The following is a 224,701-nucleotide window of genomic DNA, read 5'->3' on the forward strand; positions in this document are numbered from 1 at the left end:
GATATATCCTACAAACATAGTGAATGCTAACACAAACAAGCCATTAAATAATGTACCCTTGGGGTAAATATACTTAGAAAAAATTATCATGCCTTACATACAAGCACAAATCTTATTCCGTAAATAAGTTTGACTTAAAAAAATTATTTAAGACAATAAATAGTATTAAGTATTTGTCAACATATATTTCCTTCAGGTCAGTATTGAGATTATTTACTTTTCCAAGGGTCGGTGGCTCGACACAATGAGGAAACAAACTTTCCAGCTGAGACAAAAGGAAGGCACATTTGTACTCATTTGTGTTCCGAGTACTCATAATCACCTTGCCAAATACACATACAGCCTATTTGGTTATTACTTTGTCTTTATGGTCTTGTACAAAGGTATAATTAATGGTATTTGACTTTATAAATTAACATAACCAAATATACAAAAAAGTTCATCTACTAGAAACATAACGTTTACATTTAGCAAATAGTTAGAACCATGTACTTTTACATATTTCCCTAAATTTCTAACTTGTACCGATATTCCTACGACGTCCCCCAGCATGATGACGTCATGATGCAGTGTTACAGCACAGTGACATCATTGTTCAAAAAACACTGCTGCTCTACTCTCAATAATTTTTGCCAAGAAAAATGTGACCTTTCATAAAAGTAGAAGTATTTCATCTGACTGACATTTTCTTTGCAGACTGGAATTTCAGTCCAAATATTTGGACAGTGTTCTATTCGCACAGAGAACACAAACCAATACAAGCTGACATGGATAATATACTAGTATTAGAAAATGTAAAACATAACATGTGGTTCAGTGTGGAGGAGCTGTAACAAAGTGTCTGTGATTCAATGTGGGGAAACAAAAGAGCAAGGCTTGGACGGAAATTACTCATGACTGTTAAAACCAAAGGGAGATAATTTAAATGATGAAGTAGTTGAGTATGTAAACTGACTTGGTACTTTAGGTTGCTTAACCTGCTGATAGCTTATGGCTAATGGCTAATGATTCATGGTATGTCATCACTGTCTTCCTTTTTGGAAAGATCACATTTAAGAATGAGTGAGTGAGTTTGGTTTTACGCCGCTTTTAGCAGTATTCCAGCAATATCACGGCGGGGGACACCAGAAATGGGCTTCACACATTGTACCCATGTGGGGAATCGAACCCGGATCTTTGGAGTGACGAGCGAACACTTTATTCACTAGGCTACCCCACCGTCTCGACATTTAAGAAACTTCTAGACCGAGACGTAGGAAGTGTGACTGAGAGTTGGATTTTCCAGTATTCCAGTTATAGCACAGTGTGTCAGCCTGACATGGGAGGATAGCCCTAAGTGACACAAGTCTCGGACGTTCACCACTTTGGTGAAACCATCGAGTGAGTTTAGTTTTACGCTGCACTCAGCAATATTCCAGCTATATGGCGGCGGTCTGCAAATAATCAAGTCTGGACCAGACAATCCAGTGATCAACAGCATGAGCATTGATCTGCGCAATTGGGAACCGATGACATGTGTCAACCAAGTCAGCAAGCCTGACCACCCGATCCCATTAGTCACCTCTTACGACAAGGAAACCATCGAGGAAGATTATGGTGCTGACAAACCTAGAATATAATTTTGGGCAAAAATGGATTTGAACCTTCTATATGAAACAGCACAACCTGCATCACTAGACCTACTATAATTCAAATAGGGATGATATGATCCAGATCTTGCAAACAAGGCAGCTACAGGATACAATTGTATGTATTTCATCATCTACATGATGACTAGACACCCTAACAAACCATATTTAGTTAACTTAAGGGAATTATTGTAACCAGTGGTATGAACACTTATACACACTGGTAGATAGTACTTTCATATCACACATGCCTGTTTTGCATTGGATGAAATGTCACAACCTCTTTCTACGATCAGGAAACATTATCTTCTTTCACTTTCACAAGTACTTTCCTTCCATAGGTGTATTGACTCCATGGGTATTTTGTATTCAATACAATAGAAACTCAGCATAGAGGCACATTCCTGTTTCAATACACATTTCCTGCTGACTTGGAACAGCATATCATCTGCTGAGCAGGTAGCTGACAATCCTTGTATGTTGGCCTATAGATGTATGGATAGTTCAGTGGTTTGTTAAACACCATACATCCTACAAAACCATTCCCTGACAGACAGAAGACATAAGGGAAGAAGTGTAAGGAAGTATAAGTTAGAATGTAAGACTATTTACACTGACTATATAAAGAGTATTGTACTTGGATGGAAAACAGATTCTGAGACCAGTTTAACACAGCATTTTACAACATGACCAGAAGTAGTACATTGTCTATTTTCAGGTTTCCATGGAAACTTGTTACGAGCTCTGTTGGGCAACAACTCTGATGAGGGATAACTCTACTCTACATAATTTACACTGATGTTAATTTTCATGTACAAGGATGATCTTCAAGAATATTCATGAGGCAGAGAGTAATTTCAATGTGACCATTACGTTACCATTATGGATGATCAGACAGGAAGTTCCTCAGGAAATTATTTGATCTTAAAAGAGAACAACCACAGCAGTGTTTCAGCAGAAGAGACTATCTACTGATCTAAATGTACCAGGATAGGCAGAATTTGTCAGTCAATAAAAAAGTTACATAACTGGATCCTCAAGCTAGGGGTTAAGTACACAGACAACACGTTCAATACTGTACGAGATCAACTGGACTATTCTATTTAGACAGTAAAGGAAGACTCTCTATTTCTGGCTTGAAGAAAGTTTCTCCTGGTTTAGTTATACACAAATGTATAGGACTGCAAAAGATGAAAATATCTAGTCAAAACACTTCACAAATATAAGCCCAGAGACATGGCAAATATAAATGGTATTGGTACATGTATCTAAAATTGAAGAAATATGACCTATGAGTACAAGTCTACAGATAAAGTATATTATGAGGCATTTCAATGAGGTTATAAAGAGTTAATGTACACATAACACATGCCATGGGAGCAGATGGGCTATATAAACATGGCCTTGACCTGCACAACTGACAACTATACACAATTTGGACATCGCAGCTCGTCTTTCAAAAATCCTGTACAAATGTTGCACCAAATAGAACTCCTCTCAATGGACGAATGTAGTATATCCCCATATGGGTAGCGCTTAGGTTCATGCCTAGGTTACAATCCCCACAAAATAGTTCTCCTTCCTCCCTGGGAAGGGCAGTGTGACTGGACAAGATGTCGGACTGGAGTTTGGAAGAGCACAATGACTTGCAGTTCTGCTGGCTGCTGGGCACTTGCCACAATGACTTTCACTGAGAAAACATTGTTTCTGCAATGGCTGGTTGCTTGCACAAATATTTCACAATGACCTCTTCATCAGATGGTTTCCGAGACAACTGGTTCATTGTTAATTATCACTTCAGTAAGAATGGTTTCAGCAATGGCTGGTTGAACAGTTGAACAACCTATGGTTTCAATGTATGTGGTTCAGACATATGGTGTTGACACACGGCAAATGGTACAGTGAAGAGAGCATGATGCTACACTTTTAACAAACTGGAAATAAGAAGTACCAGGCTGTCCGGATTCTAGAGATAGGAAGTTAATTTTCTTTTGACCAGTCACAAACAGAGTTGTAAAATCAGTTCTCTCTGTTGAAATACTTGTTCAGATGGCAGTGGAATTCAATGGCTGGGGTGAAATCACACCTCTGACCAAGAACTAATAATGTTTCTATCTTGTTGCCACAAGTCCAAATTTACTTTTCCTTGTTGCCATTTCTGAAGAAAGCATGGACTAGAATGATCCGCCATTATAGAATAAACAATATCATTTTTTCAGGAAAAGTTTGTCATTTTCAAAACATATGAGTTTTTGTGGTTGTAAACTCCAGAAAGGTCCATTTGCAATCCAAATGACATTGAAAGCAACAGTTACTCCCCAGTATGCGTATGCTTGTGTCTTTATGCAGCTTATGCCATATCAGAAAGCACAAAACTTCCTCTTCCTTATTTCAGAGTTATCTCCCTTCCCTAGGGGAGATAACTTCAGCAGTCTTCATTCTTCTGCAGGTGATTCAGCTCGCTGCAGAGCTGCTGGAACTCCAGCTGGATCCAGTCACACTGACGTGCTAGTCATTGGCGGTCGATGGTGTTGAAGAACCACTCTGTGAAGCGGCGTAGTTGTGCCGCTGCTGTCTGAGATTCTTCCTGGAGACGGACGTTGTCCGATCTCAGCTGCTGAACCTCGGTCTCAAGAGCAGACTTCTCTCGGCTCTCCTGGAACCAGACAAAGGACATTTCACCTCAAGGTAATTTAGTATCATGACTACAGTATAGTATCTAGACATTCCCCTTATGCTTTCATCACTGGGCAGACAGAGTTTTCTTGAAATCATATTTCTAATCACAGTAATTCAATAGTTAGCAAGTTCAAAAACTTGGTTCACTTTTACTATGAAGAATATTTCAGTTCATTATGGCTTCACGTCCTAAAAAAACCCCAAAGTGGCAAAGACATTAAGCTGACAAACCGAAGATCATACCATTTGAATCTTGGATTCAAACTAATGATCATCTAATTCTGGAGTCTTTCATATTCAAGTTGAAATACATGAAGACACAATTATGGATAACACTGTCTAGAAAGTAGCAATGTTTCAAAACATGGTAGTCCTTTCATAGCCATGAAACATTTTTACAAATAATAAAAAGTTGTTTTTGAATAATGTTTCATGTGTTCATCTGATCCTGACAGTATCCATAAAGTTGTAGCTCACCTTATCCAGGTCCTGCTGCAGCTGCACCACCTTCATCTCCAGCTCCTCCACCACCTGCTGCGGACTGAGACCAGCTGACCGCCAGCTGGACATGTTGCTGGAACACATCACATGTAGATATGACAACACCTCTACATACAGCACGTGTACAGTGTCATAGCATATATACTGAACAACATTAGAAACGCACCACACTAAAATGCGCCGACGATGCTCAGATATCATGAGTACATTTCAGTCTGACGGGGATATTTCGTATTATATGGGTGGTGCGTTTCTAATGTTGTTCAGTATATATGTACGTACTCCCTTTCTGATGTATCTGACTCACCATCTGATAACCTACATTTGCTTGATCAGTTACTTACATCATGAAAACAGATCCACCATTCTAACGAGTGTTAGAGAGAAAGAGGGATGTGAGATAAGAGAGGTGAGGTGAAGTGAAATTGGGTTTTACGTCGTGCTTGAGAATATTTCGCTCATATGACGACGTGCATGCGTGTGTTTGTGTATGTGCGGTTGCTTGTACTAGCCCAGACTGAAGCTGGTTTTATAGTGCTAGCCCACTGAGATACCACGCCGCAGTGAAGCGTGAATACCCCACTCTGTCACATTATACTGACTCCGAGCCGACCAGTCCTTGTTGTACCCATTAATGCCGAGCACCAGACAGGGACCAACAAGTACCATATTTTTACGTCTTTTGGTATGACGCGGTCGGGGATCGAACCTGCGACCTTCCGCTTTCCGGGCGGACGCTCTAACCACTACACCACGGAGGCGGTCTCGAGATAAGAGAGAGGGAAGCATGAGAGAAGAGAAGAGAGAGAAAGAGCATGAGATGGGAGAGAAGGGGAGAGAGAGGGAGCATGAGAAAAGAGAAGAGAAGAGAGAGAGAACGAGCAAGCATGTGTTTGCGTGTGTCCATCTGTAGGTGTCTGTTATGTCTATGTGTGTGGGGGGTGGTACTGGAGTGCCCCAGTAGTACTGACCTTGACGTGGCCCCTAGTACACTGTCCTGTGGGGTAGGGGGACGGGGCCGGGGCACATCCTCTGAGAGGTCCCTGGACACCCTAGACTGTGGCTCATTCTGTACATCCATCCCACTTCCATCTGGCAAGTCACCTGACACAAAACATTACATGAAAGAGACTTTCTTTTCAAGCTGAATGACCCAAGTAGTCAGGACATACTTGCTGTGTATCTCCACTCCTAGTGCCTCAAACAATGAGGAAAGTACAACAAATGAACAACTTTTTCCTGAAATACTTCCTCATCAAAATATCGATACTGATATATTAACATAAGTATTGCTGTTTTCTCTCAATAAACATAAGACACAGGTTACATTCTCTATACCAAGACCAAGGCTAAAATAATATTTTGTGTTCGTACACAATTTATAAACCAAGTAACAAAAAAGTTAAAAGATATCACAAAACAGAACAAAATGTATTCTTAAGTTTAAAAATATTATTTTATACCTATCCTGACTCATTACTCAAAGACATAGTTAGATTTAGTTGTTAGTATGTCATAATGTACGACTATTTCATGTAAACACCTTCATAAAATCACAATTAAGATAACATAAACAAAGCTCACATCATCAGCTGTGTTAGACAGAGACACACCTGTCAACCATCCCAGGTGCATCATGTAACACTTTGCTCTATTAAACCTGCCTGACTGCACCCTTATCCTCAGCTTCTACATATAATGATTGTATGGGATGCAGTCATGCATGAAACTCACTATAACACAACTAAACACAACCATCCTCGTTATAACATCTGTAGTTATCAACCCAAACAGTTGTGTTTATACAATACATTCACTTATGAAGGCATGGTAATTATAAAAAATGTTTGAAATAAAACTTTCCCCAAAATGCCTTATAATGAGGTAGATCTTAGTCAACAAGCAGGTTGTAATTTGTACTTTGGCTCTCCACTAACAATTATATCTTCGTGGCTAACAAACATGTTTGGAAAAGATGATCTATATGACATTTCACTTGCAAATTACACTTCAGTATACTCCCTTGTCTGTTTCACAGTCCCTGAACCACATTATTTTCCCTACTGCCTGGCCTCCAGGCAATGCTAAAGCCCTCAATGAAGCAAGTTTAGATTCCCTCAGGTTCTGAATTTCCCATCTGACTGGGGATTCTTTTCATTTAAATGGGTTTATTTGTTACTATAAAAATGATAGGGTTAGAATTGGTCTTCAGCATCCCATGCTTGTTGTAAAAGGGGCTAACGGGATCGGGTGGTCAGGATTGATGTTTTGGTTGACACATGTCATCACATCCCAACTGCGTAGATCGATACCTATGCACTTGATCACTGGATTGTCTGGTCCACAGTCGGTTATTTACAGACCGTCGCCATATAGCTGGAATATTGCTGAGTGCGGCATCAAATAACAAATCAACCAACCCAAACAGTGACCCATGCTTGTCGTAAAGGCGACTAATGGGATCAGATGGTCAGAATTGCTGACTTGGTCGACACATGTCATTGGTTCCCAATTGCGCAGATCGATGCTCATGCTGTTGATCACTGGATTGTCTGGTCCAGACTCGATTATTTACGGACCGCCGCCATATAGCTGGAATATTGCTGAGTGTGGCGTAAAACTAAACTCACTTACTCACTATGTCTGCTAGAGACAAGTTGAATATGGAATCGCCATAAGTTCCTGTATTCAATTTAATTTGTTAGACTAACATATTGTCTACACCATATATTTCTCTCCTTTAATATTTTTTCCAGTTTATTGTGTAACACAGTCAGTTTCATAGATGTCCCACAGTTGAGGTACAGGAATATCAGTTTGTGACATCAATATATTTAGGTTCAGTACTTTGAACACTTAAAGCTTTAATTGTTGCTCACATTCAATGGCCTTTGTAGCTACATCCACCAAATTAGACCAGTCTAGGCCAGCCGTTGACTCAGGGAGAGGAACCTTGTGGCCTCGAACTTCTCCAGCTGTGCGACTTCGTGGGCGGGACTTGGAGGTGAGAACAGCTCTGGGAGACAGTCTGGTGACAAAACAATCATTACAAATATAAATATTCATTAAAACAAGACATGTTCTGAAGAATGTGTAAGAATGAAGAATAGGAATATGGGAAGTAATAATATGTTAATATCTAAATGAACAATGAATTAGATTATTATCAAATCTCTTATCATCACATTTCATTACCTCATCTTATCTCCAACAGTAACATTATACCTGGTCTCAGATATGTTATGTCATCTTATGTTACATTTCGTTCATCATCTCACCCAGTCATATATCTTAAATCATCTGCTCTCATCCATCACATGACCCTATCTGAACCTAATTTCTGCTCACCTCTGTTCCTTAGAGAGTTCATCTTGCTGTGTGGCTGCCACATGTGCTGGCACTGCTGTGGTGAAGATGACATCACTGCCGATGTGGTTTACATCTCTAGCACTGATTGTACCCTTGGTGCTGTGTAGGCTCTCATCAGACATTGTCCGCTGTATCCTCTTGGTGCGTCGCTGACTTGGGCCCTTGACCTGAAAACACAGATAACATAATCAATGAAGTAAAAGTGACAAAGATCTTTTAGATTTTGTATGCTGGGGCTTTGGGGTAGCCTAGTGGTTAAAGCTTCTGCTCGTTATGCCAGACCTAGGTTCGATTTCCCACATGGGTACAAAGTGTGAAGCCCATTTCCGGTGTCCCCGACGTGATATTGCTCGAACATTGCTAAAAGCAGCGTAAAACCATACTCATTCACTCACTCAGTGTGTACTGCTCCAGTGCTACTTGAGAAACCTCAAACATAAGCTGTTTTCCTCTGTGTTTGGATCTTGTATTTGTTGTTTCTCATCTGCATGTAGCATACCTGGTTTGGAACTCAGTTTTAGCAATTCTTTGACTGTGGGAAGTTCCACTTACTGTGTAGGTAGCAAGATCCTTCTCGGAGATGTCTGGGTCAATGAGCCTCATCAGCTCCTCCTGAAAGTTACTGGGTGTGGTGCGGGCTGACCGCAGGTGGTTCATGACGCCGGGGCGGAGCCGTGTGGCCAGGGACTCCTCGGAAGACATGCCTGACAAATTCCTGAAATATCAGCAGAGTGTGTCAAAACATTTCAAGAAAAATAACAAAACTAGACAAATTCCTGATATATTTACAGCAAATATATTTGAAATATGACAGAACTAGGGCAATAAACATAAACCTGGCTTGGAGACTATTTGTATAAAAGCAGGTTTTAATTATAAGAAATGGACTAGGACGGGTCTTAGAAATGTATGATGGAATAAACTGAAGGGCCTTTACCCCAAAATGATTGTCTAAAAGCATCACAAATTAGAAAAGCTAACATATAGAGTTCAACTGATGAAAGTATTTGATAAACTGGCGGAATTATCCCTGATAAGTCAGCAAACAGATACAGAGACTTAAAATATTGTTCAACTTGTTGTTCATGGTGCAACAGGTGTTGTTACTCAGAAGGAAACGTCTATGATGCATACTCACAGATGTTTGCCAGGTTTACCACTGAATCAACTGAACCCAGCCATTGTACAGCCATGGCCTAGTGTTTCGTAGTCATATTTCTGAGGTATGACTTAGTTAAAACAGTGTTGGAGTTGCAAACATACTTGTTTGAGGAGCGTGGGCTGCTGTTGTTGCTGCTGAGGGGGGACACGTCTAACTGGTTCTTCTTGTGCTGGGAGAACTTGCTGGCTTTACTGTGGGCTTGGAGGGAGTCCTTCCGTTTTGGCACTATCGGCTCATCTGATACAGAAACATGGGAGATACAGTTGCTGTTGTAACACATGATGGTTTCTGACCACAGAAATAACCAGGTTGGTTTGTTGTGAGGTGAGGTGAGGTGAGGTGATCTCATGTTGGTCTCTTTGTATAAGTCTGGCCTTTATCTGGTTTAACGAGAGTCTACTTTCCATGCCTCAGTTGGATACACTCTCAGACACATTATACTTACACAAAGTGGTCCAGTAATAATGTTGAGTACCAGGCACGTAAATAAGTAACTTTGATATCTTTCGGTATGAACCATTGACATGCTGCTCTTAGAGCAAACACTCCATCCACTACACTAAGACAGTTTAGTAATAAGGGGACAGATGAATACTGTGAAAATACTGAGCATGCTGACTACGCATTGAAAATCAGGTTTCATCACTAATTGGAATGAGCATGTGAATTTTCAGCCTCATTGGTAACACTTTTCTGGGAAACTAACAAATGACACTGCAGAGCCGAAAGTAGACTAACAACTAGTCTCTGAAATGAACATATTTTACTGAAAAAAGTTCACAGTAAAAAATAATATAATATAATGAAAAGGAGCCCTGAGACTTTCTTCATTTTCAGAAGCTGAGGAAATCTAAACTTGCCACATTTTCTAGACTTGCGTGGGCTTTCTTGGATATATTTGCTTCAGGGTCTGTACGACAACCTAAGCCGAAAGCTGAATACAGGAAAAATATCGGCAGCTTAAAATTGAAATCTCTACATGATTTGTTTACTAAACTAACCCTTATTGAGATTGTTGAGCCTGTTGTCACTGTGACTCTTGTGACCTGGATGAATCTGTGAGGAACCACTGGAGTAGGACGACCCCTCACTGATCTGACTCAAGTTGGTTGCTGAGTTAGTTGGTAGCTGATCCTGCTGCTGTTCGTTGCCCTGACGAAGGAGGTACTTCGTATTCTGCGTCTGCTTCAGTAACTCCAGCGCAATGTTGCCAGTTAGGGGGAGGCCGGTGTAGGAGTAGTCCATCTGGTGGTAGTTGCGGCGCTGGGTGCCGTAGTTGGACGAGCCTGACGTCTGACTGTAGATACTCTCTGTGCTTGTAAGGTAGGAATTCTGGGATACTGCCTCCATCCCCGATGAAGGCTCTCCTCTCCTTCCAACCTACATGAATCAGATGGCCATTAATATCTGGAACACCCTGTTTATCAAATCATGATGTCAAATATTTGCATAATGTTTCTGTGTGCACCTGTATGAATTGTACATATTGTATATTGTACAGATTTCTTAAAATTACGAAAGAGTGAGTGAGTGAGTATGGTTTTATGCCACTGGGAGCAGTATTCCAGCAATATCATGGCAGGGGATACCAGAAATCTGCTTCACGCATTATACCCATATGGGGAATCAAACCTAGGTCTTCAGCGTGACAAGTGAACGCTTTAACCACAAGACTACCCCACCGCCCCAAAATTACGAAAGAAGCTGCCAAAAACTAACTCCTGCAAAATCTCCCAGTAACACTTTGTATGTGTTAAGAGCTGAAACAGGGGATTTCATCAATTAAGAAGAGATTCAGATTCATAAGAATATATTATATCTTGTTATGTTTTATGGACATTTGGAAGAAACACAACATCCTGAAGTACATTTAGTCTACAACAATGTGATCCTGAGAGCAGCATTGTCACTGACCTGTGTGGCTGCCTGACCCTGGACACTGCCGCGGTGATTCCACTGTTTATTGCCACTTCCTGCAAGAAAAGAGCATCATTGTAGTTCGGTTGATTAACCTGAAGGAGCTGCACCCAGGTAAAAATCAGAATGTTTATTAATTTGGTTGGTTGGTTTGTTGTTTAATGCCACTCTCAGCAATATTCCAGCTATATGGCAGCGGTCTGAAAATAATCGAGTCTGGACCAGACAATCCAGTGATCAACAGCATGAGCATCGATCTACTGATTTGGAGAATCATATAATCATCGTTAGTTTCTAAAATGATTGTGATTGTCTATTTGCTTTATTTAAGCAAGCAGAACACTGAACAGCTAATCCTGGCATAATTGCGTCCAGTGAGCAACTAGTCAGATGGATACTAGGCGCTATATAAATGAATTGTTATTATTATTGTTATTATAATACTTCTGTGTGCCCACACTTAACGTAATTAGGAAGCAGCACCTACAGATGATACACTGCTCCCTGTCATCACGTTGTGTGTTTTCCTGTAGTTATATCATTTCTGCACATAAATGTTAGACACATAAAACAGCTGTGCGTCACAAACATACTGGATATTAGATGGGATACATAGATAAACATGAAATCCCAGTGTTATCAATCCCTGTCCAGCCTGACGCGTCCATCTTTGTCAAATATACCAGTTAGGGTTGGGTATTGACAAATTTTACGGATTGCGATATATTGCGATATGTGTTGGTGTATTGCAATATATTGTGAAAGTGTAACACAGGGTTTTGAAATTACTGTTTCCTTTCTTTTGAAACAATGCCACTGGCCACTGATAGGGCTCAGATGTGATTGTGCAAGAGATCAATTCAACATGTTTCCAAATTGAAGACTTCGCTCTAAAGTTTGGAACTCGAGTGGCGTCTGTAGCGGTGTCCGCCATATTGGTTTGTCTATCCTTGCAACCATTGCCAGTACCAATTGCAATCTATTTCTTTTTATTTATATGGTTTAAAAGTCACGCAAATGCAATCATATGACCATTAAACATTCTCAAAACTATCAATGTATAATAATATAAAGGAAATACAAATCGTACTAGTAGTTTTGACTACATGACAAACATTACCGATCAGTATTGGGTGAACCGGTTTCCGAAAAGTATACCGCAATATATCGTATTGTGAAGTTCGAATTGCAATATAGCGGTTAACCGGTATTATCGCCCACCCCTAATGCCAGTGTCCAAGAATAATCATCTCCACACCCAGCTTAACCCTAACTAGTATAATCCAAACATAATCCAAACTGAAACTATACCTGATATAATACACCAATAATTTGCTCAATCTGAAACAAATATAGTATAAACTAACAAATAACTAGCATAATCCCAATTATATCTGTGATGATACCAAATATTCATTGTATAATCCACCCAATAGTTATCATAATCCTAGACTAACAACTAGTCTCTGAAATGAACATATTTTATAGAAAAAAAGTTCATAGTAAAAAAAAAAATATATAATGAAAAGGAGCCCAGAGACTTTCTTCATTTTCAGAAGCTGTGGAAATCTAGACTTGCCACATTTTCTAGACTAGTGTGGTCTTTCTTGGCTATATTTGCTTCAGGATCTGTATGACAAACTATCAAAATCCCAACTATATCTAAAATAATCCAAACAATATCTAGTATATTCCAAGACCTGTGAAGATCCAGGTTACAATCTTCAGTAACCCATGCTTGTCATAACAGGCGATTAACGGGATTGGGTGGTCAGGCTCGCTGGCTTGGTTGACACATGTCATCAGTTCCCAATTGCGTATATCGATGCTAATGCTGTTGATCACTGGATTGTCTGGTCCAGACTCGATTATTTACAGACCGACGCCATATAGCTGGAATATTGCTGAGTACTAATTCCAACTCACTCACTCACTCTAGTATATTCCAAGCTACAACTAGCTACACCATATCAAGTATAATCCATCGAAACCTATAACTGACAGATTCCAATTAATATCTAGCATAATCCACTTATGTTTAAACATGTTCACATATAATCCATTTTAGGCTCAAAGTTAATCCAATCTTACTTCACAATCCACACAAGCTAGAATAATCCACCTTAAACGGAGCACAATCCACCTTCCATTTAACAAAACCCACCCTTGCACAATCCAAATCAGACCTAGTATAATCCATACCTATCCTAGAATAATCCATCCCACATCACATAATCCAAATTAGTCCTACCATACTCAACCTATCCACCATAATCTACAATACATCCAGCATACGCCACCCTACATCAACCATAATCCACCCATCAAGCATTATCCACCCAAGACCTACCATATCCATCCATTAAGCATAATCCAACATTAAGCATAATCCACCCAAGACCTACCATAATCCATCCAACATCAAGCATAATCCATCCATCCACAAGACCTACCATAATCCATCAACATTAAGCATAATCCACCCAAGACCATAATCCATCCAACATCCATCCATCATAATCCATCCAACATTAAGCATAATCCACCCAAGACCTACCATAATCCATCCATCAAGCATAATACATCCATCAAGCATAATCCACCCAAGACCTACCATAATCCATCCAACATTAAGCATAATCCACCCAAGACCTACCATAATCCATCCAACATTAAGCATAATCCACCCAAGACCTACCATAATCCATCCAACATTAAGCATAATCCACCCAAGACCTACCATAATCCATCCAACATTAAGCATAATCCACCCAAGACCTACCATAATCCATCCAACATTAAGCATAATCCACCCAAGACCTACCATAATCCATCCAACATCAAGCATAATCCACCCAAGACCTACCATAATCCATCCAACATTAAGCATAATCCACCCAAGACCTACCATAATCCATCCATCAAGCATAATCCACCCTACATCTACCATAATCCATCCAACATCAAGCATAATCCTCCCAAGACATATCATAATCCACCCCACATCCATCCCACATCATGCATAATCCACCCAAGACCTACCATAATCCACTCCACTTCTAGCATTCTCTACCCCATACATAGCAGCAGTATAATCCACCTAAATCAGGCATAATCTTCCCATGACTTATCTTAATCTTACTCCTAGAACAATCCATCACAGACCAGTGCAGTCTACTCCAGCACTGAAAAATGTGATACTTTTTATATGACCTCACCTCAAGTTTATGGTGTCTATAAATCAATTAGAAAGAATTGACATGACCTGTCGCAAAGTCAGCCCGACCTAAGCCAGGGCGTCGGCTAGATAACTCATCTGGGGTAATGACACAGCCACCTCTATACTCAATCTATCAACTGTCAACACTTACGCTAGCTCTCATTGCTGTGGCAGAGCAAATAGCTGGTCTGGCCAGCACAGTCAATAATTACCTACAGAATCGTATCTGTTTGCCTCTCCATTCTAATCTCAGTTTAGCTTGTATGCAACAATGGGAAAGCCTATAGCATGAATGGAAGAGTTTGACATTCACAAATCACAGACTGAGCATTTGAATCACATAATGAGTATTTGATTAAGAACAAATTGCAAATAAATTGACATGGTACATAACCTGAAAGACCTAAAAGAATAGAAACCGGACTGTTTCACAAAACTTTCTCCATACCATGTCTGTCGCCAGTCTATGTTAACGTATGAGATTTTCATCATCTTAGCGTTAAGATCGCTTTGTTAAAAGGGATCCAGAATTTTCAACAATATGAAACTTTCACCAGTACGAATCAAGAACACAGGACTTTCTTATACACTAAGTAGATTCTGTTACACAAACCTGATCATAAAGCTTTTGATCAAATTACATAGAGCTTAGGATCAGAAATGGAAAGGCAGTGACTCGAGTTTAACACCGTTCTAAACAATATTTCAGTCATATCACTGAGTGTCAGTTTAATCAGGAACACATAATGTTGAACAAAGACGTGTTCCTTAGACGAATTTCTATTTGCTATGTTGAGAACAGTCGTTACAATAATTTATTTCAGATCCACTCCATGGCAGGCAAACAACTTAATTTATTAACAATTGGTATTTTTCAAAGTTATAATTTTCATAATTTCAGAGATATTTTAACACTGAATCTCAATATTGCATTCAGAGCAATCATGTAGAATTATAATAAATGTCTTGTCCTCTTTACTGGCACTGTTCTCAGTGAAACACAAGTCACCATGAGCAAACCATTGTACGAAATTATGACCAAATTAATATTTTTGTTTTATTTCAAATTTGGAATTTTGACTAACACTTGAAGTCAAATTTGAGCATATTTACATAAATCCTGATTTAAATAAAAAAAACACCAGCATGAGCATGACTACAAACCTATGATGTGTCTTCTAGGGATCTGTATTGGCAAATAGATTGTACTGCAATATATCGCGATTCGGGTACCCGTATTGCGACATATTGAGAACTTAGGCGTTTGATAGTAGGTGACACTATTTGTACATGTCGATCCTATTTTCTATATTATAAGTCCCTAAACATACATGTTATGGTTCTGATAACAGCAAGCTAAAATTTAAGTTGCATAGTCACTGATTCTATTTTCTTTGTTTAAATATAAATTTATAGCTTTATAGTATGTCATTTTGCCACTGAATAACAAAGTAAAACATTTGTTGTGAATGAAACTGTGTAGATTTTAATATACACCATAAAGATACTAACAAAAACTTCATACATGTTCCCTACCCAATCTACCGGTTCTCAGAATAAATATTAAGATATGTTTCATTTGAAAAGCATATTGCGGAATACTGGTATACCGATAATAACATACAGTCCTAGTGTCTTCCTACCTTTCTAGAAGTCCTCTAATCCTAGCCAGTCACGAAGCGACAACAACACAGTTAAAAATGCTCCAAAACATTGTTAAACATGACTGACACGAATACCGAGTGAATGTCACTACTGCCTTAAAACCCATGAACGTTACAGAAATAATATTGATTTATTGCATGTAAATTAATCATGAGTCTACTCACTCAGGTAAACAATCAACTCGTCCCACATGACTGACCAATGTACAGATAATCATCTAAATTATTGAAAGCCTTCGATGCTGACACGGTGCATTCCTTGCATGTTAAGGGAACGACCCAGCCCCGTGCTCCCACAGAAGAAAAGTGCCCGATTACATGTCTCTCGAAGGTCACACACCACTGAATCCGTCTTCAACAATGTCAGTTACGTGAGGTGAACAAACGAAATAACAATGGTTGCACTATTTATATTTCACAGTAATGAGAACTAACATTTTCGGTCCTAATTATAATTTTAAGTCCTTAAAAAAGCAAATTTCGGCTAGTTCTTATGATACCAAACGTTTGAGCAGTTTGGCAAAGATTATAGGACAAGTGCCAATTTCTACTGCTGCATTAGCAAGCTTAAGACTTTCAAATACCATCACTGGCACACAGCGTCCATGTTTGACTGTTCCCTAATATTTTCATTCGTTACAACAGTAATAAAATGACCTTTTTCTGCCAACTGACGTTTCAAAATAAGTTTATCTTTTTCTTGAAGCTGGTTCATAGTATAAATGTCATACATGTACAAGGGGTTCAACACAGAATATTTGCAAACAACACACTGATGTCAACCTATATATTCTACCCGTTCATATCACGACAAAATGCACAATTTCATGAAGCAAAAATTAAGCAAAAACATTTAAGAATCCATACAGGCCAGATAAAACATAAGACCTTAACATGCCTACCTGTGTGATGCCTACCTGTGTGATGCCTACTTTCACTACTCACAACAATTTGCACCTGACAGGTCTCCCCCCATTGTTGATGAGTGAGAAAAGAGTTGTCCTACCTGAATGCAAATCCCCACGAACCTGCTGTCCCCATTCAGCTCCCCGTCAACACAATACTAGATAAATAACCCATGCTGTAGCCAATGCAGGTATGTACAGGCACACATCAAAAAGTTTGCATGTGCCTTTGAAAGTGATCAAAATGAGCCGTCACTCAAAGCCTTGAGCTTTTCAAATCCCACGAGAATAACATTTCTGCCAAATAGTCTCCTGGCTCAGTGCCAGCCTTGAACAACCTGTGACCAGGTGAAGTTCTCCTGAGCTCAAGGTGAAATAGAAGTGCATGATGGCCGTGTAAACGCCTGTCACCGAGTACAGTTGGGGGGGGAGGGAGGGGGGGGGAGGGAGGGAGGGGGGGGATGAGGCAGAGTTGCCGATATCAATTGTCAGAATAGCCTTCCATTGGTATGATGGATCAGGCAATTGCTTAAATTTCTCAAGCAATTCACAAACATTACAATGACATTAATATCATTGAGTATTTGCTAACAAAATTTGTTCTTGATACAATTTATCAGTGAACTGCTGTGTAAGCTGTTTGCCTGTGATGCATCATTAACATTTTTTTGTGTGTAAAATCAAATTTGAACTCAGGCATCTTAGTGTAAGCAGGTGACTAGCTGTGTTGGGGGAGATGACAAATTCTCTTTAGGAGATTTCTTGACAATTATCCGGATAACTTTGGTCCATAAATGCAAAACAGTTTTTTAATGTTCACTGTAAGAAACTTTAAGCTGTAACAAGTTGTTAAGAAGATATCATATATTTTTGTTATAGTGACATTGTAATGGAAGGGTTCTAGATGATAGGTGGTGTGTTAATAAGAGCTTGGGGTGGATAATGAGTGAGTGAGTGAGTGAGTTTAGGTTAACGCCACACTCAGCAATATTCCAGCTATGATGGCAGTCTGTATATAATCGAGTCTGGACCAGATAATCCAGTGATCAACAGCATGAGCATCGATCTGCGCAATTGGGAGGGGGCATAATGGTTTGCATGCATCTGTTGTAGGTGTTGTTTGGGGGAGACATATTTTGAGGTGGGAAGGGGATGGGGGTTGTCTTGGGAGTTTGGGGTCACAGATGGGAAATTGAGGGTGGTCTTCTGGGGAGAAGGGGCTTTCTGGGGGAGGTTGGGTGAGGCAGAGTTTTGGGGTGGAGTAGAGCTCAACTGGGGAGGTGATGGGTGGGGTGGGGGTGGGGTAGGAAGCATCTGTGGGAAGTGGTGGTTTCAGTAGTGGTGGTCCGATTAATTGAAATAATCGAAGATTGGTCGCAGTGCCTAAACGACCAAGCAATCGATTGTGTTTTCTCATAATCGAACACAACCAATTTGGGAACACTTGTTTGCATCAACAATATTTTACACAAGGTAGGTGTTGTCTGTGTCATTAAATTTACATTTCATAAGCATTACAAGCTCGTTCTAAGTCATGATTGAATTTATCTTAAAGAATCCAGGAAATCTGTGTTCTTAACATACTAATCATCCTTTTGAATATGCGAAATTTGCCATTGAATTTTGTGCAATTTGCAAAAGACTCAAATTACTACATATTTTTTCTTTATTTTTTGTGTGTGCATTAACAAAGAAAACAGGAACATTTGATAAATGACGCTAACCAATTATTTTCGATGATTGATCGGTTGTAATGAACCAATCATCAATTATGAGATTTTAACCAATTCCCAACACTAGGTTTCAGGGTGGGGTAGGAGTCATCTGTGACTTGAGGGCATTGGATTGTGGAACATGAGAGGTTTCATCTGGAGAGATTGGGGTGTATTTGGGGGATGGGTACTTTTCATGTCGGGGTAAAAGGATGGGGGTCACATTGGGAAATAGATGTGTACTGGGGAGTGTATTAGGGTCATCTTGGAAAGGGGGTAGTGAGGATGTGACCAAAGAAGACAGTGGACAGGAAAGAAGAGAATAAAGGCCAGACTGGGTGAAGGACAAGGATACAGCATCACGCTACAGCTATGTGTCCTGTCACCTCCTGGCTCAACATCAACACTAGGCTTATCCCCCACATGCTACATCCAATAAAAACACTCTACATCCTCCACAACTAGACCGCAGCCTGTTAACATTTCCTGCCTGTTGGTACCCATCACGTCAATTACCAAAGGGATATTTTGCAAACTGGCATAAGAATAAATCTCTGATGATACTGGTATCGAAACAATGATGCTTTTCAAATAGAGATACAATTTAAAAGTTATAAATAGCCATGTGTTACAAAACCGGCAGATCTGCACTTTTGTAACATCACAAAGTAGAAATCTTCAGAAACAGATTACATCAAATACTCATAGTTCAGAAAATTCCAATTTCAGAAATTAACTTAACTCTGGTGGAATACTTTAGGAATAGGATAGTATGTGTGTCCTATGTAAACCAGTTCCCCTCCACTGTAAAACCTGCCCATGTGTCCCGACGTACTTACTCATGACTGCAGTGCTAGGATCGACAACAAACTCAGAATGCAAGACATACTATGAGTCTGAAAGTAGTTATACTGGGATGTGATTCTCAAAGCAGGCAGACTTCCAACAGGGCACAAATTGCACCCTCGCATCAAAAACCTCACTATAGCATAAATATACCTCACTATAACACAAGCATTCCTCGCTATAACATAAAATACCACTTTTACTGTCGGAGCATTAGTCATGCTTTGGTAATGAGCTCCCCACCATTTCTCACATGTGTTCTTCATACCAAACTTCACTGACAGTAATAGAGAGGTGTCGAGCAGTATGGTTAAATGATTCTGTTGCAATGTTACCAACATTAATGTGTTAATAAGAGTTAAAAAATATATAGTTGTGTATGGCTGGAATTATGATCCCAAGAAAACATGTGCTACTCAAAAGAAGAGAAGAATGTGTCAGATTATCAATGGTAACATGAAAGGATCACAATGTTCCTTGTCTGTTTTGAGTAGTGTATTATGCTAGAATGGATATTGCCACAAAAACATACAAAGAATGTGGGTGGGCGGATGTTTTGGATTAAGCACCTGAAAATTTCAAACATTTGGCAATGAATTTTCAGCTTAATGTTTTTTTCCTGTCATATATCATGAAAAGAAATTGTAACAATAATAAAGTATGTGACTTAATGGATAACAACTTCTTGTTTATTGCATAGAGCAATGTTTTAGTGTAGATTCTTACGCTGTTATCAAGCTACAAGTGACTACAACCAAGTGTTGAGAAGTATATATATGTCAGGGTAGAGATTGCAATCGGAGTCTCTACCCTGACATATACATTGTATGATGTTACAACCATAAGATTAACAATAACAACAGCATGTCATTAAATAGCAAGTGATACATAATTGGTGACATGTGGTTTAACGTCATACTTAAGAATATTTCGCTCATATGACAACGTGCATGCGTGTGTATGTTTGGGTGCTTGTACTAGCCCAGACTTAAGCTGGTTTTATAGTGCTAGCCCACTGAGATACCATGCCGCAGTTAAGCATGAAAACCCCACTTAGACACATTATACTGATTCCGAGCCGACCAGTCCTTGTTGGACCCATTAATGCTCAGTGCCAGGCAGGGACCAACAAGTACCATACCATAAAGTCTTTTGGTATGAAGCGGCTGGGTATTGAACCCATGGCCTTCCGCTCTAACCACTACACCATAGAGACGGTTGGTACATAATTGAGTGAGTGAGTGAGTTTAGTTTTACGCCGCACTCAGCAATATCCCAGCTATATGGCGGCGGTCTGTAAATAATCGAGTCTGTACCAGACAATCCAGTGATCAACAGCATGAGCATCGATCAGCACAATTGGGAACCGATGACATGTGTCAACCAAGTCAGCAAAACTGTCCACCTGATCCCGTGGTACATAATTGGATGAGGCCAGGTGGGGAGTAAGAATAACAAACAGCACGGGCCAAGAAGCCAATAAACAGGAAGGATTAGGTTTTAAAAACAGTAAAAACAAGCTGATGGGGTGCTAATTTATGAAGTATGGTGGCATGCAACACCCTTGGTCTCTGTTGATCAAAGGTTTGTTGATGGCTTCCAAAAGTTTTGTGATCCTTCATATTCACATGTTCTACTGCCACAAAGATTCCATGATGCATGAAATATTGACAGTTTTGTAACTCAATGCAATCTCAGGATATACTGACATTCATTAGGAACAATAGCTGGCTTGGTAGAGTTCATCTTGGCGACACCACTCACTTCTGTCCATACATTCATGATGAAAACATGCTTGGGTAATAATTTCTATATCATGTGTCATTATAAACATAATTCATGTTCTCTCACTAAAGTAACTCAAGAAACTGTGGATAAATACAATGATTGAGTGAATTTCCTAAACCATCTTTTAGTACTCATAGGACAACCTATCTAAAAGTAGTTCCTGCCAGGTCATCTAATTTCCATATTTATTGAACTGTTATCAAGTTTACTGAACAGGTTATCATATAGATAACATAAGCATCATCTTATGCTAATATTCTTTCAGGACTATCTTGTATCTCCGGAAGCAAATGTCCTGATAAACAGATCAGAATGTTTTGTCTGGGCCACTTCAATCAGGGCACAAACCCAGGCAGTATCGTTGGTTTGTTGGATGCTTAATGCCACGTGATATTCCGGCTATATGAGGTGGTGTTTAAACAAATCCTGGATCAGACAATCCTGTGATTGATATCATGACTAAGATCTAAGTAACTCGAATACAATCACTTGCATCAACCATTTGACTAAACTACAAGTAAAAGAAGTGTAGAAGTGAGCACAGTTCACATACCCCGCTTCCCACTTTGGGACATGGAAATGACTGATATTGATATATATAATGTGACAAGGATCAGCAGCTCACAAGACTTTCTCCTTGACTCTACTAGACTTTATACATTTGTTACATAATTTTGCCATTTACTGATTACATTAATAATTGAACCTAGCATGAATAGCTTCAGAGATATGCTCCGGACCATCAAACATATTTTGCACTAAGTGGTGTTTTTCATAGAAACAGCAAAAACTAAATTCTGATAAATTTTAGAATAGCTAAAGGCACATTTGTTGGCCATTATTAAGTTTTGGTGAACCTAGCATGTAAAATTTAAGAGATATACTCCTGACAAAGTTTAGGGATGGAAGGATGGAAGGAAGGACAGATGGACAGGAGGACAGAATGAACACTATATATCCCCATTACTTTGTAAGCAGGGGGATAAATATATCAAGTCTTGTTGTGGCCAGATTTGAACAGCTGTAGACAGCAAGTATAGCTTTCCAGAGTGGTTTTGTGCTAGAACTGTAGTTATCTGCCCCCGTGGCGGGCTTGATCATTCAGGAAGTTTCTGGATGGGACTATTTCTAGATGACTAGATGTAAGTGTTTTAGAGGTTACTTGTTTCTGATATACTTGCCAAGTTTGAAATATCAGTTTGAAGAAACAGAAATCCTGCATATTTCAAACATTAATCCAGGTTTAAGCACAGAGACAAGCATCTTCCAAGACATTCAATAGTGACAAGATCATGAACATTTGTGAACAGACTAAAAATAATTCTAGGGCCTGCTACTTGTTGCTACCATCACTGCATTCTCATGGTGTGACTTGTAGTATAAACTTGTAGTTTGCAACACAGTTGCAATGACAGAACAAATCATAACACTTTCATGGAGTTGTAAGACACAGGACTTGTCCTAATTCCTACTTCAAGTTGCAAGCTCTTAGCTCTGTGTTAACCTGAGAGACATCCCTGTGTCTGTGTTGAAATCATGCCAGACACACGACTGAAGAAACTTGATGTTGCCAGTAGAGAAACTGAACATTGTTTCACTTGAGAATCCCGTTACAAACACCCATCGTTTAAGGCTTTTTTTTCAGTGACTGTGATGCAGTCTTGCCATTAATGCTAGTGTCTCTTCTCCACGTGACATATCCATGTTGCGGAATCTTGCATGTGAATCTCACGAGATATGAGTTGGATGCGAGTTAAGAACTTCATAAAACTCAAAGTCGTTATGATTTTCATTGCTACTACAAGTCGTATGCAATAAGTTGATACTACCAGACTCACTGTGAGAACAAACCTTAACTTGTGCGGACTTTCTGACTGTAAACCTGATACTGTGTGTATAAACAAAATTTATAGATCATTGAGTGATCCCTTGTGGCCATATACTGACTTAACAATTCATTTCTGTGTGGACAGACCTGTGTGTTTCAGTTTCAAGATCACTTGTAACACATCACAACTAATTACTTACCCGAGAGAGAATAATCTGAGCTATCATGTGATCCACTTCTAGAATGTAACTCGTCCCCGGAGCTAACGTGACCATCAGGGTTGCCTCCCCTTGTGCGATATGGCTCATATACATCCTGCTGAGGTTGACTGTAGTGGGACAATCGACCATCATCTGAACCCCGACCAGACGACAGTGTCGAGTCGGTGTATGCGTGAGTCGGGTAACGATTGTTCAGTTCGTAATCTGACGAATGTTGTGACGCCACGATACTTCGTGGAGATGGGGTCTTCATGTCGCCGCCTCCTCTGTAAATCCAAAACATTTTATCATCCTTGGTGATACCAAATCGTATTGGATAATCAACTTCAAAACATTAAAACTGTGCAAAGATCATTCACGATTACAAAATGGTGTTAAAACCAACAATCATTTATAACAAAGCCCCTTTCCATAACAACACATTATGTGTCACTTATGATAATTGTAGAAAAAAATAATTAACTTTTAAATTTCAATAACAGTTAAACATTTGTTTATGATCTATTCATTCTATTCTATTGATGACGTGACAACATGCAGAGTCACACTGGGGGTCTAAGGAGAGTCACTATGGGGACACTTCAAAATAAGTAAAATCTCATCATGCAGGCTAGATGTTCAGTCATCTTTAAACATATGAACGAATCAAGCTACTTTCTTAAACCTTCAGTTTACAATTTACATTTTTCTTTTACTTAAAGTCACATCTATTATCTTTAAAAATCTAGCTTCACGTTAAAAGCACAGAGATAGAGAAAGCCTTAAGTAAGCATTTTCTTGAACGTGCTAGCATTCCTTCAGGTGAAGGTAGTTTTTTTATTTTGACAAACCCATGTACCTATAAACAAATATTGATCAACAACAAAACAAAAACAAAGAAACTGAAAATAAATCATTCAGTGTTAAAGTCAGATGAATCTCTTTTCTTGTTTTGTGAATTAGCACTATGTTAATGGCTGTTTTCTCACATACAGCTTTAAAAATCAACTCTCAGTATTGCACATAACAGTCATTGAAACAATGTTTTAAGTTTTCACCCTGCTTGTTGGTCTTGAACATCAGCAAAACAAGAAACAAAGTCTACCCTCAAAATCAAAATGCAACTGAATCAAATTTGAAGAACTCCTGCTCACCAAGTAAGAAAATAAAACAACTGTTTGAATAAACCATGCAGAAATTAGCAATCCATGAAACATCATTCAATCACCATGACAACACAGATAATAGCTGTGAATGGTGATGATGGCGGCGGCAAGGCAAATGAAAATGAAGGATGAAGAATGAAGTGACAAGCAGGACAGGGAGGCAGACGGGTGAAAGAAAAGACGTAACTAAATCTAGTAAAACATGGCAAACATCTACTAATGTAACAGCAGGGCAAGCAAGATATAAGCAATCATCCCCTTTTAGTAGAAATAGAATATTCCAAATATCCTATCTATCCAATGTATCAACACCAAAATGAAGAAAAGGACAGTTCCATTTTGAAGGTGGGGGTGTTATCCATTAGCACAAGCTGTGAGCGATGTGGCAATGAGATGAAATGAGGATGACGAGTACCTAGACTTTTTCTGTAACGGCAGTGTTAGGGAGCTTCTCTGGCTGTTGTACTTAGTCTCTTTCTGAGTGTGAACACGCTCAGAGAGAATAAGGGCATTCAGAGCCCCCATGGAGGAATAATGGAAGTGCGAGTTGAGGGTAAGGAAGCCTCTGTGAATAGTAACCGACAAAACTAACGTCAACCCGGCTCTCAAACTCATCCTGTAGCACTCTCAATCTTAATACCTGAAACTCTGATTATCTACAGTCTACTTCAAACTTGTGTTGATTTGCTTACATGTCATCTTTTTTGTTACGATCTATTTACAATATATCAGAGTTTATTGACTGAAACTTAATCCTCGACACAAGGAACAAAACATTTTGAATTTTCTCAGATTTTATCGATAAATAGCTGTACATAATGGAAATCTATGAATCTGAGAATTTATTGACATCAAGAGTTGTCTCACCTTGGTGATCCATCTTCAAGAGGGGGCACAACCACCACCTTAACAGGCTGTGATGTCCGGAGTAGATCTACGATCTGTTCATGATTGAGTGTGGCTGTGGCCACTTTGCATATTTCAACCAATCGGCTGCCTTTCCTGAGCCCACCGGACCAGGCAAACCCATGTTCCTCCACCTCCGTCACAATGCCCTCGGACTGGATGTGGAAGCCGAGCTGACCCAGGCCGTTCCGACGCAGGTTGATCTCCAGTGTCTGCAGATACAAGGCAGTGAGTGAGTGAGTGAAAGTGGTTTGTTTGAAGCCGTATGATGGCAGTTTGTAAATAATTGATTCTGGACCAGATAATTCTGTGATTAACATCAAGTCCAATGATCTACAATGTCGGGATAGGATAGCATGCATGAACCAAGTCACCAGATCACACTAGTCTCTGACGCATGTAATCGTAACCAAAATGCGTAGATCGATGCTCATGCTATTGATCACTGGATTGTGTGGTCTAGACTCAATTATTTACAGACCACTGCCATATAGCTGGAATCCTGCTGAGTGTGGTATTAAACAACAAACAAACAAACAAACAAACAAAAACACTAATCTCTCTTACAACTGTAACAGGTTTATTCTAACCCAGATATTAATAATGGACTTTGAGCAGTACTCAAGCTACAAGATATCTAGGGGCTTTCTGAATGGACATTATATATGGTACACTGTAGGAAATTGAATGTGAATGATGCTTATACCCCTGAGCCATATTCCACCTGAAATCCCCTGCTGGTGATCTAAATACCGCATCCTTACTTATCATTAGATGGGTAGTTCCTTAAAAGATATATGCTACTTGTCTATATACTACTTCTGCTATGAACAAAAGCATATTCAATGACACCTGATGAGGATATGAGTACGCATACTTGTGTAATTGAAGAAGTCACATGACCTACCTCTGACCCCTGTGTAATGGCCGACAGACGACTGATTATTTCATCCATCTCCTCCCGCTCGCCACTGATTGGTCGAAGAAGAACGAACTCTCCTTGGTTGAAGTACAGACGTAAACTGAAAACAAAATAAAGTGTGACATAAAATCTCAACAAAAACTAATCCAAACAACAGAAAATCTGATTTTTCCAAAATATAACCTTACAAAAGACTTTTGTTGACAATATATTACTCAGGCAATGAGCAGCAAAATGCCAAAACTTGCTGACCCTTGTGATCAGGTGATCTACCCTTGCGCTAACATTTCATTTCAAGTTAAATATCCCAAATAAAGTCTTCTTCCTGGAAGGTATTTCTACTGTTGCCAGTTCCATCACTCACCTGGAGCCCTGTAACGTCCAGCCAATGACGGTGCCGCAGGGGATGGTGAAGATGATGTATTTGCTTCCCTCCTCCATCAGCACCACAGTGTCAGCCGCCATTGCCAACAGGCACTCCACCTGTGACGCGTTGCTGTAGTCCTCGATCTGCACAACACCAACAAGGACACATTCATAACATATGTTTAATTTGGGATTACACTTTCTTAGTAAAGTACAGATTCTAGTACTGTTGTTGGGTTGAGTCCCATCCAGGATTCGAACCCACACACTCAGAGTCAGGCAACTAATCACCAATACACAAAGTCAGCCGTCTAGCCTGCTCAGCCACTGCGGCTGACTTTGTGTGCTGGTGATTAGATGCCTGACTCGGAGGGTGTGAGGGTGTGGGTTTGAATAACGGATGGGACTCGAACCAACAAAAGTACAAGAAATCTGTACTTTACTAAGAAAGTGCAATCCCAAATATAACACGTTACATTTGAAAGCTTTCTAAATGGCGTTGTGTAATGAAGAACACATTCAGACAGACTCACATACAGTTCATGCTTGTTCAAAGGAATTGGGCATTACCAGTTTGGCTATATCCAGATCTTAAAAAGTTAGGATGAGGAAAGTGGGGTTTAGCATTGTGTCCCAAGATTGGTGTGGTGGTGTGTGGTGTGGTGTAATGTGGTGTGGTGTGGTGTGATGTGATGTGATGTGGTGTGGTGTGGTGTGGTGTGATGTGGTGCGACATGGTATCTATAGGTGTGTGTATCTTTTCGTACTTGTCCACACTGATATCAATGATACTGTGTTGACCAACTGAGAAACCATACTGCAGTTGTCACATGAAGACCCTACTCAGACACAGTACACTGACTGTCAGTGTGACTTACCTGCACATTCCAGACAATGCCGCCCTTAGCAAACAGATCAGGAACCACTTTCTGCTTGCTTCTCTCCTTCTTCCGTCCACTGCCGAGCGCAAACTTACCTGGAGAAAAATTCAAATCTTAAAACTGAAACTGACTGACTGAGTTTGGTTTTACGCCGCTTTTAGCAATATTACAGCAACATCACGGCTGGGGACACCACAAATCTTAAAAAGAACCACTAAAGAGGTCTTAAACTGCCTTGCAACTCCAAATTAATTCCTAAAGTAGATGGAGAGTGTTTATTATCTGGCTTTGACTTTATTTGAAAACATATTAAAAGTTTTATCATAATGTTTTTGAATGAGCAACACTTACTTAGCTTGGATCCTGAGTCTAAAGAATTTGCTGAGCTGTAGTTTGCTGCAAGGTCCTTCAAGTACTCCTGGCGTGTACGTGACGCCATCACTCGGAACTTGTCAGACTTGTGTGCTGCATTCTCTGCATTTATCACTGAAACCAACAGAACAGGAAATTCTGATTAAAATAATTATTTCAATGTCTCTTGTGTAAAAATGCAAAGCATATATATATATTGCCTTTTTGCAGATTAAGCTCTGTATGCGAATATCATGTTCTCCACTTGAAGGAGTAACAGTTAAATGGTAAAAGGGATTCTTTCATTTCAAGGATTGTCTCCCTTTAGACTGATATTAAATGTTATTCATACCAAGGAGGGTTGTATTTATCCCTTTTGTTAATGTATTGAAGCACAAACCTTTTGCAAGCAGGAAGTCGACAAATTCAGCTGATTTTGTAAATGAAGCATTTTCAGGTATGGGTGGACCAAATGGTGGCACATCTTTGGATCTTGTGACAGAAACTCTGAAAGATGACAAGTAAATTAGTTTATTTCAATGCCATATGATAGATGTAAGTTCTGCTTCAAAAACATCCTCATCATATTATGACTGTGTCTTAATCCAATACCTTTACTATTGTAGTGACTGTGTATGGTTTTACACAGCTTTTAATAATATTTCAGCAGTATCATGGTGAGGGACACCATAAAATGTTCACACAATGTACCATGTGGAGAATTGAACCCATGTCTTTGGCATGACAAGTGAACACCTTAACCACTTGGCTACATTGTGAGTATGGATTTTATTCTGCTTTTAGCAATATTCCAGCAATATGATGGCAGGGGACACCAGAAATGGGCATCACACATTGTACCCATGTTGGGGAATCGAACCCAGGTATTCAGCATAATGAGCGAACACTTTAACCAGTAGGCCACCCCACCATCCCCATGTATCATCACCATGATACTATCATATTAGTAATGAAGTGGAAGTGGAATTGGGTTTAACGGCGTGCTTGAGAATATTTCGCTCATATGACGACGTGCATGCGTGTGTATGTGTATGTGCGGCTTCTTGTACTAGCCCAGACTGAAGCTGGTTTTATAGTGCTAGCCCACCGAGATACCATGCCGCAGTGAAGCATGAATACCCCACTCAGACACAGTATTCTGACTCAGAGCAGACCAGTCCTTGTTGTACCCATTAATGCCGAGCGCCAGGCAGGGACCAACAAGTACCATATTTTTAACGTCTTTTGGTATGACGCGGTCGGGGATCGAACCCGCGACCTTCCGCACTACGGGCGGACGCTCTAACCACTACACCACGGAGGCGGTCTATTAGTAATGAGAGAGAGAGAGCAGTATGGTGTATGTTTAAGTTACAGATTTTGAAATATAATTAGCTAGTTATAGTTATTAGTGCAATAATCATAACAGTAAGTGAATTAAAAAAAATTATGCGACAGTCTTCAGTATTCAAGCAAGGTTCCAGCCATATTATGACCAAGCTCTCATGTAAGTGTACTCTTGAAACAAGCAATTATGGAAAGTTAAAATTTACATCTTTAGTCTATTTTCTGTTCCAATATTTGGATTTCCCTAAAGAAATAAAATAGTGTGAGTGAGTGAGTTTAGTTTTACGCTGCTTTCAGCAATATTCCAACAATACCACGGCGGGGGGCACCAAAAATGGGCTTCACACACTGTACCCATGTGGGGAATCGATCCCAAGTCTACGGCGCGTGACAAGCGAATGTTTTAACCACTAGGCTACAACATCGCCCAAAATAAAATGAGAAGCAATTTCTGTGCTGAAATGTACCTGTACTGGACGTTCTCTGTATTGGGACTGAGCACCTGGACGATGATAAACACGTGCTGAAACTGTGACCTCACTGTCTTGGGCGTGAAGGGGAGGGACCCTGGCTCTTGGAACACGATTGTCACGATGTCATTCCCAATATGCCGCTCACGCAATAGCTGAAACAGAATTATCACAACAAGTCAGCCTTTTGACTCAGAGGTAGTTTATTAGAATGGTTCAAGGGATATTTTGGACTTGAAAGTAATTAGGTAATTATGTTGTCTATACTGTATCCTTTACCTGTTGCCTGTTGTTTGGGGTGAAGGGCAGCATAGTGGAGACGTGAAACATGATCTCACAGTTTTCGAAAGTTGTGTAGTACGAGTGTGTTCCGGTGGAGTCCGCTGCAACAAAAACATCAAATGAGTGAAGAAGAACGGTTTAAGCAATCTAAGGCACCACTGTTATGCATCAAGTTATGCAGCATGTTTCCATGAAACTACTCATGAAGAACCTTCAAGAACTTGATGTAAAATACTCACTCTTGCAATCAAGCCCTCCTCTGTACTTGTCGAAACCTTTTAACTTGACCTTCTTCCCAATGAGTTTGAGGAATTCTTCAAAAGCAGGGGAACTGTGCTCTGTGGACAGAAACAGATAACAGACTTTCAATATATTATCAAATGTATGACTGTTGTCTGTGTCATGTTTAACTAACATGGTATAAGGACTGTTTGAGGTTTTGCACTCAGCAATATTCCAGCTATGTCAAGTCAAGTGACGACACAAAACATGATCAAAGTGAACACTCACTCTCTCTACTCATTCACTTTGGTCTTCAGCAGAACAGTAACCCATGCTTGTCGTAAGAGGCGACTAACGTGATCAGGTGGTCAAACTGGCTGACTTGGTTGACACGTCATCGTATTCCACGTACATCAATGCTCATGCTAATGATCACTGGATTGTGTGGTCCAGATTCGATTTATTTACAGACCTCCGCCATATAGCTGGAATATTGCTGAGTGCGGCATTAAACAACAACCAAACTAACCATTCACTCAACTACTCGCTCTTAAGCTGATGTCTACTACTTCACTCACAGGCTCACTCCCTCACAAGCCAGCTCACCATTATTGTACATATCCTCCTCCGAAGCCTGCCCTGACTTGCAGTACTTGATCCCCACCTTGTATGTGTTGCTGATCTGTAACAGAGAACATCATGGTCAGACACAAGCCTCACACTATGTCACTCTATCAAGCTTAAAATTAACTCATGAAATTGCTAAGATTGTATTGATTATACACACTGCTGGTTACTGGTCTGAGTACTCATAGTGATAATCACTATCTGGGCTTTCAGACTTTTCTGATCGATAACTATTATCTTTTGTTATCGTCAAATATATACCATATTCAACAAACAATATTCTTGTCAATAATTTGGGCTTTCAGACTACTCTGATTGATAACTATTATCTTTTGTTATCGTCAAATATATACCATATTCAACAAACAATATTCTTGTCAATAATTTGGGCTTTCAGACTACTCTGATCGATAACTATTATCTTTGTTATGTTCAAATATATACCTTATTCAACAAACAATATTCTTGATGATCAATAATTTGGGCTTTCAGACTACTCTGATCGATAACTATTATCTTTTGTTATCTTCAAATATATACCATATTCAACAAACGATATTCTTGTCAATAATTTGAGCTTTCAGACTACTCTGATAATTCTCTTTACAAAAATACCAACTTACTTAAATCCTGTCCTGAATGTTTTTACTGACAGCAAATGTACAATCTGGTCTATGATCCAACAACAGATCTACTACTGATACTGATTTTAGACCAAATATTTTAAACGATTCTCTATCTTTTGCTTTCATCTTCATCTGTGAACTCCAGATTGTGATCAATGTAATCAAACAAACCATCCCCAATAATACCAAGGTTAACTCATCATTAGCACCCTACAATTTTGCTCTCAAAACAGATGCCATCCACAAACTGATTATTCAGATGAAATGTCTTCTATCTGTTCAATGTAAATTTATGCATGTGTGTGTAAGCTAGTGTCTCACCCCTTGTTCATCCACTTTCAGCAGTTGTTCAGCTGTTTTCATGCCCGGTACAGCCTGTTTGAGGCTAGATAGTTGCACTTCAGGCAAAGCAAACTCAAGGACTTCCTTGACAGGCACACCACGCGAACTGCTGAGTCGACTTGACGAGGGGATGGCATCCTCTATCACAGATCCTCGTATTGTAGTCAGCTGAAAGATTAAATTTAGTTCATAAATTTACAGACAAATGTAATTTTTAAACATATTCTGGATATTCAGGATATATTCTAACTTTCCAAAATATCAATGTTTTTCCATACATGTTAGTCTGGATGAAGTTCGAAGACATAAAAACTCTGAATGTGACAAGACCACACGGACACAATGAAATATATAATAAAGGGGCATTAAATGATGATGAAACTTTAATGAACTAATGCTTTTTCCAAAAAAATTATAGTGTCATAAAATGTCATATCAGAGTATCAGGTATATGAAGACAAAACAGAAAATGCAAGTACAATCTCATTGTGGATATTGGTATCTAGAGTTATCTCCCTTTGATTACACACATAGCTTCTTCCTACCTCACTTGTTCTGCAGATAATTCTGTACTGATAAAACCCATAGTCTGGTTTGCCAAGATGGTTTGTCCGCTCGTCTGCATCAACCTTCTCCCGGCGAATACTGATTGCAACTGGGCCAAGATTGTCATCATTGCCAAAGAAGTTTTGATGATCTGAAATAGGGTTAAATATTATGTGACATTGCTGGTATTATATATTTAGTCTGCTGAACTTTTCAACATTCTCTCCTGAAAATGGAAAAGTGTTACATTTTATGTAGTTGTATCCATGTAGGCAGGTTTATATTGTGTTGCTAATTAACAGTTTACAATTTTATATGCTCCAAAACTAGTTTTAAATAAAATGTGATAATCTTCTTGTTATAGTGTCCATTGATGACAGTATTTTATTCCCTATAAAAATATTCCATATACTTGTTAGTGATATAATTTTCTATTGTCACGCCATGGCTGAAATATTGAGGATGTGACGATAAATTTTAACTCACTCACTCACAATCTGGCTTTCAGTCAAAACAGTGGAATAACACCCAAAAATCCTTCACTCTTCAAATTTCTTAAACATTAGGATTATGAACAAAATCCCCAGACTTTCTTGAGTTTTTTAACCCTCTCTCAATAACACAAATGCAGAACACAAAAATGGAAAACAAATTACATGCGTTCAACCGAAATTTAAGTTCCTAGCCTACTATGCATGCTTAGAAACAAGATGGAAGATGGAGGTTTCTCCTTACCATCTTGCTGAACACATTCTGACGCAGACAAAGCAATCAGACTTTAATCAGGAGTCTCAAATATCATGCCCATAAATTCTTCAAAGCTATCCCTCACAATCTCCCCTCTATACTTGAACTGGATAATTACCTGTATTATATTAACATGCATTGCTATGTTCCTGCGTCTCAACATTGGTTGGCAACATGCTTTCATGTCCATGTGAATTGTTTATGAAAGTAGATAACCTTTCATATATTAACAAAATTTGAAAAAATAAAATAAAGAAAATTAAAATGCAAAATGTCACCTTAAAGAAACTGCTTAAAGATATTACTATAGTTAAATAAGTCATACCGACTACAAAATTATTTATGTATAATCCTCCCTGTAGTAGTCATGTCAGAGCAGAAGCCCAGGTTTTATATCAGATTCTAAACTAAGTTCCCCTGGAAACAAATTTAATGATGTTCAAAAAAGGAGTTTTGTAATGTTCCTATTTTTTTCCAGATATCTTTAGAGGTATCTTAACATTAAAGCCTCTTCTTTCATATTGGACTGGTCATTCATGGAATACACATCACCTCAATTATGTCATCACAATTGTGGTCACATCTAACATTAATGTAAAATATACCTTTAGCTCTGAAATGGAGACTATTTTCTGACATTTGCTCCAGACTTGGAGCTAAGTATCGGCTTCTTAGCAGGCCTGGAATAATGTTGGGCCGTAGAGCACAACATTACATTTGAACTTCTATCAGCAGTATTGGACGTGACATAGCTATTATGCGATTCATTCTGTATATAAATGCATTTACACCATGAACATATGTATATAAAGAACAACTTCAGGAGGACAGAGTCACAGCTTTGATAATGTATTCAGTATTGACAGTTTGTGTGAGAATACATTTACTCAATGTATATGTAAAAGTGTGAAGTGTAAGTCACCACACAGTGTTGAAGGAAATCGAAAGCCTTGTCACTCTATATGGACAATATTATCACCTTTTGTGAATCTCCCCAGTACTACAGCCTTGTCACTCTATATGGACTATACTATCACCTCAAGTGAATCTCCCCTGTACTACAGCCTTGTCAGTGTATATGGACTATATTATCACCTCAAGTGAATCTCCCCTGTACTACAGCCTTGTCAGTGTATATGGACTATATTATCACCTCATGTGAATCTCCCTGTACTACAGCCTTGTCAGTGTATATGGACTATATTATCACCTCAAGTGAATCTCCCCTGTACTACAGCCTTGTCAGTGTATATGGACTATATTATCACCTCATGTGAATCTCCCTGTACTACAGCCTTGTCAGTGTATATGGACTATATTATCACCTCATGTGAATCTCCCCAGTACTACAGCCTTGTCAGTGTATATGGACTATATTATCACCTCACTATATTATGTGAATCTACCCCAGTGTATATGGTACTACAGCCTTGTCAGTGTATATGGACTATATTATCACCTCTGTACTACAGTGAATCTCCCTGTACTACAGCCTTGTCAGTGTATATGGACTATATTATCACCTCTTGTGAATCTCCCCAGTACTACAGCCTTGTCAGTGTATATGGACTATATTATCACCTGAAGTGAATCTACCCCCTATCAGTTGTACTACAGCCTTGTACATGGCCTTGTACTACAGCCTTGTTGTCAGTATATATGGACTATATGGACTATATTATCACCTCATGTGAATCTCCCCTGTACTACAGCCTTGTCAGTGTATATGGACTATATTATCACCTCATGTGAATCTCCCCTGTACTACAGCCTTGTCAGTGTATATGGACTATATTATCACCTCAAGTGAATCTCCCCTGTACTACAGCCTTGTCAGTGTATATGGACTATATTATCACCTCATTGTGAATCTCCCTGTACTACAGCCTTGTCAGTGTATATGGACTATATTATCACCTCAGTGTGTGAATCTCCCCTGTACTACAGCCTTGTCAGTGTATATGGACTATATTATCTCCCAGTACTACACCTCAGTGTGAATCTCACCCCTGTACTACAGCCTTGTCAGTGTATATGGACTATATTATATTATCTCCCTCTACAGTGAATCTCACCTCAAGTGAATCTACTACAGCCTTGTCAGTGTATATGGACTATATTATCACCCTCTTGTGAAACGTCCTTGTACTACAGCCTTGTCAGTGTATATGGACTATATTATCACCTCAAGTGAATCTCCCCAGTACTACAGCCTTGTCAGTGTATATGGACTATATTATCACCTCTAGTGAATCTCCCCAGTACTACAGCCTTGTCAGTGTATATGGACTATATTATCACCTCTTGTGAATCTCCCCTGTACTACAGCCTTGTCAGTGTATATGGACTATATTATCACCTCATGTGAATCTCCCCAGTACTACAGCCTTGTCAGTGTATATGGACTATATTACCACCTCTTTTGAAACGTCCTTGTACTACAGCCTTGTCAGTGTATATGGACTATATTATCACCTCTAGTGAATCTCCCCTGTACTACAGCCTTGTCAGTATATATGGACTATATTATCACCCATGTTGATCCCCGATATTACAACATGTAAAATCATGTCAGTCTACATGACCTATACTACCACCCCATGTTAATCTCTATTATATTAAAACATGCTGAATTGTAATTGTATATGGGCTATATCACCCTATGGTAATATCCATTGTATTACAGCATGTACAGTTACATGAGCAGAGGTTGATCCCTGTTATCAAGATGATAGCGTCATCGCCCATGTTGAATCTCCAAGCTCTGCACACCCAATCTCCCCTCCAGGAAGCAATAATCATCTGACAGAACCAGCCTGGGTGTCACTCTCAGACATTCCCTACTTAATGCTTACATCATGCCATGAATGAAAACTACCGCCCCCACGCCGCCATGATGCCACTCCAAGCCTTGCCTCTATGTCAGTAATAGACAGACACCGGTTGTCTCCGATACAACAGAACTGAATATTTGGGGACACAAACTTAAACTGCCATTCTTGTTGCCACTCAATAATGTAATCTCAGCCTTTTCTGCGTTTGACAATAAACCAATTTAAGCCGTATCTAATATTAACTCCACCATGTATATATAGTCCTCCTGGAGAAGCTTGGATGCCAAGGAGATGGTCTCAGATAATTTTTAATTCCATGACTGTGTGGGAGGCATGTGTACTTTGAATATCAAGGGGTCCTGAACGGAGGCTGAATGCTGACATGATTATGAACTCCGGCTGTCAACTTTCAGCAAAGAAACAGAAACACATTGAGGAAAACATTTCCACATTTTCAAGGGATGATTGTGTAGGAAGGCTGAAGGATGGCTCCACTCATGATATTCTTAATGCTAGTTTCTTCATTCACAGCCTGAAGAGGCAAAGTGACTCAGAGACTAATGGAAATCAAATTTTGAATGTTTTGAATTAAAAACGGAGCAACTTTATATTTAGTCCAAATGATCTATATTTGGAGAGAGAAATAAGAGTGATAGTATGTGCTCCTCGAAGTAAGAACATCCAATCTTTTCATATGGCAATAGTTAATCTGTCAACGCATGAGAAAAAACCCAAACTACAGTCATAGGAACACAGAGTTCTCTGACTTCTTTTGAATTGGATATAATGGCCAAGGACTCTCAGGTTTAAAGAGCTATACAAAACATGATTCTGGATATCATGTTAGAAATGGATATTGATTATTAGGGTGCTGCGTGACTTTCGTGATTAACTATTGGCAATTCAGAAGCTTAAACAACCAAGTCTACAAATGTTACATCATGCAATAAAACAATATGGTTTGCAACTTTTTAAATAATATTTCTACTTTACTTGTAGGCTGCAGGTTTCCATGTGTATCAAGAACTGCCAACTGTCTGCTAGACTAATGCTTAGTCCATGAATATATATAATTTTGATAATAACAAACAAGCCCATTTAAATTGAAAAGGAGCCCTAGGGAGACCAGAGAACCTGAACCTGAGGAAATCTAGACTTGCTTTATTTAGGGCTTTAGCACTGCAGAGAGGGCTTGGCAGTAGGGAAAATAATGTGGTTCAGGGACTGTGAGACAGACTAACTGTCTGCCTACAGATCATCCTAATTAGTTGTAAGGACAATATTCCAGGAATTAACAGCCTTCTCCATACCAGTGAGACAATGAAGGTATTTGCATAAAACAGATCTCATTCGTCTCTCTTCATCAAAGGGGCTATTTCAAGAACACAGATAATATTCAAATCACAACTAAATAAGGAAAAGATCCCAACTTGTCTTTGAATGTTGAAGTTTCATGGACCCAGATTTTTTAAACCTACGTGATGAAGACCATAACAGGTAAAAGTTTGAAACTTTGCTTAATATGTTCAGATGAAACATGTCTTACAGAGTGAACATTATGGGGTTAGAAAGGAGACGGAAAGTAATTTATAAGGCAGCTAAATAAATTGGGTGGCCAGAGTCGATGACTTCACACCCTAATATCAAGGGATGATGCTCATAATGTCAATCACCAGATTGTCTGGTTCAGACTCCATCATATACCTGGAATACTACTGAGTGTGGCGTTAAATATCAAACCTTATGACCATAATCACTGCAGAGAGAATCATAAACTGACACAAGAATTACCTGTAGTAAAATAACAAAAACAGTTCCTTTCAAAATACTTCATCAGGTCTGCAATATGGATTCTGAATACAACTCTTGAACATCACAATATAGCTCACTGAGATACCATGCCGCAGTGAAGCATGATTACCCCACCAGACACATTATACTGACTCCGAGCCGACCTGTCCTTGTTTTACCCATTAATGCCGAGTGAAAGCAGAGACCAAGAAGTACCATATTTTAAAGTCTCTTGGTATGACGCAGCCGGGGATCGAACCCGCGGCCTTCCGCTACAACTATTGAACTTCACAGTATATACTGGCACAATTTGAACTAACACACTTGTCCCTAACCATGGCCAATATCCACAAAACGTTTACTGTAATAAGAGCATACTGACTGACTGAGTTTGGTTTTACGCCGCTTTTAGCAATATTCCAGCAACATCACAGCGGGGGACACCAGAAATGGGCTTCACACATTGTACCCATGTGGGGATTCGAACCCGGGTCTTCGGCGTGACGAGCCAACACTTTAACCATTAGGCTACCCCACCGCCCCCATAAGAGCAGAATCTTTTAAGGAAATGTAATGGCAGGATCTGTTTTACATCATCTGACTCAGTAGAACAACATCTCCCGCTTTGATGAATAATAATCAAAGAGCAGAATCATGTTCCCCAACCTTTCTCTCCACCATTGACAAGCTCAGACGCTTGAGAGTACATTAAGATCACATCAATCAAGAATCACATTCACCCATTTGTGATGGACAGTAATTTCAATGTCACTAATTGATTCTGCAAACCACAACATTAAAATCATCCAGTAGTTTCCAAAATGGTTAATAAAATATTGAACAGGCCGACCTTTATCTTTTCATTGAGACGAAACTTTCAAACTAATCGTATTAAAACAATTTAACATGGCCATAAGAGAATTGCTTGCAGGTTTTTTTGCCTTATATTATGGATTTGAGAGAATCTGTTTTATGGGATTCGTTTCAACGGAAAACTGATTCATAATTAGGGAATCAGTGTTCCTGAATCATTCAATTTGGTGTTTTTCTCCACATGGCTGAACTCTAGGAAATTAATTTCGCAAGTCACTGTGATTAACCTGACCACCCAGAGGGGATTTTCCCTTGTCTGTGCAAGGCTATAAACTTGATAAACACTGGTTGAAGGGGGAAGCCACTCTGACATTTTACTGCAACAAGCTGATCTTCAGACATGTCGGAGTGTGCCCTGCCAGAGATGTGCTGTGGTGTTCAGTACAGATTGCAATCACTTCCAAGAACCCTGTTATCTGTGGTAAGAGGAGGGCGTAATGATCAAAAGTGGTGAGACGTAAACCACATTGCAATTCAGAAATACTATCTGATATACCCTGCTGTGTGTCACATTTTATATCTCATGTTTAGTCCAGGCAGGTGGGGGCGGTGGGGTAGCCTAGTAGTTAAAGCGTTCACTTGTCACCCTGAGGACCCGGGTTCGATTTCGCACATGGGCACAATGTGTGAAGCCCATTTCTGGTGTCCCACGCCGTGATATTGCTGGAATATTGCTAAAAGTGGCATAAAACCATACCTACTCACTCACTTCAGACAGGTAAGATGGGAACGATGGATTAGAAAAAAATACCTGTTATGTTGGAATAATGATTGTTGGTCTGCTGTTTAATGTCACACTCAGCAATATTCCAGTTATATGAAGGAGGCATCAAACCGTCAATAATCCTGTGACTGATATCAGAAACAATGATCGACTCCGTCATGGTACAATGGCATGAGGTAAGGTGAGGTGAAATTGGGTTTAACGTCGTGCTTGAGAATATTTCGCTCATATGATGACGTGCATGCGTGTGTATGTGTATGTGTGGCTGCTTGTACTAGCCCAGACTTAAGCTGGTTTTATAGTGCTAGCCCACTGAGATACCATGCCGCAGTGAAGCATGAATACCCCACTCAGACACATTATACTGACTCCGACCAGTCCTTGTTGTACCCATTAATGCCGAGCGCCAGGCAGGGACCAACAAGTACCATATTTTAACGTCTTTTGGTATGACACGGTCGGGGATCGAACCCGCGACCTTCCGCTCTCCGGGCGGATGCTCTAACCACTACACCACGGAGGCAGTCCACAATGGCATGAACACCCAATCTACTTGGCCGGTGAACAGTTGAGTCTGGACCTATTCTTGATGGGCATACCTACTGAGGATTCATTATCAATTTGAGAAGATACTGCATGTGTTTGAATGTTATGGGTTGAAATATTTTGAAGGATTCAGGAAGGTATAATTTATTTCGTAAAGTTGAGAAAACCTTAAAACAATAACTGATTTATAATTAAATATACAAAACCAGCCAGTTGTTGGCAAAAAATAAATGAATCACAAACTAACACTCAAATTTAAAGGATTCAAAATGTCCCCCAAGGTGTGAGTGAATGTTGTAACAAGCACGAATCCAGCTAACTCAAGGTAGCCTGTTGAAAATGTACTTGTCCCACAATTATTTTTCCAGTTAAACTGTAATCGTTATCATATTCGCAGTTGTTAAGATTAAATCAAGACTGAACTTTACAGTTGAAAACACAGCCAAAACCTCAAAGCCTCCCAGTATTTATTAATCAAAGGAAATAGAGCAACATGGATTTCCACTTCAGCTTCTATGGCAAGCATTCATCTACAGCTACAACAACGTCACCTCACAAGAAATTACAGCACTGCCATTACTGCTTTTCATACAGGATCAAAAGAATGGCTGACCCAAGCCAATGAAGTTCCCGTCACATCAAACACGCTGGCCCTCGAGACAAATGCTAGTTCAATCAGGTGCAGGCAGTGATGTATGTCCTTGTGTATAATGCACACCCATTTCTGGGTACAACTTTCGGGAACTATTTGTTTACTGTTTAATGCTGGACTCAGCGATACTTCACCTATATGGCGTCAGTCTGTAAATAATTGAGTCTGGACCAGACAATCCAGTGATTATTATCATGAGCATCGATCTACGCAATTGGGATACAATGACATGTGTCAACCAAGTCAGTAAGCCTGACCACCCGATCCTGTTAGTCACCTCTTATGACAAGCATGGGTTGCTGAAAACAAATCCTGACCCGGATCTTCACGGGTCATTCACAGTCAAAATCTACATTGTTACACTTTAGGTGAAAGAACAGGAAAGAGTCAACTTTGTCAAGATTAAGACTATTGTTTATAATTGATTCTTCAAACAGGCAAGAAACGACAGCAGTCGTACATAAATTCTCACAAAGATTCAGTTTAAAAATATCCCATAATAGAATATTAATGCAAATGATCAGTGGAAATTTTTATCTATACTACTTTTTTAATACTTTATTTGAATATCTGTTCTTTCAGTTCTCATTTAAATTATATATTATTAAAATATAAATATACTTAGGCGAAACACTTTTGTCTGCATTTTTTAAGAATGGGATTGTTTGAGTTACCAGTTGAGGCTTTCTGTGGACTTGCTAATATGTAAGCATAAACTATGTTGAGATATATTCAAACAACAAAAAATAACGACTTTTTACACAAGTCAAAGAACATAGGTCATCTGTGATATATGTCTCTGTTAATTTTGTTTATTTTCAAGGTGTTGCCAGCAGTAATCTGATTGGTTGCTGTAAATAAGGATCAGTACAACTTGCCAATCTGTTCGCACATGATTTTGCTGAAATTAATGATAATTTTATTGAAACATCGGGCATCCTTGTGTACTGTCCACTTATATTAACTTGCCTAACCCTTGTACTGTCCACTTATATCAACGTGCCTAATCCTTATACTGTCCACTTATATCAACTTGCCTAATCCTTGTACTGTCCACTTATATCAACTTGCCTAATCCTTGTACTGTCCACTTATATTAACGTGCCTAATCCTTATACTGTCCACTTGTATTAACTTGCCTAATCCTTGTACTGTCCACTTGTATTAACTTGCCTAATCCTTGTACTGTCCACTTGTATTAACTTGCCTAATCCTTGTACTGTCCACTTATATTAACGTGTCTAATCCTTGTACTGTCCACTTGTATTAACTTGCCTAATCCTTATACTGTCCACTTGTATTAACTTGCTAATCCTTACTGTCCACTTGTACTGTCCACTTGTATTAACTTGCCTAATCCTTGTACTGTCCACTTATATTAACGTGCCTAATCCTTATACTGTCCACTTGTATTAACTTGCCTAATCCTTATGCTGTCCACTTGTATTAACTTGCCTAATCCTTGTACTGTCCACTTGTATTAACTTGCCTAATCCTTGTACTGTCCACTTATATTAACGTGCCTAATCCTTATACTGTCCACTTATATTAACGTGCCTAATCCTTGTACTGTCCACTTGTATTAACTTGCCTAATCTTCATACTGTCCACTTATATTAACTTGCCTAATCCTTGTACTGTCCACTCATATCAACTTGCCTAATCCTTGTACTGTCCACTTACAGTAACTTGTCTAATACAAGGACAGTGAATGAGTTCAGTTTTATGCCACTTTAATCTATATTCCAGCAATATCACTGGGGGGCACAGCAGAAATGGGCGTCACACATTGTACCCACTTCGGTCTACGGCAAGATGAGCGAACGCTTTAACCACTAGACTACCCCACGACCCGATATAAGGACAGATCTACAAAACATCCTTCAAGTTTTCATTCAGTACACCCTTGGAGCAAGGCTCAACTATTGAAAGTTTACAGAAACCTTTCTGACTGATATTTAAATAGATCTTCAAATTGCATGTTACACAGTACATTCTCCCATAATCAGCTTACAGTATGTTAAGCTGTAACATGTCTCATTTCAACTGAACTGCAATGGATTTTATTGTGCATGTGTTCTGGAATAGGAATGTTTTGTCGGACTCTACTGCACTAACTTCCTCACATGCGATTTGTCAAGCAGCAGAATGGAGTTGCCTCCCATGTGGACACTAAAATAAATATTATTTACAAGACTTTCGTATAGGCTGTCCATTCCAAATATAGGGCTTGAAATAATGAGGTTCGACTATGTGCACAAATGTTGAGCAAACCTTTTGATTTTGTCTGTGTCAGTATTTGCATATACTATTTTGACATTTATTTCTTAGGCATCCTTAATAAAGGATGCTCTGGTCCTCTCAGTTTTGTCCTGGTGAATTACACCTACAAATATCCATCCTGCTCAACTTTTGATTGGGATAAGCAGACATGTCATTCTTTTCAAATACTCACCTGAAGTACTATGAAAATCTACCTGTGAAGATCTGGGTTAGAATTGGTCTTCAGCAACCAATGCTTGTCGTAAGAGGCAACTAACGGGATCAGGTGGTCAAGCTCGCTGACTTGGTTGACACATTTTAACATATCCCAATTGCGTAGATCGATGCTCATGCCGTTGATCATAGGTTTTTCTGGTCCTGACTCGATTATTTACAGATCGCTGCCATAGCTGGAATATTGCTGAGTGCAGCATTAAACAGCAAACCAACCAACCACTAAAATCAGTTTTGTGTAGAATGGAAGGATAAAATTATCCCTATCAATATGGAGTTGAATACATCAAAGCACATACTCACCATAGCTAAAGAAGAAGTGCCGGTAGTAATATGCTCCGTAATCCACATATTCAATCACATGACCTTTATGAGAGATAAGGGGAGGTAACACATGTCCAGAAGGTGCAGGCGAAGAGTCCAAAACGGCCACCCCGCAACACGCAGGATGTCGATACCAAGACATTGCACTATGAATATGATTACTGCTGTTACTGCTGCTGGCCCCCTGAACACGCTTCTGGGCAGTCAGCTTTGTCAAACTCACAATCCTCTCCTCCTCACCACCGATCTCATTCCGGAAGAACGGGCACGACAATACAAGCTCATTGCTCTTGCCGTCCCCTTCATCGGTCCCAGCAATGATGTCTGGATCGTCCTTGTCTCCTGCGTAACTGTTCCTGTTGAAGGAGGCAGCAGAAGCACCTGTTGCAGTGTTTTTCATAATCCCTGAATGATTCTTGTTCTTTATATCGCTCAAATTCACACCAACACTCTGACAATCAAAGTGTGCAAGAGCTTTCCGCCTATACCGTTCCTCGGCCCTACCATCATCAGGAAAGCTATAGTCTGTTTTCCCCGTGACATCAGCATCAGGCTTTCCGCCAAACACTTTCTTCAGAATGCCAGGATTACCATCAGTTATTGACTTAGCACGTGCTTTCCTATCCTTGAATTTTGATTTATTTTTCCCTTTGGGACTATCACTAATTTCCTCTGACTCTTTGTCCATCATTGCAGCACCATTAAGAAAGCGTCCTTTGGCATCAGCCTTGCCACGAAGCACTTCCTGCAACTGTGGCGGAGCAGGACTTCTCTGATCTGGGTTTTCATTCTGGTAGCCCCTCAACATTGCAAAGAAGTTTTCAGTGCTAGTCCCTAGCTGATCTAGGGAGGAGGTGCTACCATACTCCCGATGAATTGCTGCGGGTGGAAGGCCCTCCTCCACAACTTCAACTGTGTCCATCTCAAGGTTACTATTGCTTCGGTATAAACCACGACTAGTCCTTCGAGATGAGGAGGATTTCTCTACAGGTTTTGGGGGAACTGAGGGTTTTGACGGTGTTTTGGTTTTATCTATGCTAAAATTTTGCGTTCTTGTTCTGTTTGTATGACCATGAGGGCCATGGAACGTCCTTGCTCGACTTCTACCTGTTCCTATCCGCTCACTCATGGAGCTGCGCATGTCGATAATTCCCGCTTTCATTTGAGCACGATAGAAATTATTAGATGAGGCAGGTTCAATCCCTGAATTCAAGGCATCCTCTGTTGAGGAGTGTGCATATCCTTCAAGATAATCCTTACGGTCAATGTTAGAATGGCTGCCGGAGTAACCTCCTGATCGACTGACACTTTTACCAGAGTATGTTGGTGCCACCTGTTGTTGGTAGTACTCCACTGCTTGCATAGCTCGCTCTCGGACAGTGTCAAGATCAGGTTTGTTTTGAAACGGCTGGTTTTTTGTAGCCATAATCTTGACTAGCGTGAAGAATTACACTTATGCTTGCCCAAACATGCCAAGTGATCTTCTTCCATCATGAACACCAAAAACAATCCTTGTTTAAAAATGTAACTGTTCAGAAGGAGAACCCTTCCAGCACCTATTTACATATATTGTTATCCATGCTTGCGAAGAGGTTGTCACACAATAGTACCATGATGCATTGCAAGCAGAATCATTATCCATTAGAGTTCACATTTTGTAGAATTATGATTCATCTCCGCACAGAAGCAGACGACACACAAGCTTCCATTTCCTATTGGTGCTTGACCAGCTCTCATTGCCAGAGTGGGGTCACACAATAGTAGCCAACAGTTTCCTGGCCTGTGTTCAGAGGGACCCAGCCATCTTCCTCCAACCATTCCCTTCAGCAAGATAAGGTCCCACAGACTTCACCTGCAACAGTTAGCAGATTAAATACATCAGAAGTGTTTCCTGTCAGAGCAGCTCTCACTAGTGGCGACTGACACACTACATTCAGACCACTTCAAATAGACATGGCCCTAATAGTTATTTAATTGCTTCTATATATAAAGTATGGAGCCAATTAATAGACGCTGCGTCAGAAATGAGATTACCACTAATGAAATTTCATGAAGGCAACATCATGGGATGAGTCTGTGACGTTATTAGCGTTTCTGTTTGGGATGTATCCAGGATGAGCAATAACATAAACAAGATGATTTTCTGCACAATTTATTATATACTGCAGTTATTACATGTTGGTAGAAACAACAATTACAATTTCAAAATGTTTTCCTACACAACTTATTGTATATTGCAGTTATTGTAATTGTTGTTTCTACCAACAAGTAATTTCAAAATGGTTTTCTACACAATTTATTATATACTGCAGTTATTACTTGTTGGTAGAAACAACAATTACAATTTCAAAATGGTTTTCTAAACAATTTATTGTATACTGCAGTTATTACTTGTTGGTAGAAACAACAATTACAATTTCAAAATGGTTTTCTACACAACTTATTGTATACTGAAGTTATTACTTGTTGGTAGAAACAACAATTACAATTTCAAAATGATTTTCTACACAATTTATTATATACTGCAGTCATTACTTATTGGTAGAAACAACAATTACAATTTCAAAATGGTTTCCTACACAATTTATTGTATACTGCAGTTATTACTTGTTGGTAGCAACAACAATTACAATTTCAAAATGGTTTTCTACACAATTTATTGTATACTGAAGTTATAACTTGTTGGTAGAAACAACAATTACAATTTCAAAATGGTTTTCTACACAATTTATTGTATACTGCAGTTATTACTTGTTGGTAGAAACAACAATTACAATTTCAAAATGGTTTTCTACACAACTTATTGTATACTGCAGTTATTACTTGTTGGTAGAAACAACAATTACAATTTCAAAATGGTTTTCTACACAATTTATTGTATACTGCAGTTATTACATGTTGGTAGAAACAACAATTACAATTTCAAAATGGTTTTCTACACAAATTATTGTATATTGCAGTTATTACTTGTTTGTAGAAACAACAATTACAATTTCAAAATGGTTTTCTAAACAACGTATTGTATATTGCAGTTATTACTTGTAGGTAGAAACAACAATTACAATTTCAAAATGGTTTTCTACACAATTTATTGTATATTGAAGTTATTACTTGTTGGTAGAAACAACAATTATAATCCCAAAATGTTTTTCTACACAACTTATTGTATATAACAGTTATCACATAGTAGATGACACAGTAACACATATTATGTTATCCAAGATGGTTTGTGCACAACATCTTGTCTACAGCAGTTATCACATAGGGACTGTACTATACTTGTTATTTATACCAAACACAATGATGTTTTCAACACTTCCATATTAATGAGCTTCAGATTTTAGTGTTTGTTGTTAGATACCAAAAATAAAAAAAACCATATGAGCAATTGTCAAGTGGATAGGATTTGGTGCATTATAAATGTACACATAGAAATTAGTATTAAAACAAAGATGGCTTTTTCTCTCAGTTCATTAAATACTAAACTGTGCCTGGAGAATATATCATTGAAAGCAATAAAAGTTATCATTAATTCAAACAAATACAAACTATATATGCTAGGGGTGACTACATGTTTACAAGAAGAACAAATATTAATTTGACTCCTAAAACATTTATACAGGTAATACAAACCTTATGCAAGTCAAGGAAAAAGAAAGAGTTTCATGTTTGAAATAAACTGTTCATGAAAGCAGGATTATAAGACATCTGAGCTTAATACAATGACATAACACCAGAAGCTAGAAGATGGGTGAAGTGGTTTTAGAGTTAACATGGACACAATCTGCACAAATAACACCATAAGTGTTTGTCAGTTGATAATGCAGAACTGCACTGCCATGGAAGTGGCCTGTAATCCTCCTCAAAACACACAAAATCCAATTTGTTGCCATTGAAACAGAAAAACTACAATTTAAAGTTTTCATTAAAGTTCAAACCCCTAGAAAGGCTTAACATCTAAAACAGATGATATGGAGGCATTTGTATGAAAACACATATTATACATGTTTTACAGAAGTACATGTGTGTATGGTTGATGCTTCTATTTGGTGAAGATGGGTCAAATAGTATTAATTTTACAAATTTGAAGATGGGTGATTTTGCTCAGAACACAAACCCTACCCTTCAAAAAAGACCAAATCCAATTTTTTGCCATTGAAACAGAAAAAACTACAATTTAAAGAAAAGTTCAAACCCCCAAAAGGCACATCTACATGATATGGAGAGGCAGTATACCAAATTTGGTGAAGATGGGTCAAATAGGTTCAGAATTTTGCTCCGGAAACGAACTTTACCTTTCAAAACGACAAAGTCCAAATTGCTGCGAAGGAAACAGAAAAAAATATAATTGAAAAATAAACTAAAACCCCCAAGAGGCACATCTATATGATATGGAGAGGCAGTATACAAATGTGAGTGTGTGAGTGAGTGAGTGAGTGAGTCTGTGAATAATTGAGTCAGGACCAGACAACCACTTTAGGTAATATTACAGCAATATCATGGTGGAGGGCACAAAAAATTGGCTAGACACACACTATGCTTATATGGGGAACATTTCTTTGACACGACAAGTGAATGCTTTACTGCCCCTAGAAGTGAAGAAAAACACTATTTGTAAATCTTGAAACTTTGAGATTTCAGTGAAGCTTTAATTGTAAACTTTGCCAATATAAATCCTGTTTGGCTCAGCAAAGAAAACTCCTGCATCTGAATCATCATCCTCTGAGTGGGACTCAACCCCTGACTAGCAGTTGCGCTGTCTACACTGACCACAATAAATGTCCAATCACTGCCTCACTCTGAATCAATAGACCTGTTAATTCTGACAAATTTAGCAGGGACTCTCACACAACACAAACATTCCCGGAAATGAAATTAGAAAAAGTTACTTGATCAGAGTGTGAGATGTTTCGACAAACAGCGACTCATCTTATCATTCATTCTTCACAGGCATTTCTCAGGAAGCTTCTGAAGCAACAGTAATCAAACCATTCATGTTTTTCTCTGTGTATGCAAACTTTCCTTTTTGAAATCTGAAGGATTAGAATTCTAAAATCCTCTTTTAACCTTCCTCATGTATAAACACAAACTTTTCAACTCATCGTTCATATATTCATCACAGTAGAACAGTCATAGAAAGGCTTCAACTGTCTTTAAAGTTTCTCGTCTAACAGCGGTGAGATCAAAATGCACAACTTGTCTGCAGCGCTTCACAATTTGATTGTCTTCCATAATCTTCCTCTGACAACATTTCTACATGATCAAGTTCAACAACACATGTGGTCCTAATTCCCCGAATATTCTTGCGATCATATGAAGAGATTTACACTTCAAATTGATATTCTCGCAAATACTCCTGGACTACATTTTTTTGGTTAAATTTGTCCGTGTTTCATACAAGCAGTACAGACCAATATCCTACTCCATAACTGTGATGAGTGATAAGTTTTACTGTTCATCCAAACACAACTTCAACTGTGATATCCTATCCTATCATTAAAAGCTGAAATAAAAGAATTGAATTTCTGGCATGAAACCAATAACTGATTTACAAGATTCCCCACATGGAGCCTGGGCATGAAGTTGAGTGAAAATATTGACAGATATATATAATGGATTGTCTCCAGTTGAGTGAAATATGGTGCTGAGTTTTATGGACAATTGCTTAAAACCTGAACGAGATTGGTCAGAATTTTGCTGAAAATTGCAAAATGAAAGCAGCATGAAAATGGAAGTCTGAGTGATGATATGTTACAAATACAGTATCAGAGGATGACTCCATGTGACTAGATAGTTGATTGGTTGTCGTTGCTTCATGCTACTTTCAGTAATATTCCAGCTATAAGGGGCCTAAAAAAGTTGTGGTTCCGATTACCCGACCGACCCTTGAATTCTGGTGCCGATCCTATTTTTCACTTGTTATATATAACCTTTGAATTTGTACAGCCACAGTATTATGTACTACTATAGTGATACCTTTATACTGATTTGTGAACTTAGTTTTAGATTTTAGATTTTAGAATACAATTGATAATTACATTTGCATTTAATTACATCACATTTCTTTCTTGTTTGTTGGTGTAACACTTAGTTCTCTTGCGGACTGATTCCTTGTTATCTTCTGGGAATCACACCAAACAAAATGTGACTACTTTAGTGGCAAAATACCAATCCTGTCAGACTGCCGACGATGAAGACCAAGACAATACTCAGCCACCATAACAGAAGGTACCGGTACATCAAGGACTGGTCGGCTCGGAGTCAGTATAATGTGTCTGAGTGGGGTATTCATGCTTCACTGCGACATGGTATCTCGGTGGGCTAGCACTATAAAACCAGCTTCAGTCTGGGCTAGTACAAGCAGTCGCACACACACATACACACGCATGCACGTCGTCATATGAGCGAAATATTCTCAAGCACAACGTAAAACCCAATTTCACCTCACCTCACCTCGAAAGCCAGTACCATCTTTTAGCTTTTATGACATTTTTTGTTTGAGTGGTGGGGTAAAGAAGGTCAGGTATGGCATGCTTATCCTTTTTACGAACACCTGGTGTTATCACATTCTTTTAGCGATGCATTCATATATTTCACAATGCTTTTTGCTTTTTACACACAATTGTTATATATATTCAAGACTGGTTTTACTGTGTTATGTTATATTCATGTAACGTTAAATCTATAAAGGGATAAAATACTACTCCCTAAAAGTTGCCCCAAAATGGGGATAGTGGAAAATGAATAAATAAAACCTTTACATGAATCAAAATATTACTAACATATAAATTGGATCTCATAAAATTAATGTCTAAAAAATATTTTCAGCGTATTCTATTCTAACTTTCCCTTTAAAAAATTGTGACAGTTTTATCTTTACAAACAATAACTTCTCAGTGTTTGCCATATTTCACTGTGGCAAATATCTCTCAATATAATTGTAGAATGTTCCCAACCAAAGGAAAAGAATATGACATTCGAATGTTGATGGGAGAAGACAGAAACTAAACAATCCGTCCATACGTCACATGACATGTAATTCCTCTTCGAGGGATTATGTTGTCTTTCACTCACAGAAATATCTTGGTTTTTAGACAATTCCTGGTCTTTTCTTTTCCTGTTCTCGTTGATTTGAATTAGACTCACAAACATAAAGAAACCTGTTTCAATTTTAACATTCTTGCCAACAGTTGACTTTTTTAGTTTGAAAATGGATGGCTTGGTATTGTCGACCACCGAGAGTTAAATCATGCACGGGATGAGAATGAATGCTTACAAGATGAGCTGTGGTTAGGATAGATGAGATTTCCATTTAATAGACACATCAACACGTCACTGTCGGGCTGATGCGAAATCAACAAGATGCCTACCTTCAATGCACAGCTATCCTGTCCAACTGAGGCTTAACTGCGGACCTCTTGGCCGATTTCTACGTCCAGGTTATTACCCACAATTCATAGTTCCATGAAACACCTGTGAAAGACAAACCTGTGTCGGTCAAAATACTGCATAAACTGTCATCTGAGAGTGTTGCGAGGGAGGGTGGGGGTCTCAAGGGGTGGGTGAGGATGTAAACACTCTCAGTGTTGATATACTGACAGATGAGATGGCATGTGGGTCTTAATGAGTGGGTGTTGTTATCAACGCTAATCAATTACAGTGCATGAAGGATGACAGATTATATAGGTGTAAATTGATGGATGAAGTGCGAGGCTGGAAAATACAGATGTGTTAAATCATCAGGTACGATATCTAAAATGCCACTCAAAGAAGTAATCATCAGGTAGGTGTGCACATCAACACCATGGCTGATATTACAGAAGTGTTTATCAGAGGAAATGAAGAAGACATTTGAAAAGTGATTTAAAAAATGTAGAGACTTCAAAGTCAGGCTATTTTTTGCAGCACTGCCGAGATAATGCAGGGAACACAAGGACCAGCTTCAACAAGTCTGGGAACTCACATAAACCTCCTTTCACAAAGCAACTTCAATGATGATCGTTCATATGCTCAACACTGGCTGGTGAAAACTGTTCTGCTGTTTACTTTACAAATCACATGAGTGAGTGAGTGAGCATGGTTTTACGTCGCTTTTTAGCAATATTCCAGCAATATCAGGGCAGGGAACACCAGAAATGGCCTTCACCCATTGTACCCATGTGGGGAATTGAACCCGGGTCTTCTCGTGGCGTGACGAAATCTTCCGCTCTCCAGAGCGAATGCTTTAACCACTAGGCTACCCCCGCCCCAACAAATCACATGAACTGAAGGAATGCAGGAAGCTGTCCCTGAGTAGGGACTGTATAAAGGCAAACACTTCATCCACTGGACTACTTTTCTAAATTAGGCATAGCATCCTGCTCTCGTATATCCATTTGGGGTTTTTGGATTGCCTAGTGGTTAATTCCCTTGTGAAACTGGAGATCTGGGTTTGATTCCTACATGGGTACACTGTGTGAAGACTAAGTCTTGGATGGCCTTGCCATGATATTGTTGGGATACTCTATAGATCACACTCACTCACACAAAGCCATTAACTTATGTTTTTAATGTTTTGTTTGTGACCATAAACATATTGAAATATTGAATATTAAAAGATTATAACTAGAGCTGGAAATAGGAAATTTGTTAAGCTGATGAGTCCAAAACAAGGCAATATTGATGCAATAAATCCAAAATTCGCAGAACATGTCAGGTACATTAACTTATGAAACTTCATTCAATATTTGTTGTAATATTACAATATTTATATTCTGTGTTCATTAGAGATCATGAGCAAATAAGTGAACTGCAGAAAATTTCAAACAAACCCAAACTGCTCAAAGCTTTGACAAGAATCCTAATCCTCTGGTTTACAGCCAAACGTGGCCAAGGCTCCCCCATTGTGAGCCTCACTGTGAGGGTGTATACATAGATTTATACCACATGGCAGAGGGTGTAGGGATGCTGCAGGTGGGGGCACACAGCAGCCACAGCACTTTCTCACACTGTTGTGTCATCTACACCACCCCCACTCAAAGCCTAATAGATATACATTACATTTCAAATCTCAACCACACTTCCATCTTGTATCAACTTTGTCATTTGTGGTATTTAATGCCAGCATGGGCTTAAATCTTGCAAAGGTACTGATAACCTTCCCTTCTGGTTCCTTACCAAGTTTTTATTTTCTTATCAATATCCTGGTTCCTTAACAAGTTTTTATTTTCTTATCAATATCCTGACACTCCTATTCCATCTCCAGACTATACAGATAATCAGCACTGTGGAACAACGTTCCACTGTTTCCAGCAAAGCATCACAGCCTGAAGTTGAACCATAGATACATCCAAAACATACAGTAAGTGCACTTCACAGGAACTGGGTTTGTGATAACCAAGAAAATATAAATGATCTATTTCTGTCGTACTGATCCAGGGTTATATTACATGAGTGCACGGAGAAGGAGTACCATTAATAAACCAGAAAGATATTGCTATCGCATCCGTAACATGCCCCCACATCAGGATGACATCATGGACAATTTATTATCATTCAAGTAAGTAATGATGTAAATATTTAGCTATTTCGTATCTATGACTAGCACTTCTGTTTATACTAAATTGGGAGAAATAGTTAGGTATGTTGTACGCCTACACATAATTCCTTTGCGCCATTTATTCGCCAGCATATTGCAACCCACGACTGCCTGCAGAGAATGCTGAGAGTTTTCTTCACATCTTGCAGATGAAACACACTTTTCTATTCCCTGGAGACAAAACTGTCCCAAAACAATTCAATCTCCCTTCACCATCATATAAACCAAAACACCTACTCCTCCCATGATCCAATGATATGCTTTGTTTTGTTGTTTAACCCTGCACTCAGCAATATTCCGGTTATATGGCGGCAGTCCGTAAATATTCGGACCAGACAATCCAGTGATCAACATCATGAGCATCAATCCACACAATTGGGATACGATAACATGTGTCAACCAAGTCTTTAAGAGCCTCTTACGACAAGCATCCAACGATATGCAGTTTCCTTGCTCCAATGAAGGCAATACAGCCTTAACACAATCAGTTTCCAAATAACATATCGATATAATTCCTTGTCAAATTATCCATCCCTTCTCCTAAAGCCTACACTCACCAGACCTTCTTCATTTTCAGAAACTGTGGAAATCTAGACTTGCAACATAATCTAGACTTGCATGGGCTTTCTTGGATATATTTGTTTCAGGGTCTGTATGGCAGACTACAGATGTACCTTCAGTACCCACCGTAAGCTCCTTTAACACTATCCATATCCTAATCACAAAATAAACACACACTGATGTACCCCCCATATATTACTCAGAGGTACAGATAAGCTGCGTATCTGCGTAAATTACGCAAATATTTATGTGAAAACTCAATTCCTATTAAGGCTATTGCGTGAATTTTTGTAAATACTCAATAGATGTGATCTTACATGCGTACACACAAAAATGTAAAATCTTAGCTTGCGTACCGGTGGATAGATAAAATAACTGAGGTATTTTGAGAGGTTCTGTTTCAGGACTTGACCTTGGCAACTTGCAGTCTTTCTTATTGTTTCCCATATCACAGATCAAATATACATAACAAACACTAACATTTAAACTTTATTACATTTTTACAATTAATGGAAAATGACAAAATACCCAATTGAGTTTGAGTGAAGTGAGTACAATTTATTTGGTTACTCAAAGGAAAATTAGGATACTCAATTGAGAGGAACACAAGCGCGTACATAACTCAATGACCCAAAAAGTTATCTGTAGCTCTGTTACCTCATACACTTTCCCCCACACACTGTCAGAGGAACACTTGATAATCTCCCTCTGCCTTCGACCACACAGGAAAACCTGATAGGACATCCTCCTTCCCTCCCAACTTAGAACAAACGAGGCTGCCATCTACAAGTGCAGCCTTGCCTATCTCTTGTCCACTACTCTGGTGTAGCCTTGCTCCAAGGCTGTACTGAGTGCTAAGCCCATGCATGTACAGTAATTCTATCCTTTAAAGAGGCAAGTCTGGATAAGCCGACTCTAGGACCCCAGTCTGTTATTTATATTTTTTTTTTAGAAATTATCATTTAAACTATTAACTATTAACTTAGAGACTTGTGCAAGTCTAGCTCTGGTGCTGCCTTCATCTGACATAAAAACTACCAAGAAGTTCCATTTTAGCTGTCCCGTACAAAATAATATGCTTCACCAATGATCTACATAATTAAAGAGGATTACCAGATAAAAAACAAGGTGTCATCACCTCCAAGGATGAAGACAACCATCTCAGATCTGCCTTGTTTACGATATGCAGCAGTATCAAATAGATACCATCTAAGCATAAAGAAGAAATAGAGAAAACATATCTGCTACTTGGTAACATGTAGAAAACACATTACACATAGCGCGCCAACATATGCACACCTTCAAATTTAACTTGTTTTACCATCTGCTATGTCAGCAACGTCAACACAGACTTACTGTTTCTAAGCAATACGGAATGCTGGAGATTATAAATACACTTGGAGCAGAAGAAGGATACTTATGGAAGATGATTTTTACAACCAGTAAATGCAACAGTGATACATTCAAAGTTGTTCTTGACAGCCAGAGTGCTTTTGTGTTTAACACTGCACTGATCTGTATGTTTGTTATTTAATGCCACACTCAGTGAGTGAGTGAGTGAGTTTAGTTTTACGCTGCAATCAGCAATATTCCAGCTATATGGCGGCGGTCTGTAAATAATCGAGTCTGGACCAGACAATCCAGTGATCAACAGCATGAGCATCGATCTGCGCAATTGGGAACCGATGACATGTGTCAACCAAGTCAGCGAACCTGACCACCCGATCCCGTTAGTCGCCTTTTATGACAAGCATAGTCGCCTTTTGTGGCAAGCATGGGTTGCTGAAAACCTATTCTACCCGGATCTTCACGGGTCCCACACTCAGTGGTACTCCAGCTAAATGATGTGAGTCTGTGAATAAGCGATGCTGGACAAGTCAATCCAGTGATTGACAATATACGCACTTATCTTAGTGATTGAATTACAGTGACAATGAAGTTAGCAAGCTTGACCACCCGATCCTATTCGTTATCAATCCCAAGCCCGGATCTTCACGCAGTATGCAACAGTGAAAATAGTCTGTCTCACAGTCCCTGAACAACATTATTTTCTCTTCTGCCTGGCACTCCCTGCAATGCTAAAGCCCTAAGTGAAGCAAATCCAGATTTCCCCAGGTTCAGGGAATCTCCTAGTCTGTTGTACAGACCCTGAAGCAAATATAGCCAAGAAAGCCCACGCTAGTCTAGAAAACGTGGCAAGTCTAGATTTCCTCAGTCTCTGAAAATGAAGAAAGTCTCAGGGCTCCTTTTCATTATATATATTTTTTTTTTACTATGAACTTTTTTCAGTAAAACATGTTCATTTCAGAGACTAGTTGTTAGTCTAGGAATCTCCAAACTCACTGGGACACCTTTTCAATTTAAATGGGTTTATTTGTTACTATCAACATTCTATATATTCAGGGTCTAAGCGTTAGTCTACAGTGAAACCAGCGATCATGGCTATGGTTCTGCCCTGGGAAGTAATCAGTGTCAATCTGGCATTTGAACCCACAACCAGCCTATCCTTGCTTGCTACTGCACAGCAAACTACAGGCAAACACCATTGTGTCAAAGTTGAAGGGACCTACTTCAATTCTTGAAGTTAATCAAGCTTCTACACCTCAAATTGTGACTAAATAAATAATACACAAGGATCAAGTGTATATTTTAACACAACTTTAAGTTCAACAAAAAAATCGACACAACAGTGTTCAACTGAACATTAACTAAGGCCTCTGGGCCTGGTGCACAAAATTCCTTTTCCTTTTGTCACCAACAGCAATGTGGTATTTTCAATTTCGATAAGAAATGCTGAGATTAGATAAGTGCAGGTGCATACAGCACCATCTTATCTGCAGTGTATATTTCTGTGAGAATCACAGAATACTGTATTTCCTCAAACACACATCACGTTGCCATTATACAGAACAACCTTGGTGTTAGGACTGCTGTAAGTCTATGTTTAGGTATTTGAGTTACATTTACTTTAGTGCTAGGATCCCTTTGTACAATGGCACCCTGGACAATACCAACAATCGTTATCCTGACATCATATAAATAATCACCTCTGGACCAGACAAACCACCGATATATACTCCCCATCAAAAGTTTAAACTCACTAGTGTAAATGTAGCCACTTACTTCAGTCAACTGATCTAAACTACAGTTTGCAAAATATTCTATACAGTTTAAGGGTACTGTTTACACATGAACTGATGTATTGTAAAACAAATTCGTAACGTTGAAAAGTTTATTGTCATGAGTTCAATAAATGATGAAACTCAGTGAAAATTGGCGAATTCTTAACAAAACTTTACACCAAAAAGCAGCTGTTCACATGCATGATATTTACACATGCTTTTCAGCAAGTTGATGCATGATCCTCGTGCAATTCATCTGCATAAGGTTTGCAGTTGGTTCCCCCAAGTTAGTGGAGAAATTCATCTTCGATGTAACCACATGTATATACATAACATATAGTGAGTGTTTTAAGTGAGTGTAAACCTTTGATGGGTAGTATATATTACAGGTAATGTCTGGGTCATGAGGGTACAATGGCTGGCAATCAAGTCATTCAGTCACATTACACAAACAGCAAACAGATTTCTCGTACAGGAACACTCAAACTACAAAATGGTGAAACATCTCAAATGGAGACTAAATCCTGCATGACAGTGAATGAATTCTCCCCCATAAGAAAAAATGTCATACGAATAAAGATGCTTAAACATTTAATGAGTGAATATAGTGGTTGTCTTATATACCCTGTTATTTACGTCCCTAAAATTACACATCTGATGTGTCTGTTAGAAGAAATACAGTATATGTTGAGTGGGTGAGTTAAGTTTTATGCCACTTTTAGCAATATCCCAGCAATATCCCAGCAGGAGACACCAGAAATGGGCTTCACACATTGTATTGGGGAATCGAACTCGGGTCTTTGGGGAAATGAGCGAACTCTTTAACCACAAGGCTACACTACCGCTCCATCCAAAAGAACATTTACATCCTTAAATATAGGTGATGAAGAGGAGTTACCTGCTGATATCTGCCAGCTTGAGGAAATACATCCATGCTTTTGGTACACATGTTTGTCAATCAAAATTTCAGGATTATACAAATATTTCACCTTAACAAATGTCAACACCTACAATCAAGCACACACAATGATAACATCAGTACATTATGTGCAGGAATGTTCCATACTACATCAGAAAGCTGAATAAGTCATTGAACGTGTTGGGTTGAGCCCAGTAAGTGCACATGTTTCAATGGTGAATCATGAATAGAAAACATGTCCCACAGATTTCACACCTGATATAACTCAGCACACAGCCCCACACCAAACCTCACCACAACCTGGCAGTTGACGTGATATATAGTAATTGACATTGCTCATTTAAGGAAAAAACATGTGGAAATTTGTATAGAAAATTACAGCTATATAATTGTGCTTCATTTCAGTGTTAAGAACTCTCCAGTGTTCTGTATATCCTGTTGCCTTGTCACTGATTCACATACATACTGCACTTCCGAAGATTTCCGAGTGTTACGAAGTTTTCTGAATGCATGTCAAAATACCGGTTTTCGATCAGCGTATCGCAATACGTATCGTTTCCATGTCTGAACCGGTAAATACCGGTAAACCGGTTATATTGCGCAGACCTACGGAATAATATGATATGTCTTATGTAGAAATTCTTAAAGAATATTATAACAAGAAATGAATTTCATACTGTCATTCAGAAGACCATTTTGTGTTGGTGTCATGATGCATTTACAAAGAAAGTTTACTGGTATATATGGTAACATTTTCTACACATTGGATGAAAAATGTCCTTCATAACAACGTGCTGATCATGAGCTCAGAAATAATCTTTCAACATGTTAACTAGTCTGTCATACAGACCCTGAAACAAATATATGCAAGAAAGCCCACGTGAGTCTAGAATATGTGGCAAGTCAAGATTCCACAGTTTCAGTTTCTGAAAATGAATAAAGTCTCAGGGCTCCTTTTCATTATATACTCATAGAAACAAATAAGGGAACACATGAAAGTACAAGTGTTCCTTTATTTATTTCCAGAATTTCACTCACAGTGCAATATATACCTTGTGAAGAAACCTGGAAAAGAATAAAGGAACACTTCCACTTTCATGTGTTACCTTATTTGTTTCCATGAGTATATATATATATTTTTTATTAAGAGCTGTTTTTTTCCCTTGTAAAATATGTTCATTTCAGAGACTAGTTGTTCGTCTACATGCTAACTTACATGAAGAAAACTGCAGTGTCTCTATCTAGCATCTTCCAAGACATAAAATGTTGGAAGAAATGTTATGGTTTAAAGACGTGACAATTGCTGAAGATATTTTGTGTCAGTCATCAATAGTCCTAAGGCAATGCACCACAGTGATAAAGTTGATGTATGGTTTATTCTACTGTCTTACATACTTCAACAATGACAGTCCCTTCGCTTTTTATTTATCAAAGTAGGCAATATTTGATATCAGTTTGAAAGTTTAAAGATCCACTTAACAAACATTTGGAAAACCTAGAAAATTGAAAAATATCAACACCAGGCCACAACATTTTCTAAAAGATTTTGAAAAAAATCATTTTCAACATATTTCATAAAACAAACATGACTATTTGCTTTCCATAGTTGCTTTTTTTTACCCATGCAAGGATCTGTTGGAATCTCAGTTGAGAATGATGCAGCTGCAATCCCCAATCTGTAAGCAATATGCCTGGGCAAATGGAAGATATATCTTGTGGGAATTCTGCTAAGTACCAAAAACTATCTCACAACAGTTGTCCCAACCAGACACATCAAGAAGTTCAACAAGAACTAACAAGTGGAACACTTTTTATGGATAGACAACTTCTTTGTTGCAGTAGTAGTTGCGACGTTTCGGTGTAGATCCTAACACCTTCATCAAGCAAATGATAAGAACTAATAAGCCAGACATGTTCACATACACACAAGGGCAGATAACTCTAGTTCTAGAACAAACCATTATGAAAATCACTACTCTGGCTTCTGTTGATGGTCAAACCTGTCTGGAACAACACATATCATTTTACCAGTAGTTCAATTATTTTGTGCAGCTGACAGTTGCTACATATACATTTTGCACTATTTACAATTGTTTTTCATATTACTGTATCGACTAACGGGATCGGGTGGTCAGACTCGCTGACTTGGTTGACACATGTCATCATATCCCAATTGCGTAGATCGATGTTCATGCTAATGATCCCTGAATCGTCAGGTCCAGAATCGATTATTTACAGACTGCCGCCATACAGCTGGAATATAGCTGAGTGGGGCCTAAAACTAAACTCACTCACTCACTCGTATTACTGTAGTCCATCTGTCATGGACGGTGGGTAATGCATCACGCAGCTTTCCACTTGTGTCCATTCTTTAACTTGTTTTGAGTGGCCTCTTGTCTCGAAAATGAAGCTATTTTCTCCTATTATTTTGCAAAATAGGACCAACTTTCGTGAATGGTCAGACCACTTGATCACCCTCCCATGGCAGAGATGGAGAGGCCTGTCTGACTTGTGAAGGTTACTTAACTCACTGTGTTCATTTTGTTTCACTACAGACTCCTAGGCTACTCTGACACTGTCACTTTACTTACTTGCACACCTACATCTACGTTAACTTCTACACCATCAACTATGCTACACCAACATCGTCAACTTGATCTCAATCTGAGTCGCTGCTTACACTTTGTGTGAGCATGCATGTGAGTGAGTGAGTGAGAGTGTGTGTGTGTGTATATATGTGTATGTGCATGTGTGCGAGCACCTGCATGCATGTGAGCACACGTGCTTGATTTTGCAAAAGTGTATGTACCTTTCAAATCTTGAACTCCAATTTTAACCACCTGGCTACCTTCACTTAAGAGTAAGCCGTCAGCTCAACCACATCAAACACTCTGCTTTGCAAAAAAAACAAAAAAACACATCAATTCTGCAACTGTTCATTAAAGGAAATGTTAATTCCATAAATATCATCTGAGTGAATCACAGAAAGTAGAATTTAAGAACATGCCAGGCTGTGGGGATGGCCAAAGCAACAGAGGCCCAGATAAGCTGCATATCCGGGTAAAATACGCATTGAAAAATAATTGTTGCATACCAATTACGCATTTAAAATGTTAGATACGCAAGAAGTTTAAAACAAATGCATACGGAATATATTTATAATAATCGCTTGCGTAATGAAAAAGACATCGATTGCTATCAAGTTGTACTGTTAGTATAGGACAAGTGTTGTACTGTCAGTATAGGATGAGTGATTTTTTATGAAATCATTTCCATTATATTTAAGTTGGTTTTGATTAGGTATGGCATAAGGCAGAACATACCTGCTTAGTAAACTTACTCTGTCACATAATACTTAGGTGAGTAAAATGACTGAAATACGCACATATTTGAAAGCAGTGGGTAACGGAAAATGAAATACCCACTCAACATTCATAATACCCACTCCAAAAAAATACAGTACCCACATGAGCTAAATCTTATCTGGACCTCTGAAGCAATATGAGAAAAGGTTTCAAAACAATGTATACATGTAGCTAGACCCCACCATCCCTCTTAATAGAAACAATATAACAGAAATTTGTGAGCAACCCACACATTTCAACATCAGACTGAGTAAATACATTCTGTTTTATACCTCAGTAAGCAAAAGTCCTGATACACATAACAGGTGTGGCCATGGCATGAAATGACAACAAGCAACCATCTTCAATCCAATCTCTTAAAAACTGAAAGCAACTAAACTGTTAGCTTCCTTAAGCTGGAAAATAAACAATTCATTAACCTAGTTATTTGTTACGTTTCGACAAAGGCATTCACCGAATCCATTGCACAAATAGACCCTAGTTTCACATGCAGCAGGACGGAAGAAAGGTGGCAAGATGAGGTGAAGGTCACCAATACCATCGGGACACCAGGACGAGACAATTTCCTCCATTGTTGCAGGTGTTAGTCGTCATGGCCAGTACACCCAGTTCAACCACACCGGAAAGATTTCCCATAATGCAAATCACACATGTGGAAATGAAAACAGGCTGTGCGGTATCATGACTGAATGTAAACAAAGTATGAAGATAGAAACCAAATACTAATATTCAAAGGTCATTGATGAAATGGCGGTAATCCATGCCAGGTTAACAAGTGATTTGTAAACGTACAAAAAACAACAGCAATTAATGGTGAGAGATATATTTGGGTTGACTGTTGTTCCAAACAGCGTTTCAGTTATGTACTCGGCCTCATAACTAAGACGAGATTGAGGGTGTCATATATGAACTTATTACCTATGAGGGCGAAAATATCGGGGTTCATATTTGTCATACAATGCCCTAGGGCAAAATATCACTTTGTCATGGTGACCTGACGTCATGGACTATGCTATGACGTCACGTTTCTTCTATGACATTGCGTTCTACATGCAGCGACGGCAGGTAGCCAGCCTATGTTTGAAAGTAGATTTGGGTGTATTTTTTTCAATTTGACGACTTCGGTAATAAACAGAATATTATATTTGTGCCCATATCATACTATGTTTACGACACTCGTGCCTAAATATCGGTATATCCCTCGCTCTCACTGGGAAATACCTCATTTCACTCGAAAATACCAACATTTAGGCACTCGTGTCATAAACACAGTATGACATGGGCACTCATATAATGTCCTCTATGTATGCCAAGAAGCATCAATAGGTCTGAATATGTCAACATTGAGATTGACAGATGAAGATTATCTTGCTAATGCCTATAAAAAGGTTGCTTTTATGAAACTGGACAATGTATGAAAAATGAAGAAAAACAATAAAAAATGCAAGACTGATTCAAGAGGTCGCAAATAATTGAACTGAATTAAATTCATGAAGGATATCTAAAAGCGGTGTTAAACCATACTCACTCACTCACTCTACTCCCCTTCTCAGCTCTAAAATAAAACAATCACTTCCATTACATTTTCCTTCCATTATCAGCTCTCACAGAGCAAACTCAGCTCTTCTTCATGTGAATGATACTGAGAATCATGATAGTTCCTTTATAGAATTAGTCTTATCTAACCTTTCAGAAGTTACACAGAACTGTAGTCAGGGACTGAATGTTCGGCTACAGCTAAAGGTGTTAGTGGACTCAGTGTCTGGATGAGGAATCCCTGTATGAGAATAACTACCTCTTCCATGAGCCTGGCCTCACTCAGCTGTGACAGATGTACAATCCATGTACAATTACTCCAGTTGTATTTCATACCAATGCTCATCCTTCTCCACGTTTGTCAGAGACACTTATTCAGTTCATCCATCATCACCTGCTACAGAATCTGGCCTGGAACTGTTTATTATTCAGATCAGGACGTCTGCTACACCCCCAGAGACAAGGAATCACATGTAATTTAAGTGTTTGATTTCTTTAGACTACAACCTGTTTAGTGATTCTTTTTATCTATGACAGATCCAAACACAGCTGACAGAAATATCAGTATCTGTCACTCCAAGGTCGGTTGCTTCAGGCTGGTGCACTACACCACAAAAAGAAATGACAGCTGCCATCTTGTATTAACAGTCATAAGTGGCTCCACTACATGATTGTGAAAATGTCTCACTTGATTATTATTAATGGTTTAAAGGTGAAGACATTCTTAGTTTATGTTGAGAAACATCAGAGTAATTTCACTGAGCTTTGACAGTAGCTAAGCTAATGAGCTATTTGAAGAAGTTTTGTGAGCGAGAGTGAAAGTGAGTGAGTTGTAATGCTGCTTTGAACAACTTGATGTGAGGTGAAAACCCAAGTGATGCTGACTTCAAGTATTGATCACTTTGGTAAAACCCACTATGGTGCTGAAAAACCGAGGAACATAACTGGGGCAAAATGAGATTCAAACTCAAGATCTGATGTGGCCAAGGTCCGTAACTCAGCACTGCAAAAATGAATATAGGCCAACCATGCCAAGTAATGGGTTGGTAGTCAAACATATTATTTTTCACAAAAGTGAATGAATGTTGTTTTACACCAATCAGACATATTCCTGTAAATTATTGAGTCTGGTCCTGATGAAAGCACAGGCAGTGAAGTTGGCTAGCAGTTAAAGCATTTGCTCGTCATATCGAAGACATGTTTGAAGCCCATTTCTGGGTGTACCCTAGTGATATTGGTGGAATATTGTTGAAAGCGGAATAGACTGACTGACTGAGTTTGGTTTTACGCCACTTTTAGCAATATTCCAGCAATATCACGGCGGGGGACACCAGAAATGGGCTTCACTCATTGTACCCATGTGGGGATTCGAAACCGGGTCTTCGGGGTAACGAGCCAACGCTTTATCCACTATACTACCCCACCGCCCCGAAAGCGGAATAGAACCTTATACACATGTTACATGTATAAAATTGATAAATCCAAAAGACTAAAACTAAAACAACACCTATCGATGGACATTGTTCAGGGAACAATGATAAGATTTGTACAGGCAAGGGCTGACCCTGCTGGTGTAACTGTGCAAACAGTTTATTATTTCACCTTATTTGTTTATAAACCCCTACATCCTCTGTACCTTCATCTCAGGAAAGCTGGGGCTAAATATACCTTGCAGAATACAAGATGGCTGACATCTGGATGACCTTGATTTCAAAATGGTATGGTCCCAAATGATAACCTGCCATGTATGCTATTCTGGCAAGCATGTATTTGGAATTATTTACCCATGAGGCACAAAAATATTTGCCCTTTTCTCTTTAATAGAAAATAAGGGAATTTTCTCACAATGAAAGCCAAGGCACCATCTTGAAATTCCAATTTCCAGATCTGCATGTATGCCAATCAAAGATGTTAAAGAACACACAATTTTTTCACGACCATGTGAAAAACAAACTTAAGTGTTTCTTAACTTCTTTTGAGCTTTTTATGAGCAGCTAAACGTTTGGTAACAACACTCCTTTCCTCATAAGATGCATTCAATCAATTATTTATTTGTAATTACTAAAAGGCCACAGGCCCATAGCTACATTACAAATGCAGTTCAAGACATAATCCAAAGAACCAACTCAAAAAATTAAAGACTCACAATAAAGGCTCATGAAGTTAATTATAGACAATATTTAAACAATAAGTTTAACGATGCAAATTACATTGAAACTGAAGCTTTAACTTGAACCATGAACATGAAATAGTTGCTTTAATTACATAAAATTACAAAAATAAGAAAACATTTAATATTGGAACTATTTTGTACAATATTAGAATGCAAATTATGACAAAACAAATTCATAAACTAAACAATGAATGTGACACAGAAGAAACTTGCTTTGAACATTACCAGGGACAGTAATTTCAACCAAGAGAACCACAAAACTCTTATGTACTTTATGTTGAGGAATGGCTCACACCGGATAGAGGATGTACCAATTACTGTAATGACGCCACTCAAAACACCATTATGTCCTAAAAGTATTCTGAACTATATCATCTGGGGGTTATACCTATATCAATGTCACACAATTGTTTAAACTTGTCTACTAACAGGGACCAAGCACTTGATACTTCCTTTTTAAGCAGCTTAATTTTATTTAAGGAGTGGGATATTACTCAATACAATATCTCTCTGCCACTGTATGTGAACACTTGACAAATGTGTCCGGAAATAGTTAGATCTGTGATTGACATGAATTATATCTACTGCATCCTATATATATCCCGTATTGATTCACAGGGATTCTGATCCCTGGGTTGTCAGGCTTGTTGACATGGTTGATAAAGGGGTCATGTGTATCACAACTGGGGCGGTCGATGCTCATGATGTTAATCACCGGCTTGTTAAATAGTAAAGAAAATCGCTAGCTATTAAAAAACGCCAACTCATTCCTTGCAGGAAATTGGATATCAATCAGGAGTCCATTTTTGAAATTGCTCATTTCTTCTCGTGCTGTCAGTTTCTCTTTCAGTCTTGACAGACAGGGCGGCAGTTAAAACGTCCTGCATCACGATCAGGAACAAAGTGACACAAAGTAATTTATTTTTTGGCCAATCAAACATGTCACCCAAGTATCACTTGTCAGGATTTTCAAAAACAATTCCGAGCCTTTTAATCTCTGTACTGCCACATAGTCATTAGTTTCCCTACTGGCTAGAACTCCCTTTAATAATAAAGTCATAAACAAAGCAGGTCTAGATTTCTTCGGGTTCTGAATCTCCCATCTCTCTGGGGCTCCTTTTCAATTTAAATGGGATTATTTCTTACTATCAAAATTATACATCTTCAGAGACCAAGCGTTATTCTATCTGTACTACTGCCTCCTACCTTACAGGTTGAGATAGCTATGTGAATGCATTCTTCGTGTAGTACTACAAATGCATAACCATTCATGCTCACTGACAAGCATGTGACAGTTTTTCTGCTACATTCCACACAACACATGTTCTGGAATGATGTCAGCATTGCTACCATGTGCTGGCTCATAACTAATGACAGTGCAACAGGCTGGCATCAAGTACAGCCACCAAAGGGAGGATAATTGTCACAGAGAGTTTTTCGTATTCCACTTTTGTTAGGGAATAAAGGTGAGTGGGTGGGTGAGGTGAGGTGAGGTGAGGTGAGGTGAAATTGGGTTTAACGTCGTACTTAAGAATATTTCGCTCATATGACGACGTGCATGCGTGTGTATGTGTATGTGCGGCTGCTTGTACTAGCCCAGACTGAAGCTGGTTTTATAGTGCTAGCCCACTGAGATACCATGCCGCAGTGAAGCGTGAATACCCCACCCAGACACATTATACTGACTCCGAGCCGACCAGTCCTTGTTGTACCCATAAATGCCGTGCGCCAGGCAGGGACCAACAAGTACCATATTTTAACATCTTTTGGTATGGCGTGGTCAATTGGGATCGAACCTCTGACCTTCCGCTCTGTGCATTTTCAATGGGTCAGACAGACATCTCAAACCACTAGGACCCCAATGTCCTGCGGTCGAGTGAGTGAGTGAGTGAGTGTTGCTAAGAGTTTCAGTTACATACGCATGTCAGCTTAAGGAGGGAAGAAAATGTAAAATGGTGCTGGTCTCTGATGTTACCCACTAGCATGGGTATGGTTTGGTTGTTTTATGCCGCACTCGGCAATATTCCAGCTATATGGCGGCGTTCTGTAAATAATAGTCTGGACCAGAAAATCCAGTGATCAACAGCATGACCATCGATCTATGCAGCTGTGATACAATGACATACATCAAGCAAGCCGGCAAGCCTGACCACACGATCGCCTCTTACAACAACCATCTTCGTCAGTATGGGTATGGTATTGCCAAACCAAGAACAATCTGGATATATGTGGTATATAAAACCAAGATCTTTGGCATTCTGAAAATTCAGTAAATGTAAACATTATTTCAGTTAATCATGATTAGTTTTACTTTCATTAAATATAAAATCATTCATATAAAACCAAGATTTTTGGCATTCTGAAAATTCAGTAAATATAAACATTTCAGTTAATCATGATTAGTTTTACTTTCATTAAATGCCAGTTACCTTATGCTGCCAAACATAGTTTTAAAGTTTCAGATTATTCGGTTCTTCAGATAGAGATAATAAACCAAATTCTGTCTTCCTATAGTCTAAGTACTCTCTTGGCAACTGACGGGATCAGATGGCCAGGCTCGCTGACGAGGTTCATGCACGTGATCACATGCAAGTGGTGAAGATTTATACTCATGATGTCACTGGATTTTCTGTTCCAGACTTGATGATTTACAAGTAGCCATCATAAAACTAAAATACTGTTGAGTGTGAAGTTAATGTGCAATTTCACACATTTTCAACAATATTTTGGCCTATATTATATATATTGGGGCATATGAACTCACTTTATCTTCCTACTGATGCAATAAAAGACTTATTATCCCTTACGACTTGCCTGAAATCGATAATTAAACTTCAAGGCAAACAGCTTTCAAACAGAGAACACTTGCCATATATGGAATGTAAACAAGTGTTCCATACATTGAGAACTGTCGCGCGCGGTGATGTCGGTGTTTGATGAACTGGTTTCAATCACAAGTTATGCATAGGATATTCGTAAAGAACGCTCAAAGGGACATAATTCTATGGGGTTTGCTTAAAATAATGTTCGGCCGGTAGTGGGTGTGAGAGTCGATTTAATGTAAAGTTGCATTAATTCATTCAAACTTTTAATTAATTATTGTAATCTAAATATGTAATTGGTTGGAGAATAAATTATATGGTAACTTCCCTGAGGGCTGATAGTTTGTATTATTGAGAGAAATGCATTAATTATTTTTAGAGAAGTGGGATGTGAAATAGTGCCTTTAAACAACAAACATACACATCCCTGTCTCAAATAGTTGAAACTCAATGCTCATCATGACATTGCAGGGACTCCTCATTATCAAGTAGCATTCAATGTATGTTGTGTCACTAAGGCTACTTTTATACACTTAAAAAAGTTACTTTTACACAGTAAGAATAACATGATGAAGGACGACTAGCAATAAAGAGGAGGCCCACCAGACCCTTGAGAATAAATGGAGTCCAGCTCAAGTCTAGACTGATTAGGCAAATCTACATAATCTCAACACATGTCAAGTATTGTAATTAAAAATTGTTCTGGCTCCTTTTGGATGAAATCTATTTTTGGTGTATACTTTTAGATAAGATAACATTACAACAGAGACTAAATGCCAGTTTCTAACAGAGACTCCTAAGAAGCATCAGACTCTGGCACAATACATATTGCCTTAACCAAAATGTGAAAAGGTCAAAGTTGCAAAAATGTAAATGATAGTTTTCCTATTTCCATTAATACATGAGTTTGAGACTGAAATGAATTACTCCTGCTGCTTAGACCCTAAGCTGACATAAATCAGGAAACTTAATGAATCAGTGAAGGAACATGTACAGAGTACTTTTCATTCCTGCACTATCATGTGGGCAATACTTGCTCAAAAGTGTTTCATACAAGTAACAACAAAAAAGGCCATTAGTAAAGCTGAAGGAGTCGTTGTCGGCACAGGTACTACAGATACGTACCCCAGGTACGTTTCTGTATACAGATATGTACCCTAAACAAAGTCAAAATACAGAAACGTACCTGGTACCCTGAAAGGCAGATGAGTCCATATTCCGTAATCAAAACCGAAACCGCATGTAGTTGTTCCCGTTCAACTGATTGCGATTGGTATTCATATGCATCGCGAAATATCCGTTACTGTGTATTCTCATTAATTACATAACGCAATCACATGTATCTAATACAACAGTATGACAGTTCCGATCAAGAATATGACACACTGGGAATGGAATCGTCCTAGGGTACATTTCTGTATTCTGATTATGGCCAGGGTACATTTCTGTATACAGAAACGTACCTGGGGTACATATCTGTAGTACCGTGCCGACAACGACCCCTTCAGCATTAGTAAACCATTAAAAATTTGTTATGGTGTACATGTGAAGGTCACTTCCATATTTGATGCATCAGTGACAACAATATTTTACTTTGTTAAATATGTCCCTGCTGTGACTTGTACGAGATGTTCCTGTGTTTTCCAGCCAAACAACTGACTTGTCTTTGCATGTGTTTGTGATGTGTGCCACCTTTAAGGCAGGATAAGATCACCTTTTGCAAATATCAGGGTATGACACTCCCCAAAATTTCAGCCAGACCACAGGGTTGGTTAGATGTAAAACTTGCCAGCCCTGACCAAAATGTACCTGCCCACAAAAAATACTAATTTACTTATTTACTCTATATTTAACGAGTGAATTGATAATGAATTATCATCCTGAAATATGATGAATATCTTCATATACATGTCTATATTTTAACCCGACCGTGGCGCAGGTGGATTTCAGAATAGCCAGTCCGTGTTGAAAATAACCTGTCCCGGGCTGTTGGGCAGGCAGGTATTTCGAACGCTGGTAGTATCATCACAGTCTGATAATGATTCACAAACATACACTAATCATACAAAAGAAATGTACAGTGGACTACAATTAGCATGGAGTTGTTATGATTATACACATGTAAAGCTTTTTGTCACTTTATGTAAATGTTACCAATACATGCTATTCATGTTAGTGCAACTATAATAGGACTTTGTTAAAATACTAAATAGTTTTTTATTATGTGTAAACCTTCTCAAAACTTCCCTATTATCAGTCATCACAAAATAATGTGTCTTAGGATTTCAGCATCTTCAGTCATGAATCACTGCAGGTATTTTAGTTCACTTCTGACTTCTTTCAAACTTACCTTTCTGTGGTTTGTGCTCCAAATGAGGTAATCTTTCAGTCGGAGTCTGCAAGTAAAGGAGACGCAAGGATAAGTATCTAGATTTCCCCCAGTGATACCCAGACAGTGATCTCGGGGAGCATAATGCCACAGGTTTCCCACACACAACTCTTGTCTCCCCGTGATGCTGCCAACAAAATGGCCACCACTCCTGCCTCCTGTACTACAGGAAGTCTCATATAGCACGGCTCCTTCACAATGATTAAAACAATCCATAGCGGTATATAATGTACACAAATTTTTTCCACAACGGAATTCAGTGAACATTTGAGGTTACAATGTATTCACACTATTAGCATGTGATAGGAAATACATGAATAAGTATAGACATTGCTAAAGCTGAGATTTATAGTCAAGGACAACTGTGAATTATTGTTCATATTAATTATCACTCGGGCCAGCAAACTAAATATAAGGCAACAGAAAAATATTTCTCAGTGAAACACTACTTCTGGACAATTACTGATATAACTGAAAGGAAAATACCCTGTATCCATAATTCTTAAGAACTGAAATTTGTTCATGTGAATGATTAAAATGAAATGTTCATAAACAGTTATGGATATAAGGTTGTTGACTCTTGATTCAGAATAGTCTTGATGTACAAAATATTCCCAATCTTTCAATGCATCCAAACAGTAAGTCATATGTAAACCAGCTATTCACAAGTTTCTGACAAGATCACAAGAAAGTTACAGGAACTTGCTTCTGGACCATTCATGTGAATAGATTTATTCATAAAGTTACGCCAATGAGTAGACGCATGTTAGAGTTTGAGACGTGAAAGTATGAAGTTGAATAGATTTACTTAACAATTACTGAATAGTTGAGTCATCTTAGACAAATGTTAGAGACAGAATTGTGTAAAACACAAAGAAATTGCTAAAGTACCTTTCACAAGCACAACACAACAGAGCCCAATCCCAACACCCTGACACAGAGGTGTGATAACTCAGGGCATTTAACTCGTTAAGTGTGAAAATTTCCTGTGAAAAAGAGACACACATAGTCTCCAAATTCCACCTTCCTATCTGGCGAATACACAGGTGGGTAATTATGGCTTGTATGCTTGGTGGCAGCAAGTGCTGTTATCACATGCTTGGGAGATATCTGCTATAGCTGCCACTTGCTTCCATCTGAGGGACGTTTGCTGTTTTCTTTATCTAATCACTTCAACAGAATATGTGCTTCCAATTTCAAATTAAGTGCCTTCATAAGCAGAGGTGACCAAGTGCCCAACAGATAAGTACTGAAATCAACACTCTATGATACGATTAACATCTCTTCAATAAAATATTTATGTTTCGAGTTCAGTGTATGTTCTCAAGGATAATTCTCTTTCAACTCAAATAGAAACAAATGACGTTTGACAAACCAGAGGTTCCAGAAGCCCATTTGATAAAACTTACTATTTTTGTTTTGATCACCAAAGCATGAATAGCAAATTAAGTATAATCATATTTCATTGTAGCATCTTCCTGTGTATGTGTACCACTCGATGATGAAGTGTTCCTTGATGGATTGAGACATGGCAGAAGTAAAAGGGAGTACAATCAATAAAGTTCTACAACTGCCACTAGACAGTAATCCTCCACTGTAAGATTATACAATGGCTTAGCTTGGAGCAGACCCTGAGATGAGGACACGGGCGGCCATGTTAATTGAGAAGTAGGAGACACATGGGTGTTTCAGCCACATTCCTGGCAAACCTCCCAGCTTGCTGCCTGTGTGTCTAGCCTTGATACAGATGCCTGCATCTTGTCCACCTAGCCTTGATACAGATGCCTACATCTTGTCCACCTAGCCTTGATAAAGACCTGTAAAATCGACTTGAACAAAGTCTACTCAGTCTTTTCTGAGACAATTTCATACAGATCAAATAATTTACTGATATGATACCTCATTACAAACAAGGTTATATCAGAACAACCCTCAGAGAACATTGCCTAGTCAAAATAAACAAATGATAAAGGATTCAAAGGTTCTAAAGGCAGAGATCAACAGGTCAGCTTTTGTTTCAGAAACTCCCATTTCAGCAAAAGAAATTGCCACAGAAAACAAATATACCCCACATATTGCATCCTTTGCTATGGATTTCAGAAAAGACTATATTTTTGCACATGGATCACCCTGATTATATTTATTTTCAAGATATATCGAAATAAGCTTTACTTTATCAAATGCTTTGCTCACTCAAACTAAGAATTTAGAAGCCTCTCCGCTGATTGGGTGACTCGAAAGTTCTGACATGACCTTCAATGGATGTGAATTTAGATCTTTCTGCAGATAGGTATATCGGAGAAAAAGATCTCATTTAATTTGAGTGTCTCTATGGCCTTGTAGGATCTTTTGGACATATCTACCTGGGCCTAGATTTTTTAAGCTCTCTTAGAGCTTAGATAGTCGTAAGTTCCATACATTAACATTAACTTATGACTATCTTATCGCTAAGAGACCTTCGAAAATCTAGGCCCTGGGTGCCATTGTACAAAACAACTTTAGTGCTAAGACTACCTTAAAGGTCACATGCAACCAAAAAATCAAACATAATTAAAACACAATTATCACTTATTCATGACATATAATATACATTGCTGGTTATGAAAAAACATCTAAACAAAATTATAAGCGTACAATCGCAAATCAAAAGTGCAATATTGTGTACTTTGGTTTACTTCCCAAGAAACGAAGCAGCCGGGATACCGAACCCAGTCAGAGCGGGTGGGTGTGCACTCAAGTGTAAAGGCTGGTTCATTTGCAGATGCTCTCACGGCTGATTGTGTGTGTACATATAGAGATGTTGGGTTTTGTAAATACATGCTCATTTTTTGTGTATAACATTTTGCAATCAACAGACATCATAACATGTCATGTGTTCAAGTATCACACCTGCCTGTCTGTGTAATTACATAATGTGACAGAGACCGAACTCGGGCCATAAATCAATGCATTTTGTTTATGGTGTATAGCCTGATTGGTGTTAAGTTCAAATTGCATGTGGTCAGTGATAGCAGCTGTGTATTGAATATTGTCATTAGCAGACAGGCAGGCAGACACACAGGTGTCAATAAAACAAGACATTGAGTTTAGTCTGTGACAACGACATATCTATATCACAGTTGGAAATTCTGTCAGCTAAATAATGGCATTGCTTTTAAGTATCGAACTGAGAAAGTGACTCGGTAAGAAGAGCGTGTGGTGAAATAGACAAATGAAATTATATAAACAGTTAATTTACTGTCATAACATATAAAAGCTCGCGCCTGTGAGATATCAACAAAACATTAGAAAAATAGCTCACACCAAAGCCTCCACCGAGTATTCACCGGACAACCGCTTCCAAGCTGCGCGAACCTACTTCACTGCGCACGTGCTATAAGCGCAGCCAAGCTGTTGAAACCCGTTTTCCCCAGAAAAGTCTGGGGAAAATTAGTGAAACGTTTGAACTCCGATTTCGAGCGTTTTTTTTCATCTGCGTTATTTTTCGACTTTATAAGTTGAATTTGCATTTTTGACGATTTGTTTCGGTAAGTCCATACCGAAAGGTATCAGAATCTGCAAAGTTGTGTTTTACGTTGCATGTGACCTTTAAGTCTATGTTAAGGTATGGGAGTTACGGTTACCTTAGCGCTAAGATCGCTTTGTACAACGGCACCCAGGACCTTATCCAGATTCACCATGATGACCTTTAATAGTTCTACATATAATAGTTCTACATATAATAGTTCTACATAGCCTTTATACAGGCTCCCTATCTTCAGCTTTAATTGGTCCTCCATGCCTTGATACAAGTTTCCAATGATGACCTACATTTACTTTACCAAGCCTTGATATAGGCGTTCTATTATTACCTTTGATTGGTCTTCCATGCACAGATACATTCTCTCTATGATCACCTTTGATTGGTCTTCCATGAATTGATATGGACTTTCTATGAAGTGATAAATCTTTCCACACGCTCCTTCATACAAAATACCCATTAGAAGAAACATTAATCTCCTTAACATTTCTCTACCTCAGCATGATAGACACCTAACACTTATCTGTCTCGCCTTCACAGTCACTCGTACATCCCTACAGACTTGGCCCATATACCTACATACCACTCATCGGTTTAGCACCAGCTAACAAGTACCATTGCCCTCCTTGCCACATGCAATAACTCCAATATAATCCTGAGGACTTGCATTGTGGTTTGATATAAAGTATATTTACCAGAAGCACTGGTGTTGGTTGTCTGGATGCTAAGTCATCAGTGACACCAATAGTCTGCTGCACAACATGCCTCCAGTCTGACTGGAGACATTAGCATTAAGTTTGACTGGTCCACGAAGCAACCTTAGTGCTACGATGACCATTAGCCTTTGTTTAAGTACGGGAGTTACGATCACCATGGCATTAAGATAGCTTTGTGAAACAGGCTTCTGGATGCCAAGCCGTCAGTAGCACCAATAACCTGCTGGACAACGCGCTTCCTACCTACTTGGAGACACTTACATCAATTTTTATTGTGCACAGCAAACACATACTTTAATTTAAAGAAAGAAATACGACCAAGTTCAAATTATTTACCATATAAGTTACTCTTGTTCCATCACAACAAATGAAATGCTGTTTTCCTACAGACTGCTGCCAGTCTATACCATTGTACCTGCCAGACTTCAGCTTGGACAGGCCTGCTGTATAATTTCAGCACAGTGCTTTGGATCAGTGTGGGCAAATACCTCCCTTGCTGTGTCAACTTTAGTTTAACGTTTGACATGGTCGGTTTTTACATTCTTGTTAAACAGGCACCTTATTACAAGGGTGATTATGTGGCACACGTTCCTCAAACCACAACACAGCCAAGCAAACAGAGTTTGAAAAGTAAATTTCACAAAATGCAAACTGACTTCCTATTCATAAGAATTAAAGTAGTTTCATTTCTTAACTCAATTAAATTTTATAAATAAAACATAGTGTTCAGATCACATGTGTTAGATGTGTAGATAAGATTCTGAAGTAATTCTTTGAGAGGCATTTAGAAGTTGGAGCATTAGGCACTTCCTTAAGATTCTAAGGATGACACAAGACCATTAAATAGGCTGAATAACGATATTGGACAAGAAGTATCGAACAATTATCGCATGGTTAATGCTGAGACATTTTCAAAATGATGGCAAAATTTCTTGATCTCTTGAGCCTGTCCAATCATTACTGTCTGAATGATCATGATGCTCATAGAGTCATATCTGTATGATTACCCTGCAGCGCCTGACTGTTTAATCATCAACCTACACCAGAAAGTTGACAAGTGTCTAATGTACCACACTAAACTGACAGAGCAATTTAACCAAGGCGATTTGAATATGTTCCCCTGTGCTTGCATGAGCTCATATATCAACATCCGAAAAATTATTTTTGGGTATAAAAATTCACATTGCCTTACATCAAAACAATCATGAATTTAGTTTTTCACCACTTTTTGCAACATTCCAGCAATATCATGACAGGGGACACAGAAATGGGCTTCACACATTGTACCCATGTGGGGAATCGAACCTGGGTCTTTGGCGTGACGAGTGAACGCTTTAACCACTTGGCTACCCCGCCACCCCACATCTTGTGCAATCTTGTATCTGGAAATATGCACACAAACAATGTGTATTGTTCTCAATTATTGTACAGGTAGTGATAGGATCGGTCTTATGACTGCACCACATTTTGCTCCACCACCCCTCATAAACACCCCCCACCCCTGGGCTTTGTCCTGTGTAATAGTTCCCTTACTCTCACCCTAAACTTGCACAAGTCTCTAAGGTAGTAATTAATAGTTTAAATGAAAAAATCTGAAAAAAAATAATATATATACAAATAACAGACTGGCATCCTTTAGATGTACTGTCTACTTATCCAGACTTGCCTCTATAAAGGATAGAATTACTCTATCTCCATGGGCTGAGCATTCAGTACAGCCTTGAAGCAAGGCTACTCTCACCCCTAAAACCACAGTTATAAGTTACCTGTCCTTAAGGAAGCACTGCAGTTCAAACTGACAAGAAACTCATTTCAGTAACAGGTAACACTGCATGCCTTAGCATGGTCTAGCAAGGTTCTCCATCACAGTGACCTGGTTACAGACATTCACAGCCAGATTCACACAGATATGTGAGAGGGCACTGGAAACTATTGTCACTGTCTGACAGTAACATGCTTCAAATACCTGACAAAACATGGCAATTGAGGTCATGGAAAAACAAAGAAACCTTCAACAACCTGGAAGACATACTGTTCTGTTACAGCTACAGGGGGGGCATCTCAACAGTCACTCAGTCCTATTCACAAAGAACCATTATCACTATGTCAATCGTAAATGTTTCACTTGCCCAGGTGTAAAGTAAACTGAACGTTATTTTTCACATCACTGATGATTTCAAATATCATATTCAAAATTGAAATAGGTATTGGCAAAACTTTTAGAAAACACAAGCTGTCAAAGACAGCAAGTTGTTATTATGTTGCATAGTGAAGACCACTGTCAAAAATGTCAGCAGAAACAGAAAGAGTTCCTTACGTAACCCCCGCCTATTTTATAAGGTACTTTTCATTGCTTGTATATCTTTGTATTTATTGAAAAATTAGATAGGGGGTACGTAAGGAACGCTTAACCTCAGAAACAAATGAAACCACAATTAGTTCAACAGTGAACAGCAGGTCAACAATATGTACATGAATACATCTGAGACCACCCCCAAGTTCAAAGGCCACGTCAATTCTTTTTTACAGCTGGGAATCTGACAGTGGGCTTCTTACCATGTAGGTGTAAAGGTTAATTGAAAATGGGCAATGGACACTATCTCTCATTACACTGGTCCAGGAAACCACAGACTGTTAAGTCGTTCTGAGGTGGCAACAAGCCATCCATCTTGCCTTTGATCCCCATATTTATTACTGTATTAATCATGGAATCAATTACAGAACTTAGGAAGGTTTTCTGTAATGTAATTGTCACTTAAAATTATAAAAAGAAAAACTACAGAGAAAATGTTATTCAAGCTGTCCACTTGAAGCCCTATTTTCTGTGTCAGCCTTACTGACAGTCAAGGAATATGGTACAAATTGACTTTAAAAATATTTTTCCCAAGAGCCATCCACTTTAGGTGGTTCAAAGTCAATTTATGAAAACTTAATTTTGATATGTGACATACTGGAAAAAAATGCTTAAGACCAGCTGACTTTGCCATGATTATTGAACAACAAAACAATATTAAATGTTCTCCACGTTCAAACAAACAGTATTGTGATTGATTGATGTATGTCTGACGAAGAAATACGTGATCAATCTTGCCACCAATACTTTGTATGTGTGCAGAGATTGATCAGATGTGAAACGATTAAAAGTAAGCATAGTTTACTTCTGACTTTATGAACATTTTTCATAGATCACAATTTCAATGACGTGAGTTGTTTACCTCAGATTAACTGAATTTTTTTTCTACCAGGAAAAATAACATTTGAACCTGCATTTCAGAGTTAAAATCAGATTACCCTGACTACAAACAGACATTAATGAAACTGAATACTTTTCAGGCAAGACATAACCATGTCTGTTAGTATGAAAATCTAAAGTGTTAAATTTAGTTAAACAAAATTCACAATTTATAAAAGAGGACTGGGACTAGTTGTGTGTACCTGATCTACTCGTTGCTACAATATCACCACAATTACCGGCACTACATTTTGCTAGAAAACAACTTGACCTCACACACCGTCACTCATTTGAGACCTGCGGTTGTGCTGACCCATACATCCAAATGATATTATCCTACAAACTAGTTTCTGCAAAACTAATTTTCTGACACATTAGGGACCAAGAAAGAATTAGTTGACAACAGTTCTGACATTTTTTGTGACACATCATGAAGGAGATAAATTGGGGACCAAGCCACAACCCAATCACAACCATTTCTTGTCAACAGAAGAGCCTACGAAGCAGTCCAGAGAAAAGGATAAATATCCACAAGCTGTTGTGAGACAAGCAGTATAGGCCCGACTTTCACAGTTTCAGGGATAATGGTCTGTATATGACAAATAACCCAAAGGCCATAGAAAGGAAATTACCAACTACAGCCTGGAAACAAGTGAGAATTAGGAAAACGAAGATAGGAGATTATAGTAGAATATATCCCATACACCTGCAGCACTGTGGGGTTGGTGTACATAGGGGATTAATAGCGCTGTCATCTTCCATACAACTTATCAGTATGTGTTCAACAATGTTGCAGCTGTACCAGCATTGTAGATGTCTACCAAGGAAATAAATCAACTTATATTTTCACTCTTCTGCCAAAGTGAATACAGAGTTGCCATCTACCTGAAAATACCTGAAATCTGTCTACCACTAGGTTATTTTTTTACATTTACTGGTCTCAGACAGCTAGGTTAACATTCATTTTGAACGTTTATCACTTCTGATGAAAGCTTAGCACAATCTTAAGCAGATCCTGTCACAGCAGGGGAAGCAAAAGTGTAAAGTATACAGCAACTGTTCATCTAATCATGATGAACATTACCGTTCACAAAAATTACCACTTGAGTCAGTGACAACAAATTTGAACTGAAATAATCTTGTGAACAAATTTCAAACATGATGATGGACAGGCAAGTTTTGTACTCCATTGGCCCAAGTGGTTCTGAAGTGACATGAACACCATCGGGCCTCTTGCCGTTGAACCCTGATCTTTGGTGCAGGTGCGATCTGAGGGAACATATCAAATGCCTTCATTTCAAAGATTCAGAACACCACTCTTGCCGAGAATTAATTTTCTTTATTTTCCTGTTTTTCACCATATGTTTTATCACATTTTACTTTGTAAATTTGAATCTAACAAGCCTGCCTATAAATTCAAAGATGAATTAGAAAACATCAAGAATTGAGAGTTTCGATCTCTTTGCGATGTCGACATCTGCTCCCTTGCCACAAAAACACCCCATGAAAAATATATATCTATTTTGGACTGACAAGAAATTTGACCCCAAGAGGAATAAGAAAGTTCAACTATACAAACTTGCTTTTTCAGATATTCATATGAAAAAGAAAGAAAGCCAACAACATCCTTTTCGAAACAAAAAAGAATGTGATGTTTACAGCAAAAGTTATTTTTTCTATTTCCGTATGACCTGGCTCTATCAGTTACAGTATGTGACAGACCCTGCCATCATGATAGTTTCATAACGTAAATCTCGTTTTGCTGTCAACATCACATCTGACCATCACAGAGCAAGTCACACTTCCTCTTGATGTCCTGCTGTTCTATATCAACATGGAGGAAATATTTTTAAGTCCTTCACACCTCATGTTGACCTAGAATAAAATCCTGACTTCCTTTTGTACTCTAAGCTTTAATATAATGCTTGGAAATGTTCCAATAACATGTACATGGAATCAGACATCACTCACATTATATAACAGTAAGTAACTGAAAATAAATGTAGAATGGAACTCTGGGTTCGAACAATCTTTTTCACTGCCCAAGGTTTCTCTAATGAAAGATCCAGATTAAAACTAGTATTCAAAAACCCAATGGGATCAGGTGGTCAGGCTCGCTGACTTGGTTGACTGACTGACTGACTGACTGACTGAGTATGGTTTTACGCTGCTTTTAGCAATATTCCAGCAACATCACGTCGGGGGACACCAGAAATGGGCTTCACACATTGTACCCATGTGGGGATTCGAACCCGGGTCTTCGGCATGACGAGCCAATGCTTTAACCAATAGGCTACCCCACCGCCTAATTTAGTTGACACATGTCATCGTATCCCATTTGCGTAGATCGATGCTCATACTGTTGATCACTTGATTACCTGGTCCAGGTTTGACAGCTAGATTATTGCCGACTGTGACATTAAACAACCAATCAACCAACCCTAATGGCCATGATTTGCACTATTCAAAAGCCATGACAGATAAATTATAGGCTGAAAAAAATCTGGTGTTCTTAAGATTCTTTTGGGAAGTATATATTTTACCTGATCCAACACTGATCATTAGTTTCACAGAATCCCAGAATTCAGGCTGTATTTCTAACAGCAGTGTTACATTATCAGTGCCTGGCTGTGAAACCTGGTCTTTCGGGGGCTTGGAATAGTGCAGCCTGTCACACCAAGAGGTGAGGTATTGGGCGACTGAGGCAGATAGTCCATGGAATGCTGCCCTCAAAGGAATTTCACTGTATTGATCTGAGTGTCACATCTGGTATCGCTCTGCCACCTTAGACTTACTCTAAGTCTCCTGGTCGCTTTTTCTTTCACTAATTTCTGTTGTGACACCTGACTTGCCCATTACTTTGAAAAGAATCCAATACACAAGGAATTAACATATCGTAAGTAAGTATTTATGTGGTCAGGCATGTAATAGTACACTTGCATTGCGTCTCTATTGTAGTTTATTTCCCTTTACCAATCTATCGAGTGCCACAAGGATGGCACAAAGGTTTACATCATCTCTCTAAGCCTTAATTTACTCTCCTCTATCCATACACTGTCATCATAGAATTCTCCTCTGCAATTTGTGACAGAGTCAGATACGACAGACTTGTAACAGATCTGTACATTAAGGGTGAACAATTAAACAATGTGTTTCAAAAAGACATTCATAGATGGAATGGAAAGTCTAGCTTCAAAATGAACAAATCTGAAATCCTTTCTCTAATTACATTGTTTTACCAATATTTATGTTATACAGAAAAAATATTGGCAATATTACAGTTACATTATCGGTTGCTGTAGATCAATTCTAACCTGGATTTATGTTTTTGAGATAAATAAACTAATGATCTGTAATTTCAATATACTTATCATGAACTATTATCAACAATTATAGTCTCAATTTTCAAAATGTCTGCCAGATCAGAGACCAGGCAGACGTATCAGCAGCCATACTGCTTTCCTTCAACAAGTGAATCCAAAGTCAGTGTGATAACTGCAGCTCTATATTCAACCATAAGTACAACAAATTGATTAGTTTGAACATGCAAAATCTTGTGTAAAGTCAAGCAAGTGGAGCTACCCGTTCCATGTGTTGAGTCACTTCACAATGTCAACAAGCAGTCTACCATTACTATTAACTCCAAATGCATGTTCAAGAGTATGAGAGCTTTGTTCCAGAATTAGATAACAGTATCACGCTCACTCCAGGAGTATTTACACATTATTTATGTGAGCCATGAACTGTTGAAGGCCAATATATCATGACATGCAACAAGGCTTGAAAACTTTCATACTTTTTCAGCGGTAAGTTACAGTACAGTGCTAATTCACCAGCTACAGTTTACACAAGAAGGAACGAATAAACATCACATACTATCTTCATGGCACATAAGTACAAACTCCAATGAAGAAAACCGGCCCATTTAACTGCGAGTGAAATGAAACTCGGGTGAATGAAATGTCACAAAATACAGACTGGTTGTCTTCTGGATGGATGAGTTTGGGTTTCTATTAAAATTGTACCATGTATACTACTCCAAAGAACATAAAGAACACCAATTTGTTTATATTTGAATACATCTATTCTGTCATATCATCATCTTTTTTGTACAACTGAAACTAGTCTGTCATGTTTTTTTACTTTCTCTTTAAACTTCAAAATATTTCATCGTATCCTACCAAGGTCAAATGAAATTTATACCCGGGGTAAAGGTCTGTAAAATTTCTGAAAACTGATGTATAATATAAATTATCTTCTGCCATTGTAACACACGTTTCAGTGTTTAGTGTGCAGTCATGAACTTTTGATACACAAACGATATATGCCAAACTATGCATACTACCCCTGTCTTGTTTGAGTAACATTACTTATAGACATGCAACGATGTGGATACACTTGTATATTTTTTTACTGCCAATTTTAAGAAATTTGTGTGAAGAATACAAGATCACAGTCTGACTGAAGCACTAATCAATATTCGTTCTAGAACCAGGTAACAGGTAATATTCCCTTATTTCTACTGCAACTGAAAATAATTTGACACTAAAAACAAGATCAGTTTCATGACAGGACACAATTATAAACTCCATCTTTAATCCGCTACACCTCCAAAATCCCAACACTTCCAACTACAAGAGCAGTTGTCCACAAGAAGTACTTTACTTCATCATTTGGTTGAAACCAGACTTGTTAAACACAGTCGATGGACAAGTTGAATCATTAATTGATGTACGAGGCACCATTGTCATTAATCTATCCCCCAGCCTTGTAGCATCATTCATGTCATAAAGTACCGAATATTCTCACAAATGTCGCAGTGTCAAGGAAACCAATTTTGCTTTATCCATCAGGAGGGAAAACTAAAAATTAACACAGCCTTCTTTGCAACCTTCTGGTTTACAACATGACAGAAAATCTATTTCAATATGAAGAAAATACATTTTAAAGATCTGTTGTTTGATTGATTCATAAAAGATTTGAATGCAAGCACTCAGAGTGAATGTTTTATAACTCTCCAAAATGAAATATTTGTAATGGGGTTGGAAGGTGGTTGGAAGTCATGTATTTATCTCTTCAGTTGAAAAATGAAGAGGCCATCATGTCAGTTGTGCTGGAGAGAGTTCATCTCACAGACAACAACAGAGTGCGCCAAACAACTTGACGTCACGTCAGTCATTTTTCATCTCTTCAAGAGTTTTTTTGAAAAGTTGGAAGGCAAAAAGAGGTTGTGTTACATTACATGGAAATTATCACTGATGACCTTCCCTAAGCTTGAACCAACATTTCTTGCTGGAATGTTGTTGTCCTCATCAATAAGAGAGAAATTAGCTGTGTGGGTCATGCACAGCGGAACAAAACCAACAGGTTAATTTGATGTGTAAACACTGAACAACTGTACACAAATAGTGTCTGCGGTACACAGTCAACCATTTACAACTTTACTCACCCTAACACTGACCTTTCTGAACCTAATAATGCTTAAAGGCCTGAAAGTTTGTAAAGGTTACCTCCCTATGGTGTCATAGGTCATATAAACTGTATATTCCCATCAGATCCCTATAGGGTCTTAGGTCATAAAAACTGTACATATGTATAGAAACCGTATATTATCTTAGGATAAACTGTCTATTCCCATCATCCCTATAGGGTCCTAGGTCATATAAACTGTATATTCCCATCAGATCCATATAGTGTCCTAGGTCATATAAACTGTATATTCCCATAAGATCCCTATAGGGTCCTAGGTCATATAAACTGGATATACCCATCAGATCCCTATAGGGTCTTAGGTCATATAAACTGTCTATTCCTATCAGATCCATATAGTCATAGGTCATATAAACGGGATATACCTATCAGATCCCTATAAGGGTCTTAGGTCACAAAAACTGTACATACGTATAGGATCCCTATAGGGTCATTGGTCATATAAACTGTATACTCCCATCAGATTCCTATAGGGTCCTTGGTCATATAAACTGCATATTCCCATCAGATCAGAACAGAAACTGTCCTTTTTTTGTCCTATGTCAAACACAATGCATATTCCTCTCAGACCTATATATTGTCCTATGTTATAAACCACATAATCCTTTCAGATCCCAGGGTATAAACTGTATATCCACATTACCGAGGGAACTGATGCAAGGAATAAACAAGACACACTGAAGGTATGGGGAATCAAAACAGATTCTTAGCTATACAAATGCATCATTTAACCACTTGGCTTCCCAACTAATCCATCAGTAACTTGATATCCATGAAGAACATCAGCATCCAATCATATTTTTGCTGACTAATTCCGAACAGTCTCTGACGTGTTAATGGATACAGCATATTGGTGAGTTGATCATACGAAACCACTGTTATGATGGCAATCAGTTGAGTCTGTCCCATTCCACAACACAAGGGAGCAGTGATGATGTTGATGTTTTCCACCTCTGCTTGCAACCTACATTGCGCCAGACACAGGCAACTCCCAGCTGATCAAGGTAAGTATTGATTACCCAGTACCTGACAAAGGCCAGTATGTTGCCATATTTAGGACAAACAACCATACACAGTTACAACTGAAGTGTAAAACGGTAGTGTCATTGTCATCAATATGAATATTTGCATCAATTAACAGCAAGATGTTCTGCCTTTTGATGCCTCCAGCTGAGCGTGTGTTTGTTGATATATTCCAGCTATATGTTGATGGCCTGTAAATAATCATGAGTGAATGAGTTGGGTTTTATGTCGCTTTCAGCAATATTCCAGCAATATCATGGCAGGGGACACCAGAAATGGGCTTCACACATTGTACCAATGTGGGGAATCAAACCGGGCCTTTGGCGTGACAAGCGAACGCTTTAACCAATCAGCTACCCCACCATCCCTCTTAACTACTTGGCTATACTACAACCCCATACCGGAGTGCGGAAGGTCGCGGGTTCGATCCCCGACCGCGTCATACCAAAAGACGTTAAAATATGGTACTTGATGGTCCCTGCCTGGCGCTCGGCATTAATGGGTACAACAAGGACTGGTCGGCTCGGAGTCAGTATAATGTGTCTGAGTGAGGTATTCATGCTTCACTGCGGCATGGTATCTCAGTGGGCTAGCACTATAAAACCAGCTTCAGTCTGGGCTAGTACAAGCAGCCGCACATACACTTACACATGCATGCGTCGTCATATGAGCGAAATATTCTCAAGCACGACGTTAAACCCTATTCCACCACCACCACAACCCCATACAATCAGCTAGAGGTGAAATAATACATCAAATTCACAATACATAAGTCACAAAAGAATATGTGATATGCATACATCCGTCAATTCAAAAGTGAAACCTCTTGACTGTAAACATCTTAGAGCAGTTTCAATAGGAAAAGTTAGCTGTAGATACATGTTCACAGGGACTATACTTAGTAATGAATTCAAAACTAATTACAGCACATTTGCAATATTTGACTAACAAAACACTGGAGAGTCAATGTACTGTCTTGTATCAATATGAATGGTTCTTTGTTTAACGCCGCACTGAGCAGCTATGAGGCAACAGTCCGTAAATTGAATCTGGACCAGACAATCCAATGATCAACATCATGAGCATCGATCAACGCAATTGGGACACGATGTCAACCAAGTCAGTGAGCCCGACCACCCGATCCCATTATTCACCTTTTAACGACAAGCATGGGTTGCTGAAGACCAATTCTATCTGGGATCTTCACAGGTCGTATTAATATGAACAGAAACAAATCATGTATCCTATTGTGGCATGAAAATTTACAATGCATTGGTGTATTGAAGTATCATTACATTCCCAGAACCAGCTAAGCGTACAGCAGCTACTTATCAGATAGACGCTGAGTTTAGGGTAGGATTGAAATTGTTCTGAATGAATCTAAAACCGAAAAGTCTTTGGACTTCTGACAACTTATTCTCTTGCAAGTCACAGTCAGTTACTGAAAAGCTGAATAACTCACAAAACTATTTTGTATCACATAATCTTTTAATGCGAAGCTCGTATTTCTTATTTTTCCATATCTTTCACATGACAGTAAAACCGACAATACATTATTCATACAGTTTTTATGGGACTACAGTTTGTCAAAGAATTGAAACCTGACAGCTTAGTTCCACATTCCTATGGGGCCATCGGTCCATGAACATTGTAACTTGTTCAATGGCCGCAGCACTCACGCTAAGAACGTTCACAGACCGATGAACACTTACAATGTGAAAGTTACTTCTATGGGTTAATGTTTAACTCACTATCTGTACATTGAACATGTTTTAGGGATGGACCTGCGATGAGTAGTAAGACAGTTTTATTATTCCATTTATTAAAAGTTTCTTAGATGCAGTTATTCCATTGATCAAAACGTCCTTTAAGCAATTTGCATGCGTAACAACAATGTATGCTTCCCATGTAAGAAATAAGACATAATGTCATTCAACTCACCAATCAACCCATCATTTCACTCCTTACTAAATGTTTTTAGCAACAATATACACAGTTGTTGGAAAACTCGGAAAGAATTAGATCAGGAACGCTATAACATCTTACCTTCACGAGATAACTGACGAAAATAACGCCAACTACCCATCTCTCAGAAAGGCTTATCTCCAACAGGTCTTTAACAGTGATTGTTTATTTGAAAACGTCACTTTCTATGTTTGTAACCTGAACACATTGAAGCTAAACCTTGTAACATGACACGTTCAATAGATTATCTTACACAAGTCCGGTAACTAGACTCTGGCAAAGCTACAAACCCATCCCCCATAATCCTCCAATCCTACACAGCGGTGTAACATTCACAGCCGAGTAGCTGGAGATAACTTGGTTTATGCTGACATAAATAAAGCCACCAAATGATGTTAGGTGTTACATTTTCCGTTTGGTGCTTGACTAACAGTTAGTCTCTGGCAGAGTGTTTGGGAGTTTTTCTTTCAGTATATAACAGCAAGAAGTCCAGAAAATCTCTTATTATTTTCAGAACCTGAGGAAATCTAGACTTGCTTTATTTAGGGCTTTAGCACTGCAGAGAGGGCTTGGCAGTAGGGAAAATAATGTGGTTCAGGGACTGAGACAGACTAATTGGGGTCGTTCAGGACATTTTTGTTTCATGGTAAAGTTTGGTATGAGGGAAACAAAAGTATTATCACTAGTTCCATTTTGTATGAACATGTGTATTTTATCAGTACCATTTTATCCAACATGCATATGTATATATGAATATACACCATACATTATGCTTGTACCCTGAACCACGAAAGTTTTTGGTCCATTGAAGTTTATTATATTCTGTTCAATGAGAGACTAGATTGTTCCTTACATAAAATTTATTTTTTTATTATTATTAAAATATACTATTAAAAAGCTTAAAAACCTTTTTTTTAAAATGTAAATTTTCAATAAAAAGTCCTGAAATCGGGTAAAGTATGTGACGTTTTGAGGTAGAATGATGAAGACCAGAGTAGATTTGATCACCAAAGATAATGAATGATCTCAACACCTAATGGGTAATATATTTAGTCTATCACAGATGAGGAACAGCATCAGAGACAAAAGAAGCAACAACTTCAAAAAGCCATGCTCATGAATCAGTATCAAGTTAATCCCACTAAGCCTGGTGAGACAAGGCATGCCAGGTGTTGGTGAAATGTGTGAGCTTGTCCTGCCTATCTGGCTAGGTGGCAGGCTGGGTACTGATCAAACTGTTTGACAGGGATTCTCACTGAAGGAGGCCCAAGGTCTACATTCTCATGTCATCACATGTGTGTCAAGACCTGCTCCTTCCAACACCAGTGTGTTAAAAGCCACCTACCTACATTTTCCACTAATGCCACTATATCCCTTCCATGGTGATTTCAAACTTGTCCAAAGCAGTTAAACATGAATTTGAACATTTCCTTTCTTAATTTAGTAGTTCTGTTCATAACCACACCCCCATTACAGGGCCTCCCTGCCAGAGCCAGACATCAATTACAAGCTTGCCCTCCATCATATCCTCAGAAATTGCGAGCAGCCGCAGACAATAAGTTAGGAGTGATGGCCAAACTTTTCCACTGGGTAAGAATGCACAGCATCATTTTTCAGTAAGGAATTAATCAACCCTGTCCAATCTCCATCCCAACACAAATGAGAGCTTCTTGGTTTCAGCTTTCCTGATTGCTGACACAGACAATTATGTATGGGTGGTTTCAGCTATCAGGTAAAAACATTGCCTATGTCAGTAACATCCAGTGTTTAACATTGTTCAGAGGTCCGGGTTCTTAGCATGTGCTGCCTGTAATATGTGACTGGGATCTGTACAAAGACCTCAGTCGGTGAATTTTACTAAAGTAAGAAGCCCAAGTCTAGTGAAATTTCATTTGGTCAAGTCAGCTCAGCTAATATAGCCAATCTGTTGAAATCATGGTGAAAGGGCAAGGTCTAATGGAATTTCTTGGCTATGACTGAGACCTAGCCATCAAGATATCAGGGATGCTGAAGATGTAGGGAAAGTTTTCAAAATGGTGTCCATCATACTCAGAAAAGAAACCAAAACAAAGACTGAGTTTGCTTTTACGCCGCTTTTAGCAATATTCCAGCAACATCACGGCGGGGGACACCACAAATGGGCTTCACACAATGTACCCATGTGGGGATTCGAACCGAGGTCTTCGGCGTGACGAGCCAACCCCACCGCCCTCAAAACAAAGAAACTTCAAGCAGATAGTACAAAAGATGACAGTACCGCTAAAATGGTCCCTTTGCAATAATCTTGTTTTCAATTCATGACACCTCAACACCATAACACCATGACACCTCAACACCTTCCACATTTGTTCTTTGTTGTATGGGACTCAGAATTTAAGATAAACAAGAAATACTTTAGAAAAGCAAGATTTATGGATGCCAACTTCTTTTTAGTGAATATCACGGTGTTTCAGGTTGTATGCTTGCTCCTTCATTAGGTAAATCACTAAATGGTAGTGAATATCAGGTTGATATATACACACACACACACATACATGAGGCACTACACAGAAAACATGTATAACAATGTTTAAGAAATACTTGCTCTAAAAAATGCAAAGAGCATCTACTAAACATGCACATTCTAAAATATGCTTATCACCTTCGAATCCAACTTGTGAAATCCCTCTAACTGTTGGCTCACCTGACCTGCCACACAGGTAAATACTTCTGATAAGGCAAACCTGTCACTCCCTACTTGTAATTAGCAGGATCAGCAGGTTGTGTGATCAACACATAACAATGGCGACAAGTCGATCAGCTGGTAGATCGACCGCTACTGTGCAGCCATGCCTAGCCTTTCACTCGGATCAATGAGAGCATGTGTATACACAAGAGATATGTCATGTTTGTTCACATGCTTGGTAATAAGATAGTCTGACACTGGAATCCCGACAGCTCCCTCAGCATTAACCTCACTGTCATTGCTGCATGTTATATATGTATAGCTTGTACTGTATTTATGACAAACGTTGGCATTTGAAAACTGTAGAGTTGATGAAAACCTTCTCAATCAGTGTTATCAGATACTTCTAGACAGGCTGTCATTGTACTTTTAGCATCTGATACCTAACCAGGGTTTACAAGACATGCCAAAGAGCTCATATGTAACCATGGTAACATACAAAGTGAGTCTCAAATTGTAACTGAATAAAATCAATTTTCAGAAAAAAAATCCAAATTCTTTCTAATAAAAACAGATTAAAAATGCAAATTTAATTAATTATTCAGCATATTACTGCAAATATACCACATGCCATCTAAATTTTTGAAAATACAGACATGTCATGTGAATTGATTTAACATATTCCACTTTATAGAACTAATCTGGTACATTTAGTAACTATTAATTAATTAGTCATTAAACCACCATAACATGATCTGTTTGGTTGGTATTTTAGAAGTTGGTGAGTAATAAGAAAGTAAGATTCTGTATGGATAACAACTTCTTTATTATATATGATGCGACGTTTCGGTATGGATTCTTAAACCGTTGTCAGTCTTGCTATATACTAGGTCACAGCATTCAGGGGTGGAAATAACTTTAAAATTGCTAGTGTACTCCGGTACATAGTTAATATTGGAAAGTCAAATGGACACCGGTACAGTGTGATATACAAATTTGCTTGCCCAACAGATAAAAACACTGGACTCGGGCATTGGGCAATGGGTTATTTCCACCCCTGGCATTTCAATATAAAGAAAAAATACACTTAATATAGCTTGATGACAACTGAATGTCAGCAGTTCAGAACTGACTGAATCATTTCAGTAAATGCTAACTACTTCAAGTCACATTCAAAATCACAATTTGACATTGCTCATATTGATACACATACACTTGACTAAGCATTAGATGAGTGAGTGAGTTTAGTTTGACGACGCTTTTACCAATATTCCAGCAATATCATGGTGGGGAAGACCACAAATTGGCTTCACATATTGTACCCATGTGGGGAATTGAACCCCGCGAACCACTAGGCTACCCCACCTCACCGACTAAGCAATAAAGCGAACAAACAACAAATCATAGACTACATTTAAAAAAAAAAAAGCCTAACTGCAACAAATTTAATAAGTCCAGATTGCCTACGCTCTGAAATTAATAGCTGGAATAATCTTAGTCCTATGTGAATTATATTTAGTACATATATATACGTTAAATATGGCAACTTTATTTCTAGTTTAGTCTTTTGTATGCACTACTGAACAGTTACCATTACCAAAACAACAGTACCAATGTCATTATTACAAATGACACTCAGACGTGATCCAGCTATTGGACGTTCCATATCAATGACATCATGTTCCATGGATGTGAAGTCACTGCTAATCCACAATCACAATCCTCTATGCAAGAATCTGAGCGCCCATATTGGTACCATCAGCGCACCACCCAAGTCATCAACAAGCAAATGATAAATGCCAGATCCAAGCTCTGACTCTCTGAGGAATGGTCTAGACTACAAATGAATATCTTCCTGTGAAGGTAATTTCTTCAATTAGTGTTTATGGGGATTTGGGACATGGCTCGAGACCCTCACTGCAGCCCCTGATGGCAACCAATGCCGCAAGCCTGGGGCTATATTCCATTTTATTCCCTGATTGGGTGTTAACACCTCCGCCTTTTGTCCCACCTAGGAGGGTTGTTGTCAGGTCACACTATATAAGTATCTGATGGTGTTAAAGGCAGACAATGGTTGCAGCCAAATTTTTTTTAATGATGAGGGAATCAGTTGGCCTGAGGTGAAAGAACTGGCTTGTTTTGTTATTGACATTAAACCCTACACAACCCTTCTGGCTCAACCATTTGATTCACAGATAACAGGTCAACCTGATCTAATTCACTCCATTAAGGAAATAGGATCATTGGAGAGTTCATCCTTTTCTCTTTTGTCTTGCAACAAAAGCTTAACTTCTGAGAGAAATTGTTTGTAGGAGTATTAAGGCCCTTGTTTCAATAAATACAAGTATTTGTCCGAGATGCCTATCTTCAAGAACAAAGGCCCAGCAGGGCTAGATAACATCATACATGCTAGACAAGAGAAGACATGTTCAAGGTCATGCAGAGAGTGAGTGAGGCAAAGGGAAAGTGACTTTAAGTTAGCCTCCAACAAGTGGAATGGAGGTTGGGTCTGTTGGTGTGAGTGAGTGAGTGAGTGAGTGAGTGAGTGAGTGAGTAACATCAAAAAGCATCCAAATAATTATAGAGAGCCTCATGCATTGTTTGAACCAAGGGCCTATTAATTTTAATGTTTAATTTAAAGCTTATGGCAAGTACAGTTTATCTTACTATTTCATAGCCTAAGTTTTCAACATTCTAGGATTAAGTTGCAAGTAAATATCACAGTATTGTGATACAAGAGCCAAAATGAATGCAGAGAGTTAAATATTGATAAATACAGCAATTAATCAGGTTGTATTTGGATCTCTGTACACCAGACAAGGCAAATCCCCAAATGCCCAAGTAAACGTTCTCTAGTATTACCCGATATACAGGCTCCATATCTATGATTACATACTATTGAATATATATGTAACCATGGCAACTTACTATAGAAAACATACACAAGCTCTGTGACCATTATCACTTACTACAGAATACATACACAAGCTCTGTAACCATGATAACTCACTACAGAATACATACAAAAGCTCTGTAACCATGGCAACTTACTACAGAATACATACGGAAATTCTGTAACCATGATAACTCACTACAGAATACATATACAAGCTATGCAACCATAACGTACTACAGAATACATACACAGCCTCTGTAACCATGTTAACTTACTATGTAAAACATACACAAGCTCTGTAACCATGGCAACTTACTATAGAAAACATAACCAAGCTCTGTAACCATGATCACTTACTACAGAATACATACACAAGCTCTGTAACCATGATCACTTGCTAAAGAATACATACACAAGCCTTGTAACCATGGTAACTTACTAAGTAAAACATACACTAACTCTGTAACCATGATCACTTACTACAGAATTCAACCGTTCCTGAACCACAAACTAGCAACAAGGGCATTACTGCAACATTCTAGATTCATAATTCCACAGATAAATATTGACATGTGATCAGCATGGCAGGTTAAGCTTGAAGGTCTGGTCATGATCACAGCCTGCTTGTCGTGAAACCCTCAGACATGAGGGATCATACCTGTCGCATCAAAGTCCAGTCTACCTGAGATTCTTACCACCAACATCCACTCAACCTGTGATCTTCACCTGTAATATTTCTACCTTTGTGTGGTATGTTTAGACTGAGGCCAAGTACAACAGCAAGTGATATGTTATCTTGTCTGGGGTCCACACTATTGATATCTCATGGCAAATATCATTGATTTTATTGATCTCAGAGATTCTATTACAGTAATATCAAAAGAGCATTAGAAGCGTTTTACACGGAACTTTGAAATATTCATGCCGCTTGAAATATTCACGACACAAAACCTGTTGAGACAGTAAGCTGATGATTAACATAGTTTCATACTTCTTACATATTCCAGATGAGCATGGTCATCTATCAATGTCTAACGGTATTGATTTCCAAATGTCAGCGTTTGGGAATAAATGACAAGACTGATTGACCTTCAATGAGACACCGGAAAGATTGCCTAGCAACACTACAAATGCAACAAAAGTTAGAATATACTGCACTTACAGCTGAAAAGGTAGACTAACAACTAGTCTCTGAAATAAACATATTTTACTGAAAAAAGTTCATAGTAAAAAAAAATATAATATAATGAAAAGGAGCCCTGAGACGTTCTTCATTTTCAGCTGAGGAAATCTAGACTTGCCACATTTTCTAGACTTGCATGGGCTTTCTTGGATATATTTGCTTCAGGGTCTGTACGACAGACTACTGAAAAGGCAACCTCATCTTTAACGATGTTTGACATAAAGAGATGCCTAGTTTTACATCACAGAGCAATCCATCTGGTCACATTAGACCTATCAGTGTTGGCATTCCCCAGTTACTGTCATACTACACTTAGTACACTTGCACTGTAGAGTAAAACCCTACTTATCAGGACAGTTCAGGTTTCCACAGATTAAACATCTCCGGATCCAAGAAATTCATGGGCTCACATCATTGTCACTTTGACAAATATAGATGTTCAATTGCCAAGGAGGTCCTCTGCCTTCAACTTGTCGCAGTTGTTACACAGGTTGCACCAACTTGCTCAAGTGGATACATGCACAGGGAAATGCATTCCTGAAAGCTGCATGCTTCATATTCTTTTAAACTTATATGACACTCAAGATAATATATTCATATATCAATTAAAGTTTCTTCTTCTGTTCAAGATATGAACATTTTGCTTCATAACTACACACATCAGATCCAGAACAAATGAAAGTTTGGAAGTAAGTCTGTCTTCCACACCAAAGAAGGGGTAGCCTAGTGGTTAAAGCGTTGGCTTGTCACGCCGAAGACCCGGGTTCGAATCCCCACATGGGTACAATGTGTGAAGCCCATTTCTGGTGTCCCCCGCCGTGATGTTGCTGGAATAGTGCTAAAAGCGTTGTAAAACCAAACTCAGTCAGTCAGTCAGTCCACACCAAAGAGAATACATTAAGAAGTCAGACCCAAGTCGAGAATGCCTCACCTCTGAAATTAAGAATTGTTCTTGACTCCTTTTGGATCTTGTTATCACTGTTTGTAGATATATATTTTACATAAGACGTGCATGTCCCTGAACCACATTATTTTCCCCAATGCCTGGCCCTCCCTGCAATGCTTAAGCACTAAATGAAGCAAGTCTAGATTCCCTCAGGTTCTGAATCTGCCATCTCCCTGGGCTCCTTTTCAATTTAAATGGGTTTATTTGTTACTGTCAAAATTATATATATTCAGGGACTAAGCACCGTATGTCTGGGACTAAATGTCAATCTATATGGTACCTTCGAGCAGGACATCAGATAATTTCTCAAAATTAATTCAGGCAGCTGCTGTCATTCAGAAAACCAATTGGACTAAGTTTATTGCTTCATACAGCAGTAATCCTACAGTCTTGGTCCTCGGCTGTGTCATAATACCAGTCACATCCATCCACACAGCCTGTGTTCTCAGCAGGATGAAGTAATTAGGTCATATCTGGAGTTATCGCCTGGGCCATATCATATTCCTTATAGACAAAGACACTTGTGAGATAGTGGGAGAATGTTATCGTGACAGGTCTTTGCTAGTAATTCCTCCTCTATCATGAAGACCGGTGTTTACAACATGATAATTGCAAAATACAGTGCAACAGCCTATGCTGAAACTGCCATTGAGAAGTGCACTGACAAGTTCGTTACCTTGACAAGACATTTGGAATAGCTATGTTTACAGGACATGCACACCTAACCAAACTATGGGACCGGTCATTTATTACAGGACGGTCTGATATTTTTGGACTGAAATGGACAGAAAATAACCCTCCCCTGATGGTTTTAACATTTCTCGATGACCTGTGTTTTTGTGCATTTTTTTAATAACCCTCCCAAAAATGAAAAATAAGCACTATATTGTACAATGAAATTCTTTCAATTCTTTCAAGTGTCCTACCCAACAGATAGTCATTATTTATGTCCCCCCTCCTCTGATTTAACCCTTCTGTCTGTAACAAATGACAGGTCACTAACAAAGGAATGACCAAGGTCAATTTTTCCATGGCAACAAAGCTAGATGATTTCATTCATCCATTGGGTCCCTATTAATTTTGAATGATGTGAAAAAGTACAACATACCGTAACTGATCACTTGGCACCAAATACATTACATGATGATAGTCTGTCATACAGACCCTGAAACAAATATATCCAAGAAAGCCCATGCAAGTCTAGAATATGTGGCAAGTCTAGATTACCACAGTTTCTGAAAATGAAGAAACTCTATGGGCTCCTTTTCACTTGATATTCTATTATTATAATTCAAGAAAAACAATTTCTGTACAATATGTTCTTTTTCGGAGATTATATGTTAGTCTAATTATATGAAACAGGATGGAATAACAACAAAATAGGTTTACATATATACCACTCACCTTTTGATAAAGATAATCAGATATGTCATTCTATCTTAAGTTACACTTTCATAATATGAGAATCAGTTTTGTGCATAGTGGAAACAACAAACATGTCCCCATCTAAAGTGGAAAAGTATGTATTCAAATCTCCATATGAAAACGATGACCTGATGATGCCAAGATTCCTATGTAGAAGGATTTCATGGCTCAAATCACATGAACATATATGAAGAAAGCAAGATCTAAAACGTTTAACTTCAAAGGTGAATGACCTTGACCTTGTATTCAGGTCACAGCAATGTGTTGACCCAACATGGACAGTAGCATCAGATTCACAAATACTGATGGTGGCTGTACAAACATCCGATGTCAGGACCGACTGACCACTACCTGACAACCAAGGTGGGAAGTTAGATGAAGGTTCTATGTTGTTTGAGCAACACAGAAGGACTCCATACTGAACAAATTAGGTGAGGGACTCTATGCAGTCCTCCACCATCACTGTATGTGGTTTCGACTAGTTATCTTACCACATCTACAGTATTAAAATAGGTAGGGCTAGCATATCCGGAGAGGTGGTTTAATCAAAATGTTCTCATGACTATCACTAATATCAGCCTATGCAGCATGTTTAGGCCACACTAACACTTAGTCTCTAAATATAATTTTGGTAGTAACAAGCAAACCTATTTAACTGAAAAGGACTGACTGAGTTTGGTTTTACGCCGCTTTTAGCAATATTCCAGCAACATCACGGTGGGGGACACCAGAAATGGGCTTTACACATTGTACCCATGTGGGGATTCGAACCCGGGTCTTTGGCGTGAAACTGAAAAGGAGCCCAAGGGACACCAGAGATTCTGAAGAAATCTGAGGAAGGCTTCATTTAAGGCTTAGCATTGCGGAAAGGGCTAGGCAGTAGGGAAAAGAGTGTGGTTCAGGGACTGTGAGACAGAGTAGCCACATCCCCTGACCTGTGGATAATCAAGTCTGGACCAGCCAAACCAATGACTGGAGGCAAGGGCAACGATCATTTCCAATGCATCACCATGACACACAATCAACTAAGTCAGTTTAAAAAACCCACACAATCCTTATTTGTCAGCGGCTATAGAGGATAGGGTTACTAGAACTTAGGTTTTTTTTCAAATCTGCACTGCACGGATCATCATATCCAAGACTATCAGTCATGTGTAAAATTAAAAGAAAGGAAATCAAATGGTACTTGTGATAACCCTGAGGTTAAATGTTACACAATCTTGTCTGAACCATACAAACCAGTGATGACATTGTAAGGAACACTCCACGTCATCATGGTATGACGACACACAATCAACAAAGTCTCCAACCAAATCATCCGAACACCTCTTCAGGGGTGGAAAGAACTTTAAAATTGCTAGTGTACTCCGGTACAGTGGCACATGTAAAATCTCTTGCCCTGATAATTTTTCCACTATACCAGCTGTTTTCTTGTTGGTTTTTTACATAAACAACATAATTAACATTGGGAAGTCAACTAGACACCGGTACAGTGTGATATACAAATTTGCTTGCCCGACAGAAAAAAACACTGGACTCGGGCGTCGGGCAATGGGTTATTTCAACCCCTGCCTCTGACAGTCAGCACAGGATCCTGCATCCTGTTCTAGCCTCAAAACCGATTTAAACTGAAAAAGAGCCCCAGTGAGATCGGAAATTCTGAACCTGAAGAAATGTACACTTGCTTCATTTAGGGCTTTAGCATGGCAGGGAGGGCGTGGCAGTAGGGAAAATAATGTGGTTCAGGGACTATGAGTCAGACTAACTCTATATCACCACACAGTAGTTCTGAACGGTAAAGGTTTCGGTGGTTTCTGGATTCAAATATCACAGAAGACATCATCCTGCACACCTTCAAACATTGATCAGTTAATGATAAAATACTGACAATACATCCCATGTGCATCATGATTAGAAGGTAGTTTGCTGGTTCTGTTTTTCATAATTCTCGGATACAGATTTCCTCTGACAAGGAGTGTTTAGAACAGTGGTAATGGGGCAGTAATTACATCAATTACAGCAACAAAGAGGACCTCCCATCATGTATAGTGACATGTTGAGTCTCCAGTATCCCTATTACACACCAGCTAGTCTGACATGTACAGCTAAGTAATACATACCACTGAAGCAAAGCCTGGCAAGCTCATCTTTAACAGCTTGCTAGTCCGTCGTACAGACCCTGAAGCAAATATATCCAAGAAAGCCCACGCAAGTCTAGAAAATGTGGCAAGTCTAGATTTCCTCAGCTTCTGAAAATGAAGAAAGTCTCAGGGCTCCTTTTCATTATACATTTTTTTTTACTATGAACTTTTTTTCAGTTTTTTTTTAACAGCTTGGTTACTTTGTGTTTTACTATAAACTTTTGGTACAATGGTTTTGAAAGAGATAAATATTAAGACACTTCAGATACATATTTTTCTCATTTTGTTTGGTCAAAAAGTAATCTGAATACATTAGTGACTGAGTGAGTTTGGGTTTATGCCGATTTTAGCAATATTCCAGCAATATCATGACAGGGGACACCAGAAAAGGGCTTTACACATTGTACCCATGTGGGGAATCGAAACCTGGGTCTTTGGCGTAACGAGTGAACACTTTAACCACTAGGCTACCCCACCGCCCCCTGAATACATTAGCCTGAGTGTAGCATCTTCTTAACAAGTCTCTGTATTGCAGTGCAATCTACTGAATGAAATAGTAGTGTTAGTGGTGAACACAGGGATTTATCTGAACCATGATAAAAATATAGTATCCCTTACCCCAAGCCTACAGCAAATGTAAACAAGAATTCACAAGTTAGAACTAAATACTTCTAAAGAAATGCTGTTACAGTTCTGACGTTTTTGTGGAGGTGACACATATTTCACTGATACTGTTTGTTTGTTGTTTAATAAAAGAAATAATCCAGCCTGGGTGAGACAATCCAGTGACTGACATCAATAACATTGATCTGCATGATTGGGATACGATGACATGCTTCAATCAAGTCAACATGCCCGACCACCGATCAGCTTAGTCGCCTCTTATGGGTTGGTGAAGACCAGTTCTAACCTGGATCTTCACAGCTCTATTTGACTGATAACAGCTCCATCAATGCAGTTACAAATCAATGTTAAAATAAGCCTAAATAAGGAAACTACAAACTAAAAAAACATATGCCCAATTTGAAACACAATTACGATGTTACCTAATTTGCCGGCAAAGGACAGCGTTCATGTCATTCTGAATCCCAGATAAACCCCACGAAAATGAGTGTCTTCATTCACTGGAAGTAAAGCATGTTGTTCACGAGCATTTCGTCGTCTTTGGATCACAATTCGAAAACCAATAGGAAAGAGTCTCACCTCACAATGGACCACTACAAGGAGTGATGCTATTCAGTAAGCACACATGAAACAGTTCAGTTGGTAGCATAACAATCCCTGCTATAGCTGAGGGTGAGCACAGATGGCATTTCTCAGCTGTACGGGAGTCTACCAGTTCTGACCCAGGGTCATCCCTTCCCGACCATCTGGCCCAGTCTTTGTATTTTCAAATGCTGAGCTATGAAACTCTCTGCCATTGTACATTCCGCTCATGTCCAACAATCAACACGGCTCTTTGAATGTGGGGGTAGCCCTGGAGCAATGAGTGTGGCATTCACAACACTACTGTTTCCTACCATGCTGGACACAGTAGAGATGAGAGCATCATGTTGGACGTACTGTACCCAGGCCTACCAAAGAAAACTTTGCCACTGTACAGAAAAAAGCAGAAAAGCCCGCATTAATTGTGGAAATAGCAACATAAACATAATTCCTCGCTACTAAAACAGTAAAAACGGCAACTTTAAATCGCTAAAACTGCATAAAAAACCTGTAGAGCCTGCAACTTCGATTGCAACCGCATGTCGACATATTCCAGCTTGGACAAAAGTTCCATTCCCTTTTTAAGTATTCCTGTTGTGTTATTTGGCATTTATCATCATGATACTTGTGTGCACACTTGTTTAGTTTACATCCCATTCGTATAAAATGATTGACAGCAATTATTTCGTATAAAATTTAATACTTTTTCTACGCAAAGCGATTCAAGGTTGCTCGGAAATTGGAAAGAAGAGCGGATTGTAATGCCCATGCGCAGCAGAGGTCAAAGTTTGCTTATATAAAAATGTTGCAGTTTCATAGTCTTTCGTTGCCGTTTTTACTGTTTCAGTAGCGAGGTATTATGTTAATGTTGCTATTTCCACGATTAATGTGGGCTTTTCTGCATTTTTCTGCACAGTGTGAAAGTTTTCTTTGGTAGGCCTGGTACTCAGGACATAATTCAAGCTTAAGAAACAGACATCTTGGATTTACTAATTATATATAAAAGATTTCAAGCGATGTCAGAGTGTGTATGTTATCCTGTCATTTTCCCATATGTGTAGTCCTTGGTATACCATTACAGGTCCCTAAATGGAATGATATGTGCAGTAAAATGTCTGGGGAAAAACATATCAAACGATAAAGAAATTCATCATCTAATCCAAGATAAATCTGTTTGTCACTGGGATCCTAAACAAGGAACTACAGCAGACAAGGTCAAATGGGTATAAAGTCATGTTCCAGATCATTGCACTCGCGAGTACATGTTGGTGTGGGCGGCTGTTGTACCAGCCTGGACTAGTGGCTGTGTTTGGTGCTGGAACCATGTCACTGTTTAAAATGAACACATAGACACCTCATGCTTGTATACTCACTCAAATCCAAACCAGTCTTTGATTTATCAACTTTAAGCCAAGTGGGGGTCAGCTAACAACAAGTAGCTTCTTTTAACAGCTGTTTGGTATGATGCAGTGTGGATCGAACACACATACTTCTGCTCTCAAGGCAGACGGTCGGACTATCCACTAGACCACAGATGCAGACACTTACAGAAAGACACAAAAGTCATGGAAAATGAAGGCAGCTCCTTGTTGGAAGGGAGGTTGTCATCGTAGTTTTCTTGAAAAGCATTTTCCACCTTTTTCAATTTTAAGAGTTTAAACGTAGGGTATATATTGTTGTTTCCATTTTTACCAGTGTTGGCATATGAGTCACTGCAAACAAACATTCATCAATTTGGAAAAATAAATATTCAGGAAATACAATATGGCCGAGGCCATTTTGGGCGTGTAGGTAAAGTCATGGAAAACAAACCCATAATAATGTTGGCTCCAATCCAATATCTGTGTGATCCTACACACAGTAAAGGTACTGGTGACATATTTTGTCTTCAAAGACACAATGAATCGTCTGTACAACGTTTCACGCACCATCATGATGCCTGTTGAATCTCACAAATGGGACCTGATCACTCATAATGTTTCATCAGACAGACAGGTACCCTAGACAGGTCTACAGACTGGCAGTGAGAACAAACTCTGTAAATTGTTACTTCTCAGACCAATTCAGAATGCCAGTCTCTGGATGATGTTAGTCAGTCCAAATCTGTCTGGGCACTCATCTTTGAAAAGCAGCCATTTGTCAAGATTTCCTAAATAGTATTAAACAGAGATGCCTACTTGTTGTCTACAACCTTTAATATTGGTGCAGGAGCACTTCCTTCATAAGATCACATAGCGAGCAGAGCAGAGCGGCTTGGACAATGCAATCTAAACCCAATTGCTGTAATAGGCTTTAAAAATGATGCCATCCATCACCCTACATATGCTGACGAAGAGTGGGGACCCTTTTCCCAAAGCATTACCATGAAGCTTTCTTCCTACAGTTGGCAAAAAATAGTTCTTAGGTTTCTTCAAAGGTTGTTTACAAAGATCCCTGAACCACATTATTTTCCCTACTGCCAAGCCCTCTCTGCAGTGCTAGAGCCCTAAATAAAGCAAGTCTAGATTTCCTCAAGTTCATGTCCCTGAACCACATTATTTTCCCTACTGCCAAGCCCTATCTGCAGTGCTAGAGCCCTAAATAAAGCAAGTCTAGATTTCCTCAGGTTCAGGATCTCAGGTTCTGAATCTCTGGTCTCCCTGGGGCTCCTTTTCAATTTAAATAATCAAAATTATATATATTCAGAGACTAAGCATTAGTCTAATTGCAGCCCAGTGATGCTCCATCAATCACTGGATTATCTGGCCCACATTTGGTTATATACAGACTGACATGATAAAGCTGGGATGTTGCTATGCAGTAACAAGATAGGTATTACATATCTGTATGAACCTTATTTCATTTATTTGTAAGCTGTGGTAGTATTTTGATCGTCTCTACTCAACATTTAAAATTATCTGTAAATGGCTCATAAACATGAACAATAAAGTTCGAAGGTACAAAGACAATTAATTTATTATCAGTTCTGCCTCTGAAGGTGCTTGCCGTTTAACACCATCGTAGGTCACCTTTTCTGTCACATGACCTTCGGTGGAATGCAATAATCAATTAATTGGTCGATTTAATGGTCTAAACGAGCGGCACCCCCTCTGAACTTTTGAATAATTAACCACATGGTCAGATCAATTAAACAGATAATGATTTCACATTCATGATAATGGTCGATTGATTTATATTGATGGTAGACCCACGTGCCGTGTCATGTCAGTTGTCAGTGGTGTCAGTAAGTTGCCCATTAGCATGTGGGAAACCTCTAAGTGAGTTTAGTTGTTTAACACCATACTCAGATATATTCCAGCAGCCTTGCTCCAAGGCTGTACTGAGTGCTAAGTCCATGCAGCATGTGTTGTAATTCTACCCTTTAAAGAGCAAGTCCAGACAGACAGACAATACAGGACCCCAGCATGTTATTTATATATTTTTTAGAAATTATCACTTAAACAATTATTACCTTAGAGACTTGTGCAAGTCTAATATTCCAAGAAATTATGCTAAGAAATAAGACAGCAGTCTATAAATCGAGTGAGTGAGTGAGTGAGTGAGTGAGTGAGTGAGAGAGAGTTTTAGTGAGAGTGAAATAATCCAACACTCTAGTTTGTCCATCTTACATCAAGAGTAAGAAAGTAAGATACTTTATGGATAACAACTTCTTTATTATATATGTGACATTTCGGTATAGATCCTTACACCGTTGTCAAGCAAGAGTTGTTATTCATAAAGTATCTTACTTTCTTATTACTTACCAACTTCTAAAATGCCTATCAAACAGATTACATCAAGAGAATAGCAGGTGTACAGGATATCTGTAATTGCCAATTCAGATTCTAAAATTAAGAATAATCTACATGAATCTTTTACTGCTAACACAAGAACAAAATGGTTCAGATGAGAAGCTGAACTGTCCTCTGCATCCAACGTCATGAATGTTTCACCATTCAAAACAGCTTTCAAACAGCAGACAATCACGAGACAAACAATTAATTATTTATAGGAAAAAGGCAAATCCTCATAAATTGTGAATTAAGTTGAAATACAACTCCTCTCCCAAATGTCTCCCACTGATGGATGGACATGAGGTGGACATGTCGAATGTGTTGAGGAAGGAGGTAGACAGTCATCAGTGAAGTCGGAGCAGGGCAAATGGGCAGCCCTGGTCCACAGGACTCCATTACATGCAGGATTTGAAATGAATAATTATTTCTTCTGGATCGGAAATCATGATTATTCATGAAAGGGGCTCAGTGAGGACTAATCTTGCACTCTCTTCCGTCTGACATTAACTCTGTTGAACATTAACTCTATCGTTATAAACATCAAATGCATGGTTCGACAGTTATTATCTTGTGTAAAGTTGTAGTGCTGGACTACAGGTATTGTCAGGTTTAAGTGATACTCCATTCCTTTCATTTTCTTGTTTAAATTATTCCACCTGTTTCATGACTTAGAAAAAAAACAGTGGTTAATATTATGAGCAGCCCACTGCAGGCAGCCTCACTACCTGATCCACTTAAGACACCTCTCGACAAGCTAATAGGTTACACTGGATCAAAGCCATGCCATCAAAACCATAGGGCCTAGCCACAAGGGAATGATGGACATTTGGGTAGCTGAGTGGTTAAAGCATTTGCTTGTCACACCGAAGTTCCCGGTTCGATTTCCAACATGGGTACAATGTGTGAAGCCAATTTCTGGTGTCTCCCTACCGTGACATTGCTGGAATATTGCTAAAAGCTGTGTAAAAGCATACTCACTCACTCACTCATAAGGGGACGAGGACACCAAGAATGGGCCTTTACCCATGTGGTTAAACATGGACAGACTAACATATTCTTTCCTAAAGACATTTTCCGCAGCTGCTCATTTTATATTCATATAGAATAGAGCTGATTCGACCCATTTTTCATTATAATCCTGATTGGTTTGGGTTTCAGCTGTATATGTTCTACAGTCAGTGGGACGAGCTGTGCTGTAATTACACTGAATACATCGTAAAGAATTAACAGAGGCTTCTCCCGCAAGGAGCAATGATACATAAACTTGTCTGAAATAAATTCCTGACTCAGTTGATTCAGCCCATAGTGTCTACCTATGCAAATGTCAGCTGTTCATATATGTGGATCATAATCAATCACTAATATTGATAACACAAACATTACTCCAACTAGAAGCATCACAAGAGTAGAAAGTCAGTTTGAGGAAGTGTAGGAAGCCTCACTAAGACAGTAATGGCCTCCGTTGTAAAAATGTAAATTCAAAGGGGTCCTTCACTTCCAAGACTTGTAAAATCAGCATGTGATGTATTTTTCTACATCAACAGAAAATCTCCATGTGGGTATCTATGGAGTAGCCTGATAGTTACACTGTTCAATTGTCACTGTGCAACCCAGGTTCAAATCTCCGCGTTTAATTTGTGGAGCACATTTTGTGTCTCCCAATGTGATGTTGGGGGATTACTGCCTCAAATACACTCACTCACTCACACAGTGGAAGTCATTGTTTTCATTGATCTCGAACTATCAACATTCTTTCACCACCCACACATAATATACAGCCTTGTACTAGAATAGGGATGCCAAACTGACAAGCTTCCAGATTTTAATAACCCACCTCGTTCACAATGCTTGTCTTCTTCCATTTAAGTACACTAGAAGCAGGTGTCATGTTATGCCAACAACAAAACAATGTGCTATTTTTAACATCTTGTCTGGCTCAGGGCAACTTTAACAAACCAACACATCAAACTCACTTAATGTGCCGAGCCTAAAAATAGACATGACATTTGCTGGAACATGCATGAACATCTTACAATGGGCATTTCAAAATGAGATCCATTACACAGAGTGATCACAAAGCTGAGACTGTAGTATGACTTATAGTACAGAGACTTACCACAGTAGATGATTAACTGTGTGAAACAAAACCTCATCTCTTATAAATGATATAGATAATTTGATATACTGTACATATCTTCACATAACTCAATCGACAACTAATATGTCAGATATCACATGGTTTATATTTCAGACATCAGCACATCTAATCAAATTGTCAGACACTGTTATAAACACCATAAACATGAATTCTTCCACATTTCCTACATATGAAATATACTGTGTTATACATGAGATATACTGACTAACTGACTGAGTTTGGTTTTACGCCACTTTTAGCAATATTCCAGCAACATCACGGCGGGGGACACCAGAAATGGGCTTCACACATTGTACCCATGTGGGGATTCGAACCCGGGTCTTCGGCATGACGAGCCAACGCTTTAACCATTAGACTACCCCACCGCCCCCATAAATGAAACATAATTCTTGACACCTGACACTGTACTAAACAGCTGAGTTCTTCCTGCATAACTTTTGTTTTCAACAGAAAATATATGGTGAGTGAGTTAAGATTTCTAGTCACATTGGCAGCATTTCAGCCATATGGTGATAAGTTATTCATTCATGAGAAGATATACCTGATCTCACCTCCTTCCTCTCTTCTGACAAAGAGATGCCTGAGAAATATTTCATTTTTATGAAGCTTTTTATTTATCCTACCACACACATTCCTTTCAAGGAACTTGACTACAGCTTAATGAAAGAATCAATTAACATATTAACTGTAACAAATTGGCAAAAGAACCTTGTGACTTGGTAAACACTCCCAGTTGTTCTATTTTTGCAAACTGTATAAAAAAACACTGAAATACATCCATGTTTACTACATTAGTATTTCGCATCATGGAGTAGACTTTCTAAGCTTGAAACAATGTGATCCTGAAACACTTACATATTTGGCAACTTCGAAGATGTCCACTATTTTGTTGGATGTTGTATGGTAACAATGCTTGGGCAACAGACACATTATATCCCTACACGGAAAGCAGGTTGCAAATAGTTTCACTATTTGAAATACAGGAAACAGTTACTCAATTCAAAATTTCAATTAAACTTTTCACTGAAGTAAGCATTGCCATCAAGATAACAATATGGATGCTTTTGAAAAATGCAGTCAACCAATATTTTGCAAACGTATTGCGATATGCATTCATTAGTATTTCCCAGCATGGTATACCATGAAAGATATGGCTTACCGTCTTTCGATATTTCTCAATACCACAACAAATTAGAGACTCCATATTACACAAAACCAGCATCCCGAAGGCTTCAACATGATACAGAACAAGTAATGACCAACGATGTACTCACGCCAGCATATCCCTCTGGACTGCGACACCATCGGACCCCAATCATAATTCTAATGATACTTTCCTGACAACATAATAATGATTATCAAACACTGCAATCTCTACAAGCACATATTGTAATACTCACAAAAGCCACAATGACTCAACAGGGAGTCAATTATCTTCAGCTGAACATAAAAATCAGTCTACTTCCACAAGATAAATTCAACAATTCAGACACAACTATTTCAACCATGACAGGGACAAGTCATGAGTGACATCTTCTCCGCCTAATCAACAGTGTCATATGTGAGATGCTGCTTTCACTATTTGCTTAAGCATGGAAACTATTTGAAGAATGACGGAAATATTTAAAGCAACATTCAGCCAACTGAGAAATAACACTGTGATGTCTCTTCATCAAACAGGAGGTTCAGAACATTTCATTAACTCATGAATTGTAATAGAAAACAAAATGTACTAAGTTCACATAAGTGATAAACCTGGAAGCATTTGAACTGACAAGTTTTCCATCAAACATAGCAGCCAGATATTTATTTTATTTGTTACTTTAGTTGACATAAAAGCATTTTATTACCAGTAAACACGGAGACACAATGAACGCACAACATGAGGTACACCATAATTACTGCCAGTACAAACTGAAGCTGTACTGTCTGTCAGTGATGATTACAATGGATACCAATTCCCACAGCAGGAAGTCACTATCTCTGACACAATAATGTCATAAAGATGTTGTCATCAGTCTAAGGGGTGGTGACAAATGCCATACCAGTTTGGGCACCACAATAAGCTTGGTAACTGTAAAGCACAAATAACCCCTTGTTCTCACCTGTATATTATTACTATTAGGTTGACTATTTCTTGTTTGCCATGTGCATTATGTACATGTGTACAAGTTAAGATACTGAAATAGGGAGTATAGATGTCCACGGACCAGCTGTTTGTGAACTGCTTTTTAACCTAATGTGAGCACTTAACCAAGTTGAGGGATGTGTGAACCCTAGACTTGCGCAAGTCTCTAAGGTAATAATAAATAGTTTAAATGATAATTTCTATAAATTATAACGGACTGGTGTACTGTCCACTTATCTAGACTTGCTTCTTTAAAGGATAGAATTACTATACACCAATGGGCTTAGCATTCAGTACAGTCTTGGAACCCTAATGAGATTATTTCCACCATTTATAACTTAGATGGTGTTTTTTCGTTCATCAAGCTCAACACACAGAATATATTTCCATGAAAATCTTTCAAATTACATGTTCAGAAACAAAGACTTATATTAATCTACAATATCTCTATATCCATGAATATCTCTTAGATGATAGTAATATAATTAAACTGAATATATTTTAGCTACAGGACTGCTTTAACTGGCAGTATACATGACCTGAAGGTATGTTCAAAATGCTACAAATAATTTCAGTTTTAAGTTAATACATATCTGTTGCATTAGCCAAATGGTACAATTAATGCATGGAATTCCTACCCCTTCTTTTGTAGCCCCATCAATGAAGCAAGTAGGCTGAGTTCTGGCAATATAATTACCTAATTGTAGATGTAGTGCTAATTCCCAATATATACCAACTTGTCTGTAAACAGCTAACGACCCCACAAACAACGCATGGTGTGCATTTGATGATCTCAAGGGCCTAGGGGTGAAATTCTTCATTTCCAGAATGATAATAAAGCTGTCAGTTTGATTGGCAGATGGTGTGTGTTTCAGCTGTGCCCTGAAATCTGGAAACTTTGGGTGGGGGGATACTCTGACCTTCACCCTCCGCCATCAGTGGAGAAACTTAATTGAGATATCATAGCAAGTCATTTGTTTTAGGTTACTTCTGTCTTGTATCTACAGGAGCAGCAGAAATTGACAGCAATCTAAGTATTTCAAATGTTCTTGTGTATTGTAACTCATAAGGGACACATTTCTATGAAATTTATCACAACTGCTATGAGATAGAGAGAGAGAGAGAGAGAGAGAGAGAGAGAGAGAGAGAGAGAGAGAGAGAGAGAGATGTGGATGTGTTATACATGTATATGCCAATCCACCTAGAAACCATGTATAACAGTGTAACATGGAATTATACAACTCACACACGGTCATGCCAACACCGAGCCAACCAGTCCTTGTCATATTTCCCTTAATGTCCAGCAACAACATCTTTCAACAAGTAACATCTTTCGGTTCTACGCTGCCAGAGGATCAAACCACCAACCATCAGCTTTCCAGGCAAGCACTCTTTCCACCAGACCACCAAGTCAGAGCATGCACAATAAACTATTTACGTAATTTCTGCCTCTAACGATGTAAGGAAGAAAAATCAAAGTAAATGCAGGGATATGATGGCCTTTGCATATTCATTTTTCAGTGGTACTCGCTGTTCAAGATAAAACAAAAACACACAGAACACATGATACATGCCAAATACTTGAATGGTTTTCTAAAACTAAAAGGCCTAATCAGCTTTTAGAAGGCACAATGACAGATGATTAAAACTGTTTTTCTTTATAAGCACACACAACCCACCCATCCTAGACTTCAACACACACTTTGGCACTGACATGCTAAATGACTCCTAATTACCTCGATTACGATATACAGTTTTATTTCCTCATCATCTGATAACAAGTTTGTCTGGAGCATGTATTAATTACATGAGGCATGCACTGCAGCTGTTTGTATGAGTGACAGTACCATTTACTGGTCCTGGAAATGGTAGATCTTGTTTTATGTGGCATATTTTGAAATGGGACAACTGTTCTATAAAGCGAGAGATTAAGAAATTTGCTGTTTCCCTACAGCAAAACAAATAACTTTTAAATTGAGGTGTTCCAACAACATTTAATCTCAGTCAACTTATTGTAATACCTTAAAAAACGATACAGAATTATATGTTCAACTTTGTTGAACATTTCTAATATGAGCAGTGAGTAGTTGCTTTTGAAAATGTTTCCAAGAATAATATTTTAAAACCCTTTTGATGATACAGTGGTTACAAAAATTAAACCTAAATCATATGAACATGCCGCATCGTATTAAAATATGTCTTCAGGGTAAATATCAGTTATTTGCTAACATCACTGCTATAAATAGAAACAGGATGCGATTTGGGTGATAAAGATGTTTTTCAGTATAAAGATTTAGAAAAGTCTAAGCATGCAAGCACTTTCAATCTCATATCCATTTACTCAACTAGTCCAACTATGTAAAAAGATTTCAGATCTTAGTTGGGGTTTTCATCACCTAGCCCCTACCTTTGTTCTTGAGGGCTAGGGATATATTGAGATAGTATGCATCATTGCATGGTGTATGAGAACATATTACATACTGATAATGTATGGCACCATCACTGGCGTTTATTTGCGAACAACAAATAATCTACATAGTCATGGTGAAGACCAGTTAATCTGGAAACATCATTTCCCATTTGCAGTTTATATGGTAAATGTTTTGGCAAGTATCCCCCTCCAAATGTTCTATATTTTGACCACCTTTGGTGCCAAGAGAGAGAGCATTTTTGTCTTCATTTATTGCATCCTGTATTGTTACTGATATGTTCAATATTTATCATGTCGAAGCCACTGCGATTCAAAAACAATTAGACATATTTTTTCACATGTGTCTTTTTGGACAGTTGGGTAGGAGGATATGGATGGAAGTCTTTCCAATGTTTTAGTTAAATTTCGAAAACATATTCCAGCTATTGATCATCTCGGGAACTGAGACTAATGCTTCATCAGCCACATGCAAAGTTATTTTTATACATTTTCCAACAGTATTCATACAAGACAAATAGGCCTTCAAACAAAATCCTTTACGTCTTATAACATCAAATCTGGTCAAATTCTTGCTTATGTCAGCCTTCTCCACCTCTTGTCATACTTCTCTAAATTCGCGGCTTGATGCTGGTATAAAGACGGATATACCACCAATTTATTTCAACAACAGATCAAAATATGCCGTTCGAATCTATCACAGTTTGAATTATCGCTCAGATTGAATAAAAGAAAGACATTCGCCAGATTCATCTCTGTCAGTGTCCACAATAGGCCCACAGGTGTTTGAACTGACAGGTAGAAACCTACCTGAGCGTGACAACACTGAACTGCTCCTTCCAACAAGATCAGGTAACACGTAAATATATATTATCCCCGCAGATATGTCTTTGATGTAAGAAAGAAAACATGACGGTATCTTCAAACACCAACAAAAATAAACATGATTTGTAACTTCAGGAAGTGAGAACGACACATTCCTGCCCCGTCTCCTACAACCACTGACTTCGGGTCGGCGCTTTCTCACCTTCATTTCATAATCAAAACGAGCAGACATACCATGTAAACAAATATTTTCGAAGTGCACCTGTGCGATTATTGTGATCTCCGAATGCCCGTCCGTTTCGAAGCGCACCTTTGCTATTGCTATCGAAGTCAAATGTACGCGGCTCAAACTAAACCCTGCCCGACACACTTGTGGACAAGACATCTGCCCCTCAGTCGACCAAAATAAACCCCTTCAAATACGTCATTTATGTCCAAATAAAGTTTGCCACCAATTATTGAGTTAATAAACTTACCATAAATCGGTGTCAACTAAGAAGATTCTTTTCTGATATGTTGAACACAGCGATAGTATTCCGAATATTTTGGAACAAGCACGTTAGCGAGTACAGAGCAAGTCACGTGACACAACTCATGACGTCAGCTCGAGCGACTCCCAGCAGGAACTATTTCAAGCACGTCAAGCCAGACTAGCTACACGAGATCTATAAATAACATAAATTGCTGGTGCTCTCTCAGATCCTCGGTAGTATAGTGGTCAGTATCCCCGCCTGTCACGCGGGAGACCCGGGTTCAATTCCCGGCCGGGGAGAAACTTTTTAATAATTTTTTTATTGCAAATTAATGCACCACCCCTCTGTGCCAGACTATGAAACTGATAATAAAACTGTAAAACATCATAAACTAATGATGTCTTTGGAAGTCTACAAGATGAATTTCAACCTGTTTCAGTTTTTGTCGGTTTTTATTCCAGCAAAATCAGGTTAAAAGCCTGTCAACCAAGCATGGTTGTATTCAGAGACAATGGTTACAAAGACTGTCAAATGAGTAGTGTATAAGAGATTTCAGGTAATATCGACAGTGACCATAAACCTGATTTTTTTGTAACATTTTTCTTCTCATCTGACTGGGTGAATATAAAAAGCATTGGTTTTCCTTTTCTCCAAATTTCAGTTGATAAGAGTGTATTTCCATGCAGAGCCTGTGTTGACGCCAGTGCTCTGACTTCAAGTGATTTGTAAAGAAAAATTAGCATTAACATTTATAAACGTATAACACATTGTGGGTTGATAGTTTTATAGCACTAGTTTTATGTCCTGGTGCTCATTTGCCAGTCACACCTTCACAAAGTGATAGGAAACAGATCAAATACATCATCTGCTGTAACATTTTCTTTGACCCTAAGCAACATAATTCATAATCCAGTGACAAATGTGTGGACAATTATTTGCAAGCAGCTGTGTTAACGAATTCCAGAAATCTTTTATTTCATGGGGAGAGTTACAAGTACACAATGTGTCATATTTTAATTTTAATAAAATATTTATGGTTATGATCTTGTGAAGAAATATAACTGAAACCATCTAATTTGTCCATCCTGAGATTATTTATATACTTTGAGAAAAATGCTTTCCCACTTCCAAATATATTTTCCCATTTAGTTTTGAATTACATGTGAGATTATACTAAAGCATAAAATAATCTTTGAAGGCAAGTAGGTAGAACACAGCTTCTTTAAGGATGTGCCCCATAAATGCTTGGGCGTAAATATTTTCTTAAAAATCTGCAGTTGTTATACTATTTTATTGAAAAGTCAGCAAGTAAGGTCCAGTTTTATGACATTCTGTTTGTCTGCCTGAAGTCAACTGAATGTAAGAATGACAGAGTTCACTCCCTTGCATGTGTGACAAAGTTGTTTGTACATGTATTTGTGTGTGATACATCACAACACAAACCTATGTCAGCTGTTGTACATCTTGTAATATTTAGCATTGTTTTGCCAATTTTTATTGTTTCAAGCTAATCTTCATTTAGGTTGTGACAAAAAAGAAACACATGATTTCATATGCTTTAATGATCTTTTTACATAGTTTACAAAAAACCCAACATAATTTGTACATGAAATGAGACTTGTATGCTTAGTTATATTCACAAACTATCCTGTACCTTGTCACCATAAACAAACAAACAAACAAGCATCAACAAAGCTATTATGATCTGATGTCATACATGATTAATCAAAATCTGTTTAACATGAAACCTATTTCACCTCCTAAGACTACATGGAAATGAATAAACGTTGTGCAGCCTGTGTAGAAATTATCTTCAAAAGCCAGTGTGGTATGTAAACCCAATACCCTCCAGATAGTCAGTGTTAGAAAGTCAGAAAAGGTGTTAGATATATTCACTGGTAGACAAACATTAGGCCCCAGCAATAGAGTTATGTTATTTAAAAAGTATATCTACACACACAATTATTATTTTATAGAAAAATTACAATGGAAACAATGCTAATGTAGACTTAGGTCGGATGATTTGTTTAATTCATTGTCATGACAATGGGAGACTGACTTATTCACTACTTGTAAACAATTCATTTTCATTCTGAAATGAGTCACCTGTTGTTGTAAATTGTAACTGAGGTGTTTATTACAAATTCTGCATTTCATGCCTTGAAACAACAACTCTGGCATTGTTCTTACTGAGGAGGTGAAGTTTTTTCTGAAATACTTTTACGAATGACACATTAAGCAGGGCTTGTATGTTGCCCTCTACATTGACTAGGCCATAAAGATTACAAGTAATATTGTTAATTTTTCACACACACAACCATGTTCATATGAATTGCCATACACTCACTGCATTACTTGAATCACCATTTGAATCACAAGATTTTATATGTATAGTGATGCTTGAATTTTTCATACATTTATTGCAAAACACAAATCACTATATATGTGAATAGCTATATGTTAACTGCCATAAAGCAAACATGAATCACCATATACTTATAGCAATATGGGAATCACCATGTACTTATAACAATATGTGAATCACCATATACTCATAGCAATATGGGAATCACAATGTACTTATGGCAATATGGGGATCACCATGTACTTATGGCAATATGGGAATCACCATGTACTTATGGCAATATGGGAATCATCATGTACACATAGCAATATCTGAAACACAATGTATTTATAGCAATATGGGAATCACCATGTACTTATAGCAATATAGGAATCACAATGTACTTATGGCAATATGGGAATCATCATGTACACATAGCAATATGTGAATCACAATGTATTTATAGCAATATGGGAATCACCATGTACTCATAGTAATATGTGAATCGCTATGTACTCATAGCAATATGGGAATCACCATGTACTCACACCAATCTGGGAATTGCTATGTACTCACAGCAATATGGGAATCACCATGTACTCATAGCAATCTGGGAATTGCTATTTACTCACAGCAGTATGGGAATCACCATGTACTCCTCACAACAATATTGGAATCACCATGTACTCATAGCAAAATGTGAATCGCTATATACTAATATTTATATGGGAATCACCATGTACTCATAATAATATGGGAATCACCATGTACTCATAGCAATATAGGAATCACCATGTACTCAGTAATATGGGAATCTCTATGTACTTACAACAATATGTTAATCACCATGTACTCATAGCAATATGGGAATCACCATGTATTCAGCAATATGGGAATTGCTATGTACTCACAGCAATATGGGAATCACCATGTACTCACAGCAATATGGAATCACCATGTACTTATAGCAATATCGGAATCACCATGTACTCATAGCAATATGGAAATCACCATGTACTTATAGCAATATGGAATCACCATGTACTTATAGCAATATCGGAATCACCATGTACTCATAGCAATATCGGAATCACCATGTACACATAGCAATATGGAAATCACCATGTTGTTATGGCAATATGGGAATCACCATGTACTTATGGCAATATGGGAATCACCATGTACACATAGCAATATGGGAATCACAATGTACTTATGGCAATATGGGGATCACCATGTACTTATGGCAATATGGAAATCACCATGTTGTTATGGCAATATGGGGATCACCATGTACACATAGCAATATGGGAATCACAATGTACTTATGGCAATATAGGAATCACAATGTACTTATGGCAATATGGGAATCACCATGTACTTATGGCAATATAGGAATCACAATGTACTTATGGCAATATGGGAATCACCATGTACACATAGCAATATGGGAATCACAATGTACTTATGGCAATATGGGGATCACCATGTACTTATGGCAATATGGGAATCACAATGTACTTATGGCAATATGGGGATCACCATGTACTTATGGCAATATAGGAATCACAATGTACTTATGGCAATATGGGAATCACCATGTACTTATAGCAATATAGGAATCACAATGTACTTATGGCAATATGGGAATCACCATGTACACATAGCAATATGGGAATCACAATGTACTTATGGCAATATGGGGATCACCATGTACTTATGGCAATATGGGAATCACCATGTACTTATGGCAATATGGGAATCACCATGTACTTATGGCAATATGGGAATCACCATGTACACATAGCAATATGGGAATCACAATGTACTTATGGCAATATGGAAATCACCATGTTGTTATGGCAATATGGGGATCACCATGTACACATAGCAATATGGGAATCACAATGTACTTATGGCAATATGGGAATCACCATGTACACATAGCAATATGGGAATCACAATGTACTTATGGCAATATGGGGATCACCATGTACTTATGGCAATATGGGAATCACCATGTACTTATGGCAATATGGGAATCATCATGTACACATAGCAATATGGGAATCACAATGTACTTATGGCAATATGGGGATCACCATGTACTTATGGCAATATGGGAATCACCATGTACTTATGGCAATATGGGAATCATCATGTACACATAGCAATATCTGAAACACAATGTATTTATAGCAATATGGGAATCACCATGTACTTATAGCAATATAGGAATCACAATGTACTTATGGCAATATGGAAATCACCATGTACTTATGGCAATATGGGAATCACCATGTTGTTATGGCAATATGGGAATCACCGTGTACTTATGGCAATATGGGGATCACCATGTACTTATGGCAATATGGGAATCACCATGTACTTATGGCAATATGGGAATCATCATGTACACATAGCAATATGGGAATCACAATGTACTTATGGCAATATGGGGATCACCATGTACTTATGGCAAAATGGGAATCACCATGTACTTATGGCAATATGGGAATCATCATGTACACATAGCAATATCTGAAACACAATGTATTTATAGCAATATGGGAATCACCATGTACTTATAGCAATATAGGAATCACAATGTACTTATGGCAATATGGGAATCATCATGTACACATAGCAATATGTGAATCACAATGTATTTATAGCAATATGGGAATCACCATGTACTCATAGTAATATGTGAATCGCTATGTACTCATAGCAATATGGGAATCACCATGTACTCATAGCAATCTGGGAATTGCTATTTACTCACAGCAATATGGGAATCACCATGTACTCCTCACAACAATATTGGAATCACCATGTACTCATAGCAAAATGTGAATCGCTATATACTAATATTTATATGGGAATCACCATGTACTCATAATAATATGGGAATCACCATGTACTCATAGCAATATAGGAATCACTATGTACTCAGTAATATGGGAATCGCTATGTACTTACAACAATATGTTAATCACCATGTACTCATAGCAATATGGGAATCACCATGTATTCAGCAATATGGGAATTGCTATGTACTCACAGCAATATGGGAATCACCATGTACTCACAGCAATATGGAATCACCATGTACTTATAGCAATATGGAAATCACCATGTACTTATAGCAATATGGGAATCACCATGTACTCACAGCAATATGGAATCACCATGTACTTATAGCAATATCGGAATCACCATGTACTCATAGCAATATGGAAATCACCATGTACTTATAGCAATATGGGAATCACCATGTTGTTATAGCAATATAAGAATCACAATGTACTTATGGCAATATGGGAATCATCATGTACACATAGCAATATGTGAATCACAATGTATTTATAGCAATATGGGAATCACCATGTACTCATAGTAATATGTGAATCGCTATGTACTCATAGCAATATGGGAATCACCATGTACTCACACCAATCTGGGAATTGCTATGTACTCACAGCAATATGGGAATCACCATGTACTCACAGCAATATGGGAATCACCATGTACTCCTCACAACAATATTGGAATCACCATGTACTCATAGCAAAATGTGAATCGCTATATACTCATATTTATATGGGAATCACCATGTACTCACACCAATCTGGGAATTGCTATGTACTCACACCAATATGGGAATCACCATGTACTCACAGCAATATGGGAATCACCATGTACTCCTCACAACAATATTGGAATCACCATGTACTCATAGCAAAATGTGAATCGCTATATACTCATATTTATATGGGAATCACCATGTACTCATAGCAATATGGGAATCACTATGTACTCACAGCAACATGTGAATCACCATGTACTCAGCAATATGGGAATCACCATATATGATACACATATGATACATCTACAATGTTCAGCAATACACATACTGCCATACACGATACATACATAATATGGATAACATTGAAATTTTAGATTAGTGATTACAAACAAAAAGTAAAGAAGCCATAAGCATGATAAAGAATCAAAATGATGTAATGCACATTGTTATTTCTCAATACTGAATATTGACAGCAGAGTTACTTATCTTTGACGAACACAAAACCTGTCACTATCAGCTATTTCCTTTTGAAAGGATATAAGTAATTTGCTCACATGATCCATTGTCTTCGTCAGCTGATGAATGTCAATACATACAACTTCAACCCTTCAAAAATGTACACCATAACAAAATATCACTTATATATACATTTTACCTAGCAACAAATGTTGATAACTTCTTTACCATGCATGACTTCGGCTCTAATGATTTCTTATCCAAATCAAAGGAAGTCATAGCCCCTATTTCATGAAGTCATTCACAAAACCAATACCTACATTTACATTTATTATGAAATGTGGTCACATACTGTCAAGTGCTTTACTTCTGGTATTAATGAAACTTGTCTCTCAGAGAAGTCAAACACACTGGATACAATTTTAGTCATTTTGCCTCCAGATATGTCCAGGACAATATATGCTTTAAATATATTTAGTCTAGAGTTGTGAGGTATATTGGATTTGCTGTGAATATACATGTTTATGGTGCAAGTCTATCAGCTGTATACACTTGAGACAAGGAAACATTATTCTATATATTTGTATGAACACATCACAGTGAAGACAGTGTGGAGACATAACCTAGCAGAACTACATGCTGTCATCATGATAGCCATTGTCCATCAGTTAACAGCACAGTTGACAGTTTTAGTTCATCAATGAGATGAACTAATATAGTCAACTGCAAGTGAGTTGTTGTTGGAGTGAGTGAGTTGTTCTGATGGCTTGCTGTAAGGCAATACTAAAGAGGGTTGTATACCATGATGTAGGGGCTAGGAGGTTATTGTGTTGAGAGGCTTGGAGTATTGGTGTGGGCAGTGATTAAAGGTGAGGGAGATTCTTTTTTCACACTCTATCATAACATTTCAATACTATCATTTATTACTTTTGAGTATTTGATGATGTTGCGTATTAAAACTGAGGGCACTCGCTGAAAATAGACTTAACACTTTTTAACAGATTGGGGCATATTGGTAAGTTGGGGTGAGCATTATGGTAAGTTGGGGTGAGCATTATGGCCACTGACAAAATATATACAGTGTACAAATCATATGTGTTATTACTTTTGCTTTTCAATCAATATGTGTTTTTACTTTTGCTTTTCAATCCGTAATACGATGGTAATCTTAATTTACTTGAGATGTAGATTGGAAAAAGAAACATTTCTTTTTTAGGTCATATGTATTCTTAAGACTATTTAAGAAAGATGAAAATTCTAAGCCTTTTCATGCCTGATAAAATCCTGTATCATCATACTCTTGGTGTAGAGAGTAGTACCTGGCAAGAATGAGCAGGAAGAACATAACACATAACGTCAGATGCTTCCTATGGTTGGGCGAGAAAGAGTAAAGACATTGCATTTGTAAAGTAACAAAAAATACCTGAGTATGTAGACGAAATGCATATATCATTCAGGAGATACCCTTAGTTATGCGAGCTGGAGCCGACGAATGTCTACCAATTCAATTTTTATGATCCAAAGAAGTACCATACCAGGTAATTCATGTTCATAATGCAAAGATATAGTCCCTATTTCACAAAGGGTACAAACTGCAAGGCCTACACTAAAAAATATGGACATCAGACTATTGCTTTAAGACAGTTCAGTTCTATCTAGATTGAGATCATATGATCTGGTGGAAATCACATGACTGTCGAGTGGAGATAACTGGGAACAGGAGCCAAATGGAAGGTCAGGCAGACAGTCAGCATACAGAGATGCTACAGTTTTTCAACCAGCTGCAGCAGCAGCAACAGCAGCAGAAGCTGCAGAAAACAGTTTGTATTCAGATGACACAGATACAATACAGAACAACATATTTGGAGTTGTGATCATGAAATAATATGGGACTTGTAATCACCTCCGTGCTTAGACAGGCCTTGGACAACCATTCCATTGATTCACAATCATTATGCATTCAGGACACGTGACACAGTGGATACTTTTATCACTTATAGCAGCAACACAACTGAATAAACTACACCTTAAAAAATCACAATCTGTGCCACACATAGTTCATTGGGCGGTATCATTCTGCTCATCCATGGTCATGTGACCTCGCACGTGGAAGCTTGTTCCTTATGGTTGTGTTGTGCGTGGCTGACATTATGTACAGTTCGTTTGGAATACTTTAACTTGGTGTCCAGCCATTTCTGGAGGATAGTGGGGAGGTATGGCCATGATGGCTGAGTTTCAATACGATAATTGAACACCGTTTCCAGACACAACCTGAAAAAAACAAAGGGTTAGAAATGCTTATGAAACAACATTTAGGTATTTAACATTTTTAGCCTACTTCGATTTATGTTTGCAAATGACAGCAACTAATAAGTTGTAAGGATTGAAACAAGGCTTCTTTTAAACATGAACATGTGCTGGGCCCAACTATGCCAAAATTCAACACATTCTGAAAAAGAAAGCCTATTATTAGCCATTATACGATTTCTAAAAATGAGGCTGTAAAAAAATTAAATATGCCAAAAAAAGTATGATATGCAAGGCATAATGTACCTAATATTTGTTGCATATTAAATTTCAAAATGATACATGGAGAAATGGCTATGTAATCATCCAAACTGATATTTTCAATATTACCACCAAAGCTGGCTTTTAGAGACACCAAAGCTGGATCGTTTCAGTCCCTTAGGCCTTGCAGTTTCATTGATTTTGTTTGTTTGCTTATTGATTAATGCTACAGTGGCAGTCTTTAAATAACTGAGTCTGGACCAGACAACCCAGTGATCAACAGCATGTATACCAAGTAAGCAAATGTGGCCACCCAATACGACAAGCACGGTTTGCTGAAGACCCATTTTAACTCTGATCTTCATGGGTTTGTAGTTTCATTGCAGATGCTGACAAAGCCAAAGTTAACGATGGACCGACAATGGACAATATGTCATGCTATAAGTTTACTAAGCAGGTAAGCACTCCACCTGTCAGCTAGTGAAGAGGCTACAAAAGTCAGCACTCCAAATTTAGCTGAAATACCACTGTCATTGACTTGAGATATCCAACTGGAACAGTGTTGAGTAAATGTCAGTAGTTTTCTGTCAAATTTAAATAAAAACTTTGTTTACAGTTCAGAGATTGAGTGAGTAAAGTTAGTTTTACCTGATTTTAACGGCGATAAACACCAGAATATCACGGCAAGAAACACCAGAAATGGGCTTCATCCATTGCACCCATGTGGGGAATCAAACTGGGTCTTCAGCGTTATGAGCAAACGCTTTAACCACTGAGCTACTCCACCACCCTACAGTTCAGAGAACCAAAAATCTGTCTGAAATCTTCAGTGGTAAACAAAAGGTGCTCCATCAAAGACAATGTCTCATCAAATACTGACTGATATTATAAACATTGAATGGAATCAGTTATGTGCAGCAAGTCTTACCTGAGGAGTGATTTTGGCTGTAATCTAAACACTAGGATTTTGTTAGAATGTTCCTGAAAGAAAATATAGGCAATGAATAAAATGAAAGTACAAGTTAGAATTGTATTGTGAGTATTATACAAATATCATAATAACCTGTAATACTTCTTTGAGTGCCATTTTAGAAATTGGGAAGCACAATATTGACAAAATCAATGGATAACAATAGTACAAGAATCTGTATTGAAACATCACACTCATGAAACAAAATACAAGAAGCTGTTATCCATGAAGTTTGTTAATTTTGAACCTGTAACACAATGAAATCTGACCCATGTTAACCAATGGTCAATTATGTGTATCAAGCCACGCCAATATGGTACATTATAAGGGTAATGCTATTTTTGAGGGCATTATCATTTGCAGAAGCCCGAGGTCTTCCATTAACTGCCCGACGAAGGAGGGCAGTTGAAAAAGACCGAGGGCTTCTGCAAATGATAATGCCCTCAAAAATAGCATTACCGCTATTACTGCTAAAATACATGGAATTTGTGTTGAAAAGAAAAAGGAAACAATGAAGGAATCGGACTGTAAGTTTACCCAAATCAACTTCTGACGGGCTTGACTGCCCGAATGCAATTACGTCATCGAACAATTCAAGTGACGTCACAACAGAAAGTGACGATATTCGACCTTGGCCTTTGACAAGACCATAGCCTGCAACCTGTCAAACTATGACAGTGTTCGGTTTTGGTCCATCAACAGTCTTAATAGTGCAATTGTTAAGGTTAGCACCAACAAGAAAGACAATATTACCGCTATTTAAAGCGGGAATTTGGGTTGCTTTGACTTGTTTGACCCAGAATAACTGCCAGTCGAAAGCCAATTAATGTCGAACTATGACGTCACTTGACAACAGAACTGATAGTGGCCCGTCATTAAGGTTGAGCGGTCCAATATCATTTGCAGCGGACCGCAAATTTCTGATAATGTGCGGGCTGTTTCATGATAATTCCATGTATTTTAGCTATAAGACAAGTCACTGCTAAGAAATGGGCTTCTGATCACTGTCAGTGAATGAATGATGCCCAGTGTCACATTTAGCATTATTCCATCTGTATCTCAACTGCCCAGAAAAAATAGACTGGACACCCAATTGTAATTTGTCCATCTATCCTATATCCTGGCTGTTAAACCAAGCATGAGGTACTGGGACCTATTCTGATTTGGATCCCCACAGGGAGACAAGCATGGGGTACAGGACACCTGATACCTCCACAGGGAGACAAGAATGGGATACTGAGGACCTGGAACCCCCATAGGGAGACAAGCATGGGTACTGGGTACCTGATACCTCCACAGGGAGACAAGCATGGGGTACTGGGTACCTGGAACCTCTACAAGGAGACAAGCATGGGGTACTGGGCACCTGGATGCCCTACAGGGAGACAAGCATGGGGTACTGGGTACCTGGAACCTCTACATGGAGACAGGCATGGAGTACTGGGCACCTGGAAGCCCTACATGGAGACAAGCATGGGGTACTAGGGACCTAGAAGCCCTACATGGAGACAAGAATGGAGTACTGGGCACCTGGAAGCCCTACAGGGAGACAAGCATGGGGTACTGGGACCTAGAAGCCCTACATGGAGACAAGCATGGGGTACTGGGCACCTGGAAGCCCTACATGGAGACAAGCATGGGGTACTAGGGACCTAGAAGCCCTACATGGAGACAAGCATGGGGTACTAGGGACCTAGAAGCCCTACATGGAGACAAGCATGGAGTACTGGGCACCTGGAAGCCCTACATGGAGACAAGCATGGGGTACTAGGGACCTAGAAGCCCTACATGGAGACAAGCATGGGGTACTGGGGACCTAGAAGCCCTACAGGGAGACAAGTATGGGGTACTGGGCACCTGGAAGCCCTACATGGAGACAAGCATGGGGTACTGGAGACCTGGAACCTCTACAAGGAGACAAGCATGGGGTACTGGGGACCTGGAACCTCTACAGGGAGACAAGCATGGGATACTGGGGACCTAGAACCTCTACAAGGAGACAAGCATGGGGTACTGGGGACCTGGAACCCCTACAGGGAGACAGCATAAGTACTGGGGTACTGGGGACCTGGAACCTCTACAAGGAGACAAGCATGGGGTACTGGGGACCTGGAACCCCTACAGGGAGACAAGCATGGGGTACTGGGGACCTGGAACCTCCTACAGGGAGACAAGCATGGGGTACTGGGGACCTGGAAGCCCTACAGGGAGACAAGCATGGGGTACTGGGGACCTGGAAGCCCTACAGGGAGACAAGCATGGGGTACTGGGGACCTGGAACCCCTACAGGGAGACAAGCATGGGGTACTGGGGACCTGGAACCCCTACAGGGAGACAAGTACGGGGTACTGGGGACCTGGAAGCCCTACAGGGAGACAAGCATGGGGTACTGGGGACCTGGAACCCTACAGGGAGACAAGCATGGGGTACTGGGGACCTGGAACCCCTACAGGGAGACAAGCATGGGGTACTGGGGACCTGGAAGCCCTACAGGGAGACAAGCATGGGGTACTGGGGACCTAGAAGCCCTATATGGAGACAAGCATGGGGTACTGGGTACCTGGAAGCCCTACAGGGAGACAAGCATGGGGTACTGGGGACCTAGAAGCCCTATATGGAGACAAGCATGGGGTACTGGGGACCTCTGTCCCCTACAGGGAGACAAGCATGGGTACTGGGGACCTGGAAGTCCCTACAGGGAGACAAGCATGGGGTACTGGGGACCTATTCTGTCCCCCTATAAGGAGACAAGCATGGGGTACTGGGGACCTGGAACCCCTACAGGGAGACAAGCATGGGGTACTGGGGACCTGGAAGCCCTACAGGGGAGACAAGCATGGGTACTGGGTACTAGGGGACCTGGAGTCCTACAGGAGACAAGCATGGGGTACTGGGCACCTGGAAGTCCCTACAGGGGAGACAAGCATGGGGTACTGGGTACCTGGAACCTCTACAGGGAGACAAGCATGGGGTACTGGGGACCTGGAACCTCTACAAGGAGACAAGCATGGGGTACTGGGGACCTGGAACCCCTACAAAGGGAGACAAGCATGGGGTACTGGGGACCTGGAACCCCTACAGGGAGACAAGTATGGGGTACTGGGGACCTGGAACCCCTACAGGGAGACCAAGTACTGGGGACCTGGAAGACAAGCATGTGGGTACATGGGGACCTACTGGGGACCTGGAACCCTACAGGGGAGACAAGCATGGGGTACTGGGGACCTGGAAGCCCTACAGGGGAGACAAGCATGGGGTACTGGGGACCTGGAACCCCTACAGGGGAGACACAAGCATGGGGTACTGGGCACCTGGAAGTGTCTACAGATTCCCAGGGAGACAAGTACAGGGGTACTGGGGACCTGGAACCCCTACAGGGGAGACAAGCATGGGGTACTGGGGACCTGGAACCCCTACAGGGGAGACAAGTATGGGGTACTGGGGACCTGGAATCCCTACAGGGGAGACAAGCATGGGGTACTGGGCACCTGGAAGCCCTACAGGGGAGACAAGCATGGGGTACTGGGGACCTGGAACCCCTACAGGGAGACAAGTACATGGGGTACTGGGGACCTGGAACCCCTACCAGAGGGAGACAAGCATGGGGTACTGGGGACCTGGAATGTCCCTACAGGGAGACAAGCATGGGGTACTGGGGACCTGGAACCTCCTACAGGGAGACAAGCATGGGGTACTGGGGACCTATTCTACAGGAGACAAGCATGGGGTACTGGGACACCTGGAAGCCCTACAGGGAGACAAGCATGGGGTACTGGGGACCTGGAACCTCTACAGGGGAGACAAGCATGGGGTACTGGGACCTATTCTGACCTGGAACCCCTACAGGGGAGACAAGCATGGGGTACTGGGGACCTATTCTGTCCCCCACAGGGAGAGACAAGCATGGGGTACTGGGGACCTGGAACCTCTACAGGGAGACAAGCATGGGGTACTGGGGACCTGGAACCCCTACAGGGAGACAAGCATGGGGTACTGGGGACCTGGAACCCCTACAGGGAGACAAGCATGGGGTACTGGGGACCTGGAACCTCTACAGGGAGACAAGCATGGGGTACTGGGGACCTGGAACCCCTACAGGGAGACAAGCATGGGGTACTGGGCACCTGGAAGCCCTACAGGGGAGACAAGCATGGGGTACTGGGACCTACCTGGAACCCCTACATGGGGAGACAAGCATGGGGTACTGGGACCTATTCTGTCCTGAACCTGGAACACAGGGAGACAAGCATGGAGTACTGGGGACCTGGAACCTCTACACAGGGAGACAAGCATGGGGTACTGGGGACCTGGAACCCCTGGACACAGGGAGACAAGCATGGGGTACTGGGTACCTGGAACTCTACAGGGAGACAAGCATGGGGTACTGGGCACCTGGAACCTCTACAGGGGAGACAAGCATGGGGTACTGGGGACCTGGAACCCCACACAGGGAGACAAGCATGGGGTACTGGGGACCTGGTCCTTGGACTCCTACAGGGAGACAAGCATGGGGTACTGGGGACCTGGAACCTCTACAAGGGAGACAGGCATGGGGTACTGGGCACCTGGAACCCCTACAGGGGGAGACAAGCATGGGGTACTGGGGACCTGGAACCTCTACAGGGAGACAAGCATGGGGTACTGGGGACCTGGAACCTCTACAGGGAGACAAGCATGGGGTACTGGGGACCTGGAACCCCTACTGGGGAGACAATCTGAGGGTACTGGGGACCTGGAACCCTACAGGGGAGACAAGCATGAGGGGTACTGGGGACCTGGAACCCCTACACAGGAGACAAGACAGGGTACTGGGGACCTGGAACTGGGAGACAATTCAGGGGTACTGGGGACCTGGAACCTCCACAGGGAGACAGGCATGGGGTACTGGGGACCTGGAACCCCTCCTGGAGACAAGCAGGGGTACTGGGGACCTGGAAGCCCTACAGGAGACAAGCATGGGGTACTGGGGACCTATTCTGTCCTGGAATTCCTACAGGGGAGACAAGCATGGGGTACTGGGGACCTCTGTCCCCTATTCCCACAGGGAGACAAGCATGGGGTACTGGGGCACCTGGAAGCCCACAGGGAGACAAGCATGGGGTACTGGGGACCTGGAACCTCTACAGGGAGACAAGCATGGGGTACAGGGGACCTGGGGACCTGGATTCCCTACAGGGAGACAAGCATGGGGTACTGGGGACCTGGAACCCCTGGATTCCCACAGGGAGACAAGCATGGGGTACTGGGGACCTGGAAGCCCCTACAGGGAGACAAGCATGGGGTACTGGGTACCTGGAACCTCTACAGGAGACAAGCATGGGGTACTGGGGACCTATTGGAACCTCCACAAGGAGACAAGCATGGGGTACTGGGGACCTGGGAACCCCTACAGGGAGACAAGCATGGGGTACTGGGGACCTATTCTGACCTGGAACCTCACAGGGAGACAAGCATGGGGTACTGGGGACCTGGATCCCTCACAGGAGACAAGTCACGAGGGTACTGGGGACCTGGAACCCCTCCACAGGGAGACAAGCATGGGGTACTGGGGACCTGGTCCTGGATACCCAGGGAGACAAGCATGGGGGTACTGGACCTGGACCTACAGGGGAGGCATGGGGTACTGGGACCTGGAACCCCTACAGGGGAGACAAGCATGGGGGTACTGGGGACCTGGAACCCCTACAGGGAGACAAGCATGGGGTACTGGGGACCTATTCTGTCCTGGAACCCCCACAGGGAGACAAGCATGGGGTACTGGGGGCACATACTGTCCTGGAACCCTACAGGGAGACAAGCATGGGGTACTGGGCACCTGGAACCCCTACAGGGGGAGACAAGCATGGGGTACTGGGGACCTGGGAACCCCTACAGAGGAGACAAGTATGGGTGCAGGGTACTGGGGACCTGGAACCCCTACAGGGAGACAAGCATGGGGTACTGGGGACCTGGAAGCCCTACAAGGGAGACAAGCATGGGGTAGACCTGGAACCCCTACAGGGAGACAAGCATGGGGTACTGGGACCTGGATTCCCTACAGGGAGACAAGCATGGGGTACTGGGGACCTGGAACCCCTACAGGGGAGACAAGCATGGGGTACTGGGGACCTGGAACCTCTACAGGAGACAAACAAGTACTGGGGGGCTACTGGGGACCTGGAACCCCTACAGGGAGACAAGCATGGGGTACTGGGGACCTGGAAGCCCTACAGGGAGACAAGCATGGGGTACTGGGGACCTGGAACCTCTACAGGGAGACAAGCATGGGGTACTGGGGACCTGGAACCCCTACAGGGAGACAAGTATGGGGTACTGGGGACCTGGAACCCCTACAGGGAGACAAGCATGGGGTACTGGGGACCTGGAACCTCCTACAGGGAGACAAGCATGGGGTACTGGGGACCTGGAACCCTACAGGGAGACAAGCATGGGGTACTGGGGACCTGGAAGCCCTGACACAGGAGACAAGCATGGGGTACTGGGGACCTGGAACCTCTACAGGGAGACAAGCATGGGGTACTGGGGACCTGGAAGCCCTACAGGGAGACAAGCATGGGGTACTGGGCACCTGGAAGCCCTACAGGGAGACAAGCATGGGGTACTGGGTACCTGGAACCTCTACAGGGAGACAAGCATGGGGTACTGGGCACCTGGAAGCCCTACAGGGAGACAAGCATGGGGTACTGGGCACCTGGAAGCCCTACAGGGAGACAAGCATGGGGTACTGGGTACCTGGAACCTCTACAGGGAGACAAGCATGGGGTACTGGGGACCTGGAACCTCTACAGGGAGACAAGCATGGAGTACTGGGGACCTGGAACCTCTACAAGGAGACAAGCATGGGGTACTGGGGACCTGGAAGCCCTACAGGGAGACAAGCATGGGGTACTGGGTACCTGGAACCTCTACAGGGAGACAAGCATGGGGTACTGGGCACCTGGAACCTCTACAGGGAGACAAGCATGGGGTACTGGGGACCTGGAACCCATACAAGGAGACAAGTACGGGGTACTGGGGACCTGGAACCACTACAGGAAGACAGGCATGGGGTATTGGGGACCTGGAACCTCTACAAGGAGACAGGCATGGGGTACTGGGCACCTGGAAGCCCTACAGGGAGACAAGCATGGGGTACTGGGGACCTGGAACCTCTACAGGGAGACAAGCATGGGGTACTGGGGACCTGGAACCTCTACAGGGAGACAAGCATGGGGTACTGGGGACCTGGAACCCCTACAGGGAGACAAGCATGGGGTACTGGGGACCTGGAACCTCTACAGGGAGACAAGCATGGGGTACTGGGGACCTGGAACCCCTACAGGGAGACAAGCATGGGGTACTGGGGACCTGGAACCCCTACAGGGAGACAAGGAAGGGGTACTGGGGACCTGGAACCTCTACAGGGAGACAGGCATGGAGTACTGGGCACCTGGAAGCCCTACATGGAGACAAGCATAGGGTACTGGGGACCTAGAAGCCCTACAGGGAGACAAGCGTGGGGTACTGGGGACCTAAAAGCACCTACAGGGAGACAAGCATGGGGTACTGGGGACCTAGAAGCCCTACAGGGAGACAAGCATGGGGTACTGGGGACCTAGAAGCCCTACATGGAGACAAGCATGGGGTACTGGGGACCTAGAAGCCCTACAGGGAGACAAGCATGGGGTACTTGGGACCTAGAAGCCCTACATGGAGACAAGTATGGGGTACTGGGGACCTAGAAGCCCTATAGACAAGCATGGGGTACTGGGACCTAGAAGCCCTACAGGGAGACAAGCATGGGGTACTGGGACCTAGAAGCCCTACAGGGAGACAAGCATGGGGTACTGGGGACCTGGAAGCCCTACATGGAGACAAGTATGGGGTACTGGCGACCTAGAAGCCCTATATGGAGACAAGTATGGGGTACTGGGGACCTAGAAGCCCTACAGGGAGACAAGCATGGGGTACTGGGACCTAGAAGCCCTACAGGGAGACAAGCATGGGGTACTGGGGACCTGGAAGCCCTACATGGAGACAAGTATGGGGTACTGGGGACCTGGAAGCCCTACAGGGAGACAAGCATGGGGTACTGGGGACCTGGAACCCCTACAGGGAGACAAGCATGGGGTACTGGGGACCTGGAAGCCCTACAAGGAGACAAGCATGGGGTACTGGGCACCTGGAAGCTCTGGGGCCTACTCAGGCCCAAAATGCCACAGGAGACAGGTATAAGCTACTGGGCCCCTAATTATTTAGACACATTTCAGTTTCTTTTTTTTTGTTTGACAGTGAATGACAATGACACCAGCCTGCTGAAGGAATACTTATTCTACTCTGTATACTGGACATGTATATGATATATATGCATGGACAGTGACTGTTTATTACCATTTTGTAACATATCTTACATCTTGGATAACGCTTTCTTAGTAAAGTGAGTGAGTGAGTTTAGTTTTATGGTGCTTTTAGCAATATTCCAGCAATATCACGGCGGGGGCACACACATTGTACCCATGTGGGGAATCTAAACCGGGTCTTCAGCCTTAGTAAAGTACAGATCCTTGTATGTTTGGGGGGTTGAGTCCCGTCCCACACTTTTGTGTGCTGACAATTAAGTGCCTTACTCTAAGAGTCCGGGTTTGAATCCCAGGTGTGAATCAACCCACAAACACTGCTAGAGTCTGTACTTCAATGACAAAGTGCAATCCCAAACATAACATATTTTGTATCTGACTGCTTTGTAAAAGGCATAGTCTATTTCATGTCTCCCTTATAAAGAAATGTCTGTTCGATATAAGCAATAAACATACGTTAACCTGATGGCTGAGGATGTCATCACAACAGCCCCCGAAGATGAGGATATCATTGTCTGAGGACAGGGCTGTTGTATGCCAGAGACGAGGGTTGTTCTGTGGGATGACTAGTTGTGTCCATTGACACACATCGACATCCAGCACCCATGCATCACCTGTCAAAAATCAGACAATCAGTAGCAGGAGTTCCCACATATACTACTCACACTTTGCTAAGGATCACAAAAATTCACAACTTTACTTAAACACAGATTTATAATTTGAAATTGTATCTATTTAAAACATGATAAAAAATAATATGGTAACCCCTCTTTAGGCAAACAGTCACTTTAATCTAACCTTATGCACTTGATACATGAGTAACCATAAATATGATTTTCATGGCACCAAGCAACCATTTTGCAAATCATTGAATGAGTCATTGACAAGTACACAACACCTGTCAATAGCAGGTATGGGATCCACAAGATGCAATGACATACTGAAACCTAGGATCCATGCTAAAAATAAGCTTACGTATTTAAACCAAATTTGAGCCCACATAATAGTTTTCTGTTGAATCCATGATTTGATCCTTAGCAAAGTGTGAATAGTATAACATGCTGGCAGAAACAAGTGAAATACTTACAATAGCCTTCAGAAATATTCTTACACATGTTTTACATTGTTTGATACTGCATTCGGGGGCCTGGAAACAATCAAGCCGGACTAGACAATCAACCGATGGATATTATTAGCAATACCCCATGGATATGCAGACAAAAATCAACTAAATCTATCTATTGAGTCACATCTTACGATTAGTAGTTAGCTTAGAACCTACTAATGACTCTACATTAGGACCAAATTAGGCTCAGCTGTCAGTTTAGCATTTGATCAGTTAACCCAGCGAGTGATTTTCAATTATATTTCAATGAAATATATACGTGAAGCCAGGAGTGAGTGAGTTTAGTTTTATGTCTCATTCAGCAATATTCAAGCTATATGGCTGCGGTCTGTAAATATTCGAGTCTGGACCAAACAATCCAGTGATCAACAACATGAGCATCGATCTATGTAATTGGGATACAAGTAGTTGTCACTAAGGTGATATAATTCCCCGCTGCAAATTATCAAATCAAACTAAAAAAGTAATGAAAGTAGTTTAAGATGGAGTTAATTGTTGACAAAACATGATCTGTCAACCTCTCTTGATATCTTGTTCTGTAGCTGTTCAATCACACAAGTATTTTCAAGACTCACTTTGACCTTGACATGAATGTCATGGGGTATGAAATATGCAAAAAATAGTAATAAAGAAATAAAAAAAACAGTCAAGAGAAGTCTTGAAAGTCTGTGAAGAAAATCCAGTGAACTGTTCTTGAGATATCTTGCTGACAATCTTAACATACTGAAATCTTCAAAGTGTTGGTGTGACCTTGAAAATTATGTTAAGGTCACCAAAATGACAGGTCCCTGAGCCTTCCCCATATGAAGCTGGGTGTCAAATATGAAGAAAATCCAGTGAATAGTTCTTGAGATATGTCGCTGACGAGTGTAAAACCAAGTCAGCGAGCCTGACCACCTGATCCCATTAGTCGCCTCTTATGACAAGCATGGGTTGCTGAAGGTCAATTCTAACGCAGACCTTCACGGGTCACTTACATAGTGGACACATCAATTTTGACCTAGAATATCAGAAAAACAAAATCAAAATAATTCACTTCTTAAATAGAGATTTTACTAACTGAGAGGCTTCTGATCCTGTGTGTATCCCCCATACAGGAAGAGGTGGTTGTGTGACACAGGGGTCAGTGTGTGCCATGATCGGCCACAAGGGATCACTGTTGAACATGTCAGCCTGGAAAAATAATATAATATTTTTATTCACAGAACCATACAACTGGCGCTCAGAGATCAAAGCAAAAGGATTTGTCTCAGTATCAGCGAGGTAATCATAGTGAAGTGAGTGAGTGAGTGAGTTTAGTTTTACACCGCACTCAGACATTTTTCAGCTATATGGCGGCGGTCCCAAATAATCGAGTCTGGACCAGACAATCCAGTAATCAACAGCATGAGCATCGATCTTTACAACTGGGATACGATGACATGTGTCAGCCATTTCAGCGAGTCCGACTACCCGATCCCGTTAGTATCCATTTATGATAAGCATGGGTTACTGAAGACCAAATGTAACCCAGATCTTCATGGGTCAGTCAGAGTGACAACAAACCAAGATTCATATTACAATTGAAGATGTGCTACAACAGATTCTTTATGTGAAGCATGAAATAAAAATATTTATTAAAAATCCAAATTGAGGTCATATGAACATCTATGATATGTCAACACATGGTGGTTCTATAGCATTTCGAGGAATGGTGTGGTCAGCTGACAGTATATATCCGACACATGGCTCACTCATTGAGGATAAAAAGTGACATACATGGCCTCAATGTGCATATTGCCTGTATTAACACAAAAATGACACTCTTCTAAATCCTTCATTTAGGAGTGAATGAGCGAGTTGGGTTTAAGACTACTATTTCAACAGTATTTCATCTGTATCATGAGTGAGTGTGTATGGTTTCACAGTTTTTAGCAATATTCCAGCAATATCATGGCGGGGGACACCAGAAATGGGCTTCGCACATTGTGCCCATGTGGGGAATCGAACCCGGGTCTTTGGTGTGACGAGCCAACACTTTAAGCACTAGGCTACCAAACCGCCCCTTATCTGTATCATGAAGTGGCAGCCATAGTGAATACCATACTTTCAGGTGTATAGTGCACATTTAAAAAAGACAATTAATGTAGAGCGAGGTACATCTTCTGAATGAGTGAATAATGTAATTTTCTGAATAAAATTGATATTTTATACTTATCCTGACTCATGCTTAATGCTTGTCTCCTTCCTCTTGAGAACGTTAGTGGAACACTTGTATCTCCTATTGAAGCTCCCTTCAATAAAGAACAGACGTAAAATCACTCCTCCCAAGAGTTATCTCTCCAGCTGTTTAGGCGGGAAACTGTGGCGCCACCGTCCCCACATGCTTCACTCTCTCCTGATTATGAGCCCGACACTTGAATTTGCAGGGAAATCCAAAGTGTCTAGTGGGGAGGCTGGGTGGGCTTACCTCATGAGTCAGGATAAGTATAAAATATCAATTTTATTCAGAAAATTACATATTTTTCCTTATCCTGACTCATGCTTAATGCTTTGTAGAATCCGGACGGAAAAGGCGGGGCAAGTTACTTTGGATTTCATGTAGTGATTTACGTCTCTATACCCCCCTATGGGAACTTCGTGTTGGCACTGTATTTAACTGCTAATCTCTGCTGCTGCTGTGACCCTGTCCTTCCAGCTGCCTTTAGATGGGGGGACCACAATAGTTAACTTTTGGTCCTTTCTTCTGTTAACATTTTATGTGGATTTTGCGACTCCATCTCTTGATGCAAGCACCAAGTGGAGTAGCGACCCATTCCTGTACAAGTAACCGTACAAGTACTGGGTCATATTACTTATGCTAGTCTGTCCTAGACGTGCATATAGACTTAAGCAAAACTCTCCGGAGTGTAGGCTTTGTAAGTCATGTGATAAAAGGCTGAGACTCGTCTCAAGCGCCTTTATTGGGACTGTCAATTGTTGTGCTACAACAAGTGGGCCGAAATGGTGAATGCCAGAGCCGTCCTCAGTGGCGATGTCCGTCAGGTAGTGGTTGGCAAACATCCTGTCCCATTTCCAGAAGCAGCCCTCCATTATCGTACTGATAGAGCGATTCCCATGTAGAGCGAGCGTTGACACCAGAGCTCTAACTTCATGTGGGTTGGAGACTCTTGGAGGATCAAGTCCCGCTGCTTTGTAGGCCCGTAGTATGACAGTTCTGATCCAGCTTGATATCTTAGTGCGGCAGACCTCCGTCTGTGTCGCTGTCTATATCGAGACGAAAAGACACTTGAATTTCCGTCTCCTGGACCTGGAACTTTGTTGGTAGACTTTCAATGCTCTCACTGGGTACAAGGATAGGACCTGCGTATCCTGTGGTCCAAGGACTGATGATAGTGTTGGGACGTGGAACTGTCTGTCTGGATGACCTGGCAGTTGATTCTTTGCTATGAAGTCCCATCTCAGGCCCATATGCACGATGTTTTGATTTTCATCAAATCGTGTTCCCTCGAAGTTCAGAGCATGTATTTCCGACATCCTTGCTGCTGTTACTAAGGTTATCAGGAACAGCGTCTTCTGCGTCAAGAACTCGAATGATGTTCTCTATAATGGTTTCACATCTCTGATGTTGGTCCTCCAATTAAAAGGGCGTAGTAAGGCCAGTAACTCTGGTACTTTTGTCAGTTGCACTCGTCCTCATGGCGATAACTGAGCTCAATGCCGCTAGGTATGTTGAGAGTGTCGACCCTTTTAACCGCTTCCTTTGTCTAGGTGACAAAGGTAGTCCGCCACTTGAGGATGTGTCACTATCATGGCTGTGAAGTCAATCCTCGAAACGTATCATTTGTCTCGAAGCGTCAGCACTTGTCTGTCAGACAAGTTGCGTGAAGACTTAGGTAAAGCTAGTGTGACTGCTTTCGCTGATAAAGATTACAGCTAAAGCTGGAAGTACATGTTGTTGTGCAGCTAGGGCACAGTCAATGTGGGTTTGCAGCAGCGAACCTAAATCTACAACGAAAATAGGTTTTCATGAAGTGTAAACAACTGAACAAACACTGACAATTCCATGAATAAACAGTGCTAAATACGATTAAATATCAAACCATAATGTTGAAGGATACTAACTAAACCTCTATAAAAGTAGAATAGAGGAGAATAACTAAATAATTAAAGGATATAGTGCCGTATAGGAGACACATGCCTCTCACAACCTGCCCACAGGGCAAAGAAGGAGAGAGTGAAGCATGTGGGGACGGTGGCGCCACAGTTTCCCGCCTAAACAGCTGGGGAGATAACTCTTGGGAGGAGTGATTTTACGTCTGTTCTTTATTGAAGGGAGCTTCAATAGGAGATACAGGTGTTCCACTAACGTTCGCAAGAGGAAGGAGACAAGCATTAAGCATGAGTCAGGGTAAGGAAAAATAGTTGGGTTTAAATGCTGGGTTTTACAATATTCCTATCATAACCCAACCTGTCAGCTTAAAGAGTGAAGACAATTTTCTGGAAGAAAGAGTTAGTGTGAAAGTAATAACACAGTGGGATAGACCACATAAAAATTGCACTATACTCAAGGGTCTGTCTCCTAGACCCAAAGAGTGAGTGAGGTGGGTTTTACACCGCGTTAAGCAATATTCCAGCAATATCACAGCGGGGGACATCAGAAATGGGATTCACACACTGTACTCATGTGGGGAATCGAAACCCGGCGCTGATGCTTTAACAAATTGACTACCCCGCCGACCCTAGAAGAAATTAATACTGTTCCTCCTACTTTTATCATTCTGAAACTTACTCTCCACTCCAGGTCAAGCTTGAAAGGTCAAGACAGTGAAGGTCATTCATCCTTGCAGTAAGATGTCGTCCTCCGAACAAGTAGACCTTATCCCCCAGTTGAGCTACCCCATGTGCAGCTCGAGGCAGAGGGACTGGACCCTGGGTATCAGAAATACTAGAGCGTTATATTTCCCTGTCCACTTATATAAATAACCCAATAAATATGTTTAAGAGTGTTCATTTGAAAATAATTATTACGGTAAACTGAATAACTGATTTATGGTCACATCTCAATAGCTGAAATTCTCTTGAAACACAATAAAAATAATCACCATAAACAATTAATCAAAACCATTACAATGAGCATGAATATGTGGATATCAAATTGCTGACTTTTAAGTAAAGGCACTCCCTCCCTTCATGTCTAAAACAAATATTTGTATAGGAAGATAAACACATTTTAACAAGAAAGTAATCCTCTTAAACACAATTGTTATAAAGACAGTTTTACAATTTCATAAGTTCTGATAGGACATTATCCATTTTCATCACCTAACCAACTTTGCAAAGTATTGTTAGGTCATTCTGGAGACAATCTATATGACCTAGACAATGAACTGATTTGAAACACTGGAATAATTGTTTAGAATGACAGAGGGTGTAAGTTTTATTTTCCAGATAAGCAAAGTGGACATACCCTGCACTTGGGATTCGACCATTCATCAGTGGCGTGTCCAATATCAGTAGCTGATTGTTCCAACCTCGATCAGGGAAAAAACGCTACAAACAGAAGTAAAATCATGTAAAGCCACAGCAGTATATGAGAAGTAGAATCAGGTATAGCCAGGTAAGTATATGAGATGTAGAATCAAGAATAGCCACGTCAGTATATGAGAAGTAAAATCAGGTATAGCCACATCAGTATATGAGATGTTGAATCAGGTAAAGCCATGTCAGTATATGAGACATAGAATCAGGTATAGCTACATCAGTATGTGAGATGTCGAATCAGGTATAACCATGTCAGTATATGAGATGTAGAATCAGGTATAGCCACGTCAGTATATGAGACATAGAATCAGGTATAGCTACATCAGTATGTGAGATGTCGAATCAGGTATTACCATGTCAGTATATGAGATGTAGAATCAGGTATAGCCACGTTAGTATATGAGACATAGAATCAGGTGTAGCTACATCAGTATGTGAGATGTCGAATCAGGTATAACCATGTCATCAGTATATGAGACAGCAGAATCACCTATAGCCATGTCAGTATATATGTAGAAGCAGAATCATAGAATCAGGTATAGCCATGATCAGTATATGAGGTAGAGCCATGTTATCAGAGAAGAATCATGTATAGCCAGATCAGTATATGAGATGTAGAATCAGGTCATGTTAGTAGATGATGATTCATGAGTGAGTGAGTGAGTGAGTATGGTTTTACCCTGCCTTTAGCAACATCCAGCAAAATGATGGCAGGGAACACCAGAAATGGGCTTCCCACATTGTATCCATGTAGGGAATCGAACCAGGATCTTTGGCGTGAGACGAGCGAACACTTTAACCACTAGGCTACCCCCACCCCCTGATGACTCATGATGAGTGAATGCTGTGTAATGCTGTGTATTGCTGCAATATCAGACAGCAGCTGGACCAGAAAATCCAGTGATATTATCTCAACATTCCATGTGGTCAAGTTGTCTGTTGACAACCAAACAGACAAGTCGGTAAGACTTCCGCCCGTATCCCCCCTAAATTTTAACAATGAGGAAACTTTCTTGGAGTGGCAGTTTTAGAAGTAGAATATGCCTTTCAGTATGTTCAGATACAATTAACGAAACATGTTAAAACTCATCCTTCTCAGATGAGAAACATATATTCAGGTGATATGATTTGACTAAAATGAAATTTAAGGGGGGATACGAGCGGAAGTCTTTCCAACAAGTCACCAAGAGGGTCAGATTTACCTTTAGTTCAGTCAGTTTTGAAAATGAAAACTTATCACATATACAAACACAGAATATCACTCTTCCATGCCAGTCTCTAGTAAACATCTTGGTGCTATTCAAGAACTGATGTAACTATAATTTATGGTCTACCCAATATTGTGTCTAAAAGACTTACTGGAACATTCAAGTCTCCCGAAGTGTCTGCCACAAAGTCTCCATTCTCACATAGGTATTCCTGAATCGGAAGTCCAAATCCTCCAAAACAGTAGATTCTGTAACCAAAGTGCATTTTCAATAACCAATATATAGTACTTAGAAACTAAAGAAAAGACTGGAGTATTCAGTATCTTTAAAAGAAAAAACAGCAAAGGCAGCTTGCAAAATACCAAGTTGATGTCTAACCAAAATAGGTCAACCATATCCCCTGCAATGGTGAATAAATATGTGAAACTTGTTGCCACTGAAATTCAAACAATATTTGCTACAACAAATTTCAAAGTATGAAAAGTCACAAGTGCAGCACTTGATCTATCTATGTGCCAAATATGGTGAAGAAAATGTTGGACATTTTTCAGGGTTCTCCAGAAATTACCACAACTGGTACCCCCATTTCCCGTCTAAGCCAAAGTTGTCACCATGGATCTTAAAAAATATATGTAAAAATATCACAAGCAACCAAAAAGCACCAGCCCAACACCAGACCTATCTGTGTACCAAGACTGGTGAAGATATATTTCGGGTTTTCGAGATCTGCTTCTAAAATGGCCTCTTGCACAGATGGATGCACTGACAGTGTCCATTTGAAATACAATCCCACTATGTTCAAACATCCTTGACTTGCAGTTTTAACAAGACTGTTCATCTGAGACTTGATTTTTTGTTCTTTTTTAAACAAACCATACATCAACTTTGACATCTTTCCTTCTATAACATTCTTTCTTTTAGCTGTTGGCCCACTGGTATGGAAAAGCCACCTAAGAACTTACACAGGTCTGGGCTAAAATGTTACCTTTTCTCATGTGTCCACAAAGCAAACTTGTCTCTAGGGCTTGGTGCCCGCTCTGTGGCAGGTAACTTGCTCCAGGTCATCGTCTGCAGGTTCAGCTTGTATACCTTGTTGGTGTTGCCAAAGTCAGTGTGACCAAACACCACGTAAAAGAAGCCGTCAAGGACACAACAGCAGGCGCCGGACGTCCCTGGAGGGCGTGTCCCGTGGGTGGTGTTGCAGGTCCTGAAGAACAAGGCACATGAATGGAGCTGGACTGAAAGTTGCTTTGAGGAGAATTTTGGTGATATCACAGCAATTCAGCTTCATGTAAAAAGAAAGAATAAAGCAACCATTCTTAAACATTTATCAGTACCATAATGATACAAACAAAAATAGCTATCACAAAAGATATGGAGCGTCTCAGATCAGTTCATTTTTCCAAGACACTGACTGATTGTCATAAAAATTCCTGAGATTTCCTTTTTTTCTAGGCTAGTACATTCTCTTCCCACAGAGGTTACTTGTCATATCTTCCTATGAATCTCTGTTCTAATACGGCCATATTTCCCGGTTCTCGTAAAATCCACAAGCGACAAAATAATCGCAACCCGAATTATCTCCCTTCTTTCTATCCAATCAGAGCATGTGTTGCATCGACTTAGATCTAGCTTGACCAATACAAGCAAATGTGGGGCCACAAATATCCCCCCTCTGCCGGGGACTTGTGTTGATGTGACACACAAGGCATTTAATGGCTAGCTTGTCCTTTGTCAACGAGGGCGATGGAGACGCCATTGATCCGCCATATGACTGAGTTTGTCCAGAAAACGTTCACAAAAATCAGGGGAAGAGGTTCTAGTTTTCCCGAAACATACAGAAATTAATCAGCATATGATCACTTTTGAAACAAGTATTGATCAGAACTAGATCTGATTGCAAAGTAATCAGAATAGAACACTCGCACCATTGAAAGGTAAAACATGTTTAGAACTGAGGTCAGCATAAAAAGATTGCAAAGTATTTATCAGTGGGAAACACATTGCAAACTGATGATCAGAATAAAACATGTTGCAAAATACTGATCAGCATAAAACAATGCAAAATATTGATCAGCATAAACACATTGCAAAGTATTGATCAGCAAAGTATTGATCAGAATAAAACATGTTGCAAAAATACTGATCAGCATGAGACACATTGTAAAAGACTTGGCAATCGAGTTCAGAGCTAATGACAAAACTGTAACAATCCATGATCAAAAACATGATTATTTATGACACGTTATGGGAGTGGAAGGATTACCATTTTGGAGTTTAACATGCAACAACATCGGAGGAAAGAAACAGAGCATTATAAACATCACTGTTGTGAACTTTTTAACATTTGATCATGAATATTTTGTTAATTTGAGGGACAGGCAGATGCAAGGTACTTATACACCTGCAGAAATCACTTAGGTACACACACACAAATATATTGTGTGAGCTTTATGAAATATATATACAAAATATGTTATATTGTGATTGAATTTACTATATATCACACTCTGTTTTAATTGGTTTGTTCATTATAGGTGTAGAACATCACGGACTAGAGTAATTTGGCTTCAGTGACAGTGAATTAACTTTCGAGGGTCAGTGATTGAATTAATTAGGGTCAAGCGCTTCACTTGGTAATGCAGAGAACACACACGTTGCATACAAGTGACAGAAATCTGTCTTGAGCAGACACGTTACGTCTGTGTGATGACAACAGATTCAAAGTTGCTGAAGACTTTCCTGCATTTTATCTTGACCTATATTGATACAGAAACGTTAAACAGGTTCAAGCTGGCAAAACATATTCCGTTTGAGCTTTTTGTTGTCGGACACAATGTTATTTTGTTCTTGTGGCAATGAAGTTGAGATTCAAACACTGCTAAAAAGATGCCAAACTTGACTGACTGACTAACTGACTGAGTTTGGTTTTACGCCGCTTTTAGCAATATTCCAGCAATATCACGGCGGGGGACACCAGAAATGGGCTTCACACATTGTACCCATGTGGGGATTCGAACCCGGGTCTTCGGGGTGACGAGCTAACGCATTAACCACTAGGCTACCCCACCGCCCTCAAACTTGAATATACGAAACTAAAGACATGATTATTTCATCAAAATATGAGCAAGACATAACATTTGAGACTGTAACCATGGTAACCAGCGGTAACCCAATTTAAACTTACCATTTATCAAAGTCCATGCTGTAACACCAGAGATCATTTGACGGCAGGTACCGATCTTCATAGGTATTTTCATCCTTTGTAAGGAAAATATATTTAATTATGCATCCATTCAAAATAATTTAGAACAATTTTCCTTTGAGTAAAAATATCCACCAAATAATCAATAGACTTTTGGGCTGGACCTGCCTCACCTAATCTCATATCTGTCAGTCAAGCTGTCCACATTGCAAATAATATAACAGCAAAACTATCATGGCATGTCTCTGATCATTTAACCATATAATAGTTGTACTTATGTATCTAGAGTTTGTACAAAACACTCAAAACAGTGAATGTTTGTATCTCGCACAGAGTCAAGTAGTCTGAACATTAGGCAGTTTTGGTATGTTTCAAAACACAAATAGGAAGTCCCCATACTCAAAAGAATTTATCATCAGTGGCAAGGGCAATGGTAAAGGTATTAGTAATTTGACATGTTCACAACAACCAAAGCATGTTTTAATCAGCTTATATAGAACTTGCTAAGTAGCTTACAGCTTAGTTTCATATCCTGTTAGTGACATGTCACAACAACTGTTTTTATTCTACTCAGTCATAATCCCTTGTTAAATGTTTGTCATAGACACGTGATTCAGTTACAGTCTGCAACTGTGGACAGAACCAGTCATACTGGATTCATCTGGATAGGCAAACATTAATAAATAATTTTTAAGGAGAAATAACCTCTAACAAATTAAGTTACATTTGCAGTTATCATCAGTACTGGAATTCATTTGCTTTGGGAAATATGAATAAATAAATTTAAGGAGAAATAACCTCCAACAAATGATTCTGTTAAATCCTATAACAGTGGAGGGTACAGGTCATACTGGGTTCATCTGGACTGACAAATATTTATAAATCATTTTTAAATAGAAACAGTCTCTACACACGTCTACATTCCAAACAATGTTCACAAAACATTATTTGGCAATATTATCCCCTGGATAACAAGGTGTACTGCACCAAACGTTAACTTTAGAGCCTGTTATAACAGCGAATGTTATTTTATGTGAATGAGCTTCGTACAAGCCATTTGTTGCCTGTATGAAGTAATATTGTACTACGGGCCGATGGCCTACATGCACCAGAATAAAGAGATTGATAAGTTCTTTCACATAACCACTTGGCTGAAGATAGAGTCCTGTATAAATCTGTTTGGTCTAGTAAGTTCAGCTTACCAATGCAAACAATGTGGTTCAGGGACTGTAAGACAGACTAAACCTTTCACTACATGTCATTTTGTAAGTTGACTAGTCCTGATAGTTACATGTTTTAGGATTCCGTCCTGTTCAAGACCCATACTAGTAACGTCAGTGTAATGACAAAATGTTTCACCTGATATCCTCCCCAAACAAGCAGCTTCATATCCACACAGGCTGCAACATGGCCACTTCGTGGTGGAATCTCTTCTTGAGAAGGGATACGATGCACTTGATCTGTGCGGCGTCCCAGAGCTGGAGGCAATGAGGTCAAACCGTTATGAGAAACACCTCTAATCATAAATATCGTTGACACACACACCTACTTATGTTTGAAACAACAAAATTTGTTACTTCTCCCCAAATGGTAAAGAATGTTCAGTACACTGTACACAAGTTTCAAATCCTTTGCCAGTTTTGTTGTGAGTGTAACATTTATATTACATCTGAACAGTTATTTAAATATGTTACACCATGTTTCAAGAAACAGTGTAAACAATGCATAATGGAATTCAGCTGTAACTCAATGCTTGTTAACAGTTATGATGTTCCCACACAATAAGCATGACACGGAAATATGTGCCTTTTACATACTGGGATGTTGCTATTGTTGTGAGAACATGCGTGTATATTGTAACAAATCAAAAGGTTTGAGAGGGGATAGGATAGGCTTTGATGAAATCTGTGGTGTAGCCATGTGTTGATGCATAGATCAAAATAGAAACTCATAACCAGTGACATAACTGATGTTGACTCATAAGGAAGACAACCGTTGATACTGGCAACAGGAAGATTTTTTCATATGCTTGTGCAACACGTAAAATATGTATTCACAAGGATTTTGTGAACAAATTAACACTACTTTACATGTCTGTTACTACCTACGAGTATGATCTAATCACTACACATAAAATGATATCATTGAGAAATATTAAATGACAAAAAAAAGAAATGCATGAATAGTCTGATATTGTTTCACAAAAAAGTAAACGCTACTTTCCCCCACCCAATAAATCCCGGTACAGATGGATTTTAACCATGTTCAAACACAGTTTTATAAAATGCAGCCTCACTAACCCCTCCCCAACCCCTGGAACCCGTAGAGATGAAAACGATGAATCATTTTTCATGGTCATGATTTTGACAATCCTACCAAGCATGCGTCTCACTAATCTAGGAATGTATACCTTGCATGGTATATAGCACGAATGTCTATCTCAGTAAGGCTGTCAGCAAAACAAAAGCTGATTCATTCAAGCAATCCCACTGTCATTCACTGACGTCGAATAACACAACCAGTGACCACTGAATCAGTATTTGCGGTTGTGTTTGAGTCCAGCTGTGTGATCGCGTGAACCGCTGCATGTGGTGGAAGAAGCGTACAACCACATACTTCTGGTATTTTTTCGAAGCAGACACTACTATATCTCCATGTTTCTGAGAAAAGGCGAAAATGGAACAAAACAAACAACAAGAGTATTTTCCCGTCGGGCAGAAATCAAACGTATATGAGAGTTACCTGCCCCTGAAATGTGCGCCCTCTATCCATCACGAAAACAAGTGGCATGTTTTCGGGTGTTCTAATTTGATTGATGGGGTCTGAAGTACCTTTGGTTTTCCTTCATCTTGGCGACACAATTTGATGTAAATGAAACACACTAACATGTACCACATGTTATATCAATGCAAATACTTTCTAATTCAACGGAATAATATATAATCTCTCAGTCATACAGAGTTACCTACCTTGAGTGTTGTCTGCTAGAAAATGAATTGTCGGGTTGCTTTCCATTTTCTCTGTGAAAACAGCCTAACATGCACATTATATCGACACATATCTCTTGCTAACCTACAACAGTACAGGACGAACGCGACTCAAACTACAAGACAGGTCAGTATAACAGTTGTTTCACGAAATTTTCAAATGTTTCCCGAATTATATTCTCCATAGTTGCATTTCAACTACTTGTTTACATCATGTATTTTAACCCGTCCATTCACGTTTAAGTGCTTTTTTCGCCAGTATTATGGTATTCAGAAAGCAATATACATGTTAAGAAATTCATGTGAAGCTGATTGTCAGCATTTTTATCCAAAGAACCCAAGGGCAAATAGCTGGGGAATAAGTCTGTGGTTGTTCATTCCCCGAATTACTCAACTAAATTATTTACTTCAATGTGAAAAAATGAAATATAAACATGATGAAATGGTCATTAAACGTCAACAGTGTTTACTAACCTTGATTGTTGTTTCTGTATGGAAAACTGAATGATTTGATGTTCATCTCTAAACTACTTTTTCATGCAACACTCTTAAGCACAATGTTTAATGTGCAATCCTTGCAAACTATCCCCTGAAAATGTTCCAAATCCAAAATAAAGAGCACTTTTAAAGTTTCTGTAAATGCTAATCATGCCCCGATCAGCACAATGTCAAAAGGCCCATCACAGTAGGAAGTGTATCCGTGTATGACCTGAACAGTTAGCAGTTGTGTTTTATCTGTGTAGCTTTGTACAGCAAAGCATGATTTGTGAAAACTACATGACAAGAAAATGTAAACTAAGCCTGACCTCAAGTCAGTGGGTAGTGGATTTCCATCTTTTCCTGGTGAGATACTGCATCTTGCCTGTGGTGGCATCACATGTGCATTACTGTAATAGTGTCTTCTGGTAGACCTGTCTTTTCTGTATGATGCAACTTTAAGTAAATTATTTGCCTTTGCAGTAGTGCATTTTGCTTTGAAATATGTGTTTCTCTTCTACTGGTTGTAATTTGTACATATAGTGAAATACCTATTTAATTGTCAGTATAAATTCAATGAGGAATACTAGCATGCACATTTTATGCCTCAAGTCATTTTTGTTTGGAAGTGTTGAATAATTTATTTTACCATCATTTGAATAAAACATTATCTTAAGAGTTATTATTACTCAATTTACTGTTATATTATCATCAGTGTTAGTTTTACTTATCTAGAACCAACACAATCCAAAACCAAATACACAACCTCCTGAGAGTAGTACGAATGACTGGGTTGGTCCGCCTCATTCAGTGTCAAACCTCCGTCCAGTCAAGTACTACATTCCTCCCAATGAAACTCCACTTGAGAAGAATTATAGAGAGCGCAGGCAGGAAGTGTGGAAATGGAACCAGGAATTCTGGGAGAAGCACAACAAGTCGTTTGTACAAGTGAGTTAACTTCTTGTTGAGTAATTTCTTTCTATCTTATGCTAAATATATATATTCAATTCAATCACAATCTGCAACTTTAACCACAATTTAGTTTGATTGGCAAGTTCAGCTACTGATAGTCTATATGATAATACTTAAAGGTCACATGCAACCAAAAAATCAAACATAATTAAAACACAATTATCACTTATTCATGACATATAATATACATTGCTGGTTATGAAAAAACATATAAACAAAATTATAAGCGTACAATCGCAAATCAAAAGTGCAATATTGTGTACTTGGGTTTACTTCCCAAGAAACGAAGCAGCCGGGATACCGAACCCAGTCAGAGCGGGTGTGTGTGCACTCAAGTGTAATGGCTGGTTCATTTGCAGAAGCCCTCACGGCTCATTGTGTGTGTATATATAGAGATGTTGGGTTTTGTAAATACATGCTCATTTTTTGTGTATAACATTTTGCAATCAACAGACATCATAACATGTCATGTGTACAAGTATCACACCTGACTGTCTGTGTAATTACATAATGTGACAGAGACCGAACTCGGGCCATAAATCAATGCATTTTGTTTGTGGTGTATAGCCGGTGTCCTCCCATTCGTTGGTTTCACATTAATTTTTCGACTCGCTGTGCGCATGCGCAGAGCGTGTAAAAATATCCTCAGGCCAACTTCCAGTTTGGTCGTAAGCTTTACCGATAGTGTAAACGCACTCTAAAGAAAGCAAAAATCAAAACAAATATATGGTTTTATGTCAAATTTAACTAATCTCAATTCATTTATGAATGGAAGGGACCGGAATCAGTTAAATAAATAGCTTAACGTTTGTTAACAAGCTCTTGTATAAACACATCTCACCACCACCCGTCCACCGTCCTTCCTGCACATCCCCTTCTCACAAGTAAAAAAACACATCTCTGATGCAATGCCAATTGACAATTATTGAAAAGCATAGGCAAATGGATGTATGTACTCAACTATGAACAGTTGTCACGCGTAAATAATATTCATTCAGCATTTATTTAGAGTGTGTTTACAATATTGCTAATACGACCAAACCGGAAGTTGACCAGTGGATATTTTTACACGCTCTACGCATGCGCACAGCGAGTCGAAAATTAATGTGAAACCAACGAATTTGTGAGAACTCCCAGTTGTGAGACACATTAATTAATGGTTCAGTGCACATAGGTGGTGTTTCCACATCCCTACAATGAAAGTAGGATCAGCCCAGTTGTTGAAGAGTACCCACAGGCGCAGATGAAATAGTTCATTAAATACTTTGTTTATTCAGAAGAATATGTATTTATGATAATACATTTTTATTGACTATTTCTGAAGTTTGAAAGTCATTTTGGTTTAAACATATTTTATTATTATTTATGAAAATGAATTGGGATTGGTGAACAAGCATTACTGCTTATGTTAACACCGCTCCCATGCAACATAATTTACAAAATGAAATGAAGGATATGACGTCATCGATATTGACTATTGCATAAATATATTTTTAAGTACATATTAATATATATACAGATTACATCAAATACAACTATTCCCTAAGTAGTCACAATTATAGAGTTTCGGTTGTGTGTGTCTAACAAGCTATTGTAGGAATATGGTCATTAGCAGACTGGCAGGCAGACACATAGGTGTCAATAAAACAGACATTGAGTTTTGTCTGTGACAACGACATATCTATATCACAGTTAGAAATTCTGTCAACGCTAAATAATGACATTGCTTTTAAGTATCGAACTGAGAAAGTGACTCGGTAAGAAGAACGTGTTGTGAAATAGACAAATGAAATTATATAAACAGTTAATCTACGGTCATAACATATCAAAAGCTCGCGCCTGTGAAATATCAACAAAACATTAGAAAAATAGCTCACACCAAAGCCTTCATCGAGTATTCACCGGACAACCCGCTTCCAAGCTGCGCAAACCTATTTCACTGTGCACATGCTATGAGCGCAGCCCAGCTGTTGAAACCACTTGAATTCCCCCAAGCGCTGGGGGAAAATTAGTGAACCGTTTGAACTACGATTTCGTGCGGTTTTTTTCATCGTGTTATTTTTCAACTTTATAAGTTGAATTTGCATTTTTTGATGATTTGATTCGGTAAGTCCATACCGAAAGGTATCAGAATCTGCAAAGTTGTGTTTTACGTTGCATGTGACCTTTAAGTCTGTCAGAAATGATACTGAGAACCGTGTTTGGGCAAAGAGACTTCAAAGCTTTTGGCCAAAACTGCTATCCATTCTCTAATAGTATGGACAGTGTATTAGTAATAATGCTAACAGGAGATATTGCCTGAAACGTAACCATCTGATGAGAGTTGTATTTGTTGATTCAGTGTCCCTGTACTTTAAAAAGCTTTTTTAGCAGTCATAACCAGGTGTGCTGTTTGATTTTAATGAATGGTATCCTTTGAAATTTCTTTAATTGTATCCCAAATGCAACTGTTTCTTGAGATAGTTACATACTGAAGGCATCAGTTTCATCTCTCTTTTTAGGAAAAGGAGGAGTATGTGCAATCAAGATTAGCTGATAAAAGAGCATCATTTAAAGGGGAAGGTGAGCCCCCTCAGACCCTGTCAGCTGATGAGATGTCCATCTTCTACAAGCGCTTCCTCAATGACAACTATAAGGGTCACATTTGGTATAACAAGTAAGTAGTTCTTTGAGTGAAACCTACTGGAGACCATTTTAGACTGGTTTAAATATAGCATATTGTTATATTTTACTTTCTCAGTAAAGAACAGATTCCCAGTACTAGGAGATCCAGGGTTTGACAAGTGGTCATCAATATCATGAACCCTGAAAAGTGTAAATTGGCATTGCTGAAGCTATGAGTAAACAATGCCTTTTAGAAAGTTGTCAAATGCAACATGTTATATTTGGGATTACACTTTCTCAATAAAATACAAATTCTTGTACTGGGCTGAATCCCATCTGGGATTCAAAACCATTTAAATAGATCTTTTTAATGACCTGCCAGCAGACAGTAAAGTAGCTCAGCACTTAAAGCATTAATTTGACAGGCTGAGAACCCTGGTCCAATTATTATGTGGGTATGTGTGAAGCCCATTTCTGTTGTCTGTTGATATTGCTGGAATATTGGTAAAAGTGGTGTAAAAACATAACTCTCCCACCCAAAACATTTATCTATATATTTAAGCACAGTAATATGTTTAAGAAAGAAAGTTTTCAACTTCTTGGAGTTGCACTGGATTCTGACATGTTATCATATGCCATCAGAGGGTATCAGATATACAGGGGATCCTGTCATGACCTTTTTCTTAATGCTGCAGGAGCAAGCTAGAAAGTCTGTTTGTAGTAGTTTGTTACCTACTACAGATATAACATAGTTAATCAAATACTCATTCTCCTGTCAGGTATGTAAAGGTTCAAAGAAAAAACAACATATATTGTAACTGGTATTATCTATACACCCACTAACACTAACAGAGTGGTGGCATATGTACTCCAGTACATGGTTTGGTAGGCAGTCTGTTTTACCTTAAGTCATGGCAATGCATAGTACAAGTGGTAAATAATTTTCAATAAACTGACTGAAAATTAAGATACTGGTGTGTGATAATGAGGCCTGAAAGCACACATTTCAATCATGTTTTTCGAGAGTCATGTTGCCATGAGTTTCCAGTAAGTTGTTATTTCATATCAAAAGTCTGAATCCAGTACGATTTTCAAAATGTTTTGGTGTAGTTTTTCAAAATTGTCAAATTATAACACTCTTGTTAATCGTTTGTCCTTTCCACAGCTATATACATGTATCTGTCCTTTGACCACTTTACTGCCATGATATTGCTGGAATATTGCTAAAAGCTGTGTAAAACTAAACTCACTCACTCATTGACCACTTTACTTTAACACACAAAATGTCTTACTTTTCAGGGAATGGTACAAGAAAAACATTTCACTTTTGTGGCCAGCTTTGCAAGTCAGCTTATCAAGATTCATGACAAGGTTAAAAAGATCCTGATGCAGATATAAGTTCATTGAAAAGACGGGAAAATAAGTCATTGTACATAATCACCAGTGTTTGGTTGCCTGGAAGTAGAACCTAATTAATTGTGATGTGTAAGAAGACGGTTTTCTGTAACAAGCAGGAAGCATCTTCCAGAGTTGATTTGTTCCGTGAATGGTTTGATGTCCTGCACCCTCCATATTACTTCCATCCCACTTGAGAAGACGAAGAGACCAGTTTAATCAAGATCTAACACGTACTACAGTCGGTTTGAGTCAGAAACGGACCGATGAATTGCAAATTTTATCATTGTACAAAATTGCCACATAAATATAAATAGTACACAGTGGACTGTCCCTTTCTCTGCACTCCTCCCTCGTAACAAATAGTGAACTGTGTCAAAATTTTAATGATAGTTTCTTAAAGAACTTTTTTGGTGGAGTCCGGAAAATTTTCAAATATAAGAAAGCTGTTGGGTATTAGTAAATGATAAACATGTGTACTATTTATATTTATGTGGCAATTTTGTACAATGATAAAATTTGCAATTCATCGGTCCGTTTCTGGCTCAAACGGACTGTAGGTACTGATGAAAGTACCATGATAACTAGTTTTGTAAATAAAGTAATATTTTGTATTGCAAACTTGTTTTTGATGGCATAGTTACTTCAGCAGTACCTGTCATATTTTGTGTTCCATGTTTCCATGAGTTGTACTTGACCTTGTATTATCCTTGGTGACATCACAACTGTGACATTCTTGAGTTGTGTTTATATTGCAGTTACAGTTACACATATTGACAGGGGTCACCAGTATGGTGATGACGAACCAAAGGACTATTACAAGGTCAAATCTGGGATAGAAGCCATGATCAAAGGATTCCAATTATGGCAGAAAAGATTTCTTTAAATGAGCTTCTTGCAAAGTGGAAAAATATGCTAACCGAAAACATTTCATCACAAAAGATATTCTAACTGTATGTTCACTGAATCATATACCCGTGAAGGTCCAAGTTAGAATATTGATCTTCAGTAACCCATGCTTGTCGTAAGAGGCAACTGATGGGATCGGGTGGTCAGGCTCGCTGACTTGGTTAACACATATCATCGGTTCCCAATTGCGCAGATCGATGCTCATGCTGTTGATCACTGGATTGTCTGGTCCAGACTCAATTATTTACAGACTGCCACCATATTGCTGGAATTTTGCTGAGTGTGGCGTAAAACTAAACTCACTCACTGAATCATACACAGGTAAATCAATGGCTGTGATGCATGCAGAAATGAACATTCAGTGGGGAAACACATATGTAATGCTGTCTTGACCTGTGAATACTTTGTGTGGTCTTGAGAGAGATGTTGCTGGTCAGAAAAGTTAAAATAATTTCAGGAATTCATTTCAAAGATAAGGCAGGGTGGTCCTGAAGGTCAAAAGCAATCTGTAGAATTGCGACCCTGCCAGGATTTGCTGATCCTAGATTTGACAAGATTGTGTGTCCTGGTCTGTAAAAACTGCACCAAACTCATTTTGTCAAAAAACTATCTGTGAAGACATAAAAAATGAAACCACATGAATACATGTTCATAGTTTTTTTAATGGAATGAATACATCAAACAAGCTGGTAACCTTTCACACCTTGCTACAATTCTACAGAAAACAATTTTATATCACATTAGGTGAACAACACGTGTCAAAGGAATGCTTGCATATGCTGAAGGAAATACTTATATGATTGCAAAAACTCAACATTTCACTCGGTATATCTGCTTATGACAGAACTACTGTAACGCAAATAAGAACGAATACTGAAAAAGAATTTGCTTTTTTTTCAAATGATAATCTTTAACATCTTGTCACTTGATAAAGATGACTTGTCGACTTGTTACTGCATGGCTCATGAACTATAAAACACAGGTGAGATCAGAATGTTAATTGACCAGATAATGCTGTCAGTACAAGTCGCTGAAACACTTCATGACCACTTGATGAATCCTTGTAGTTTAAAGCATGGGTGACCATGGTTATTAACTGGATGATTGCAAAGAGTTACCTCCCTTTGTCACACCAGGATAATGCTTGGTTTGTCCTGATTTGGATACTTGGTCTGTCGGGACAATACCAGTCTTGTGAGTGAAGTTCCAGTGAAATATTTTATGACATATGTCACTTCTGACTTTATCTTAAGCAACATTAAAACCAACTCACTCACTAAACAATGCATACATACTCATGTATCACTCTGACAACATTTATATCACATCATTTCTTGGTAAATCCCAGTAGTTTCAAGCCAATTCTCTTCTTCTGAAGGTCAACATTCATTACTTCAACGTTCACGTTATCTCCAAGCTGCACACCCTGTCTCCCCTCCAGGCCCTGTCTCATCTGACTTGTATGGATCAGTCCACTGTGACCCACCCCTATGTCCACAAATGCCCCAAAATGAGTCACATTTGTCACTCTGCCTGTCAGTGTTTGTTTGGCTTTCAGATCTTCCATTGCAATCACACCCTTCTTGAATAGTGGTTTATCATACTCTGGAACAGAATAGACATACATTTTGACAAAAACAAGTGAACTACATGTATTTCTTCACACACCTCCATGTCATGATTGTGAACTGTTGCAAAAATCAGATTTAGCACACTGGGCTACTCATGAAATGATCTGGAAATTCTATGAATTTGAACCAGGCGAGCTAACATTACCAAGGCTATTAATAGAAGATTAGCAAATTTAGTCGGCCAGGCTACAGTTGAGAAATAATCCTCACGTCCTTAATATAGATATTGTTCATGTCAACCGCCTCCGTGTTGTAGTGGTTAGAGCGTCCGCCCGGAGAGCGGAAGGTCGCGGGTTTGATCCCCGACCGCATCATACCAAAAGACGTTAAAATATGGTACTTGTTGGTCCCTGCCTGACGCTCGGCATTAATGGGTACGACAAGGACTTGTCGGCTCGGAGTAAGTATAATGTGTCTGAGTGGGGTATTCATGCTTCACTGCGGCGTGGTATCTCAGTGGGCTAGCACTATAAAACCTGCTTAAGTCTGGGCCAGTACAAGCAGCCGCACATACACATACACACGCATGCATGTCGTCATATGAGCGAAATATTCTCAAGCACGACGTTAAACCCAATTTCACCTCACCTATTGTTCATGTCCATACACTGGTCCAACAATCTCTTTGTACAGTATGAAAATGTCTCTCTGAATAGCAGGGGCGGTGGGGTAGCCAAGTGGTTAAAGTGTTCGCTCATCACACAGAAGACCAAGGTTCGATTCCCCACATGGGTACAGTGTTTGAAGCCCATTTCTGGTGTCCCCCCCCCCCCCACCATGATATTGCTGGAATATTGCTAAAAGCTGCATAAAACCATACACGCACACACTCTCTGAATAGCATGGGACACTCAAAACAACACTTGCAAGAACTCCCATAAGATTACAGTGACTGGCAGATGACTGTTATCGTTGATATATGTAATTCTAAAAAGGAAGTAAATTTACTCATTACTACTACTACTAATATACATGCCTACAGTTAACAATAGGAAACTTCTATTCACCTACATTATCAGCTTAAAAAGAAATTGTTCGCTACAAATGAGCTGTTAATTTGACAAAGTTTCCCACATACCATCTCGGATGTCGTATGTCAGTGACTGTCTGAGAGCATCAGTGATGAGAGTGATGGTAGGAGCTCCAGTGTTGTACAACCTCGCAAGCTCCTCCACACCTGGCAATACAAACATTGAACATCAACCTTGGATCATAGGAGTGAGTGAGCGAGTTTAGTTTTACGCCACACTCAGCAATATTCCAGCTATATGGCGGTGGTCTGTTAATAATCAAGTCTGGACCAGACAATCCAGTGATCAACAGCATGAGCATCGATCTGTGCAATTGGGAGCCGATGACATTTGTCAACTAAGTCAGCGAGTCCGACCACCTGATCCTGTTAGTCACCTCTTACGACAAGCATGGGTTACTGAAGATCAATATTCTAACCCGGACCTTCACGGGTCGGATCATAGGACATGAGTACCCAGACTTGTGTTGGTAACCAGGACACCCCACCTAACCTTGGACCTCATACATCTTTAAAGACAATGACAAAAGACTCACAATCGATATCGATATAATCGATATAAGTCTAGAGTCTTTAGACAAGGCTTTGGATATTTATTCAGTAAGGACAGGTAATAACTTCATGTGATATTAAATTCCAAATTTCTAGCAGGTTCATTGTCATTTGAAGAAAGGAAATCATAGAATTTCACAACTACGGGTACAATTATACTACTCAACAGAACAAGGCCTTGATAGTTAACTATAGTCATATATAGTACTCAACAGAACAAGGCCTTGATAGTCAACTATAGTCGTATATACTACTCAACAGAACAAGGCCTTGATGGTTAACTATAGTCATATATACTACTCAACAGAACAAGGCCTTGATAGTTAACTATAGTCATATATAGTACTCAACAGAACAAGGCCTTGATAGTCAACTATAGTCATATATACTACTCAACAGAACAAGGCCTTGATAGTTAACTATAGTCATATATACTACTTAACAGAACAAGGCTTTGATAGTTAACTATAGTCATATATACTACTCAACAGAACAAGGCCTTGATAGTTAACTATAGTCATATATACTACTTAACAGAACAAGGCTTTGATAGTTAACTATAGTCATATATACTACTCAACAGAACAAGGCTTTGATAGTTAACTATAGTCATATATACTACTCTACAGAACAAGGCCTTGATAGTTAACTATAGTCATATATACTACTCAACAGAACAAGGCCTTGATAGTTAACTATAGTCATATATACTACTCAACAGAACAAGGCCTTGATAGTTAACTATAGTCATAGAAACAATCAGGTGTTCTTTCATTTCTTTTAAATATTATAAAATCACTGAAGTCAGTCTATTGTACTGACAACATGGGTATCAGTTTGACGTCCTGAATAATAGAGGAAATGTCACTGATGATACTGTGATGTGATACTATGACATGAGTGAGTGAGTTTAATTTTACGCCGCACTCAGCAATATTCCAGCTATATGGTGGCGGTCTGTAAATAGTCGAGTCTGGACCAGACAATCCAGTGATCAACAGCATGAGCATCGATCTGAGCAATTGGGAACCGATGATATGTGTTAACCAAGTCAGCGAGCCTGACCACCCGATCCCGTTAGTTGCCTCATACGACAAACATGGGTTACTGAAGGCTCATTCTAACCTGGACCTTCACGGGTGCTATGACATGATGTTACTTCAACTCACCAATCAGTTTAAAGAATCAACAAAGTGTGGAAATACATTGTAGGTTTAGGTAGTTAAGTTCTAAAAACAATCGTTACTCAACATTTACATACCAAGGAAATATTTATATATAGATATGCTGACTCACCTTTGTGCTTGCTGAATTTTCTTATTTTCTCACAAAAGTCTTCCTGCCCTACGTTCTTTGGATCAACTCCAGTGTCTGTCATGAGCCTGAAACAGCCAAGCCATCACACCATCTTTGATTATCAAGTGTCTTTTAATATGACACCCCAATCAGCAATACACCATATGACATAAATAATTATGTCTGGATCAGAATATCGAGTTAATGATTTTGTCAGCAATGATCCTCGCCATTCTGGTACACTGACACAATCCACCTTATCTCCACGCCTGGGTGGGGTTTCACAAAGCTATCCTTGCTCTACAACTGTTGTACCTCCTATACTGTAACACAGACTTATGACAGTCGTAGCGCTACGACAGCTTTGTGAAACAGGGCTCTGGTCCTTTTGGTCCAGCCTATTGGGTAGCTGCTTCTCATGACAACCTGGAGATGCTGGGGATCGATTCTGATCTAGAATCTTCATCTGGTTAATATACAGTAGCACTCATGACATTGAGTAAACTGTCTTGACAATATCATAGACTCACCTTGTTGCTATATGATAAGACTCTGGATGTATGGCGGTCATATCTAGCGGATTTGGCGTACAATCAGTTTCTGATTTCTTCTTTTTGGCGGACACTTTTGATGAGCCAGCTTTCCTCTTCCTCCCTTTGCCTGATGGGCCTGCTGCCTCAGCTTCAGCATCCTCATCTGGCCTAGATAGAGATGTCGTATCAAGTAATGGGGTATAAATCCTATATACTATAAACATGCTGCAATACTAACTCTAACATTAAGGTGCAGAGACAAATTTGTTTGTTATTTGTTTTCAGTTTGTAATTGGAAAACTTCTCCCTAATAATGATATTTTATGTTCTTAATTATCAATATCCGAGAAGATATATAAAACTGGCAATGCTTAATTCATTGAAACCAATTAAAATAGAATTTACTAACCCTAACCAGATGTAGAATGAAGTGGAACAGCCCTAACCACATTGACTGTCCCTCCACTAACCTCTCTCCCTCCAGACTGAAGTGGAACAACCCTTGCTCCACCATTGACTTTCCCTCCACTTACCTCTCTCCCTCCAGACTGAAGTGGAACAACCCTAACTACATTGACTTTCCCTCCACTTACCTCTCTCCCTCCAGACTAAAGTGGAACAACCCTAACTACATTGACTTTCCCACTACTTACCTCTCTCCCTCCAGACTGAAGTGGAACAACCCTTGCTCCACCATTGACTTTCCCTCCACTTACCTCTCTCCCTCCAGACTGAAGTGGAACAACCCTAACTACATTGACTTTCCCACCACTTACCTCTCTCCCTCCAGACTAAAGTGGAACAACCCTAACTACATTGACTTTCCCACCACTTACCTCTCTCCCTCCAGACTGAAGTGGAACAACCCTAACTACATCGACTTTCCCACCACTTACCTCTCTCCCTCCAGACTGAAGTGGAACAACCCTAACTACATTGACTTTCCCACCACTTACCTCTCTCCCTCCAGACTAAAGTGGAACAACCCTAACTACATTGACTTTCCCACCACTTACCTCTCTCCCTCCAGACTGAAGTGGAACAACCCTAACTACATTGACTTTCCCACCACTTGCCTCTCTCCTCCAGACTAAAGTGGAACAACCCTAACTACATTGACTTTCCCACCACTTACCTCTCTCTCCTCCAGACTAAAGTGGAACAACCCTAACTACATCGACTTTCCCACCACTTACCTCTCTCCCTCCAGACTGAAGTGGAACAACCCTAACTACATTGACTTTCCCACCACTTACCTCTCTCCCTCCAGACTAAAGTGGAACAACCCTAACTACATTGACTTTCCCACCACTTACCTCTCTCCCTCCAGACTGAAGTGGAACAACCCTAACTACATTGACTTTCCCACCACTTACCTCTCTCCCTTCAGACTAAAGTGGAACAACCCTAACTACATTGACTTTCCCACCACTTACCTCTCTCTAGGGCTGTAATGATGCATCAAACTATCGATGGATTACAATTGTTGAGTCTCCGACAGCAATTAATCAATGGTAGAAACAAAAAACTATCTATGCATTGATTATAAGTGTGACTATCGATAGTTTAGTAATTGACTTCCGTTGGTACATGCGCAGCGCAAAATACAGGAAGTACCAGATTCGTTCACTTTGATTTTAGAATTATCCGCCCCGTTACCTCTTTAACAATCTTGATCTGGATTTCAAGTTTCTTGTCAGTTAGTAAAAGAGACTGAAACTACTTCTGCTTCTTTTTATTTCATATAAACTGTACATTCATTTGGAAAATGACTTCAAATGAGACACTTGGAGTATTGCAATAGTTGGTGGCAACAGACTATCGCTATCACAATAGTTGTTTACCGCTCAATAGTCACCCCTACCTCTCTCCCTCCAGACAGAAATGGATCAATCCTTACTCCATCACAATACTTACCCCTCTCCCTGCCGATTTAAGTCATGCAGCACTCGGATGAAGCCAGCACACTGCTCGTACCCCTTCTGACCCAAGCCCTTGATACCCAGTAGCTGCTCTCGACTAACAAATGCTCCATTCTTCTCTCGCCACTCAAGGATCTTCTTTGCCTTGGTAGCATTCAGCCCTGCAATCCTCCTGAAACACATACACATGCACCTATGTAACATAGTCAGTCATTGTGGTGCTTACACTAAGCTGACAATTTCCATTAAATTAACATCATCGAAAATATTATCCATGACAACTGAGTGGCTGAATGTTGTTTTACATCAATTTTACACCTGGCTGACCAGTGATAGACAGCATCAACTCCAAGGAGGCAATGTGACCCATAAAACAAGGTCTCACAATGGTGAACTGATTCCTCATCCGATAGGTCTTGTGTTTACTAAACACATGGGTATAGATGCCTACCCCAACATCCCCACATAAATTATTGATCGACTCAAAACACATTTAAAAAGGTTAATGAATTTCATTTTCATCCAAGTCAACAACTTATGAGAGAAATGGATTATGAAGATACAGAAGATAATATTGTCTGACATAATATAATAATTGACAATCTATCGAGTAATCATTAAAAAAGAATATATGGGGACAGTTTTGTTTTGTGATTATTAATCAGTCAGGCTGGGAATGGAGGTACAGACTCACCTTAGTAGACACTCGCTGCCGGTGTTGATGTCCACACCAACGAAGCTGACACACTCCTCCACCACCGAATCTAAAGCTGTCTTCAACTTGCTCTCTGCGATGTCATGCTATGAAACACATCACACACAGTAAAGCATTCTAAATCTCTTAGAACATACAAAGAAAATAGATGGTCTTCAAACACATAGGATCTAATCTGTTGCAGTATTCGATGAACACTTAATTAAACTAAAGGCCCTCTGATATTTTTTATTCAGTGCTGCAGCCAGGATTTCCAAGGAAGGGGCTAGTTGAACCCTACCTTTAGACTGACTGACTGAGTTTGGTTTTCCGCCGCTTTTAGCAATATTCCAGCAACATCACGGCGGGGGACACCAGAAATGGGCTTCACACATTGTACCCATGTGGGGATTCGAACCCGGGTCTTCCGCGTGACGAGTCAACGCTTTAACCATTAGGCTACCCCACAGCCCCCTACCTTTAGAAAATGTGGGCCAATAACCAAAAGTGAAAAAATCTGTAATCCTTCTCTTTGACATTTTGACAGCCAAAAGGCTCTGTACAGCAAAATGAGCTCCTTACAGCGATTCATATTACAGTTTGTATGCAAATAGATGTACTAACAATGTGCAGAGTTTAGGAAGCCTTGTTTTAAATTCTGGAAGTTTCAATATTTTGATTTTGATTTCCGAATGTTTGACATCCCTTTCAATGAAAAAAATCGTAGTTTGAAATTAATTACGAGCCCTATATATAAAAACGTGTTATGAATAATAAATTTGCACCATTGTTCGTGCATACATTTATAAATAAAGCATCAAGGTAAGTACAATTAGCAGCAATCCCTCAATTACGCAGTCTGGTGGCAGCACTGTTATTGGTACAGGCCAAAGGTGAGGTGAGGTGAAATGGGGTTTAACGTTGTACTATTTCTCTCATATGATGACGTGCATGCGTGTGTGTGTATGTGCGGCTGCTTGTACTAGCCCAGACTTAAGCTGGTTTTATAGTGCAAGCACACTGAGATTCCATGCCGCAGTTAAGCATGAATACCCCACTCGGACACATTATACTGACAAGTACCATATTGTAATGTCTTTTGGTATGACATGGCCGGACATCGAACCTGCGACCTTCTGCTCTCCAGGTGGACGCTCTAACCACTACACCACAGAGGCGGTCACAGGCCAAAGGACCATCAGTTATATCAACCCATAGTTCATGTCTTCCCAGAGCCTACAGATGAGCTAAACATAAATATGGACAGATAAGAGTGATTAGATCAGGTGAAGTTTTACCCTGCAAACACCTATACATAGCTCACCTGATACATCCCCACACCAATATGTTTGGGTTCAATTTTGACAAACTCTGCCATGGGCTCCTGCAGTCGTCTTGCTATGGAAACTGGAAACAGGAAACCTCACATAAAAGACATTTATGATCAAGGGGGGATACAGCTTTTAGAAATAGAGGGGGTGCACCTTCTTGAGACAGTGGGGTGGGGGTGGGGTGGGGTGCACACTTCATTTTCAGGGGTCATTTAATAAATTTTCAGGACACGCACATGCACACGCACGCACGCACGCACGCACGCACACACACACGCACACACACACACGCCTCCCTGGATCGGCCTATGATGATAAAATAACATGTAACATGTCAGGTACTTGTAACACCTCAATGGTTGACCCAAGATCAATCAGGGATTCTACAATCTTTGATGTTTCACACCAAAGGATGATCATTATGTACTATGACTATGCGCAAACATAATGAATAATTAAGAAGGTAGACTTGTATAGATATCACCCCATTCTACTTCGGCAGCTAAGTATTGTAATGAATAAAAAGAGATGAAGCCTCAGATAAATAGGGCAGCATCCCTTGATGACAAAAACATGACTTTGCAGCTTGAAAATGTATGTGACAGCATATCAACCACTTTATATGAAAAAGAAGTTTCACAAATTAGACAAATAAGCAACCAGCTAGACACCTGACACAGATTCCTTATTTACAGACAAGGAGGAGGAGTCATCACGGAGGTGGATCCTTCATCTTTGAGTGAGTGAGTTTAGTTTGACACCGTTTTTAGCAATATTTCAGCATTATCATGGCAGGGATCACCAGAAATGGGCTTCACATATTGTACCCATGTGGGGAATCGAACCCGGGTCTTCAGTGTGACGAGCGACCGCTTTAACCACTTGGCTACCCCACCACCCCCTTTGATCTTTGAATCCAAGGGTGGAGTTAACATGTGGAGTTTCTGAAAGATAAGACTGCCCATCCCTGCAAACCTCTTCTGATTCTGACATTGCAATGATGATGGTCGGTGCAGGTTTTCCTCTTTAACACGACCAAGCCTTATTACAGTGCTTCTTATAATAGTGTTAATTTTAAGACTAGTTTATATCTGTTTTAAGCAGAGGTAAATGACCCACCTGCTCCTCTGAGTGTAAGGTCAAGGCCAGGTAACTCTCGCTGGGCCTCATCTGACACGCTGTAGATGGACGCTCCACACTCGTCTACAATGCTAGAAAACAAAACTGGATGTCTACATGCAAAGACCGATTAAGAAAAAGAGCTTTTATCATGATATTGTAGAAGGGCATGGAGTCATCCTACAGATGACATCCTTACCTTGTGAGCTTTCTGATAAGGTTAAACGTTTTGATCATGTGGACACTACTATCTCACCTATATCATGACAGCCAGAGTTCACCTGTGAAGATCTGGGATAGAATTAGTCTTCAGCATCCATGCTTGTCGTAAAAGGCGACTAACAGCATTGGGCGGTCAGGGTCACTGACTGGGTTGACACGTCATTGTATCCCAATTGCGTAGATTGATGTTCATGCTGTTGATCACTGGATTGTCTGGTCCAGACTCGATTATTGACAGACCGCCGCCATATAGCTGGAATATTGCTGAGTGCAGCGTAAAACTAAACTCACTCACTCATTTCATGAGTCCATACAGGAAATGACGAGGGTCAGGTAAAGTAATTAAATAGTTAGGGCTGGATATTGCCCTGATTTTCATATTGCGATATATTGCAATAAGTTAAGAGATATTGCAATACATATTGGGATATATTGACTGGAAGGTTTCTGCCCAAGTACATCATAAATTCATAATAGCTCTCTGTGTGCGACATCATCTTCTTAGTTGCTGTTACACCATACTTTCAGGCTCCCTGTCCCCATTGTGTACGGCTGTATGCCAATCGTTCACAGATAAATAAAATGATATAGAGCCTTGATGTGGAATGTTTAATTGAAGTACTGCAACAGAGTTTTGCGAACATAATGATAAAGGTAATAGTACAACATGATTTTCATGGTCAGTTTTGTTTGCTTCAACAGAATGCACTTCAATGCAGTATGTAAATATTGTTACTATTTGTCAGTGATTCGTTCAGATTCAACTCCAATATAAACATGTGTTAACATGAACTATTGCAAAATGAACCTAAAACATGATTTAATTGAACTACTGGAGCATAAAATCGCATGTGACCTCCAATTACTAAGATCCTTGACTAGAATGTCATTATACAGTCCTACAAAATTTATAAGACTTTGGCCTTTAATATAAATTGATGTCATATGTCCCATTATGAAACAAACAAAAATAACAAAATACTGTGAATTGTGAAATGGTCACTCAGAGGCCAGAGGCTCTACTAATAAGTCCAAATATAAAAATGGTCCATTTGAGGCCATTGAACTCCTCCAAATGAAACCATTGAACCCACAAAACGTAATGCACTTGGTAGAATATTTGACACTTTTGGAGCCACTTATAATGACACTTCCACTTGTAATAAGTTACATGAAGCCAACAGATATAAAACTATATTTGGCACTTTCAGATCACATTTTTTTGCTATGAAAATCAAGGGCAGATAATTCAAAGGGAGCCAACTCTGGATGACCCAATATATTGCAGATTCTGAACCATATCGCGATAATTGTATCGCGAGATACTGTATCGGTATATACCAGTTTACCGGTAATATTGCACAGCCCTATAAATTGTGCTGTGTACTGTCCTGTACAATTTTATAAATTCTTTCATTATAAGATCTTTCATGTTAAAGTTTGGTACAGTTCATATTACAGTACATCTTAAGGGACGAACCATATTATTTTCACTACATCCATTCAACTAATTATAAAGATTTGGGAAGCATGCTTCTTCAAACTCTGATCTATGGGATGACTCGAGCGAGTGAGTGAATGAGTGAGGGAGCTGGGTTTTACACCACTTTTAACAATATTCGCGCAATATCACAGCGGGGACACCAAAAATGGGTTTCACACAGTGTACCCATGTGGGGAATCGAACACGGGTCTTTGGCATGACGAGCAAACACTTCAACCACGAGGCTACCCCACCACCCAAAATGACTCCAGGCACTGCCGTGTCTACATTGTCATAACGTGAAGCTGTTCATACTGTTGACCCACCAGTACATGACCTGCATCTCCCCGGACGCCTTCCCCTGGATGAGGCCAGAAACATACTCCTCCGTCTGTCGACACGCCACACCATTCCCAATGGCTATCATCTCACACCTGCAAAGTGATGTGAATAAACCTGAGAAGTAGTGTCTTCTGATAGCATACACCCAACAAGCATTGTCTTGTGATAATATACACCTGAGAAGTGTCTACTGATAACATGCACCTGAGAAGTGTCTACTGACTAGCATCACAGTATACATAGTTATATATCTCTCCATAACATCCTGTACAAGATTAATCCATTACTTTTGGACAGACAGACAGACAGACAGACAAATAACATTGTTGAGATGTTTTTAGGATAATAGTTTTTACTGGAAAGGTTGTGAGTTATTCCCCTTTGAAGCACGATGCCTGAAATAATGATGCATCCAAGAAACTGTAGCTGTCTATATTCCTTCTTTTCAATTATCCTATGACGGAATTTTTCCAATATGGCTGTCAAGATGGACATATGCTGGCTCAAAGAGGAATAACAGATTCTGATATGTGGAAGCAGCTACTGACAGTATCAATCCTACAACGTCCCATATTTCTGGACTGACAAACAAAAACCTTTACACTTCTTTGTGAGCTTTTCTTCTGTGAAACTTACTGCTGTGACATTTTGAATCGGTGTGTGTTAAACAGAACAGTCCGTCTCTCTGCTCAGACAAACTTACCTGTATGATTTAACAATATTGACCAGTTTCTGTTTCTCAGCAGCCTTGTTAGACTTGTAGTCCAGGAAGTAGAACACCTGAGTTGTCTGTATTCCACCTGTAGAGGGAGTATATCCATTGTTAACCCACACTCGGTTAGCACGATAGGTCACAAGCAAAAACTTATCAGGACAGTGAGGTTGAAATACAGCATGTATCATGATAGTGGGGGCACAATAGAAGTATCACTAGATTGTTGCTGCTTGTTGTGTTGGACCAAATGACAAGGGTCATGTAGATGTAATTCATTATAGTTTGTGTGGTAAGTGTACCCATACACTAGTTGAAAAAGTTTGTAAATAATTCCAAGAATATATTACAGAATTTTATGTAAACTGGGTTAAAAAAACAGTGACAGAGCTATCTTCATTTTTTAAACATATTGTGATTCTATCTTTTTGGTAAATCATTTAAGGAATCATGAACAAACTATGAAATGTCATTGTTGAAACTTGTCCATCCACCTGTAGGGGAGACAACTGCTGTCTTGCAGCCATTCTTGAACCCTGGGTCAATCCCAAACACAGTCTTTCCCCTGACTGGCGGCGTTAGAAGCAGTCGTTTCAGGTTGGAGGCAAACACAAGGATGGAGTCTTTCTCTGCTGCCTTTGTCAACTCAGACCTGGAGACAGACAGACTCTTGCTGAATGTTCACACACAGCCCTGGAAATTGGTGAGTTTATGCTTCCCTGCATCATGACCTCTTAGGAGCCTCTTGTGATCAGTAATAATACCAATATTTAAGATGAAACCTTCTTTCCAAATGAACAAGTGATCAAATACTATCCATATCAATATTCCGATGTTTTTTTCATATAATGATTGGAAAATTTCCATTCTTGTTTGAAAAAAAGAGGATGCATGCCTCAGCTGTTTCTGATGTAGGAACATATGCCCAGACTTAGAACACTGTCAAGGAAAGAAACATTTGTGAGGTTAAACCGTGTAGTGTTAAGGTTCCATAAGCTAGAGAATGAAGATAAAGCTGTTTGTCTTGTTTCTGTGGGGAACAGCAGACAAAAGTCTCTTTAAAACCTAACTGTCTGGACAAGATGTGCATGAAATGGCAGGCTTGTCAACAGACATTTTGTAAATACTGTTTTTTTTTAAAGCAAACATTTGCGAAAACAATGTCAGCAGCTCAGGGGTCGGAAAGAACTTTAAAATTGCTAGTGTACTCCGGTACAGTGGCACATGTAAAATCACTTGCCCTGATAATTTGTCCACTATACCGGCCGTTTTCTTGTTGATTTTTTAAATAAACCACATAATAAATATTGGAAAGTCAACTGGACATGGGTACAGTGTGATATACAAATTTGCTTGCCCAGCAGAAAAAAACACTGGGCTCGGGCATCGGGCAATGGGTTATTTCCACCCCTGCAGCTGCTTGATTCCATTTCTAAATGGCATTGATGAGATTCTATTCTGTTACTGATGCTGAAGATGTTGTGACCTAAAAGGGGCCCACCTGATATGTCTGCACGTCTGTGGCAGGATGAGTCGGTTGACCGCATCTGTGATGCTAGCGGACATCAGCTTCTTCACACTTTCAGGTGACCAGTGCTTCACAAACTTGTGGGTATAGCTGCCTATAAGACGATTCTTCACATAATCGGGGATAGTCACTCGAACAGTCAGAATCTTTTTGTCTTCTCCACGATTTAATGCAAGCACCTGCAACACAACGTCTTGACTACACCGGCAGTAGCTGCTAGAGACGAGGACAACCTGCTCTGGGAAACTGGGGGTTGTTAGTTTCTATGTTTTTCATGCAATTTGCTACTACACTGCAATAAGGACAGCCAGTGACTTAATATGTGCTGCTGTAGCTACAGTACAACCAGAAATTATTGAGAATTTAAAGATTTTAATTGTTTTAATTTTTTCACTCATTATTCACGTATTAAATGTGAATATTAGCAGAACATAACTCCAGATTCAAAGACAGGTGAACAGATAGTAGGAAGGCGTTTCCTATTCTCGCAGTACTTAAGGATATCAGCTGAAAAAATAACACAAACAATTCTTATCGTATGAATGCTTGTTGTCACTAAATGAAGGGCCTTCTCCTCTAACATCTGCATCTATCAGCTGCTAGATCCATCAGGTGAATTACCACTCGTGAGACCGGTGATAAACAATGCCATCCGCCATTGACGAAATGAGGCTTCTCCTATTCTTGCGGTATTACCAGGAATTAACGTTATTGAGTGTATGTAAGAGTAATCCTGCCGGAAAGGGCGGGAAAAAGTAATGATATGTCCAAGTTGGTATAAACTCCCCAATATTCGTGACACTGCAAGATTTTGATCATTCACAGACTTGGGCCACTTCCTAGTTACCAGTCGGTGATGTAAACAACCGCTAAGTGTCACGCATCGGCGATTTCGGCAGAAAATGTATTTACCGCGAGAATAGAAGACCATGGGCAGCAATGCAGGCTTCAATGCGGCGGGGCATACTACTGATGAAAGAAGTTAGAAAGTCGTGGTCCATGCTGTCCCAATATCGGACCACCTCTTCTTTCATTTCAGCAATATTTGTCAGATTTTTCTTATTGACACTTTCCTTCATAAGTTCCCAGTCATTTTCTATTGGATTAAGGTCAGGGCTAAAGCTTGTCCAATCTAATAATGTCATATTTTGGGTCCGAAACCAGGCCTGTGAATGCTTTGAACGATGTTTTGGGTCGTTGTCCTGCTAATAAATCCAAACATTTCCATAGAACACGTGAGCAGATGGAAGTAAATGTCCCTCGAGAATATCTGTGTACCGCTCACTGTTCACATTCCCTTCAAATACACAGAGGGGCGTTGCCCCTAACACAGATATGCCACCCCACACGTTAAATTTCGGACTGTACTTTGGGCGCTGATACAAAGGTTTTTCAGTTTGTTTGGACCAAAATTTCAGTGTATCAGGAAACAGCCACACAGAACTTTCATCTGAGAAAATCACATTGTCCCAGTTAAAATTTCTATGCTGTAAGCACATGTTCAACCTTCGCTGCTTTTGTTCAGGTTTCATGATCGGTGATGGAATTCCTCGACTTTTCTGCCAACCCATTGCATGCAGCTCAGTTCTAATTGTCTCCTTACAGACAGCCACAGTTCCTCTATCAATCATATCCAGCCTTACGTTTTCTAAACTCCTTCGTTTCTTTTTAGAAACAAGAATGCCAAGCCACCTCCTGTCACCGACAGTCAATTTTCTGGGCCTACCTGCGCCTCCCTGGTGCTCAATGCCATATTCATTTGCAATATTTCGAAAACACGATAAACAGTGGACAAACGGATGCCTGTTCCACTTGAAATCACTTTAGCTGATCTGATGTCCTTGTTATAGTACTCTAAAATCAACTTCCTCTTCTCTAAATCATCCATACTGAGGATCACTGAAAATGTCGTCTGCTAGCAAGTAAACAAAGGGGGATAACTCTTCACAAACTAATGAAAAAGGATTAACGGAGTTGTCTCTCTTGAATGAAACCAAGCACTTGATAGCTGGTCAAGGTTGTTTATACTAGAATTCCAATTAAACATATTCTTAAAATTCTCAATAATTTCTGGTCATACTATATAATATGTATTCATCATCATGATTGAGGGGTCACGCTTCCCAGAATGCACTTTACTTCAGCATTTAGAATGAATCTCTTTATATTTACAATGAATATTATGTCATTTTGTGCACAACATATTTACGTTAGGATGACCTACTTGGTGACTCTTGATATATTTCACGGGGCAGGAAAAGTCGAAGTACTGTTCGAACTTGTGGCTGTCATCTGAGGCTCCAGCTTTATTGTCCTTATCATCCTTCTTGGAGCTTGTCTTACTTCTACTGGACTCCATCTTGACATTGGAGGTCTCGCACCTGCACACAACAGTAGGTCGTTAAAGTGGTCTGTCAGTTTAATTAAAAGGTGTGTGCGTGAGTTTAGTTGTATGTTGCTTTTAGCAATATTCCAGCAATATCACAGTGGGGAACACCAGAAATGGGCTTCACACATGAGATATAATTAAAAGGAGTCAAACACAAGTCTAGATTGTCAACTCCTTAAATTCTGATTGTTGTGGGCTCACTTTGGTTTACATCTATATTTTGGTAGGTTTAATTTAATAAGATAACATTATATCTGGGACTAAATGACAGTCTAACATTTTAGCTCCTGTGCTTGTTTGAGACTTTCACATTGAAGTTCTGAATACAATATTAAAACAAGTTTTCAATGTAGATCAATGGGTCATCTATTTGTTAATGTCAACTATGCAGGGGAGACAACTCACAATCTTTTGACTTCATCCATGGCTTCTTTGTCCTTTGAGATAATATCAGCCACGATATGCTGGATGCCAGTCTCTATGTCATGAGGTTTAGCCAAACCTGAAATATACACCATGTGATTTAAGACATGCACTTATCTGTACCAACACTGCCAGGGCTCCAGATAAGGGCCGTATCGGCGTATGTACGGATAAAAAATATGCAAGATACGGTAGGAAATAGTTTAGAAAGCATAGCAGATACGCACCACAGCAATGGTGTACGGTCTTAGAATCATTTACTGACGTATTTATCGGAAAAAGTATTGTTTTATTGTTTATTGACCTGTTTACACAAGAGTAGTAATGTTGTGAAACGAAACACAAGATTACTGATACGCCATTAATTTCCATTCAGTACTCTAAATGTACTCTTAAGGTTTTCCAGTACTCCTATATTGAAAAAATAAGAAGTATGTACTCCTGATCATGAAAAAATTATCTGGAGCCCTGACTGCAATAGCATATCAGTCACTGACTACAATTTGTATGTGATGACAAGTCTCGTTTCCCACCTGGCATCTAGGCCTACACTAAGGCCTTAAATCACATTCCCACTAAAACTTCAGAAAATTGTTTTTTAATGTTGTTTTGTTCCCCTTGGCTGAAAACGTCTCCAATACAAAGTGACACACTAATTAGGATTTGGTGATTACATAATAGGATATGCATTACCCTCTGGAGACTCTTTCAATGGGAAGCGATATCTTAAAGGTCACATGCAACGTAAAACACAACTTTGCAGATTCTGATACCTTTCGGTATGGACTTACCGAAACAAAGCGTCAAAAATGCAAATTCAACTTATAAAGTTGAAAAATAACGCGATGAAAAAAAGCGTCTTGAAATCGAGAGTTCAAAGCGTTTCACTAATTTCCCCAGACTTTTCTGGGGAATCACGAGGTTTCAACAGCTGGGCTGCGCTCATATGCGTCATGCCAGTGAAATAGGTTAAGCGCAACTTGGAAGCGGGCTGTCTGGTGAATACTCGGTGAAGGCTTTGGTGTGAGCTATTTTCATAATGTTTTGTTGATATCTCACAAGTAGCGAGCTTTTTATATGTTATGACAGTAAATTAACTGTTTATATAATTTCATTTGTCTATTTCACCACACGTTCTTCTTACCGAGTCACTTTCTCAGTTTGATACTTAAAAGCAATGTCATTATTTAGCGTTGACAGAATTTCTAACTGTGATATAGATATGTCGCTGTCACAGACAAAACTCAATGTCTTGTTTATTGACACCTGTGTGTCTGCCTGCCTGTCTGCTAATGACAATATTCAATACACAACTGCGATCACTGACCACATGCAATTTGAACTTAACACCAATCAGGCTATACACCATAAACAAAAGCGCGCATTGATTTATGGCCCGAGTTGGTCTCTGTCACATTATGTAATTACACAGACAGGCAGGTGTGATACTTGAACACATGACATGTTATGATGTCTGTTGATTGCAAAATGTTATACACAAAAAATGAGCATGTATTTACAAAACCCAACATCTCTATATATACACACACAATGAGCCGTGAAGGCGGCATCTGCTAATGAACCAGCCGTTACACTTGAGTGCACACCCACCCGCTCTGACTGGGTTCGGTATCCCGGCTGCTTCGTTTGAGGAGAGTAAACCCAAGTACAAAATATTGCACTTTTGATTTGCGATTATACGCTTATAATTTTGTTTATTTGTTTTCATAATCAGCAATGCATATTATATGTCATGAAGAAGTGATAATTGTGTTTTAATTATGTTTGATTTTTTGGTTGCATGTGACCTTTAAGCCAAAATAAATCTGTACCACAAAAACCTGTCATCAAGGACAACAAAAACACCAGAATATCACAGATTTGGTTTGAAACTACTATCTGCACTGGAAACATTAATTGTTTACAATTTCTAACAGGGTTAATTGTATCCTAATGAAGTGGATCTTGAGGCTATCTTGTCTTATCCAGGTTAGTTATAGCCATAATAGGTCATCAAGACATAAGAATATTGCTGATTCAGCTTCACACAACCTGACACACAACTCCCTTGTTTCTAGGTAAAATGCATCACAATTTGATAAGCAGTATTGCTGCCTACAGAGTTTTACCTAATGACTGTCAACAACCTGTATTGCTACGAGTTAGCTAATAATGTTAGAGAATAACCTCACCTTTTTCACCTTGCCTGACGAGTGTCTCCAGCTGAACATGCTTTCCATCTAGAATCTGTAACGCTGGTTCCTCCAGGCCAAGTTTGCGAGCTCTCTCAGCGAGACTCCCCTTGTGTCCTGGTTTGTAGGGGGCGTACTGTGGGGGACAGCAGTAGTGTTATATTTACAACTGCCTAGGGGGCTCCAGATTATGAGTGAGTGAGTACGGTTTTACACCACTTTAGCAATATTACAGCAATATCACACGCAGGGGACACCAGAAATGGGCTTCACATATTGTACCCATGTGAGGAATCGAACCCAGGTCTTTGGTGCGACAAGCTGTAACCACTGGGCTACCCCAGCTTCCCTCCAGATAATGTCTCAAGCCACAAGTTTACTGTGATGTATTTCCAATATATTTTCATTCCTTGGACCCAGTCTTGGGTCTTTATAGACCAACAAGAAGCTTTTCATAAAGTAATTCCTCCTACAATATCGTCTCAGGTGCATCTTATTTGTATGTTTGTGTACGTCCCAAAGTGTGTGACACCTTGCCTAAAACTCACAATGTAGATATACATGTTTAATTAACAATATGGAAGACATATTGCCATTGTTAAGTATCATTAATCGCAGTAAAAGATCTGTAGAATGCCTGCATTTGATCAGAAGACAAGGATCTGAAATACAGGCCCATCTGAAGAATATGATACACTGATTCTTTACACTGATTTTTTTAGATATTTCATGAACATTTGTAAACATGCAGCTCAAAAGGAATTGAGTAATGTCACTTTGTTTTGCATACATTACACAAATATGCAGCTTATCTGCAGCTCTGAGCCTAGCTGTGCAATTTCGATCAACCAACCATGTATACACCCAGCTATCTGCTGTCCTAAATGGGGTGGGTTGGAGGAGCCTGTGGTTAAAATGGTCGCTCATCACACTCAAGACTGGCATGGGTACATTTTTTTAGTTCACCACAATGATACTGGTGGAATATTGCTAAAAGCATGGTATATTGCTATACTCACTCAGTCACTCACTCACTCGGCAAAGGTATATCATCAAGAAATCATCAACAAGTCTACATCATGTGCAGTCTGGTTAGGGGCTGTGGGGTAGCCTAGTGGTTAAAGCGTTGGCTCGTCACGCCGAAGACCCGGGTTCGATTCCCCACATGGGCACAATGTGTAAAGCCCATTTCTGGTGTCCCCCGCCGTGATATTGCTGGAATATTGCTAAAAGCGGCGTAAAACTAAACTCAGTCAGTCAGTCAGTCAGTCTGGTTCAAATCTGGATCCCTTACAACTTATGAGTTTCTGACGAACTAAATATTCTCAGTGACATTTCATGTACCAAAATATTTTTGTTCAAAGTATGTTCAAGCAAGATGCATACCAGATATTTGGTTGCTACGTACCAGGTGTTCTATTTCAGTGAGAGAGGTGGATCGTTTCAATGCAGCGGCCAGTGTTCGGTTCATCTTTCCTGCAGATTCAATGCTGTTGTAGACAGACGACATCTTGGACATAACATTCCTGGAATATAACAGTATTGTTGAAAAATAAGAACATGTAACAAACATTGTTAGCATAATCACAGCATCAGCTAATCGGGAATATAAAATCAGAAATGGCCTCACACATTGTACCCATGTGGGGAATTGAACCCAGGTCTTCTATGTGACGAGTAAATGCTTTAACCAATAGGCTACCCCACCATGCCCCTCTCTTAGTGATCAGAAAAAGAATTTTGTTGTCCTCATTTTACCCTATATGCCTAGAATATCCTTACTTGAGATCATCAAGAAGACTGCTGACTTCTCGTAGTTTCTCGGCCTCCATACCCCCCTGTTCTCTCTTTACGGTATCTCGCAATGAAGGGGATGGTGGCGCCCTCTTCCAGCATCTGCATCAAATTGCGAGCAACATCTTGTGATGTGTCTACTGTATCGGCAATCACTTCTTCTATCTGCCAGCTTGGCACGATCGGTTTCCCTTTTGGAGGCATTGCTGTGACAATCTAGAACACAAGTGATAATGACAATAGGTTGAAAATCATAATTATTCAACCTGGCTTGTCACAGTCTCAAATTACAAATTAAACAACATGAGTGGAAATAACTTAAGAAGTAGGTATAATGTTATAAATCTACAGTGGCAAGAAAACATACAATATTGTATATGATCATATTAGTTCTGCCTTTGAAGCTTATAACTTTGCACCATTAGAATCAACATCATTTCTGAAACAGAGTTTTTCTGAGGAAGTCAGAATATTTAGTTTCTTTTAAAAAACATATTTTTATTGAGGTTGAAATTTTGTGCAATAATTGAAAATAGTTTAAAGGTGAATATATGACACGTTTTATGGATAGTTTAAAGGCATTTTAAATTAACACAGGTGAAACAACTTCAAATTCTTCTTGGACACACAGATAAAACAAAGAACAAACAAAAAAATTCTTGAACGGTAAACAGGTGATATCGATCACAAACTTACAGGGGTACCGTTGTCTGAATCACAACTGTTCTCAGTCTCAGAATCAGATCCCGTATAGTCGGTGAATGTTCTGCGATAGGCTATGAGACACGAGCCGACAGCTTGAAACCTCACGTTCACTTTTAAAACAGGCACTGTGTTTATTGTTACTCTAACTAGCAGTAATGCAGTGGAGGTCAGAGTCTGTATCATAACGAATCCCGACCCCACTACTCGCATCTGTGACCACTCAGCCACGAAGGTTGTATTGATTTTACAGACGTTTCTATCACTTATAATCACGAGACTCCTTACATCGACATTGCTCCACTCATGTGCAGGTGCTGTCGTCACAGCACTGCGTGGAGCGCATCTTCATCTTCACAGAAATCTAATTTGTAAATTGAGACACCGACTTGTCTGATGATTGGGATTTCTTAACACATACCTGATCACTTGTCCAACTGAATCTGAAATTGTCACAGGCAGAAAGCAGTAGAGGAACTAAATATTGTTTGATAGCTGTTGTTCACTTCGAGATGGTGGTCGGATTTCCCCCCGTAAATTTGGTTGTGATCTACATGTAGAGTTACCTTCCCTTGAACAATTTCCTTCGTGCAGTTGTGACTGGCTGAGCGAGACTGCGTGTGGTAATTTTGATCAAGTCTTTTAAATAGACATTAACTCGGCCAGTTCCAAGTAGAATATCCTTCATTCAATAACTCTAATTCTAAATAATTCTGAACTTTGTCTCTCGGTATTTTCAATGACTTAGGTCCTCTCATTTGTTACAATTTAAATCATATATGTAACAGTATGCGTATGTAAAGATAGTCTGTCATACAAAAACCCTGAAGCAAATGTATCCCAGAAAGCCCACGCAAGTCTAGAAAATGTGGTAAGTCTAGATTTCTACAGATGAAAATGAAGAAATTCTCAGGGCTCCTTTTCATTATTATTTTTTTTTTACTATGAACTTTTTTTCTGTAAAATGTTCATTTCAGAGACTATAGCTGTTAGCCTAGTACAGAATCTGAATGCATTACACATTTTGTGTTTAATAAGTTATTTTTATATGGATATACTGCGTTCTCACTGAAGAGCAGATCCCAGACCAGGAAATGAAACGAAGTTCATCAGGAGTATTGACGATGTCTAACATAATGCATAATTTATCATAATGAATCACTCGACCAAATTATGTGCAGAAAGTTTTCGGCGACAGGACAGAATTGATCCTCTGTCAATGAAAAAACCACACCGTCTGAAGCAAAAACACAAAGTTGTGAATTATAACATTTAGCTTTGTTCCTGTTTTTCCAGTACAAAGTGGACTTACATCAATGAAGCAGAAAAAAACCCGGAACTGAAACAAGAAGTCAGTTGAACATAAAATATTATTATTCTATTACATTTTAATGTATCTAGTTGCCCCGGTCCGTAAATTAAACAGCTTTCATGCAAAATACGTTAATAAAGTATAAATGTTGTTGGATTATCGAAAAAATCTACCCGTTTACACAACAGACTAGACTAACATCTAGTTTCTGAAATGAACATATTTTACAGAAAAGACTGTTCTTAAACTAATTTAATCATATATGATAGAAAGAAACCTCGAGATTTTATTCATTCTAATTAACCGGAGTAATCTAGACTTGCATGTGCTTATTTGTTTCAGGGTCTGTATGACCCGAAGCTGCAGTAATCTAGATTTGACACGTATCATAGACTTTATATAGGCTTTCTTGGATATATCTGTTTCAGGGTCTGTATGACATACTACCAACATCACCTGGAAAACTCAGAAACACAATGAAATCTGTCATTGTTCACATCCATGCTTCGTACATACAATCACACAACGGATGAACATTTCAACAATCCTATTATTTTTTTCGTTTGAATAAAATATGTATTAATACAGGTACTTACATTTGCAGACAGTGCTCATTATTATCATCCCTTAAAATAAAAGTTATCACAGAGTTTTTGGGATGACAATTTTAACAATAAAAGAACTACAGAGGAAAGAGGGGATGCGGGGCCATAAATCGGGACCTAATATTCTATTATGGAGGTTAGGTCTACTAATGCCTACAGTGAATAATGCCTACAGGGAATAATAGCTACAACGTTTGCAGTGACAGCGATACGCTTACCTGCACACAAGTAGATTGTTCCACTTAGTGTGCACTATTGCCTACAAAGGGATTAGGGGAGGCCAGCAAGGAGAGTAAAGAGTAAGATCAAGAGTATTAAATCGTTAGCTAGCTTATGTTTTGATAATTCCATACGCATTTAGTTCTCACACGAGAAGGAAATTGAAGAGTAAAGTAATTAATAGAGAGATTATTAAAGGGAGAAGGAAATGTATTGCTTTAAAATGCTTGTGATACAAATCTTCATTGCAAATCATGGCAAATCCCAAGAAAGTCGAATACTTCACATCACAGAAAGGAGGACAGCAGGTACTCTTGGAGGGATACCGCTACAGACTCAACAACAGGCGACAGACGTGTGTACACTGGAAGTGTGTTCAAGGTGGCTGCTTTGGCAAGTGTACGACAGTCGGACAGTTTGTTCGGATGATGACAAGATTCTCTGCTTCGCCACAAGTGACCGCCTGACCCTCCTGCAAGGAAGTGGACACCCTCTACATGGACGGCACCTTCTACTCCTGTCCTCCTCTCTGGGATCAGCTGTACGTCATCCATGGCCTAGTCGGAGGGAAGATGACCCAGTTGGTCTTCTGTCTACTGCCGAATCGTCAACGCCGCACCTATGAACGCCTGCTACGTCTCCTGAACGACAAGATCCAGCAGACAACGGGAGCGCCCCTTCAGCCTGATGTCATCCAGACGGATTTCGAAATCGCTGCCATCAACGCTGTTAAGACCGTCTTCCCCAACTGCGACGTCCGTGGATGCTATTTCCACTACAGCCAGGCTCTCTGGAGGAAAGTACAGAACCTCGGCTTCAGCGAAGCCTACCAGCAGGATCCTGAGGTCCACAGATGGGTCCGACGAGCAGCAGCACTCCCCCTCCTCCCAGTGGCCATGGTACAAAATGCCTGGATAGAGGTCATGGACGACGCCCCTGCCATTGGACAGAAGGATGAGTTCCAGGACTACATCACCAGCACCTGGATAGACGACCATGCACAGTTCCGAGCCGGACTATGGAATCACCACGACACCAGCGGCCCAAGGACGAACAATCATCTCGAGGGTTGGCATTCGCATCTCAACAAGACCGTCCAGAGAGCCCACCCGAACATTTTCGCTCTTGTGAAGGTTCTGCAGAAGCTGGAGAAAGCGGGGAGAGAAATAAGCTGGTGCAGATGGTTCATGGCGCCCGTCCCCACCCGCAAGAGGACGTACACAGAAATTGACCAGAGACTCACTCGTCTGAAGGCCCAGCTGACATCTGGTATCAAGACGCCCCTGGAATTCCTGACTGCTGCAGGATATTTGATCAAGCTAGCTTGAAAACCAAATGACCATGTTGATGAATGTGTGAAACTGTGTGTATACATGTAAATTACTTTTGGTTACCACAATGACTTTATTAATGAATGTGGTAGTTGACTGTGTGAAAGATGTATATATGTATATATAATCATGAATCAAATTAAGTTTTAATTACATTTTAATCCAAATAAATGATTATGTTTATTTATGTAAATTTATTTATCTCAAAACAAACTACTATGTGAAAGATATGAATAAAGTTTAAGAAAATTAAGAAAAATATGACAACAATGTGAAAGATATGTATATGAATGTACATATGTATATGAATGACCAAATAAAATGTCTCTCAACATAGAAAGTTACTGTTTTCTATATACTGTAGGCATTAGTGCACTTTGAAATAGGACCATGCCATTTATTGAAAGGTTGAAGGCAGGTGCAATCAGCAGCACTGGTGCGTAAAGTTGTTTATTTAACACTGTAGGCATTATTCACTGTAGGCATTAGTAGACTCCACCATTATGGACATTTTCCCCAGTTATTATTAATCTAATTATAAGAAAGATAGTAGATATCAATATTTATACCCTGCATTTATCCATTTATACAGTCATATAACAGTTGAAAACAATCCTATTTACATTTGCGATTTTCATGTGGTTTTACTTTAGTGAAGAAAAAATCGCTGTTGTGGATTAAGATAGACGTTAAGCACGTCTGTTAAACAGAGGCACGCCTCATTGTTTGTTATTCGACGCAGCACTCGGGAATATTCAATGCAATTGGGGTACGACGACATACATGAACCAAGTCAGCGAGTCGCTTTTTAAGTTTGTTGTTTAAGGCCACTCAGCAATATTCCAGCTATATGGCGGCGGTCTGTAAATAATCAAGTCTGGACCAGACAAACCAGTGATCAACCGCCTGAGCATCAGTCTACGCAAGCGGGATACGATAACATGTGTCAACCAAGTCAGCGTCCTGACCACCCGATCCGTTAGTCGATTCTTACAAACAGCATGGGTTGCTGAGGACCACATTAGTGTAGAGACTGAGGTTGTTTCACGTCAGGCACACGTTATGTTTAGAAATTGTTGTTAAAAACTGAACGATTACCGTGAAGACAAATGTTTATCAGAATACACGTCTATAAATGGACACCCAGACGCGCAGTGTGAATAGTGATTCACCGCATACTCTTATCATAAAGGACCCTTGTAATGGTAATATGACATCATCAACAGTGACCCGAAAACAACTGATCGTTTAACAATAGCTGCTAAATTACTTCCGGTATGGATTAGTGAATCAATCACAATCAGTTAATCAAATAGAAGTTTAACATCTGACAAATCCAATTATATTAAACTTGTAGTTATTGAAAGCTGAATTGATCATTCCTTTATCTGTCAATCATTTAATATGAATCAATCAGAACGAGTAATCTACTTCCGTGTTTTTTAAAAAATATTGTCAAGCCGTGTCCGTGTCGGCGTGTGAGCTTTAATGTTTACTCTGGGGATGGGCTGGCTGGCTGAGTATGGTTTTACGCCGTTTTTAGCAATATTCCAGCAATATCACGGCGGGGGAAACCAGAAATGGGCTTCACAAGTTGTACCCATGTTGGGAATCGAATCCGGGCCTTCGGCGTGACGAGCGAACGCTTTAACCACTAGGCAACCCCACCGCCCCCTTGGGGTGGGGTAGGAACAGGTCCAAATAGACCTGTGGTCGTAAGAGATTTCTAAATGGATCGGGTAACTGAACAACGAAATTTGTCTGATTACGTGAAAACTTACACCGACAGTGTGATGTTTCTTACAGTATCAATCACTGGCTTGTCTGGTCCATACATGATCATTTAAACGACGTCATGGAATAAAGCTAAATCATTACTGACTGCAAACAAAATAGCATTTACCAATGACACTGACCAAAAGGTATTCATGTTATACTTAGAACTATCAGTGTCTGAAAATACAATATGGATGGGTGGATGGATGGATGGATGAATGGATTCTGGTAGTTTCTTTCTTATCAAGGCCGCTTTCCACAAAGCGATCTGAGCTCGCTCAAAATCGAAACTCCCATGGGCACTTAAGGCACAATAACAATAAATATGTTTGGGAACGAGGCACTGGCATTCAAAGCACTACATTTGAAGCATCTGCAAACCATAGAATATATGCTGCAAGGACACTAAAAGAAATGTTCCACCATCTGTCATGAATGAACTATTACTAGAAAGAGAACCTGTCTCGTCGGGTAAACAAAAGCTTGATATTCTCTGATGTTGGTTTATACCTAACCGATGTATTACTGGTTTTATCATATACTATATCATGGTGAAATATCCGTAACAACCCAATTCATGACGTCATTGTTGACGTTTTATGCAATGACGTCACAATATATAAGGCTTCACAGCACATACGATGTAGATGGTCATATCAACTCTACAAAGTATATAGATATACTGGACAGCAACCTTTGGCCGGTAATAGCCAAAGTTCCAGCATATCGGGGCTATATATTTCAAGAGGACAATTGTCCTGTCCATGTTTCTAGACAAACAATTCAGTGGAAACGTGACAATGACATTCAGACAAGGAATTGGCCCCCTCAGTCCCCAGACTGTAATATCATTGAAAATGTATGGAGAACTGTGAAAATCTGGCTACTAAGACAGTTACATGAAATAAAAACCAAGCAGGATCTGATAGATCACGTTCAAGGTATCTGGACATCACTTGCTCCAGAGTACATAAAATCACTGTATTCTACTCTACCTAAGCGAATGAGGGCTGTACTTGCAGTAAATGGCTGTATTACTAAATACTGAAAATATCAGGTAAGTGGCTTCAGGTATTATTTTGAAATCAAACTATATTTACATCTCATCACAGTTAGCGAAAATTAGATGGCGGCCATTTTGTGAACTTTAATATGGCACATGAGTGTAGTTGTTGACAGTGAACTGATATTGATATCTTCTGCTTCGATAGTGCAATCAGTTTTAAGTGTGGGGAATACGAAGGATTTGACAACGTGCATGTTCCTTTTCGAAACTCGTTTACAACTTTATCACGCCAGGGATTGTGACAGCTATGGTGATATACAGTCTGAATGGAAGTAATAACAGTTTGGAAAATCAATGCGATGAGTCACTCGTATGTTGTGCCCTAAAACCCACAATGGTCGTAAGTGCACAGAAATCATGAACACACGTATATTGTACAGCGAAGCTACACTGTACCGTGGTGTTTTCAGCCGGTAGCCAGGAAAATACAGAGTGTAAGCCCAAATGATGAAGCATTTTGAAATCAGGGGGAGTATACCACATCTGAAAGTAATGTATTCTTCTGAACACGAGATAAAGTTCAGACAAACATCAATAACACGGTAAAACATGCAAAACATAAAAAATAACTCCAAACTAGCGGACCCTGACCACGTAAATATTGCAAATAGTTAAGTACCAAAACAACTCGAAAACTCGGTAAATGAAACAGTACAACTTCAAAGCATAAGGTGGATCGGATGACGACTGAGAGGATTCAACAAACTAACAGAGCAGCATTAGGTCATCACAGATGTTATTCAAAGAGAAGAGCCGGTCTTCCATATAGTTTGACCTTGTGCGAATATGTCAATGACTTTGTCCATGTCTACCACGAAATCACTATGTGCATGAACCAGTCTTAATGTTTGTCAATTCTACCGTCTCAACAGAGACAGTAGGTGGTTACTGAGTGTCTGATTTAACAATTGGCGCCACTGGTTTTCTTTTTTAAAAAAAGAGGAGCGAGGCACGGTATAATGGAACCAGATATGTGTCACATGATACGATCACAATGTAATAATTTAGTAGGCTATAAATATAGACCAATGAAATGACAAATACTTAATAATTATTAGCTAGGGTGGTGGTGGTGTGAAGATGATTATTGGGGTAGGGGGGTGGGGATTTGTTTATTAAAATATTCAAATAATATGCTTAAAATGTCTGGGAATGGGGGTCATTGATTTTTGTACATGACGGGAGGGGGACTTTGTACATATATTTTAGGGGGGGGGGGGTGTCACATTGTACATGCTTCTCCATTCAAATCATCATCACCCTCCCCTAGCCATACATTATGAACAGTCCTTTAATACGTTTGCACTGATAGACGCCAGTTAATAACCGTGTGCATTTGGAAAATTAAGCGTTGGACTGCCCATGCATGTTTAAGTACAAGTACGGTTAGCGGGTGGTAGACTGACATTTAATCTGACTAAAGTTATCCTATTTAAAATTGTACAAATATTTTCATCTACAAAATAAATCCAAATCAAAGCCAGAACAATCCTTAATTTATTCGAGCTGAGCCAAGACTTGAGTAAGACCCCTATTTAATATATACTCCTATTTGATATATTCCCTAGGAGACAGCCTGAGGTATAATCACTTTGGTCTCAGTTATCAGAATCATTCAAACAATAGACCCAGCTGCTGTGGGCCATATTGATCAATGCCACATAGGATTTTCCCGGTGCGGAGCTGTCTACACATGTGAAGCACATTTTGGTTGCAACTTGTTAAAGAATAAACAAAAAATATGAACGAGCATATTATTTTGGTGGGGTGGATGGATGTATTCATAAATTAAGCCATTGTTTGACGTCTATATGTATACGAATTTTGACATTTGTGTAGCCCCGTACAAATACCGATGCTTTGATTTCTTGCTTCGTCCCAGCGATCGCACAGAAAATCTTTAAAACACTTCACTCAGAGACCAAATAATATCTATAGTATGGTCTCTGCTTCACTGTACATGCCCGAAGTTGAATATATTTTAGATAAACAGTTAGTAAACTTTATAGCATTAGAAACAGTGATCTGAAAAAGTTGTCAAAAGTTCTTAACCAATTCTTGTTGTAACATGGTATCGAAAATGCTTTAATAACCCCATTACACCCGTAATGTCTTTGTCAACGCTGATTCACAACGGCCTAGCCTTCTTACCTGTATCTAAAAATAGACATTCAGTCATGTGACCACATTTTTGTCACATCACGCACCTGAGGCGTGTTCAGAACCGCGAGCGCCCGCGAACGCTAGCGAGCGCTCGATCCTGAACGCCTGTGCCCGTTCGAGCGCCCGCGTGCGCACGCGAACCATCTCACAGCTGCCTCGCCAAGCGAACTAAGATGGCGATCATGTTTAATGTCATTCGTCACCACTCGCCCCTTTCCGTTACCTCCAAAAAGAAGGCATGGAGGATATTTTATTAATGTTGTCAGATTACATGTATATTTCATCGAGAGGTCTGACAAAGTTGATATGTTCACGAGTGGCGTAACGATTGACAACATCAACAAAATATATTCTATTTAATATATTTTGATCATTGTTTATAAATGATCGAGACATCTTTTTCGTAGTTCGCATTTCGTAGTTCCAGGCAACAGTGATATATTCTACTCAGTGAAAATTAAAATACCATTTTTTTCTTTTCACCAATCTTTACAGTATTTCACCCTTAAGAATATAATAAAAGAAGCTATTCGGCTTGTCCCGGAACAACACGACTTGGTCACGAATGGTTTATTGTAACCAAGCGCTCGCGTCCGTTCAGGGCCGATGCGAGCGCTCGCGGGAGGCAATCGCGCGGGCGCTCGCGGTTCTGAACACGCCTCTGATCGAGGCGACGTTGTGACCTAGTTGATAGCGAGATTTCAAACGAGAATACAGGTAACAGTATTCACGGAAATGAATCTGGGCAAGTAGACCCTCCGTGACTTACCTGCAAAGTATGTAAAAGACACAGGTAAAAAGATATGGATATTACAGGTAAATCATAAATATTTACCGTCAAGCAAAAGGGAATATGGAGACTTCAAAGGGAATTACCTGTGTGTGGTTATTGTTTTGTTTATGTTGCTTTACGAGCGTTCGGATTATCCAGGGCCAGGGAAGTCTGTTTGTGACCCCACCTCCAGACCTTGGTCGACCGGTAGTGGCAAATGGAATCGTATATTTCTTACACTACATCGACATCCCCGACCACTGCTTGGAACCCCGGGTGTCGAAGTACCCGGCTGGGGCCGTGATCCGAGACAGACGGGCGCTGATGCGAGCTGACAACCCCCACATCACATACGGCAACCTAGAGATCGCACCCTCGGGATGTCTGTATATAGAACCGGGGGTGGAGATGAGGTTTGGTCCAGGATTTGGAATAATTGTCAACGGAACCCTCATATCCAGGGTAAGTTCAATGTACAATGTAATGACACAATTGATAAGACTATTTAAGAGCAATAAATAAAATTTTGGCAGACATGTTTACAACACTTGACATATACTACAGTATAGTTTAGCCTATTGTTGATATCTACCTTTCACTGTCAATGAAAGATTGCCTAGAATACATCTTTAAAGAAAAACCCAACAGAAAATTAGGTCTGTTTTAGTGAATCAAGTCTCCTTTCATAAAGTTTACGGCCCAAGTTCTTAATCTTTTTTTATCTGAAAATGGATCTTGGAATATTACTTGTTACGCTTCACTGAACTTTAGGCATATTGACAAAACACAACCAGTGGTAAGCAGTTGTGACCTTGCTGGGATATCACACATCAAAACAAAATTATGTGTATATATTTATTGATGTAAAAAAGATGCAAATATCCATGATATTCTGAAAGGTTTGTTTGGGTTATGTGAATTCAACCCTTTGCTGTTTTGTGGTAAAGAAATATTTTATTGATATGACTGAAGAGCTAATTGTGTAATTGAATAAATATTTTCATTCCTCACTTATTGACTTAAGTCAAGTCTCCAGTTTACACATGCAGTGTACTCAGTTCACCCCCACATTTTAGATTATCATGTTACTACATGTACAACTGTGCACTGAAAAATTGAAGTCTTGGTTATTTACTTATTATCATTATTTTACAAATTTTACTCTATTTACAATCTAAACCATTGCACTGTATTATTTTTACCGAAGAAGTAGCATCATGATTCTTTTATGTGTTAATTTCTACATATTTCATTATTTTAATTGTAATGTTAAACCCATGGAGGTTCGGGTTAGAATTGTTCTTCAGTAATCCATGCTTGTCGTGAGGCGACTAACAGGGTGGTCAGACTCGCTGACTTGGTTGACACGTGTCATTTTGTTGTGTAGATCAATGCTCATGATGTTGATCACTGGATTGTCTGGTTGACTCAATATCTACAGATTGCTGCCATATAGCTGTAATGTTCAGAGTGTGTGCTGTAAAAACTAAACTCACTCACTTACTCTATGTTAAATATTGCAGGAGTGTGTCTCACCAGGTGGTCACTGTATTATAAAGTGATTACTGCAGGTAGTCCTATAAGGAAAGTGATATCGGCTTAACAATTCAACTACCTCTAACTTCATATCAATAAGCTGTATCTAAGCTCTGTTAAATACAGCATGACTGTGTTTGCTTAATGGATTTGAAGTGTGATCACATGGTGCTGATCTCATTAAGATGAGAGGTGTTTGGACAGTGTTTGCCTAGTGCTGCCTGACAGCATCCTTAATGGCAATTAATTATGTAATTACTTGATTGGTTTAAACATATTTTATTGTCCAAAAAACAACGGGATTAGGCACAAGTGCACCACTTATGATCGCCTTCTCGCCTTGATTAGCTTCTGCAATTAAGGATTTGGTTGATATTCCTTTTTTCAAATTGTCATGCAAAGGCCAAATGCCATAAAGTTAAAGTTATTGATCTTAAGGTGTTAACCTTGCGATATGAGTACAAAGGACAAAAATACATGAGAGTTATCTTAAATTTGATCGCATCATGAATTAATCCAGTAATTTTATTTCATATACTAGTATTTAAACTGATTACAGATAATTCATTTGAAATCTATTCAGAATATTTTTCAAAGAAATTATATAACAAATGAACCTGTGTATACATAGATCTTACATGGTTGAGGAAGTAAGTAGAATGATGTAAATCTGGCAATAGGGAAAGAGGGCCTTATTTCCTTTACAGAAAGTAAATCCCCATGGAAAAAGCTTTGTTGAGATCAGATTTGGATAAAAAAAATTAACATTGATTAAAATAGTGATATTACAGAAGATTGTTGAAAGTGACATCTTTTCCTCTTTATTGTTCATCATTTTATTTGTCATGTTTTTTGTACAAAGCGATCTTAGTGCTACAATTATCTTAAGTTTAAGTTAAAATATAGGAGTTCCGATCAACCTATCGCTAAGATGACTGTGTACACCCTGTCATCATGAATCACATCTGAAGCAATAGCTAATGACATAGTGCTAAACCTGTTTTGTGAAGAAGGCCCTGGGTTTCTTAATTGTCAGCATAAAAATTGGACCTGTGAAGATCCGGGGTAAAATAGGTCTTCAGCAACCCATGCTTGCCACAAAAGGCGACTATGCTTGTCATAAGAGGGGACTAACGGGATTGGGTGGTCAGGCTCGCTGACTTGGTTGACACATGTCATCGGGTCCCAATTGCGCAGATCGATGCTCATGCTGTTGATCACTGGATTGTCTGGTCCAGACTCGATTATTTACAGACCGCTGCCATATAGCTGGAATATTGCTGAGTGTGGCGTAAAACTAAACTTACTCACTCACTCTTAAAATTGAAAGCTGTGTAACAACCTGAATTCTGATGGAACATCACTCATGACTCTAGGGTAGCGATGAGCCTGGGGGCCGTATCCGGATATCGAAGGACAAGGGGGAGGACACTGGGTACCCATCAGGTGACTGGCACTTTGATGCCCGATTGGTTGACGGAAACACCACAATGGACGGCCAGCTTAACCTGTTGTATCGGAACAAATGGCGAGGAATCTGTACCAACTATGTCAAGTGAGCTATGAACATTATGAATATGATAAAGGCTAGTGTGCTCAGGATGGATGCTGTTAGTCACTGGATTGTCAGACACCATTATTTACAGACTACTGCCATATACATAAGGGCGATGGGGTAGCCTAGTGGTTAAAGCGTTCGCTCGTCACGCCGAAGGCCCGGGTTTGATTCCCCACATGGGTACAACTTGTGAAGCCCATTTCTGGTGTCCCCCGCCGTGATATTGCTGGAATATTGCTTAAAAGCGGTAAAACTATACTCAGCAGCCATATACATGATATACCTAGAACATTTCTGAGTGCAGTTTTAAACAACTAACAACCAGAAGGATGGTGCCCATTCTCTGCCTGGTTCTAACCTGTGAAGATCCGGGTTAGAATTTGTCTTCAGTACGCATGCTTGTTGTAAGAGGCGACTAAAGGTATCGAGTGGTCAGACTCGCTGACTTCGGATGACACACGTTATCGTGTCCAAATTGCATAGATTGACCCATCAGGGTGAAGGCCCGGGTTCGATTCCCCACATGGGAACAATGTGTGAAGCCCATGCATTTCTGGTGTCCCCTGCTGTGATATTGCTGGAATATTGCGAAAAGCGGCGTAAAACTAAACTCACTCTCTCACTCACTCCAAATCTGACTATTGAATGCTTGAAGTGGATTGGACTCCTTGTTCCTGGAAGTTTGTGGAACTAGACTGTGAACAGGGTTAAAACTGTTTTTGAAAAGGATGAATTAAACATCTGAGACTTCATCACTTCAGGTTATAATAAAATTCGTCCACATTAACCTGGCACACAGTCATTTAACGGGAATACTTTTGAGAGAAGTAACCCAACTTATGTGAATATATGTGAATAGCAAAGCACAGAAAACAGTGTAGGAGTGGTAGATAGTCATGGTATATTGGGATTGGATAATAATACCGATTAACTTTCAAAAAGCAGCATGTTTTGCTTTTGACTTTTTGTGGTATGTATCTTCGTGGCGATGTGAAGCTTCAGAAATTTCCCAAATTATGTTTCCAGTTTCACCGAAATAGATGCTAACGTAACATGCCGCCATCTTGGATTCCTCAAAGGCAACTTTACCTACCACTCATTTGCCAAGAATTACACTGATTACATGCTGTTTGAGAGACCCAGGTGTACGGGGCAGGAGGACTCGCTGTTTGAATGTCCAGGTGTGACTGCGACAAATATTCAGCTCGGACAACACATTTGTGGTAAGAGTTGTGGACATGTTTCTCTGTGTTTTGTTACGTTGTGTGTCCATGTTTGTTCTCTAAACACTCACTGAAGCAGCTGGAATGGCTGTCGTGGAAAATAGATTTTCTTTGTATGTCGTCAATGGGGTCAATGTTGCAGTTATAAGTGAGTTATCAACACTGTATGACTTTTTCAATATGAGAAAACTATTTTGAAACAATTTAAAATACAATAATATCATTTTGTGGAAATCATCTTTTTTATAATAAAAGATTTACTTCTTTATATGAACAATCTCATTTGTCAGAATTTATTATATTTATTATTATTAAACGTCAATGTATTATCATTGGTAGTACTGATTTGATAAATCAGCTGAGACAGAAATTTAGATTGGTATTGTGTCTCAGTAAAAACATGTTTTTTTTTACAAATTATCCATCAGCCCCTCGATTTTGATAGTAAGACAAAAGAAGCAATAATTCAGTTGCCGTCTTATTGAACCAAATGATAAATATTGCCATCATGTTGCTGGTATTCATTTTGATTGCCATGTTTGCCCAGCATGTCTGTACAAGTAAAAGTTAGTTATTTTGCATCAATCCACTAGTTATTACCTCTTTACAGACTATTGTATTAATTGTATTGATTGTATTTTTGCCTTATGTTTATGATGAGTAAGGGATCAGTGACCACAATAGTTCTGTTTTACTTCTTGTACTTGGTGAGGCTGATGTACAGAGTTGCTTCCCTTACGAATGTCAGAATCCTATGATCATTGGTTCAACTTTCAGATTCGTTCTTAGTATGATTCTTGGTTTGTAAGCACCACACACACCTTGTGGGTTTCTCTTAAGTGGCAAACATACAAGTTCAGTTTTGGGCTCACTGCCGAAATACAGTGGAATATATAATAAATATATAAATGACATACTGTTCACAAACTCAATTCACTTGCTCCTGTATTTGTAGACACTATACATACTGGCCAATATTCACTTTCAATATTTCATTGTCAATTTAGAACATATTGATCAAAGCATGTCTCATTTTACAAAGCACTGTGATTCTTTAATTGCAAGTTCTAAAATAAGAAAGTCCTGATTTTGGACAAAGTTACGTTTTTCTCCCAATTAAAATGTCAGCCAAGTCAGGTAACCCTGGTGTCCAGAATACAGATGATAATGGTGTGTCTACAAAATTGTATTGTTCTATTTGCAGATGGACAACAACTTATAGGGTTTGAATGTGAAGGTTTACGTGATGGTCTTGCCACGGACAACTGGCGAGGGCTAGAATTCTACAATTCCACTTCGGCAGAGAAAAATATAGAAGATAATGTTTACATCAATTCCACATTTTCCTGGATAGAATATACCGATATTCTGTATGCCGGACTAGACATATTCCATGGTAAAGGAATCGGGGTGAACTACCAGCGGGCAGCAATAAGTGCGAGTCCACATGTCCCCGTGTTCAACAACATCACGGTCAAATACAGTGCCTACCATGCTTTCAACTTGACCAATATTGAAGGGCCCATCCATATTGCCAACTGCACTCTCTACAGAAACAGAGGTGAGTAGTATTTACCATGGTTACACCGCTTTATTTTAGTAGGGAGTAGGTTTAGTTTGACGCCGCTTTTAGCATTATTTCAGCAATATCATGATGGGGGACACAAGAAATAGGCACCACACATTGTACCCATGTTGGGAATTGAACCCGGGCCTCCGGCATGACGACGTCAGGGGTGGAAATAACCCATTGCCCGATGCCCGAGTCCAGTGTTTTTTTCTGTCGGGCAAGCAAATTTGTATATCACACTGTACCGGTGTCCATTTGAATTTCAATGTTAATTATGTTGTTTATTTAAAAAATCAACAAGAAAACGGCCGGTATAGTGGAAAAATTATTAGGGCAAGTGATTTTACATGTGCCACTGTACCGGAGTACAATAGCGATTTTAAAGTTATTTCCACCCCTGGACGTGAATGCTTTAACCACTAGCTAGACTACCCCACCGCCCCTTTTAGTAGTAGTAGTAGTAGTATATAATGGTAGTACAAATGTATATAGTAGTATATACTAGTAGTAGTAGTAGTATATAATGGTAGTACAAATGTATATAGTAGTATATACTAGTAGTAGTAGTAGTAGTAGTAGTAGTATATAATGGTAGTACAAATGTATATAGTAGTATATACTAGTAGTAGTAGTAGTAGTATATATAATGGTAGTACAAATGTATATAGTAGTATATACTAGTAGTAGTAGTAGTATATAATGGTAGTACAAATGTATATAGTAGTATATACTAGTAGTAGTAGTAGTATATAATGGTAGTACAAATGTATATAGTAGTATATACTAGTAGTACTAGTAGTAGTAGTATATAATGGTAGTACAAATGTATATAGTAGTATATAGTAGTAGCAGTAGTGGTATATAAGTAGTAGTAGTATATAATGGTAGTACAAATGTAATATAGTACAAAGTATATACTAGTAGTAGTAGTCAGAAAGTATATAATGGTAGTACAAATGTATATATATTAGTAGTAGTATACTAGTAGTAGTAGTAGTAGTAGTAGTATATAATGGTGCAGTACAAATGTATATAGTAGTATATACTAGTAGTAGTAGTAGTATATAATGGTGGTACAAATGTATATAGTAGTATATAGTAGTAGTAGTAGTAGTAGTATATAATGGTAGTATAAATGTATATATAGTAGTATATACTAGTAGTAGTAGTATGGTATATAATGGTATATACAAATGTATATAATTAGTATATACTAGTAGTAGTAGTAGTAGTATATAGTATATAATGGTAGTACAAATGTATATAGTAGTATATACTAGTAGTAGTAGTAGTAGTAGTATATAATGGTGAGTACAAATGTATATAGTAGTATATACTAGTAGTAGTAGTAGTAGTAGTATATAATGGTGAGTACAAATGTATATAGTAGTAGTATGGTAGGTAATTAGGTATACTAGTGGTAGTAGTAGTAGTGGTATATAATGGTGAGTACAAATGTGGTATATGAAGTAGTATATACTAGTAGTAGTAGTGGCAGTATATGGTGGTATATAATGGTGAGTACAAATGTATATAGTGTAGTGAAATAATTATATAGTATATACTAGTAGTAGTAGCAGTAGATGAGTATATAATGGTGGTACAAATGTATATAGTGGTATATACTAGTAGTAGTAGTAGTAGTAGTATATAATGGTGTAGTACAAATGTATATAGTAGTATATATAGTAGTAGTAGTGCATGTATATGGTAGTATATAGTAGTAGTGCAGTGTAGTATATAATGGTGAGTACAAATGTATATAGTAGTATATACTAGTAGTAGTAGTGAGTATATAATGGTAGTACAAATGTATATAGTAGTATATACTAGTAGTGTGTGGTGGTAATTATATAACGGTGAGTACAAATGTATATAGTGGTATATACTAGTAAGTAGTAGCAGTAGTAGTAGCAGTAATTATATAATGGTGAGTACAAATGTATATAGTATTGTATATACTAGTAGTAGTAGCAGATGGTAGTATATAATGGTGGTACAAATGTATATAGTGGTATATACTAGTAGTAGTAGTGAGTAGTAGTATATAATGGTGGTACAAATGTATATAAGTAGTATATACTAGTAGTAGTAGACAGTAGTAGTATATAATGGTGGTACAAATGTATATAGTAGTATATACTAGTAGTAGTAGCAGTGGTAGTATATAATGGTAGTACAAATGTATATAGTGAGTATATACTAGTAGTAGTAGCTGGTAGTAGTAGTATATAATGGTAGTACAAATGTATATAGTGTAGTATGTATAAGTAGTAGTAGTAGTAGTGGTAGTAGTATATAATGGTGAGTACAAAATGTATATAGTAGGTATATACTAGTAGTAGTAGCAGTAGTAGTATATAATGGTAGTACAAATGTATATAGTAGTATATACTAGTAGTAGTAGCAGTAGTAGTATATAATGGTAGTACAAATGTATATAGTAGTATATACTAGTAGTAGTAGCAGTAGTAGTATATAATGGTAGTACAAATGTATATAGTAGTATATACTAGTAGTAGTAGTAGTAGCAGTAGTGGTATATAATGGTGAGTACAAATGTATATAGTAGTATATACTAGTAGTAGTAGCAGTAGTAGTATATAATGGTAGTACAAATGTATATAGTAGTATATACTAGTAGTAGTAGTAGTATATAATGGTAGTACAAATGTATATAGTAGTATATACTAGTAGTAGTAGTAGTAGTAGTAGTAGTAGTAGTAACTGTTGTTCACTTTCATTGTCAAATACCAGTGACCTTTACCACTTTACGCTGACAAACTGTGATGTCAATAAGTACTGAACACATGAAATTGATAATTAAGAGCTTCTTTGAAAAAACCCCCATTTCAGTGGAGGTAATTCTAATGATTAACAACCATTTCATTGTAAGTTTTAGAACATATGTATAAATGAACGTATCAATCTGCACAGGTTATGGCATGTACATACAAACTGCTGTGGGCAATGTCCTCGTCAACATGACCAACATCACGGAGAACTGGGGTGACGGCATCAAGATGTATATGTCAAACCTCACCTACAATGACTACCTGACGAGATTCCCTATGGAAAAGTCCTTCTGTAGAACCCCGATCCTGATTGGACAGGCGTATCCAGTGTCACACGTTTATCAAGATGTCATAGACTTTGAAGGAAACAAGCTAGTGCAAGGGATATCTTGCTCCAAGGTCAGCCAAATAGTAGTTCATGTATAATTGTGAAGTACATGTTGCACATGACGTCTGCTAAGACAAGTGTGTAAACATTTTGCAGTGTATGTCTCTGTTCACCCAGCCTTGAATGTGTAGATGAGTGAGTGAGTTTTACGTTTTGGTTTTACGCTGCACTCAGCAATATCCCAGCTATATGGCAGCGGTCTGTAAATACTCGAGTCCAGATTAGACAATCCAGTGATCAACAGCATGAGCATCGATCTGCGCAATTGGGAACCGATGACATGTGTCAACCAAGTCAGCGAGCCTGACCACCCAATCCCATTAATTAGCCTCTTCACGACAAGTATGGGTTATTAACTGAAGATCAATATTCTAGCCTGGACCTTCATGGGTGTAGATGGTAAGATGAGAAAGTAATGACTGACTGTTAACCTTCAGAGGCAGCATGGGTTGTATACTTCAAGGAGTAGAGAATGAAACAGATTTGTCAAACCTGTTTGGGAATTTTTCAGACAATGTTCCGTCAGGGTCTGTATGAGACCAAGCTGGAATATTGCTAACTGCAGAATCAAATTGTTTTGGTATTGACTGTCAAATATTATTAGATACTTATTGTGATATTTGTAATTGATTTGCAGACATATCAGACACTTGAGAACAAGAAGGTGGTCATTCACTTCCTGGACTTGATACGAGACAAGGTGGCCAGTGGCAGCTTAGAAATAAGAGAACAGTCAAGTACAGGGACTCTCATTGGCACATACGATATAACCAATGGCAGCTTTCCACAGTCAGTGACCACCAGAACCAACAAAGCATATATTGCCTTCCGATTCAGCATTCCAAAGAACCATCAGTGCGAATCTTTCAAACCCTGTGTCCGTGTCCTGATGCGATTTAATACAGTTTTTGTTAATGGTAGGTTGAAATGCTTTTGAATGTTCAGCTGAGTTGAAGATATATTAAAGAACAGGGCCCAGTTGCACGAATCTATCTTAGCTCTAAGGTGATGGTAAATCCCATACTTTGGCTTTCGATTATCAAAGTGCTGAGATGGCTTTGTGGATTGAGGCCCCGGATGGTTGGATGGGTCGGTTGGTTTTGCTGACAAGAAAAACAGATTTAGAATTATCTCCCTGCCATCGATTTGTATTTGCAAAACATCGGTAATTTCCGTACATCATACGTGATTCAATTTAATTCGAGATAAACCACCAAGTACCAAATGAGTTGCCATTGACAGCGGGGTACATTGAAATGTTACTCGCTTGTAGGCGGGGTACATTGAAAATAATAGAAGAGCGCTCAGCCAATCAGAAAGCGACATTTATGTGTGAGGTAAGATAATGGCACTTGGGACCTATGATGTTATCGAGAATCCCTGAGGGTCTACAGAGGGTATAGATAGGTACACATATGGGATACAATGGCATGCATCACCAAGTCAGGGATCCTAACCACATGATACTGTTAGTCACCTCTTCCAACAAGCGTTACCGCCTCCGTGGTGTAGTGGTTAGAGCGTCGCTCCCGGAGAGCGGAAGGTCGCGGGTTCGATCCCCGACCGCGTCATACCAAAAAGACGTTAAAATATGGTACTTGTTGGTCCCTGCCTGGCACTCGGCATTAATTGGTACAACAAGGACTGGTCGGCTCGGAGTCAGTATAATGTGTCTGAGTGGGGTATTCATGCTTCACTGCGGAATGGTATCTCAGTGGGCTATCACTATAAAACCAGCTTAAGTCTGGGCTAGTACAAGCAGCCGCACATACACATACACATGCATGCACATCGTCATATGAGCGAAATATTCTCAAGCACGACGTAAAAACCAATTTCACCTCACCTCACTTCGGTAATTTATCCAGATGTGCACATAAACATGAGGGTGAACCAGACAGTGACAAAATGTCTTTGTAAAATGTCCGGAACACACAAGTTAAATGATAGTACATGTACAATGACTGCTATTGAAATCCCAGTGAACCAACTATTGCAGTTACTATATTTTCAAATCATAATTTGGTTTTTTAATGTTGTTTCAGGAACCGACGATGATTTCCGACTGATCTACTTGCAGGTGTCCAGCAATACAGGTTATGGTGTCAATATCCAGGACATGCGCAATAAGGTGTTCTTCAACACCAGTGAAATCTCCGACAACCAGTATGGCGCTGGAATACGAGTCTATCAAGGAGCAGGGGAGGTAACTGTGAATAACACCCTCCTTGAGAGAAACATGGCCGCAGGCATCAACATTACCTACTCCGGGGGCTTCCAGCTGATCAACAACACAAGGATAATTGGAAGTCATGGTTATGGAATCATCACCGAATATCTCCTGCTGAATCGGACCAGGATAGAGTCGCAGCAGAAGATGGAAATTGTCCGATCAGAATTTCAGTTGAATGAATGGCGCGCTGTGCGAGTTGGAAATTACTGCAAGGGAGGAAGTATTTTGATCAATATGAGTTCCTTTGCATACAATTTTGATGAAACAATTGAGTATCTGTCATGCAATATCTCGACAACAAAACCAACCAATTTCAGTGTGGCTTTCAATAAGTTTGACTCCAACTTCCGACATGCTATATTTGTGCGCCCAATGGTCAATACTGTGGGTATTATCAGCAATAATACATTTCAGAATCACAGTCTTGGGCGTGTTGATTGACAATGGATATGATCTTCTTATAAGTAGGTGGTATCAAAACTTTGAAGTAGACTATCGCATTTTGAGAACGGTTCGGCGGATAATTATGGGACGCTATGCAGTAAGTATGAGGTTGACTCAAAATAGTCCGTTTCAGAAACTGGAGTTCAAGTTTAACAAACTAGTGGAAAATAATATTCAGGACTCGTTCATGTTTCTAAACCCGAGGAGCAAGGCTAATGCAGTGGTGGTGGTATCTTCTGGAAATGTCCTGGTGCAGCGGAACTGGATTCAGAATCAAACTCTGTCCGTGAAATCGCCACCCATCTTGTGGATCCGTCTGTTACCATCACTGGCTCTGAGAATTGGTGGGGGATCGAGGTCCTCCAGCAGGATCAGCTGGAGCCCATCCACAAGGCCATCTTTGACCAGGATGACCGGTACAATCTGGCCAGAATCAACTACTGGCCTGTTCTCCAAGACAGATGCGTCTCTATGACAACATAGATCGTACGCTGATGTGGCTGGGTAACCGTTGGCACTTCGAAAGTAGATCCTGGCAGCGTGGTGGTGGAGTCCTGGAGGATGATGACTTTACAGCTAATGATGCTTACGGTGTATCATGTGGACTGGGACATTTTCATAATTCTGGGAGATCCCTTGTTCTTGTTGAGGGTGTGGTACTGGAGTTAGGAGAGCTCTGTTGAGTATGGTGGTGCATGGCTGCTTGAGGAACGAGCTGACCCATGCAAGTTTCAACACAATACAGTTCCGTCTGAGAGGGCGATCCTGACATCCTGCCTGTTGAGAACAGAACCGCATCCAGTCCGTCTGGTGGATGGTGAAGATGAATATGAAGGAGTAGATCTGGAGGTTGACATCAATGGAGAAAATGGGGAACTGTTTGTAATAGAGGGTCAGTAGCCATCAAACTCATGCTTTGGAAAACTAAACTGTTTAAAACAGTAGTCTGCTTTTGGAGTCTTCTGATCAGAATTTTTGAATTAATTTCAATTTATTTTTCTCTTTGTAAATAGAGAAGTATGACTTGAAATTCAACTGGATTTGGTCTTCAGATTGGTGGATTAAGTCACAGAATGACACGAAAAATGTATTCAGAAACTAGGTACTAGAGCTCAACATATCAGTGTCCTTGAGACTGAACTGAAGCACTGACCTTTTCTCTAACCTTATCCATGATACATTTACATTTCTGGTGTCCCCCGCCATGATGTTGCTGGAATATTGCTAAAAGCGGTGTAAGACCAAACTCAGTCAGTCAGTCATGATACATTTAACCATGAACCATACCTTTAGTTGTCATATCTATAGCTTAATGATATCCTTAGGGACTGTTCATAATCCATGAGTAGCGGTGTGTGCGTGGGTGTGAGTTGAAGATTTTTATAGAAGCATGTACAATGTGAATGATCCCCTAGAATTTATGTACAAAATGGTGACTCCCCACCTGCATGTCATGTAAAATTAATGACACCCCCACCCCGTCTCCAAACCCCAACCCCAATTGCAACCCCAGAAATGCAGTGCAAACTTTATGTCCCTCTTTCCCCCAAGAACAAAATAGAGTGTGAGATACATTTGTACTGGCAGTATTTTTAACTGAACATAAGCCCACTCACCATTCAACTGATTATTCACTTACTTGCTCAGCAGGGATGGTCGAGACAGAACTCCCTGTTGGCCTGCCAGCAGTTGGGTCTTGTCTACAACCCGACAGGCCAACAGCTTCGACAGAAACAATGCATTTACAGATCAGCCAATCCTGATGAGCTGGGTGAAATGTCTTGACGGCGTGGACACTGACCTCACACAGTGTCGTGCAGCCAGCGATGGGGAGCATCAGTGCACTCACAACATGGGCGTATTCCTTGATGAGGCCAGCTACCTGGGCAGGTTAAGTAGCATATTACATTGTGCATGCTGGTTACTGTTCTGTGAAAACCTACCAGGGACAGTTGAACAGCCCAGCAATTTTCTGTGCTTGTCTTCTACCCACATTTAAGTAGAACACTGTTGTCCTGTTATTCATGTGTTCTTGAGAATGTGGGGTGGTGGGAGGTAGTCTAGTGGTTGAAGTGTTATAAAGCTCGTCATGCGAAAACCAGGATTCAATTACCCACATGGGTACAATGTGTGAAACCCATTTCTGTAGTGTCCCCAGTCAAAGTGATATTGCTGGAATATTGCTAAAATCAGTGTAAAACTAAACTCTCCACTCCACACTCTTGAGATTGTGTTGTGTTACATTGCTCTCAATCACTGGACAATGCATCCATTTTTGTTGTCAGTTTGTCAGCAACAGTCCTGTGTTTTGGGGTTTGAACTATGATATTATGCAAGGGGTGGATTATATATAACTCACTTCTGTTTAGAGCTTTATACAGGTTAATAATCATAAAAATGTTGAAATAAACTTGCCAGTACATCAAAGCTCGGGTTGAAGGTTAGTAGGTGGCAATGAATATGATAGTGGTCATTTGTCAAAATAGAGGCGTCGGGTAGCCTTGTGGTTAAAGTGTTTGCTTTCGTGACACTGAAGACCTGGGTTAGATTCCACATGGATAAAATGTGTGAAGCCCATTTCTGGTGTCGCTGCCATGATATTGCTGGAATATTGCTAAAAAGGAGTGTAAAAACTAAAATCACTCTCTCATATTTCAATATAATTAAATGTTCATGTGGAAATCATGAGTGCAGATTGATTTAGATTTTTGTCAATTTTCTTGAAAAAAAGTGGAATGTTTGTGGAAGTTATCCCATAATGGATGAAGCAGTGATGTTGACTGTTTATTTATATATCTGTTATTGTTTTCTGCTGCGAAATATTTCTTGCGGATGTGTTTAAGAAAACTGTTATGATATGTGCTATTAATATCTACTCAATTTCAGGCATAACATTCCCGGCCACACCTAAGGATGGCCAATCCTGCTTTCGATCCCAATTAAGCCACATGCAGCTATACACAAGGAGCCGGTCTGCTTGATCAGCAGCAACTATGGCCCACCTCCTGCCCTTAGGATTGACTACAACTACTACCAGATGTCCTACATCACCATCAACGGCGCCTGTCTGGCGCCATCCACATCAAGTTCAATCACCCTCACACTGAGAACAAGCTTGAATATGGAAACATCACCAATGTGAATGGCAATGGCATCGTCTTGAGGAGCTCCAGGATGAACATCCTCTACACCCGAGGATTCTGAACAGCGATTCTCTTGAGTTCTTGTTTGACCCATTCTTTACAGAAATATGACTCTCTTCTCGTCCGAAACTCCATTTATGCCACACCGAAGGCGAACCTACATAACAGAAAATCCACAGTTAAGCATTGGCGATAGAAGCATGATCTTCCTGCTAACTAAGCCGGGTCTGCTAGCGAATGCAAATGCGTATTTCTGCTTGAGTTGTTGTGAGACTAGCACATTCCATCACACTGCAGGTGCTGGATTACTCCTTTGACTGACATCGAGAGTGACAGTGTATGAATTTCAGTGGGTCACCAGATTCAACAAAACACACACAGCTGGAAGATTGAGGAGGATCTCATTGACTTTCCCATCGTCTCCACTTCTCAGTACCTGACTATAAAGCTGGATATAAAGGGAGGGGTTCGTTCTGGGAGGCTGTCCTTTGCTGCAATATCATGTAAGTACTCACTCTCAGCTGGTTGTTTGTTTGCTTGTATGATTCTAAGCCATCTGTATGATTAAGCGCAAGTCACTGAAACTGGCCTCCCTATTCACTGAGTCAGCTGATACTACCAGAGATGTCTTCTGGGTGCCCGTTCTCACTCGGAATCCACACAGTGTTTACTGGAGGGGAGGTGGGGCAGCCTGGTGGTTAAAGCTTTTGTTAAACCTTCACGCCAAAGTCCCAGGTTCGATTACCCATATGGGTACAATGTGTGAAGCCTATTTCTGGTGTCTGCCACTGTGATATTGTTGGCATAAAACTTAAACTCACTCACTCACTCAGATTTCAACAGTGTAAATTAAATGTTGTTCTCACTCACTGAGGCAGGACTCCAGATAAGGGCCGTATCGGCGTATGTACGGAAAAAAAATATGCATGATACGGTAGGAAATAAGCAATGGTGTACGGTCTTAGAATCACTTACAGACGTATTTATCTGAAAAAAAGTATTGTTTTATTGTTTATTGACCTGTTTACACAAGAGCAGCAATGTTGTGGTGCATATATGAAACGAAACACAAGATTACTGATAGTCCATTAGCTTCCATTCAGTACTCTAAATGTACACTTAAGGTTTTCCAGTACTCAATATTGAACAAATAAGGAGTATGTACTCCTGATGTTGAAAAATTATCTGGAGCCCTGCTGAGGTGAAAATCAAGAGCACTTCAATTATGTTAACAATTAAGTGCTTTGAGCATGTATATGCAGCGTTCGAAATACCTGCCTGCCCGACTGCCTGGTTATTTTCAACACGGACTGCCAGATTCTCAATTCACCTGCCCGATTGTCGGGTTAAAATTTAGTATATAAGATTATTATTTTTCTGTGGGCGGGTATGTTTTGGTCAGGGCTGGCAAGTTTATGCCTAACCAGCCCTGTGGTCTGGCTGAATTTTTTGAGTTTCATACCCTGGTATATGATTGTGTATTTGGTACATTATAAATATGCACATTACTGTTTCGAGTCTCAAACCTGCTCTGTTCCATGTTTTCAGATCAATATGAGCCAACACCTCAGAACTGAAGACACATCTTAAAGTAACTGTACGCGTTCAACTACAATAACCAGGGCATCGTTACAAAGCATTACAACAACCAAGTCCAACAGGAAACTCGAACTGTACCATCGGCTGAAGCTGGAAAGCGTTAAGTCTTTGAAGAATCAAAAAGCGTGTTCCACAGCGGGAAGGAGGCCATGTACATGCGAGGTGTCACACCAAATTACAATAGAGGACTATATCCTCACTTGGGGAGGAGATGGCCATTCCTCAGAAGGTGGCAACCATTGAGTATACCATTGACCAGTGCCACTTCCTCGACAGCAGTAATGGAATTCTGGCCGAGCACAATCATGTAGACTTTGCCAATAATGTCTGGCACTGGACGTGAAGCGTTCTGACATCATGAATGTATCAACAATGGTGGCTTTGAGGTTGAGCTGCCAAAGGTTAGCGATGAAGGAGGAGGAGTTAAAAAACACAAGATACTGTTCCAGGGACTTGACATTGCAAAGAACAACAGGAAATTTGCTTTACTGTTGCGGATATTACGCCAATGTTAGCATAATAGGGAGTAACTGCGTTTACGGCATTTATTGTAGGAAGGGCCTCATGATGATCTACGGGGCATGGAAAGGACATGTATATATACAGCAACAGATTGAATCCAACTCAGGGACCTACACGCATTCTGACCCTGGACATTATAAGCCATTGATATACTCCAACCGAAGTGGCGGGGCTCCGTGGAACTCAATGAAATAAAGGCAACCAGTATTTTCCTGGACAGGTGAAAAAGCCGGGTTCTGAATACAGCCCCAAGACGTTCACGGTTGCCTTCCGAGGGGCTACACAGAGTATGAAGGCCAAAAGAAACCTGTTTGAGAATCCGGACCTTGGATTTGGAGCTGGTGGCAGCCACAACAGCCCTCTCCCTTGAGGGAACACTGTCGTCGATGACGGGCGAGGCGGTGGGGTTCAACCAATATTGATGTGATTAGGAAGAGGATCTTTGATTTTTGACGGCTGGAACAGCTATGCCATTGCAAAGCTGCTCATCCCTACTTAACAAGAGCGGATGTGAACTCTGACCTGGCCACTGGTCCACCTGTGGATCTTCCTCTCGATCTGCGCCGACTTGGAGGTCGAGTTACTACCTCTCTGAGTTTGCCTTACCAATCCACACCCTACACAGTTGTTGCCGACTTGACTATCATGCCGCAGGCAACACTGACTATCGCTCCTGGAACCGTGCTGCAGTTCAGACCAAATGTGGGTATTCTCGTTCTCGGCCAAACTTCAGGCTCGGGGGACTTCCCACCACAACAGAATCAAACTCGAGCCTCTGGGGAAGGACACCGCTTTTGCAGAGTGAAAAGAGAAGCTGAATCATTAGTACACAGACCAAGCGTCAAGTCTTCAGAGATGTGCACCTAAAGGAGATGGGTACTCTTTTCAGTATTGAGAGGATTCACTAGAGCTCTACAACACTTCCACCCAGTCCTGGAACATCATGTAAACCAACCAGTTCAATGAGAAAACAGCAGAGGATGTCATATGAAATCTTGGCGAAACAATAAATGTTAGGGTCGATTCACACGCGTATGGCCACTACATTTATGGCAAATAGGGACTATTTTAGAAGGAGGTCTGGACATTTAGTTACTGCTGTCAATGATGAGACCTCATTGGAGCAGTGCGAGAAGCAGCGGTACCAACTACAATCTACTGCCATCTATTTACGCCAACTACACAGCTTCCATCCGCGTGCGGGCCGCGGAGCCTGGAGAGTGATGTGGACTATAAGGGCAACAGCATGGAGTTCGCTACGGACAGCTACAGGAAGTTCAAAAATACTGGACCAGACGTTTTACCAGGACTCCTATGTTGAGTTTTACATGGATATAGAAGGAGCTGGAAGGTATCCTGCATGGGGAAAAGGTTGGTGCCATCAGGACAACTTATCTCCGCACCCAGTCTTCAAGAACATCAACATCACCGAAATGGTTTCACAATGGGTTAATGACATCATGTCGCGCAAGACATGGTGGAAATACGGAGATCAGAACATTTCGGGGAATCTTAGAGTTCAATTAGCGATATCCTCGATCCTGAGAGCAGAATCGGTTTCACGAAGATCAATCGCTCGCTCATTTCGTAAGCGATCCCCATACCATGTGTATGGACTGGATTTGACATCAAATGAGATGGAGAAAGAAAATCACGCTGGACAACCAAGATGATCGCTTTACCTATAAATACTCCCCTACGGCTGTGGACTGTATCAAAAGTATCCAAGCTCCAACCCAAAGGAAGACTGAAGGATACCGATTTCGCGGCAATCTCTACCATGAAGCCTTCTCGCGGAACTCCAGTGAGTTGTTTGATGGTCGAGGGGATGACCTACTAGAGGCTCATCTGGCAAGCACAAAATTAGGGGCTGATCCGCCGCTGAGAGCAGTACACCAGCCACCAGTGATACTCTCTGCCATTCACATGCACCTCCGTCTCCTTCCAGTATTATGGATTTATTGCAGAAATCGTGGCACTGTACTTACAGGATTGACATATCCTGAAGTAAAGATGGCAATTTCAACCACATAATGTTTTCTTGCTTCTATAAATGTATATCCTGCATTTCTTTTCAAAAGTATTAAAACTAGATGATGTCATGTTTCGGATTAAACCAGAGATTTGAGATAATTTTTCTTGTTCTACAGACAGCAACTACCGACATTAGCTTGCAGCAGACGGTTATAAAGAGCAAGCAAGATGGTGCCATTCAAATTTTCCACAAAAATGTTGGGGAGATAAATCCGTCCCTCTTCGTAGATCACTGTTGGCAGAAGATAATGGTGTGAAACCCATATTGAAGGTTATCTCTCCACCAGCGATTGATATTTCACTGCAAAGGAGCGGTTCTGGTGATGGAAGCTTCAGCCCACAACTTCATTGGGTGAAAACAAAGTTGGAATGTATTTCTCTACCAGGACCAAAACCATCGCCTTAACATTACGTGGAAACATTTCCAATAATGTGTTTGCATAGTTTCCCATGGTGAAGACTGTCAGCATCTCGTCCATTATTACCAAGCGTGTTTCCTGTTTCCAAGAATGCTTCTACAACTACCACAGCAGGGGACTGCCGTGATGTCATTCACATCAAGGATGTGGTTGTGAACTTCACTGGCAGTATTGCGTGAAATGTGGGTCATTACATCCTTTCGGCTACCACCGATAATCCTGATCCACAGAGCCGCGGCGGGAATTGCACTAGAGTCGTGAAGCTACAGATGACAACAACTGGCGACAGCCCTGTATGCCAGTACTGTCAAGGTGGACAGAGAATTAAGCACCATGCTTCCACCATAATTATCACCGTCAATATGAGCTCAAGCGACTTTGGAGTTTCCAGTCAGCTTTCGAAAAGAAGAGTAAGAATCTCTGTTTTCTCTTTCTTTGGGCGATTTAAACTGGTTTTAATTCTTGTCTTAAATTTATGGGAAATGATAATTCCTTTCAGGAGCAGTGTTTTAGTTCGCTGGAAATTTTAAATCAACATCTTGGTTGAAAATCTTTGCCCTGTCTGGGTCCTGTTTCACAAAGAAATCATAAATGATACGCCAGATATGTAGGACTTTAGCGTTTACTAACAGCCTAATAAGATGGCTATCTTGCCCTTTGGCTGTTTTATGATGCGGTAATGGCCCAAGTAGATCTCTGCGATTGTTGCAATTTGCTGTGGCAGAGTTGTGTCCATACTGCTTTGTTCTGGGACCCGTCGAAATCCTAGATTTAAATTCCCTGTTCCCCCAGATATATAATTTGAGTCAGCACCACAGTTTTTGACTTCATGGAAAGAGTCCATGACTTGTCTCATCTCAGTATGCTGGTACACCTTCATATGGATGCAGCATTTAGCTCAAAGTGAGACTATCATTCAAAAGATGAGGCATTGTCCTCCCTTACTACTTAGAAACTTACTGTCTAACACACAAACAAAGGAAGTTGTTTGACCTTTGGAAAGAAAGGTATAACAAGTATTTGTACTGATGTATATTTGACTCTATACATTTGCTGAACTCAAGTTGTATGGTTGGACGTCCTGGAAAACTTCCTGTATTGACCCAGAACTGGTGGGGGTCAGGGCCGGGCCGTAGTGCATCAACTTGAGATCTGGGATGGAATCGATAACCCAGCTGCTCATCTCCCAGTTGTACATTCATGCATGCTGGACAAGCAGTCTCTGTAAAGTTGATGGGTGAGCTTCATAGAATTAATGATCAGTCCTGAGGCAGCAGCAAAACCTTCTGGCGATCTTTTAAAATGGTATTCCACCGCAAACATCATCTTGTCAATAAAGCTCAAAGAAGAGTAGGGTATCTGTTTCCTGTTTCTTTACGGTTGATAAGAATTTCCAACTGGTTTGGAAAGCTTGTCCAAAATTTCTGAAAATGCATTTCTCATCATAATTACAATAAAGCTAAGGACTTTGTTGTTGTTTTCCTTGAGAAACCAAAAGCTTAGTAGATGTTGCTTAGCTACTATTTACAAGTGCTCATTGTTTTATTGTTGTAGCAATTATGTTATTTAGAAATGTGTGCAGAAGGTGAACAGCCATGTGGTTTCCTCACACTTCATGTGTAAATATATTACTCCTATAGCATATTGCTTTTTATAAATAGTATGAATTAAAGTATCTCTTAGTTATCAGCAGAATTTGTGTCTACAGGGACATTGCTAACTGTATTGGAGTGTTTTGTTAGGACACCTTAGGACTTTCTCTCTCATACCCTTCTTTATTGTCTACACTTCAAGGCTGAAGTGTAGGCCAAGGCTGGAAGCCCCTGGACACTGCAAGCGTTGCGTGCAGAGCCTGGGGGGCCTTCAGGGGGCTAGCGGTGCCAGGGTGAAGAGTTGCTTCTACGCCGTTGTTTCTGTGTTGTTTAACTCTACAGTTTAACTACACCCCGGTATGAAGGCGGTGTGCAGGAGATCAAATTGTTTGTTTTAGCACTTTTGTTTCGCATGCTGCATAATATTCCAGCTATAATGGCGGCGGTCTACATGCGCTCTTTGCGGTCTCGAACCAGTGAAATCAGGCGGAATTCCCCGCCGGCGCATTGATCTACGCAATGAGGATCTGATGGCATGTATCCAACCCAAGTCAAGCTAGTCCTGACTACTCAATCCCTGTTATTGTTCCGCTGGTTCTTTGTTGATTTACATGGGAGTTGTCAGTCTAACTATAAAGGAACACTGAGTGTAAATAAGTATGCTTTCAAGGAATGAAATACCTACTCTTACCTGCTTTCTAGTCAATAGAAAAATGTCTTATAGTTATATTGTGCAAATAGTTTTATTTTTAAATTTTATGTGCAGCTGGAGTCATCCCACAGATTTCATGGTAAAGTGGGTAAACTTTGCGGGTTTAAGTGTTTGCTTATCATGCTGCAAAGGCCAGGTTCAATTCTCCGCATGAACATTTTGAAGCATTTCTAGTGTCTCCAGCTGTGATATTCCAGGAATCATGCTAAAGGCGTCGTATTAGGCTCGACCCTCACACTCACTGGCCATTGAATCCTCAGCAAGATGAGAATTACCTGTACACTGAAGAAACTGAAAGTGACTCCAACTGATGGTGTGCTTGATTGCAGGCTAATGGTGGTTTCCTATGGCAGACCTACAGAGGTGGGGAGTATTTCCTGGAGTACTTAGTGCGGCTGATGCGTGCTGTGGACGGAGTCCGAAGATCGTGTGTTGGGGTGGAAATTTGGGGTAAGGTAAGAGAATCCGAATTGCTCGCTGCCAGGGGAACAACATGGTGATAGGCTGCACAGAGGCTCCTGCGTAAGTTCCAAATGTGAGAGGAGTCGCATGGCATACGTTCTTGAGAGGAATCACACAACTGTAAGGTATAGCTGGCTGAGATGTTAAAGAAGGTAATATGACCAGACTGTACCTTAATGTGACATGTGTTTGAGATGTAGGCGTTTATAGTTTAATGTATGGCTATATATATAGCAATGTCTCTAGTAGGGTTAATTAATACATGACGGGCTTTAATATGACAGTGACATGTTTGAGATGATATTATGTTGTATGATTTAAAATGTATGGCTATATGCTGCATGTGTCACCAAAGTAGGGTTAGTGTATGACAGACTATATATTAGTGACATGTTGCAAGAGATGTATGTTGTATAGTTAATGTATGGCCTCATGCTGTGTGTCTCCATTAGGGTTAATTAGCGACCAAAGACTGTATGACCAGACAGGCAGGCATGTTTTACAGGGTCTTATGTTGTATGGATAATGTATGGCTATATGCTGTATGTGTGTCTCAGTAGGGTTAGTGTATGACCACAGACTGTGCTTATGAGCGATGACAACACGGATATGTTGTATAGTTAATGTGGCTAACAGTATTGTCTCAGTAGGAGTTTAGTGTACTTGATGACAGGCTACACTTGTGACAGTGACATCATTTTGGGCTGTATATTTGTATAGTTAATGGCTATATGCTGTATTGTCTCAAGTAGGAGTTTAGTGTACATATTGACAGACTGTAGTGACATGTTGGGAATGTACTGTATACCCGGTAGTTAATATATGGCTATATATGCTGTGTGTCTCCAGTAGGGTTAGTGTATATGACAGACTCATATGACAGTGACATGTGGTGTATTTAATATATAAGTTAATATGGCCATATGCTGTAATGTCTCAAGATTTAGTGTATGACAGACATGACAACATATTTTAGAGATACTATATTTATAGTTAATGTATGGCTATATACTGTAGCCAATATATTGAGGTTGGTAGCAAACAGAACTGTATGACGTGAGCATGTTTGAATCTTATGTTGTATACCCGGTGGTTAATATGGCTATATGCATGTCTCCAGTAGGGTTAGTGTATGACCACAGACTGTATGACATTTATGTTTGAGATGTATGTTGTATAGTTAATGCATTTCTCTGTGTGTCTGGGCAGGTTAATTATGACAGACTGTATGACAGTGACATGTTTAGAATATTACGTTTTTATAGTTAATGTTTGGCTATATGCTGTGTGTCTCAATGAGGGTTAGGTAACCAGCATTCGTTTCTTATGAGCAGGCAATGTTTAGGGATATATATTTAACTGCTTGGATTAATGTATGGCTATATACCATGTGCCTGGTAAGTTTGTGCATGACATGCTGTAGTGACATGTGTTTGAGATATGCGTTTATAGGTTAAATGTAGCAAGCTATATACTGTGTGTGTGTCTGGTAGGGTTAGATGTATGACAAGACTATTATGACAGACTGTATGAACATAAATGTTTGAGATATGCGTTTATAGTTAATGTATGGCTATATGCTGTGTGTGTGTCTCAGTAGGGTTAATTCTTCAGTGACAAGACTGTATAGCCAGTGTTTTATATTTGAGATGTATATGTTGTATAGTTAATGTGTAAAATTTCTCTATACTGTGTATGTCTCATGGAGCTGTATGACAGTGACATGTTTAGGAATGCTTATGTTGTATAAGTTAATGTGTGACTACATATGGCATCTCCAATGCAGGGTTAGTGTAAGCCGGAGCTATGGCCAGTGACATGTCACGTTTATAGTTAATGTATGGCTATATACCCAGCAATGTCTCCCATTAGAAGGATTTAATTAATGTGACGTTATGAATCAATTGTTTAGGGATGTATAGAAGGATTTTTTATATACTTATTTATTCAGTATATTCTTTAGTCTGCTCCTTGGAACTACAAAGTATATGTTTATATGTAACAATTATCTAATATACCACGATGTTTACCTCTCTTAATATTTCTCTTTTTTATGAAAGCCATTTTCCTTCTCTCATATATGTTCCATTCATTTCAATCAATCCCATTCCAATCAATCAATCAAATCAAATACTATATTTCACCATTTATAACTATGTTTGCCATATTCATTATTCTCTTCTCAGTTTTGTATTGTACATCTTTGAAGCCAGATACAGCCTAATTTCTAATTTTCCTTTGGGCCACCATGCTTGTAATAGAGATAAAGATGGAAGCCTGATGAAATTAGCCTTAGCATGAGCCAGATGAAAAGACTATAGCACATAGATGTGTGGATGACAATGGCCCCAGCCCGGTGTGGATGGGCAGCGGAGGCCGGGACACATGGTTCAGCTGCGGCCCCTCCCAGCCATTGGAAAAGCAGAGCCAGGAGCCAACAAACAGAACATTGCCTCCAGGAGACAGCAGAGCAGGTAAGGCCATTGCAAACTGCTTCCTCCTCCCTTGGAGACAGGCAGGAGAAAAGCAAGCTGGTAAGACATTATAGCTAGCCCACTTCCTCCTTGGCCGGAGACAGCAGGAAGGAAAAGCAGGCTTTCTTACTCCCTCCCTTTGGACAAACAGAATGCCACCTAGCATATGTCAGTATATAAGAAACAGAATCAAATATAGCCAGGTCAGTATGTAGGATGTAGAATCAGAGTCATATTGTGGAGAAATGATGATTCATAGGTAGTGGGTTGATGAGTATGGTTTACTTGCTTTAAGCTTATCCAACAAAATGATGGCAGGAACTTTGAAGTGACTTTATTGTATATGAGAATCAGACAGGATCTTTGTGAAACTGACGAACACTTTAACTCATAGGCTACTACACAATGACTGCTTGTTGGTAGATGCTGTATGTCATGTATTGTAATATCAGACAGCAGCTGGACCAGAAAATCCAGTGATATTATCTCAACATTCCATGTGGTCAAGTTGCCTGTTGACAAACAGACATTCGGTAAGACTTCTGCCCGTATCCTAGAATTTTTAACAATGAGAAACTTTCTTGGAATTGCAGTTTAGAAACAAGAATGCCGCAGGCATGTTTCCAGATACAATTAAACATGTTCATAATAGCTACTCAGATAGAAACCATATTCTAGTTGACTAAAATATGAAATTTAAGGGGGATCTGAAGCGGAGAATCTTTCCAACAAGTCACCAAGAGGTCCAGATTTACCTTTAATTCAGTCCAGTTTTGGTAACTTATCCACATATACAAACACAGAATATATCATCTTGTGCAGTCTCTAGTAAACATCTTACAGATTGCTATTCAAGAACTGATGTAGCTTACAGTTATAGACCTGTATTGTCACAAGGCACTGGAACATTTCAAGTCTCAGAAGTGTCTGCCACAAAGTCTCCATTTCCTGCGAGGTATTTACAGATAGGAAGTCCAAATTCTCCAAAACAGTAGATTTATAACCAAAATGCATTTTCAATATACTTAATACTATATAGGTATACTTAGAAACTAAAGAAAAAGACTGGGAATACATTCAGTATCTTTAAAGAAAACAGCAAAGGCAGAAAACTTTGAGAATACCAAGTTGAGTACAGCAAAATGGGTCAACCATATCCCTGCAATGGGTAGAATAAATGTAAGAGCTTGCCACTGGGGAATTCCAACAATATTTGCTACAACAAATTTCCAAGTATAGTCTACAGTGCAGCACTTGACAGTCCCTATCTATCTGCCAAATATGGTGGAAATATTTAGGACATTTTCCAGGGTTCTCAAGAAATTACTAGCTGTTTTAAATTTCCCGTCTTAGTCAAAGTTGTCACCATGGATCTTAAAATATGTAAAATATCTGCGGCTTGCAAAAGCGCCAATGAAGCCAACACCAGACCCATCTGTGTGCCGGTGGTGGGGCATATTTGGGGTTTGAGATCTGCATCTAAATATCTCTTACAGATGGATGCGGTATCGCATTTAATGCAAAGCCACTATGTTTCCGACATCAACGACTTGCAGTTTTAACAAGACTGTTCAATGAGACTTGATTTTTTGGATTTTTTAAAACAAGCCATACATCAACTTTGTATCTTTCCTTCTATAACATTCTTACTTTAGCTGTTGGCCTGGGTATAGAAATACTAAGAACTTTACAGGTCTGGGCTTTCATCATTGCACCTTTCTCGATGTCATCCCACCAGCAAAACCGTCTAGGACTCTAGGGCTTGACAACGCTCTGTGGCAGATGCTCCATCATCACCCAGGTTCAGAAGCATACCCTTGGTGTTTAGTCGTTCTTGACGAAACACCGGCGTCAAGGACCACAACAGCAGGCGCCGGACGTCCGGAGGGCGTGTCCCGTGGGTGGTGTTGCACGTCCTGGAACAGAAGCAACAAGGCACATGGATGGGCTGGACTGGAAGGATTCCCAAAAGCTTTTACAGAGAATTTGGTATCAGCAATTCAGCTTCATGTATAAAAAGAAGAATAAAGCAACCGATGCCAAACATAAATGTGGCAAACTATGTTTGTGCCATAAGATACAAACAAAATGGCTATCACAAGATATGGAGCGTCAGATCAGTTCTTTTCTAAGGTAATGAGCTTCGTTGTAAAATTCAGGATTTCCTTTTTTCGGTGCGGGCATTTCTCTTCCCACAGAGCTTACTTGTCTATCCTACAGACCTCCTAATTTCAATGCGACTGCTTTCCCGTGTTTCGTAAAATCCACCTGGCGGCAAAGGTATCTCCCTTCTTTCTATCCAATCAAGGCATGTTGTGCAGAAGCTTAGATTACCTTGACCAATACAAAAGCAAATGTGGGACCTGATATCCCCTCTGCCTGGGACGTGTTGATGTACAAGGCATTTAATGGCTTGTCGCTTTTCCAGCAGGGCGATGGAGACGCCATGATCCGCCACGTATATGACTGGGTTCATGTCTGGCGTTTTATGCTTTACCAGGGGAAGAGGTTCCTGGATTTTCCAGAAACATACTAGGAAATTACCGAGACCTTGCGAATGATCACTTTTGAAGCCGATGTCGCTGACGCCAGCATCTGATTACAGCCAATCACAGATCGGTACTCGCGCGGTCAATATTGAACTAGGTTCCTTAGAATGTAATATATGACGTGGGAAGAAGAATAGAGGTTAAGACGCTGATGTAATAAGCCACCGCCGAAGTTACAAAATCCTTGAAAATCACAAGAGCACTGATCTGGCATAAAACTACATTGCAAAAGTATTAGTCAAAGATAAAACCCGTCACTGATCTTTGATAGCGAGACGGCGACAGATTCAAAGCTAATGAACCGAAGCTGCTGACGATCAAAGTCGAGCAGATTGTTTATGACGCGTAAACGCAGCAGGGGTACAGGGGACAGGCCAGGTTTACTCGAGTTGGCTTCCAGTGATTGATTGGATTAATTGGGTGGCGCTTCACTTGGTAATGCAGAGAACATATTTGCTGGTGACGGTCTCATCTTGAGCAGACCACGTTACTGGCTGTAATGATGATAACAACAGATTTAAAGTTAACAGACTTGCCGTTTTATGTTGACTTATATAGATACAGAAGCCACCACCGTTCAAGCTGGCCAATATCGTTGGAAGCTTTTTGGTGCGGACTTTCAATGTTATTTTCATTTCTTGTAGCAGCGAAATGAGAGTTGAGATTCAAACACTGCTAAAAATATACCCAAACTTGAATATCGAAACTAAAGACATATAATTATTTAAATAAATATGAGCAAGACTATAACATTTTAGGATTTCGACTTCATTGACCGAGGTAACCCAATTTATGCCACCATTTATCAAAGTCCATGCTGTAACACCGGGATCCTCATTTTGGCAGGTGAATCTTCCAGTATTTTTCACATCAGGAAATATATTGATATCATTCAAAACCATTTGAAAAGAATTTTCGCTGAGAAAAGCAATCACCAAATAATCAATAGACTTTTGGGTGGACCCCTTATACTCCACTAATCTATATCTGTCCAGTCGGCTGTCCACAGCTACCGTAACCAGCAAACATGGCGGCATGTCTCTGATCATTTAACCATACTCTCAATAGTTGTACTATGTATCGGTTGCAAAAACCTCAAAACGGAATCTTTGTATCCTGGCACAGAGTCCGGTAAATTACTGAACATTGAAGCTGGTTTGTAACAAAACTCGTGAATACTATACTCAGAAAGATTTATCATCCATTTGGCAATGGTAAAAGGTGTATTTCAGCGCTATTCACAACCAAGCAAAGCATGTTTTTAATCAGCTTATGTGAGACTTGCTAAGTAGCACAACAGTTTTCATATCCTGTTAGTGACGTATCGAAAACCGCTGTTTTTCATTCTACTCAGTCGCGGAATCCCCATATTTACATGTTTTATCGCCGACCGTAGTTCAGTTTTACTGATCACCAAGCTGTGGACAGAACCAGTGATCATACTGGTTCATCTGGACAGGCAGTAATGAAAATAATTTTTAGGAGAAATGACTCTATAAGTATTCGCCGTTACACCTTAGTTGATTACAGTCTGGCTTTAATGGACAGAACCAGTCATACTGGATTCATCGGGCGCAGACCGGCGACTATTAAATAATTTTGGGAGAAATAACCTCTGGCGCAATTCGGTGCATTTGCAGTTGTAAAATCAATTGCTGGAATTCATTTTGCTTTGGAAATACCAATAAATAGTACTTTAAAGGAGAAATAACCTCAAACAAATGATTCTGTTTGAAATCCTATATAACAGTGGAGGAACACCCAGGTCATACTGGGTTTCTCTGGACCCCGACCAAAATTTATAAATCGGCGCACTACGTAAACGGAACCTACACCATCTACAATTTTAAAACCAATGGTCACCAAAACATTATTTAATATTATCCCTGGATACGTTAACTGAGCCTCTGTTATAACTGTTTATGTTGTGGTGAGCTTCCGCGAGCATTTTGAACGCCAATATGAGAGTAATATTGTACTAGGGCGTGGTACCAGAATAAAGATTGATAAGTTCTTTCCGCATAGAATAGAGTCCATAAATCCTGGTGGATACAGCCAGTTCAAATACCGCCCCTGGCTCATCAATGGTTCCGAGGGACTTCTTAAAGACCAGACTAAAACTTCTTTCACTGCATATCATTTGTAAGTTTACTGGTGCGGCGGTTTATGTTTTAGGATTTAAGGTCCTGTTCAAGACCCATACTAGTAACGTCGGGTAGCGGCGTCTAAATCTTTTCCACCTGATATCCTCCCAAACAAATACAGCTACATATCCACACAGGAAACACAGCATGGCGCTTCGTGGTGGAATCTCTTCTTGAGAGGATACGATGCATGATCTCTTTGAAGTCCACGGGGCTGGAAACGACGCGAGGTCAAGCGTTGTGAAAACACCTAATCATAATGTCGTTTGCGGGCACACACCTACTTATGTTGGAAACAACAAAATGTGTTGCTTTCTCCACGGTAAAGAATGTTCAATTACCTGTACGGTTTCGATCTTGCCGGTTGCCGTTGCATGGGGTGGCGGCATTATATTACATCAGACAATTTATTTCAAATGGTACAAATTAATAAACAATGCATAATAGATTCAAAAGCTTTCTTAACTCAATATACGAGGGTTGTAGAACAACATCACGTGTATAATAACAAATAAAAGGTTTGAGAGGGATGGATGACTTTGAAGAGTAAGTGGTGTATGTGTTGATCATGAATCAAAAATGAAACTCATAGTGGCCATAACTGAGTATTTGACTCATAGGAAGACAACCATTTCTGGCAACGGAAAGATTTTCATATGCATTACCTTACGTAAAATATGTCATATTCACAGGATGGCGTTGGTCATATCGCGCTAATACTATTTTACCTACCCGAGTATGATCTAAATGCTACACATAAAATGATATCGACCCAGAAATATTAAATGACCAAAAGAAACGCATGAATAGTCCCAGTATTTGTTTACCGTAACCTTTCCCCACCGAAGCCGTCCGTTTTAGATGGTTTTAACATGTTTCAACCTGATTTCTCAAAATGCAGCCTCTAACCCCTCCCCAATCCCTGGAACCCAAAAGTAGAGATGAAAACGGTGAATCAGGTGTGGATTTTGTAATCCACCACCAAGCGCCCGTCTCACTAATCTAAGGAATGTAGCGCACGTGGTATATAAGCACGAATGTCTATATCCAGTAAAGGTATCTGTAAAGCAGCGGCTGGTTGTTCAAACAGTACCGTATCAGAACACTGACCGATCTGGGCAGCCTGAAAGCCAGTGACCGCACGAATCAGTATTTGCGGTTGGCTTTGGAGTCAGTAGCGTCAACGTGAATATGCGTAATGGTGGAAGAAGCGTAGAAGTACTGCATACCGGGCGCATAAACGGAATTAATTAATTAGCGCGTTGCTGGGGTTTCCCTAAGCCTTCACTTGCTAAACCTCGGGATAACGAGATTTCGCTAAGGTCGTAAAGGATGGCATACCTAACCCTAGAAAGCCCTAACCCTAAGGATCGTAAAGATTGCCACTTCGCCCTCGCCAGCCCTAGCTACCAGGATCAATAAAAGGACAGCGAAGGGGCTGCGGTAAAGGCGGTAGCCGAAGCGTACAACCCACATACTTCTGGTATTTTTCCGGAAGCCGGGCATACTACTATATCTCCATGTTTCTGAGAATGAAAATGGAACAAAACAAACAAGCAAAGTGTTATTTATTTTCCCGTGGGCAGAATCTAAACGTATATACTTAAGTTGCCTGTTTGCGAGAATATCGCCCCTCTATCCATCGGCTCGGTAATGTTTTCCGGAGGTGTTCAATTGATTGAGTAGGACGTGCGCTTTGGTTTCCTTCATCTTGGCAGAAACAATTTGATGTAAATGAAACACACTAACTTGTAGCACTTACCCACATGTTGTAACAAAATGCAAACGCACAATTCAACGGAATAATAAATCCTCAGATCATAGAGTTACCTACGCCGTTGTCTGCTAGAAAATGAATTGTAGGACCGTTTTCTCTGTGAAAACTAAACTCTTTATGCATAATATCGGCCACATATCTCTTGCCTAACCTACAACAGTACCCCAGGAGTTGGAGGCAGGAAACCGACTACAAAGAGGTCAGTGCTCAACGGATTTGTTTGCGAAATTTTCAAATCTATTTGAATTATGATTCTCCATAGTTATATTTGGCTTCCCTTGTTTTATATTTGCGTTTCGCTTGCGTCGAATTTCCACAGTTTTAACCTACAGCCAGTATTATAGGTAATTAGAAGCAATATACATAATTTAAGAAGAGATTCATGTAAATGATTACATTAAACATTTTATCCGAAGAACCAAGACCTTGATAAGCTGAGGGAACCGAAGATCTGGTTGTTCATTCCCGAATTACTCAACTAAATTATTTACGCGCAATGGCAGAAAAATAGAAATATCAGCTTAAATTAGAAATAGATTCATTTCAGCAATCAACCATTTGTTTCTTAACCAGTTGCGCTTTGTTTGTTAGGAAGAAACTGGATCGTTTGATGTTCATCTCATTGCTGGTAACCACTACGGCACAATTTTTTGTCATGCGAATCCTTACCAAATCCTAAATGTTTAGTCAGTAGAGAGCACTTTAAAGTTTACCATACAAATGCTAATGTGCCCGGTGTTGCAAAATGTCAAAAGGTATTATACCGAAGTAGGAGTATCGCCAGTGAACAGTTAGCAGATTATGTTTATCGCATGGCATTTTTAACAAAAGCATGATTTAATGAAAACTGCGGGCGAAATGTAAATAAAGCTGTTTTCGGTGGTGGTGATGGACTCCACTCTTTTCCACCGGGTAGAACTGCATGCTTTACGGTATTACTGTAACGGTATATTCCTGAACTGTATGCTACCATGATGGGCAGTAATTATTTGCCTCTGCAGTAGTGCATTTTGCTTGCTGAGAAATGTGTTTCATACTGGTTGAATTTGTACATATAGTGATACTACATTTGTCGAGGTATAAATTAAATGATGGAATACTAACACATGCACATTATGCCTCAAAGTCATCCTTTTTGTTTTGGAATGGTAGGTGGTGAGAGAATAGTAGCACAATAATATAAGATTTATGTGTTTGATTTTTGAAGTCAGCTACCTATTTAATAATTTCGAGTATGTCTTTTTAGCGAAGAAGAGGATGTGATGTCGTTTTACCGTAATTTTATAGCATTATCTTTAAGTTATTATTACTCAATTTGCATTTATATTATCACTGTCAATTGATTGGTTTTGCCTCTAAGGCCAACTGTAATCCAAATAAATAGCCACTCACAGAGTAGTCGAATGACTGGGTTGGATGCTTTCGGAAATTCAGTGTCAAAACCTCCCGTCCAGTCAAATTACATTTCCCCCAATGAAACTCCACTTGAGAAAATTATGAAGGCAGACAGGAAGTGTGGAAGTGAGACCAGGAATTGGGAGAACACAACAAGTCGTTTGGCCTGGAAGTGGAGTTAACTTCTTGTTGGAGTCATTTCTTTCTATCCATGCACAAACGCCTTTTATTCAGTGCAAATCTGCTGCTTTATTCGCCACAATTTTAGTTTTGAGCTGTGAAGTTCTGGCTACTGATAAATTTATATGATAATACTTAAGTCTGTCAGAAATGATACTGAGAATTACCGTGTTTGGGCAAAGAGACTTGACACTTTTGGCCAAAACTGCTATCCATTCTCTAATAATTATGGACAGTGTAGTGAAATTAGTAATGCTATTAATAGATGTTGCCTAACAGGAGACCATCTGCTGAGGAGTTGTAACCATATGATTCAGAGGTCCCTGTACTTTAAAACTTTGCTGATGCAGTGTCCTGTAGTTTTAATGAATGGTATCCTTTACAAATTTCTGTAATTCGTATCCCAAATGCAACTGTTTCTTGAGATAGTTTTACATACTAGAGCGTCAGTTTCATCTCTCTTTTTGGAAAGGAGGGAATATGTTGCAATCAAGATTAGCTGATAAAAGAGCATCATTTTAAAGGGAGGGTGACCCCCCCTCTGGACCCCTATCAGATGGTGTCAATGCTCCATCTGGCTACTTCCTCAACCAATAACCAGCTCGGGATGTTAAACATTTGTTATAACAATTAAGTAAGTTCTTTAAATTAGAAACCTACTGAGACCACCGGCTGGACTGGCTTTGCATTTTAAGCAGCATATTATTCTCGTACTGCTTCTAGGCAGAACAGATTCCCAGTACTAGGAGATCCGGGGTTTGACCATGGTAGTCATCAATGTCCTTGAACCACAGAAAAGAATAAAGAAATGGCATTGCTGAAGCTATAGGTAAACGAAAGTACCTTTTTTAGAAGACTGTCAAATGCAACGTATTTATATTTGGGGTTACGCTTTCTCGGTAAAATACAAGTACTTGTACTGGGCTGGAGTCCCATCTGGGATTCAAAGCCATTTAGATAGATCTTTTTAATGACCTTACTGGCAGACCAATTAAGTAGCTCAACTGCCAAGCATTAATTTGACAGGCGTAACGCCCACTGGTTCAGATTATTATGTGGGTATGTGGAAGCCCATTTCTGTTGTCTGTTGATATTGCTGGAATATTGGTAAAGAAGGTATAAACCTTATAACTCTCCCACCCGAAACTGTTTATCTATATATTCCCAGCGCAGTAATATGTTTTAGAAAGAAAGTTTTCAACTTCCTTGGAGTTGCGCTGGATTCCGACATGTTATCATATGCCCATCAGAGGGGTATGGGAGATAGCAGGGGAATCTGTCTTGACCTTTTTCTTATTGCTGCAGGAGCAGGCTTGAAAGTCATATTTAGCATGATAGTTTGCATTACCTACTACAGAACCATAACATGATTATTCGAATGTTCCTTTCACATATTAGAACGTCACCGGGTCCAGTAGAAAAAAGAGCAACATATGTGTAACTGGTATTTTCACAACCACACACTATAACACCTAACAAGTGGAATCATACGTACTCAATTACATGAATTCTTGAGCAGTCTCTTACAGGTTCAAAGATGGCAATACATGGTATTGTAACTGGTATTATCTATTTACCCCTATACTGACTAACAGAGTAAGATAGCATGTGTACTGGTACATGGCACGAGCAGACTGTCTGTTTTACCCTAGAAGTTTTACGAAGCGGCAATGCATAGGTACAACAAACTGATGAAAATTAAGATATTGAAGGTGTTGATGAAAGGGCCTGAAGCACAACATGTCAATAATGTTTTTAGAATGTATTTGTCGGTATTGAGTTTCCAGGCCGGGTCTGCATGTTCCAACCACCCCTGGATATAATACGTTTGTCGCACAGCTATACATGTGTATCTGGCACGCCCCACTACTGCCGTAATATTGCTGGAATATTGCTTTTCAAAAGCTATGTGTAAACTAAGCTCACTCCTCGTGAACCGCTTTAACTTACACAACATATTTACTATGCAGCTGGGAATGTTTAAAGAAAAGCATTTCGCTTTACAGCTGACTTTACACGGTCAAACTAATCAAGATTCGCTGGGCGGGACAAAAGGATGCTGATGCAGATGGTTCGTTCATTGAAAAAGGCTGGAAAACCGGTCGGCTGTACACATAATCCACCAGTGTTTGGTTGCCTGGTAGAAGACCTAAGTCGGTAGCGGTGCATGCGGACTGCGTCCTCTGCTTCTTTCGGCAAGGAAGCATCTTCCGGGTTACTTTGGTTCAAAGTGCGATGGTTTTGATATCCTGCACTCCTCCATACTCAACTGTCGGTGAGAAGGCGAAGAGACCAAGTTTAGTCAGGATCTAACCATGGCTACTGGTTTGATCCACGAAGCGGACCGTCGTTGCCGATTTATCATTGGCAACATTGCCACGCGTAATTATGACTGTACGGTGGGTTCCATTTACGCACCGCCACCACAGCTTAACAAATAGTGAATTTTGTGTGAATTACTGCCGATGGTGGCGACCCAAAAACTTTTTACTCCGGAAGATTTTCAATCTGAGTCTCTGTTGGAATTGATGATAAATGATACTGCGACTTATTGCCTTTATGCCGCAATTTTGTTGCAATGAGAGACCACGTTCATAATCGAGATCTAGCAAACTGCGGTTCATGGAATAGAGAAATTGCCATGAGAGCTAGTTGTGTAAATAAAGTAATATGTTGCATTGCCAGTACGGCATTTGATGGCACTCCGTTAAGCCTAGCGAAGGTACCTGTCATATTTTGTGTACAATGTTTCCAGGAGTTGTACTTTGACCTTCATATTATGCTTGGTGACATCACAAGCTGTGACATTTCTTGAGTTGTGTTTTATATTGCAGTTACAGGTTACACACATATTGACAGGAGGTCCACTTGGTATGTTGGATGATGAAGACCAACGGACTAATGCAGGTCAAATCTGGGATAGAACCCATGATCAAAAGGATTCGAATTATGGCGAAAAGATTTCTTTTAAATGAGCTTCTTGCAAAGTGGAAAAAATATAACTGAAACGTTTTTCATCCTGAAAGAATGTTTAGCTGTATGTTCCTGAATCATATATCCGTGAAGGTCCAAGTTAGAATATTTATCTTCAATAACCCCATGCGTGTAGAGGCAATGGGCCCTGATGGGATCGGTGGTCAGGCTCGTGATTTGGTTAACACATATCATCGGTTCCCCAGTGCGTACATCATTGCGTATGCTGTTGATGAATGGATTGTCTGGTCAGACTTCGATTATTTACAGACTGCGCAGCCATATTGCAGAATTTTGCTGAGTCGCGGTAAACTAAACTCACTCACTGAATCATACACAGGTAAATCAATGGCTGTGATGCATGCAGAAATGAACATTCAGTGGGGAAACACATATGTGTGGTCTTGAGAGAGATGTTGCTGGTTAGAAAAGTTAAAATATTTTCAGGAATTCATTTCAAAGATAAGGCAGGGTGGTCCTGAAGGTTAAAAGCAATCTGCAGAATTGCTACCCTGCCAGGATTTGCTGATCCTAGATTTGACCAGATTGTGTGTCTTGGTCTGTAAAAACTGCACAAAATTTTTGTCAAAAAACTATCTGTGAAGACATAAAAAATGAAACCACATGAATACATGTTCATAGTTTTTTAATGGAATGAATACATCAAACAAGCTGGTAACCTTTCTCACCTTGCTAGAATTCCACGAAAGCAATTTTATATCACATTGGGGAGCAACATGTGTCAAAGGAATGCTTGTATATGCTGGAAGGAAATACTTATATGATTGCAAAAACTCAACATTTTCGGTATATCTGCTTGTGACAGAACTATACACATAAAATAAATGCCCAAATACTGAAAAAAAAATTGCTTTTCTTTTCGAATGATAATCTTTAACATCTTGTCACTTGATAAAGATGACTTGTGGACTTGTTGACTTGTTACTGAATGGCTCAAAGGAATGCTTGCATATGCTGAAGGAAATACTTATATGATTGCAAAAACTCAACATTTCACTCGGTATATCTGCTTATGACAGAACTACTATAACGCAAATAAGAACAAATACTGAAAAAGAATTTGCTTTTTTTCCGAATGATAATCTTTAACATCTTGTCACTTGATAAAGACGACTTGTCGACTTGTTACTGCATGGCTCAAGAACTATAAAACACAGGTGAGATCAGAATGTTAATTGACCAGATAATGCTGTTGGTACAAGTCGCTGAAAAACTTCATGACCACTTGATGAATCCTTGTAGTTTCAAGCATGGGTGACCATGGACATTTCACTGGATGATTGCAAGAGTTACCTCCCTTTGTGCACACAGGATAAGGCTTGGTTTGTCCTGATTTGGATACTTGGTCTGTCGGGACAATACCAATCTTGTGGGTGAAGTTCCAGTGGAAATATTTATATGTCACATATGTCTATCGCTGGCTTAAGCAACATTACAAACCAACTCACTCTCTAAGCAGTACATACATACTCATGCATCTACTCTGACAACATTTATATCCACATTTTCTGGGTGTAAATCCCAGTAGTTTCAAATAATTCTCTTCTTCTGAAGGTCAACATTCATTACTTCAACATTCGTTATCTCCAAGCTGCACACCCTGTCTCCCCCTCCAGGCCCTGTCTCATCTGACTTGTATGGATCAGTCCACTGTGACCCACCCTATGTCCCTAAATGCCCCAAATGAGTCACATTTGTCACTCTGCCTAATCAGTGTTTGTTTGGCTTTCAGATCTTCCATTGCAATCACACCTTCTTGAATAGTGGTTTATCATCGCCACTGGAACAGAATATGAGCGTACATTTTGACAAAAACAAGTGAACTACATGTATTTCTTCACACACCTCCTATGTCATGATTGTGAACTGTTGCAAAAATCAGATTTAGCACACTGGGCTACTCATGGAAATGATCTGGAAATTCTATGAATTTGAACCAGAAATGAGCTAACATTACCAAGGCTATTAATAGAAGATTAGGCAAATTTAGTTGGCCAGGCTACAGTTGAAATAATCCTCACGTCCTTAATTTAGATATTGTTCATGTCCATACACTGGTCCAACAATCTCTTTGTACAGTATGAAAATGTCTCTCTGAATAGCAGGGGCGGTGGGGTAGCCTAGTGGTTAAAGCGTTCGCTCATCACAAAGAAGACCAAGGTTCGATTCCCCACATGGGTACAGTGTTTGAAGCTCATTTCTGGTGTCCCCCCACCATGATATTGCTGGAATATTGCCAAAAGCTGCGTAAAACCATACACGTACACACTCTCTGAATAGCATGGGACACTCAAAACAACACTTGCAAGAACTCCCATAAGATTACAGTCACTGGTAGATGACTTATAGTAAAGGAAGTAAATTTACTCATTACTACTAAATATATACATGCCTACAGTTAACAATAGAAAACTTCTATTCACCTACATTATCAGCTTAAAAAGAAATTGTTCGCTACAAATGATCTGTTAATTTGACAAAGTTTCCCACATACCATCTCGGATGTCGTATGTCAGTGACTGGCTGAGAGCATCAGTGATGAGAGTGATGGTAGGAGCTCCAGTGTTGTACAAATTCGCAAGCTCCTCCACACCTGGCAATACAAACATTGAACATCAACCTTGGATCATAGGGTGAGTCAGAAGAGTTTAGTTTCATGCCACACTCAGCAATATTCCAGCTATATGGTATTTGGTCTGTAAAAATCAAGTCTGGACCAGAACAATCCAGTGATCAACAGCATGAGCATCGATCTGAGCGGTTGAGATGATGATATGTGTTAACCAAGTCAAGCGAAGAGCCTGACCACCCGATCCCATTAGTCACCTCTTAAGAAAAGCATGGGTTACTGAAGGCTCATTCTAACCCAGACCTTCACGGGTGCTATGACATGATGTTACTTCAACTCACCAATCAGTTTAAAGAATCAACAAAGTGTGGAAATACACGATGTGGGTTTAGGTAGTTAGGTTCTAAAACAAATGCGTTACTCAACATTTGCATACCATGGAAATATTTATATATATGCTGACTCACCTTTGTGCTTTGCTGAATCGTCTAATTTTTTTCACAAAGTCTTCTTCCTGCCCTCGTTCTTTGGATCAACTCCAGTGTCTGTCATGAGTCTGAAACAGCCAAGCCATCACACCATCTTTGATTATCGAGTGTATCTTAATATGACACCCCAATCTGCAATATACCATATATGAAATAAATAATGAAGTCTGGTTCCAGAATATCCAGTTAATGATTTTGTCAGCAATGATCCTGCGCCATTTCTGGTACACTGACACAATCCACCTTTTCTCTCCGTCTGGGTGGCATTTCACAAAGCTATCGTTAGCTTCTAACTGTTTGTACAGCCTGTGCTGTAACATAGACTTATATGACAGTGCGTGGCGCTTCGACAGCTTTTAATGAAGCTTGATTGCTCTGGTCCTTTTGGTCCAGCCTATTGGGTAGCTGCTTCTCACTTGTGACAACCTGGAGATGATGGGGATAGATTCTGATCAGTCATCATCTGGTCAATATACACAGTAGCACTCATGACATTGAGTAAACTGTCTTGACAATATCATAGACTCACCTTGTTGCTATATGATATTCGGACTCTGGATGTATGGAGGAGTCATATCTAGCGGTTGGCGTGCAATCGGTTTCTGATTTTCTTCTTTTGGGCGGACACTTTTGATGAGCCAGCTTTCCTCTTCCTCCCTTTGCCTGATGGGCCTGCTGCGCCTCAGCTTCAGCATCCTCATCTGGCCTAGATAACTCGATGCATTATAAAGTAATGGGGTATATAAATCCTATATACTATAAACATGCTGCAATACTAACTCTAACATTAAGGTGCAGAGACAAATTTGTTTGTTATTTGTTTTCAGTTTGTAATTGGAAAACTTCTCCCTAATAATGATATTTTATGTTCTTAATTATCAATATCCGAGAAGATATATAAAACTGGCAATGCTTAATTCATTGAAACCAATTAAAATAGAATTTACTAACCCTAACCAGATGTAGAATGAAGTGGAACAACCCTTGCTCCACCATTGACTTTCCCTCCACTTACCTCTCTCCCTCCAGACTGAAGTGGAACAACCCTAACTACATTGACTTTCCCTCCACTTACCTCTCTCCCTCCAGACTAAAGTGGAACCCTAACTACATTGGCTTTTCCCACTGCCTTGCCTCTCTCCCTCCGGACTGAGGGGTGGAACAACCCTTGCTCCACCATTGACTCCCACCACTTACCCTCTCCTCAGACTGGTGGAACAACCTTAACTTCATTGACTTTCCCTCCACTTGCCTCTCTCCCTCCAGACTGCTGAAGTGGAACAACCCCTAACTACATTGACTTTCCCTCCACTTACCCCCTCTCCCTCCAGGCTGAAGTGGAACAACCTAACTACATTGACTTTCCCACCGCCTCTCTCCTCCAGACTGGGGTGGAACAACCCTAACTACATCGACTTTCCCACTACTTACCTCTCTCCCTCCAGACTGAAGTGGAACAACCCTAACTACATTGACTTTCCCCACTACTTACCTCTCTCACTCAGACTAAAGTGGAACAAGACCTAACTACATTGACTTTCCCTACTTACCTCTCCCCAGACTTAAGTGGAACAAACCTAGCTTCATTGACTTTTCCACCACTTACCTCTCTCCCTCCAGACTAAAGTGGAACAACCCTAACTACATTGACTTTCCCACCACTTACCTCTCTCCCCCCAGACTGAAGTGGAACAACCCTAACTACATTGACTTTCCCACCACTTACCTCTCTCCCTCCAGACTGAAGTGGAACAACCCTAACTACATTGACTTTCCCACTACTTACCTCCCTCCCTCCAGACTAAAGTGGAACAAACCTAACTACATTGACTTTCCCACCACTTACCTCTATCAAACTATCGATGGATTGCAATTTTTGAGTCTCCGATAGCAATTAATCGATGGTAGAAACGAAAAACTATTGATGCATCGATCGTATGTGTGACTATCGATGGTTTAGTAATTGACTTTTGGTAAATCGCATGGCTATAAAATACAGAAGTACCAGATTCGTTCACTTTGATTTTAGAATTATCCAAGCCCATTACCTCTCTCTACCAATCTTGATCTGGATTTCAAGTTTCTTGTCCAGTTAGTAAAAGGGCCTGAAACTACTTCTACTTCTTTTATTTCATATAAACTGTACATTCATTTGGGAAATGACTTCCAATGAGACACTGCGAGTATTGTAATAGTTGGTGGCTATCGCAATAGTTGTTTACCCCTCAATAGTCACCCCTACCTCTCCCTTCAGACAGAAGTGGATCAATCCTTACTCCATCACAATACTTACCTCTCTCCCTGCCGATTTAAGTCATGCAGCATTCGGATGAAGCCAGCACACTGCTCGTGCCCTTCTGACCCAAGCCCTTGATACCCAGCAGCTGCTTAGGCTAAGAAATGCTCCATTCTTCTCTAAAGCCACTCAAAGGATCTTCTTTGCCTTGGTAGCATTCCAGCCCTGCAATCACTCCTGAAACACATGCACATGCACCTATGTAACCATAGTACGGTCATTTGTAGGTGCTTACACTAGAGCTGACGAATTTCCATTAAGTTAACATCATCGAAAATATTATCCGCTGACAGCTGAAGGTGACAGAATGTTTGTTTTGCATCAGGATTTTGCACTTTTTAGTGACCGGTGATGGACGGAGTTAATATCGATGGTAATGGAAATTCTCAAATAAATGGAATATTCCAGAATCGATCGGCATGATATCGGCGATAAAACTCTATCTTATTAGTGCGTCGGTGCGCTGCTAAAAGTGATATGAAAGCGGTTTCATCGATCGATAATACCACTGATCCAGGGTGATGAAATGTTCGAAGGTGTGCTGAATGTTGCAATCCCTTCGGTGGGCGTTGTTCGATGATAAGTTGTTTATTAGACCCTCTGAATGGTCTGATGCGGTTTCAACCGGCCTATTAAACGATATTCTTCCCCAACGCTGGTCATGAAGTATGCCGACATGCTCTGGAATAATGATCATCAATAAATATTGATCATCATCGAAATCGGCAAAAGGTAGGCATCTGACTATGCAGTGCGTGGCAATAACCAATTCAGTTGCGAATCGCATATTCGGCGGAACTGACGGCGGTGACGCGCCGGAATTATGCTGATCTGGTCGAACTTTTGATTGATGCATCTCCTCCCGGGTGCCAGGTGTCGGAAGACTTATTCTCATGTGGTGCTCGGCAGATCCTGGCTATCGTCCAGCGGCGCAAGCGATAACCTTTCAGGTATTGATCTTCCTGCGCTCCAGCAATGATAGGCGTTATATCATGGAACAATATCGATGGCCGTAATCTTCAACGGCAACTGTTGCAATTCAATGTATGGTTCGTTTGATATGCCGAAATTCGGTGATAAAACGGTGCTAAATCCGGGCAGATGATGCGTGAATCTCAAACTACGCAATAATGATGTCATCGTGTGACAGGCTGGTTTCGTTTGTCTTAGCCCAAAGCGATGCTGGAATAACTTACAAAGATGCGGAGCAAATCTAGTGAACGCATCCGGTGGTGCTATGATGAACTGTTCGGATAACCAGGGCGGATCGAAATTCGTGGGAAAGCGTTCTTCCGGTATTCACTGGCTGCGTTACATTGTCTCATTCAGAAGGTCGGTCACTCGACCAGTCGATATCGTTTAAACCTTTAGCGTTATCGAGTTCATCTTTTCGCTTTGGGTAAAGGGCTGAACGTTTTGATACCGTTCGAAGTGCTGGTTTCGTTAAATATTTGCTGGTTACCGTGAACAATCGTTATTTTGCTTTAATCGACGAACGAATAGCGATTTAATCGCATGTGTTTCAAATCTTTTCATCTGTTGATTTGTTAAAGCCAGTCATCGGCACAATAAGCTGTCGTCTTTTGCAATAAAGTCATACTTTATTTTACTGGCAGACGCATCGGTGCTATCCACGAACTGACTGAAAAATTAATTTTTCTATTCCAGCTTGAAGTGACACCTTCGGCGACTGAACTGCAGCGCCGCGAAGACGAAATCGGCGATTCGCTCTGGCATTCACGGACGACTTCACTGTATTCCTGGTATTGGTGATTTGTCCGGCGAGATTCTCAGCGTTCGATACTGGTATCGTGTAGCGACGATTCTGTTACGTTGCCAGTTGAAATGGGTTTCCCCGGTAAAGTGGCAATATTATCGATGATAGAAGTGTCTATCAGATTTCGAACCAGCAATCTTCGGGACATGTAATCTTGAAGATCAGGCGAAATTTGTGTTTTGCTGATGCTGTCTAAAAACAACAACGACGCTTTCGAACGGGCGCAACTTCAACGGTAAAGGGTTCGTTTACTTCGAGAACAACGCTGGTAGTTAAATAAAGTGGAAACTACTTACCTTGATGCTGGTGGCGGTCCCGACATCAGCGCCGGTCAATTAACATATCTCATTTACGAGGTTCAAAGTGCAGGGAACGTGGTTTCTCCCGCCACTGTTGATGGATAATTTCGGGCGCGGTTCTCATCTGGCGAACAATGCATGTAATCAAAATTATTGACCGTGATGCCGGAATAAGAAATTATCGCTGCTATACTGGTGGAGGCGATGTTCTCCATTTGGTTATTAATAAATCAATAACATAACTCTTAAGATTCGAGTGCTGAGAACCGTGTCACGCTCTGATATATCTTCAATTTATTCAACATCTCATTTGCATCGGTTATCTTTGGAATATTACGCAACCGACGCATTTCAGCAAAAGGTATAATCGCTGAAAGCGAAAGATGCCGCCCAAAGATAAACTGTTTGCTGCAAAGCTGCAGATGCTTCGGAACGAACGCCAATGGTGCTCTATGGTTATCATCGGGTTACCGACCGGGCTGTTTTTGGTCCACGGCCTTCATAACGTATATTATTCTGAACAAACGTAGGTGAACGCGATACCTTTATGATGGTATAACCATCAATAATGTTTTCACGATAGTGCGGCGGGCTCATGACGCGGTATTCCGTTGATTTGATTTTGCCATCGTGTTAAATAAAGGCGCGATAATACGTTGTCTTGATCACAATAAATTTTCGCTCCAGGCACAGAGGTGCTACCGGAGGTTATTGCTGACGAAGCAATGTCCGCTTCGCCGCATATGCACGGCGTTCTGGCAAATACTGGTTGGCGTTGGGCGTCATTCGATGGTTAACTGAAGACCTCGATGGCGACTTCGATATCGATTAATTTCGCGAAGGGTCCGTATCAAAGTTGAGGAGGTTAAAGTGAAGAAACTGCCTTCGGCGACATGGACAAAATCCTGATATTTGCCGATGAAACATCATCCGTGTCATCATTCTCAATAAAGTGCCATCATCCATCAATATCGTTAAACGGATCTTCAATTTTGTTCATCGCGCATTACGCGTGATACCTTTATTTATTAAATTAATTCGAATACGCAAAAGGAAGCGGCGACCCATGTTCTCCTTCACGTGCAATAATGGAATTGATAAATTCGAAAAAGAAATGATTTCGAACGTTGGTGGAACCAGTGGGCTATGCTGAAGACATCTGGTGTATTCTGTCGGCGTGCGTCGATGCCATGATGCCGGTGTCATCGCGATTATTTCTCTTGTTGCGTCGGATCAAACAAACAGGACGGGGATGTTCGTGACGTTCATGTTGGCCCGTTGTGTTTATTAAACGCCGTGATGTCGTTCATGATATAGTCGTTTGATGTTCGTACCGTCGATTATGAAATTACCGCTTCGGTGGAATATCGATGAACCAGTGGAACGGCGAAAATACCCTGTATGGGATGAAGTGGTGGTTTATCATCGCTAATCTTTGGTTTCGGTATGTTATCTCAATGATATCGGCGACAATGTCGAATAAATTGACGATGTCGACGTCGGATAGTTGATCGCTGATGCCGATGATACGGCTCTGATGCTCAGATACATCTTTATGAACCTGTGGAGCTTCATCGTTTGATCCACTGATAGGAATCCGTCGGATCTTATCCGGAACGGTCGCCGTCGGCGGTCAATCGTCTCCCTCGTCTGCATACCGCGGG

The 224,701-nt window shown here is 39.8% G+C and overlaps 4 protein-coding genes, 1 non-coding gene and 1 pseudogene across 9 annotated transcripts; 3 read left to right on the top strand and 3 right to left on the bottom strand.

Moving 5' to 3' along the window:
• Window positions 1-1,619: 1,619 nt before the first annotated feature.
• LOC124283726 (signal-induced proliferation-associated 1-like protein 1) lies at window positions 1,620-110,222 on the bottom strand. Of its 5 annotated transcripts, none has more exons than XM_046719747.1 (27): window positions 110,121-110,222; window positions 69,886-69,931; window positions 50,831-50,933; window positions 43,440-45,312; window positions 32,473-32,624; window positions 31,907-32,095; window positions 30,939-31,014; window positions 30,350-30,448; window positions 30,108-30,211; window positions 29,826-29,983; window positions 28,412-28,518; window positions 28,012-28,146; window positions 27,658-27,755; window positions 26,778-26,923; window positions 26,399-26,513; window positions 25,453-25,703; window positions 25,001-25,150; window positions 23,420-23,706; window positions 11,254-11,312; window positions 10,341-10,719; window positions 9,441-9,576; window positions 8,730-8,892; window positions 8,157-8,344; window positions 7,688-7,836; window positions 5,780-5,912; window positions 4,785-4,881; window positions 1,620-4,284 (listed from the first exon to the last, which is right to left on the bottom strand). In XM_046719747.1, exons 4-27 carry the CDS (start codon window positions 44,884-44,886, stop codon window positions 4,141-4,143), a joined length of 4,962 nt encoding a protein of 1,653 aa, XP_046575703.1. In that variant the 5' UTR covers window positions 44,887-45,312; window positions 50,831-50,933; window positions 69,886-69,931; window positions 110,121-110,222; the 3' UTR covers window positions 1,620-4,140. The 5 variants fall into 5 exon arrangements, with proteins under 5 accessions (XP_046575703.1, XP_046575704.1, XP_046575705.1 ...); XM_046719748.1 differs by lacking the exon at window positions 110,121-110,222 and adding an exon at window positions 109,879-109,895; XM_046719749.1 differs by lacking the exon at window positions 69,886-69,931.
• Window positions 110,223-110,344: 122 nt separating this feature from the next.
• Window positions 110,345-110,416, top strand: Trnad-guc. Its single transcript has one exon. It is a non-coding gene; the product is annotated as a tRNA-Asp (tRNA).
• Window positions 110,417-117,512: 7,096 nt separating this feature from the next.
• LOC124283727 (kelch domain-containing protein 2-like) lies at window positions 117,513-142,103 on the bottom strand. Its single transcript, XM_046719752.1, is given in 12 exon segments — window positions 117,513-118,777; window positions 119,943-119,995; window positions 128,777-128,934; window positions 130,507-130,619; window positions 134,218-134,357; window positions 134,896-134,930; window positions 134,933-134,978; window positions 136,329-136,425; window positions 137,163-137,384; window positions 139,365-139,438; window positions 140,742-140,860; window positions 141,793-142,103. Coding segments are annotated over 12 exon segments (1,245 nt in total). The 5' UTR covers window positions 141,800-142,103; the 3' UTR covers window positions 117,513-118,596.
• A 44-nt stretch (window positions 142,104-142,147) lies between these two features.
• LOC124283730 (cytochrome c oxidase assembly factor 8-like) lies at window positions 142,148-147,842 on the top strand. Its single transcript, XM_046719753.1, has 4 exons — window positions 142,148-142,496; window positions 143,582-143,794; window positions 146,320-146,474; window positions 147,722-147,842. The coding sequence occupies exons 1-4, from the start codon at window positions 142,374-142,376 to the stop codon at window positions 147,807-147,809; spliced, it is 579 nt and encodes a 192-aa protein (XP_046575709.1). The 5' UTR covers window positions 142,148-142,373; the 3' UTR covers window positions 147,810-147,842.
• A 1,526-nt stretch (window positions 147,843-149,368) lies between these two features.
• LOC124283753 (S1 RNA-binding domain-containing protein 1-like) lies at window positions 149,369-170,102 on the bottom strand (the record flags this gene model as incomplete). Its single annotated transcript, XM_046719776.1, has 17 exons — window positions 149,369-150,331; window positions 151,436-151,534; window positions 153,236-153,321; window positions 153,766-153,936; window positions 155,686-155,862; window positions 156,385-156,491; window positions 157,709-157,791; window positions 158,835-158,926; window positions 160,866-160,973; window positions 161,585-161,681; window positions 162,088-162,245; window positions 163,095-163,300; window positions 165,346-165,502; window positions 165,916-166,012; window positions 168,126-168,261; window positions 169,534-169,651; window positions 169,960-170,102. Coding segments are annotated over 17 exons (2,313 nt in total), but the record flags the coding sequence as incomplete, so codon positions are not given.
• Window positions 170,103-179,784: 9,682 nt separating this feature from the next.
• Window positions 179,785-205,049, top strand: LOC124283754 (annotated as a pseudogene).
• The last annotated feature ends 19,652 nt before the right edge of the window (window positions 205,050-224,701 follow it).

Source organism: Haliotis rubra, unplaced genomic scaffold (genome assembly GCF_003918875.1).
Source record: "Haliotis rubra isolate DU_JTF1 unplaced genomic scaffold, ASM391887v1 Scf32, whole genome shotgun sequence".
NCBI lineage: Eukaryota > Metazoa > Mollusca > Gastropoda > Lepetellida > Haliotidae > Haliotis > Haliotis rubra.

Coding starts and splice junctions, on each gene's coding strand:
- LOC124283726 (XM_046719749.1), bottom strand. CDS start 44,886: ATGGCTACAAAAAACCAGCCGTTTCAAAACAAACCTGATCTTGACACT. Junction 11,313..23,419: donor CTCAGATTATTCTCTCTCGG/GTAAGTAATTAG, acceptor CTTTTCTTGCAG/GAAGTGGCAATAAACAGTGG. Junction 8,345..8,729: donor AGGATCTTGCTACCTACACA/GTAAGTGGAACT, acceptor CTGTGTTTTCAG/GTCAAGGGCCCAAGTCAGCG.
- LOC124283730 (XM_046719753.1), top strand. CDS start 142,374: ATGAATTGTCGGGTTGCTTTCCATTTTCTCTGTGAAAACAGCCTAACA. Junction 143,795..146,319: donor ACAACAAGTCGTTTGTACAA/GTGAGTTAACTT, acceptor CTCTCTTTTTAG/GAAAAGGAGGAGTATGTGCA. Junction 146,475..147,721: donor GGTCACATTTGGTATAACAA/GTAAGTAGTTCT, acceptor CTTACTTTTCAG/GGAATGGTACAAGAAAAACA.